General features: G+C 42.5%; 2 protein-coding genes across 2 annotated transcripts; one reads left to right on the top strand and one right to left on the bottom strand.

Moving 5' to 3' along the window:
- Positions 1-13,830: 13,830 nt before the first annotated feature.
- rnls (renalase, FAD-dependent amine oxidase) lies at positions 13,831-179,722 on the bottom strand. Its single transcript, XM_072239252.1, has 7 exons — positions 179,553-179,722; positions 167,132-167,237; positions 164,487-164,629; positions 153,762-153,914; positions 20,920-21,093; positions 19,729-19,904; positions 13,831-15,218 (listed from the first exon to the last, which is right to left on the bottom strand). Exons 1-7 carry the CDS (start codon positions 179,659-179,661, stop codon positions 15,066-15,068), a joined length of 1,014 nt encoding a protein of 337 aa, XP_072095353.1. The 5' UTR covers positions 179,662-179,722; the 3' UTR covers positions 13,831-15,065.
- A 40,844-nt stretch (positions 179,723-220,566) lies between these two features.
- On the top strand, positions 220,567-284,996 carry lipf (lipase, gastric). Its single transcript, XM_072239254.1, has 10 exons — positions 220,567-220,674; positions 236,831-236,936; positions 238,343-238,463; positions 248,748-248,946; positions 263,286-263,395; positions 265,649-265,785; positions 266,827-266,973; positions 267,543-267,614; positions 268,952-269,023; positions 283,034-284,996. The coding sequence occupies exons 2-10, from the start codon at positions 236,838-236,840 to the stop codon at positions 283,265-283,267; spliced, it is 1,191 nt and encodes a 396-aa protein (XP_072095355.1). The 5' UTR covers positions 220,567-220,674; positions 236,831-236,837; the 3' UTR covers positions 283,268-284,996.
- Positions 284,997-288,358: the final 3,362 nt, after the last annotated feature.

Here is a 288,358-nt window from a genome sequence, read left to right on the forward strand (position 1 = left end):
GCACTGCCACATCGGCTCTAACTGCATCATCAAGTTCACTGATGACATTACAGTGGCTGGCTTCATCAGCAACGATGATGAGTTGGCATACAGAGAGGACAGGCTTGTCAAATGGTGTGAGAACAATAAATTGAGTCTCATTGTGGACAAGACAAAAGAAATGATTGCAAACTAAAGGAAGGCACAAGTTGACCACTCTCCATCCCAAATCAATGGCTCTGCCGTGGAAAGAGTGAAGAGCATAAATTTCCTCAGTGTGCACATAATGGACAATATAACCTAGTCCCACAACACCACCTCACTAGCCAAGAAAGCACAGCAGTGTCTAAACTTTATGTGGAGACTGAGGCATGCAAGGCTACCAGCACCTGGTCTAATAATTTTCTACAGGAGCACCATCAAGAGTGTCCTGTCTGGCTGCATCACAGTGTGGTACAGAAGCTGCGTGGCATCGGATCGCAACACACGACAGAAAATAGTAAAAATTGCCCATACGATCATTGGGGTCTCCCTCCCCAGTACTTGTGACATTTGCTCAGAACATTGCAGACAAAGGGCCCGAAGCATTGTCGAGGATCCCTACCACCCATCCCACAATCTCTTTGACCCACTACTGTCAGAAAGGAGGCACAGGACTAAACTGGTTAACAGCTTCTTCTCTCGGATTGTGAAACTAATGAGTACCCTGCCGCTACTGAGGTCCTGTCACTAGGGCAGCAAGCTGTTTACTCTTCACCTGTACTGTGCAGTGCATGCATTTTGAATTATATTTTGTTAACTTATTTATGGTAATATTTTGATTTTATGTGCTGTGTGTGATATATATTTGTGGGTATACTGTTATCCAGAGAAACATTGTTTTGTTTGGTTGTATACACACACAGTCAGATGACAATAAATGAACTTAATGAACCTGAAGCTGCCCACGCTTCTCACCCTGAGATAGAGCTAGTTTGTGCACTTCCAACTTCCCCTTCCTGAAGTCCACAATCAGTTCTTTAGTCTTGCTGATAATAGACAACAGACAATAGGTGCAGGAGTAGGCCATTCGGCCCTTTGAGCCAGCACCACCATTCACTGTCATCATGGCTGATCATCCACAATCAGTACCCTGTTCCTGCCTTCTCCCCATATCCCTTGACTCTGCTATCTTTAAGAGCTCTATCCATCTCTTTCTTGAAAGCATCCAGAGAATTGGCCTCCACTGCCTTCTGAGGCAGAGCATTCCACACATCCACAACTCTCTGAGTGAAAAAGTTTTTCCTCAACTCCGTTCTAAATGGCCTACACCTTATTCTTAAACTGTGGCCTCTGGTTCTGGACTCCCCCAACATCAGGAACATGTTTCCTGCTTCCAGCGTGATGTTGAGTACAAGATTGTTGTTGCAACCCCACTCAACCTGCCAACCTGTCTCACTCTTGTAAGCCTTATCTTCACCATCTGAGATTCTCCCAACAACACTGGTGTCATTGGCAAATTTATAAGTAGCATTTGAGCTGTTCTTAGCTGCACAATCACAAGTGTGGTGAGAGCAGAGCAAAGCACAAACCCTTGTGGGAATTTGGTATTGACTTTAATGAATGACTCTCAGGCAGTAAGATGGCAGCATGTTTGGTCACAGTGGCCCCTCTGGGTCCAAACAAAGGTGTACACCTCTTTTAACAATCGCAAGACACTACTGGATATTAAGAATGTCAATTACTGCTGGTCTACCCCGCTCAGTTGTGAGTTGCTCAGTTGTGGTGGAGCTGGGCTTGTGGCATACTGTGTTGCTGTCTGCTACACTGTGTTAGAGGCGGTGCAGGTTCCAATAAATGGTGCACATGGCTGAATTTGACATCTTGTTGTGATCACAAGACCCTGTTGGACATTGGGAATGTAGAGCACTGCAAATCCGAGTCACAGGTTCATTGGTGCGACTGACGGCGGGGGAGCTGCATGGCCTCGGTTGTTGCACGGACCAGACCCTCATGCTGCAGGGTTGCCAGCTGCAATCTCGCATGAAGGGCAGTGTGGGAGAGAGCAGAAGTGCAGGAGCCTAGCTGGGTCGGAGCCGCTTTCTAGTACTTGTTCGGTGGAAAACAAGCTGGATTACATAAGGACTGCTGTGGGCTTGTTCTTGCAGAGGCATGGCTCCAGGACAACATCTTGTACACCATCAATCGTGACACTCGGGGACTGAAGCTGTATTATTCGTTATGACTATGTGTCTTTCTGCTATCATAAGTATATGTGCTGTGTGCTGTGTGTGACTGTTGGTACCCATGGCCCTGGAGGAAAGCTATTTCGTTTGGCTGTATTCATGTGTGTGGTTGAATGACAATTAAACTTGAACTTGAACTTCTGCTGTGCTGTGTGCCCTTGTATTGTTATGGATCAATAGCTATGCGCTTAAACACCGATGAATCATCTAATGTTACACAGATTATGGACCACTTGGCTCCAGACCTCATGAAAACTTGATCCAACAGTGCAGAATTCCATTGCTGAGATTAAAGTGACAGTTCTTGACATCGATACCACTTACAGTCAACATCAAAGTAAAGTTATAATCAAAGTACATATATATCACCATATACTTACCATAAGATTAATTTTCTTGCAGGCATTTACAGGAAAATAATAGATAAAATAGAATTTACAAGTAACTATACACAAAGAACGACAAACAGCCAATGTGCCAAAGACAAATTGTGCGAAACAAATACTCAGAACAAGAGTAGTAGATTGCGTGAAAATGAGTTGGCAGGTTATGGAATCAGGTCAGAGTTGAGGTGAGTGAAGTTATCCACCTTGGTTCAGGAGCCTGATAGTTGTAGGATAGCTACTGTTCCTGAACCTGGTGATGTGGGACCTAAAGCTCCCATACCTCCTGCCCAGTGGCAGTAGTGAGGAGACAGCACGGTCTGAGTGGTGGGGGATGCAGCTTTCTTGTGGCAGTGCTGCACGTAAATGTGCTCAATGGTGGGGAGGGCTTGGTCTGTGATGGACTGGGCAGTATCCACACTTTCTGTAGGCTTTTCTATTCCTGGGTATTGGTGTTTCCACACCAGGCTACGATGCAACCAATTAGGATACTCTCCACTGTGCATCCATGGAAGTTTGTCAAACTTTTAGCTGATGTGGCAAATATACGCAAACAAGCACTGTCATGCCTTTTTTTTTGTGATGACACTTAAATGCTTACTTCAGATGTTACTGAGTTAATCAGTCATGTAGAATGAAGCTAGACCTTCAGCCTACCAAATCCAAACTGACTTTCAAGTACCCACCACTCCAGCACTAATCCCATTTTAATCTCCTCACACGCCAATCAAATCCCCAGATCCTACCAATGATGTACACATTAGGGGCAGTTTACAATGGCCAATTAACCCACGTCTTTGGATGTGAGAGGAAAGCAGAACTCCCAGGGGTGAACGTAAGAAATAGGAGTAGGCCATCTGGCCCATCGAGCCTGTTCCGTCATTAAGATCATGGCTGATCAGCAGAACATACAAGTTCCACCTGCACACAAGACCAGGAGTGAGAGCTGAACCTAGATCATTGAAGATTTGAGGCAGCAGCTTTACTGACTGCATCTCTCAGCTGCTCCTTGACTAAATGAAGCACCACCATGGTCTGATCAAATGAAACTGAACCAGAATTGGGCGAAAACCTTCCCTGGCTGGAATCAGAACACTCATGAAAAATAGATAGTTGCATTGTTGAAGGACAATCATTTCAAACTATGGACATCACTGCAAGCCTTAGCCAATAACATGATCTGTGTCCATATCAAGAATCAGCTTTATTCACCATATACATTTACATGGCGCCAAACATATTGCTTCATAAGCTTTCCTTAGCACTACACTGATGAGACCGAGAGGAGGATCTTGATGATTGGACATCTCAGGATCTTCATACCTTCCGCCCAGGCTTGTGATGTTGATGATCATCACCCACCTGTCTCATCCTTTGAGACAGGTGGGTGCCAACCACCGCATTTACATGTATTACGAATTTGCCGTGGTGTGTTGGTGTGACATACAACTGAAACAACATTCATCATAAAGAATTATATAAAAATAAACTCAGAGGTTAAAGTACAGATATGGAATAAAATGTGCATAAATACATAAATGCCAGCATGTATTATCAATGTAAATGACATTATAAAAAGTAGTTTATAGTGCAGTGACTGAGGTAATAGATAGAGGGAGGTGGGGGAGGCTAACTAGAAAGATAGATCAGATTAACTGCCTGAGGGGAGTAATTTTTAAAATGGCATGATATTTTTGTTTTAACAGCCCTATAGCACTTTCCAGAAGGGAGCTTTTGGAAAAGGCAGTTTGCTGGGTGGGTAGTGTCTGCAATGATTTTCCTGCCCACTTCTTTGTCCTGGACACATATCAATCCTGTTGTGGTGGTAGACTGCAGACAATGTCCTTTTCAGCTGTCCTGACAGTTCACTGTAGTGTTCCTATATTACAAAACACAACTTTTAGACTTTGGCTGGTTACCAGTGAGTAACGTTTGTGACATACAAGTATCCGGTACTATTTCCAATAGACTAACTTCCTTTCCTTCGTATTGAAACCTTCAGAGTCAATGTGAGTTTATAAAGGGTCTAGAGGAACTGGGATTGTCCTTGCTCCTGCACAAAAGATGAAGGTGAGATCTAATAGACATGCTCAAAACCTTTTGCCATGTGGCAAATGGGTCAGCAACCAGTGGAGCCGGATTTAAGGTAACTGACAATAGAACTAAATGTGGCATGAGGAAACGCTTTATTAAAATTTACTGTGGCGATACAGATAGTGTTGCCAAGAATGGTGGTGGGAGCAGATTTAATGACAGCATTGGAAAATGAAGGGGAAAATAATCAAGGCTGAATCAGTAGTGAAGAAGGCAAACATAATGTTAGTATTTGCTTCAAAAGAAATAGAATATAAAAGCTAGGATATATTGTTGAGGCTTTATAAGGTGTGGTCAGACTGCATTTGGAATAGTGCCAGTAATTTTGTCCCTGTATGTATATGGGCCCTGGAGCAGATCCAGAGGAAGTTCAGAAGAAAGATCCCAGGCTTGAAAGGTTTAATGTATGAGGAGCATTTAAAGGCTGTAGTCCCATACTCCACAGAGTTCAGAAGGGTGAGGGGAGAACTCGTTGAAACCTACCTGATACTGAAAGGCCTGGATAGAGTGGACAAGGATGTTTTCCTTAGTAGGAGACTCTACGAAAGGGATACCCCTTTAGAATTGTGAAGATGAGAAATTTCTTTAGCCAGAGTGTGGTGACCCTATGGTATTTGTTCTCACTGAGGGCTCTGGAGACCAAATCATTGGGTGTAATTAAGGCAGAGATTGGTAGGTTCTTGATTGGTAAGTTGATTAAGGGTCATCGGTGGAAATGGGGCAATGAAACTGAAAAAAATCAGCAGTAGAGCAAACTCAATGGGCTGAATGGAGTAATTATAGTTTTATATCTAAAGGAGTGGTGAAGTCCTGCAGCTACACCAATGTTTACCGCATAGCTCCAAGGAATGGGTCAGCTGTGCATCTGTGAAACACAATAATACCCTGATCTTGAGTGAAATCCAGGAGTCTGCTCCATATAGATGACGTGAATAAGAAATAAGAGGGGAGAATCACTCCTGCATGTAACCTTGCAGCTTGCTATCAATCAAGATGGGCCATGGACTGGCTGCCTGCTGCCCTGGAGTGTCCTGTGGTCGAAGACAATCCAGAAGAGAAAAACAGATTACTTCAGAGAAACATGCATTCTTCAGCTTTTTCCTACTTGTAGCACTTGCAAATTATAGGTGTGGCATTGTTGGTTAGACTATATGAGTATCGACCTGACAAAACAGGGAGTGTGCAGAGTGCAGTTGCACTGCAAGTTGACAGCAGCTGACCACAATGTTGCCATCAACACCTTGTGGTGTCTGTAGCTGACCTGTTGATGTAATGTTTTTGTCAATTGATAAATATTTGGTTATGCACATCACATGTCCTGTTTGTTTCCAATATTTTAAAAAAATGCCTTTTTTTTAGCTGTGCCAGTGTTTCTCTTGATGCTCAATGAAATCTACCCGTGCACAGTTGAAAAAACAAATGAGAACGGTTCCTGGCTTTGTCTCCAGTTAATTTGCCTGCCTAAGCCAATCCTGGGACAGGAGGAAGATAATTGGCCCCAGTGTGGAAGATGCAGCAAGGCAGGGCTTAAGATAATGTCCAGGCAAGAAAGGTGTTTTAAGAAAGATTTTTGAAGAGCATAGCTTCCCTTTGCACAGCAGGGGACTGGAGACATTTAACATACAGGAGCATGCAAGCCACACAAACCAACTAAGGGACTTTACTACCTTCAAAGTATCGCCAGTAGATTCTATTGACTTTTAATATCTGTGTTGTGAACAATGATTGATCTTGCAAATAAGCAATCTGAACATACGCAGTTTACCAAGTGGTCAATATCTGTAACTACTAACCAATTCTGCTAGTCATTACTCTCTTAAATGTGAGGTTATCCACTTTGGTGGCAAGAACAGGAAGGCAGATTACTATCTGAATGGTGTCAAGTTAGGAAAAGGGGAAGTACAACAAGATCAAGGTGTCCTTGTTCATCAGTCACTGAAAGTAAGCATGCAGGTACAGCAGGCAGTGAAGAAAGCTAATGGCATGCTGGCCTTCATAACAAGGGGAATTGAGTATAGGAGCAAAGAGGTCCTTCTGCAGTTGTACAGGGCCCTGGTGAGACCACACCTGGAATATTGTGTACGGTTTTGGTCTCTAAATTTGAGGAAGGACATTCTAGCTATTGAGGGAGTGCCGTGTGGGTTCACGAGGTTAATTCCTGGGATGGCGGGACTGTCATATGTTGAAAGATTGGAGTGACTGGAATTTAGAGGGATGAGAGGGGATCTGATTGAAACATATAAGATTATTAAGGGATTGGACATGCTAGAGGCAGGAAACATGTTCCTGATATTGGGGGAGTCCAAAACCAGAGGCCACAGGTTAAGAATAAGGGGTAGGTAATTTAGAACGGAGTTGAGGAAAAACTTTTTCACACAGTTATGGTTCTGTGGAATGCTCTGCCTCAGAAGGCAGTGGAGGCCAATTCTCTGGATTCTTTCAAAAAAGAGGTAGATAGAGCTCTTAAAGATAGCGGAGTGAAGGGATATGGGGAGCAGGCAGGAACAGGGTACTGATTGTGGATGATCAGCCATGATCACAGTGAATGGTAGTGCTGGCTCAAAGGGCTGAATGGCCTCCTCCTGCACCTATTGTCTATTGTCTTCAGGCTTCAGATCAGTCTGGTGACAGGGGCCATGCTGTTTTCCTTGTGCGCAGATAAAGAAAGTGTGATTGGGGCACGAGTGTGAGTTTTCATAGTCCAGTTAATCAGCGATTAGCTGATGTTGTTCCAGTATTCAAGAAGGGAACCGGGGAAATCCTGGAGCTACAGACTAATGACTCTTACATTTTGCATTTGCATGGTTTGTTGTCTTCTGCACTCTGGTTGAAGTTTCTATGATCCTGTTATATAGATTTGCTGAGAATGCTCACAGGAAAATGAATCTCAGGGTTGTATACAGTGACATACAGGTATATATACCTTAATATATGCAGAGGGATCTTGGAGTCCAAGTTTATAGTTCCCAAACATTGCTACACAGGTTGATAGGGTGGTTACTAAGGCAATGGCATGCTCGTCTTTATTAGTTGAGGCACTGAGTTCAGAAGTCAGGAGGCTATATTGCAGCTTTATGAAACTCTAGTTAGGCCCCAGGAGTGCTGCATATAGTTCTGGGTGCTCCATTATACAGAAAGACGTCAAGGCTTTGGAGTGGGTGCAGAAGAGGTTTACCAGGATGCTACCTGGATTAGGGGACATGGGCTTTAAAGAAAGGTTGAACAAACTTGGGTTGTTTTCTTTAGAGTGGCGGAAGATTATTCAATGAAACCCCTCATAATTATTTTGAAATGGCAAATTGTATTGGAAGGAAATAAGGAGCCCCATGCAACTCTTAGACTCTGCTGAGAATTGGATTAACCACTATTCAACACACATGCCATATTTATTCAGTGACATTTTGCTCTTGGTTTTGAAGCGCAAGGTTAGTTTTGCAAGTCTAATTGGATCAGCTGCACAATAGATTTTAAACCAATTTATAAGATAATTACTTGATGTCAGTTAATATTTTATTTCTAGATTTGTTTGATTAACTTTCTCTTGAAGGTGATTTCTTTTTCTTCTTCTTTCATAAGATCCTGTGGGTAAATTAACCATTTCCTACTTGTGCCTGCTGACCATGGAGGCCATTCAACAGAATCTAGACCCAAATGTGTACAGGACAATTGCAGTGACTCTACTCACTGGGTAGGGTGGGTGGTCAAATAAACTGCTCCTGCAGTAAAAGAAGCTTCCAATTCCAATCACAGTTGTTTACTGAGTTCTCCCTGTATGAATCCAGGAATCTCCTTTCGGATCCTGCCTGCCACCATTGTACTCCAACAAGAAGATGCAGGTTGCAGGTGGGTCTTGTTGAGGATGAGTGTGTGTGTGGGGGGGTGCTTACAGTGGACGGGATCACACCAAATCCCACAGATCAGAAGCACAAGAGATTCTGCAGATGCTGGAAATCCATAGAAAACACACACAAGCTGGAGGAACTCAGCAGGTCAGGAAGCATCCATGGAGAGGAGTAAACAGTGGATTTTTTGGGCTGAGACCTAATGAAACATGTCTTACGAAGGTAGGTTGAATGAGCTAGGAACGAGAAGGAAGATGAGAGGCAATTAGATAGAAATGTATAAGATGATAAGAGGGGTAAATCAAGTGGATAGCCAGAGACTTTTTCTCAGGGCAGAAATGGATAATACCATGAGACATAATTTTAAAGTGATTGGAGACCTGCTAGGTGTAATACTAGAGGCAGATATATGAGGAGCATTTAAGAAACTCTTGGGTAGGCACATAAATGATAGAAAAATGGCTCTGTGTGAGGAAAGATTGGTTAGATTGATTTCAGAGTATGTTAAAAGGTTGACATGTTATTGTGGGCCAAATAGCCTGTACTGTGCTGTACTGTTCTATATTCAGCCCCCACAGGGTCCATTGTTTACAGCTTCCTCCATCCTTATTATCCTGGGGGGGGGGCCATTGTCCTTGTCAATAAGGAAAGTCCATTAGAACATGGAGACATGGTGGATTGCAGATGCTGGAAATCTGCAGCAACACAAAGAGGTGCTGGAAGAACTCAGCAGGTCAGGCAGCAGTAGGGAGGGACGTGGACACTTAACATTACGGGTCAAGACCCTTCTTCTAGATGGCAGTCAGATGTTTCTGTAGGAGATCAGGAAAGCAACACAGATATTTGGACTGGTGGACAGAACTACTGTACGAAAAATCAAAAAAGAACTAGAAAAAATTGTGTATATTTAAAACGAAGGGTTGTTAGGTTCTTGATTATCTTGATGTATCAGATCTTTTTAATAGTCACTGTAATGTAAAAAATGGACTGGGTTAAATAGAACTATTGGCCCAGTTCTCCCTGTACCTCATCTGTAATCTGGTCAGCACCTTTATGTAAAACTGTCTATATAATCTATATAAAACTGCACAGACACTAATTCATTGTCAAGTTCTTCAAAAAGGGCTTCATAGTCACCTCAACAGAGATGCATTCTCTGCTGCTGTCCTAGGCCCTAGTCCAATACGCTATCAGCCACGTAGAGGCCCACTCATGGGGTACGGAGAAATATCTGCATTTTCTCACAGTATGCTCATGCCTGAAAACTCTTGGAATTGGCCCAGGGTCTCTAGTGAGCTGTGAATGTTACCTTCACTCTGAAGAGATTGCACGTGAACTGCAGGTCATTGCAATGTGTTACATGTTTCACTATCTGTAGCATTCTCCAGTAACTGTTCCTTCACTATGTTGAAGACTCACTTCTCCAAGATGCAGCACAGAGCATCAAAGGATGTCATTCCTGCCTGCGGCCATCAAACTTTACAACTCTTCCCTTAGAGGGTCAGACACCCTGTGCCGATAGGCTGGTCCTGGACTTATTTCATAATTTACTGGCATAATTTACATATTACTATTTAACTATTTATGGTTCTATGACTATTTATTGTTTATGATGCAACTGTAACGAAAACCTATTTCCCCCTGGGATCAATAAAGTATGGCTATGACTATGACTAATTAGTTATGAGGCTAAAGAAGTTCTACTTGTCACTGAAAACTAACAAACTTCTACAGATGCACGATTGAAAGTATCCTGACTGGTCGCATCATGGTCTGGTATGATAAGTCGTATGCACAGGAACTTAAGGAATTGCAGAGGGTAGTGGACTCTTTGGTTGGCAGGGTGAGGATATGTCTCTACCAATGGAGGAATAAGGTGCTCCTTTCCTCTGCTAGCCTGCAGGTCACCCTTGGGCAATGTGTAGCACCTGCTTAGTCCCCCCGATCAGAGTCACGTGAAGCCGGGGAAACAGGTGGTGGATGGTCGTATGAGCAGCTGGTGCATATCACAAGTCTTGGTTATGTGACCACTGATGCCAATGTCTCAAGAGCATTTCAAATGGCTGGGGCCACCCATCTTGTAAAGACACTGCCCAGAAGAAGGCAATGGCAAACCCACTTCTGTAGAGAAATTTGCCAAGAATATTTATGGTCAAGGAAAGACTGTGATCACTCACGTCATATGACATGGCACATAATGAACGAACGAGTGGACTCTGCCAGTACATCTTGGGCACATCCATCTCCACCACTGGTAGTACCTGCACGAGGCGCTGCTTCAAGAAGGCAACGTCTAGCATTAAATCATTAAACCACCATCTTAGCCATACCACCTTTTCACAGCTACCATTCGGCAGAAGGTACAGAAGCCTGAAGTCCTACACCACCAGCTCAAGAACAGGAACAGTTTAGCCACATTATGATTACTTTGCACTACAGTTGATTTTAATCTTTTCAGTTCTAATGGTATCTTTTCTTGTAAAAATTGTGTATAGTATATAATTATATTTTCTTGTGAATGATGCTTATATGACTCTTTGTGCCTGTGATGCTGCTGCGAGCAAGTTTTTAATTGCACCCGAGCATACACGTACTTGTGCGTATGAAAGTAAACTGGATCCGACTCAGCTTGACTCCGAGAGGATGAGGTAACTCTGAGTGTTTGATGAAGGATCGTGGTTGACCGTCTTGGGCGAGGGTGTTGTTAGCCACACTGTATCACAAGGAAATACATAGCTTACTGCATCTATGCCTGTGTGTATGTGTATTTGGGGGTGGAAGGCCTTGGGGAGTGGGAATAATGATAATATGTGACAAGTGGGATGAAGGTCAATTACACCCAACTACCTCAGTGGTGAGAGGCAAACGATTCATTGTACCTTTTCACTTCAGAGATGCTATAGGTATAACCCAGCTTTCCAAGGCTTTTCTTGACTAATGTCTGTTCAACCAGCACAACAATGTGACTCTGCTGTCTAAACACGTCACCCACTGGTTTGGAGACCACATCTTTTGACTTGCTGACTTTACAACCATATACTTGGTTTTAGAGCGTTCATTGGCTTTTAAGCAACCAAAATTGACCGCAATTGTAAAGTCTCCCCCCCCCCCACATAATGAAATATTACATATTGGGGCAATAAGGGGCAACAGTGGCCAATGAACCTACCAAGAATTCTGCCTTTTTAAATGGGAGAAAACCACTTGGAATTGTGCAAACATTGCATATAGTTGGAGAAGGGTGGCAGTGATAGCTGCTGTGATCGCTTTATGGTGCCAGCGGTCACCAATCAGAGTTTGATTCCTGCTGCTAAGTGTAAGAAGCTTGTATATTCTCCCTGTGACCACATGGGTTATGGCCGTGTTTCAGTTTCACTCCTCATTCCAAAGACATATGGGTTAGGGTTAGGATTAGTGAATTGCGGGCATACTGTTTTGGCTCTGGAAGTGCGGGAACAACTGTGGGCTCCCCCAAGCACAATCTTCAGATGGACAGTGTTGTCATTGACACAAAATGACACATTTTACTGTATGGCTCCACATGTGCATGTGACAAATAAAGCTAATACTCTAATCTTTTATTGATGCCTTCTTCATGATGACGCCCAGCATTACTATTTACGCTATAGAAACTGTATGCAGAAATGTAACCCAACCCAAGCTAGTTCTTTCGCTGTTAGTTCATTATTAGGATGCTGACTTACTTAAAGAAGTAAACAAAGTAGTGAATCTGAACTTGAAAAGGTGTAAACACGAGGAAATCTGCAGATGCTGGAAATTCAAGCAACACACACAAAATGCTGGTGGAACACAGCAGGCCAGGCAGCATCTCTAGGAAGAAGTTCTCTAGGAAGGGCTGAGACCCTTCATCAGGACTAACTGAAAGAAGAGCTAGTAAGAGATTTGAAAGTGGGAGGGGGAGGGGGAGATCCAAAATGATAGGAGAAGACAGGAGGGGGAGGGATGGAGCCAAGAGCTGGAAAGTTGATTGGCAAAAGGGATACGAGGCTGGAGAAGGGAGACGATCATGGGACGGGAGGCCTAGGGAGAAAGAAAGGGGGAGGGGGGAAGCCCAGAGGATGGCGAGCAGGCAGGGAGTTATAGTGAGAGGGACAGAGGGAGAAAAAAGAGAGAGAGAGAAAAAGGGGGAAAATAATAATGATAAATAAATAAATAAGGGATGGGGTACAAAGGGGAGGAGGGGTGCTGGCTTTGGAGAGGGTCCAGAGGAGATCTTGGGAATGAAAGTTAACATATGAGGAGCATTAGTTGGCTCTGGGCCTGTACTCACTGGAGCTTAGAAGATGATGGGGAGATCTCATTGTAACCTATCGAATATTGAAAGGCAGAGATAGGGTTGACATGGAGAGGATGTTTTCTGTAGTGGGGGAGTCTAGGATCAACTACAGTATGATCAGTGGGAAAACTGAGACATTTGTTTAAAAACTAACTGAGGTAAAACAGAAGAAAAATAGCAAAAGAGAATTGGAGTAAAAAAGACCAAAGGAGAATGTGAGGACTAGATTGTAAGAGGAAAGTGGAGAAAGGAAAGAACAAAGAATGAATGAAACGCATAAGGGAGAGCAGTATTTTTGTTAGCTATTCAAATATACCTTCAGTTATTTTGAATGATTACACACAGTTATCAGAAAGTTGCACAGGAAACAATCATGAGCCTTGTTTTCACAGAAAGTTTTTTTAAAAAAAGAAGGCAAGTTTGTTTGGCCAGCAGTGACCAATTACTCAACTGAAGTTTTACCCTACTGTGAATGACATTGCATATCTACAACTATTTACATTGCTGGCAAGGGCTGCACTGAGGAATTCAAACACTAGGTCTCAGCAGGATTCTAACAGAATGTGCCAGATAAAACCTGCTGTCTTTGGGGATGCAGAATGCCCAGCAGATTTCAACATTTGCTTCATTTCCTTGCAGAGATCACTGAAGAGTGATGTGAAGCAGCCTTATTGACTTTACAATTGCGGTCTTTTGGTTGCTTAAATGCCAATGGATGCCCTAAAACCAAATATATGGTTGCAAAATCAACCCGTGTTGAATATTCTTCACACAATGTATATAAAATACTGTTTTCCAATTAAAAGTACTGCATCACATTGAACCAAAATTTTTCTTTCTAACGCAAAAGGTCAGTGTAGTGAGGACAATATGGATCTGTCAGCAGAGGAGAGCACGGGTTTGGGTGACTGTAATTGATTCTAGTGATTTGATTTTCCATTACAGTTTCTTTTGTGCGCAAGATAGTCTTAAAAGCTTGGCAAGATCAGCTCAAGTAACACCTGGCAGGGAGAGTCCTGAAGGCATTGAAGAAAGGAGGAAACCAGGAAGAGGGGAAAAGCTGGCCAGGCAAGGGAAATCTGTACAGGAAGGAAAACAGGCAAGGAAAGGCAAAAGAGTGAGAGTGAAGAGAACAGAAAAGGGAGGAAAAGCAGGTGAAGAAAAAGAGGCAGAAAAGAGACAAGGGAGAATAAAACAGATGGGAAACAGGCAAATATTTTAACTTTTATTTCCAGGAACACCAGTGGCATGTGTGATGTGGACCGAGAGCTTATACAAATGAGAAACACAGATCTTAAACGCACAAATATAAAATTACCAGATCCATTTCTGCCTTTAACCGTCCAAGTTGATGATGGCCATACAATGCTCACTAGAGGCCCCCTGCTTCTACGTCAAGGACTGCCAGGGGTTTGGGCGATGGAGTCGGGGCTGTGGGGAAGAAGATGCAGATTTGGAAGGCCGGCTTTGCTTTGCCAGCAGTTTCACTGGCCTGAGATGGTGCAACCTGCACAACTCCCTGCTGGGCTCAGTGAGAGAGGGCAAGTTCCAACTGCCAGCTGAGTTTAGTAAATGAGTACCATGGTGAAAATAACTACCTCCACCCACCTGACAATGATATCGTTGTTCTTTGCTTAATTAGTCATGCACTGGATACTTTCTCTTTCAGAAATTAAACAAAATCTGAAGAAAATCTTAAAGTACATTTCCTCGTTGTGAGAACTGCAATTGCTTCCATTTGCAGTTTAGAGCAAAAGAAGTTACAATACATGAATATAGAGTGTGAAAATTGGCTGGTAGTTGCATTTTCTGAAGTTCTAATTAATAGCATTAGTCACTGTAAATCATTCTGCCTTTTTTGCCTTGGAATACTGCCACTGGTAGTCAGTATTTTTTTAGCGTACTTTGAAGAGTGTCCCTAGATCACATGTCAAATGCGTAACACATGCTTCCAATATATTTTAGCTCAAACGCAAACATAGGTTCTTGATTGGACATGGCATCAAGGGTTACAGAGAGAAGGCCGGGGACTGGGGTTGAGGAGGAGATAGAGAAAAGGATCAGCCATGATTGAATGGCGGAGCAGACTCGATGGGGCCAGATGGCCTAATTCTGCTCCTATGTCTTATGATCTTATCACCTTCACGCTAAATTCATTGGAAGGCTTTTCAATTCATCCAGAGATTAAGAGCAGAGTGAGGGGTTCAGAGGCAATGTAAAACATTCGGGTACAAGAGGGAGAATTTTATAAATGACATTTCAATACACTTGAGACTGCTAAGGCTGATTCTGTGCAGCCATCAAAGTTTGAGTGTGTGAAGCTATCTCCCCCGCATATAAGAAGAGGCTGAGTGTTGAGAGTCATTTGCCCTGGAATGATTGAGACAGCATCAATGACCTGCAAGAAAATCACAAATATGGTTAGTATTGTCATCTGTTCCCCCTCCCATTCAGGATTTCCTACCTCAGGAATTCAGCTGTGTATCCCTATCTCCCACATCCTTTTCCAGAAGTTCCTATCCATAACCCTACTCTCACTCAAAGATTCCCTTTACTCATTCCCTTTTCCCATCACCTACATTCCCCCTTTGGATTCTCAGACACTCTTCCCACCTGATGTCTCCCAGCTCCCAACTGGGTACCCCGTCTCTCTGGTTCCCCTTCACTGATTCCCATCCACCGCCTTCCCACCAGACGATTCCCAACTCCCTCCTGAGAAACATCCTCCACCAGTCGCCCAGCAAGTATTCCTATATCCCACTATCCCTCAACAATTCTCATCTACTATCCTCCCATCTAAGGAACCCCCTCCTCCCTTCCACTGGTGGATTCCTAATGTCCCATTTTCCCGTCCAAGGATTCCCATCTACTACATTCCCTCCTGAGGATTCCCATATTGCACTGTCATAGTACTAGTCGTGCTACAAGACTGCTTATTAATTGTGTGTGAAATTAATAGTGTGTGAAAGAAGATGTCACAGCGCTGCATCTACTTATTGTTGTTGCCAGCAGTTTTCAATTACAACTTCCATCTGGCAGTGTCAAAACAGAAATGATGACATTCAACATTTAAATGAATGGCACCAGCATTTGGCTTGTTATTCATTCTCTGAGTTTTGTCTCTCATTTTCTTTTTTTTTAATTTTATTTTTATTTGGATAAGGAATTCACAAATATCATGTACTTTTTTCACACATATAACCTTTTCCATTTTTTTATATGTATAAAACTACAATTATTTATACATTCTTAAGTACACATTGAGATGATATAAAAGGAAAATAAACATTTAAATAGATAATTATGTACTGTGGTAAATCTAACCTATTAGGCTAAGTAATGGAATTAGTTGTTAAGAAAAATGGTAAAAAATGGTAATGATAAGCTTTTCATTATAAAAGCTTATCAGGTGATTTAAGAACTTAGGGAAATGACTCCAGTAATAGACAAATCATCTAAATCCACTAAATTAAAAGTGCTAAGTACTCCCAAAAAAAAAACAGCTGAAAATCCTCTACCACCGCAATGAGGCCACACTCAGGTTGGAGGAGCAACACCTTACATTCCGACTGGATAGCCGCCAACCTGATGTTATGAACATCCATTTCTTAAACTTCTGGTAGTTGACCCCCCCCCCTCCACCGTTCACCATTCCCCATTCCCATTTCCCTCTCTTGTCTGATCTCCTTACCTGCCCATCACCTCCTTCTGGTGCTTCTCTCTCCATTCCCTGTCTTCTGGGGCCTTCTGTCGTCTCCTATCACATTCCCCCTTCTCCAGCCCTTTATCTCTGTCACCGATCGACTCCCCAGCTACCTACTTCATCCCTCCCCCCTCCCATTTTCACCTATCACTTACCACCTTGTACTTCTTCTTCCCTTCCCCCACCTTTTTATTCTGACTTCTCATCTTTTTTCCCAGTCCCGATGAAGGGTCTTGGCCCAAAACCTCAGCTGTTTACTCTGCTTGTCCATTCCGATTGCCAATGAAAATATCTATTTCTTAATGTAATTGACTACAATGTATGATTTGGTGAATCCATCACAATTAGCATTTAATCCTGATTTGTATTGCCATAGTCTAAACACATCATTTATCAGAAGGGGACAACGCATGACAAGTATTCCACAAATATTTGTTGTAATCTAGACTTTTAAGCTCAGTTAAGCCAATGTGAAACTAGTCCACTTTCTAATTAATGGTCAGTTACTGTAACAAGAAAATAAAAACGAAGCCTTTGTAAATTGGGGAATTGAATATATCTATGTAGTAATAAGAAATCTGTTGCTTCTGTGCTGTTTTGTGATATGATTCATCCATTGGCGAACGCCAACTCCTTTCATACTGATTTGATGTTATTTTTATCAGTCAGTTCTTAAAGAACTGCCCTTAAAGACACTGTGGAGATTACAAAGTGACTGGGGTAACAGAAGCTCACAGCTGGTGTTATCCCATTTAGAGGAACCTAGGAAAGCAAAGAGCAGGGTGTAAACACAACGATGTAAACTTCAAAATGTACTTAAAGAGAATGCGAAATGGTACATTGAGCAACGGCAAGGGATTTCTACATCTAGGGCTGTACCTTGATCTCAGCATTTGGATATCACCTTGGAAAGATTGATCCCCTGTGCTGCTAAGTTATTCTAAGCCACAACCCATCTCGCATTGCAAATCATTTTCAAAATCCAACGGGCAAGATACCTGTATGAAAGGCCACTTCCAATAGTCTAGAATCACAGAAGGAGTCTAATTCATGGTTTATTTTGATTTCATATAGAACACCCACCTCCCCTATTCCCCTGTCTCTGTCCACGGTTCTGTAAATTATTCTCTGATAGGTGCCTATCTCGCCCTGACCTCTCTGTCCAAAGTAATCTTAGGTAAAAGTATCTCATCTTCACACTGGGCATGTTACAGCCCTCAGGACCCAATTTTCAATTGAATACTTTCAGATAATGAGCTTTCCCCAGATAATTGTGATAATATATAGTAACTCAATTCCTCTCGCCGCCCTGCTGAGTAAATCCAGCTTTCTCTGTAAATAATTCACATTTCCAGAATCTAAAGAGCTCTGCTTCTCCAGTTGTATTGTACAGTTCCAAGAAAGGATTCTGTTCTTTTTTTTCCTTTTCTCTCGCGCCTCTGTTTTTATTTGTCGTCTTCTGTTTATCCCTCTTGGAGACGGATTAGCAAGGACATTTGGAAAGGTTTGTGGACAGGAAAGATTTAGAGCAAGGGTTTCCATGGACCCCTTGCTTAATGGTATTGGCCCATAGCATAAAAAAGGTTGGCAAGCCCTGGTTTAGAGCAATAGGGGCCAAATTCAACCCAGGAAGCCACCTTTGTTGGCGTGGTGGAGTTGGGCCGAAGATCCTAATTGTGTGCTGTATGGCTCTATGACTTTAATCCTTCACTACCGTCTCTCAAGCAGCTTCTCAGCACTACCTTCTGTGCACTCAGACTTTCCTAATCTCCACCCTATCACAGGTATTCCCTTTGCTCATACCACCATCCCAGTTCTCTCCAGTTTAAGATTTGTTGGATTCTAACTTTTCTTCACTCTAATAAAAGGCAGTTTTGCCTTTCACAGATTGCTTTCTGACCTGCTGGATGTTTTGAACATTTTATAGCATTATCTGCTTGATGATTCAACAGCAAAGAGTTATCAAATGGAGGGTAGTAGAAGAGAAATCTATTTGGAGGATTGAAGAAAACTTCCAAGTTTTCTCCCAATATTTTATTAACACATGTTTGCAAGTAAATGGCAGGAGTTTTGGAAAATCCCTTCCACTTCCTTCTCATGATAGTCATAGAGTCATAGAGCTATAGCACACAGAAATAGGCTAACCCAACGTATCAACTGATTATTCATTTTCATAGATGCTGCCTAACCTGCTGAGCTCCTCTAGCATTTTGTGTGTGTTGCTCTGAATTTCCAGCATCTTGCATTTATGACCAAGTTGTCTAACTGAGCTAGTCCCATTTACCTGCATTTGGCCCATATCCTTCTGAACCTATCCATGTCTATGTACCTGTCCAAATGTTTTTTAAATATCCTCATTGTACCTGCATGGCCACCTCACTTTGTTCACCAACCTCGGAAAGAATGACTATTAATGCATTGCTACCAAAACACAGAATACAGCTGACTGTTCATTTATTAATCAACATTGCATAAAATTTAGATTTCCAAATGTAGGATTATTTGATCATCAGATACCAATGTGATTGTGCACCTACAGAATAGGACAAATTAATTTCAATCCCAAAATTCAGTCTGTCAATTTAATACTTCATCAGACAACTAAATAAATTCAAATAGAAATAAAGGAACTGGATGTAAACCTAGAGATATAGGCAGCATTCTAGACATGTTGTATAACATGTTTTTTTTCCTTGTGCATTCTCTAAATGTGCTGCAAAGACTCAGAGTTGGCTGCAGTCGGGTGCTTCCAATGCATCGGCAAGTTTGTGGCGCTTGGGGGTTCATGGCAAGGAGAGTTTCTCTCTTCTACCATCTGCATGAGATGATGGGGCTATCGGGACTTGAGACTTTTTTTACCGTGCCCATGGTCTGCTCTTTATTAAATTACGGTATTGCTTTGCACTGTTGTAACTATATGCTATAATTATGTGGTTTTGTCAGTTTTAGTCTTGGTTTGTCCTGTGTTTCTGTGATATCTTTCTGGAGGAACATTGTATCATTTTTTAATGCATGCATTTCTAAATGACAATAAACGAGGACTGAGTGTCCTCATAATCTAATCTAATCTAAAAAAAAGAACCCAAAAGCACGGATACCTTCCTCATTGGAAAGTACTGTTCTCTTTGGTTTGAAGAGTAATCATGCAAAACAAAAAGAGCATAGGCTTTGTTTCTGAAAGCTTTACTTAGACAAGATGAGTTACCTGTGAATACCTCCACTTGTGACATTTGGTACTGATAGACTTGGGCAGTCCTGGCAGGATCTGCTGCAGCTGATCAAGGATCAGAGGCTCCACGTCTTCTTTACTTTTATGCACACTTTCAGCTCCAAATTGAACAGTGGTGTGAACAACCACCGAGGGTCCGACTTCAGGTGCCTCTACACATGCCATCAAAAAAATTGGTAGAAGAATTACTTAGAGATAGTACTGATTCAAACTGGCTGACTTCTTTCAACAGTCAAGCATTCACAAAGGGAAGGGCGTCACCAATCAATCCATATTCAAATTATCTCAAATGTCTTTGTGCCATTTCTTGTTGACAGCTAAAGGATCTAATGTGTACGACGGATCAGAATATCTAAAGGATGGCAGCATCCTAAATTGTCGGCTCAGTTATGGTAGCGCACAGCCAGGATCTGTGGACAAGAATGGCCCCTTATCGGTCACCTAAACTTGTCTGAGTAGCTAAGGTGTGTACAGTGTTTGGTGTGATTTACAATGATAATGGAAGATGAACCTCTTCTGTAACAACCATTTTATATCTAATACCAGTAATCTGCCTGGGTGTTAAATTGAAAATCTATTCCAATGTCTTCAGGAAAGAAGCGATGGTGAAAAAAAGGCAAAAATAAAGGCATTCACACTATCTGTTCAATTCCTTAAGCTTGAGATATGAAAGAAAGACTTCAGACGTAACACCTTTCATGAGCTCAGGATGAAGCAAGACAATTTACTACCAATGAAATAAATTTGGCATAAAGTGGTTACAATGTGGCCCAATTATACTCAGCAAAGTTCCACTATGACAGTGTGAAAATGAGCAGATAATCTGAAGGTGCAACAAACAGCCTACTGGAAGAACTCCGTGAGTTGGGCAGCATCTGTGGATGAAAGAAATTGTCAATGTATTGGATTGAAACTCCGCATCAGGTGTTGTTTGAGGGATCTTTATTGGCCAGGACACCAGGTGGACTCTTTTGCGTTCTCTTGCTTGTGTCACTGGAACTCTTTCATAGACTTTGCAGCCCGATCTACAACTCACAACTCATCCAAAGGAAAGGACATATTACTACCACAGGATCAGAGCTTGGAGAACACTGACATAAATTTTCAATGGAATACCGGCAAAGTGCCTGCCTAGTTGATGTGAAGAAAAAGAACAGCAGGACTGACCTGAACAGCGTTTCTTATTATCGATGGAAACAAAACGTATGCAGGGATTATTGACGATATACTTTGCTGCCCAGGGGACATCAATCTGAGTGCCTGCTTCATAGAAAAGGGCCAGAGCAAATCGAGTGGAATATCTCACAGCTTCCAGTTTTTGCCTTTGTGATTCATTTATAACTAAGGAAAGAATAACAGTGGAAAAATCAAAATGGTTGTGACTTAAAATCAGTTACTTATATGCAATAAATTTTACTTGACTAAATTTTGAATACTTTACAACAATGCATTATCAAGGATTTATTAATGGGACTTGGGCTGGAATTCAGCTCAGACAGATGGGGCGAGGGACCTGTGTCTCTGAAGGGTGTTAAGGGTCAGAAATGAAATTAGTTTAAGTACTCTCAATTTAGTTCTCGGGAGACAGGCTCCATTCTGCAAAATCCACACTGGCGATTCACAGCCAGCAGTGAACGAGCTTTTTAATCCATCAGGCCCTTAATGTATTTGAAATAGGTTAGCAGCAAATGTATTTCTGCACCACAAGACTGACCGTGAGAGTGCATGATATTAAAATTTTATTGCAGCTATAAACATGCTTCTAACAAGCGGTGAGCTCATAACAGAAAGTGCCTCAATGGACAGGAGAGAGGGCGAGGTTGCAGTTGGTAATTCTAAAGCTGTGCAATTTATGGCATGAAGGAATATTGATGCAGGTCTATTGAGAATTAAGTGACAAATAGACTTCACTTCAGTGGAATGGGGCTTGGCCCCCACCATCTGACATTGCACCTATTTCTTTGGCAGACGCTCAGGACTGAGGATGACCTGTTTTCACTCCAGTTCTGTCTGCACTGTGGTGGTTGAAGAGGCTGTCGTGGGACCCTCAGACTCTGCCACAAGTCGTGGGTAACTTGAAGACAATGCACTCCTTCCACAGTTCACACTGGGATTCGGTCTGCAGGGACTTGAGGATCTCCGGGCGATGTGCGGCACAGCGACGCGGCTGGTAAAGCTGCTGCCCGATGGCCCCTGTGGGCCTGATCCCCTGCTGCAATCTGGTTGGAGTCTCCATGACCCGATGAGTTTCCCCAGGGTGCACCCATGTCCTCCCACATACCAAAGGCCTGCCAATAGTTTAACTGGCCACTACATGCGTAGCTGAGTGGTGGAATCTGGGAGAGATTCATTTATTTATTTTTATTTAGAGATACAGCACGGAACAAGCTGTTCCAGCCAAACAGGCCATACCGCCCAGTAGCGCATCCATTTAACACTTGCCTAGTCACAGGCTAATTTACAAAGACTAACTAGCCGACGAACTGATATGTCTTTGGACCGTGAGAGGAAACAGCAGCACCTGGGAGAAATGCACGTGGTTCACAGGAGAACGTACGAACTCCTTACATTCAGCACCGGAATTGATCTCCAAACTCCAGAACACGTCAAGCTGTAATAGCGTTGTGCTAACCGCAATGTACCATGGACACGAGTGATTTTTGAGCTTAGGACATTACATTTAGCAATTGACTTTGGCTATCAGTCTTCACATCTGAAAATGTATTGTGCACTTAATTTGGAATGCAGCTCTGAACAACGAGGTCCAAAAAGCACTGAATCCCAGACCAGACAATGCTGATTAAAATTCATTTCAATGTCTGTGGTGTGGATGTGAATCAGGAGGTGTGAAGGTTGTACATGGTTTCAATGAAAGCATTGTCCATACATTGTAAATACGGAGTTGTTCTTTGATCTTTGGCACATAAAATATAGAGCCCCACACTGGGCCAGCAGACTTCTTGACTGAAAGCATCTTGATATGATACCTACTGCTCCTTGTTTTGTCAAATAAAGAAGCTGCTTTATATCTACCAGTAATTTTCTCGGGTGATTTCATTCGCACAACAACATTACCATGGACAGGAGAATAGGCTACAGGCAAAACAAGTGAGGGAATAAGAATGCTCTGTGAGCTGGCAAAGACTCGATGGGCCGAAGTGACCCCTTCTTATGTCATAAGGAAGTATGGAATTATATGAGGATCCACAATGCCCCTTCTTCATTTAGAGCGGGCTATCTGGCAGATACACTCACTAATCAGTGGGTATGTTACACGTTCTTAGAGATGCTTCGATAACGCACACAAAATGCTGGAGGAACTCAGCAGCATCCATGGAGATCAATAAACACTCGATGTTTTGGGCATTAACATTTTAGAAACATCCTTGATTTTTCCTTTCTTCCATCTACCTGGTAATCTCTTGCCACAAAGGGCCAGGCAACAGTGTGCACATTTCAGGAGTTCACGGCTGGCTATACCAACCGTAATCCTTGCCCATTGGAGCCAAATAGATGTAATTAAGGCCTTGGTACGTGGGATGGTCTCGCACGCTGGCTTCTTCCTGTGAGGAACCACCCCTTCCCTACCCATCCATCCCTTAACCAACCTCAGCCTGGCCTTGAATCTCCTCTCCTTCAGAGTTTCCCCATCCCCAGCCTCCCTCAGACACCTGGCTCTGTGGAACTGACAAGTGGCTGCGTAATTTTAACGCTTTGGTAATGTTACAGGCTAATGTAACAGTACCGCACATTATACATTGCTACATAAAAATTTACACCCAATTCTAATACAGAGGTATGAAATATTTGACGAGAAAGACAGCACTGTCCCTTGTAAGAACTGCAGGTATACATACATACAGAGAAATGTTTAGGCTCATAAACAAAGAACTCTCGGCACTTTACTACACAGGTAAGGAACTCTGAACAAATATTTGGCTGCAAAGAAAGAGCACCGAGCATATTTAGGTAAACATAGCCTGTACACTGAATACACTGATGCTCCCTGACACACATACTTCAGACATATGAACACCCACACTTGTGAATGGCTGAAGTGAGGTGTTCCTTTATGTCTATACTATTCTCTTTTTAACAAGAAATGAATGCATTAATAAAGTGTCTATTGTATTTCTTTATTTCCCTGTCAATTCCTGCAGGGAAATGAACCTCAGGGTAATACAGGGTGACATACACATTTGATAATAAATTGACTTTGACTTGATGCTTTGGTTAGTTCACATAGAGATTTTTAAAAAGTGAACAGACAGGGCACAAGGGTTGACTGAAATCCCAGCTGTGACAGATGGTGTTCAGTTCAGAGATTTAACTGAAGACACAGGTAAGTGTACAAGAGGTACAATATGAGAGCCTGTGCACTCACTGAGGATAGATATCACAGCTTGTACCTGATCCCAGGCAGAGTGTGAAATTAGTGACTTGGCCGGGAACACAACCCTTTGTATGTTAATAGCCGTGTGCATAGGCAGGAGCTCGACCAAAGATTAATGAAGGTAGTGAAGACCTCTGAACACAGGTTTAGGTACACATGTGCAGAGGATGTTGATAATATGTTTAAATACACATACTGTATAGAGAGCTTTGAACATGCTTTTTAAAAAATTTATTAATACAGAGCTCTAACAGGCCCTTCCGGCCCAACAAGCCTCTCAATGCCACTCAACTGCATGCATGTGGTCAATTAATCTCCTAACCTGTACATCTATGGAATGTGGGAGGAAACCAGATTACCCGGAGTCACAGGGAGAACTCCTGACAGACAGTGGCGGAGTTAAACCCGGGTCACTGGCGCTGTGATAGCGTTACGCTAACTGCTGCACTATGATGGTGTATGTTTGGATGCGTTGTGTCTGTGCAACTACGTATTGGGAGAGGAAGGGGGAGAGTGTGAGAGAGAGGGAGGGGAGACAGAGAGGCAGAGGAGGGAGAGGGAGAGAGAAAGGGAGGGGAGAGGGGGTGAGGGCGAGGGGGGGGAGGGGAGAGGAAGGGGGTGAGGGAGAGATGGAGGGGAGACAGAAGGGCCGGGGGAGGAGTAGGGGGAGGGAAGGGGTGGGAGAGACGGGGAGGGGGAGGGAGAGGAGGGGAGAGAGGGGGAGGAGAAGGGGAGAGGGAGAGAGGAGGGAAGGGAGGGAGAGGGAGAGAGAGATGGGGAGGGAGAGGAGGGGGAGAGGAAGGAGGGAGGGAGAGGAGGAGAGAGAGAGGGAGGAAGGGGAGGGGATGGGTGAGGGTGAGGTGGAGGATGGGAGAGGAAGGGGGAGAGGGAGGGAGGGAGAGGGAGAGAGAGATGGAGAGGAGGAGGGGAGGGAGAGGGAGGAGAATAGAGAGGGGGAGCAGAAGGGGAGGGAGAGGGAGTGAGATGAGGAGGGGGAGGGGGAGGGAGAGGGGATAGAGAGATGGGGAGGGGCAGGGGAGGGAGAGGGAGGGTAGAGAGAGGGGGTAGGGAGGAGGGGGGAGAGGGAGAAGGAGGGAGAGAGAGAGGGGAGGGGGAGGGAGAGGGTGAGATGAGGAGAGAAGGGGGAGGGGTGAGGGTGAGGTGGAGGACGGGAGAGGGAGACAGAAAGGCAGGGGGAGGAGGGGTAGGAGAGGGAGGGAGAGAGGGAGGGGAAGGGTGAGGGGGAGGAGGGGAGGGAAGGGAGGGAGGGAGAGGGAGAGAGAGATGGGGAGGAGGAGGGGAGGGAGAGGGAGGGGAGTAGAGGAGGGGGTAGAGAGGAGGAGGGGGAGAGGGAGAAGGAGGGAGAGAGGGGAGGGGGAGCAGGAGGGAAGGGAGAGGGGGTGAGATGAGGAGGGGAGAGGGGGGGAGAGGGAGGGAGAGGGAGTGAGATGGGGAGGGTCAGGGGGAGGGACCGAAGGAAGAAGAGGGAGAACTCTGAACGTAAGTTCAGTTACAGATGCAGAGAATGCTGAGTACAACTTTGGCAATGTGCTCAGAACTCTAAATATGTTTAAATACACTGATGCACAGAAATTTGAACATGAGTTTTGGTAAATATGTAGGTGTACAGAACTGTGAACACACATTTAAGTTTGCAAGCACAGAAATTCCAAAGACAAGTGTGCATTCGTGTGTGCACCGGACTCTGTACACGTGTTAAATACACACACACTGCATTGTGAGCACTTGTTTAGATACATGCACATGCTGTGAGTGCAAGTTAAAATACATCTGCATTGGCGTCTGGGCACCTATTTGACAGGATATGAAAGCTTGGACTCCGAACACATGCTTTGTCTGTGGTACACTTGCATTTACAAGGGGGATGACAGCCAAGAAATTGGTCCATATCCCAATTTTCTATTACATAAAACTATGCTACGTGCACATTTATCAAGACATTCAAGTTGAAAATAAATATACTTAGTATATATTTTTTTATTTCTTATCACAGAAATTCTGTAAGAGTGAACTATTATTCTGACTTGTGAATTCTGTAAGGGTGGATTTCCATTACCTGAACTGCAGTAACATGGGATTTGCTTGTGTAACAGATTAGCTTCTATACAAAAAAAAGCAACTGTACAGGCAATATGTTGTACATTCAACTCCTAAAATTGGTTGAAATGCACAACATACTGTATGTTGCTCCAAAAACTACACAGTGGTTTCAAGTAAAATTGCAAGTTAAAAGTAAAATTGGACTGGAAAATTGCAAATGTCACTCCACTCTTCAAGAAGGGAGGGAGGCAGAAGAATAGAAATTTTAGGCCAATTAGTCTGACCACAGTGGTTGTGAAGATGTTGGAGTCGATGGTTAAGGATGAGGTCAAAAGGTTCTTGGAGGCACGTGATAAAATAGGCCAAAGTCAGCATGGTTTCCTTAAGGGAAAATCTTGCCTGACAAATCTGTTGGAATTCTTTGTGGAAATAACAAGCCGGATTGACAAAGGAGAATTGGTGGATGTTGCGTACTTGGAATTTCAGAAGGTCTTTGGCAATGTGCCACACATGAGGCTGCTTAACAAGATAAGAGCCCCTGGTATTACAGGAAAGATACTAGCTTGGATGGAGGATTGGCTGATTGACAGGAGGCAAAGTGTGGGAATAAAAGGAATTTTTTCTAGTTGGCAGCCGGCGACTAGTGGTGTCCTGCAGGGGTTGGTGTTGGGACATCTTCTTTTTGCGTTAATGATTTGGATGATGGAACTGATGGCTTTGTGGCCTAGTTTGCAGACAATATGAAGATAGGTGGAGGGGAAGGTAATGTTGAGGAAGTGTATGGTCATGCACTTTTGGAAGAAGGAACAAAAGCATAGACTATTTTCTAAACAGGTAGAAAATTCAAAAATCCAGGGCGCAAAGGGACTTGGGAGTCCTCATGGGATTCACTAAAGGTTAGCTTGCAGGTTGAGTTAATGGTGAGGAAGACAAATTCAATGCTAGCATTCATTTCGAGAGAACTAGAATATAAAGGCAAGGATGTAATGCTGAGGCTTTATAAGGCTCTGATGAGGCCTCACTCGGAATATTGTGAGAAGTTTTGGGCTAAGAAGTGATGTACTAACATTGGAGAGGGTTCAGAGGAGGTTCACAAGAATGGTTTTGGGAATGAAAGGGTTATCATATGAGGAGTGTTTGATGGCTCTGGGCCTGTACTCACTGGAATTTCGAAGAATGGGGTTGGTGGGGGGAACCTCACTAAGAACTATCGAATGTTGAAAGCCTCAATAGAGTGGATGTGGAGAGGATGTTTCTAGGACCGGAGGGATTAGTCTCAGAATAGAGGGACGTCCATTTAGAATGGAGATGAGGAGGAAGTTCTTTAGCCAGAGGGCTGTACCACAGGCAGCTATGGAGGCAGAGTCATTGGGTGCGTTTAAGGTGCAGATTGATAGGTTCTTGACTAGTCAGGGCATGAAAATTACAGAGAGAAGGCAGGAGAATGGGATTGAGAGGGAAATGGATCAGCCATGATGAAATGGTGGAGCAGATTGAAAGGCCTAATTTTTCTCCTATATTTTATGGTCTTTATGGTAATTCTCATGGTATAACATGTATAGGTTTAAGATACTTACATATTTTTACGCATGTTTATTAAACTTAGGATGAACTAAAGACAAACGGGTTAGCAGTATTCCAGTAGCGGTTATATAACTGCTTTGCATGTGGCTGACGCAATCTGGGACCTGTTAGATATCTAGTCAGTTTTACCTGCCAAATCTAAACGATTGGCTGCTTTGCTTAGGTTTCAACTGCCAAAAATGTACAGTAAATAGCAAAAGTGCCCTACTGCAGCCAGTGGTAGTTGGCCATTTATTACTTTTTACTGTCTCCAGTGAGATTAGGTACAATAATATTTTAGTACAAAACCAAATATGACAATCATCTATAAAGTTAGATTAGTAACCTTTAAAACAACCCATAAATGACAGTCATATACTGTACATGTTGATCAGATAATTATTATCTACTCTTACAGGGTGTTATTCAATTTGAAAAAGAAAAGATTAATACCTCTTTTAAAACAGAATTTGCTGGAAACGCTGAGAATCTGTAGAAAGGAGAAGTAGAGTCACAGATGAAAATCTGAGAAAGAGAGAGGACAGGTTAGTTTTGAATTGTGGAGACAATGGGGGAGAAATGGATAGGACAAGGAATATTTCTGATTGGATGACAACAGGGTGCCATGGCGAGGAAAGAGATGTGGTTGTGGAGGTGAGGTTTGGTCAACATTCTATCAGTGACAAGAATGGAAGCAGAACCCAGTGAGGCAGTAGAATCGGATGGATAGCCCGTCAGGGACAGGAGCAGAATTCCTTCACGGTTAGCGAAAGCAGAGGGATTAACAATTCTTTTGGTCAAAGATAAAGGTAAGTCTCTTCTAAGTTAAACTTACTGAAATTTCTTTCTTTTAAGCAGGACTGATATCAGAGAAATTGCACAACCACATGGCTTTCTTTTATTGTTCATGAAGCTCACTTAGGGTAAGTGGTGATGTCACGAAACTAGAGACAATGGGTTAAGGGTGAAGGGTGAAAGGTGAAATGTTTAATGGGACCATGAGGAGGAACCTCATCACTTAGAGGGTGGAGAAAGGGTGGAGAAAGGGTGGAATGTGCTGACAGTGGATGTGGTGGATGTGGGGTTGATTTCAAAATGTAAGAGAAATTTGGATAGGTACATAAATGGGAGGGATATGGAGGTCTATGGTCAATGGGCCAAGGCAGAATAATAGTTTGGTACAAACTAGATGGGCTGAAAGGCCTGTTTCTGTGCTGTAGTGTCCTAGGACTCTATGTACTGAATAACATGGTGAATTTTACCATTCATTGTTGCCAAGCTACATATAGTTGCTTATGTTGTAGAACTTGGCTGACTGACGCAGGAGGTCAGACATTGCTTCACAGTTTGGCTTGAATATTACTACTTTCAATTCAATAATAAACCAGATGTTCGGATTGATGAGTTGAAAACCATGCAAGACTGTACAGTATTTATATACTGTGCATGCATTTGCAATGTTATGTTTGTGGGAAAGGGAAAGCAGGACTTCACATTTGAATGGGACCTGTCATAACAGGCTATTTCAATGCACCTTACAGCCACTTTTAATGTTCACTCTGTTTTGCAAAGCAGGGAATACCCCAGCCAATGTATACACAGCAAGGCCCCACAAATACTGAAGAGCTAACGAACCAATAATGTGAACTTCTTATTTAGTTGAAGGATAAATATTTACCAGGCCATCGAGGAGAACTTTGGGGGCGGCGTAATGATGCAGCCAACAGTGGCAGTGCCATACTGCTCTAGTGATCTGGGTTCAGTCCTAACCTCCTGCGGAATCTGCACATTCTTCCTGGTATCAGATTTCTCCAGTTGGTCATATCACCCCCCCCCCCACCTCCCCACCTCCCCACAACTCCCCATATTCAAAGATGAACAAGTTGGTACAGAAAAAAACTGTCCCTAGTGTGTAGGCGTGTGGTAGATGGAAATATAGGAGAATAAAATGGGATTAGTGTAAGTGAGGGCTTGATAGTTAGTGTGGTTTGTTGGTTTGAAGGATCTGTAGTGTGACTTTGGTGACCACAAACGTCCCTTCTCCTGTTCAAAGTTACTTTTGTCCACCTTTATTATTATAATTATGTGAAGGTACAGCACAGTAATAGGCCCTTCTGCCCAACAAGGCTGAACTGCCCAATTCCACCCATGTGACCAATTAACCCACCAACCAGTATGACTTTGGAATATAGGAGGAAACCGGAAGAAACGCACGCGATCATGGACAGGACGTACAAAGCCCTTACAGACAGCAGGATCAACTGAACCCCAGTCACTGACACTCCAGAGCATTACACTAACTGCCATGCAACTGTGCCGCATCGGGAAAGTTTGAGTCTCAATTCAGAACATGCAACACAGAGTCAAAGGCGGCCCTTTGTGCTCCAGGATTGATGAAGTATTCCTGCGATGGGACGTTAAACTACAGTGCTGTCAGTCCTCTCAGGTCAATGTAGAGATCGCAGGCAGGCAGGAGTGGAACAGCAGCGCTCAGCTAAAATTGCTACCAAAATAGGAAAGGCTGGTTTTTCTCACAATGTCATATGCTCTATCTGAAAAACACACACATTGTGTATCTGGTCATTGAATCCACTCCAGAAAAGCTTATTTGGTTGTACAAAGCATTGTGACATCATGAAAAGACCATAGCTGGTATTAATGAAAGAAAGTTGTCCCTTTTTTTGGTGAAGATTAGATTAGATTAGATTATGAGGACACACAGTCCTCTTTTATTGTCATTTAGTAATGCATGCATTAAGAAATGATACAATATTCCTCCGGTGTGATATCACAGAAACACAGGACAGACCAAGACTGAGAAACTAACAAAAACCACATAATTATAACAACACACATCAAAGTTGCTGGTGAACGCAGCAGGCCAGGCAGCATCTCCAGGAAGAGGTACAGTCGACGTTTCAGGCCGAGACCCTTTGTCAGTTAGTCCTGACGAAGGGTCTCGGCCTGAAACGTCGACTGTACCTCTTCCTGGAGATGCTGCCTGGCCTGCTGTGTTCACCAGCAACTTTGATGTGTGTTGCTTGAATTTCCAGCATCTGCAGAATTCCTGTTAATTATAACATATAGTTACAATAGTGCAACAATACCATAACTTGATGAAGAACAGGCCATGGCACAGTAAAAAAGTTCACAGTCTCTCGAAAGTCCCACATCTCACGCAGACGGGAGAAGGAAGAAAACTCTCCCCGCCATACCCGACCACAGTCCGACTCTGTGTCGTCCGAAAACTTCGGCTCCAATCAGCCCTCCGACACCGAGTACCGAGCACCATCTCTGCCAAATGCTTCGACCTCAGTCTCGGTCGCCAGCAGCAGGCAAAGCCAGGGATTTTGGGGCCTTCCCTCTGGAGATTCTCGATCGCGCAGTAGCAGCAGCAGCGAACCAGGCATTTCAAAAATTTCTCCAGATGTTCCTCTGTGCCTTCTCACGTCTGTCTCCATCAAAGCAGAATTGTCCAGAATACATAAGTATAAATCCGGCGTTGGGGGCACACATTTCTCCACACACGTCCCTTTATTAGAACCAGAGGCAAAAGAAAATGGAAATAGCCAACACCAGAAACTGACAAAGGGTGTTGGCCTGAAACATCAGCCGTTCATTTTTCTCCACAGATGCTGCTTGACCTGCTGAGTTCCTCCAACTCTGGATTTCTGGCATCTGCAGAACCTCTTGTGCTTACAGCAGAATCTGTGTCTTTAAAACAGGATCTGCATTCTGCTAAGTTGCTACCTGTGGGTTCTCCTGGATAACACCAACTGGCACTCAGTTTAATAACCACAATATGATAGAAGCATTTTCATTATAACTCCTCTTCTGAAGAGCAGAATTATGTTTCTCTCTCATTCTTGCTGTTACTCACCCTACAGGCCATAGTTTGAAGCATCAGAGAGAACATAGAGCAGTACAGAACAGGAATAGGCTCTTCATCCCACAATATCTGTACTAGCACGATGCTAAATTAAACTTACCCCTCCTCCCTACACATGATCTATATCTCTCGATTGCCTGCGTATTCATGTGCCAATCTAAAAGCCTCTTGGACTATGCCACTACGTGCCATCATTGTAATGTCCCTTCCTTGATGTCAAAGTTAGAATTTCTCTTTGGGAAAGAGCCTATGGACATGTGGTTTCATTCAGAACCTCTTTACAGCAGAGTTTGTGGATCTTGATAAACCAGAAAGTCTCTAGCAAACTTGTCGCGATGAATAAATAACATTGTTTGCAATGGAAAATAAAACAGAGTGCGAGAGATGGAAAATAAGGATTGCTGACATGGTTTCACGCATTAAAAAATGAATAAAGTTAAGATCTGTGTGTATTAAGATCCTCTGTACTCAGTGCACTAGAATATGTCTGGCCTGAGATAAAGGGAATATTCTAGTTTTGTTTCCTTTGGTAAAGCATTAATTTACTCAGTTTTATTTATTTCTGGCAAGAAGTTAATACAAGCACAAGCTGGCCAACGAGTGGCACAACACCCAAAAGTTGACAGTTCAAAAACGGCCTTGATTGTGGAGCTTGTAAGACAAGGAGTTACCTTCAAGGTGCAGTGGGACATGGCCTTGTCACTACTGCAGCTGCTGCAGGTGAAAAGGAAAAAACTACACAAGTCCAGATGGCAGCAGCAATGGATTTAGAATTGCCAGTGAGCTCAGGATATGAAATGAATCTTCAACTGCAGACTGGGGACATGTGCCGTCCCACTCAACATTATATTTAGATTTTTGACAAAATGCAATTTTTGCTCTTTTGGAGTATTTCTGTTTTTCAAGTACAAAACTGTTTATTCTGGAAGGACCAGCGGATATCATATATACATAGAAATGGAGTCACAGGAAATTTAATCTAAGTTAAATTTTGTTTGTTGTGAGTCCAACTTAAATTGCATTGGATTTAACATTTATAGGGAGGCAGTGAGGGAAAATAAGGTCGGGCGGGGGGAAGAAAGGTTCCTTTTCTCTGTTTCTTGCCGAGCACGGGGATAGTTTGAGGGATCACAACGAGCTACAGAGTTGGGAGTTCAGCTGGGGAATGTGTGGACTGTGAATATACGGCTGCAAGGGAGCATACATGGGAGACCGACTGAGGCCAAGAAAGATCCCAAACAGAGTATTAAGTGAGATTGTAAAGGGGATTCAGATTGAGATTTTTTTATCATATGTACATTGAAAAAAACAGTGAAATGAGTTATTTGTGTTAACAACCATTGCGATGAGGGCAGCCCGCACATGTGTCACCACACATTCCAGTGCCAATGTAGCATGTTCACAATGCTCAGCAGGACAACACAGAACATAACAAAACAGAACATACCAAACAACAAAGCAACAACAGTGAAACAAGACCTGTCCTCCCTCCCTCCCTCCCTCCCTCCCACCCTCCCAAGGACAGGCCACCTTCGACTCCCAGCCACCAGTAGAGTCACATATTTGCAGGCACTGGGGCCCCGACTTCCCTGGGGGTCCTGCAGAGATTCATAGACCTGGGGCTCCAGCCACTGGGCCTCAAACTCTGGACCTCTGATTTACCCTTGGGCCCCAATCTGGACCACCAGGCTCTCAGGCCTTGATCCATGGCATTGACCCAGAACTGAGAGCAGTGACTACAGTGAGAGCAGTGACTACAGTGAGGGAGAGATCATGGTCTGTTCAGTGGTTTAGAATGAGCCAGGCAGCATTTGAGACTTTGCTGAGAACAACTTTGTACTTGTGACCATCAATGAAGTCTTTGGTGGAGAGGCACAAGAGAAAGAAGCAGTAAATCAGGTCCTTCCTCTTTCATAAAGTTCTCAGACATATCATCCTTTTCATTCATTTTTATTTTACTGGGTACATTTGGTCCTTGTGTGTCCGATACCCTGCCCTTAACTTCCAGAAAGGCATCTGTGTCTGGGAAGTTATTGACATTAACTGCTCCCAAGAAAGAAACAAAATGCTTGCCTTGGCAAGCAGTTGGGAAGCAAATGGGGTGTTGCTCGTTAATGCAGTGGTGATATAGTGGGACTGCTTTGCTACAGTTGTATTGAGCTTTGGTGTGACCACACCCGGCTGACTGGGCAGCATTGGTTTTCCGACTCCAGGAAAGATATATTTTACCTTGGAGGCAAAGCAACAAAGCTCAACTAGAATAATTCTAGGATGCAGGATTTGAGAGGAAATTGCGATTTGAATCCGGCTTTATTCACTGAGAGATGATCTCGCCAAAACATTCAAGATTCTGAAGGGATTTTTAAGCAGGTTCTGCGAGGGTGTAGATCAAAGGGGAATTGCCTCAGGATAGGGTGGATGAGATATCTAGAGGAAACAAGTGAAACAACAATTTCTTCATTCAAAAAGTTGTAAATCTTTGGACTCTCCATTAGAGACAGCGGTGGATGAACATATTTAAGGATTGATTTATTTTCAAAATCCAGGGGATCAATGATATGCGATGCAAGGCTGAAGCAGATCTAAAGAAACTTTGCCACTATTTTTTTGAAAGGTGCACCAAGCTTGAGGGGCTGAGTCACTTACTTCAGTTCCAGTTTCTTAAATTCCTTAAACTGTAAGCTGATAAATTGATTTATTATTGTTGCGTGTACAATGAAAAACTTTGTTTTGCCTGTGGGCCGTACAGATCATTTCGTCACATCAATGCTTTGAAATGATACAAGATAAAACAAAACCAGAAAGCAGAATAAAGTGTTACCATTATAGAGAAAGTGCAGTGCCAGCAGACAATATGGTACAAGGCTATAACGACGTAGATGGTCAGTTCAAGACTCCATCTTGTCACACGAGGAGCCATTCAATAGCCTTGTAAAAGTGGACCAGAGTTGACCTTGAGCCTGGTGTCAAGTACTTCCAGGCTTTTGTATCTTTTGTCCAATGGGAGGGAGGAGAAAAGAGGATGTCTGGGGTTTTTAATAATGTTAATTGCTTTACCGAGGCAGAGAGAAGTATAGATAGAGTCTATGTTGGATTGACAGTCATATTACCAAAACTATTTTAAATGCCTTCCAAACGGGTGCAATGGATAATAAAGCACGAATAGACTGAATAAGATAAGGCCTAAAGATCAGAAAATACTAGTTTTATTACTATATGATACTCTATAGGATATGTTTGTGTGAGGTGTTAGCCTATTCAAAGTACAAGCTGCCTCTGAGTAATGAATGGGTTCTGTTTTAGCAAATGCCCATGTGTTAATTTTGTCCATAAGTCAGAAAACAGACAAGAATCACTCGATACAGTAATCTCACTTCCACAGTATTGCAATGAACAACATCAACAACATGTAAGACTGATAAGAAAGAACAATCTCTAAAAGCGAAGAAACAAAGGATACTGGTTCTATCATTTGTAGGAACAAACACAGGTACATACATCAGACTTCTAAGTTTAATTATATTAAAGAAGCTCATTCATTTGTCAGATGTGGTTAACCCAGGGTTCTGTCAAAGACAAAGTCGATTTATTATCAAAGTACATATGGTGTATGTTACCATATACTATTTTGACATTCATTTTGTTGCAGGCATTTGCAGGAAATTAAAGAAATACAACAGAATTTATGAAAAAATATATTTAAACAAAGATTGACAGACAACCAATGTGCAAAAGACAAACTGTAAATAAAAATAATAATGAGAACTTGATGGTTGTACGGCAATAACTGTTCCTGAACCTGGTGGTGTGGAACTTAAGGCTCCTGTACGTCCTGTCCAACGATAGCAGTGAGAAGAGAGCTTGTAACTAGTTGACATCTGTATCAGACAAGTGAACAAAGCAAAAAGAAGGCAAAAAGGAAGGCAAGAGCTTTGTCTGTTTACATTGTTTATTTTAATTTATTGAGAATATACTTTGAGACCCTGTACCACTAGTTGGATCTTCATTTCTGTGGGCAAAATGATTGATAAGAAAATGGTGGCACCACACCCAATGTTCCCTCTAAGGTGTGCACGCGTGCACACACCTTTTGCTACTAGCGCATAAAGGAATTTAACCTGCGTACAAAAGGTTGTCATGTTTCATGATCATACTCAATCACATTTCTTCACCTTTTGCTACTAGCGCATAAAGGAATTTAAACTGCGTACAAAAGGTTGGCATGTTTCATGATCATACTCAATCACATTTCTTTTTCTGATTTCTGATGTGGACAGTGTTGACAATGTGGGGTTTGCAATGATTTGTCTGCAGATTTTAGAACTGGCTTACTTATACTGTTTTTATTGAAGAAATTATTGGCTCACGATGTTGCATTCCAAAGAAGCAAAGGACGTGAAGCACAAAAGAACTGCTAGTTCATTGAAAGTGGAATGGCTTAATGAAACAGTAGAAACTGCTACACTGAAAGCTCATGAGGTCAGAACTTACAGCTATGAGAAATATTTATGTAAAATATAGAAACTAGTGTTACCTGCGTGTATTGTCACGATGCAAAAGTTGCTGGAGAATTTGCAAGTGGGAAAAAGTGGAGTGATGTTTGGAAACTTGGCATTTTAAAGCGTCATTTAGCAAGCAAATCACATATGGTGTGCAAGTGCTCCGGTGAGAAAATCCTTCATCTACGCTACAGGTCTGTTATGCATGTTTTCTGAGAGTGCAGATGAACGAGAGTGAAAACGATCAAACCCAGAGGAGAGCAAAGTTCTTATTGACAGTGTTTTGCTAGCTGTTAACATGAATACCTCTATGTATAAAATTCAGTGCGCACATGTTGTTGTCACTGGGCAAAATTATTGCATAGCACATGATTTTTGCACAAATTAGAGGGAACATTGACCCCACCCCACGGTGTTTTGTTCATGGATATCAACTGATAAGTATACCAAGAGTAGCCATGTCAACTCTTTATTCCTCTCCATAGATGCTGCCTGACCTGCTGATTTCTTCCAGCATTTTGTGTGTGTGTTACTCTGGATTTCCAGCATCTGCAGAATCTCTTGTGTTTATATCTCATTTTAATACTACTGTTCAGCAACTTCCTGCGAGATTATGGTTTCAGGACAGTGCTCTTCAATGTGGAATTGCATGCCAATAATACTGCTTTGACATAGTCCCATACTCTCCCAGCAAGATGATAAAATTACAGACAACTAAGACCAATGATTGAAATTATGATGAGGCTTTGTCTAATGCTACCTACTTCCTTAGAACACCTGCAATGAGACATGTTCTAATAGTTTTGTGCTTACACAGCTCCAAATTGGAATAACGTGTTTTCGCTTTTGTTCACAGATACTAATGAGCAAATATACTTGCATTTACTTTGACAGAAGTAAAGTACAATAACACAGATGCCACTATGTAGCATGGACATTTTCTGCCCAGGAGATTTCTCTACCAATGATTTTTTTAATAATCACATAAGTTACTGTTATGCTTACAACTATTTTCTATAAATTTTATAGAGTTACTCACTGGTTCAGTAAACTATTTCTTTAAAAGCTGGGAGTACGTGGCTTGAAAATTATCTTCATCTTTTGGTTTCCCCACAAACCCTCACAAAGGCAGTGATCAATGGCCTGGGACCTGCCCTTGTGCATCTGTTACATCACCTCCAAGTTATCCACCTGGACTTCAAGAAGTAGCTTTCCAACTAAGCTTGTGGATGCTAATCTGAAGGAGCAAATTATTGCCTGATGTAGACACGCCAAACTTACATTCAAATTGAGAAGCAAAAAGTCTTCCCTTTGATGTTTAAAAAAATAAAGTTGCAGTTTCTGTTTCCTTCTGTAAGTCATGTACATTTAGCTAAGTGACAAAAGGAAGAATAACTTTGGGTTAATCTTTCCTTTCATTTTTCCAAGGATACTGAAATCAACTGTATAACAGTGATAATGGTAACGGCTTCCACTTATACACATCTTAGTAATGTAATGTATCTTTATAGGAGCATCACGAGCCAAGAACCGATGGCAAGAAAAAGCAGATGACCCAAAGCTAAACGTTATGGGGTATCTAAAGCAAAGGGAGAGAGGATTTCCAGAATTTAGAGGTCAGACTTCTGAGGATGTGGATGCTGAGGGGGAAACGAATTGCAGTTCTTTTTCTGACAACCTGCCTGAGCTCAACAGCCTCGACACAGCTGGAGGACCGGATCCAGAATGGTAATACAATATAGAACAGAGAAGAGTGCAGCAACATTGTGGGCTGACTGTTGTGCCGACCTTTAGCCTACTCTGTGATCAATCTAACGCTTCCCTCCTACGTAGCCCTCCATTTTTCGATCATCCGTGTGCCTATCTAAGGGTTTTTTAAATGTTCCTGATGTGTCAGCCTCTACCACCTTGGCAGGGTGTTCCATACACCCACCACTCTGTTTAAAATACTTACATCTGACACCCCCCCCTTTGCTTTCCTACAATCACCTTAAAACCATGTCCCCTCATTTAAGCTATTTCTACCCTGGGAGAAAGTCTTTGGCTATCCACTCGATCTATCCTTATCATCTGTTACATCTCTATGATACGTACTGCTCAGTAGTACTACATCAAAAAAGGGTTTACTAATGAGTCTAGAATGAGGCTTTTTTTTTCCAGAACATTCATAAATCCAAAACATAAGATATTGTGAACTGAAACAATTATTCTTTTAATATTGTTTATATGCAGCAATCTACTGTAATTAATTAATATTAATCCTAAATTAAATGGTAAAGCATCTGTATCCCAGACAAGGTAGCTAAATCCACGCAACAATGTTTAAAAGAGACTAAAAGCTGCAAAACTTTTAGTCTCATTTTGACCTCTTTTATCTTATGACACTTAACCCACATGCAAAAAATCAGCACTATATTTAAACGTCTGCCACCCACATAAAGAATTTTACAGGGGACTGCTACAGATGATAAGATTAACATTTTCCAGTCCAGTTATACCACATTGTTGCTACAGAAATGAACTATACTCTGCATTCAGTTATGCTTTTTAGGACCAGATGGGATTACAAAAACTGCATTGTTACAAGTTCTTCAAGTCGCAGTGTATATGCACACCCTTCACTGTGTGGGCGAAGCCCAAAACTATGAGAAATTTGCAGATATCTGTAAGAAACTATGCTGCAGGACATAGAGAGCCTACACTCAGAAGATGAAACATTGACATCAAATTGATAAAAATTGTTTACAAAGTCTCTCTATTCCCAATAAGGAACAGCACCTCATATTCCTTCTTAGTTCTCCTCAACCTGACGGCCTGAACATTGATTTCTCTAACTTCCTGATAACCATTTCCTATCACTTTCCCCTCCCCCAGACTCTCAATATGCCCATCACATTCCTTCCTCTAGTTCCCCTCCTTCCCTTTATTCCATGATCCACTGTCCTATCAGATCTCATCATCTTCAGCTCTTTGTCACTTCCACCTGTCACCTCCCAGCTTCTTGCTTCCTTCACCTGCCTATAGCCCTCCCTCTCATTTGGATGCACCTATCACATGCCAGTTCTTGCTGTGCCCTTTCCCCCCACCTTTTTATACTGGCAATCTCCCCTCTTTCTTTCCTGTCCCGTTGAAGAGTCTCAAATGCAAAACATCAACTATATTTTACTCTGAGCCAGATCCGCTGAGTTCCTCCAGCATTCTGTGTGTCCCTTCAGATTCCAGCAGCTGCATTCTCCCTTGTGTTTCCCAATAAGCTTTCTGAACAATGAGCTTTATCCCCCTGGTCCTTCAGCAAATAAAACCTACTGTCCTTATTGTTTCTGGGTCATATCTAACTTCGGATTCTTAGTAACCTGAAGCACTCTTACAGAGCGCTGATATAGCTAGCAGGCCTATAGATATACAATATCCATAAAAATCTGATAGAATGAAGCAAAATGGACTGCACATGACACAGTAATTGCCACAAGATGGACTGCACGTGATACAGTAACTGCACAGAAAAAAAAAACTCAGCTCCACTAAACAGCAGAATCTTTGTCTCTAAAAATACCTGGAAATCTGAGGCATAATTGGGAGGTGGGGAGGTGGGGAGGGTGAGGAGGGTGGTCCAAAAAGACCATCCAATCAATGGTCTGACCTAGTGATATTCACAGAAACGAGCTCGCCCATCTCCGTCCCTGATTATTTCTTCTCCCACAGGAAGGAGTGATTCAACAGAGCTGGGATTGGGTTTGGAAGCAAGTGGTTCTACGGATCCTCGGTGGATTCACAGTCCTAAAGGTTCAAATGAGTAAAGCTCATACTGATTAACATCTACCACGTTCCCTCGGCTGATGAATCAGAATTCTAAGCTAACCAGTACTTGGAGTAAGCCAAAAAAACCAAGAGCGCAGAATATAGTCCAGGTGGGCATTATCCATTGCCCAAAGTAACCCCATAACACCGATACTGATGTAAACACGAGAGCTTCTGCAGATGCTGGAAATCCAGAGGAAAATATCACAAATGCTGGAGGAACTCAGCAGGTCAGGCAGCATCTGTGAAGAAGAATGAACAGTTGACGTTTCGGGCTGAGATCCTTCGCAGGGTCTCAGCCCAAAACGTCGACTGTTGATTTCTCTTCACAGATGCTGCCTGACCTGCTGAATTTCACCAGCACTTCGTGCTTGTTCCACTGATACTGATGAGCTGGCGAAGGTCTGGAGAATTCAACTCTATGTTGGGTCTGTAGCAGAAACTGAATGAACCAACCTCCAGTGAAAACTTTAATGCCAATAATGTATTTTTTTGCAAGTATCTCTGTCCATGACTGCATTGGCATAAGAAAAATCGCTGCTCTCCATTGGAAATGGCTGTAGTGACATTTATAGATTGAGCTCAAGGATCCTAAACCTTTTCACAAAGTGACCCATCTTCAAACAGAAGATGGTGTGAAATGTTATTCTCTCCTTGCAAAATAGGAGGCAATCAGAAAAGAGCTAGCAGCCCGAAACTAGTCACATATTAGACACCGCTGACCACCACTATCACCAGAATTGTGTTTCACCACTACCTGTAGATTGATAGCCTAGAACAGAATCTTCATCAACAGAATCAAAACAAAGAACTTAACCTGATTCAACAATAAGAGTAAAGCATCAAACACTGTGGACATAAATATGAAGCAGTAACATGATGAAGTTACAGCAATGAGTTCAAGAGCCTCGAGGTAAGATTGCAACTTTATAAAAATCTGGTTAGACACCACTTGGAATATTGTGTTCCATTCTGGTCGTTCCATTGTAGGAAGGATGTAGAGGATTTAGAGAGGGTGCGGCGGAGATTTAGCGGGATGCTGCCTGGATTAGAGAGCATGTATTATGAGGAAGGATTGAGCAGCCTAGGACTTTTCTCTTTGGAGTGAAGAAGGATGAGGAGTGACTTCCTAGAAATGCACAGGATGATAAGAGGCGTAGATCAAGTGGATTGCCAGAGACTTTCTTCCCAAGGCAGAAATGGCGAAAAGAGGCAGGATAATTTTAAGGTGATTGGAGGAAAGCACTGAGTGATGTCAGTGGTATTTTACAGAGAGAGAGTGGTAAGTGTGTGCAACACCCTGCCAGGGGGGGTGGTGGAGGAGGATACATTAGGAGCAATAGAAACTCATAGGTAGACACACGGATGATCGAATAGTCAATGGTTATGTATTAGGATCAGAATCAGGTTTGATATTACCGGCAGATAGATAGATAGATATACTTTATTGATCCCGAGGGAAATTTGGTTTCGTTACAGCCGCACCAACCAAGAACAGAGCGTAAATATAGCAATACAAAAACCCCCAACAATCAAACACCAAAATGCAAACTATGCCAGATGGAAAATATGTCATGCAATTTATTGGCTTTGTTGCAGTAGTACAATGCAATATATAATAATAGAAAAAAATGTGAATTACAGTAAGTATATATATTTTAAATAGTTAAATAAGTAGTGCAAAATGGAAATAAAGAAGTGGTGAGGTAGTGTTCATGGGTTCAATTCAGAAATCAGATGGCAGAGGGAAAGAAGTTGTTCCTGAATCATTGAGCGTGAGCCTCGATGACTTAAAGGTTAGATTGATTTTAGTGTAGGTTAAGATGTCGGCACAACATCATTGTTCAAAGGTTCATTTATTATCAAAGTATAAAACTCTGAAATTCTTCTTCTCCAGACAGCCACAAAACCAAGAAAGAAAAGAACGGTAGCACAATCGTCAACCCTTAAATGCCTCCTCCCCTCAGGAAAAAATGAATAAAATTGGAACAGGCACATCGACCCCCAAATTCCCCTCCCCCGCACACAAAAAAATGAGAAAGATCGGGTGAAAAACACAGAATACAAAAAAAACATATGACTGAAAAAAAAGTCCACCTCCAAAACACAGAAAACCTGGGCAACATTCTCCCTCTCTGTAGCTGAGTGATCTCACCAGTGATACAAAGACAGGCTTCCTCCTCTGTAGTAGCGCGATCTCACCAGCAATAAAAAGGCAATCTCCCCTCTGTGGCAGCAGAGTGATCCCCCAGCAATAAAAAGGCAGGCAGCCGGTGTTTCAATCTCCCTCATTGCTTGAAAAGGCAAACAATGGAAGCTTTACCTGGTGAAATGGAGTCGGGCATCGGCTTGCAGCCTTCTCACCACGAGGTTCCCACATGCTGCCTCTGCCTCCCGGGATCCCGTGGGAGACTGCGGAGCACTGAAACACCCAAATGAATCTCCAAACTGCAAATCACGGTCCCCAACAGTCTCAGAACCACAATCAAGATGAAAAACAAACTTAAAAGACATAAAAGATGTGAAACATATGGTTCCATGATCTATCCAGAAGATGTCGACTGCAGGACCATTGTATGCAGGTGCCATCTTGTCTGGAAGTCATTTGGTTAGAAATTGGTCATGGTGCTGTAATGTTCAATGTTCTAGATTCAATGGCTGGTGTGTTTGCTAAATAGCAGAATTAGTGTACAACGGATCAGATCATAGTTCTGAAGCCCTACCATATCCAGTTATGAGTAATGATGATAAAAAACAGGCTGGAGTAGGAGGCTCCATGAACAACCACACTCTCAACGATACGGGAGTTGACAAATTAATAAAAAGCTCAAGGCCTGCATCCATCTGTCTGACACAGTGGTGCCAAGAAAACAACCTCTCTCTCAATGTTGCAAAAACAAAGGAGCTGGTTGTAGATTACAGGAGGAATGGAGACAGGCTAACCCCTATTGACATCAATGGATCTGGGGTTGAGAGGGTAAACAGCTTTAAGTTCCTCGGCTTCCACATCACCGAGGACCTCACATGGTCTGTACACACCAGCTGTGTGGTGAAAAAGGCACAACAGCGCCTCTTTCGCCTCAGACGGTTGAAGAAGTTTGGTGTCCCAAATCCTAAACACTCTCTACAGGGGCACAACTGAGAGCATCCTGACTGGCTACATCACTGCCTGGTATGGGAACTGTACCACCCTTAATCACAGAATTCTGCGGAGAGTGGTGCAGACAGCCCAGCGCATCTGTAGTTGTGAACTTCCCATGATTCAGGATATTTATGAAGATAGGTGTGAGAAAAAGGCCCGAAAGATCACTGGGGACCCGAGTCACCCCAACCACAATCCATTCCAGCTGCTACCATCAGGAAACAGTACCGCAGCATAAAAGCCAGGACCAACAGGCTCTGGGACAGCTTCTTCCACCAGGCCATCAGACTGATGAACTTGCGTTGATTTGAGTGTATTTCTATGTTACATTGACTGTTCTATTTATTATAAATTACTATGATTGCACATTGCACATTTAGACGGAGATTTTTACTCCTCATATGTGAAGGATGTAAGAAATAAGGTCAATTCAATTCAATTCTTCAGACAGAATTGCCAAGCAGATGATCAGTCTCAGCATCCACTTTGCTTCTGAGTCATCAAAGAAGTTTGGTTTCAGGCAATTCCAAGTGATATTAGAAACAGTGTATTGGATACAGTGCAATGCTGAAGACTAACAAAGTAGGAAAAACCCCATTATATCCCACATCCAAAAAGGATGACAATATTAACATAGCCCATTCTATAGCCCCACCAAATTTCTCTCAATCATAAACATTCAGTTTAGCTTTGGCATGTGTGCCTCACTCCTGATTTCATGACAGTCTTAGTTCAAATGTGAACAAAGGTGCTCGGTTCCAGAGGTGAGGTGAGTGTGGTCGACTCTGACAGCCAACATGCATGATGTGAAGTCAAGTCGTCAAGTATCAAGGAGCCATAGGAAAAGTCAGAGGGATCAGAAACAAAAAAAAAACTTCCATGGCTAAAATCAGGCCTAACAGAAAGGAAGGTGGTTTTGGGTGGTGGGAGTCATTTGCCTCAGATTCAGAACACTAGAAAAGGAATTCTCATGGTGGAATCTAGCTACGTCATTGATGACCTTCAACACAGTCATACATTGGGCATGAAATGTTGACTTTTTATCCCTCTCCATAAATGCTGCCTGATTCTCTAATCTCCAGCATCTAGTTTCTCCAACATTTTCCAAGTGTTGCCATACATCAGGATGTTTGTTGATGATCCTTATCCATAACCTGTAAGGGAATAAAGCAGCCCCTTCCACAATACAAAAAAAAACCCATTCAGGAATGCTTGAAAGGAATGATAAGTGACATTCGTGCCAAGCAATTCCTTGGCAGTGACCATTTTCAAATAGTGGACTTTGAACCACCTCCGCTCACCATTCAATGACGTTGCCATGGTCAACTCCACCAATGAAATCTAGCATATCATCAAGAAACAGAAAATTACATACTGAAATAAATGCGGAAGTGGCTATATTTTGTTAGGAGTTTATGAAGATTTGGTCTGTCATCACAGAGTCAAGCAAATTTCTACAGACATACTGTGGAGAGCATTCTAACTGTTTGCATCACTGGCTGGTATGGAGGCAAAGGATCAGAAAGAGCTACAGAGGGTTGTAAACCCAGCTAGCTCCATCATGGGCACTAGCTGAAATCTTCAAAAGGCGATGCCGCGAAAAAGCAGCATCCATCATTAAGAACCTTCACCATCCAGGATGTGGCTTCTTCTGATTGCTACTATTAGAAAAAAGGTACGGGAGCTTGAAGACACACACTCAACATTTCAGGAACAGCTTCTTTCCCTCTGAACAGTCCTTGAACCCATCAACACGATCTCACTATTTTTGGTCTTTTTTTTGTGCTACTCATTTAGTTTGTAATTCTGTTTTGTAATTTTTAGTGTATTTTATGTATCACACAATACTGCTGCTGCAAAACAACAAATTTCATGGTATACATCAGTGACATATAAGCCCCATTCTGATTCTGATTCTGAGGTAGGCCTCACCTCCTCACTCCTAAACTATTTCCCCAACAACAAGGCACAAAGGAAGACTGTGGTAGAAGATTTTCCACCTTCCCTGGATGGCTGTACCTCCAGCAACATCAAGCAGCTTGAGAACATCCAGGGCAAGTCAACCCAGTTGGTTTGCAATCGATCCAGCACCTTGAAGAGTATTCACCTTCTCGACTGCTGAAGTACCATTCACAAGGTACACTACAGCACTTGCCAAATATATGACCTCTACAACTGAGCCAGAACAAGGGCAGAACCACCATCAAGTTCTCTTACAAACTACCCAGCCTTCTGACTTGGAAATAAATTCTCATTATATTGTTTTTCTTATGTTAAATTGCTGGAACTCCCTACTTAACAGCACTAAGGGTGAACTTTCCCAACATGGAATGTAGCACTGAAAGGACGATCTTCACTATTTTTTGAAAAGCAAGTTGGAATGAGTGCAATAATGCTAGCCTTGGCAATGGCACCACACCCTATGAATAACCAACTGAAAATGGCACAATGATTTCACAAAACAACATCAAAACAAACATCTAGCTATTTTTCTTTGTTCTTTCGGCTCCCCTGCTGAAAGTGTCTCCTGGCACCACAAACTGAGCTGTGGTTTCAAGAGCCCTAAATATATCAGTTTATTTTGAGTAAATTTTCTAATAACGTCATTTCAGCTTAGCTGACTGAATTATTTCATAAGTTATATGCAACACACATAAGAGTTGCTGGTGAATGCAGCAGGCCAGGCAGCATCTCTAGGAAGAAGGTATTTGAAAGTCAAATCTCTTACTAGCACTTCTTTCAGGCCACCTGGCCTGCTACGTTCACCAGCAACTTTTATGTGTGTTGCTTGAAATTCCAGCATGTGCAGATTTCCTCGTGTTTGCGTTCATAAGTTATATGATGATTATTGCAGTATTGAAGTAAGTGACGATATAGTACTGTGCTAGCAATCAACTTTGGTTAATACACTAACCAGTTGGACACCCTCTAACCCTCTAAGGAATCATTCCAAAACACTAATAAAGTATAGTTAAAACCTCTCGTGTCATTACTCACAATTATGTGGAATCTTAGCAATGAGAGAGTCTAACCCCATTAAAATTAACGATTAGTGTATCACGGACCCAGGGACCACCTGAGTATTGGAGAGGAATGCAAGATAGGGAATCACATATAGGCTGTAGGAGATCCAGGGCATGGTGAGGGCTTGGGGGAGAAACACAATAGATAGGTAGGAGGTGTAGAGGACCCGGAGGTAGAGTTTAATACTGAAATCACTGGCTTTCAACAAAAGTAGTGATGGATACTTTTTTCTAGCATCACTGGAGACATGGTGAGACCAGCTGCTCTGAGAATACAAACAAGAGGAACTCTGCAGATGCTGGAAATTTAAGCAACACACATCAAAGTTGCTGGTGAACGCAGCAGGCCAGGCAGCATCTCTAGGAAGAGGTACAGTCGACATTTCGGGCCGAGACCCTTCGTCAGGACTTGCTGTGAGAATACTTTCTTTTTCAGTCAGAATGGTAGGACAAAATATTTTTTATAGCCAATTAGAGTTCTCTTTAATGAATGAAAGCAAAGCTGGCTTTTCATTGAGAAGCTGAATGCACAACTCTTCCTCTGCAGTATTACAGCATGCTGAGGTGAAAAAATGTTCAGCTTAATGAGTTTCCAAGAGATGTAGTCTGCTGGACTGGCAAAGGTCTGGAAACAGGGTTGTGCTACCCTACATTTCAGGTGTCAGGAGATCATTAAAATAGTGGGGACAAGATTAGGCAAATTTCAATCCCTGTTTCAAGATCAAGTTTAATTGTCATTCAACCATACACATGAATACAGCCAAGTGAAACAGTGTTCCTCTGGGGTCAAGGTACAAAACACAGAGCTTACAATCACACACAGCACACAGTACATATAGCACATAAAAATTATGATAACAGAAAAACATTGTTAGAAAAATTATTTATGTAGCTCAAGTCACTGAGTATCATGAGCTGTAGAAAGATGGTGCGTGGAGGTTGTGCTGGAGCCACATCTTTGCAAGGACAGCCCGTAGCAGTTCATTGTATCGCACAGTGCAGCTGCAGGTGAAGGCAACCCAGCTTGTCTTCCACCGAGCAAACATTAGAGGGCAGCACTGATGGGAGAGGCCAACCTCCTTCAACCCAGCACGGAATCCATCAGCACACAGCCAGCTCCAGTGTCTCCTTCCTCAGCGGCCGCAACAAGTGAATCCAGGGCCTGAATGAGGGCCCAGTCCACACCACAACCAAGGCTACGCAGCTCTTCCACCATCGGTCCCTCCTATAAACCAGTGAACTGGACTTGCAGTATTCTACAATATTAATGTCCAGCAGGGTCTTGTGATCGATCACAACAAAGACATCCAAAGTAATCACCCTCATCATCCACTGATGGTGCTTTGCTCCCTGGGTGGCAACACGGTACATAACAAGTAATGTTCTTGACAACCATCCTACTGAAAGTCATCCCAGCCTTCTCTCTCCGATGACATAGACAGTTTCCACTGTTAATAATCCTTTTCCCACAACAGTGACAAATCTGTCAATGGAGCATTTATTGTCCTGAACTAATAATCAACCATTCAGGGCTAATGATCAATCCATAAATAATCAATCATTCATGGGCCCAGACCAAGCTGCATCTTCACTTGAAGGATCTAAATAAGCCCTTTGCAGAATTTATAATCTCAGCAATGTTGATGGAAATTTGTCCTGGTGCCAATTCACCAATGACCAAATTTGGTTAAATTGATTTCTTAGCCTGCTCAACTAGATTTGAACTTACAGTCTCTGGTTTGTTAGTCCTGTTCTATAACCACTACACATTGTGGGAAAGCTAATTTATATCGTGGTTAGAAAATGATGTAAGTGCATGACAACAGAGAGGAAGATGTTGTGGGCAGAAAATACACAGATATAAGAGTTTAACTACACTGTATTGCAGATAAATGTCAACAGATATTGAATTAAATACCAGATGCTGGGAAGGAGCCAAGGTTGTAATCCTACCTCAAAGTTCCAGAGCTTTTTCTGCTGCTTTGCTCTTCCAGCCCATGATATCATGGCTGAATTATAACAGTACAGATCACTGCAGGGACTTCCCAGAAGGGAGTTCTGATATCAGAAATATCTCACACCTTAAGAAATAGATCCCTTGTCCCTGGTGCACAAATTATTTGGGGAATCGTACTAGGTTGTAAGAAAAGACTCTTCAAAAATAAAACAACTGTGTCTCTTGGGCATTACTAACCTTTGGGCATGCAGTGGAAGTTTTCTTTAATTCTCTGTGTGAACAACTTCTTAAGATGCTGGGTGACCTGCTGAGTTCCTCCAGCATTTTGCATATGTTGCTCTGAATTCCCACTGGAGTGCAAAAGCCTAGCTGGAAAAGTTGGGGAAATGTTATAAGTGATATTTGTAATTAAAAGAATGCACTTCCACTTACTAAGGTGATTTTTCTCTAAGGAAAAATACTGATGCCATTGACTATGGCAGTGTCGCTTTGATGGTGCAAATAAATTATATGACAGAGTTTTTCCTTCCCTGGCCTATTTGTCCAGCCTAAGAATTTGTAGGAAAAGATCTCTCTATTCCTTCTCCGTCTTGGGAGCATTGAGTATAGGAGTTGGGATGTAATGTTGAAATTGCATAAGGCACTGGTGAGGCCAGATTTGGAGTATTGTGTACAGTTCTGGTCACCGAATTATAGGAAAGATGTCAATAAAATTGAGAGAGTACACAGAAGATTTACTAAAATGTTGCCTGGGTTTCATCTCCTAAGTTACAGAGAAAGGTTGAACAAGTTAGGTCTGTATTCTTTGGAGTGTAGAAGGTTGAGGGGAGACTTGATAGAAGTATTTAAAATTATGAGGGGGATAGGTAGAGTTAACGTGGATAGGCTTTTTCCATTGAGAGTGGGGGAGATTCAAACAAGAGGACATGAGTTGAGAGTTAAAGGGCAAAAGTTTAGCGGTAACATGAGGGGGAACTTCTTTACTCAGAGAGTTGTGACTCTGTGGAATGAGCTTCCAGCAGAAATGGTTGAGGCAGGTTCGATGTTGTCGTTTAAAGTTAAATTGGACAACTATATGGACAGGAAAGGAATGGAGGGTTATGGGCTGAGTGCAGGTCGGTGGGACTAGGTGAGAGTAAGAGTTCGGCACGGACTAGAAGGTCCGAGATGGCCTGTTTCCGTGCTGTAATTGTTATACGGTTATATAGTCTTCTTCCAGGCAGTTCCTTGGGAATGAAGATGATTTGGTTCCACTCAGGTTTTGTTGGTGATATCAGCAGGTTCTTCCACAGAAACCCCTGACTGGGTGATCAGAAGGGCAGTTGGCCCATTGGTGTGCTCCTTCCATTATTTACCCATAGTTTCTGTTTGATTCTGATGCTTACATTTGAAATGCTCCTTCACTTTAAGGACTAGGGATTTCCAGCAATCGCAATTCTTACAGATAGTTATGAGCACATCCTTGAATCTTTAGCAACAAACCATCTACTGGAAGAACTCTGTGGGTTAACCAGCATCTGTGGAAGGAAAGGGAATGTCAATATTTCAGAACCCTGCATCGGGACCTTCACAGATACTGTTCTTCCAGCAGACTGTTTGTTGCTCTAGATTCCAGCATCTGTGGTATTTTGAGTCTTCTTCCATCTGATTTTGCCTGGTTATCTCTTTCTGTGACAAACAGAGTGTCTATTTTAAGTTTCTGGTCTTGGCCTGTGAACAATGTGGCCTCACCAGAAGGACAAACTAATTAGTGCCTCGATAGTAGGAATACATGATTGGCCCAAGAGTAGAAATGAATGCTTAACACTGAGCCTTTAGCTCTTCTCTGTGCCGTGGATTGAGACCAGACTGGCATTCACTTAAAAACAGAATATTAACTAGTGCATTAATTAAAGTGTTAAAGATGATTTAAAAAGCTTATAAGGTGAACTGACAGAATCCTTCATTTTGCATGTGAGTGCAAAAGGGGGCTAGAATAGTCTTAAAACTGGAATTGGTCCGCTCAAAGTAGATGGAAAAACCTATGCAAAGTGCAGAGGCAACTCATGACTCCTGCCTAAAAGATGCAGTTGAGACTGTGGGTCAATTGCAAATGTTTCTTTCAGCTGAGATCTAAAGATTGTTAGGTAAAGAAACCATGGGTTCCGGAATCAAAGTGCATGGACAGAGTTAAGACAGAGGAATGTATTGATCTAATTGTGACCAAACAGGGTCAAGAGGGTGAATGACCCATTCCTGTTTCTGCAACAGGAGAGGCCCAAGAACACATTTCCATGTCACTCTGCATCGTGTAAGGACGAAAAAGTGCTACAGCTTACCCATGCTTGAAGCAGGCATAATGCATTATGGATTCAATGCCATTTTAAGGCTCCAGTCCTTAGTATGGTTTGCACTAAGACAATCTGAATTAATGCTGCATTCATGAACCAGAGCTCCAGGGACCTGAGCAGCAAATAAAGTTAGCTGAATGAAAACATGTTGACTATTACTGATCCTTGTGGTCTGTTAGGTTCCAGAGCAGGCACAACACGCTTGAATAACCAAAATGGCGAGGGTGATTGGAAACCGTTCTGCCCACATGGTTGGAATAGGTTTATTGAACTCGAGACTCCTACACATGCTGCAATGTTTATATACTCCAGGAAAATAAAGCAAAGGAGAAACACTGTCTTTCACGAACCCTGCTCACCCTCAAGTACTTTACAGGCAATGATGCACTTTCAGGTGTAACAATAAAATTGAAGCAAACAACTTTATGAAGTCTGGATGAATTCTATTAATAATTTTTTTAGGGATAATACATTGGGCAGTGCTCCAGTTCTTCTTCAAAATATCTCTTTGGGATCTTTCTGTGCACAGGAGAGAAGGTAATGCAACATTCAGATACTCCACCGCATCTGCCCTCAGGATGAGGCTTTTCATTCCAGGACGAGGGAGATGTCTTCCTTTTGTAAAGAAAGGGGCTTCCCTTCCTCCATCATCAACTCTGCTCTCAAATGCATCTCTCCCATTTCACGCACATCTGCTCTCACTCCATCCTCCCGCCACCCCACTAGGGATAGGGTTCACCTTGTCCTCACCTACCACCCCACCAGCCTCCAGGTCCAATATATAATTCTCCGTAACTTCTGCCACCTCCAGTGGGATCCCACCACCAAGCACATCTTTCCCTCCCCTGCCTTTCTGCTTTCCGCAGGGATTGCTCCCTACGCGACTCCCTTGTCCATTCTTACCCCTCATCCCTTCCCACCGATCTCCCTCCCGGCACTTATCCTTGTAAGCAGAACAAGTGCTACACATGCCCTTACACTTCCCTCATCACCATTCAGGGCCTTAGGTAGTCCTTTCAGGTGAGGCGACACTTCATGTGTGAGTCGGCTGGTGTGATATACCGCGTCCAGTGCGGCCTTCTATATATTGGCGAGACCCGATGCAGACTGGGAGATCGTTTTGCTGAACACCTACGCTCTGTCCGCCAGAGAAAGCAAGATCTCCCAGTGGCCACACATTTTAATTCCACATCCCATTCCCATTCTGATATGTCTATCCATGGCCTCCTCTACTGTCAAGATGAAGCCACACTCAGGTTGGAGGAACAACACCTTATATTCCATCTGGGTAGCCTCTAACCTGATGGCATGAACATCGACTTCTCTAACTTCCATTAATGCCCCTCCTCCCCCTCGTACCCCATCCCTTATTTATTTATTTATTTATTTATTATTTTTCCCCTTTCTTTCTCCCTAGGCCTCCTGTCCCATGATCCTCTCCCTTCTCCAGCCTTGTATCCCTTTTGCCAATCAACTTTCCAGCTCTTAGCTCCATCCCTCCCCCTCCTGTCTTCTCCTATCATTTTGGATCTCCCCCACCCCCTCCCACTTTCAAATCTCTTACTAGCTCTTCTTTCAGTTAGTCCTGAGAAGGGTCTCGGCCTGAAACATCGACCGTACCTCTTCCTATAGATGCTGCCTGCCCTGCTGCGTTCACCAGCATTTTGGGTGCGTTACTCAAATAAGATTTCAGGTTTCAGATTCAGATTTAATTATCACATGTACATTGAAGCATACAGTGAAATGTGTGGGAGGGGGAGCCTTCCGTTGTCACCACACATTCTGGCGCCAATGTAGCATGCCCACCATGTTCTGCAGAACATAACAAGAGTTAGGGTGACAACAGCAAAACAAGCCTCGTTCTGCCCTCTCACACATCCATGCACATACACTCCCCTCCAATCACAGGGCAGGTGGCTTCTTCGGCTTCCAGCCTCCAGAAAGGGACCTGAACTCATCATCTCCAAAGTTTGAGGTCATGGCTGACTCTGGGTGAATACCTTTGGTCTTTTCTCCCCTTTGCTGTAACAAAGTGGCAGCAACTCCAATTGCCAAGGCTGGATCTCATTTTCTTTTCTGGGAACCGGTTCCTTTTTTTTTCTTTTTCTCTCCCCCTTCCCTCCTCTTCTATTCCCCTCTCCGGCCTCCTGCCTCTTCTCCTCACCTGCCTGTACCCTCCCTCGGTGCCCCTCCTTCCCTTTCTCCTATGGTCCACTGTCTACCTTCTAGCTTGTCCTCCTCCCCCTCCCCACCTTTTTATTCCAGCATCTTCCCCCTTTTTTCCAGTCCTGATGAAGGGTCTTTCCCGAAACGTTGACTGTTTATTCATTTTCACAAATGCTGTCTGACCTTCTGAGTTCCTTTAGCATCTTGTGTGTGCTTTTATTCAAGATGCCAGGTAACTGTTTTAGGTCAGCCCAATACTTCCAGTCAAAGGGAACAAAAGGAACACCTGCCCTTATCTGTGTGAGTGACACAATCACAAACAGGTGTCAAAGAATTAGCCTATCACCTGCCCATTTTCACTGAGATATGTAACATCCAAGATATTGCCTCTCCAATACTTTGGTCATGACCTTGTCCTAATACAAACTTGTACAGATTGATTGGGTCACCGCAATGGAAATAACAAAGAAATTACTTTCAGTGTTCTTTGGTATAGGCCTGAGGTTAACTGAAAAAACAGTCAGCTGAACTTCCCTCTCTTAAGTGTCTTTGACTTGGGATGTGCTGTTGTAGATATAGTCAGATTTGTTTATCACATCTACATCGAAGCACACAGTGAAATGCCTCATTTGTGGTAACAACGAACACACCCAAGAATGTGCGGGGGCAGTCTGCAAGTATCGCGACACGTTCTGGCAGCAACTTAGCATGCCCCCCATGTTTGTCAGAACAACACAGAACATAGTAAATAGGTTGAAAGATATAGGATGAAAGTAGGATCATACGCAACAGCGTGGCTCTCTACGAATGTGCTGATGCTTGCCTTCTAGGCTTACACACGTAGAATGCTAGCACCCATGGAATTATACCCGAGCATGATTCAACACTTTCCAAGGTGATGGGAGAGAATTGCCAAAAAGCAAATGTCCATAGAAGGGCACTGGTGGCTTCAACTCTGCCTCATTCGTCTATAATTAGACCCTTTCCTTTTAGGTCCTCCCTTACTCCCTTTGCTTGGCCTCTGCTTCATCTCCAAGGAATGGATGCTCTCAGTCACAGAATTCCCCTGGACAAGGTTACTGTTACTGCATGATCATTGATCAGCCAGATGCTCTTTACAATGAAAACAGTGCAACAGGAAGGGGAAGCAAAATGATTTCCATTTCATTATTCAACTGCTAAGAGTACAACATAATATCTGTAAATACTATTTTATGACGTTTACTAATTTTACAACTTTAAGGAGTGTATTTGAGGAATACACTGCATTGAGGAAGATTTTTAGCTTGGGCTCCAAGTTCAGAGGCTGCTGAAACACATGAGAAGCTCAAGATCATTTTGAATACTGATCCTCATTGCCAATCACCATAGAGAGGCTTCTAGCTATTTCGGCGTAATGTGAGCAATTCACCAGTTGGTGCAGGGGTTCAGGAAGAAGCCTGGAGATTAGATGAAAGATGTTAGGAAGGCCCAGCCCTGATGTCCTTGGAGTCTGGAGCTCTGAGAGGTGAGAAAGGTAAGGAGCTTGGAACTGAACATTTTCCATTGCACAGGCATGGCCACTTAAACAACATCAATAGGGCTAAAGCTCCGGTCTAGAGCAGGACTGAAGAGAACCTCTTAGAACGTAAACATGATGAGAATGAACTTGTACCTGAAATTGAGACTCACCTTCAAATCATAGCTGCAACATTTCAAAATGGTTAACATTTAGCCTAGGCCAGAAATTCGTCTTAGAAGACCCTGTTGCTGCATCGTACCATGCAGTTTCCTTCTCCCTCTTCACCACCCCAAAACGGAACTAATCCAAGCTTCTCACCGGTCCTTGTTTGCCTCACAGTACTCTAATCTGCTGTTACACATTGGCATTGGGATGTTGGTATACACGTCTTACTCCAAGTAATAGTTCCCCCATTGTCACTTGTGTGTTTCATGTCACCTCACTTTGCATTCTGCTTGTTGTATGTAATGGCAACCTTGCACACATTAGCGTTGCTTGCTCGGTTAATATATCTTCAGCTGAGCCACACTTTAATAAGCGCCTTTTCCTCCTAGGGGATTTTGTTCTTTTCTTCACCTGTGGAAGCCAGCCGGTGGTGTAGTGGCATTCACACCGGACTTCGACTCGAGTGGTCTGGGTTCGAATCCAGCTAGCTCCTTGTACGCTTTCCATCCGTGCTGGGTTGAGCATCGAGCTAGCTACTCGGTCTTGTTAAAAGCAGATAAGAACGCTAAAGAAATGGCAAGGTTGCCACCCAATACACCACAAGCCGCTGAAAGGAACAAAAAAATTCACCTGTGGAAGTGTCGGACAATGTTGGTACCCATAATTACTCTTGACTCAGTAGTGGTGAACAATTATGAATTATGGGTAACGTATCACCCCCTTGCCACGTCCCACCCAGTGCAGCTGGACAAGGATCTGCTGATCTTTGCTGCAAGGACAATGAAGGATAAACTTCCAAGTCAGGATGTCAGGTGACTTGGAGAGGATCTTGAAGGAGATGATGCTCCCATGCCCCAAGGTGGTACTGATTACCCACGAGCTGATGGAACAGGTCGAAGGACAGGTTCCATTCAGGTGAAAGTCAATGAAGCAGGAAGTTCTAGAGATTGTGGACATAGAACACAATCGATATACTGTACTGGAGTGTAAAAACAGGAGAATTAGAGGGTCATAAACACAAGAGATTCTGCAGGTGCTGGAAATCCAGAGGATTGCTGGAGGAATTCAGCAGGTCAGGGAGTACCTGTCATCTATGCAGAGGAATGAACCGTTGGTGTTTTGGACAGAGACCTTCCATCAGGACTGGAAAGAAGGCAGAAGAAGCCAGAATATGAACATGGGGGGAAGGTAAAAGGCAATAATAAGTGAAGCCAGGTGATGGGGAAGGTAGGTAGGTGGGGGAGGGGTGAAGTGGGACACTGGGAGGTGATAGGTGGAAAACTTAAAGGGCTGAAGAAGAAGGAATCTGATAGGAGAGGAAAATGGATCTCGGGAGCAAGGGAAGGAAGAGGGACACCGGAGGGGGGTGATAGGCAGATGAGGAGAAGAGAAGGGGTAAGAGGGGAGCTAGAATGGGGAATGGAAGAAGAGAGAAGTCGGGGGGGAAGAAATCACTAGAAGTTAGAGAAAGCAATGCTCATGTGGATTAGAGGATCAATTTTATTCCATCTGCTCTCAAAGCAGAGGCATTTCAAGAAATTACTCAGTGCTGTGGAAAGCTAATTCTCCCTCTTTAGCTTAGCACTTGCCATTCACCGTCCCTTTCCTCTGTTTGGTAGTTGCCGTGTGGAATGAGCCTCCCTGGCCTGTCACATCACCTTCTCCCTCTTCAACGAGGACCTCCAATATTCCTTCCCCACTCCAGTAGTTTTGGACTGTTCATTAAACTGGAGTGCACAGGGTGAAGTTCAGATCACAGATATGCAGCAGCAGAGAAGCAGGTCAGACAGCATGCCTAGGTCCATGCACCACTGGAAAGAATGGAAATTTCAGCAGTCCAGCACAAGGTAAGGACCCCACAAGTGCTCCAGATTATAAGATTTAAGATTCAGGTTTATTTATCCCAAGTACATTGAAAAACATCATTTGCGTTAACAACCAACACACCCAAGGATGTGCTGGGGGCAGCCCGTAAATGTCACCACACATTCCGGTGTCAACATGGTGTGCCCACATTGCTTGGCAAAGCACAACAAAGCGAGAAAGCAACAACAGCAAAAACAAGGCCCGTTCCTCCCTCCGAACCCCAGGACAGGGCTTCTTTCGTTATGAAACAATTGGTCATGTTCTAATTGAGCATGAGATGATCTGGGTTTAAGGCAAGGGTCCATCATGGAGCGCACTGCCTCCCCAGTGGAAACTGCAATGAAGGAGACTACCAGGACACTGATGGCTAAAGTGCTGCCATTGTTTTTTTTTTGTTCTCAGTTGTCTCCTCAGCTCTATCAGTGGGCATTCTGGGAGATGTAAAGGAGATGGACTTTAAACTGCCAATGGGCCTCTCCTAGTGTGCCTTCGCACAGACCAGCAGCCAATTGGAAGGGAAATGGCAGTAGAATGGCCCACTTGAACTGAGGCTAATTCATGATGAACCAGGGCAACTGAGCTTGATTTCCCGGGCAACTCATGAAATATTGAGCTGATTCCAGTCACTTCTGGAGCTGTGCTCCTCACCCGTAGTCTCCCATCAACCATCTGAATTCATGGAGGAAAGGTGTTGGCTGGAAGTCAGGGATTGGGTGGCTAACAGAAGTTTTGAGCACTGTGAGGGTGTAGGTGTGACACAGAAAACCACTGAGAGTAACACTAGAAGAAGATAATTGGGTTGGACACCTGGCAATGGTGAACCAGTAAGGTCAATACCTCTTGCTGCAGTGGTCACATATCAAGCCTCTGATTAGAAACACAAACACACACACACACACACACACGCTGGGCTAGGTCCAGAAGTACTGAAATCTGTGACTGCTGCATTAAGTATACAGTTACTTTCAGTGATCTAAATATCATGCTGCAAGGGAAACTTCCCAGACTGTTTTCTTTTCAAGCAAACATTGCCCCTTTAAGAGTATTTTTCAAGAGTTGCTTCAGGAAAATGAAGAAGCGGCCTGGCATCCTGCTCGGGAGACTGCGGAGGATATGAAAATAAAATTTGTACCAAAATTCATCATGTGGTTTTCTCAGTGCCTCTGGAGTGGATTCACCAGAAGCTTTAGTTAGATTTTTACTTATAGTCAAGCGTATCCGCCTTGCTAATAAGAAACTAGCAACTCACTTTATCTGGCTTTGAGTAGGGAAACTAGGCTAATTCTCAGCCACGTATTCTACAGGAGATATACAGTGTACAGCAATTCAATACTAGACTAATGCCATAAGTGACTTATGAAAGATTGCCTTGAGATTTCCAGTAAAAGCCTTCTGTGCTCTAAGAGCATAAATAGGGCCTATTGCCCTTTGTGATTGCTTCAGTCGGTCCATAGATAGTCTGCTACTTCAGATCAACCTTTCTGTCCTGCCCTTCTTTCTGTGGTTACTTTGACAGTGAACAGTCATCTAATCCCTGTCTCGAATACTTTCTACAAAATACATCCACATCACTGGAATACATAATTCAACTGAGTGAAGAAATGTTCCCTTATTCTTGTCTCAAGTGAGTAACCTCATTACTTTGGGAAACCAATCTATAGTTCTGGTCAACCCATATGGGGTTGTATCTTGCTAGTACCTACACTGTCAAACCTCTCAAGAATAGCAATTTACCATTTTGACCGTAAATATTTAAATAATATTTCCTGTTAAATCATGTGATAGGCCCATTCCTCCCCCCCACCACTTGTGGCCCCTTGTTTCATTCAATCTGTTTAGATTCTTTAATAGCAAAGTATCTCTAGGGAACAAAAGCTTATGTTCTCTTTCTCTGAGTACTTCCCCTCTGATCTCACTCTCACCCCTTCTCACTGACCTTTCATCTGCTAAACACCCCGAATTTCTCCATTCCCAATCTCTTGACTTACCTTGATATTTTAAGAACAGTTAGGTGATCTTCAACTGTGAAATTTTTCAAAATAAAACATTAAAAACTGGTTTTCATGGAATGTTAGATAGTCAGTCTGTTATATGTTGACTGTGGCACTAAATGAGAACAGATGTTGTCTCAATGGGTTAATAAGGGTCAGTTTTGCTTAATCTGTGTGGGCTTTAAGGAAAGGAAAGAATGGACAGGTGTTTAAGTCCATTTATAACAGCGACTCACAAAATAATAAATTATACTCACAAGATGCTGTTTCACTGTGAGCTATACTAGAGTAGAACGTCACTATAAATACCATTTTCATTTTTCATCCACTTATTCTTTGATACCATTTTAAGAATTGCCTGCGTCATGTAAATCAATTGGCAAAGGCAACGTGCACGCACTCTCTCTCTTTCTCAGCAGTCCTTAATGATGAGGTCACTTCCACCCACAAATTAATGGCTCCCAGATCTTCCCACACACAGCTTAATGTATGTAGCTCCAGAAGGAGTCATTTAATTCCATAAAGTCCTGACTTTATTTTTGTCTTTTGCCAGTACTGCTTTAGAACCTTCCAGAAAGGGCTGGCTGCCAGCTGTCCCTGGGGTCACATCTGCACAAAATCTGCAGATAGGGTACATATTTTCAACTGCAAGACATCAGTGGTGATATCGCAGCATTCATCATTCCCCTAATGTAGCCATAAATGTGTTACAGGGAATCAATGTCCCTTTGAATGTGCAAAGCTGGTACACAATATTTGTTTAGCACGAGATGTCTGATTTACTGATTGTCTAACAGATTTGAAATCAAAACATATTAATAAAATGTTCTAAAAAAGAGACGTCATATTCATTTCTGTGTTATGAGCATTAGCCACCATTTTACGTTCAGATTTTAATAAATGAGCTCTCTTTTAACTTTTTCCACAATCATTTCAATAATCTCAAGATCCTTCCCAAGATAATAGCTGGACCTTATTCCTTAATAAATTCATACGATAATTTAATTAGAAGATTCCTTTCCAGCTATGCAATGATTGAACGATACTGTATCTACCCGTCATACTCCCCTCCTTAATGTCAAAGCATCAATTTTACCTTCCTCAGTGCATTGCTTTTTTAAAACTTGAATAACTACATGAATTTCAATAGTTGTACATTATATCCCTCTTGGTTAGACAGTCTTTGTTGAAATATATGCCTAAAGTTTTCTTTTTCCTCATAGCCCAGCCTTAGTCAGTACTACACAACAGGAAATTAACCTTTTTGACTCTAGATGGTTTCTGTACAAAAGAGAAGTCCTTCTCCTCCTCTGCTCCTCCTCCATGGACCCTGAGGTTATAGACTGAGAACCCAGGTTTAAGCTTTCTCCTCTCCCTGCCTCTGCCTTTGCAGCCAGAAAATCACCAGGACATAGGCTGTGCCACTGCGCTGTGACTTAGGAAGAAATGCCCTTGAAGGGCAGTCCCCAATCTGATTCTAGTGCTGCAAAGTGCTAGCAGCAGCACCAAGTTCAAGGTTTATTTGTCATGATCTACATTATTTTGTATGTATGGTAGCCAGTGAACATTTAATTGCATTCTCTTTGCAAGGGGATGGCAAATGTGTCAATGTCCAGGCTGCACCACACAGTACTGGATTAAGTATTCCGTTGAGAGGCGATGGAATTCCTAAGCATTAATGTTCTTGAACGTGGACTGAAGATACTTTGAAAGATGAAGAATGCTGTTTTCCATGATTCGTGATATCATATAAGAATAACCATTGGCAGCTAAACAATTTGTTGTTCTTCAATGTAGAAACCAGATTAGATTATCCAAGATCACAATCCAACAGTTTGCAAAAAAAAAATCACTGCCAAAAACATTAAAAATGAGTCAGAAAGTTAAATTATTCTCACAGATTTAACTTTTAATTAAAGTTTCTGAGTTACTTTCCAAACTGTGTGCTCCAAACTGAGTTGGATATTAACTTTGATTCTCTGTTCTGATTTTCAGAATTTTATCTTTTTAAATCAGGAAGAAAGAACATGGTGAGTTCAGGAAACTGCAGAGGTTGAATAGACATTTAATGCTGACAAAAACAAGTCATTCAACAGCAGCCCATTCTACACTGTACCCAATTTTCTTCACCATGCTTTTAAAATTGCCCATTTGATCTATCCTTCAAGGACCACTTTCATCCTCTGCAGCCCCTAGTTCAGTACCATGGTCAGAGATGATGCCTAGTCCCATCAACCTGGAACATAGCCCTTCATACCCATCCCAAACATGTATCACCCCAAATGTCTCTTAAATGTTGAAGCCAATCTCGCACCCACCACGTCCGCTGGCAGCTCACTCCACACTCACCACCTTCTGAGTGAAGAAGTTCCCTCTCATGTTTCTCTTAATCATTTCATCTTTCACCCTTAACCCTTGACCTTTAGTTCTAGTCTTGGTCACGGTCATTCATTATCCTGAGTGCAATAAAAATCAACCACATGTTCTTGGATTTAAGTCACAAATTAGCCAGACTAGCAGGGTGGCAGAGATTTTCCTGAACACCAGCAAACTAAATGGGCCTTCAATAAAAATCACCATTCTTATTAATGTTCTGATAACAGTGGTCAAACTATCATAGATATTAGTTTCATAAACCGCTTGGGTGAAAACTGAACTCACAACTTTTAGAATATGAATCCACTCCATAAACAGTAGGCTAGTCTCCTTGAGACTCAAGTCTCAGTGAAAAACTTCTTCCCAATCTTCTAGAAACTTTGGGATGATCAACAAACTATACTGTCTGCTTCACAATTGACCATCCTCCATCATAAGATGAAAGCATTTGCTGATGATAGCGGAGCAGCCATTGTCGGGAGTAGGCCAGTGGCGAGAGTAGAAGTGTCAGGCTTTGGCTCATTCAGGTTTCGGCGAGGTAACTGGGTAGGTGGACTTTGGTATTTCCTTGCATTTTTTTGAGGAATGGAGAGCATGTCGGTAGGGTTAGTATTTGCGCTGGGTGTCGGATGTGGGAATCCTGGGAATCTCTCAGTTTTCTAGATGGCTACATCTGCACCAGGTGCACTGAGATGCAGCTCCTGAGAGACTGTGTTTGGGATCTGGAGCTGGACCTCGCTGACCTACAGCTTATTAGGGAGAGTGAACAGGAGATAGGGAGGGGCTACAGGGAGTTAGTCACCCCGAGGCTGCAGGAATTAGATAAGTGGGTGATGGTCAGGGAAGTGAAGGGAAGAGCTCAGATAGTAGAGAGCACCCCTGTGGCCATCCCCCTCAATAATCATTATCTCATTTCGGATGCGGTTGAGGGGGATGACCTGACAGAGGACGACCACGGTGATCGGGTCTCTGGCGCTGAGGCTGGTTCCATGGTGCAGAAGGAGAAGAGAAAGATGAGAATTGCGGTAGTCATAGGGGATTCCATAGTGAGGGGAACAGACAGGAGGTTCTGTCAGCCTGGTAGAGATACCCACATGGTCTGTTGCCTCCCAGGTGCTAGGGTACGGGATGTCCTGGATTGGGTGCTGAGTATTCTGAAGGGAGAAGGTGAACAGCCAGCCAGAAGCCTTGGAACACGATGGTTCCAATGACATAGGTAGAAAAAAGGAGGAGGTCTTGAAGAGAGAATTTAGGGAGTTAAGTAGGAAGCTGAAAAGCAGGACCTCAGGGTAGTAATCTCAGGATTGCTGCCTGTGCCACATGCTAGCGAGTGCAAGAACAGCATGATCAGGCCTATTAATGTGTGGCTGAGAGACTGGTGTAGGGGGCATGGCTTCAGATTCCTGGATCATTGGGGCCTCTTCTGGGGGAGGTACGACCTCCACAAAAAGGAAGGGTTACACCTGAACCCAAAGGGGTCCAATATCCTAGCGGGCACATTTAATAGAGCTGTTAGAGAGGGTTTAAACTAATTTGGCAGGGGGATGGGAACTGGAGCGATAGGTTGAGGATGGGGAAAACAGAAATAAATCAAGGATAGCATGCAGCAGAGATGATAGAAAGAACAGGCAGGAGATGAGGCTTAATCAGAGCCAGTGGGATGAGTTACAGGACAATAGAGGTGTGGCGCAGTTAAAACAGAAAGCAGCAAATACTGGACTGAAAGTGTTATATTTGCATGCATGCAGCATAAGGAATAAATTGGATGATCTTGAATTTCAGCTACAGATTGGCAAGTCTGACGTTGTGGTCATCTCTGAAACTTGGATAAAGGATGACTGCCATTGGGAGCTGAATGTCCAAGGATATATGGTGTATCAGAAAGATAGGTTAGTAGGCAGAAGGGGTGGTGTGGCCCTGTGTATAAGAAATAATATTAAATCAGTAGAAAGAGATGACATAGGATTGGAAGGTGTAGAGTCTCTATGGATTGAGTTAAGAAATGGCAAGGGTAAAAGGACCTTAATGGCAGTTGTATACAGACCTTCAAACACCAGCCAGGATGTGGATTACAAATTACAGCAGGAGATAGAAAAAGCAATAACATGATAATTGTTGGGGATTTTAACATGAGAGTGGATGGGAAAGCTAGGTCAGTACTGGATCTCAAGAGGGAGAATTTGTAGAATGTCAAAGGAATGGCTTTTTAGAACAGCTTGTTGTTAAAGCCACTGGGGGATCAGCTGTGCTGGATTGGGTGTTGTGCAATGATCCGGAGGTGATAAGAGAGCTTAAGGTTAAGGAACCCTTAGGGAACAGTGATCACAATATGATCAAGTTCACATTGAAATCTGAAAGGGAAAAAATAAAATCCAATGTGTCGGTATTTCAGTGGAATAAAGGAAATTAAAATGGCATGAGAGGGGAACTGGCTGAAGTTGACTGGAAAGGGACATTTGCAGGAAGGACAGCAGAGCAGCAATAGCTGGAGTTTCTGCAAAAAATGAGGGAAGTGCAAGACAGATATATTCCAGATAAGAAGAAATTTTCAAAGGGAAGAAGGACACTACCGTGGCTGACAAGTGAAGTCAGAGCCAAAGTAAAAGTAAAAGAGAGGGCATACAAGGAAGCCAGATGTAGTGGGAAGATAGAGGATTGGGAAGCTTTTAAAAACTTGTGGAAGGAAACTAAGAAGGTCATTAGGAAGGAAAAGATGAATTATAAAAGGAAATTGGTGACTAATATCAAACAAGATATTAAAAGGTAAAACAGAATTGAGAGTAGATAGAGGACCAATACAAAATGATGCTGGAGATATTGTAATGAGAGATGCAGAGATGGCAGAGGAACTGAATGCATATTTTGCATCAGTCTTCACAGTGGAAGGTGTCTGCAGTGTACCGGACATTGAAAAGTGTCAGGGAAGTGGTTTGTGCAGTGAAAATTATGACTGAGAAGGTGCTCAGGAAGCTCAATGGTCTGAGGGTGGATAAGTCTCCTGAACCTGATGGAATGCACCCTCGGGTTCTGAAGGAAGTAGCTGGAGAGATTGCGTAGACATTAATGATGATCCTTCAAGAATTAATAGGTTCTGACATTGTACTGGATGACTGGAAAATTGCAAATGTTACTCCACTATTTAACAAGGGTGGGAGGCAGCAGAAAGGAAACTATAGATCTATTAGCCTGACATCAGTGGTTGGGAAGTTGTTCGAATCGATTGTTAGGGATGAGTTGTTGGAGGCACATGACAAGATAGGCCAAAGCCAGCATGGTTTTCTGAAAGGAAAATCCTGCCCGACAAACCTACTGCAATTCTTTGAGGAAATTACAAGCAGGGTAGACAATGGAGATGCAGTAGACGTGGTGTACTTGGATTTTCAGAAGGCCTTTGACAAGGTGCTGCACATGAAACTGCTTAGCAAGATAAAAGCCCATGGAATTACAGGGAAGTTACTAGTGTGGGTGGAGCATTGGCTGGTTGGCAGAAAACAGAGAGTGGGAACAAAGGGATCCTATTCTGGCTGGCTGCCAGTTACCAGTGGAGTTCCACAGGAGTCAGTGTTGGGACCACTGCTTTTTATGATGTATGTCAATGATTTGGACTATGGTATTAATGGATTTGTGGCTAATTTTGCCCATAATATAAAGATAGGTGGAGGAGCGTGTAGTGTTGAGGAAACAGAGAGCCTGCAGAGAGACTTAGATAGTTTAGGACAAAGAAGTGGCAAATGAAATACAATGTTGTAAAGTGTACAGTCATGCACTTTGGTGGAAGAAATAAATGGGCAGACTATTATTTAGATGGGGAGAGAATTCAAAATGCAGAGATGAGAAGGGACTTGAGAGTCCTTGTGCAGGATACCCCAAAGGTTAACCTCCAGGTTGAGTCACTGGTGAAGAAGGTGAATGCAATGTTGGCATTCATTTCTAGAGGTATACAATATAAGAGCAGGGATATGATGCTGAGGCTCTATAAGGCACTCCTGAGACCACACTTGGAGTATTGTGTGCAGTTTTGGGCTCCTTATTTTAGAAAGGATATACTGATATTGGAGTGGGTTCAGAAAAGATTCACAAGAATGATTCCAGGAATGAAAGGGTTACCATATGAGGAACGTCTGGCAGCTCTTGGGCTGTATTCCTTAGAGTTCAGGAGAATGAGGGGGAATCTCATAGAAACATTCTGAATGTTAAAAGGCCTGAACAGATTAGACATGGCAAAGTTATTTCTCATGGTAGGGGATTCTAGGACAAGAGGGCACGATTTCAGGATTGAAGGATGTCTGTTTAGAACTGAGATATGGAGAAATTACTATAGTCAGAGAGTGGTAAATCTATGGACCTTGGTGCCACGAGCAGCTGTGGAGGCCAAGTCATTGGGTGTATTTAACACAGAGATAGATAGGTTCTTGATTTAGCCAGGGCATCAAAAGGAATGGGGTGAAGGCAGGGGAGTGGGGATGACTGGAAGAATTGGATCAGCCCATGATTGAATGGCAGAGCAGACTCGATGGGCTGAATGGCCTACTTCTGCTCCTATATCTTATGGTCGTATGATAGTGCAACATTCAATTCTATTTGTAGTTCCTCAGATAATGAAGCAGACTCTGCCTATGTACAACATTCAAGCATGGGCTGATAAGCAGCAACTAACATACAGTCCACAGAAATGTCACTCAATAATCATGAGACCATAAGACATAGGAGCCGAATTAGGCTGCTCAGCCCATTGAGTCTTCTCCACCATTCCATTATGGCTGATTTATTATCCCCCTCAACCCCATTCTCCTGCCTTCTTCCTGTATCAATTGACATCCTTACTCATTAAGAACCTGTTAACCTTCACTTTAAATATACCCAACAGCTTGGTCTCCACGGGTATCCATGGCAATGGATTCCACAAATTCACCACCGTCGGGCTAAAGAAATTCCTTCTCATCTCTGTTCTGAAGGGATATTCTTCTATTCTGAGGCTGTGCTCTTTGATCCTAGACTCCCCACAATCACAAATATCCTTTCCACACGAAACAAGAGAGGATTAAATCTTCTTATTTAATGTTATTTTTATTCCTCTGATCCCTCACCCTCAATACCTTGGATCATGACTGACCAAAAAACTAACTGGGAACTGCAAACACTGTTGCTAAGACAAAGTGAAAAAAAATCTTTGTTTTCTCAAGGTCCCAATGCAAATGCCGGCAAGTCCAAAGCTACCTGGATTAAAAAGCCAAAAGAAAATCTCCAAGTCTTCTTTCTCACCTGCAGTAACCTGTCATAATTTTGTTTTGCATTCTTCAGGCTCAAGCTTTCATTGGATCTTTCTTCAAGTTACCCTTACTGTATTGTGACTATAACATTTTAAACATCTATGGCACAGAAGGAGACCAGGTGCCCAGCATGTCCACACTGAACAAGATTGAACTTCCCACTTCCCAATGATCCACGGGTGTAGATACCAAAACTGCTCTTCCAGCTGCTTTCTAAATGTTGTGAAGGTTTCTGATTACAATGCACTTTCAGGGGATGCTTTCTCAATGCCTCTTACCTCTCCCAACCCTATTTGTTGAGTGAAATAGTTTCTACACCCTGTACTAATTAACATAAGTCCATGCCACTTAGTTTCTGGATACTCCCTGAAATGAAATTAACCCCATTTCGGCCTCTTATAATTTTATACACTTCAGTTATGTTTCTCTCTGTCTCCACTGTTCAAATCATCCTATGCTCCTTAACAAAAAATTTCCAGTCTTGGCAATAACCTTACAAATCCCCAGTGCAATTGCATCTTTCCAGTACAGTAATGGGATGACTAAAACTGGATTGACCAGTAATGTCTGGTTAGTTCCTTACGTAATATTGCTTCACTTTCTCTTATTTTACTCACACTGCCAAGTCTCTCTCATCTGAAAACCCCGAATCCAGGAATCTTCATCTGCTGTTCCTGTCCATCATTATGCCTTTCATCTGCCAACTTGTATTTGTTCCCGCTCTTCCCACCTTCTTCTGGCTTCTGCCCTCTTCTTTTCCAGTCCTGATGAAGGATCCTGGCTCAAAATATTGACTGTATATTCCTCTCCACAGATGCTGTCTGACTTGCTGAGTTCCTCCATCATTTTATATGTGTTGTTCTGCAGAATTTTTAGTTTCTCACCAGTATGCCACGTTGTACAATGGACTCCATTGATTGATTCCCAATGTATCAATCTGTATCCTCAGTTCTTTGCCTTTATTTCATGACCTCGTTTCATAAGCAATCAAATACTACCAAACACGAAATGCTGGAGGAACTCAGTAGGCCAGACAGCATCTATGGAAAACAGTATAGTCAACGTTTTGGACTGATACCCTACAGCAGGACTGGAGAGAAAAAAGACGAGTTAGAGGGTTGGGGGGGGGGAGAAACACAAGGTGATAGGTGAAACTTGGGGAGGGGAAGAGGGGTGAAGTAAAGAGTTAGGATGTTGATTGGTGAAAGAGATACAGGGCTGGAGAAGGGGGAACCTAATAGGAGAGGACAGCAGGCCAGGGAAGAAAGAAAAAAGGGGAGGAGCACCAGAGGGAAGCAATGGGCAGGCACGGGGATAAGGTTAGACAGGGAAAAGGGGATGGGGAATGGGGGGGGGCATTACTGGAAGTTCGAGAAATTGATGTTTATGCCATCAGATTGGAGGCTATCCAAACAAAATTTAAGGTGTTGCTCCTCCAACCCAAGTGTAGCCTCATCACAATAGTAGAGGAGACCATGGATGGAGATTTCTGAATGGGAATGGGAAATGGAAGTAAAATGGGTGTACACTAGGAGATCCCACTTTTTCCATCCTCCAGAAAAACTCATTCCTCAGTCCTCTAGGATAGGTGTAGGATGAGCAACTAAAAAGGACATATGTTATGTTGAGAATGATCTATTCCAAAGTGTTTAGCAGCAAATGATCTGAGATGGTTGAAGAGGCATTGGTAGAAGCTAGCGCTCTTTATTGATAAAGCATCCATGAAGTAGGAATTTGCCTGAGGTCAACTATAATTCCAAGGTTGTGGACAACCTTGTTGAGCTTGACAGTCAGGGAGAAAATGGTATTGTGGTTTAGATAATGGTTGTGATGATAAATGTAAATGGAACATTATAGAATCACTGATTGATAAAACACAGAAACAGGCCCTTTGGTCCAACTTATCTGAGCTGACCAAGTTGCCCAACTGAGATAGTCCCATTTGCCTGCACTTTTCTCTCTTCCTCTAAACCTTTCCTATCCAGTTTCCTACCAAGTTACCGTCCAGATGCCTTTCAAGTGTTACAACTGTTCCCACTTCTACCAGTGACTTTAATTGTTCCTGGAGTTAATTGCAGCTCATCAAAGCAAGCAGTCTGGCAAGATGTAATATAACGAAAGGCATTGGGAAAGTCAAGCTGGAACCCCCAATGACCTTATAGATTTGACTCTGTTTTGCTAGATAATTCCCTCAGGAAGCAGCCTGTAGTTCAACATGAGGAGAAGACCAATGCTAGACCTCTTTGGATCATGGTGATAACAAAAACAAGATTGCACTGTGAAGCACATTGGAAATTCCTGATCTCATTAAATGTATTTTTAATTCTATGTTTTTTTTTGCTGCTCTCTGAATTCAGTTTGGTATAATCTTGGTAATAAAAGACATTCCTATAAGCAGCATGCTTATACAAACATGTATTTTGAATTCATTACAAATCTACTCAGTTCTCTTATTACGTGTGAGGCCACTGCTTTTTAATTAGTAAATACAGTGGATTCCAGTTAATTGGAACAGATGATGACCAGTACATTTTGGCTTGATTAAGTGGCTGCCAAGCTACATGGAGATAGTTAAAAAGTATAAAATAGACGAACTACTGTTTAACTAAGTATCAATTTATGTATTTTAATAAAATACAGAACAAATTAAAACCCTATCAATACCTCTACAGCAGCGGTCCCCAACCAAGCAAGGAAACGAGATGATTTGGCAATATGAGTCAGTTGCACCTTTCCTCATTCCCACTATTGAACTTGAACGCATGCGAGGTCATTACGCACGCGTCATCCACGTCAACGCGGGAAGAAGATCAACTCCTCGAGCTTGCAAATGACGGCGGGCTGAAAAGTATGTTTGACATAACATCTCTGCCGGTATTCTAGATCAAAGTCAAGGCTAAGTATCCTGAGATAGCCACGAAAGCACTGAAAACGTTGCTTCCATTTCCACATATCTCTGTGAAGCGGGGTTTTCTGCAATGAATGCAACGAAAACTAAATTGCAGAATAGACTGGACATAAGGAACCCCCTTCGAGTATTGCTGTCTCCTATCACCCCTCGATAGGACCGTCTTGTTGCAGGGAAACAAGCCCAGGGCTCCCACTGATTCAGCGATATTGGTGTGTTGCAATGATTTTATATGTTCATATGGGGAAAATATGTGCTGTGTGTTTAATATCCAAACGTTACTTAAAATGTTATGATGCTATTGACTTATAAGTGACTTATAATTGACTTATCACTATATTCATGCGAGGAAAATATGCGCTGTGTGTTTAATATTAAATTTGTTAGATAAACCCTTTTATAAACAAAATTGAGTGTATTAGCCACTTATCACTTATATTCCGGTCGTGATTAACACCTCCCCCACGAACAGAATCACCAAAAATGATTCGTAGAAAAAAATCGGCACGTACACACATGCGCACTGGTGCCTGCACAAGGCTTCATGGTCATGGTAGTCTTTCTCAGGGTAAGCACAACGTATTTTTCTGCTACGCTTGTCCGTTGGCAACCCTACCCCCATCCCCCACCCCCCGGTTGGCCAGTCCGCAAGAATATTGTCAATATTAGACTGGTCCGCAGTGCAAAAAAGTTGGGGACCCCCTCTCTACAGTACCATAAAACTGTGTATTAGTTCCTGATAGTTATCAAAGGAGGAAATTATCTGCCATGTTCTTTTGATTGACTGTAAATGAACAAAATCAGTGGAGACACCGAGTGCAGATAATCTACTGCCTTCATACAATGCTTTTGATGGCTGCATCCTCCAAATCTTCATTTTCATTCCAACGTTCAAGATGATTGCCGATACCTTCAAGTTCTTCATAGTTCCTAACTTGAAATAGCAAAAGTGTTTCATTTTCACTCCCAGCCATTTTGGGCATCTCCAAGCCTAAATGCTTGAAACCACAGTGTGCAAAACATTTCGAATTGTCTTATTGCTTAATTCTACCAAATATCAGTTACAGAAATCACTGCTTTTTGAACACAAACACTTGCAACTGACATTATTTAAAAACTTATTGCTCTAAGCATGGTATAATATCTAATGGCCATGCAAATGACTCTGGTTAGAAACTGTTTGGCAACAGTCTCCTATCCTAACTAAGTGGCATATTGTCCCGAATAAACAAAGGGAATTTGGGCTATTTTCTCATAATAGCAGCTTCATCCATATAATGGTGTTTCGGGGGTTCCTAAAATAGATCAGAAATCAAAAAGTGCAACCTATGATGGCCATTTTGTTGCTTTCTTCATTACTTAAAGGGACAGGCTGATGAGATTACACGACCAGCCTCAGAACTCACAAACAACTTCAAAAATGCACAAAGTAAGCTGCAAGAGATAGTGGCTGCTTTCCCTGGCATTTGGTAGTGCTGAAAAACTCGTGTTTGATTTAACTAACCACATCCTGTATGTCTTTTACACTTTTGACCACTGCTAAGTCACATGTCTGAAACAGACTAGACCCATAATCGTTGTGTTTTCATCAAATGCAATGAGATCTGAACACACTCGTGGTGATAAAGCAGTTTAAGTACTCTTTCCTTCCTGTCTCACTTTTTTCTTTCATTCTGATTGAATCTGAGAGATTATTTAGCATCATTTGGGCCCTCCCCACTGACTGTTGATAAAACATGTGGCTGTAAAGGCTTGCAGTATGGAGAAGGTAACTTGGTCCTCATAGAGACTCCATTTTAGCAGGCTCATTAAGAGAAGAGTTTCTCAATGAAGAAGCTGCTTATTGCCCAATGTTATCTACACAGTGTGGGCACGTGGCCAAGTGGTTAAGGCATTGGACTAGCGACCTGAAGGTCGTGAGTTCGAGCCCCAGCCGAGGCAACGTGTGTTGTGTCCTTGAGCAAGGCATCACACATTGCTCTGCGATGACACTGGTGCCAAGCTGTATGGGTCCTAATGCCCTTCCCTTGGACAACATTAGTGTCGGGGAGAGGGGAGACTTGCAGCATGGGCAACTGCTGGTCTTCCATACAACATTGCCCAGGCCTGCGCCCTGGAGAGTGATCTCGCAAGACTAACGGATGCCTTTACTTTATCTACGCAGAACAGCTTACTACTGCTGTGACTTGGGAAAGACCAGGGACTTCGGTACAGGAGGCAAAGACAAGCCTGTCTTTGGTGGGGGTACTTCAGAGACACTAGTGATGCAGGCTCAGTTTGCCGAGACGGTTATCATCGTTGGCCGCATCTCCTATCTTGACTGCTCTCCCCACAGAGCTCAAGGTCAATTTCCATCTTAATTTCCTCACCACGGGTCATTCATAAGTGGCAGCAGAAAATCGTTGCTATATCTCAAGGAGGAATCAGGGAAGACACTGTATTTGAGGAGAAACAATTTCATCTACTGTCATTTCATCTTTGGCACTGGGATTTTCCAGCACTGCTACCTCCCCACAAGGGCAGAGAGCCATTAATAACACAGGCCTTTTCCTGAACAGGAGAGATTTCCATTCACTCAGTATGCAGCTGGCATTCCTCATGGTCAATGCCAAGAACTCATGATGCCTTTATCTCCTGTGAGCCCACACTGTTCGACAGTTTCAGCAGTGAGCAGTTTTAGGAGGAATGGAGCCTGAAAGTGCCGTTGTCCTCGACTTTCCGGGCTCCTCACATTAATCTGTGCTCCCAGTCAACAGCTACCACTGATGCAAAAAGAGCTCAGATCACTGTTCAAAAAGCAATTGGTTTTCCAAAAACATAAAATCAAAGTCAAGTTTATTGTCACGTACACAGGTACATGCATGCACTGGTGCAATGGAAAACTTATTTACAGCAGCATCACAGCCACGTGACATAAGATACACAACATTCAAAAGAAAAATATAAATTCAACATAAATTATACAAAACTATCCAACAGACAGCACAAAACAAAGTTTATTGTGGTGCAAAGTGGTCACAGTGTTGTTAAATTGGGGATGTGCAGGTTGGTTCAAGAATTAAATGGTTGGAAAGGAAGCAACTGTTCTTGCACCAGGTGCTGGGACTTCAAGAAGATGGCATAGACCAGATACTGGAAATCTTTGATGATAAATGCTGCCTTCTAGAGGTAGTGCCTCATGTAGATATCTGATGATAGGGAGGGATATGCCAGTGAGCTGGTTGAGTCCACTGTTGTCTGTAGTCTCTTATATTCCTGCACATTCGAATTGCCATATCAGACCTTGATGCAACCAGTCAGGATACTTTCAACAATACAACTGCAGGAGTTTGTTGAACCTCCTTAACGTTCTAAGAAGATGAAGGTGCGGGTATTCCTGAACTCCCACAAAATATGCCAACCAGATACCACGACTTCAATACAGTGTGCAACAATTGGCACAGCCTCTAGAATCACACCAGAGGAAAAGTAGCAAGGAGACTCAGAGCCTGGAGAAAGTGCAACTCAGGATGAAGAGCAGCAGACACAGGGAATAAGCAAAGAAATTACAGGATGCTTCACCTAATCAACAGCAGCCTCACCTCTCACAGGCATGAGGAGGAGGCATGGACAATAATAGACTACCTCACAGACAGATTTATTTAATAAAGAACCTGCTAATTGGAGCCAAGTTACCTTCTGCAAGCCACACCACAATGCCCAACTCCGACATGTTTCACCAAAACTCACCTGGGAGGACCCAAGAAGCAACTCATCAGGCTGTCCTTTAAAGGTCCACCTATACTGTTTGTAACACATGCACGAGTGACTCTCCGTCTCCACGATATAAGTGGATTTCTAAAGAATCTGCACATCTCCCGATGAGCCACACATAACCCTGACCTCAATATCACACACAGTTTCCCCCCCATTAGCTGCACTCTGCTTGCGAGACATTTGGACTACAGCTTAACAGCAATGGTAGCTTTTCAGCATTCTGTGATTAACATATGTTGCAATATATCTATTGGATTGGCATTCACTGTGTGGGCAGATTTGTTGAAGGGCCATCATTTCAAGACAATGAAGCCTACAATCATTCAGCTATGATCAAATACTCAACAGACTTCAAAAGGTTTGCTTTAGCCATTTTCTTGTTGACTATCTCAAACTATACAATGGAAGGTTACAGCACCAGAATCATCAGTTCATCGTTCAACCGAAACATCGACTGTACTTTCTTCCTAGATGCTGCCCGGCGTGTTGAGTTCCTCCAACATTTTGTGAGTGTTGCTTGGACTTCCAATATCTGCAGATTTTCTTTTGTTCGTACAAATCATATTCTTTTGCACAAGCGACCCTTTTCACCAATTTTCTCTCAACTATTCCTGGCCCTTTCAATTACTCATGTAAGTAGGGAGCTCCAAGGCAGCAGGAAACAATGAATATTTCATCTCATCATGCGAGCTCTCTCTTATAGCACCAGCCACAGATGTAGCATAATATTGCGGGGACAATACAGACAGGGAAGAAGATATAAGATGGTAATCAAATTGCTATAGGAAGCTGTCTGAAATGATTATCAGAAAAAATATGCCAGCTATGGCTTGTCTAATCATTGCACAATGATATGGTCTTCTGCAATGAGACAATCAGTTTTAAAGAAAATTTTCACCAAATATCTCACGGCAATCAAGCTTTTACTCAGGCACACTGAAAACAGAGGCAGCAGCAGAGAAGCAGAAGAGTTATAGAATAAGTTAGTAACTACAGGCCAATGAGCCTCATCAGTCAGTTCGTAAATTAATATGTATATTAATGTCTTGTATGTGAATATAGGCATAATTAGTAAATTTCTAGATGATACAAGGATGTAGGAGTCATGATGAAACATTGTTAGTGGGTAATCTGGCAAATTACACAGAGCCACTGCTCCTGAGGTTGTTTGGGCATCAATGGATGATGATAAGATTGATGGACATGCATAGGCTGGCTCCCTTCCACTTGCTGTCTTAGCTAAAATGGAGGAGAGTTACCTTGTGATAGACATCAGTAGTCCTGACCCTCTGTGTGTGGGTGAAGGTATCAGGGCCAGTGTGGGGTGGGATGAGGTGTGGATGGAGTAACAGTCTGTGTGATTAAGCGTGTTTAGATGTGTGTGCGTGCTAATTACATACAGCTCACCTTAACATACCTTGTGATCACGAAATCTGAATGACAATGGATTATCACTCTGGAAGAGACAACATGAATCACTTCCTGCCTGCTCCTTCTATAGGCAACACCGGCAGGTCTCACACAACCCTGGCCCCATCACCAGACCAAAGACCCCCATCATGGCATCAGTTTCATTTATCAGGAATTCACAGTTGACTCCAAAGCTTTCTCCCTGCTGCAGCCTCTCATTACTCCACAGCATCCATAGTACACATTGTGGGTCTCTGACTGCACATGGACTGTGCCTTTAAGGGCTTACAGCCTAGTCAGACTGCTGTACAGCAAATTGGCGGCAGCCACATTCGTTTGAGTGTGGTCTCATCACAGACCTTATTTCAAGATATTTCTAGGTGGAAATCACTCTGATGATCTTTCAAATGTCTCATTTGAAAATTTAATATATTTTCCTCGAGACATGAATGGTATTCACACTAATTAGTACATCAAATAAATCTGAAATCCAATTTCAAGGCATTTGTTAGAATGTGGAAGCTCATGCAGTTCCGCTCCAAATTTTGGACACTAAGGTCAATTATAGCAAGCCCAAACATCATATTTGATTAAAACCAGCCTTCTTAACACAGGTTAAGACCTCAGTGTGTGACCTTCCACATGTGAATTCAGCAACACACTGAAGGCATTCACTCAGCCATCAAAGGTGCACTGTAAGGAAAAATTACACTTTTTTTTGTGGCCTTGCTGATTTGATTAATACAAAATATCAAGGATATTTTTGCTCCTGAGTGAGTCATTGAAATTAACTGAAGCCTGACTTGTCTAAAACAGAAAATGTGTGGTTCAAAATCCAGATTGCTATATTTAGCACATTAGGTAATTACCTATTCTAATTCAAACAATTAATAGTTTCATTATTGCACCACTTTTTTTTGGCAATTAATCAAACAGCATTTGGTGACACAATTAAATTCTGTAAGAATACTGTAAAATTCAATCCTTTTAACGAGAACCTGAAGACAGGGGCTAATGAAAATACACTGGAGTTGCCAGGGTGGAAATTAATCTGCACCCATTTTTAGTCCTGAGCAGACTCACTTGCAGAACATTTACCTACAGATCTGGGGTTTTTTCTCTGCAGGTGCTTCCTTTACAAGCATGTCCAATACTCATCTCCCCTTTACATACCTTTCTTATACAAATCATTCTTCACCATGTCTGCCAGCCTCAAAAGAATCCCACCACTCAGGTGTATCTTATCCTTTTCCAACCTTATCCTTATCCGATCAGGTACATCTTATCCTTTCCCCCACATTCCACTCTGTTCATGACTCCCCACCCATTACTCCCTGCTCCCCCCCCCACTGGCATTTTCCCCTGCGGTTGTAGGGTATCTAACACCTGTCCCTTCACCTGCTCCCTCACCACTCTGCAGGGATGTAAATACGACAGATGTTCACCTGCACCTCTCCTACTGCAGGTGACCTCCTCTACAATGGGGAAAACAAGCACAGACTAGGTGACGATTTTGTGAAGAACCTGTATTCTGTCGGCAAAGCTATTTCAATCTTCTGATTGCATGTTATTTTAACCTTCCTTTGCTCTCCAACACCATCTGTCTGTCCTCCACCCTCTCCGTTGCTACAGAAAGACCAAAGGCAAATTGGACGAATATTGCACATTCCACTTGAGTCACTGACATTGCAATAGCACGGCCAGTGGATGTTCTAATTTCAGATAACTCACATCACCCCATAATCTCCTCCCACACACTCTCATCTGTACACCGAGGTTTCTTCTTCCTATCTGTTCCCACCCCCCACCCCAGTCCCTCTCTGCCTGGTTTCATTTGTCCAACGTCCTTCTCTCCTTATCTGGTTCCATTTATTACTGACCAGCTTTGGCCCATACTTTCTCTCATACTTATGGTCTTTCCTCTTCCCTCTTATGCCTAATGCAGAATCTTGACCTAAAATGTCAGTTTAGACCTTTTTCCTCCACAGATGCTCTTTAACCTGCTGAGTTCTTCTTGTGTTCAGTTTTTTGTTACAGCAGAATCTTTTGTCTATTTTTCTTGCACATTTGTTCAGTACATATACTTAGTGGATAGAAACATAGAAACATAGAAAACCTACAGCACAATACAGGCCTTTCGGCCCACAAAGCTGCGCTGAACATGTCCTTACCTTAGAAATTACCTAGGGTTACCCATAGTTCTCTCATCCTATTCTCAATAGGCATGCTCCCCAATTCAGGCAACATCCTTGTAAATCTCCTCTGCAACCTTTCTATGGTTTCCATATCCTTCCTGTAGTAAGCACAGTACTCCAAGTGTGGTCTGACCGGGGTCCTATAGAGCTGCAGCATTACCTCTCGGCTCTTAAACTCAATCCCACGATTGATGAAGACCAATACACCATATGCCTTCTTAACCACAGAGTCAACCTACACGGCAGCTTTGAGTGTCCTATAGACCTGGACCCCAAAATCCCTCTGATCCTCCACTCTGCTAAGAGTCTTACCATTAATACTATACTGTATTTGACCTACCAAAATGAGCCACCTCACACTTATCTGGGTTGAACTCCATCTGCCACTTCTCAGCCCAGTTTTTCATTCTATCAATGTCCCATTGTAACCTCTGACAGTCCTCCACACTATCCACAACACCCCCAACCTTTGTGTCATTAGCAAATTTACTAACCCATCCCTCCACTTCCTAATCCAGGTCATTTATAAAAATCACAAAGAGAAGGGAGTCCCACACCACTGCTCACTGACCTCCATGCAGAATATGACCCATCTACAACCACTCTTTGCCTTCTGTGGGCAAGCCAGTTCTGGATCCACAAAGCAATGTCCCTTGGATCCCATGCCTTCTTACCTTCTCAATAAGCCTTGCATGGGATACCTTATCAAATGTCTTGCTGAAATCCACATGCACTACACCTACTGCTCTACCTTCATCAACGTGTTTAGTCACATACTCAAAAAATTCAATCAGGCTCGTAAGGCACGACCTGCCTTTCATAAAGCCACACTGACTATTCCTAATCATATTATGCCTCTCCAAATGTTCATAAATCCTGCCTCTCAGGATTTTCTCCATCAACTTACCAATCACTGAAGTAAGACTCACTGGTCTATAATTTCCTAGGCTATCTCTACTCCATTTCTTGAATAAGGGAACAACATCTGCAACCCTCCAATCCTCCGGAATCTCTCCTGTCCCCATTGATGATGCAAAGATCATCTCCAGAGGCTCAGCAATCTCCTCCCTCGCTTCCCAGAGTAGCCTGGGGTACATCTTGTCCAGTCCCAGTGACTTATTCAACTTGATACTTTCCAAAAGCTCCACCACAGCCTTTTCCTTAATATCTACATGCTCAAGCTTTTCAGTCCACTGTAAGTCATCCCGACAATATCCAAGATCCTTTTCTGTAATGAATACTGAAGCAAAGTACTCATTAAGTATCTCTGCTATCTCCTCTGGTTCCATACATACTTTTCCACTGTCACATTTGATTGGTCCTATTCTCTCAGGTCTTATCCTCTTGCTCTTCATATACTTATAGAATGCCTTGGGATTTTCCTTAATCCTGTCCATCAAGGCCTTCTCATGGCCCCTTCTGGCTCTCGTAATTTCATTCTTAAGCTCCTTGCTGCTAGCCTTATAATCTTCTAGATCTCTATCATTACCTAGCCTTTTGAACCTTTCATAAGCTCTTCTTTTCTGAAGGATCCTTAACCTTCACAACTGAATGAGCTTGATTCAAGATTTTTTAATGTCTTTTCCAGTACATAAGTGAAAAAGAGAATGAAATAATCATTGCTCCAGATCTGATGCGGCACAAAAAAAAAACAATAAGATAAAGAACACAATAATAAAAAACACAATAAATATAAATACAGAAGATAGCTTCTGTAGTTAGATTGATTTTATGTCCATAAGGTAATGCAAGGCACAGGAGTGCTGTAGATCATAAGACCAAAAGAGACAGGAGCAGAATTAGGCCATTCAGCCCAATGAATCTGCTCTGCCATTCCCTCATGGCTAACTGCAGATCTTACTCAAACCCGTACACCTGCCTTTTCTCCATATTCTTTGATGTCCTGACCAATCAGGAAACTATCAACTTCCACTTTAAATATAGCCACGGACATGGCCTCCACCACAGTCTGTGGCAAAGCATTCCACAGATTCACGACTCTCTGGCTAAAAAAATTCCTCCTTACCTCTGTTCTTTGAGGCTGTGCCCTCTGGTTCTGGATACCCCCACCATAAGAAATATCCTCTCCACATCCACCTTATCTAGTTCTTTCAACATCCAGTAGGTTTGGTGACTCTGGGGAATTGAGAAAAATTGTGATTGTGGAAGTGTGGTGGGGGGAATTAATATGTAAAGGTGTTGATCAGCCTTACTGCTTGGGGAAAGTAACTGTTTCTGAGTCTGAAGATACTTGGCATACATGCTCCATCACCTCCTCCCTGATAGGTGTGGGACCAACAGTCCATGAGCAGGATGGGTGGGATCCTTCATGATGTTGCTGGGCTTTTCCCAGCACATTTCATGCCCTGGATGGCCAGTAGGCTGGTGCTGGTGAGGCGTCAGCAGTCTTGACTACCTAGTGTAGAGCCGTCCTGAAAGCCGCAGTGCAATTTCCATTCTATGCAGTGACGCAGCACGTTAGGAACATATGTTAAATGATGTGAGTATTGATGTACATAGTCCAGCTCTCTTCAGCCTCCTCAGAAAGCGGAGGCTTTGGTGAGCTTTTTTTGACTTTGTATTATGTGCTCTGGAGCCATGAGAAGTGCGAAATGTGCTCTCCCACTGCTGTGCCACTGATGTAGAGGGATGTGAATGTTGTAAGTTCTTCTGGAGTCAATAACGCTGGACAACAAAGATTTTGCTTCCTAAATATTTTTGGGTGTATCTTATGGATTTTGGGCTGCTGATCATGAAAATCACAAAAAAATTCCCTATCACGCACTATTTTTTGAAATCACTGATATTTGTCATTTCAATTCATAATTCAGGTCAGAATAACTGATGCCAAAATTAAGGAAGGCATTTTTGTTCAAACAGATCACCAATGACAGGCAATTCGAAGAACTTCTAGTGGGAGCAGAGAAAATCGCATGAAAAGCTTTGAAAATGTTCTTGGCAACTACAGAGTACCAAACTACTTGCAGCTGGTTGACAATGTGGTTCAAGCAAACAAAACCATGAAGTGCAGAATGTCACTAAAGATTCATTTTCTGTATTCCCATTTTGATTTCTTCCCTGTAACTCTCGGTGCTGTCAGTGATGAGTATGGTGAAAGGTTTCGCCAGGACAATGCAGTCATGGAGAAATGGTATCAGGGCAACTGGAATCCATCAATGTTGGCTGACTATCGTTGGACACTTAAGCGAGGAGCCTGAGACACTGAGTACAAATGAAAATCATCAAGAAAACATTTTTAGCTTAGTTAAATTATTGCAAAGCGTCAGCACCATTAAGTAATTAAACCAATTATAGATAATAAAAGTGAATTTCTTGTTTCTCCAAATTTCTATGTGATGCAAGTAGTCTGAAATTATATTTGTGTTCAGCTTTGTGGTCTATCAAAAACAAAAAAAATTCTGAAGAAGCTATACTTCCAAAGTATTTTGTTGTCTAGTGTAACCACCTCCTTTGTCTTTGAAACACAAGGAGCTCAGCAAGGTGAATGTAGGTTAAGTAAGGTAAATGTAGGTTGATCAAGGGTTCTGAAAAGGATGAGTCAGGAACTATTTTGTGGCTCAGAGATAAATTAGTTATATAACCCAATTTCTAAAAGGGCGACAGCCTTAAACAGTAATAACTGGTGTTCACAATCAATTTATATATCTGCACATGTTGTTGCTTGTGGGCCCTTTCTTTAGGAACCTTTCATCTATACATGTCAAACCTTTATATGTTTTTAAATACAGGCCATCATCTTTTTTTCAGAAAGAATGTTTTGCATAAAAGATAAAAGAGCAAAATTTCTCAAAGCTCTCTGTAGTATCTATTTTAAAACATTGTTAGTTATAAATTCTGTGGCTTTAGAGAGGATTATTGTGTGAGTCGGATAAAATTCTTAGAGAGATCGCCAAAATGACCATTGTTAATAAGTTTTTTCACAACTCTGAAACAAGGTCTAAGTGCATCTCCTTCTAGTTATCAAAGAAGTTGCCAAGGCATACAATATTAATTTAAACAATGGGGATTTGGCCATTTGATTCAATCTGCTTTTAAGCTTGTTCCAATTACCCACATGAGACATTCAGATATATAGCAAGATGGTCCTGGGTTCAAATGCTGAGTGGAAGCAGTCCTGGCTGGTTTTTCTATCAAGTAGCAGCAGTTCTGGCTGGCTTCTCTATTGAGTAGCCATGCTAGTTTAAAAGTTCATTTAAGGAGAAGAGGGTTCCGGTTTCCACTACCGACTATTCTGCTGGCAAACATACAGTCTCTGGTAAATAGAATCAAAGACCTCAGAGCAAGATTGCTGTACCAGAGGGACATCAAGTACTGTTGTGTTTTTTGTTTTACGGAGACTTGGATGTAGCCCGCTGTTCCAGACACAGCGATACAGCTCGCTGGCTTCATAATTCATTGCCAAGATAGGACTGCTGAGTCTTTCAAAGGCAGAGGAGGTGGAGTACGCTTTACGATTAACTCCTTGTGGTGCACAAACATGACGGTCTCTCCTAGTCCTGCACACTCAAACTGGAACATCTCGCGATCAATTATTGTCCATTCCATCTGCTGCAGGGGTTTTCAGCCATCATCTTGGTAGCAGTGTACATCCCACTTCAGGCCCACATCAAACAGACTCAACAAACCCTGTGACATAATCAACAGGCAAGAAACAGTGCACCCTGATGCCCTCTATCATTTTGGGGGATTTTAACCAGGTCAGTTTGAAAAAGTCTCTAAATAGTTATCAGCAACATATCATGTGTAGAACCAGAGGAGCCAACACACTGGACCACTGTTATACTACCATCAAGAGCACTTACTGTGCCATCCCATGCCCACACTTTGGAAAGTCCGATCATCTGGCTGTACTTCTACTCCCTGACTGTAGGCAGAGACTGAAGACTGGAGAACTAACAGTGAGGACCAAGAAGGTTTGGACAAGGGAGGCACAGGAACACTTACAGGACTGCTTTGAGTTGGTGGACTGGACCGTATTCAAGGATTCATCTTTGAGTCCGAATGAAAAACTGTGTGGATAGGTGTGTGTCTACATATTCTAATCAAAAACCGTGGATGAGCCAGGAGATTTGTAGCCTGCTGAGAGCTAGATCGGCTGCATTCAAGTCTGGGGATCCAAGATTATACAAGAAGACCAGGTTTGACTTATGGAGGACTACCTCAAGAGCAAAAGAACAATTCTAACCAAGGTTAGAGGCAGAATCGGATGCACGTCAATTGGTAGGGTTTGCAGGCCATTACTTCCTACAAAGTACTCAACATTAAGAATGGCAGTGATGCTTCACTCTCAGATGAGCTCATTGCCTTTTATGCTCGCTTTGAAAGGGGAGAATAAAACTACAGCTGTGAGGAACCCTGCAGCATCCAGTGACCCTGTGACCTCTGTCTGAGAGACAAACATTAGAACGGCTTTCAGGACAGTGAACACTTGCAAGGCAATAGGCCCCGATGGAGTCCTGGTAAGGCTCTGAAAACCAGTGCCTACCAACTGGCAGATGTGTTGAAGGATATTTTGAACCTCTCATTGCTACAGTCAGAAGTTCCCACCTGCTTCAAAAGGGCAACTATGATACCAGTGCCCAAGAAGAGCAGTGTGAGCTGCTTAATATCAATAGTCCAGTAGCACTCACATCTACGGTGATGAAGTGCATAGAGAAGTTGGCTATGGCTAGAATCAACTACCTAAGCAAGATGCTGAACCCATTGCAATTTGCCTATCGCCACAATAGGTCTGCAGCAGATACGACCTCATTGGCTATTCATGTGGCTTTGGATCTTTTGGACAATAGCAATATCTACATCAGGATGCTGTCTATTGATTACAGCTCAATGTTTAACACAGTCATTCCTACAGTTCTGAGCAAAAAGGTCCAAAACATGGGCCTCTCTACCTCCCTCTGCATTGGATCCTTAACTTGCTTACTGGAGGACCACAGTCTGCGCGGATTGGAAATAACATCTCCTCCTCTCAGATAATCAACACTGGTGCACTGCCCACTGCCCTGCTCTCTCTACACCCGTAACCATGTGGCTAGGCACAGCTCAAATGCCATCTATCAATTTGTTGACAACACAACAAATGTTGGCAGACTTTCAGATGGTGACGAGAAGGCGCAAGGAAGCAAGATAGATCAGCTGGTTGAGTGGTGTCACAGTAAGGACCTTGTACTCACCCTCAGTAAGACCAAAGAACTGATTGTGAAATTCAGAAAGGGTAAGACGGGGGAACACACAGCAGTCCTCATCGAGGGATCGGAAGTGGAAAGAGTGAGCAATTTCAGGTTCCCGGGTGTCAACATCGCTGAGGATTTATTCTGGGCCCAACGTAATGATGTAATTACAAAAGAAGGCAGAACAGCAGCTATATTTTATTAGGAGTTCAAAATTGAAAGTTCAAAGTAAAATTTATTATCAGTGTACATGTATGTCACCACATACAAGCCTGAGATTCTTTTTCTACCAGCATACTTAGCAAATCTATAGAACAGTAATTATAAACTGTAAACATCAGGCACTGTTAACTGTAAACAAATTGTGCAAATGCAGATGTAAATAAATAGCAATCAATAATGAGCATGACAGAACAATATAACAGAGTCCTTAAATGACTGTAGCTACCCCTTTTTGTTTAAGAGCCTGATGGTGAGGGGTAGTAACTGTTCTTGAACCTGATAATGTGAGTCCTGAGGCTCCTGAACCTTCTACCTGATGGCAGCAGTGAGAAAAGAGCATGGCCTGGGTGGTGAGGATCTCTAATGATGGATGCTGCTTTTCTATGGCAACTTTTCATGTAGATGTGCTCAATGGTTGAGAGGGTTTTACTCGTGATGTACTGGGCCGAATCCGTTACCTTTTATAGGATTTTCCGCTCAAAGGCATTAGTGTTCCTATACTAAGCCATAATGCAGCCAGTCAGCACACTTTCCACCACACATCTATAGAAGTTTCCCAAGATTTCCGATGACATGCTGAACCTCCATACACTCCTGAGGAAATAGAGGCACTGTCATGCTTTCTTCGGAATAGTATTTATATGGTGGTTACAGGACAGGTCCTCTGAGATAGTGACACTGAGTAATTTAAAGTTACTTACCCTCTCCACTTCTGATCCTCTGTTGATTACTGGCTCATGGACCTCTGGTTTCCTGCTCCTGAAGTCTACAATCAGTTCCTTGGTCTTATTGACATTGAGTAAGAGGTTGTTGTTATTGCACCACTTAGTCAAGTTTTCAATTTCCCTCCTGTATGCTGATTCATTACCCCCTTTGATACAGTCCACAACAGTGGTGTCATCAGCAAACTTGTAAATGGTGTTGGAGCTGTACTTAGCCACACAGTCATAGGTGTAAAACAAGTAGAACAGGGGGCTGATACACATCCCTGCAGTGCTCCTGTGCTGATGGAGATTGTGGAGGAGATGTTTTTGCCAATCTGAACTGACTGGGGTCTACAAGTGAGGAAATCCAGGATCCAATTGCACAAGGGGTTATTGAAGCCCAGGTCTAGGAGTTTCCTGATTAGCTTTGAGAGGACGATCATGTTAAATGCCGAGCTGCAATCGATAAAGAGCTTCCTGATGTATGCACCTTTGCTGTCCACATATTCCAGGGTTGTGTGAAGAGCTAATGAGGTAGCATCTGCTGTAGACCTGTTGTTTCGGTAAGTGAATTGGAGCGGATCCAAGTCGCCACTCAGACAGGAGCTGATCTGCTTCAACACCAGCCTCTCAAAACACTTCATCACTGTGGATGTCAGTGCCATAGGGCGAAAGTCATTTAGACGGGTTACCATCCTGTTCTTGGACACTGGTACGATTGAAACCTGCTTGAAGCAGGTGAGTACCACATACTGCCAGAGTGAGAGGTTGAAGATATCCGTGAATACACCAGCCAGTTGGTCAGCACAGGTCTTTTGTACTTGGCCAGATACACCATCCAGACTGGATGCTTTCCTTGGATTCATTCTCTTGTAGGCAGCTGCACATCATCTTCAGATACTGAGACAAAAGGCTCATCGGGAGATCTAGGGGTGTGTGATAATTCCTCCCTGTCCTGGTGATCAAAATAAGCATAGAAGACATTGAACTCATCTGGAAGTGAAGTTCTGCTGTTCCTTGCATCACAAGATTTAACTTTGTTGGAGGTTATGGCATTCAAACCCTGCCACAGCTGTTGAGCATCTCTCATTGATTCCAGTCTAATCCGGAATCTCCACTTCGCCCAAGAGATAGCTTTCTGGAGATCATACCTGCACCTCGTGTCGCATTCTTGATCTCCAGACTTGAATGCCTCAGATCTGGATCTCCCCATGTTCTGGATTTAGAGTATGAGGACACTCAGTCCTTGTTTATTGTCATTTAGTAATGCATGCATTAAGAAATGATACAATGTTCCTCCAGTATGATATCACAGAAACACAGGACAGACCAAGACTAAAACTGACAAGAACCACATAATTATAACATATAGCTACAACAGTGCAAAGCAATACCGTAATTTGATAAAGAGCAGACCATGGGCATGGTAAAAAAAAAGCCTCAAAGTCCTGATAGCCCCATCATCTCACGCAGACGGTAGAAGGGAGAAACTCTCCCTGCCATGAACCTCCAGCGCCACAAACTTGCCGATGCAGCACCCTGGAAGAACCCGACCGCAGCCAACTCTGAGTCCGTCCGAAAACTTCGAGCCTCCGACCAGCCCTCCGACACAGAGCACCGAGCACCATCTCTGCCGAGCACTTTGACCCCGCCCCGGCCACCGAGCAACAAGCAAAGCCAAGGACTCGGGGCCTTCCCCTCCCAAGATTCAGGATCACACAGTAGCAGTGGCAGCGAAACAGGCTTTTCAGAAGTTTCACCAGATGTTCCTTCGCACTGTCATGTCTGTCTCCATCAAATCAGGATTGTGCACGGCACCCTACTTGACAGATAGCAGATATTCATCACCGGAGTGGCCGCTGAGTACTGTGTTGCGCCGCCATCTTCTCTTCCTCCAAATTCCCTAATTTGGATTTCATTGTTCATCCAGGGCTTCTGATTGCGGAAAACCCTAAATGATTTTGTGGGGACACACTCATCTACAGCTGTTTTAATAAAGTCTGTAATGACCCTGGTGTAGTCATTCAGGTCCTTAGATGAGTTCTTGAACACGGCCCAGTCTGGTGACTCAGGGCAATCCTGTATCCGTTCCTCAGCCTCCCGTAACTATCTCCTAGTTGTCTTGATCTCTGGGGCCTTGCTCTTTAGGCTCTGTCTGTAAGCAGGTAGTAGGAGTCCAGCCAAAGGATCCAACTTGCCAAAATGCAGTTTTGGGAAGCATTCCTTATTGTAGTGTAGCAGTGGTCTAGTGTGTTGGGAACCTCTGATGCAACAGGTTATGTGCTGGAGAAAATTGGGCAGGATTTTCTTCAAACAAGCCTGGTTAAAGTTGACGACTGTAATCTGAAATGCATCGGGATGGGCCGCTTCTCGTTTACAGACTGCATTGTGCAGATTTGCGAGTGCTTGCTTACAATGGGCTGATGGTGGTATGTAAACTGTGGTCAGCATCACAGATGAGAACTCCTGAGGCAAACAGAATGGCCTACATTTAATTTTTAGGAGTTTGAGGACATCTGGTATGTCCCTAAAGACACAGAACTTTTTCTAGCTGTACCATGGAGAGCATTCTAATTGGCTGAATCATTCTCTGATATGGTGGGGGGCAGGGTGTTGCACACAACAAAAATAAGCTGCAGAAAGTTTTAAACCTGGTCAGTTCTATCATGAGCACTGGCCTCCCCAGTATCCAGGACATCGTCAAGGAGCGATGCCTCTTTATTATCATTAAGGCATCAATCATTAAGGATTCCTGTCACCCAGGACATGCCTTCTCATTGCTACCATCAGGGAGGAGGTACTGGAGCCTAAAGGCACTCAATGACTCAGGAACAGCTTCTTCCCCTCTACCATCAGGTTTCTCATGGACATTGAACCCATGAGCACTACCTCACTACTTCTGGTTTTCTCTTTTTGCACTACTTTATATATTTACTGTAGCTTACAGTTCTTATTATTATGTATTGCAATGTACTGCTGCTGTATAACAACAAATGTTATGACTTATTCCAGTGATCCTAAACCTGATTCTGATTCTGATTCCTGGCTGGCTTCTCTGCTTGAAGTGGAATTGCAGGAAAGATTTCTACATGGTTCCCTCAAGGAATGCCAGAAAAACTGGCCCTTCCTGGTGCAAATGAAAGAAGTGGCAGTAAAGGAAAATGTAGCCTGAGCCCATCAGGATTGCTCAAATCCATCCCGTCTTCTCAAGTAGTTGAACATTATTCCATTGGCTCGCCTGTTGTGGTTCTGATGGTGGAAACAAGACATCCACCCGAGCTCCTCCAGCTGCTGTTGTGCCTTCCCATGTACATCGCACATGGATGATCGAAAAATGGAGGAATATGTAGGACCAAAGGGATAGATTGATCCTAGAGTAGGTTAAGTTCAGCACAACATTGTGCGCTGAAAGACCTGTACTGTGCTATAGCGTTCTATGTAATGGTGTCTACATTCTTTGCTCAGTTATTCTATTTGTAGTTCTTTTTTTTCCCCTGTATTTACGGCACTATGTCATAGAACATAGAGTAGTAAAGCACAGTACAGGCCCTCCGGCCCACAATGTTGTGCCGACCCTCAAACCCTGCCTCCCATATAAGCCCCCAACTTAAATTCCTCCATATACCTGTCTAGTAGTCTCTTAAACTTCACTAGTGTATCTGCCTCCACCACTGGCTCAGGCAGTGCATTCCACGCACCAACCACTCTCTGAGTCAAAAACCTTCCTCTAATATCCCCCTTGTCCTGTCTGTAATACCTATATCGGGTTCTCACTTTGAAAGCGAAAGGAGACTCTTCTTCTTACCTAACACCTGATCTCAAGCTGTTTCTTTTTCGAAAGACTTCCAATGGTTGTAGTAAAAAAATCTCAACAGTCACTTAGTCCTAACAACAGTACTTCAACAGTACATCAATTCTATCTGCCTGAGCCACAAGGCAAAACAATTAAAATACAATGTCAGTCAATACATTGGAACAAGTATAATGGGAATTAGATTGCTCGTGGTTAAATGAGTAATTACAAACTCAATTTGACACCACAGAAAGGTACCGCTGAACATATGCCTACTTCCTATTTCTTCCATTACTTCAAAATTCAAAGTTCAAAGTAAATTTATTATCAAAGTACACATATACAACCCTGAGATTCATTTTCTTGCGGGCATATTCAATAAATCCATATTAGAATAATAACCATAACAGAATAAATGAAAGATCGCATCAATTTGGGCATTCAAAAAGCATGCAAAAGACAACAAACTGTGCAAATAAAAAAAGGAAATAATAATAATAATAATAAAAAATAAATAAGCAATAAGTATCGAGAATGTGAGATGAAGAGTCCTTGAAAGTGAGTCCATAGGTTGTGGGAATATTTCAGTGACGGGGCAAGTGAAATTGAGTGAAGTTATCCCCTTTGGTTCAGGAGCCTGATGGTTAAAGGGTAATAACTGTTCCTGAACCTGGTGGTGTGAGTCATGAGGCTACTGTACCTTCCTCCCAATGGCAGCATCGAGAAGGTAGCATGGCCTGAGTGGTGGGAGTCCCTGATGATGGATGTTGCTTTCCTGTGACAACACTCTGTGTCACAGCTTTAGGTTCAAGATAGATACACAACACAGCAGAGTTTTCAAGGTCTATTGCAAGTACATTCCCTCTTCCCGGCAAAGCTCCAATGTACTGTGGTTAGGAAGTCAATGGTACAGAAATAATATTCCATCACTTATAGAATTTAGAGTGCATGTCTTGCTTTAAAAGAGGCTAAACAAAGAGTCAGCCGAAGGTGCTTTAATTTTTTCACTCCCACTTCTGCAAAAAGAAGTTTCAGATCCTAGTCTGCTAAACCTTGTTCATATACAACATCTCCAGGCACTGGATGCAGTCTAACCCCAGTGCCTAGTCTGCTGAGTCTTGTCCATATACAATGTCTCCAGCACTGGATGCAGTCTAACCCCAGTGCCTGGTTAGGTAAGCCTTGTTCATATACAACATCTCCAGGCACTGGATGCAGTCTAACCCCAGTGCCTAGTCTGCTAAGCCTTGTTCATATACGATGTCTCCAGGCACTGGATGCAGTCTAAACTCAGTGGCCTAGAAGGACTTATTTTGAATAATTCCACCTCATAGCAAGTAAGGGCTATATCACACAATCGTACCCTAATTTGGAACTTTGCAGCTGAGTAAGTATATCATCTAAGTATATAACGGTTCCTAACCACTAAAGGCACAAAAAATGAATTCTTCACAAGAGCATAAGAGATAGAAGCAGGATTAGGCCATTCAGCCCATGAAGTCTGCCCTGCCAAACAATCATGGTTGATTTATTTTTCCCTCACAAACCAATTCCCCTGCCTTCTCCCAATAATCTTTAACACTCTTATTTATCAAGAACTTATCAACCTCACCTTTAAATTTTTCCAATGATTTGACCTCTTTGACCGTCTGTGGCAAAGAATTCCACAGATTCATCATCCTCTGGCTAAAGAAATACCTCCTCTTCACAATTTTAAAGGGACACTCCTTTATCCTGAGGTTGTGACCTCAGATACTAGACTCTCCCACTCCTGGAAACATGCTCTCCATGCCTGGTCTGTCCAGGCCTTTCAATATTCAATAGGCTTCAATGAGATATCCCTCCTCATCCTTCTGGGCCCCAGTGAGTACAGGTCCAGAGCCTTCAAATGCTCCTCATACATTAACCCTCTCATTCCAGGAACATTCTTATAAAACTCCTCTGGACTCCTTCCAATGTCAGCACATCCTTCCTTAGATATGGAACCCAAAACTGCTTATAATACTCCAAATCTGATCTGAACAACACTTTATAAGGCCTCAGGATTACATCTTTGCTTTTATGTTATAAGCCTCTTGAAATGAATACTAGCATTGCATTTGTCTTCCTTACTACTGACTGGGTGGCAGGGTGGAAGGGTGGAGATACTTCTCTATTAATGCGCTCCTTCCCTCAACTATCCTGTAGGTCATCCTTTGGCAAGGTGTAGCACCTGCTTAACCCCTGATCAGGGTCACATGAAGCCATAGGAGCAGGTGTGAGGGGTCGTATGAGCAGCTGGTGCAGGTTATGTGACCACTGACACCAGCAGACAATCTCTGAAGAGTATTGATAATGGCTGTGATTACCCGTCTTGTAAAGACACTGCCCAGAAGAAGGCAATGGAAAACCACTTCTGTACAATTTGTCAAGAACAATCATGGTCATTGACCATGATCATCCACATCATACAACACGACTCGGCACATAATGATGATGACTACTGACTCAATCTGCAAGTTAACCTTTTGGGAATTCTGTACTAGAACCCCTAAGTTCCTTTCACCTCTGATTTCTGAATTCACTCCGTTTAGAAAATAGTCTATGGTCTTACTTTTTCTATCAATGTGCATCACCATAGACTTCCCATCTGCTACCTTTTTGCCCATTCGCCTTACCAATGTTATTCTTTCTGTAGACTCCCTGCTTCCACAACACCACTAGCCCTCCACCTATCTTTGTATCATTCGCAAACTTGGCCACAACGGCAATGCTGACTTCAAGTAAGCTTCCAAGTACCCTGAAACCTCATCCTTTATAATGGACTCTAACATCTTACCAACCACTGAAATCAAACTAAGAGGCCTGTAATTTCCTAATTTTCCTCCCTTCCTTCTTAAAGTGGACAGACTGTTGCAATTTTCCAGTGCTCCGGAACAATTCCTGACTCTCTAATTCTTGGAAGATCACAATAGTTCCTCTACAATCTCTTCCGCTACTTCTTTGAGGTGTAGTCCATCTGGTTCAGGTGACTTATCCACCTTCAACTCAATGACCTTAAGGAGGACCCTGCAGAGCAGCAGGAGCAAGGAGAGCTGAAGTAGTTCTTAGGATAGATATGAGGAGGAATTTCTTTAGCCAGCTTGTGGTAAATCTGAGAGTTCATTGCTACAGACGGCTGTGAAGGCCAAGTCATTATGTCGACTCAGGCCTAGGGGGTATTAGGTATATTTAAAGCAGCAGTTGATAGGTTCTTAGACCATAGAACATAGGAGCAGAATTAGGCCATTTGGTCAAACAAGTCTGCTCCGCCATTCAATCATGGCTGATCCTTTTTTCCCCTCCTCAGCCTCATTCCCCGTAACCTTTGATGCCATGTCTAATCAAGAACCTATGAAGCTTTGCCTTAAATACACCCAACAACCTGGCCTCCACAGCTGCATGTAGTAATAAATTCCTCAAATTCACCACCCTCTGGCTAAAGAAATTTCTCCACATCTGCTTTAAATAGATGCCCCTCTATCCTGAGGCTGTGTCCTCTTGTCTCCCACCATGGGAAACATCCTTTCCACATCTATTCTGTCCAGGCCTTTCAGCATTCGAAAGATTTCAATGAGATCCCCCATCATCCTTCTGAATTCCAGCGAGTACAGACCCAGAGTCATCAAACTTTCCTCATATGATAACCTTTTCATTCCTGGAATCACCCTTGTGAACCTCCCTCTCCAATGCCAACACATCTTTTCTTAGATGAGGAGCCCAAAACTGTTCACAATACTCAAGGTGAGGCCTTACCAGTGCCTTATAAAGCCTCCACATCACATCCCTGCTCTTGTGTTCATGACCTCTTGAAATGAATGCTAACATTGCACTTGCCTTCCTCACCACTGACTCAACCTACAAGTGAACCTTCTGCACAAGGACACCCAAGTCTCTTTGCATCTCAGGTTTTTGTGTTTTCTCCCCGTTTAGAAGATAGTCTGCACATTTACTTCTACTACCAAAGTGCAAGACCATCCATTTTCCAACATTATATTTCATTTGCCACTTTCTTTCCCATTCTCCTAATCTGTCTAAGGTGTCAAAAGTTACAAGGTGAAGGCAGGAGAATAAGGTTGAGACAGATAATAAATCAGCCATGATGGAGCAGACACAATGGGTCAAACTGCCTAAATCTGCTCTTCTGCCTTATGTTGTTAAGGAGTGACCCCGTTCAGATTGCACCATCTCAACTCCCATTTGAGTGGACAAGGTAGGTAGTGGCTGTATATGATTCTCCAACAGACAGAAACATTTTGTAAGGAGCTTCTAAAATCATGGTAGTCCAACTGGGTGATGTAGGCTAATTGTTACCAACAATGTACATCATTAATCAAACCAAGAAGCTCATATGAAACATTGTTGGCCCTCATACTCTGCTCAGTATTTCACCCATTCCCTTCACAATTCAGTCTCTTTGGCACCTAATCAACTCTCCTCCTTCGAGAATAATTAGGTGTCTGGTGTGCAGCTCCCTCGGTGAGAAGTGAGAATCTAGGCTTACACACAAGGACTCTAAAATCTCACATTCAGAGTTCCCGTCACTTCCTTGGGCTACAGGCTGCAAGCTTTTCAAACATCTACAAATGAGGCAGCTTAGAAGTGGAACTTCTGCAAAATAAATGTCGGTTACTTTAGAAGTGAAGTTACTTTTGTTGGCAAACATGACAAGCAGATATTCCTCAGCAAAGGTAGCACAAACAGCAATTGATCTGTGTTAGTCAAGGGATGAATATTGGCCAGTAAATTGGAACAACTCTGAATGCCTCTCGGGATCTTTAATTGAGCAGTTAGATGAATCGTTAGTTAAACAGATCTACAGCCCTGGTGGGCAGCACTAAATGTGTTTCAAAATAACATCAGTTTATTCATGCTACCTCTGCAATTAATTCTATTGTAGTTAATGGAATGAATTAATGGAATAAATTTTCGAGCTGAAGTACAATGGGGTCTTTAGTGCTGATGACCACAGATGAATTTCTAGCACACTGTACACAACAGTTTTCAGTACAGCACTGATGTGTCAGCCGAGATGAGAAACTCAAACCCAAAACTATTCATGATGGAATATAAAGCATAAAATGTAGATGAATTACTACTATGCCTGGGAAAAAGAAAAACACCCACACAAAATCTGCTGGAATGCGAGGAAACACTCAACATTAGTAAGAATCACGTCATGGAAATGAACAATATTTGAATGAATTATAATGCAGAACAGAATATGGATTATGCATAGCACGGCATTTACTCATAACAGCATATTTTACATGCATTTTCATTTAAAGAAGGACTGACTAGATTTCTAAATAGGAACACATTTTATCAGCTATAAAGCAAGTTTGAAATTTCTCATCTGGAGTAAGGAGACCGATTCTCTGCAGTCATTTCAAATGTCGACGTGGAAGCTGTAACAACCTGCTTCTACCAAGCAGAGGCCTTTTCCGTGCTAAACAACTGTACAATTCATTAATAAAACCTTACTAAATTAGTGCTTGGAGCCCTGCAATTTATCTTACAAAGGAACTAAAAACAGTATGCAACAAGTGGTATCAATGATTTACGAGACAGCAATTCTGTCCGCTGAATTTACTGGCAGTGAATCTGCCGCAGAAAAACATAGGGAGAAGCAGCGGAGAAACAGGTCCTTCACCCCAGCAAGTCTCTGCTGACCTTTCAGTCCCCTGCTTGCAGTGCTAACTGTGGGGTGCCATGATAGCGCAGTGGTAAGCATCATGCTATTGCAGCTCAGGGTATCAGAGCTCGGAGCTCAATCCCAATGTTAACTGTAAGGAGTTTGTACGTTCCCCCCCATGAACTGGTGCTCCAGTTTTCTCCCACATTCCAAAGCCGTACCAGTTAGCTGGTTAACTGGTCGTTGTAAATTGTCCTATGATCAGGCTAGGGTTAAATAGATGGGTTGGAGCAGTTGATTGGGCTGGAAGAGCCTGTTCTGCCTGTATCTCTAAATAAAAAATAATACCCTCTTATGCTAACCCTATAAGACAGAGGAGCAGAATTAGGTCATTCAGCCCATTGAACCTGCTCGGCCACTCTATCATGGCTGTTTATTAACCCTCTCAACATTAATTCTCTGCCTTCTCCCTGTAACCTTTGATATCCTTACTAATTAAGTTACTATCAACCATTGCTTTAAATCTACCTAATGACAGCCTCCACAGCCATCTGTGGCAATGAGTTCCACAGATTTGCTACCTCTGGCTATAGAAGTTCCTCTTCATCTCTGTTCTTAAGGGGCATCCTTCTATTCTGAGGCTGTGCCCCCTGGCCCTACACTCTCCCATTACTGGAAACATCCTCTCAATATCCACTCTGTCTAGGTCCTTTAATATTCAATACGTTTCAGTGAGGACCCCGTCATTCTTCTAAACTCCAGACAGTACACGCCCAGAGCCATCAAACATTCCTCATACGTTAACTCTAGCTCTTCTCTCTTAATTTCTAACAGTCATCTACACACAGCAGGTGAATTATAGTGACCAATTAATTTCCAACAGTCATCTACATACAGTGGGCGATTTATAGTGATCAATTAATTTTTAACGGTCATCTACACACAGCAGCCGATTTATAGTGATCAATTAATTTTTAACAGTCATCTACACACAGCGGGCGATTTATACTGATCAATTAACCTACCAATCCGTACATCTTTGGGATGAGGGAGGAAACCTGAACAACTAGAAGAAACCTCCACTGTCAGAAACAGAACGTGCAAACTCCACATCAGGTCAAGATCAGACCTGAGTTCTTGGAGCTGTGAGCCAGTGGCTCTACTTGCTGGGCTACTCTGCAACCTGGAAAAGGTTCTCTGCCACTGAAAATTGACTTCAGACAAAGTAGAGCAATTTTACACACTTAAGAAACCGTAGACTTCATTTCCTGTAACGTTTTTCCCCAGTGGAAAATTGCCACAATCATTGCAACAAGCAAAACTGAGATTACAGTGAAACTTGCAGTGAAAATCATGAGAAATTTACAGTGTGACAGGTTAGTGCAGTGGTTAGCATAACACTATTACAGTGCCAATGACTCAGGTTCAATTCCACCGTTGTCTGTAAGAAGTTTGTACGTCCTCTCCGTATCCACATGGGTTTCCTCTGTTTCCTCTTCAGTTTCCTCCCACATTCCAAAGATGTATGAGTTAGTTGGTTAGTTGGTCGCTTGGGTGTAATTGGGCGGTGAGAGCTCATTGGATCAGAAGTATTTCTAAATCTAATTCTAAATTCATCCTCATCTGGAATGAAAAGCAATAGGTATTGAAAAAGGATCTAGTGCTTTCCTGGCGTATATGACGAATAAACTCTTCTCGAGCTTCCAGCCGGATACAGGTACTGATTTTAACCGAAGTTTCAACGACAAACTCTGCCATCTTCATCAGGGATGATGCCTGGGCATGTCTAGTCTGTTGGTATTTATATCCCCATCGTCCGTCCCTCCTGATTGGCTAGTCCTCATCCAAACAGTTTTCCACTGCCCCACCTTGTTTACAATGGAATTCCAGTTCTTACTTAGAGCAAGACCTTCGTCTTTGTTAAAATTATTTTCCTCTAGTTTTATTTCAACGCCTTCCTTCCCAAAAGCCATGGTGGGACAGTGGAAGCCTGTTTGGATGGGGACTAACCATTCAGGAGGAATGGACAATGGGGTATAAATGCCACTAGACTAGACATTCCCAAGCATCATCCCTGATGAAGAAGCAGAGTTTGTCATCGAAACATTGGCTAAAATCGATACCTGTACCCAGCTGGAAGCCCAAGTAAAGTTTATTCAACAACAGATATTATTTACTCACAGAAGAGTTGGATTTTATAAGTGCTGTTGCCCCTGAAACCATGCTACTGAAAGGAACAGCAGTCAAACTGCATTCTTTACCTCACTGAGATTTGTCACTCTCTGCGATCTCACGGGGCATTAGAAAATGCAGGCGGATAAATTTTCAAAGGATCAGTGTTTGAGAACTGCGGGGATCTGGCCCAGAGGAGGAGTTGAGGCTTGTGGTAGAATAACCATAATCTTAGTGAATGGCAGTCAGGCTTCTGGCGCCAGGTAGTCTAGTCCTGCTGGAGCTTTTCATGTCCTTGTGTTCTAGTAGAGCTGCAGCCTCATAGCTCTAGTGACCTAGGTTCAGCCCTGAGCTCCAGTGTGGTCTGTGTGGATTGCTCATGTTCTCCCACTGACTGTGGAATTCTTCTGGGAGCTCCAGTTTCCCCTCGCATCCCAAAGACATGCTGTTTGGTAGGTTTAACTGGACACTGTAGGTAACCCCTCTATGGAAGTGAGAAGTAAAATCTAGGGACTTCTAGCCATGATCTATAGGGTCATAGACTAAATGCTGGAAGTTGAGATGAGGTTGAAGAACTCTTCTCTGACCAACATACGGTAAATATTATGGGCTGAATGCCTTTTTATTGGGTTGTAAATTTCTATAATTTGATTACAACCAGAAAATTAGCATAAACTGGAAGTCCCACTGAGCAGCTGTAAGAATAGCCCAAGCACTGCCCAGCTCCAGATTCAAAGTCAGCACACTGACTTTATGACAATTGCAAAGTGGGTCAGGAGGTGGGGGCAGGTAGAAATCCAGCAGCAGGAAGAAAGATAAGGAAGGAAGGTAAAGGCTAGAGTACAGGGTATACCTGGATAAGACAAGTTTTAGCATTTCTGTCTCTCCACGAAAAGAGACCTGTTCTAAAGCCGCCAACTACATTGCATCTTTGTATAACAGTTATAGAGAAAGCCGACTGCCCCAGTGGTTTCCTCCTGGATGACAGGGATAATAGTGTTCTTAATGACGCTGAGAACTCATGGATTTTGATGAACTCTTAAGATTTTGTGGGGACTTTTCTGAACCAATTATATAATTGTTATAATGATGAGTTGGAGTATAGGAAGGAGATAGAGAGCCTAGTGACATGATGTCATGCTAACAGCCTTTCCCTCAATGTCATCAGACCAAAAGATCTGGTCATCGACGTCAGGGAGTGGGGGTGGTACACATTCTCCTGTTTGTATCAACGATGCTGAGGTCGAGATGGTTGAGAACCTCAAGTTCCTGGGAGTGAACTTCCCCAGCAGCCTGTCCTGGTCCAACCACATTGATGTCGTGACCAAGAAAGCTCATCGGCGTCTCTTACTTCCTGACGAGGCTGAGGAAATTTGCATGTCCTCTTTGGCCCTCACCAATTTTTATCAAACCGCCAGAGAAAGCATCCTTTCTGGATGCCTCTTGGCTGGTTATGGCAACCGCTCTGCCCATGACCTTAAGGCTCTGTGGAGAGTTGTGGACCCAGCTCAGCACATTACAGAAAGCAGCCTCCCATTCACAGACTCTGTCTCGACTTGCTGGTGTCTCAGTAAAGCAGTCAGCATGATCCAAGATCCCACTCACCCTAGACACTTATTCTTCACCCTCGTCCTATCGAGCACAAGATATAAAAGCCCAAAAGCACATACTGTACCTCCAGGCTGAAGAGCAACTTCCCTTCTTGTTTTAAGACCATTGAATGGTTCTCCAGTATGCTAAGACAGAGTCTTGACTTCACAATCTACTTTGTTAAGATCTTGCATCTTATTGTTTTCCTGTACTGCCCTTTTTCTGCAACGGTAACACTTCAGTTAGCACTTTGTTATTGTTTTATCTTGTACTGCCTCTATGTACTGCAGTAATGAAATCATCTGTATAAACAGTATGCAAGATGGATTCTTCACTGTACATGCAATAATGATAACCTAATTTACCAATTTAAAATTTACAACACACGATACAGCCATACTGTCTAAGCCAAAGTTGATGTTTCACATGAATTTATGACCCCCAGCAGGCCACCACGATCAGATCTCTGTGTAAGTCCAGAATTCAAGGCCCCAAGGGGCTCTGTGGTCAAAGGTCAATGATCCTGGGGGTCATGTTGGTTGAGGCCCGAAGGGGAAACCCATGATTGTTGAGCCTGGTGCAGAGGCCTAAAGGTCAAACTCATGATTGGTAAGTTCTGGAGTCAATACCCAGAGGCTGGCGAAGTCCAGAGGGCAAAGCTGAAGGTCAAAGTCCAGAGCTTGGCACGTCTGGCTGTAGAAAGCCTGAAAGCTCGAAGGCAGAAGTTGGCAAGTTTAGAGGTAGAAACTCTGAGAAGTCTGGACCTAGAGGTCTGAAGGTCAAGTCTGTGAATCCAGGCCAAAGATTGGAGGTTGGAAGTCCAATGTCAGTGAGTTGGGGAGTCTGGGCCAAAGAACTGACGTTGGAGGGCAAGCGTCTGAGAGTTTGGGGCCAAGGACTGGAGGCTCAGAGACAGCCTGTCCGAGGATGGAGTCCTGTCTGGAGGTGTATTGGTGGGAGGGAGGGAAAGGAGCTGGTTTTGCTGTTGTCTTGTTTTGGTGTTGTTGCTGCAGCTTGTGTTGTTTTTTGATGTCTGTTGTGTTGTGTTGTTGAACATTGCGGGCATGCTATGCTGGCGCCTTGATTTGTGGCAACACCTGATGGCTGTCCCCAACATATATTGCACGTGTTGGTTGTTAATGCAAATGACACGTAATAAATAAATCTGAATCCGTATCTAAGCCTCTTCCTGATGGAATCCTATCAGCATAACCTTTCGCTCCATTCTCCATTATGTACCTGCCTCGGTTTCTGAAATACATCTCAACTATTCCTTTTGGTAGGGACTTAATGACCCTTTAGCTAGAAATTCAAATACAATTGCAAACAGCAGGAACAAAGTGTGTCAGAAATCAGTAAAGAATGACTGATACTCTTGCTGCGTGGCCTGTACCATCTAACTGCCTCTCTGATCAAGGATTATGCAAAGGAAAATGGCTGTGTAGCAAAATGATTCTTTATGTAACTGTTGGCCTTGCTTAGCCATTGAAGGCACTTAATCCTGTGAATGAGGTCTGCAGGAAATCCCTACTCACTCCAGAAGATACAAACAATGTGCATGGGCAACCCTGTCAAAAACGCTTTTCATGAGATTCCAGTTAATAGACAGTAATGAGATGCCGCATGCTTCATGAGCCAATCGACAGTCCTGTAAACAGAGTGCAGGCTGCTCATTCTTCTGCCAACTAGGCAATGCTGAAGCTTGCGTTAGTAGAGATCTGTTGAAGTCCCTTTTGATTCATTATAGGGATCTTTACGTCATTTTCTGCTCTGACTGAAAGTTGATATTTTTGCTCCTCTTCCCCCTTTGAGTAGAGGAAGGAAAGGATGAGAGATGCACAAACATTTGGAACAGCTATATACCTTCAGAGGAACAGCTCTTGGCGCTCTGCCTGAAAAGATCATTCAAATTCCCTTGTTCTCTCATTAGAAGAAAGTTTCCCCAATTTTTTTGGCAGCAGCACCGTTCCCTGTTGTATCTTAACAATGCAGTCGATTGATGCATTAGATTGGTTGTTACAGTCAGTCTAATGGGATTTGATCTCTGCAAATATAAAAGGGCTGTTGCTGCATCAATACATCCTTTCACTTTATTGACTGTTAATCTCGTTCAAGGGGAATAAGGAGTAGACAGAATAGAGAATGTGGCAAAAGTAAGACTGACTTTCCTAGAAGTGCCAAAAGTGCTGGAAGCACTGAAGTTTGAGAAGTGTGACTAGATTAACAGCACTGCATTCACACTGTATAATCCTTAGAGCATTATTACACAGTACAAGAATGGTCTGTTGTCCAGAGAGATGTATCTAGAGAACTGCCTTTGTTCAACTCCATTTTGTCTATCTTCCTCAAGGTGCTGCAGAAATGGATACCGAAATTTCCTTTGGGGAAGGCAGTAAACCATAAGACATAAGAGTGAAATTGGGCCATTTGATCCATTGAGTCTGCTCTTCATTTACTTGCCCTCTCAACCCCATTCACCTGCCTTCTCCCTGTAACCTTTGATGCCCTGGCTAATCAAGAACCTATCAAGCTCAGCTTTAAGTATACCCAATGACTTGTCTGTGGCATTGAATACCATAGATTCACCACGCTCTAGCTCAAGAAATTTCTCATCATCACTGTTTTAAAGGAAAGTCCTTCTACTCCGAAGCTGTTTCCTCTGGTTCTAGACTGTCCTACTACTAGAAGCATCCTCTCCACATGCATTCTATTTAAGTTTTTCAGTATTTGGTAGGATTCAATGAGATTGCCCCTCATTCTTCTAAACTCCAGTTAGTATGTGCCTCCTCATATGTTCACCCTGGATCATTCTCGTAAACCTCCCCTGGATTCTCTTCAATGACTGCATATCTATTCTTCAATAAGGGGCCCAAAGCTGCCTACAATACTCCAGATGCGGTCTAACCAATGCCTTATAAAATCTCAGCATTACATCCTTACTTTTATGTTCCAGCCTGTTCAAAATGAATGCTAACATTGCATTGGCCTTCCTGAGAGAGAGGGGGAGAGAAGGAGAGAGGGAGGGAGAGAGGGAGAGAGGGAAAGAGAGACAGAGAGAGAGTGTATGTGTGAGTGTGTGTGTGTGTGTGTGTGTGTGTGTGATGCATTAAATGAACAGGAACAGCAGACAGCTACATGAAGATTTGGGGCAAGTTTCCCAGCCCCTTGTATGTGCTGCATCATTCAATTAAATTGTGGCTCATCCTTTGTTCCACTTCCCCTGATACCCTTTCTTTGTGAAAAAAATCCCCAAATTTGAAATTTCCAATTGTCATAGCATCACAACTTTTGGGAAAGAGATTTCAGAATTTCTGCTTTTCTTCGTGTGAAATAGATGCTTCCTCATTTTGCTCATAAATTTCAAGATTATCTCCACAAGTTCTGGGTTCCCTTTCTACAGATTCTGTATCAATCTTGTTAAAATCTGTCAATGTTTTATATACCTCATGGACTTCACTCTATAATTCACTTAGTCCTAAGGGAACACAAGCTAGATCCAAGCAATTATTGATGGATGAGGAGCACCCCACCCCAGTTCCAAAGGAGTGAGATCTGATGGATTATGGATACACAGAAATAAAAGAAATTCTTCATGTAACTGTTTAATTAATCTATCAACTGTGATGATAAAAGCATTAAAAACAATGTAGAATAAACTAATTAAAACCAGAAATTCAATATCTTCTCTGAATAATGAGCCACACTTTCTTGGAAATGCAGGATCAATGATTTCATTTAGAAGGAGTCTGCAGGATTGTAAGTTAACCACAGGCCCCAGTAAAAAAGAATGAGCAGCTCCTTAAACACAAATATATTGAAATGTATTTCAGTGCTGGTTACATTAAATGGACAACCAAAAGAATACCTATTTTTGAACAACACACACAAGATGCTGGAGGAACTCAGCAGGCCAGGCAGCATCTATGGAAAAAAGTAAAGTTGATGTTTTGGGCTGAGATCCTTCAGCAGGACTGGGAAAAAGTGGGGCGAGGGGAGAGAGGAACACAAGGTGATAGGTGAAACCAGGAGGGGGAGGGATGAAGTAAAGAGCTTGCAAGTTGATTGGTGAAAGAGATACAGGGCTGGAGAAGGGGGAGTCTGATAGGAGAGGACAGAAGGCCATGCAAGAAAAAGGGAGAGGAGCACCAGAGGAAGGTAATGGGCAGGCAAGGACAGAAGGTGAGAGAGGGAAAAGGGGATTGGAGAATGATGAAAGGTGGGAGGGCATTACTGGAAATTTCAAGAAATCGATGTTCATGCCATCAGGTTGGAGGCTACTCAGACCGAATATAAGGTGTTATTCCTCTATTCTGAGTGTGGCCTCTTCATGACAGTAGAGGAGGCCATGGGTTGACATATCGGAATGGAAATGGGAAGTGGAATTAAAATGGGTGGCCACTGGGAGATTCTGCTTTTTCTGACGGACAGAGCGTAGGTGCTTGGCGAAGCAGTCTCCCAATCTATGTTGAGTCTCACCAATAAAAGGAGGCTGCACCAGAAGCACTGGACACAGTATATGACCCCAACGGACCCACTGGTGAAGTATTGCCTCACCTGGAAGGACTGGTGAAGCAAATGAACAGTAGCGAGGGAGGAGGTGTAGGGGCAGGTGTGGAACTTATTCCACTTGCAAGGATAAGTGCCAGGAAGGAGATCAGTGGAGAGGGATGAATGGACGAGGGAGCCATGTTGGAAGCGATCCCTGAAAAAAGCAGAAAGTGGGGGGGGGGGCGAGGGAAAGATGTGCTTGATAGTGGGATCCCGTTGGAGATGGTTTTGAAGTAACCTTGGAATCATCCAAGTCAACAAAATTATTTCATACTATTTCTAAGTCTTCCTAAAATGCTACTGCCAAAGTTTATGTTTACAACTTAGTCAGTCTTACTTTATCTATTTGTTGCTTGAGATATGCAAGTCATGATCATTTGACTTTCCTGATTATCCACAAAACAACAAGTAAGGTACTTTGCAAATTTGACATCTTTCTTTGTCAGTAATTGATTAAGACATTTAGACAGGTTTATGGATAGAAATGATTCAGAGGGATAAGGGCCAAATGCAGGCAGATGGGACTGGCTAAGGCAGGAATTTGGTTAGCATGAATGAGCAGGGCTGAAGGGTCTGATTCATATGACTCTATGAGATGATCCATAATGTTACCTTTGCATCTTGGAGGTTGTAACCATTTTGTTTAAAGATCTCATTAGTCCAACATGGCCAATAAATAAAAGGTTCACTTTCCTTGCATTGTGACAGAAAAAGTACACTGGCCAAAAGAGCCTGGAGTTGAAATCTAGCAGGGGTGCTTTCATGGCTGCTAATTGTGTTCCTGATCTTCCTTCAAATGTGCGCATGCGCTGGCATTGCCAGGGTATGGTAATTCAGATTCAGGGTTACTTATCACATGCACATCGAAAAATACAGTGATATGTGTCATTTACTTTAACAACCAATACACCCAAGGATGTGCTGTGGGCAGCCCACAAGTGTTGCCACACAATCTGGTGCCAACCCTGTGTACCCATGATGCTCGGCAGAACAACACAGAACACAACAAAACAAAACATATCAATCAACAACAGCAAAACAAACCCCATTCCTCCCCTCCTTCCCATCCACCTGCCCACACACTTACACAGTCCTCTAGCCGCAGTGTAGGCAGTCTTTGGCCTCCAGCCTTCAGCAGACTTGTGGATTCACAGCCCCAATTTCCCCAGTGGACTCGCAGATTTGAGACTCTGGCCATCGGGCTTCGACTTCTGGAAATCTGATTGACCTTTGGGCTTTGACCTTTGATATCGATCCAGGACTTGCAGATGATGATGAATGAGGGCCCAAACTCCAGGCTTCGAATGCTGGAATCACAGATGATGGGACCCCGTAAACTAGGCTTTGAACTCCGACCTCACCGACAAGATGAAGGATAAGCAGCTTGTATTTTCCAAAGCAGAGATCCACATCCACCTCAATCCAGTTAAGTGTGAAGTGGTTCATTTTGGTAGGTCAAATATGATGGCAGAATATAGTATTAATGGTAAGACCCTTGGCAGTATGGAGGATCAGAGGGATCTTGGGGTCCAAGTCCATAGGACACTCAAAGCTGCTGCGCAGGTTGACTGTGGTTGAGAAGGCATACAGTGCACTGGCCTTCATCAATCATGGGATTGAGTTTAGGAGCCGAGAGGTAATGTTGCAGCTATACAGGACCCTGGTCAGACCCCACTTGGAGTACTGTGCTCAGTTCTGGTCGCCTCACTACAGGAAGGATGTGGAAGCCATAGAAAGGGTGCAGCAGAGATTTACAAGGATGTTGCCTGGATTGGGGAGCACGCCTTATGAGAATAGGTTGAGTGAACTCGGCCTTTTCTCCTTGGAGTGACGGAGGATAAGAGGTGACCCGATAGAGGTGTATAAGATGATGAGAGGCATTGTTTGTGTGGATAGTCAGAGGCTTTTTCCCAGGGCTGAAATGGCTAACATCAGAGGGCACAGTTTTAAGGTGCTTGGAAGTAGGTACAGAGGAGATGTCAGGGGTAAGTTTTTTTACGCAGAGAGTGATGAGTGTGTGGAATGGGCTACCAGCGACGGTGGTGGAGGCGGATATAGTAAGGTCTTTTAAGAGACTCCTGGGTAGGTACATGGAGCTTAGAAAACTAGAGGGCTCTGGGTAATTCTAGGCAATTTCTAAGGTAAGGACATGTTCAGCACAGCCTTGTGGGCTGAAGGCCTGTATTGTGCTGTAGGTTTGCTATGTTTCTATGTTTCTATCATATTTTTTTCTGTCAGTGAAGTACTTCAGATGATAAAAAGGAACTAAATGTCTGAAGAACAAATGCACTTCACAGATTGAATAATAACCACTAACGGAGATTCATAAGAAGATCATGGAAAATGTGGATCATTTTCTCTATTTCAGAAATTATGAGAATATACAGTATACCATAGCCTTTAGCACAATTACAATGGCACCCGCTGAGTCATAAGCGAAATGAGTAAGAGATTGTTTAAAAAACGTTCAAACTTGCCACAAAATAAATGATCTATCAAGCAACAGTGATCCCCATCATTTTGTGTGCTTCATAGTTATGGACAACCTACGGAAGATGCTTTAAATTATTAAAGAGCTACAATCAACATTGTCTCTGCTAAATCTCCCGAAGTGTTTTGCAAGATAAATAAACCAACATCAGTTCCTCCTCCCAGAACAATGCCCTGACACCTCAGCTCTGATCACACTCTTTTACTTCCCATAGGTGGCCCATGCCGTCCACCTGCCTTACACTAGACATTCTAAAACAAGCACTTTATTCCAAACTCCATTCTGGGAAGAAACTTCCAGGAGGGCAGAAAAATTGTTTCAAGGATGTTCTCAAAGGCTCTCTGAAAAGAAGTGGTGACATCCTGACTCCACCATGGGAATCCACGAGTAAAATAAGGAAGGAGGACACGAGAAGGTACTGAGTACATTGAAACAGAAAGCTAAGCACAAAGAGCACAGGCATTGGACAGCATCCACGGGAACCCACCCATTCCCTATCTGAGGCAAACTGCAGATCCCACAAAGATTTCTTCAGTCATCACAAATGAAGAAGAATAAGAACTTAATGAAAGTCCTCCTTCTCTTGTAGCTTATCGTACTTGAGCTAACATATGGATTGGCAGAAGTATTTTGAGGTGGTGAGTATGTTATGATTTCACTCAACCTGTATACTGCTCCTGCCGAGGACGTTGCTGTCACTTTCTCTATTGAACTAGGTAATAAATACTGTTGTTAGAGTTAGCAACTCTGCCTGAAGGCACGCTGGAAGATCATTTGCATCATCCAAAATATCACAAACTCTTGTAGAGTCAAAAGACCTGGCATTGATACCCTAATACGATGAAAGTGAAAGGAAAAGTTGAAAGTTGTCACCTCATTTCCAGCTCCATCTGGAAATACAGATGCTTCATGACTAGATCAAATGAAAGTGAAGTTGATACAAGATATATGTGATTTATTGTTCAATATTTACCTTGGAAACACTCCGCCGTTCTTCTCTCAGCTTGCTTCGGTGTCTTAAATTGTTAATTCCTGTGAACTCCAGGCTAATCCCTCACTTGATGTAAACATATTTGAAATGCAACAGATCATTTGAATCAAATAAGAGCGTAACAACACCAGCTAATTCTTATTGCTTTAAGTGTAATTTGATACTTCTTAAGCATCTTCTGGTGGCAAAGAAGCTTGTCTGCTGCTGAAATGTAGCAGAACATCCTGAGTAAAACTGCCCCGAGTCTCTAATGTGTACTGGCAGTGGTTAGGGTTCATTACCATCAGCATGTGTTCAGATAGCGTAAACCACAGTCACATTAAGCGTATGGGAGTAAAATCAAATGTGAAAGTTCCCTGAAACTACATCTCTTGAACTCTTGGCAAAGATCTGGTGAAAAATCTATAGAATTGACATAACTTTACTCAAGGGCTTCTGCTGATGCTGTGATAGGAGATTAGAAGCACTGCCTCCTTCCTTGTGGGAATCCAGGCAAAGTGCATCTATTGTGAATTTCTTATATATTGTTCTTGCGTCCTTCAAAGAGTGTTAGAAAGCCACAGCTTGCATGGTTCTGCGCCATCAGTGAGGTTTCACACACACATAGTGGGCGTTGAAAAAATTATGGTTTGGCACCTTTCTGATCTACTGCTGGGTCTTTGAAATTCTTCAACTGTTTATCATTTTAAATCCTTGTCAGTAAATATAAAACTATTCTCCTTTTGCCTGGAAAATGTTTCTCAAGTTTCTCTCCTTCGAGGTTTTTGCTTGTGGTTATTCTCCTCCCTCAGGAAATCAAACAAATTAGGGAAGTTTTGTGATTTTGTGGTTTGTCCTAGAGTCATAGAGTAATACAGCACGGAACAGGCCCTTTGGCCTAACTGGTCCCTGCAGACCACAGCAACCTCCCTGTTATATCCAATTGTCTGTGACTCAGCCCAAAAACCTCCTCTGTCCATGCATCCTATCCAAATGTTGCAGTAACCCCCTCGACCACTTCCTCTGACAGCTCATTCACTGCCCTCTGAGTAAAGAAACTACTTCCTAGATCTCTTTCAAATCTTGTCTTGTACCTGTGCCCTCTAGATTCCCCACCCCTAGGGAAAAGACTGTGATTGCCAATCTTATCAATACCCCTCATGATTTTATGAATTTCTACGAGGCTACTCCTCATTCTCACGAGTTCCAGGGAATAAAGATCCAGTTTGGCTACCGTCTTCCCATTATTCAGGCCTCTAGTCCAGACAGCATCCTCATATATCTCCTCTGCACCCTCTTCTGCACCCTCTTCAGCTTTACAATGCCTTTCCTATATCAGTCTGACCAATATGCAGTTAATCCTTATGTATAACATGCTTTATAAGATATTTTACATTGCAGAAAGGATGTTCTTCATTGTTTCCAACTGTTGGTGAAGAGACAGAATAAGGGGACATGTACAATGAAGAGTAATTCCCACTATACCATCACAACAGGTCCATCACAGGCAAAGCCTTCCCCACCATTGAGCACATCTGCAAGGAGCACTGCCACAAGAAAACAGCATCCATGATCAAAGACCCCCACCATCCAGGCCATGCTCTCTTCTCACTGCTGCCTTCTGGAAGGAGGTACAGGAGCCTTAAGTCCCACGCCACCAGCTTCCATCATCAGGCTCCAGAACCAGAGGGGATAACTTCACCTACCTTGACCCTGAACTGATTCCAGAACCTATAGACCCACTTTCAAGGACTCTAGAACTCATGTTCTCAATTTTATTTAGTATTATTATTTTTTGTATTTGCATATTTCCTCTTCTGCATATTGGTTGTTAGCCTGTCTTTGTTTGTGTGCAGTTTTTCATTGATTCTATCGTATTCGTTTGCATCTACTGTGAATGCCTGCAAAAATGAATCTCAGGGTTGTATATGGTGACATATACAGTACATACTTTGAGAATAAGTTTAATTTGAACTTTGAGTATATCAATTGTAATGGCTGAATATATGCCTCCACTTACACCTTGAATTTCTATGGGCGATTGTTTTGGGGGTTACTCATTTCTGTCTATACCTCGCGGTTTTTGCAATACTCCTGTGCTATAGCTTTGCCAGGCTGCCATATCATTTTGGTGCTGCTCTGCAAAGTACTTCCTCATCCAATTAGCATTGATTCCCTAGCTTGGGGAACAGCACAGCAAGAGTTTTGCTGGCCCAGGTGGTTGTGATGGAAAAAATTCTGCTGTCATTGGTGAATCAAAACATCTCATGGACAGTCAATTCTGAGCTGCTAGGCCTGTTTCAAAATCCTCACATTTAACAAGATAGCAGATATGCTAAGTGCAAACTTCATAAGCACACTGAATGTGAGGTGATCACTCCTATCAATATTGTCATGGGCAGAATTCTAACAACAATTTTGTTCTATTGACCACAGTAACGAACAAGAAGACATTAGCAAGCATTTTCTACCAAGCATGTTAATCGATTTATTCAGACTACGATATTCCTTGGGAGAAAGTAAAAGGACTAACAAACAACACTGCCTACCTCCACCGTTACAGAATTATTACAAATAAAACTACTTTATGCCGGCCAAAATGTTAGACAATTTTGAGAGAACTAAGGGGGGTAAATAAGAACTTTTGTGGATGTCGTTTGTGAGTGAATTATTTATTTTTAGTCATGTTATCAGATGACGGGGATAGAGAATCAGGAAGAAGCCATTCACCCTCCTAAAACATGCCTGATTTAGCTAAAATTGCAAATACATCAATATGTTGATGTCTGGGGAAAGACTGCCCATTTTTTGCTACTGCACACTCTGTGCCAGGTTTCCAATATTTACATTTCAAAAGTGAGATTATTACAAACCGCTTCACATGTTATGTGCAGAAATCAGAAAGGCAGTTTGAACAGTCGACATTGACAGAGGCCAGTGTTTGCAAAATTTGCAGTTGTTGATTTCTGGAGTCAATTTATTCCCTGATGAAGAGCTCTAAGTGCTACAAGATGAGAAGCGCTTTTGGTCTGTCTGAAAGGCTCATTTATATTAATTTTGCCAATGAACATTGTGAGCTATATTTACAAGACGAGTTATGATGTCAACACAGAACAGTTCCTATTTGTCTTCAGAGGGCCTTCTGACAAAATTCCAGTATATAAGTGAATACTAAAAGTCTAGGTTTTCCAATCATCCATTCTTAAAATAGTAGTAAAATAAATCAGTTTGAACTAACATTAAAAAGCTACCAGTAAAAGAAAATTCTACTTTTAAAATTAATGTCTCGAATTTAGCTTCCCTGTTCCTGGCATCATCATTAAGTACTGGCATTACCATGAGGGTTACAGGCAGAGGACTGGATCTCTCTATTGTAAATGTGATGTATTATACGTTTCCTCAGTTCAAAGCTATTGACAGTGCCAGGTAAACAGGGTACAAAGGTGGAAGCCCTGCTTTAAGTGCTGCTTCTGCAGCTCCCATAACAAGTAGGAAAGAGTGCCTAAAGCCTGATTTAATGGCTATGGGGCAAATACAGTAGGCTGACTATCAGCAGTTCTGTGGGGAGCAACCGAATGTAAGTTGCTGGCAGCCCAATTCACTTCAGACATCAGTGCATGTCTGGCTACATCTGACCTCCCACCCCACCACTGGACTTAGCACTTGGTTCAGTGGTCGATCAGAGCAAGGGTCCACTTGAATCATATATCCAGCCCGGGATGACTGGCATACAACCATGGATCAGTCATTTGAATGGACTCATTAACTTTGTGAAACAAAGCAATTGAATTATTTTACTTTATCTTAGCATGTTTTATTTTTGTCGCTATTTGACTGTTAACTAAGTATGTTCATTTAATTTAATAATTGTTTAGATTATTTAATTGCATTTAAGTTGTTGCTAGACATCCCTGATTATGAAATATATTTATGAACATTTCAAAAGCCTCTGATAATGATGGCCTACCAAAGGCCATGAAGGTTTCCAGGGGTGAGGCCTTGGCTGGCGGTTGCCTGAGGCCTACTCACACTCTGAGCCCACTCTGCCTTTCAGCTGTTCTCAGCAGAGGGTCAACTTGTTCTGTTCACCGCACCCGGACAAAGGTGCACCCGACAGCACTGTAAGAAATCTGTTTCACAGAAACATAGAGATATACACTCAGTGGCCATCTTATTAGGTACACCTGTACACCTGCTTGTCAACGCAGGTATCTAATCACCCAATCACATGGCGGCAACCCAATACATAAAAGCTTGCAGACATGGTCAAGAGGGTCAATTGTTTTTCAGATCAAACATCAGAATGGGGAAGAAGTGTGATCTAAGTGATTTACATGGAATGATTGTTGGTGCCAGACGGGGTGGTTTGAGAATCTTAGAAACTGCTGATTTCCTGAGAATTTCACACAGAGGAGAATGAAGGGTTTACAGAGAATGGTATGAAAAACAAAAAAAAAAATCCAGTGAGCAGCAGTTCTGTGGGTGAAAATGCCTTGTTAATGAGAGAAGTCAGAGGAGAATGGCCAGACTGGTTCAAGCTGACTGGAAAGTGACAGTAACTCAAATAACTACGTGTCACAACAGTGGTGTGCAGAAGAGCACCTCTGAATGGGCAATATGTCAAATCTTGAAGCAGATGGACTACAGCAGCAGACGACCACGAACACACACTCCATGGCCACTTTATTAGGTACAGGAGGTACCCGAGAAAGTGTCCAGTGAGTGGGCAGCGTGAAAACAGTCCCTTTCCCCATTGAGTTTGCACCAACCAGCAATCACCCCTTCCCACACTAATTCTGTTCCCATCTCCATGTTGTCATCAACTCTCCAGATTTGATCACTTAGCTACACACTAGGGACGATTTACAGTGGATAATTTGCCTAACCAGACTGTGGTAATTTCTTTGGGATGTAGGAGGAAACTGAAAGGGTTGGAGGAAATCCACAATGTCACAAGGAGAATGCGCAAACTTCACAGAGACAGCGCCTGAGGTTGGTATTGAAGCGGTCTCAGGGCACTCTGTGGCAGCTGCGCCACTGGTCCACCACCATTGCAGGGCACAACTATTTCATTTGCCATAAAGTCTTCATAAAGTCTTGACCACGTGGTGGGCACGTGGCCAAGTGGTTAAGGCATTTGACTAACGACCTAAAGGTCGTGAGTTCGAGTCCCAGCCAAGGCAGCGTGTTGTGTCCTCGAGCAAGGTAGTTAACCACACTGTGCTCTGCGATGACACTGGTGCCAAGCTATATTAGTCCTTGCCCTTCCCTTGGACAACATTGGTGTTGTGGAGAGGGGAGACTTGCAGCATGGGCAACTGCCAGTCTTCCATACAACCTTGCCCAGGCCTGCGCCCTGGAGAGTGAAGACTTACCAGGCGCAGATCCGTGGTCTTGCAAGACTAACGGATGCCTTCAAAACCTGTCTGAATACGGGTTCAAGCGCACTGTATTCTTTGTCAATGGCAATCAAGTGAACTTACTTTAAAGATAAGTAAGTTATTTGCATCAAATCAAGTCAGTGAGTTTTGTGCTGGACAGCCCGCACGTTTCTGGAAGCATAGCCGCATGCCCATAACTCATTAACTCTAACCGTATGTCTTTGGAATGTGGGAGGAAATCAGAGCACCCAGAGAAAACAGTCGTGGGGAGAACGTATCAACATTTTAGACATTGTAGGGCTCTGAACCCTGATCTTACAGCTGCTGCTGTAAAGCAACCTGCTGATTGCTATGCTACAATGCCGCCACTATGATACTTAGGTATTATAAAAGGATCAGAGAATGGTACAGTACAGGAGGCCATTTGGCCCATCATATGTATCCTTTCATTTAATAGAGCAACCTGTTGCCATACTGATATTAATGCAGATGTGTTGACCATTTAAAAGCTATTGTGACTTGATATTTTATACTTTCCACCACTTCCACTGTTGTCAGGAATGCTGTACTGAATAAGCTGTTCTCTATTGATTTCATATCATTGATTTTATTGACTGGTAAGCATTCTCCATTGATCTTGCTCTTCAAAAGAAAATAATGATTTTTTTTTTAATTGAAAGAAGTCCAGATAACCAAAGGGCATAACCTCAAAATAGAAGGACGCCCCTATATAACAGGGATGAGGAGGAATTTCTTTCGCCAAATGGTGATGAATCTGTGCAATTCATTGCCATAGATTCCTGTGGAGGCCAAGTCATTGGATTTATTTAAAGTGGAGGTTGCTAGGATTTTGTTAGTGAGGAAATTGAAGTTTATGGGGAGAAGGCCAGAAAAAATGGGGTTGAAAGGGATAATAGATCAGCCATGATGGAAAAGCGGGACAGGCTTGATGGGCCAAATGGCGTAAATTTGCTCCAGTGTCTTATGGAATTATAATGCTACAGAAGGAGAGCCTTTGATCCAATGAGTCTTTACTGACTACCAGCAAAATGATCTGGTAGTCCACAAAGAAATATAAGGAATCTGGAATTGTAGAACGAGAACACCTGAGAATGCACGAATGGTTATCAACATAAAATGTTACTCAGTTTCCCTATCACCACTGATGCTGCCTAACCTATTGTTTCCAGAGCAAAAAGGTGGAGGAACTCAGCAGGTCAGGCTGCATTTGGAGAGTGAAATGGAATCAACATTTTGGATCAAGATTAATTTACTTTACCCTTGTAAGCCTCACTGCCAGCAGGTTCCCCAATAAATCTCTTGCTATTCCGACTTGGCAATATGTCACCATTCTTTCAGCATCAAAAAGATCTTTCTCAAAGATTAGTTTTATTTGTCACGTGTATGTTGAAACATCGGAACATAATGAAATATGTCATTTGTGTCAAATCAAATCAGGGATGACTGTGCTGAGGGTAGCCTATAAGCCTTGCACACTTCCTACATCACAGAGTCAAAATCCAGGAGCTCCCCAGCAGAATTACTTTCAGAAGACGGACTACAGCAATTCATCTAGAAAAGCTATCACTACGTTCTCAGGGGCAAGTGCCGGACTTGTGAACAACGAACCTATTCCCAAGAATGAATATACTATGACATAATCCAGACTTTAAATTTGTACCAGATGGTAGAGCCATTTCTATTGATTGTGTCCAGTGGTATCCTGTAATATGTATTTTTAGAACAGGAAAATTAATTGAAGTCATTATAGAGTGAAGTAGTTATAAAGCCAAGCTGCTCATTTCTTTGTAGATATGTATTCCAATGCAACAAGTGCCCTATCTTTGAAGCTCGTTTTATCCCGACGGTTTAGTTGTGGATTCAGAGCAAAGAGCTGCTGAAAACCGCTTGAACACAAGACCTTGGTTCGCCATATAGGCACTTAACAGGGAGATTGGCAATTAATGTCATCCTTTTTGTATGAACTTAAAGAATTAAAGCATACATGGACTGCCATCATGATCAAAACTCCTTGAACTTGAAGCTTCATAACATAAACTTGATGGTCAAGTGCTCTTAAATCAAAAGACATAACAATCTGCCTCCACAAGCCCAGCCACTGCTCTGTTCCATCTCAAGTAAGTCCATTCCTTTCAGAACCACACATGCTTTTGCATCCATATCAGATTAACTGTCAAATCCCATGCCCTTGGTATTACTGCCAAATGTAAACATGAGTAATTTGCACTGAGAAAGATCAACAGAGATACTCAAAAAAGCTGAACATTTAGTGAAACAACTCGGTATTTTGATTTGAATAGTAGTTTACCTCCTTTCACTACAGAGTCTTTCTACATAAAATTATCAAGAAATGCTTTCCTTTTTTTAACTCAAATACTTCCTCTTGACACACGTTCCTATTTTAATAAACTGCTGACAAAAGAGTATAATCTAAAGCTTTAAAATGCTCTGACTTGGGCGGATAAACATTAACTGGGTCTCCCTGTATTCTCATTGAGGTAGTCAATTGTTTACTTAAAATGGATGCCACTTCTGCTGCAAAGTAGGAAAATGCCGGAATTATTTATTTGTCTGCTAAGACCCCAAGCAGCCATTCTTGACTCTTAACTTTTCCTGGTTACTAACACAGAGGCTGCTTTTTGTCAGCATTAAAAAAAAAATCAGACTGCGGTTTGTTTTAGATATACAAAAAATCCCAACCTAATATACTCAGTGGCCATTTTATTAGGTACACCTGTACACCTACTTGTTAATGCAAATATCTAATCAGCCAATCACGTGGCAGCAACCCAAAAGTGTGCAGGCCTAGTCAAGAGGTTTAGTTGTTGTTCAGACCAAACATCAGAATGGGGAAGAACGTGATCTAAGTGGCTTTGACTGTGGAATGAATGTTGGTGCCAGACAGGGTGATTTGAGTATCTCAGAAACTGCTGGTTTCCTGGGATTTTCACTGACAACAGTCTCTAGAGTTTACAGAGAATGGTGCAAAAAGCAACAAAAAATTGGGCAAAAAGGTGACAGTAACTCAGATAACCACATGTTATAACAGTGGTTGCAGAACAGCATCTCTGAACACACAACATGTCGAACTTTGAAGTGGATGGGCTGCAGCAGCAAAAGACCACACTGGGTTCCACTCCTGTACCTAATAAAGTGGCCACTGGGTGTACATGACAAGTATAACTAACAATGAATTGGAAAACTAAAAATTATATATAAAGAGTCAAGCAATTGTGCCATATTACTCTGATTTGCTTCTTCTGCATTATTGAATTAGAACATATAATTTGAGAAAAGATTTATTCTCTGGTTTAATTTTTGATCTTTTTCTCTACTATTTCCCTATGAGATGCTTATAACTGGGTGTTGTCCTGCATCAGTAGACAGACTCCTAGATTGTGATCTCTTTTGTTTTCTAGATTTACATCTAGTAGATGCCAAAATCTCTGCATGCGAAGCCACAGTGCCCACTGGGGAATGGGAGTGGGCAAATCCCAGGGCACACACTAGTGAGAAATGTTAAAACAGTGGCCTTGGAGGACAGATTAAACTAACAACACATTTTAATCTGCGTGATTTCACCTCATTTTAAAAGCAATTTGAAATGTTTTCAAATAACCATTCAAGATACCAGAAGGGACAAGGATGTGCTTTTGTACAGAATATTTGTTTTCTTTTAAAGATAGTGCATGGAGCAGAGCTGGTAACAGGGGACACAGCAAATTCTGCAAAATAGGATGCAGTAAAAAAGAAATGGTGAGAGAGACATAGTTGCTGATTTGCTAATGTAGGTTTGCAAACAACAATGCATGCACATTGCCACAACTAGAATACTTAGATGAGCAGCAGTGTGATTCTCTGAATGTGCACATCACGGTTTCAATACATGGTAAACCACTGATTCATTTGTACTCACTGCACAGATGAACAGGTTGCCTGATCTATGTGCAAACAACCTAATTAAGGAGGGTGAGTTGTGGCAAGGTAAGACTTTTTTTTCTTTGCTTTCTCAGTAGAAGGAAGTTGAGGATAAAGGGTACGGAAACTAAAGCAATGGTGTACTCCGACTGCGGGAAGTGGGAGATCAAGGAGTTTTCCTTGCCGAAAGTGTATCCAGAGGCAGCTCCCGTCAGGTTGCATCGAGCAGCAAGAGCTGTGGTTGGATTTGCCACGGCGCATCCAGGATGCGGAAGAGCTTGCAGAAGGTGCATTTAGTGAGCTGGCTATCCACAGATTCAGAATGAAAGGAGAGGGGTGACTGCCAGGAAGTACAGCCACTGTGAGCAGGAAGCACAGGAGCTCCCTCTGGACATTCCCTTCTCAAATAAGTATACCACTGCGGATACCTCAAAGAAAAATGGCAACAGCAGCCAAGTGTGTGGCGCTACAGTTAGTCCTGATGTACAGCAGGGGAGAGAAAAGTCTAGGTGAGCAGTAATGATGGGAGAGTTGTTAGTGAGGGGAACAGACAGGCATTTCTGTAGCTCCAGAATAGTGTGGCACTTCCTGGTGCAAGAGTCAGGACACTCTGAAGGAGGAGGACTTCACGAACTCCCACAACCAGGCCCAATGACCTTGTGAATTCAGTCTCTGAGGCTGATGTGAAAGCATCCTTCAGGAGGGTGAAGCCACAGAAAACAGACAACGTACTTGGCTAAGAACTGAAGACCTGTTCTAATCAACTGGCTGGACCAGTCTGAGGTATTCACTTGCTTCAAGCAGGCTTCAATCATACCATGGTTGATTGAAGAACATGATAATGTGGCTCAATGACCATCGTCCAGTAGCACTTACATCCGCTGTGACGAGGTGCTTTGAGAGATTGGTCGTGAAGTACATCAACTCCTGCCTGAGAAGTAACTTGGATCCATTTCAGTTTGCCTATTGTCACAGCAGAACAACAGCAGATGACATTTCACTGGCTCAACACTGAGCTCTAGATCATCAGGACAGAGAAGATGCTTACATCCGATGCTCTTCATTGACTACAGTTCAGCATTCAATACTATAATCCCTTCAAAACCAATCAACAAGTTTCAAGACCTCAGCCCCAATACCTCCTTGTGCAACTGCAACCTCAATTTCCTCACTTGCCGACCCCAGCCAGTACAGAGTGGCAACAATATCTCTTCCACAATCACCATCAGCAGAGGTGCACCACAAGGCTGTGTGTTTAACCTGCACTCTACTCACTTTATACTTATGACTGCGAGACTAAGGACAGCTCCAATGGCGTATTTAAGTTTTCTGACGACAAAGCTGGTAACAGGTCGGCGTATAGGAGGCAGATTGAAAATCTGGTTGAAAGATGCCACAACAACAACCTCGCACTCAACTTCAGTAAAACCAAGGTGCTGATTATTGACAACAGGTGGAAGAAACTGGAGGTCCATTGGGGATCAAAGGTGGAGAGTGTCAGTAACTTTAAGCTTCTTGGTGTTAATTGTATCAGAGGATCTGTCCTGGGACCAGCATGTAAGTGTGATTTCAAAGAAGGCATGGCAGCACCTCTACTCTCTTAGAAATTTGTGCAGATTTGGTATGTCGCCCAAATATTTGACAAACTTCTATAGATGCACAGCAGAGAGTATCCTGACTGGATGCATCGTGGTCTGGTATGGTAACACCAATGTCCAAAAACAGAAAAGCCAACACAGAAGTGGTGGATACAGCCCAGTCCATCACAGGAAAAGCTTCCCCACCACCGAGCACAAGGAGCACTGCCTCAACAAAGTAACATCTATCATCAAGGACTCTCACCTTCCAGGACACGATCTCTTCTCGCTGCTGACATCAGGAAGGAGGTACAGGAGCCTTAGGTCCCACGCCACCCGGTTCAGGAACAGTTATTACTCTTCAATCATCAAACTCCTGAACTAGTGTGGATAACTTCACTCACCTTAACACCGAACACAATCTATGGACTCATTTTCAAGGACTCAACAACTCATATTCTCAGTACTATTGATTGGTTTACTTGTTTGTTTGTTTATATTCGCACAGTTTGTCTTCTTTTGCACATTGGTTACTTGCCAGTCTTTGTGTGTAGTTTTTCATTTTTTTCTATTTTATTTCTTTGTTCTACTGTGACACATCTTGAAAACAAAGACACATACATTATATCAGAAAGCTGTTTCTGTTTTTCAGTTGGGCATTTAATACTATTGTCCCACAGACCTTGGTGAACAAACTCCTATTCCTCGGTATAAATACACCCCAGTGCAACTGGGTGTTGGACTTCCTGACCAACACTCCTCAGATAGCCAGCATGCACAACCACTCCTCCCTCTCCATCACCTCAACATTGGCATCCCACCCCCCCCCCACCCCCCGGGCTGTGTGCTGAGCCATCTGCTGTACACTCTGCTCGCACATGACTGCACGGCCAAACATCCAAGCAGTCACATGGTCAAGCTTGCCCATGACATGACAGCGGTGGGTCTCATCACCAACAACAATGAGACGGCCTATAGAGAAGAGAAGACCTCAAGGCCTGGTGCCAGGCAAATAACCTCACCCTCAATGTCAACAAGACAAAGGAGATGGTTATCGGCTAGGGGAGAGCTTACACCACTCGCACCCCTCTTTGCACCGGTGGCACAGCAGCGGAAACTGCGAGTAGTTTCAAACTCCTGGAAGTGCACATCTCACACAACCTCTCATGGTCCCACAACACATCCTACAGGGTCAGGAAAGCTCACCAACACTTTACTTTCTGAGGAGGCTGAAGGGAACTGGATTTTTTACATCTATACATGTGATGTGCAGTAGACAGCATCCTGGCATTGCATGGCACAGAAAGGGCACTACAGCAGATAGGAAGGCTCCAAAACGAGTAATCAAAACTGCCAATGCATCTCCGGTACCAGCCTACCCACCATCAAGGACATATATACTGAAAACTGCTGGAAAAGGGCCAGTAATGTCAGGAAAGACCCCACCCACCCTGCTCATGGACTCCCATCAAGGAGACTATGCAACATCCACCAGACCCTAAAACAATTACTTTTTCCAAGCAGTGAAACTGATCAACACCTCAACCAATTAACCCACCACCACTACTTTATCATTTGCAGTCAGAGTCGCTTTATGTACAGACACTCCTGTGCCTAGTGTCACGTAATCATTCTATGTATATAAGCTATATTATGTATGTATATTTATTGTTTTTTTAAAATATTATTGTTTTTTCTTCTGCTGCATTGAGTCCAGAGTAACAATTATTTCATTCTCCTTTTCACTTGTGTGCTGGAAATGATATTAAACAATCTTGAAAGTCTTAGAAGTCAATGCCTGCAAGAAAATGAATCTCAGGGTAGTATGTGGTGACATATACATACTTTTGATAATAAATTTACTTTGAACTTTGAACTTGAAAACAGCCAGACGTCCTAGAGCACAATGGTAATAACAGCCTAGCAGAAAATCGGATGAGATCCTGCAAAATGAGCTGAGGGGTTCAGGCAGAAGGTTAAAAGGAAAGATCTTTAGGGTCACTATCTCAGGATTACTCCCTATGGACGGGGCTAGTGAGGGCAGAAGTAGGAGGATAAGACACAGAGCTGAAGAGCTAGTGCAGCAGGGAGGACTTCAGCTACTTGGATCATTGGGATTGCTACTGGGATAGATGGGACCTGTACAAGAGAACAAATTGCACTGAAATAGGTTATGGAGCAAGATCTTTGCAAAGAGGATTATTCGCGTTACCTGGTAGAGTTTAAGCTAACTTAGGAATGGAGTGGAAATGTAGCATGTTGGAAGAAAAATGTATCAGATAAATCATGCAAGTTCAGTGGGAAGAAAAGACAATGGGTAGGAAATGTGGGAGGGCTGGCAAAACCAACTGCATTTACTTTAATGCAAGGAGCCTCACAGATAAATCAAATGAGCTTATGATATGAATCATCTCTTGGAATTATGATGTTAATGCTATCCTGGAAATGTGGTTGAGTGAAGGGCAGGACCGGCAGCTTAACCTTCCAGGTACAGAGGTTTCAGACATGACAGTGGGGAGTGTAAAGGAGGAAGGGGAGACACCATACTGATTAGGGAGAACATCATGAAGGTACTTAGAGAGGATATCCTGGAAGGATTGTTCAATGACACCATATGGGTAGAATTTAGGAATAAGAGAGGGGCAAACACTTTGCTGGAGTTATACTTCTCAGCTTCTCACTGCTACCAGGAATTAGTGACAGAGATATGTAAGCAAACTGCCGAGAGGTGTAAGAGCAATAGGGTTTAAGTAGTGCAGGATTTAAACTTTCATAATACTCACTGGGATTGCCTTAGTGCAAGAGGCTTAGATGGGGTGCAGCGTACGTCCAAGCAAGCTTTTCGAGATTAGTACGTAAAGAGTCCTGCTAGAGACGTGTCAGTACTAGATCTTACCTTAGAAGATTAAACTAGACAGGTAGTGAATAATTGGTAGGTGACTACTTTGAACAGTGACTGTCAAACTGCAGAGTAGTTACGGAAACAGAATAAGGTTGGTCCTCAAGTTAAGATCAATTAAAAGTCCAACCAGAGCCTGTCTCTGCGAGTCTGTAGGGAAGGTTGGAGTCCAGCGTGTGTGAATCCATGGGGTAAGAGGACTATGCATGTGCATAGGTGGGTGGGTGGAAGAGAGGGAGAAACGGGGCGTGTTCATTGCTGTCACTTTGTTGCTTGGTATGTTCTCCTTTGTTGTATTCTGTATTGCTCAGATGAGCACGGTAGGCATGCTATTTTGGTGGCAGAATGTGTGGTGACATTTGCAGTCTGCCCCAACGCATCCTTGGGTGTGTTGGTTGTTCACACAAATGACACCTCTGTTGATGTACATGGGCTCAATCCATCTGAATCGGAATCTGAAAGGTCTCAAAATTGGGAAAACCTGACTTCTGTAATGCAGGATAAGTCCTGATGAAAGTAGATTGGGAGTAGATACTTGTGGGTAAAATGACAGCTGGCAAGTAGGAGTGTTTTAAAAGAGAGCTTGTGAGAGTTCAAGCCCAGCACGTTGCAGTAAGAGTGGAAGACAAAGATGCCGTGACTGGAGAGCCATGGGTGACAAAGGGTTTTGAAGGATTGATCCATGTACCCCTCCCTGAATTCACTATCCTTCAACTCCTTCTGCTTGCTGGATAGTGGTGAGAATTAATCATCTCACGGGAGAAGATTTGGCAGGAACAGGCAACTGGTATCAAGGGAGTGTCTTGAGGAATACAGTGCCTGTAGCAGAGAACTTAAATAAACTAGGAGGGAAAAAAAGGGCCACGAAATACGCTTGGCAAGTAAGATTAAGAAGAATCCTTAAACATTCTATAAGTATATCAGGAGAATGATGGCAATCAAGGAAAGTGTGAGTTGCCTAAGGGATCAGAGTATAACCTCTATGTGGAGACAGGCAATACAGGCCAGGTCTTAAGTGAATATTCCTCATTTGTATTCACCAAGGCGAAGTTGAAAGATAATGAGTTCATGGATTGGTACACAAATAATCTGGGGGAAGTCAATATGAAGGAGGGTGAGATATTAAATGTCATGTGATGTAAAAGAACTGATGAATTCCCAGGGCTGAAAGAGATCTATCCCAGATTGCTATGGAGAGCAAGGGAGGAGATTGCTGTGGCCCTGACACTGATTTTTTTCACATCCTTTTTCGGTAATCATAAGAAATGTGATTTACGAGTGTTTGGAAAAGCAAAGGTGGATCAGGGATAGCTAGAGTGGCTTTTGTGTGGGGAAAATCCTGCCTCAACAATTTAGATTAGATTATGAGGACACTCAGTCCTCATTTATTGTCATTTAGAAATGCATGCATGCATTAAGAAATGATACAATGTTCCTCCAGAGTGATATCACAGAAAAACAGGACAAACCAAAGACTAACACTGACAGAACCACATAATTATAACATATAGTTACAGCACTGCAAAGCAATACCATAATTTGATAAAGAGCAGACCACGGGGACGGTAAAAAAAGAAGTCTCAAAGTCCCGATCAGCTCCCAATAGTCCCCGTTAGCAGGCGGCAAAATGGAGAAACTCCCTGCCATAAACCTCCAGGCACCGACAACTGCCGATGCATTGGAAGCACTTGACCACAGCCGACACTGAGTCCGTCCGTCCGAAAACTTCAAGCCTCTGACCAGCCCCTCTGATACAGCCTCCCGAGCGCCATCCTCTGCCGAGCGCCTTCGACCTCGCCCCAGCTGCCGAAACAAGCAAAGCTGAGGATTCGGGCCTTCTCCTCCGTAGATTCTAGACCACACAGTAGCAGCCGCAGCAAAGCAGGCATTTCAGAAGTTTCACCAGATGCTCCTCCGTACTCTCAGGTCTGTCTCCATCAAATCAGAATTGTGCACGGTAGCCTACTTGACACATAACAGATATCATTCACCGGAGTGGCCGCACACGCAGCGTCACGTCGCCATCTTCTCCTCCTCCCGAACCTCTCAATTTGATTGGGTTTTTGAGGTAACTAAGAAAATAGATGAAGGCAGTGTGGTAGGTGTCTATTTGCGCTTTAGTAAGACATTTGACATGGTTTTGCATAATAGTATGGTCAAGGTTAAGGCACATGGGATTCAGGACAAGCTGGTTAATTGGATCCTAGATTAGCTTGGTGATAGAAAGCAGATGGAATTGAAGGAAGTCTGTGACCAATGCAGGGATTGGTGTTGTGACACTTATTGTCTGTGATATACGTTAACTGTTTGGATGTGAATGCAGGAGGTACTATTTTAAATTTGCAGATTACCTAAAAGCTGGCAGTGTTATGGAAAGTTGTCACAGGAGTAGACCAAGTGGAAAATTTGGAGAAGCCTTGCAGGTGGAATTTAATACCAACAAGTGCAAGCTGATACTTTGTGGGATGTCAGATAGGGGTAGGACACATACAGTGAATGATCGGGAGCTAAAGCATGTTGATTAACAAAGGGATTTTGGTGGTGAGGGGTGGTTCTAGTTCCCACATAGTAGCAATATGATAGACAGTGGTGAAGGTTGAGTGGAGAATATAAAGGTTGGAAAGTTATATTTAAACTGTAAAAAACATTAATTAGTCCCACACTCAAGAGTAATGTGTGTAGTTCTTGTTGACACACTACAGGGAGAACGTGGCTGCACTGGAGAGAATGCAGAGGAGATTTGCCAGGATGTTGTCTGGATGGAGGATTTCTGTCATTTCAAAAACTGGATAGGCTGGATTTGATTTCCTCAGAGTGAAGGAGGCTCAGTGGTGACCTGAGAGATCTGTATAAAATTACAAAAGGCATAGATTGGATAGATAATCAGAATTATTTTCCCATGGAAGCAATCACCATGTTTGAGAGATATATAGATCGGCAGAAAACACAAGGCATTGCAGTCCTGTGGTGGGTAAATGAGGTTAGTGTAGATGGGCGAGAGGTTTGCCACAGAATCGATTGTAAAACTCTCCAGTGGTCCCCAACCTCCGGGCCGCGGACCGATACCGGGCCGCAAAGAATGCAGCGGTGCAGCGGTAGCCAGAACGCACCCAGCACATCTTTAAGAAAAAAGCCGAAATAAACAAGCTAATTGATTAGGTGCCGCCCAGCATGTAAATGTCGGCCCAGATCATGCGGTAGCATTTCGGCTACCGCTGCACTGCTGCATTCTTCGCGGCCCCGTATCGGTCCACGGCCCAGAGGTTGGGCACCACTGCTCTGTGCCACTTTGAGAACTACATCAGCATTCTTCCCCATTATAATAGTAAGTGCAATAGGGCTACAATGGAGGCTATTATGAGGGAATGTTTCTTTATATTCCATCATATTACCTGCCATGGATTATAACTTTAAATATAATGACAGCCACACACAGGCCCAAACATTCCATCTCCGATATGCGTTGACCTTTCTCAGATAGAGAAAGTAAAGTTCATGGAACCACCCCTCCAACCCCTCATACACTAAATTCGAACAGTAACACAAATATCCAAGATGCTTTATTGGAACGTTGGAGGGAATGATGAGAAACCAAATCTCCATTCAGCCTTTAAGCAGCTCCAGCAATGCCTGTCCTGCAATCCAGTTGAGAATTTAGCTGCATATGGAATTTTGCTGTGGCATTTCCACCCGTCACACATTAAAGGCAGCACAAGGACCAGAAAGTTGAGCATATTCCCTTACTCGCGTGTGGACAATTCCCACTGTAACAGGTTACTGTGTCGATGGATGTAAAGATTTCCTAGCCTACATGGTCTCCCTGCATGTTGCCTTCCAAGCACACCAACCTAGCTCACTGTGTCACCACAGGCCATCGCTAAAACGTGGCATTAACAACCAGGCAGCTGCAAGAAGAAACAAAGTTAAAAGCCCAGATTATAGGCCTGTCAAGGTGCACTGACAGTTTAGAGTCATAGAGTCACAGCACAGAAACAGGCACCTTGGCCCATCCATTCCAGCCCGAAACATTTAAACTGCCTACTCTCATCAACCTGGGTCTCTCCTTACCCTTCCCATCTATCTGTCTGGACCTATCCAAACTTCTCTTGAACGTTGAAATTGAAATTGCACCCACCAACTTGCTCTGGTAGCCCATTCCACACTCTGAACACTCGAAATTCACAGTACACTTATTATCAAAGTATGCATACATTATACAACCTTGAGATTTGTCTCCTAACAGATAGCCACAAAACAAAGACACCCTAAAGAACCCATAAAAAAAGACTGTCGAACATCCAATGCGCAGAGAAAAAGGAAACAAATCGTGCAAACAGTAACCACAAGCAAATAGCATTCTGAACTGAAGTCCACAAAGAGAGTCCAAGACCTGTAGTTCAACAAAGAGCTGAGTACATGTCGCACAGCAGCGAGCTGAACTGGCCTGTCCCTCGCATCAGGCCCCAACACCCCCTGGCCCAGCACCTAACTCGTCGTATAAACATTGAGTTCAATCGCCTCGATACACTTTGACGCCTGGACCACACCACCGCCCCGATTCGGCCTGCATCCAACCTTCCCAATTCGGCACTCTTTCAGTGAAGAAGCTTCCCCTTAAACATTTCACCTTTCACCCTTAACCCACGACCTCTAGTTGTGGCCTCACCCAACGTCAGTGGAAAAACCCTGCTTTGCAATTACCCTATTTATACCCTCTCATCATTTTGTTTACAAATCATTTGGAAAGTTTGCTTCACTGCACCACACAGAAAGTGAACCTTCTCTGCAGAAAGCATGCTGTGAAATGGCAAGAGACGTCAAAGTGCTGATGTGGTAATGTTGTGTTGACATTGCTCTTTTAGAACCTGGGCAGTGTAAAAACATTCAGTTAAAACACAGTATTCACAGGACCAGTGGAGAAATCTCAGCAACTTAGCATCAACCTCATTTGAACCTATTACTAAAGTGTATGCGTGATAAGGCATCCATAACTCAGCTTGTACCTAATAGCTTCAAGAACACCAGCAGGGAATCGAAACACCATCAGGGGATAAAAGGTACAATAGGAGGAATGATTGTGGTGAAAATATGCTCCCTGTAGCAGATATTCTCTATTTTATCTATCCAGAAATGCAACCTGCTTGAACTCTATCCTGTCAGGTCTCCCAGACAGAAAAGACCAGGATGGATGATGAATCTGTTGAAAGTCCCTGGCCAGCTGGCTTAAAGAAGACAGTGAGTCATCCTCCTACCCAGCCCTTGATGCCAAATTCTACCCTTGATTGGCAGTGAGTTCAGTACCATCTGTCCTTCAGAGGTAAGAATCAACAAGCGCTCAGCATGCAGCACCTGCCACCACGGCAAAGTGGAGACATCCTCAGGCAAGTCCTTTCATCCTGTCACGTTGTACGTAACTGATTGCCTCAAGGCATTTTGCAGGTGAAAGTCTGTAAGGAAGAAATGCCTGCCCCTAACCTGCAGTTAAATAGACTCAACAGGAAAAGAAAATGTTGAGTTTATCAGCTTCACGCAAGCCTGATTTTCTTTTAGCTTCACTACTGAAATGGCTTGCACATGAAATCTTTCCTGTCAACCTGCTGGGCACTGCAAACTGATTTGTGGGGCCTTTTGAAGTCAGTTTTCATCCTCGTATTCCAAGACATGACAGATTTGCACACTGGGCCACTTTAATCAGTTTTATATGTAACTATGCTCAATGTCAGGATTTTCCATTCTATTTTCATCAAGGCCCATGTTTTGTAAGCCTCATCAAAGTAAACCTGGCCTTTGGTGCTACCAACATTGCATGAGGTTCATTTAAATTAATTAGTCAATTAAAAACTGAAATATTGCACAAAGTATGTCAGTCTCAAATAGAGTTAATGTCAATACCAAACTGGTAGTTTCTATGCAGTCACTACCAAACAGCACGCAGTTATAAGAAAAGGTCAACTTCCTCTTTTACTGTATAAAAGGAGAAATGGCCATGTAGTTTGCTCTGTTCAACACCAGATAAAGTGGAAGTAATCTTGTAACAGATGCTAATTTTAAATATCCTAATTCAGCTCTCCTGCAACATAAGGAAGAGATTTTCAACCACCTGTTTAAAAATCAGACATCACAATATTTGATAAATTAACCACTTCTTGACTAAAAGCACATTGAACATCAGTTATTCACATGAGGACAAAGTCTCATTGATGTAAATGGTGCCATGGGTAGTCAGTGCCAGCACATTTTAAGGGATAGGAAATGGGGAGGAAAGAAAAAAAATCCAAAGAAAGCAGTTAAACTTCAGGAACAAAGATGTCAAAATTTTTGGGAAGGAATTCTCCTCAATGTTCAACGTTACTGACAGGAACTCAGCTGGATCCTATTTAAACAATGGGTCTTTTGGGTCTTTGATCAAGATAGTGCTGGAGGAGTCAACACCTAGGTCTTCCAGTTCAGCCCAATCTTTTCCATCACAATATCTCAGAATCTGGCAGTGAAGGAGGGAGAGAGAACAAAGGCCTATAACGCACAGATGGATAAGAACAGAACAAGTCTTGAATCTTGGCTTTGGTTGCTAGCATTAAAGATGCGTAGAAACAGCAGCTGCGCTTCATCTAACACCCCATCTGTTTAGCGTAACTGACCAAACATGAATCCCTGCCTCAACAATTTTAATCTGCATTGGGTTTCTTTTGGTGAATTAATGTGCTAAAGATGCACAATGCTACTAAGATGTAGTTGCTTACCACAGAGCATCGGTCCTCATTGCGAATTACCGTAATTCAATTTCTTGAAGATACCAAAAACATGCGTACAGCCAGACATGTTTCCCATAGCACTGCAAGTGAGGGTTCCAAGCACTAAAGGCCATGGCACCCTGTTGCCACCTCACCTAACAACCAACTGATGACACAGCCACCTCCCTTTCCTGCTGACTCCAGTAAGATGTTTCTGTTTTATTTGTAGATGCTGAACATCTGACCAATAGATGACAATCAATGGATACAGGCAGCAACACCTTTGCCACAGTTTTTCTCAACACTGGCACCCCACAAGGCTACTTACATGTACTCCTACTCTACTCCCTGTACACACATGAAAGCAGAGCCAGATTCAGCTGCAACTCCATCTACAAGTTTATAGTTGATACCAATACAGTGAGCCGGAACTCAAACAATGATGAGTCAAAGTACAGGAAGGAGATAGAGAGCTAAATGACATGGTGTCATGACAACAGCCTTTCCCTCAGTGTCAGCAAAACAAGAGAGCTGGTCATTGACTTCAGGAATGGAGGCAGTGCATATGCACATGTACACATCAAAAGGGTTGAGAGATTCAGGTTCCTAGAAGTGAACATCATCAGCAGTCTGTCCTGCTTCAACCATGTAGATGTGATGGCCAAGAAAGCTCACCAACGCCTCTACTGCCTCCAGAAGTGCAAAGCTGATAGAGACCTATCCACAGAGACTAAAGGCTGTAATTGCTGCCAACAGTGCTTCTACTAAATACTGACTTGAAGGGGGTGAATGCCATCAATTATTTTGTCTTTTATATTTGTAATTAATTTAGATCATTTTGAAGAGATCTGTTTTCACTTTTTCTGGTGATCAGTTTTTTAAAAAGCCAAATTAAATCCCCTATAATTCAACGTTGTAAAACAATAAACTTGCAAGAGGGTGAATAGTTTTTATAGGCACTGTATATGTACTTTGATAATAAATTTGGACTTTTGAAAGTTTTGGGAACCCTGATTGATGAGAGATACTGAGGCTGAGATTAAGAAACAAGAGTGAGGCATATCCTGCACATAAGGAATTGGGAACTTGTGATTCTCATAATGACCACAAAAAGTATAGGAGAGAAATTAGAAGGACAAGGAGAGGACATGAAAAGGATCTGACAGGAAAAGTGAAATAAAATTTCAAGAGATTTTACGGGACTATTAAAAATAAAAGGTGGCTGAGGAGAGAATATGTCCCCTTAAGGATCAGCATGGCCACCTGTATGTGAAGCCAAGCGAAATGGGAGAGATTTCTAATGAATCCTTCTCTTCAGTGTTTACTATGGAGAAATTGATGGAATCTAAGGAAATGCGGGAGCTGAGTGGTGTTGTCTTGCACAAATAATTAGCAGACAAGAGGTATTAGAGGCCTTAAAATATATTATAGTACAGAAATCCCCAATGCCTGATGTGGTGCATACTTGGACTTTTGTAGGAAACAAAGAGAAAAAATTGACAAGGCTTTGCAGATTTTTCAAAGTTCAATGTTCAAAATATATTTATTATTGAAGTATGTATATGTCACCATATTCTACCTTGAGATTCATTTTCTTGCAGGCACTTACAGGAAAATGAAGAAATTTAATAGAACGCATGGAAAAACTTTAAATAACGAAGACTGACAAATAATCAACGTGCAAAAGACAAAACAAGCAAAAAATAATAAAAATAATAATGAGTTGTAGTCTTTGAAAGAGAGTCTATGAGTTGTGGAGTCAGTTCAGCGTTGAGGTGAGTAAGGTTATCCACACTATTTCAGGAGCTTGAAGGTTGTACGGTAATAGCTGTTCCTGAACCTGGTTGTATGGGGTCTAAGACCACTGTACTTCCTGCCCGGTGGTAGTAGCGAAGAGAGCATGGCCTGGATTATGGGTTCCTTGGTGATGGATGCTTCTTTCTTGTGGCACAACTCCTCAATGTGCTCACTGATGTGAGGACTTTACCTCCAATGAACTGGGCTATATCCACCACTTATTGTAGACTTTTCCATTCCTGAGCATTGGTATCTCCATAACAGTTAGATTATTTTCCACTGTGCACCTATAGATGTTTATCAAAGTTTTAGATGACATGCCAAACCTATGCAAACTTCTAAGAAAGTAGTGATGCTGTTGTACCTTTTTTTTTCGTTTTATCCCTGGCTACAGGTGAGGTTCTGGAGGACTGGAGAGTGGCTTATATAGTACCACTGTTTAAAAAGGGTAGAAAAGATAAACCAGGAGACTATAGGCTGGGGAGTCTGACATTGTTGATGGGTAAGTGGCTGGAGGGATGCTGAGGGACTGGATCTACCAACATTTGGAGAGACAGGATCTGATTCGAGACATCAGCTTGGCTTTGTGCATTGGAATTCATGTCTGACAAATTTCCCGCAGCTCATTGATCACCTTCTCTGCAACTTAAAACTAAGTTGTCTTTCCACTTTCTCAGCTCTGTCAGAAGGTCTTTAACCTGAAATTTTAACTTTTATTCCACATATAAAAGTGCTGGAGTGTTTCCAGCATTTGCTGCTTTTATCCCAAATTATAAGCTGCCTTTGCATGTTAGTACTACTTTGGAAATAGTTAATAAGGCCCAGTCCTTGAAATAGCAAGTCAATCTTTGGGCAGATGGCATAAACACTCATCCACTGCCTGCCCAAACTTAAAATGGCCCCATGGGCCTTCATCTGTACTGGAGAATTATAGCCAAGTCGTCAGCTAGTTCATTGGCAGTCATTCATCACTGAACTTCGGTCTTTCAAACTAAAATTATATTACCACGTATGTGTTTAATTAACTGTTAATTAGTTCCTCCAGCTTTATCTGGCAATACTGCAACATCACAAGCTATCACAGTCAGAATGGACTTCAGTCCTTCACCATAACATAGGCGCCATTCACTTGACAAAATGGTGGAGCGGATATTTTCAAACAGGTCATACTGTCAAAGGTAAGGACATAATCGTAGGCTCTGACCCGGCTCTGAATGCTTTATTATGGCCTTGAGCTCCATGATTTGCTCCTGTAGTTCATTTAGAACTTTGTGGAATGCTCTGTCAATCAACCTGGCTATGTTATCTTACATATAATGACGGTTCAGAAAAACTAGTAAATATCCATACCATATATGAAGGATCTGAAGGAGGGGAAGGGTCCTTTTTACCATCAGCTAAACAAGCTATTGGTGCCTTATGGAAGGTCTGTTGATGTGGCCTTCTGCCAAATGACCATGACAGTCTACTACAGGAACCATTGAACATCTTCCTGCAGGTCATGAGTCCATTCCATACAGACTACTGCCTGATAGACCTGTGGTCAACAGTTCTTTTACACAAATCTTTCTCAGAAGAGAAGGTGGTACAGTTTGGTCCAACTGAATGAAACTTCCCCTGGCAACGTGGCCGCCCCCCATCCTTTATAGCAGTATGCACACCCAGGGCCTATGCACAACTTGATGTAATAGAAGCGGCCATCAGAACAAGAGCTGAGTTCCTCCAGATCTTATGGGTGTTGCTTTGGATTGCCAGCATCGGCAGACTTTCTCATGTTTAGAACAAGAGCAATGATGGTGTAATGAGTACATTGACCATTGCTTGCCGTAAAATTGGCAACTGGTTGTGGATCATATGCCTCACCCACCTCCGAGTCAATGGCTGACGCACTGTTGGCAGTGGAGCAAATAAATACTGTTCCCTACATCTGTACTCACATCAGTAATTTTTCCCAGTTCTGACTAAAGACAACACACATGAGATATTAATACAAGTTTGCTCTCCACAAGTCTGGCTGAGCTGCTGAGCATTTCAGTTTTTGATGAGTTCAGTCAGCTGATATATCGTTTGAAGCTTGGGATATGAACTTATGTGAGGAGCCCAACTCTTTGCAGCAACAACTTGCAAATTATCCTCTCAAAGCACTTCTTCAACACCTTTCACCACAAATCTAACCAGACAGATAAAAATCAGCCAACGCCCATGAGCAAAGGGCACATGTTTCTGCAGTCAACAGCTCAGCAAGCTCAATATAGCCTAACCAATTTGATTGTTTTTAGACAAAGATAATTATAAATTTGCTTTTGTTAGGGACAAAGGGAAGGATTCCATCTGAGTGCATAAAGATGCAAAAGTCACAATTTAAATGAAATTGAAAGTGCTGGAAAATCTAAGCAGGTCTGGCATTAGTTTTGGAGAGAGGCAGAATTAACATTTAATGAGAACTAGGAAAGTTCAGAGATGCAATAGATTTAAATGAGTGATAATTAATATTTAAAATACCTGCAGAAACACACCCACACACAATCAAAACCTCTGCTGGACAAGCAGAGAATGTAAAATGTTGAAATGGAAATATCAAATGTGAACTTTTGTGACCATCATTATTTTTAAAAATGCATCCTTCATTATCATTGATTTTGCTGAGATGCAAGCTCATTTTGGACATGTAATGAGAAGAGAGATATCATGACTGAATCAACTTTGTGACTGGATGCAGTGGAATGTGACTGCATGGTGTCTCCAGTAGATGGAAAATTTTTTGCCAAGATCAGGTTTGTACGTATCTCAGCCTGTTTGCTTCCATCTCAGAAACTTGCATTAGGATCCAGACTCAGATACACAACATCATTGTAACGTTATGTGCACATTTATTTTGCTGTGTGAGGTCACTGTTGCGGCACCACTCAACCAGCTGATCTATCTCAGTCCGCGTGCCTCCTTGTTGCCATCTAAGATTCTGCCAATAACAATCAGCAAATTTATAGATGGTGCATGAGCTGTGCCTAGTCACACAGTCTTGAGTGTGGAGAGAATAGAACACATCCCTGAGGTGCGCCTGAGTTTGTTGTCAACAACAAGGAGATGTCATTATCTATCTGTACTGACTGTGGTCTCCTGGTATGGAAGTTAAGGATCTAGTTGTACCTTTGGGGAGACTGAAGACCCACGCACAACAGTTTAACAGCAGCTTCTTCCCTTCCACCATATATTAATTTAGAATCATAGAATCAGTAAAAAGAACAGCAAAGAAACAGGCCCTTCCGCCCGTCTAGTCTGTGTGAGCGATTTAAGCTGCCTACTGCCATCAATCTGCAATGGTACCATAGCACTCCATACCCCTACCATCCATGTACCTATCCAGACTTCTCTTAAACATTGAAATCGACCTTGCATGCACCACTCGTGCAGGCAGCTCATTCCACACTCTCACGGCTTCCCCTCATGTTCGCCTTACCCTTTTCATCTTTCACCCTTAACCCATGACCTCTAGCTGTAGTCCCACCTAATCTCAATGGAAAAAGCCTGTTTGCATTTACCCAATCTATACCCCTCATAATTTTGTATACCTCTGTCAAATCTTCCACATTCCAAGGAATAAAGTCCTAACCTATTCAAGCTTTCCATATAAATCAGGACCTCCAGACCTGGCAACATTGTTGTAAATTTTCTCTGTACTCTTTCGACCTTCTTTACATCTTTCCTGTAGGTAGGTGACCAATACTTCAAATTAGGTCTCACCAATGTCTTATACAACTTCAACATTACATCCCATCTCCTGTAATCAATACTTTGATTTATGAAGGCCAATGTGCCAAAAGCATTTTTTACAACCCTTTCAATCTATGATGCCACTTTCAATGAATTATGGACCTGTATTCCCAGATCCCTTTGTTTAACTGTATCCCTCAGTGCCCTACCATTCACTGTGTAAGACCAACCCCAGCTGATCCCACTGAAGTGCAACACCTCACACCTGTCTGAATTAAATTCTGCCATTTATCAGCCCATTTTTCTAGCCGGTCCAGATCCTGTTGCACACCATGATAGTATTCCTCACTGTCCACTACACCCACGTCTTGGTGTCACCTGCAAATTTGCTGATCCAGTTAACCACATTGTCACCGATATCAATGATCTGGACGATAAACTACAATGGACCTAGCACCGATCTCCGTGGCACTCAACTAGTTACAGGCCTCCAATCAGAGAGGCAACCATCAACTACCACTCTCTGGCATCTCCCACAAAGCTGATGTCCCATCCAATTTACTACTTCATCTTGAATGCCAAGTGATTGAAACTTCATGACCAGCATCCTGTGCAGGACCTTGCTAAAGTCAATGTAGACAACATCCACTGTTGCCTTGCTTTTATCAGCTTTCCTGGTAACTTCCATGAAAAAAGTCTATAAGATTGGTTAGACACAACCTACCATGCATGAAGCCATGCTGACTATCCCTAATCAGTCCATGTCCCTTAGAATACCTTCCAATAACTTTCCCACTACTGATGTCAGCCTCTCTGGCCTATAATTACTTGGTTTATTTTTAGAGCCTTTCTTAACAGCAGAACAACATTGGCTATCTTCCAATCCTCCAGTATCTCACCTGTCACTAAGGTTGATTTAATTATCTCTGCTAGGGCCCTGCACGTGCCTCCCATAGCGTCTGATGGAACACCTTGTCAAGCCCTGAGGATATATCCTCCCTAATTTGCCCCAAGACAGTAAACACCTCCTCCTCTGTAATCTGTATACAGTCCATGAAGTTGATGCAGTTTTTCCTTACTTCTATAGACTCTGTCTCTGTCTCCTAAGTAAATATAGATGCAAAAAATGCATTTAAGATCTCCCCACCTCTTTTGGCTCCACACATGGATTACCATTCTGGTCTTCCAAATGCCAATTTTGCTCTTAACATATCTGTAGAATCCCTTAGGATTCTCCTTCACCCTGTTTGCAAAGGCAACCTCGTGCCTTATTTTAGCCCTCCTGATTTCTTTCTTCAGTATTCTCTTGCATTTTTTATACTCCATAAGTACCACCTTTGTTCCCACTTGCCTATACCCGCAAGCACCTCCCTTTTGTCCCAACCAGGGCCTCAAAATCTCTTGAAAACCAAGGATCCCTTCACCTGAAATATTTTTTGTGACTTTCAGTAATTTTTACGTCATGCGCTGTACTGCTGCCGCATAACAACAAATTTCATGACATACAGTATGTTGGTGAAAACAAACTTGGTTCTGATTCCACTCCTGCAGGGTAGCACACTCATCTACACTCTATGGGCGATCTACAGCGGCTAATTAACACACCTACAGATATGTTTTTGGGCTAAGGGAGGAAACTGGAGGAATTCCTTGCAGTCGCACGAGGAACGTGGAAAATCCATGCAGCCACATGAGGATCAGGATTGGCCCGGTTGCTGAATCGGTAAGGCAACAGCTTTACCAGCAATGCCACGTATTTCAAATGAAATGAGAGCAGAAACAGAATCAGGTGAGTGCAGTCCCATACATCCCGGTTTAGGGAGGCCAGATAAAGAACTTTTACTTCTGGGCCAGAACTGGAAGTATAACTGAGGTGTAACATTGTATCACAAAATTCTGATATTGGAAGCCAGCACATTTGGTACAGCCAACTATTCTACCTGGTTCAAAATGTGTCACGTGTGACGAAGATAACCTGTTGTGATTGTTCAGAGATTCAGGATCATTGAAATTGATGACTTCCTGGCAGGAATATCAGGACAATAATATGCTTATCTAGCAATTATTCATCTCTCAATGGATTAATAATGTCTATATCAGAGATTACAGGTTCAAGAGGATAAACTAGACTGCTACACTGGTGAATATTAGGATAGGGAAGTTCCAGTAGTAAAAGTTCAAAAGAAGCGAGACAATGTAAGGATTAAAGTTAAGATAACAAAGCCCTAGATAAGGTGGACTTCATTTGGAGTATTGATAAATAGATGTTAAAATTTGGATCTAGGTTTGAGAGTTCAATATGAAGGTTGCAAGAAGGCAACGTCAGAAAGTGTGCAAAATCAATTGCAGAACAGGTAGCAAAGGCAAAGTTGGACATTCCCATAAGATCTAGAGGTAGCTGAGAAATGTACTTTGTTTTTTTAAGCATTCAATATCGAGGGGGAAGTGCTTCCCAGAGATACATAGCAAACCATCTGAATTCCCCTTTCATGGACTTCCACTCCTGAAGCTACTCGGTGAAAATCCTCGCCAGTAATTTAACTTCTGACCGGCCATCTTTGCTTTGCCACGTGCCCCAATTTCCTGCCAGACGGACGTCCACTTCCACTTGTTGACCATCGCAGTGATGGTGTGATGAGAGGCACAGGAGTTAAAATAGACCAGACCTCACGCTACAGATGTTGGCTATATTTAGCACTAAACTCACGCCACCACTATCTCCGCCCCTCAGCCAAAACCTACCACCAGCTGAAATATCCTCTTTTGTCTATTGCTGAGCAGGATTGCCTATATTAAAATTTTTTAGCAATCATAACTCATAATGAGTGACCTCAGTGAACAAATGAGAGATGTTTCAACGAACAGCTTGCATGCAGCAGAATGGTACTCTTTAAAATGGAAAATGACTTTGCATTCATAACAACATCCTTATCTGCAGAATGTTAATTTGGAAACGAAGTCTAATTTTGTTAGCGGATTGGCACTGGGTATTGGTGACATGTAGAGACTTGTTAGGGAGTTGCATGTCACATTATCCGGCAATGTCTCCGTCCCGAGAGAATGGCCGAGAGCCACATGCAAAAGTTGTTGTTACAAGGCCTGAGCAGCAATGCTTTGAATTTTAAAGCAATAATGTAATCCAGACGGTGAAGTATCTCTTACTTAAAGCAAACTGTCAGATAACTAAATAATAATTGTTTATCATTTTTTCATTAACACAGACTATGTACAATAAAGCAATAACCACCCTGCTCCTGAAATTATAGTTATGTTCTGAATTTATCGCATCTTGTGACAGTAAAAAACATTTTGAAAAATCTTTGCTTCTCTCTTAATTAAAAGGCTGTACATTATATTTATATTAATAATACAAAACAGTAGCCTTTATATTGATTTTGTTATAGGCAAGTGAGACTAATGTGCTGGCTTTCATCACAGCTAACAGAACAACATAACCAAATGTTTCTTTTTGACAAAGGAGCCTAAAGAAGGGTCTTGGCCCAAAATATCATTTCTTTATTCTTCTCCATAAATGCTGCTGATCTGCTAAGTCCCTCCAGCATTTTATGTGTGTTATACTCAATAATTCTTTCTATCCCAGCCCCTTACCACCTCCACACCAAGGCTCTGTACAGAGGTGAAAAAATAACTTTTTCTCGTATTTACGTAATGCTTTTCACATCACTTTCAAAGTGGTTCCACAGTCAGGGATGTATAACTACTGCAGTAACATAAGAACCAGAACAGCCAATTAGGACTCAGCATGTTCCTGTTAATAGTAAGGACCAGATAATGAGTTTGAATGGTGTTGGTTGCGAGATAAATATTGGCCGTGCCTCTGAAGTTAAATGACTTGCTCGTCAGTTAAATAGTAAAATATGCTCAATGTCCACTTTATTAGGTACACCTGTACACTTGCTCGTTGATGCAAATATCTAATCAGGTAATCATGTGGCAGCAACTCATTGCATAAAAATATGCAGACATGGGTAACAGGTTCAGTTCAAACATCAGAATGGGGAAGAAATGTGATCTAAGAGACTTTGACTGTGGAATGTTGGTGCAATACGGGGTGGTTAGAGTATCTCAGAAACTGCTGATCTCCTGGGGTTTTCACACTCAATAGTCTCTAGAGTTTACAGAGAATGTTATTGGCAGTTCTGTGGGCAAAAATGCTTTGTTAATGCAAGAGGCCAAAGGAGAATAGCCTGACTGATTCAAGCTGACAGGAAGGCAACAGTAATTCAAGAAATCACGTGTTACAACAGTGGTGGGCAGAAGAGCATCTCTGAACACACAGCACATTGAATCGTGAAGTGGATGGGCTACAGTAGCAGAAGACCACAAACATACACTCAGAGGCCACTTTATTAGGTACACGAGGTGCCTAATAAAGTGGCCACTGAGTGTAGTATCATATACATTGACCTGAGGTAATTTGATAAAGCAAAGGTTGAACACTACTATCAATCTGACATTTTTATCCTTATATGTGTGTGTGTGTGTGCGTGTGTGTGTGTGTGTGTGTGTGTGTGCGTGCATAGGCACAATCCATTATTTGTAAATATCCAAGACAATTTCAACTTCTCCTGCCTAAAATATTACACCTATTTCCCTGATCACAGTGGTGATACTAACCATTCATTAGCTCACATTATAGTCTTTGTGCAGTCTTTGCGGCTGAAATTTTAATAGAGAATAATGAAGGATGAGTTAAGATTTCCCAATGACAGAATCTGTTAATGACAACTCTAGTGCTCACATGGTGCCTGTGAGGACTCAAACCAAATGAAGATCAACTGGATTCCCCTACATTCCCCTACAACCCCATTAAATATATGAAACTCAGGTAATAATTTCAAAATCAAGCCAATGAATCTTTACAAGACACGTTTTTAAGTGCTAGGAAACTGAGGTGAAGGTAAATGGAGTTATAGCTACATTAATTTTACCTGGATTAGCACCTTTAGTGACGAATTGCCTCTTTTTAAGCATCATTTTGTTTTATGAATCAAAACTACAAGTCAACTTTGATCTAAGTCAAAAGCAGAAGGTGCTCAAGGAACTGAATGACATACTTCCCATTCTAATGATGGTCGCAAGGAGGAATAATTGAAGGTAAAAAGTTTAAACATATCTAAACATCAAAAAATATATATTTAATTTTATGTGAAGATGAAAGACGACACCAGCGATGGAACCTTGATTGCAAATCCCAGCAGACTGCTCATTCATTGCCCTCGTAGCCTCCTAACCTCGAAAAAAATGCTAGAAGAACTCAGCAAATCAGGCAAAATCTACAGGATGGACGAGAATAAACAGTTAGCATTTCAAACAGAGACCCTTCATCAGTAGGGTGAAAGGAGGAGGTCCTGATGACAGGTATTTAACAGTAGATTCTGATTATTACACTAATGGTTAATCAGGGCAGCCATTTATTTGGGACACTATGCTGCTAAATTGGGACAAGAGACTGTTGCAGAACAGTCTTAACTCACATCAGTCGTGTGCATTTGTGTGGCCGATAGACACTGCACCATGCTTAGAGTGAACAGTTTTTAAATAGCGTAAGTTGTGTGTGTTTGTGTTCAAAAAGCAGTGATTCTTGTCACTGATGGCTGGCAAGAAATAAGCAATAAGACAAGTCAGAACTGTTTTTCTCACTGCAATTTCAAGCACTTAGGCTTGGAGATGTCAGAAACGGCCGGCAGTGAAAATGAAAATGAACTTCAGCAAGTTAGCAACTACAAAGAATTTGAAGGTATTGACAATCATCTTGAATGTTACAATGAAAATGAAGATTTGAAGGATATAATTGTTGAAAGTGTTGTATGAAGATAGTCCATTATCTGCACGGTGGCTGTACTGATTTTGTTCATTTACAGTCAATGAAAAGAATACAACTATTAGGAACTAATACACAGTTTTATAGGACTGTATCAGTATTATTAGTGTTATAATTCTATATTTCATTTAAATACATAATTCGTTACTCAGTTAAAGAGTAGTTTGTATTTTTTATACTTCTTAAACTATTTCTAAGAAACTTCAGCTAATTGGGGCAGCCACTTAATTGGGCCCAAGAGTGAGTGTGTGTGTGTGTGTTTGTGTGTGTGTGTGTGTGTGTCTGTGTGTGTGTAGGTAGGAGGAACAGGGCTTGCTTTGCCGCTGTTGATGTGTTCTGTGTTGTTCTACCAAAAACTGTGGGCATGCTAAGTTGGTACCAAAATGTGTGGCAACACTTGCGGGCTGTCCCCAGCACATCCTTGGGTGTATTGTCTGTTAACAAAACGATATATTTCCCTGAATGTTCATGTGACAAGTACACTTGAATCTTGAATATACAGTGAGCATTGCAGTCCTGTGCAGCACTGGGAGCATCACATTGCCCCAGGAATGACAAGCAACAGTCACTTCTAGGGGCAACAGGATGAATGTACTCCAAAACTAGTGTGTGAAAATAATGCCACCACTTGCTCATGATGCTGAAATAGCATTGGGATGGAAAAGGACAGGTAAAATTTCAGAACAAGGTCAGCAACAACCCAGAAATGAACACTGCCATATTTCACAGTGAGGGCAGAAGAATGACATTCAACTGCTTAATGTTGAGAAAGTGTGATGGAAATGAATTTCCACATAAGAATCTGGCCTCTGCATCGGGGGAATACCAGCACGATTGTGCACAAACTGAAAATACAAAGGCCTATAGCCATTCAGAGCATGGAAACATTGTCATATTATTGTGTTGCCTCGAAGACCCTCTGACTTTTTCAGTACCCAAAAACCATTCCGCATTTTGTGTCAATTATGTGCCACTGTTAATCAGGGACTGGTGCTCTTATTGGCATGAGGAGCACCAAAGGTGATGATGGTGTTTTGGGGTGTGGTTAGTGCTGACTGGATTGGATTGGGGGTTCAAATTCAAGTTCAATTATCAGTCAATCATACATGAACACCCATGAGTACAGCCAAATGAAACTGCATTCCTCCAGAGCCAAAGTGCAAAACACAACATCAACAGTCATACACAGCACAAAGCACATATAATATAGTAAGCAAACAGATAGTCACACAAAAAAATACATGTCTAGCCCAAGTCCCTGAGTGACAAGTTCTATCAATTGATGGTGCAGGGGTGTTATTGGTAAGAACAAGTACTTCTCAGGAGTCTGCCGACAAATGCACAAACACACAAAAGCCACCATGTCTTCCACTGAGCAAACACTGGACAGCAGCACTCAAGGATCGGTGGGTTGGAGGTTCTGAGGTGATTGTGGGCTAGGGTCTGATGATTTGGGGGAGAAACAGAAGAAAAATAGTTGGGAGTCTAGACATGATTGGAGGTGGATGAGGAAGGAGGAGGAGGAGTCAAGGCAACCTGAGGTAAGTAATAACTGGGAGTCAGGTAGGGTATCTGGGAGGTTTAGGGATAGGTAATGAGAGAGCTATTCTGTGCAAGTCAAACAAGGATATAAAAGGTAAATAGAGAGAGAAATCTTTTATGGGAATCACTTTCAATGTAATATTAATAAAATTCTTCTGCAAGTGACCCTGAACCATGGATAAACAATCACTTCCAGAACAAAGTGATTCAAATTTTTGCACAATGAAGAATAACAGGTTGCCAGTCACATGAATGGATCAAGGGTGAAACATTTGACCTAAAACACAAGATCAACATCAGACACCACAAAGTAGCACCCTCCATTTTGTCACTCATGACCAAAGAGTTGAAATAAGAAAGGCAAATGTTGGAAACTTTCTGGTAAAAGAAAATCAGAATTGCAGAAGGGTCTTCAATCTGAAACCATAACATTATTTCCTTTTCAATAGAAGCCGCCTAACCTGCTGAGCATATCTACCATTTCCTTTTTCCCACCATTTCTGCCCATCAAGCATTTATCTAGTTCCCTTTTGAAAGTTACTGTTAAAAGTCACCACTCTGTCAGAGTACAATGAAGCATCATAACCACACTGGGCCAGATCACTTTCCGAAAATCTGTTAATTTAATAGTTAGATCTGACTGTAAAAAACTTATAATTCAAGTTCAAGTTTACCGTCTGACTGTACATATATACAACCAAACGAAACAATGTTCCGCCGGAATGTGTGACCCTGGACAACATAGATCACACACAACACATACACCAAAATATTATACTATAAATAAATTAATAAAATATAATTCAAAATGCATGTAGTAAAGTATAGCACAGGTTATCAAAAACTTTAAGAAGTATTTTACTTAAAAAATAAGATAACTCAAAGTTTCAGTTTTCTGGTATGAATCAGTGAACACTAGAAACTTTCAACAAGTCAGGAGGTATCAATGGGAAGTGAAACAGAATTAATATTGCACATTCATTACATGACAGTAATCTACCCAAAGATTTTGCTTGACCTGCTGAACAAGTGCAGTATATTTGGTTTTTCTTAATGTTGTCTTTTTAAAAATCTTTTTCAATAACAGAAACATCCATTGTTTCAGTGCTTTAGGAACACACGTTAGAATCAAACAGCACCTTTAGCAGGCCCTTCAGCCCATCTAATCTATGTGGACCAAGATATCTATCTGAGTTGGTTCCAATTGCCTATATTTGACCCATAATTCCTCTGAACCCTTCCCATCCATGTATTTGTCCAAATGTCTTTTAATCATTGTAATTCTACCCACCTCTGCTGGCACTCATTCCATACATCCACCACCACCACCTTTGTGAAAAGCTTACCTCACAGTTCCCCTTAAACCTTTCCTCTCTCGCCTTACACCTACGCCCTCCAGCTTTAAGCTGTGAAAAATACTGTGACCACCCTTGTGATTGTTAAAAAAGCTGCAGATAATTGTTATGTGATGACCAAGGCACATATTCATTGAAATGATAGAAAACCCCAACTTCTCAAAAATATATCCTCTTTTCTTTATCCTTTCCCTTCCTAATCATCTCCAATCTCTTTTACTTCTTGGAGAGAATCCTACAAACTACATCTGTTTCATGCAGAATTCAGCTACAGTATGGAATAAGTCTCAGGCCTGAAAGGTTATAAACTGCATAAAAAGGAAGACCGCAACACAAATCTAAATATAGCTCTGAACAGTCAGGAACGATAATTAAATCACTGAGACATATGCCAGGCACTGGTTACATTCTGCTAAACGTGGAGGTTAAGATAAATACAGGGAAGTTTTCATTCCCAGGATTTAATTGCGCGAGTATTAAAGGCTGGGCCACCATTACGGATCAAAATTACAATCAACAGGGAATCAAGAAATGCAGAGGAGGGGAATTAGGCCAGGAGGAGGAGGGAAAGTGGAGCCTGGCCAAAATAGGAGTTCAAAACGAAAAATGTCTGGGCATTAAATGAAACAGGCTTGCAGTTTCAAAGCTGGAACCATACTAAGATTTCAGTGCACTAAAATTTTGGTCCAGGTGACATTCTAGATTCAAAATGCAATACACGCATCTTTTACCAACTGCCAGTGAAACTATGAAGTAACAGATCCCATCATTTTTTTTAATACCCTCAAGACTGAAAATACCCAGAATTAGGAGGGTTTTTTGTGTTTTTATTGTTTTACGTCAAACACCAATTCTTAATGAGGAAACCAGTAAGCGAGTGTCTACTTTTCAAGTGCTCACAGATTCAACTGAATAGGTAACAATCTTGTAAGACTAATTTAGAAAGCTGCTTAACCTGTGTGAGCTTGAATGCAGCAAATAGTTGCCAGAACAAAGTTTGTCCTCTAGTTTGCACTGTAGTTCATCCAATCTCTTTCTTATGCTGCCACCTTGTGTTCTTCAATGAACAAAAGTATATTACTGAAACACTGAACTGTACTTCCCTCTTCTTTCTGCTAGTCAGTTCCTGCATTGGTCATGCAGTTCCCGGGTCAGACTCATCATTTTAACTCCTTGCCTTCAATTTATCACACAAAATACACAATGAATTTCCAGCAGGCAACATCTTTGAATTAATTTTATTTTAATAAATTGTGGTCCTTCAGTAGATTTTCAATGGGAAAATGTACACCTCTAAATAAAATCAACTAATCTGTAGCGTCTATCGTGGCCTCATTTAATTCAACATTACATTAAAGACAATGAGTACTATACAAGTGTAGTCAATATTGCGATGTACAAGTTGCAGCAAACAATTTATGCATAGCTAGCTCCTGCAAATAGCAAAGAGGTAATTATCAGATAACCAAATTTTGTAATATTAATGCTCTGCCATTAATGAGGACACCTGGGAGATCTCCTCTGGTCTTGTTCAAGGTTGGTAGCTTGTCAGGAAGCTCTGAAATTGCAGTATGAGTCTTTGGCATGATGTCTCATCCCAACTACAGCATCTCCGTCAATGGGGCTTGCCCTCAAAGCTGAAATGAAGTATCATTGTGCTAATTTCTCCTAAGCAAGCCAGCACAGTCTGCATTGATTTCAACACATCACCAAAAACTTCAACAAACTTCTATAGGTACACAGTAGAGAGCATCCTAACTGGTTGTGTCACGGTCTAGTATGGAAATACCAATGCCCAGGAATAGAAAAGACTACAGAAGGTGGTGGATACAGCCCAGTCTATCACAGGCAAAGCCCTCCCATCACTGACTGTATTTGCATGGAGTGCTACTATAAGAAAATGACATCCATCATCAAAGACCCCACCATCCCTGTCCTGCCTTTCCTGCTACTTTTCCTTTTCCTGCTACTATCATCGGACAGGAAGTACAGAGCCTTAAGTCCCACACCACCTGGTTCAGGAACAGCTATTACCCTTCAACCATCAGGCTCCTGAACCAGTGTGGACAATTTCAACCACCACTACTCTGAACCGATTCTATGATCTACTTTCAAGGACTCTTTACAACTTAAGTTCTCAGTATTGTTTTTTTTATTTGCACAGTTTGCCTTCTTTAGAACATTAGTTGTTTGTCAATCTTTGTTTGTGAATAGTTTTTTTGGTAATTTCTTTTTGCCCCTGTAAATGCACACAAGAAAATGAACTCAAGATAGTATATGGTAACATATATGTATGTGATAATAAATTTACTTTGTACTTTGAACTTGTAAACTTCTGATGCAGAAATGAAACAGCTACCTACTGAGACAAAGCTGTCAGTAAATGATCCAGTAAGTAATCCACTTTGGTGTGGAAATGCTATTTTCAGTATTCTAAATTGTTACGCACGCTCCCAATGTCAATTTCAGAATGCCTGATGGAAATAAAACACACGCTTGATTGCATATACATTTAGGTTGCCAGGCAATTCCTTTTGAACAGTGAAGTCTTTTTTCAGCAACTCCCATGCTGTGACTCTCAGGGTTGAAAACTGAACAAGAAATGTCTGGTTTCTAACTGCTTTATTGGAAATAATGCATTGATTTTGGATTTTACGTGCTTCCACTATTCCCTCACCACCACTCCCATTATTGGTCACTCAACATGCTCATTCCTTAGCTGCACCACATCCACCCGAAACTCAACTGAATAATTATTGATCCTCAAAATCCATTTTCACATCATTGCTATAATCGATACTCCTGTCCATACAACTTTTCTCCTGAGTTGCCTCCAGCTGTGACTTGGAGATTCAACATCAATTCCAGAAGATATCAGTGCAAGCCAGGTTATCTGGAGAGATCGAAACAGACACACTGACTATCTGCAGGATGATTACTGAGAAAAGCCACAGGTCTATTCTCTCATCATCTGTCCAAAATAAATCTCCACATCGCTATGATAGATGTATCTGTACCACTTTAAGAACTTAAACGCATATGACCAAATACCCTCCATATGTTGCTACAATACTTCGGTGTGGGTGCTGCCAGAGGCCATCTGCCTATATAGAGAAAACAACCATAAGAAATACTGCTTTGCACAAATCCTTTATTTTATAAATGATCTATGTTTGTTAATTTAAATTAGTAGCTATTCTCCCGAATCTTAGTGAAAGATACCAAAGTGATTTCAGCATCCAAATTGCTTTAAACAGTTCTATAGTCTTTCCCACTACCAAGCAACTCTATGGCACTCTTTGATGAAGAACGTTTTTACTCCAGGCCTAAGCTTATGTTTTCCCAATTCTGACCAACATCGATGAACTGATAAGTGAGGCTTTGGGCCTACTCTGGGCTGCTCCAGGGTCGGATCTGTGGACTCAATTTTGGTTTGGAATGCTGTTGCTCGCTTCAATTGTTCGCATTACTTGTAATTTTTCCTTTCTCTTGCACATCGAGTGTTGGTCTTTTATTTTTTTCCTTTAAATTGGGTTCTTTCGGATCTCTTGCTTTGAGGCTACCTGTGAGCCAGCAAATCTCAAGGTTGTATAATTTATACATTCTTTGATAATATATGTATCTTGAATCTTGATTCCTCTCTTAAATTGATTTCAAGGAGTTGTTCAAACTTTCCTTTTACATTATTGGATCTCGTCCACCACATCCTCCTTGTAGTATTACAAGAAAGCCACCCAGCTGTTGTCATGTGGACAACTCTGTAGTTCTTTGTGCTGTATCTACTGCCAGAATGTATCCCTCATGTCTTGCTGAAAAAAGCACACATGATCATGGATTTTACTTTTAACGTTCCGTGTCTCACTTTCACGCTAGTGTGAACGAGAATCCTCAGCCTTCTGGGGCAATTGTCCTAACCTTTTCTCCCTTCTAACACTATTAAACTGCACCAAATCCTGTCCTTTCCTGCTCTTCAGACTACTCTCAAGATCTGAGCACATGATTGATACTTATGAGGAATGTTATTAATTGTGTTTTAGAAAATTAGATGTATAAGACAAAGATTTGTTTTTGTGCCTTCAACTAAGGTGGACTGCATCAAATGGTCAATGTGATAAGACAGACCCGATACCTAGTTCAACCACCATCAAAAGAAATGAATCTCAGCTGAAGTTTTATGGTAGGTTGCCAATGTCACACTGACTAGTACTTTATGTTGTCCAAATAGGCTGAGTGGGCTATGACTTTTCTCCATGGAGTGAAAGAGAATGAGAGGTGACTTGATAGAGGTGTACAAGATGATAAGAGGCATAGATTGAGTGGAGAGCCAGAGACTTTTCCCCAAGACAGAAATAGTTAATATGAGGGTGCACAATTTTAAGATGATTGGAGGAATGTACGGGGGGATGTCAGAGGTAATTTTTTTTTTACACAGAGATTGGTGGGTGTGTTGAATGCCCCGCCAGGGTGGTGATAGAGGCAGATATATTAGGAGCATTTAAGAGACTCCTAGATAGGCATATGGGTGATGGAAAAACTGAGGACTATGTGAAAGGGAAGTATTAGATTGATCTTAGAGTAGATTAAAAGGTCAGCATAACATTGTGGGCTAAAGGCCTGTACTGTGCTGTAGTGTACTATGCTCTATGCTCTATGTTCAATAATGGGCTAATACAATAGGAATTAATGAGTTTATTTTGTGCATGTCCCACCTATTAGACAGCTACACAGCCAGACACAAGGGAAACCACTGGGTAAAGTGATAAAGTTCATGTCACAAACAGGGGAAAATCTGCAGATGCTGGAAATCCGAGCAAAACACACAAGCAGGCCAGGCAGCATCCATGGAAAAAAGTACAGTCAACGTTTTGGGCCAAATTTCTTCGGCAGGAGTGGAGAAAAAAGCTGAGGAGTCATTCTAGCTGGGTTTGCACATCTATGAAGCAGTTTAGTATGAAAAAAGTACTGATATAGTGCTTTTCCAATGTATTCAAATTAGAACCATCACAGAACCCAAGTAGCACACGGTTACCCTGTGTTTTGATTATATTTGTGCTCTGATTATTTCTGCAACATAGTTGCCAATTTTTGGCTTATTTAGGTTTTAGTTCTTTTGATTGAAAATTGCACTTAGAGCTTTTTGAGCTCTAACGCAACATAGTCCTCGCATATAAAGATGGTAAAAAGAAGACAGAGACTGACAATCTCAACCATTAGCTCAAACAATCTTTAAACCATTAGATTACTTTTTAAATAATTTATCACAGACCTGGTTTATATTTCCAGCCCCATAACCTTTTGGGATTGTAAATACTTAAGCAGCAATGACACAAGGCTTTGACAATAATCTATGTCAGGATCGCTACAACCTCAAAATCCATTGACGGTCAAATTCTAGACTTGAAATTATTTAAAAGCACACCAAAGCTATGAAGCATATTTTTAAGAAATTTCATTTTTGCAGACGGCTATAAAGTAATTGTCATGGTTATCACAGAGATCTGCATAGTACAGAATCAAGTTACATTGAGTGCCATCTTATAATACAGCCTCTTTATTAGATACCTCTTGTACTTAATAAAGTGGCCACTAGGTGTATGTTCGTGATCTTCTGTTGCCGTAGCCCATCCAGTTCAAGGTTCAACATGTGTGTTCAGAGATGGTCTTCTGCACACCACTGTTGCAATGTGTGGTCATTTGAGCTGAAAAGTACTGAAATATTCCTTATGATTTTGTGTTTTATGTTCTGTGTTTTGGCTCTTTTGATTTTGCTGCCATCTTGCACGAGTTCTTGCGTGTGGGTGGGAGTGGGGTTTTTATATTTGATATTTTTCTTTGAACGGGTTGGTTCCATGGTTCTTTGTTTTTTGACTGTCCGTGGGGAAGATGAATTTCAGAGTTGTATGCTGCATATGTACTTTGTTAATAAATGCACTTTGAATCACTTATCTTTGAATCTACTGTCACTTTCCTGTTAGCTGGAACCGGTCTGGCCATTCTCCTCCAACCTCTCTCATTAACAAGACTTTCTCCACAGAACTGCCACTCACTGCATATTTTTTTTTGTTTTTCGCACCATTCTCTGTAAACCTTAGAGACTGCTGTGTGTGAAAATCCCAGGAGACCGATGGTTTCTGAGGTACTCAAACTATCCCTTCTGTCACCAGTAATCATTCCACGGTCAAAATCACTTAGATCACATTTCTTCTCCATTCTGATGTTTGGTCAGAACAACAATGAATCTCTTGACAATACAGCTTTTATGCACTGAGTTGCTGCCACAAGATTGGCTGATTAGATATTTGCATTAATGAACAGGTGTACAGATGTACCTAATAAAGTGGCCAAGGAGTATATTCCTCTGCAGACCCAAGTTGGTGAAGGTAGCTGGTCATATAAGATTTTTTTTGTAAACTGTTAAAGCAGTTTAACATTATATTATACTCTTCTAAAAATACAAAATGAAAAGCAGAACTGGTCACATTACTCGTGAACTCAGACCGAAATTCCCCAGAGGACGGGGATCAATGTGGAAATATTACTGGTTTACTCTCCTTTCATGACCTTGGTGTGAGCAGTAATTAGTTTAATTTCACTTCCTTTTTTCAATCCTCATTTTCTGATGCAGTTACTAAGCAACACCCACAGATGCAATCAGAGGTGCTTTTTTAAATCCCATTTACTTCTAAGTGTGTGATGTCCTTTCTTTAATCATACTTCCTGAGCAGCCTTTGTGCCGATTTAGCAGAATGCTACTCGGACTGAAAGAGTTAAGTTACAAGGTCATGGACTTGATTTCTATCCCAGTGAATGCAAAAGATTAAGGAGTGATCAAATTGATGTGTTTAAAATCATTAAAGGACTTATTAGGGTGTGTGCTGAGAAATTATTTCCTCTTTTGGAGAAAGCACACAATAAGGGCATAACCTTAAAATTGGAGTTCAGCCATTAGAGATAACAAGAATTATTTCTTCACACAAATCTGACTTCTGAAATCAAAAGCTTCCCACAAGAAAAGCTACCAGGACTTGGGGCAAAATGAAATCTTCAAATCTATGATTAATATGCTTGCATTAAGTCAGGACAGTAAGGGTTATGGATTCACAACCAGTCAATGGATATGTGTGGTTGATCAGCAGCACACATTCCAGTATTCTTTCCTATATTCCTACAGATGTAAATACACAAAAAGACATATTGGTTGAATTTTATTTGTGCTTCAGCTTCAGAGAAACTAGAAGCAGATATAGGCCACCAGCCCCTCCAAGCCTGACTGCCAATCAATATAATCATGGCTGATCTGCCACAGGGCACAACTTCTTTCTGTATCACTTCCCTCATAGTCTGTATTCCTTCACCTTAAGAGTGTACTTACCTTCGCTTTAAATAGTCCCAACAATTTCACTTCCACAACCCTCCGAGAAAGAGAATTCTGGAGATTAACCTCACTCAGCAAAAAGTATGGCGCTACTCAAGTGTGCGACAGTTTATTGGTAATTCAGAAGGCAAGAAATATGACTAAAAACATCAATAACAACTTTTATGTGGTAAATTGTGGTATACTATCACCACAAACAATGAAGATGCGAGCGGAGGTGAAGATGTCTCGAAGGATGAGCCGTGCTGGTGTGTTGCAAAGTCAGGGCGCAACATGTTCGAGGCAGTTTCAGAGACGGAGATGGAGTTGCAGCGAGTCATTTGAAGAAGAGTCGAGGCGAAGAAGTTTTGATGCCCATCCATCTAAACTGGGTGCGAGGTTGCATTGTTCTAAACGCTGAGCTGACTTGGAGAGGTTGAGAATGGTTCCGGGCTGGCCGGCGAGGCCTAGGCCCTGCACTCGGGCCCCTTGGGGCACGACCCGGTGTTTACATGATTTAAACACTGGCCCAGATAGACTGTAAGGGCAGGGTGCCAAGACCAGAGGCAAGGGTCAGGCTGATTTTGCTTGCTCTCCTGCGATATTCACTCCTCTCTCCATGGCACAGAGGCTGTTCACACTGCTATGCAATTCGTGTCTGTGAGCTTCGCAGCGGCTTCCCCCGCTATATGATGAACTTGAGACTGAGGCTTTGGGCCTACTCCAGCTGCTCCCGGGATTTGCGTATGGACTCATTCTGGTTCAGAATGCTGTTGCTTGCTTCTATTGTTTGCATGATTTGTGATTTTTTTCTCTCTCTTTCTCTGAAGATTGGGGGTTGGTCTGTCTTTTTTGTTAATTGGGATCTTTTAGGTTTCTTGCTTTATGGCCGCCTGTAAGCAGACAAATCTCAAGGTTGCATACTTTATACATACTTCGATAATAAATGTACTTTGAAGCTTGAAGGAATTCCTATTTAACTCAGTTTTAAATGGCTACACGCTCATCTAATAAAAACATCCCCTTGTTTAAGACTCTCTCAATGTCGGTCCTGTCATTTCCCCTTGCGTGTTTCAATAAGATCAATTCTCATTCTTCTGAACTCTAAGGAATTCAGATCTGGCTTCTTCCTCAGCTCAGAAACTGTGTTAGAAGATGAACATCCCAGGACTAAGCATTTGGGTGCTCACACACAGGATGGAAGATACTGACTTAATTTCTTGCAGAAGGAGGGTTCCCTGTGAAAGCAACACACACAAAATGCTGGTGGAACACAGCAGGCCAGACAGCATCTAGAGGAAGGTCTGTGAAAACTCTGGACCTCAGCAGTATTCTCACCATTACCATCTGCACTGAACAACTTGTCAGCTGTAAGTGCCTATCTGATTAATTATAGTGTGTGGGTAGCTGAATCATTGCTTATAGTTGGGGGTTCATCAAAATAGTGGCCTGAAACAGTGTGCTTCCTGATCAGAGTTACAAATTTCATCAGAATGGGAAGCAAGTAAGGTGGAGAAAATAAAGTTGAGCTGCTCGCCAAATATAATGGTAGACTTAAAGGCAGTATGTGTTTAGAACTTTAACCAGTGCTCAAGTTTTGCAATAAATCAGGACTGAATAAATTGGACCAAAACATTACAAAATAAATATTAATATGAACAGCATTGTAGGTTACGCATCTGCAATACAGAATGCGGAAGCTGACGGAGAGCAAAACTTTCTGTGTCTTTGGCTTGAAACTCTCCAACTCAGAACGCTGTTAAATTGGTAAATTGGTTTATTATTGTCACATGTACCAAGGTACAGTGAAAAACTTTGTTTTGTATGACAACCATACAGATCATTTCATCGCATCTGTGAACGGAGGTAGACCAAGGGAAAAGCAGAAACACAATGCAAAATAAAGTATTACGTGACAGAGGAGAGAAGACCCAGAATGGTTTGCTCCACGTCGCATAGGCAGAGACAGGATCAGAATGGGGTTGGGCTAACCCCTTCTGGGCACAGGGAAACTGAAGAGAGAAAAAGAGCCGGGATCTCCAAACCTTGTCCTATTCACCGGATACAATGAACTTGGCACCAACGATAATGAGAGATAATAAGAGATCATTAGAAAGCTATAAGATGTGAGATAGTCAGATCAGGGGAGATAAATAAAAAAATAGGGAGAAAAGAGCAGAAGCTAACGCACATGTAAATTTTCTTTGCACAACAGAAAGTACAAAAAATAAATTGCATGCATTGTAGATTGAAATTTAACTTGAAGGCTTTGACACAGTAGATGTTATTGACGACTGAAAGCATAACAGTCAGAATTGGGAACTCAGTATTGCATGTCAAAAGCCCACAGGATATCACTGAAGTATTAAGCAATTGGAGTAATCAGTGACTAAGGTTTAATTCATATCATCAACCAGATAGGATAAAAGAGGCAATCTGTTTGGTAAAGTTTCTCTGAGTAAAATTAAGAAATAGTGAAAGGCTTAGGACTCTAGTGGGGGGGGGGGTGTTGAATTTAGAACTTTTCTGGTAGCAGCAGGATCCACAAATGGAGACTTAGACAAGCAGCTAACAAAGGCGGCATGGCTTTAAAAGGGGATTTTAAACTTCATGTTGCCAGGAATAGCTTATGCCTTAAAAGTATTTAATTGCTAGAATATATACAAGGTCCTTTCCCGCAAAAGTACTCTAAGAACCAACAAGTAAGCAGGCTGTATTAGGTTTATAACAGATAATTAACTGCATTTAATTATCAGCCTAACAGTGCATTTATGTTTAATTATAAACACCCACAATACAACTAAGTTCAGCGTAGCAATCCAAGGGATAAAACTCAAACCTACTACAAAAATCTTATTCTGGATAAAATTGGCTTTCGAATCTCCAATACACACAAAAAAATGCTGGTAAACACAGCAGGCCAGGCAGCATCTCTAGGAAGAGGTACAGTCGACGTTTTGGGCCGAGATCCTTCGTCAGGACTAACTGAAAGAAGAGATAGTAAGAGATTTGAAAGTGGGAGGGGGAGGGGGAGATCCAAAATGATAGGAGAAGACAGGAGGGGAAGGAATGGAGCCAAGAGCTGGAAAGTTGATTGGCAAAAGGGATACAAGGCTGGAGAAGGGAGAGGATCATGGGACGGGAAGCCTAGGGAGAGGGACAGAGGGAGAAAAAAGAGAGAGAGAAAAAAAGGGGGGGGAAATAAACAGATAAATAACGGATGGGGTACGAAGGGGAGGTGAGGTATTAACAGAAGTTAGAGAAGTCGATGTTCATGCCATAAGGTTGGAGGCTACCCAGACGGAATATAAGGTGTTGTTCCTCCAACCTGAGTGTGGCTTCATCTTTACAGTAGAGGAGGCCATGGATGGACATATCAGAATGGGAATGGGGCGTGGAATTAAAATATGTGGCCACTGGGAGATCCTGCTTTCTCTGGCGGACAGAGCGTAGGTGTTCAGCGAAACGGTCTCCCAGCCTGCGTTGGGTCTCGCCAATATATAGAAGGCCACATCAGGAGCACCGGACGCAGCATATCACCCCAGCCGACTCACAGGTGAAGTGTTGCCTCACCTGGAAGGACTGTCTGGGGCCCTGAATGGTGGTGAGGGAGGAAGTGTAAGGGCATGTGTAGCACTTGTTCTGCTTACAAGGAAAAGTGCCAGGAGGGAGAACGGTGGGAAGGGATGGGGGAGGAAACGGATGGACAAGCCTCCGGGTCCAACATGTAATTCTCCGTAACTTCCGCCACCTCCAATGGGATCCCACCACTAAGCACATTTTTCCCTCCCCCTGCTTTCCGCAGGGATCGCTCCTTACGCGACTCCCTTGTCAACAACACCTTATATTCCGTCTGGGTAGCCCCCAACCTGATGGCATGAACATTGACTTCTCTAACTTCCGTTAATGCCCCTCCTCCCCGTCGTACCCCATCCCTTATTTATTTGTTTATTATTTTTTTCCAATTTTTTTCCTCTCTCTCTTTTTTCTCCCTCTGTCCCTCTCACTATAACTCCTTGCCTGCTCTCCATCCTCTGGGCACCCCTCCCCCTTTCTCTCTCCCTAGACTTCCCATCCCATGATCCTCTCCCTTCTCCAGCCTTGTATCCCTTTTGCCAATCACCTGTCCAGCTCTTGGCTCCATCCCTCCCCCTCCTGTCTTCTCCTATGATTTCAGATCTCCCCCTCCCCTTCCCACTTTCAAATCTCTTACTATCTCTTCTTTCAGTTAGTCCTGACGAAGGGTCTCGGCCCCAAACGTCGACTGTACCTCTTCCTATAGATGCTGCCTGGCCTGCTGCGTTCACCGACAATTTTTTGTGTGTGTTGCTTGAATTTCCAGCATCTGCAGATTTCCTCGTGTTTGCATTTCGAATCTCCAGACAGCTTTAATGGTAAAAGCACAATGGAACAAGCAAGAAATCATCAGAAGCAATATAACACAGAACCAGTTTAATACTCCTAAAGGGCAAGAGCTCTGCTTTACAAATAAACAACCAGATGGGGATGAGGAAAACGTAAAATACAGTCTAACAGATGATCCAGGAAACGTGAAAAACAGTGACCGATGGCATAACAGATTCTACAAAACTGGGAATCTGATAGAAACATTACAATAAGGGAAACCAGGCTGCTCAAAAACAATGTGGGTCTCTTAAAATAAACACCAATGATGTTTTTAAATTTAAGTAAGAAAACTAAGATTTGAACTATTACTTACAGACAGTTTTTATGTTCAAGAAGGTGGATGCTGCCCCAAGATATCCTGAGGAAACTAATGAATCAGGGACAAGGACTTGCCAAAATTAACACTGGCAAAATAAAAGCAAAAAAGAACTTAATGGACCGAAGGAGTGAAAAATCCACAGAATAACCTGGTTTCATGACCAGGGCTTCAAAGGACATTAGTTATCCTAAAGAAAACCTCAAATTAAGAACCGTTACTTTAGTTTGGCAAATTGTGCACACCATTTAACTACTCAAGGGAAGTGAACCTGGAAACCAAAGAATTTTAGCCTAGTCTGGCATCTACTGTCAAAAAAAACCACTGTCGTCTGTAACTAATGACCAAAGGACTTTTATGTGACAAGTTCAAAGGAATAAATAAATCTCAATAATAAGCAAATGCTTTGTGAGCTGGTCAAGGACTACATCTGCAGCTTGCTACCACCCAAACTGGACCCCCTACAATTTGCCTACCGACACAACTGATTGACAGATGACACAATAGCCACTGCTCTACATACCTTCCTTACACATCTGGAGAAGGAGGATGCTTATGTGAGAATGCTGTTCTTGGACTACACTTCAACATTCAACACCCTAGTTCCATCCAGGCTCAACAGGAAGCACAGAGACCTTGGCCTTGGTCCTGCCTTGTGCAGCTAGATCCTGGACTTCCTGTCAGATCGCCCGCAGGTGGCAAGAGTGGGCTTCCTCACCTCCGTCCCTCTGACCCTCAACACAGGAGCCCCTCAGGACTGTGGATTAAGTCCCCTCCTTTACTCCCTGTATACCCATGACTGTAGCTCTAATCTGCTTATTAAATCTGCCAACGACACTACATTGGTTGGCCTAATCTCAAACAATAATAAGGTGGCCTACAGGGAAGAAATCATCTTTCTGGCACAGTGGTGTTAAGAAAACAACCTCTCCCTCAATGTCGCAAAAACTAAGGAGCTGGTTGTGGATTACAGGAGGAATGGAGACGAGCTAACCCCTATTGACAACAATAGATCTGGGGTTGAGAGGGTAAACAGCTTTTAAGTTTCTTGGCATCCACATCACCGAGGTCCTCACGAGGTCTGTACTCACCAACTGTGTGATGAAAAAAGGCACAACAGCGTCTCTTTCATCTCAAACAGTTGAGGAAGTTTGGTAGGGGCCCCCAAATCCTAAGAACCTCCTACTGGGGCACAATTGAAAACATCCTGACTGCCTGGTATGGGAACTGTACCTCCCTTAATCGCAGGACTCTGCAGAGAGTGGTGCGGACAGCCCAGCACATCTGTAGTTGTGAACTTCCAATGGTTCAGGATATTTACAAAGACAGGTGTGTCTGAAAAAAGGGCCCGAAGGATCACTGGGGATCTGAGTCACCCCAACCACAAACTGTTCCAGCTGCTACCATCCGGGAATCAGTACTGCAGCATAAAAGCCAGGACCAACAGGCTCTGGGACAGCTTCTTCCACCAGGCCATCAGAGTGATTAACTCACACTGATGTGGGTGTATTTCTATGTTATATTGACTGTTCTATTTATGAAAATTATTGAAAATTACTATGATTGCACATTGCATATTTAAACAGAGACATAACGTAAAGATTTTTACTCCTCATGTATGTGAAGGATGTAAGAAATAAAGTCAATTCAATTCAATTCAATGGCCTCTCAAAGAATTACCCTATTTCAATATTCCTGGAGATGTCAACCCTTAATCTCTTGGACATCAATATGTGCCACTCAGAAGTAAACTTACAGGTGCATCTATGAAATGGTGTAACGTTTTAAATTTCCTGTTCATTTAATTGTTGTTAAAGATTGTAAGTAGGAAGTAGAGTGAGTTCTTTGATGGAGGGTGATGTTGAGGGTTATGTAGTAGACAAATGTGTAGCATCTTAGCAAAGTGCCACACAATGGATGTTGGGAAAATAAAGTTCATAGGATTTAAGGGAAAATGACAATACGTACAGGAAGTTGGTTATGGGATAAAGAGTCAAAAATAGTAGTAAATGATTCCCTTTCACTCCAGAGAAAATTGGACTGGTAATCTTCTTGATATTTTGATGAATTTGAGTGTGCAAGCATATGCAAAGTCTGCAGATGATTCAAAATTTGAAAATGTAATGAACAGTGAGGAGCTCAAAAGAAGACTTCACGAAGAGAGAAAGATCTAGAAATTAGATCATGTAGCACTTGGCTCATAAACCAGCTAAACTTATCCAATATATATTTCCACAAGTCCAAACCTTTTGGTTTGATCAAATATAGTTTTGTCTCCACCTCCGTCACTCTGACCACATATCACCACTCATTACCTTCCAACCATCTTGAACAGTCAATCTGGCACACAAATTTCAAACAGCTATGTTGCTGGTTGGCTGATTGTTCGCACTTTGATACAAATTGAGAATAACATTGACAGAACTGGTGAGAATTACGAATACCAAAGCACCAAGAATCCACATACTTTGTGATACGAAATCAAGTCACAGGTATTGGCAGAAGTGATGCATGAAATGATGATAATGATTCTTTGCTCTCTTTATAAGAAAGTGTACTTACAGGACTTCATATCTCCTTGTAGCTGAAGAATTTGTGGAGCAGGTATTGTCAAGACAACTGCATCAAATACTTCTGAAGGACCAAATTTGTGGCAGACTTCCAGTTTTCCTTCTTTGAGGTTAATGTGGGTAACATGATGATTGTACAACACTTCTAGATTTTGAGGGTAAGTAGAAATGAACAAAGACAGAAATATGAGGTATAGAAAAATAAGAAACATTTCAAAAATTTATAACACTTTCAGACTATCCCCAGGTAATGAATGTGTTCCATTTTCACATATGTCTATAAGTCAATTTTATTTATAAGTCGGAAAATATACAAGAGTCATTCAATGTGGTAACCACACCTCCACTGTACTACACTGAAAGGCGTCAAAACTACGTTGTAAGACTGGTATGAAAGAACAATTGCCAAAAGTGGAGAAAGAGAGGAATGCCTGCCAGGGTGGTGGTAGAGCCATTGAGGCAATAAAGAGACTCTTGGAGAGGTACACAGATAATAGAAAAATAGAGCGCTATGTAGGAGGAAAGGGTTAAATTGATCACAGAGTAGGTTAAAATGTCAGCACAACATTGTGGGCCAAAGGGCCTGTACTGTGCTGTATTGTTCTATGTTCCATGTTCTATAAGAGAAGAAACTGGTTTTGCCAATCATAGGAATGAACATATGTTCATTAGACTTTTGAATTTATTTGTATGGATGTTAAACTTTTGGATGTATTACCATTATGAAAGCTCATTTGTATCCATGGATATCAATTAGTTAGGCATTCATAACTTGGGGACAGCCTGTATTAAATTTGAAGCAAAATACAAATCACAGACTTGGCGCTCATCCATTCCTTATCCTTTTCAATTTCCTGATCTCATTCTCTCCTGAATGTAATGAATCATAACTAGATACTGAAGAATGAATTCTGGTAGCTTCTGGAGCATTACATAAGTTTGTATTCTTCGGGAGCAGCAAATTACAGTTAGAGCAATACACGCTGTGATGGATATCCACTGTCCAGAGCCGAATCAGGTCTTGTTTTTTGCCAAGCTCAGCTTTCTAAATTAGCAGCTGACACTTCTGAAGATTCAAGTGTTGTTTTTGAATGTTAAACTTCCAACTAACATTCTTTGTTTAGCTTTGGTCAGAAATGGGAGCCAGTCTTCAGTTCTTAAAATGTAAATGGCAAGGACTGATCAGTTTGACATTTAAAAACACTGCTTTGCAAACAGGTCCACTGTTTATAGAATGCAGGATGCCGCCCCATATCACCTGTCCTAACCTTTCAGGATGACCATTGTAAGACAATGGGTTATTTAATTTGGCTTGTTTCAAAACACACAATGCTGCTAGATTATTTAGTTCAAAGAAGCTTGCAGAACAGATGGATAAAATCACTTAGAAAATCAATAGAAATCTGTTAATAGCTGGAAAATTGATGTACTTATGGAGCCAGCTTCACAGCATTAATTGTGGGTACCTGGGAACTCTGTCTCCAGGTGCTTTTCGACCATGTAAAAGGTATCTGAAAAAATATCACATGTGTGTGAAGTTACCCAAGTGGTAAAAATGACAGTATAAATGCAAAAGATGATGCGAAAGGATTTAGAAGGAGTGGATTGGGACAAATTGTTTTATGGGAAGGATGTAATAGAGAAATGGAGGTCATTTAAAGGTGAAATTTTGAGGGTACAGAGTCCTTATGTTCCTGTTAGGTTGAAAAGTTTGATAGGAAAGGTTAAAAGTTTGAGAGAGCCATGGTTTTCAAGGGATATTGGAGACTTGGTTCAGAACAAGAGAGATATCTACAATAAATATAGGCAGCATGAAGTAAATGAGGTGCTCGAGGAATATAAAGAATGTAAAAAGAATCTTAGGAAAGAAATTAGAAAAGCTAAAAGAAGATACGAGGTTGCTTTGGCAAGTAAGGTGAAAATAAATCCAAAGGGTTTCTACAGTTATATTAATAGCAAAAGGATAGTGAGGGATAAAATTGGTCCCTCAGAGAATCAGAGTGGACAGCAATGTGTGGAACTAAAAGAGATGGGGGAGATTTTGAACAATTTCTTTTCTTCAGTACTCACGAAGGAGAAGGATATTGAATTATGTAAGATAAGGGAACAAGTAGGGAAGTTATGGAAACTATGATGATTAAAGAAGAGGAAGTACTGGCACTTTTAAGGAATATAAAAGTGGATAAGTCTCTGGGTCCTGACAGGATATTCCCTAGGTCCTTGAGGGAAATTAGTGTAGAAATAGCAGGGGCTCTGACAGAAATATTTCAAATGTCATTAGAAATGGGGATGGTGCCAAAGGATTGGCGTATTGCTCATGTTGTTCCTTTGTTTAAAAAGGGTTCTAATAGCAAACCTAGCAATTATCGGCCTGTGAGTTTGACATCAGTGGTGGGTAAATTGATGGAAAGTATTCTTAGAGATGGTATATATAATCATCTGGATAGACAGGGTCTGATTAGGAACAGTCAACATGGATTTGTGCGTGGAAGGTCATGTTTGACAAATCTTATTGAATTTTTTGAAGAGGTTACTAGGAAAGTTGACAAGGGTAAAGCAGTGGATGTTGTCTATATGGACTTCAGTAAGGCCTTTGACAAGGTTCCACACAGGAGGTTAGTTAGGAAAGTTCAATTGTTAGGTACTAATATTGAGGTAGTAAAATGGATTCAGCAGTGGCTGGATGGGAGACACCAGAGAGTGGTGGTGGATAACTGTTTGTCAGATTGGAGGCCGGTGACTAGTGGTGTGCCTCAGGGATCTGTACTGGGTCCAATGTTGTTTGTCATATACATTAATGATCTGGATGTTGGGGTGGTAAATTGGATTAGTAAGTATGCAGATGATATTAAGATAGGTGGCGTTGTGGATAATGAAGTAGGTTTTCAAAGCTTGCAGAGAGATTTAGGCCAGTTAGAAGAGTGGGCTGAAAGATGGCAAATGGAGCTTAATGCTGATAAATGTGAGGTGATAAATTTTGGTAGGACTAATCAAAATAGGACTTACATGGTAAATGATAGGGCATTGAAGAATGCAGTAGAACAGAGGGATCTAGGACTAATGGTGCATAATTCCCTGAAGGTGGAATCGCATGTGGATAGGGTGGTGAAGAAAACTTTTGGTATGCTGGCCTTTATAAATCAGAGCATTGAGTATAGGAGTTGGGATGTAATGTTAAAATTGTACAAGGCATTGGTAAGTCCAAATTTGAAGCATTGTGTACAGTTCCGGTCACCAAATTATAGGAAAGATGTCAACAAAATAGAGAGAGTACAGAGAAGATTTACTAGAATGTTACCTGGATTTCAGCACCTAAGTTACAGAGAAAGGTTGAACAAGTTGGGTCTTTATTCTTTGGAGTGTAGAAAGTTGAGGGAGGACTTAATAGAGGTATTTGAAATTATGAAGGGGATAGATAGAGTTGACGTGGATAGGCTTTTTCTATTGAGAGTAGGGGAGATTCAAACAAGAGGACATGAGTTGAGAGTAAGGGGGCAAAAGTTTAGGGGTAACATGAGGGGGAACTTCTTTACTCAGAGAGTGGTAGCTGTATGGAACAAGCTTCCAGCAGAAGTGGTAGAGGCCAGTTCAATATTGTCATGTAAGGTAAAATTGGATAGCTATATGGACAGGAAAGGAATGAAGGGTTATGGGCTCAGTGCAGGTCAGTGGGACTAGGTGAGAGTAAGCTTTCGGCATGGACTAGAAGGGCCGAGATGGCCTGTTTCCGTGCTGTAATTGTTATATGGTTAAATTAAGAGAACAGTTTACACTTTTTAGGAATGGTCCAGGAACATCAAGAAGAATGATAGAATGATAGTAAATTAGAATTCATTCCTCTGCCTTTGATTTCTGTGACAGATGACTGGTTCGTCTGCAACTCATGGGTATGTCTTTTTAGCTTAAGGAATAGTATCAATGATTTGGAAATCCTTTGTGTTTTAGAACTGGCTTGTAATTTGGAAATCTTTTACAAGGTAGAAAATCCCCTGTGTTTAAATGTATTTTAAGAATGTTTGAATTTAAACATATATCACTGAAAATAAATGAACTGTGTTTGAACAACTTTGTTAGCTGGAAGTATCTTCTCCTTGGTAGAGAGGGGGTCCCACCACTCAAACAATGGGTCTTGGCCAATAACTTGCCATGGAAGTGAACTAGCTCTTGAAGATTTGGCAGTTACAATATATAATATCTTTAGTCAGAATACCCATGACCATCACAGCACAAAATGTTGGAGGAACCAGCAGGCCAGTAGAATCTATGGAAATGAATAAACAGTTGGTGTTTTCAGTTGAGATCCTTCATCAGGACTGGAAAAGAAGGAGGTTCAAGCTTCTACCCCCTTCCTTCCCTGTCCTGATGAAGAGTATCTGCCTGAAATATCAATTGTTTATTCAGTTCCATAGATGCTGCCTGACCTGCTGAGATCCTCCAGCATTTTGTGTGTGTTGCTCTGGATTTCCAGCATTTGCAGAATCTCTTGTGTTTAAATTAAAGGTAGTATGCTTGTTGTATGTCATAGCAGACCATGGCCATGTCTTTCCAGCACTTTCTGAATTTATTTCACAACCTAGACATTCATAGAGTCAGACAGCACAGAAATATACACATAAGCCCATTGAATCCATCAAATGCCCATCTACACTAATCCTATTTTCTCTATTTTCCCATCAACTCCTCCCAGATTTCAGCACTCATCTACACAACAGGGTCAATTTATAGTGGCTAATTTGCCTAACAACCCACACATCTTTGTGATTGTTGACCATCAAATGCCCATCTACACTAATCCTATTTTCTCTATTTTCCCATCAACTCCTCCCAGATTTCAGCACTCATCTACACAACAGGGTCAATTTATAGTGGCTAATTTGCCTAACAACCCACACATCTTTGGGATGTGGGAGAAAACCAGAATCCCAAAAGGAAAGCCAGCAAGGGAGAATGTGGAAACTTCACGTGGAAAGCCCAGAGGTGAGGAACAGAGCTGGGTTGTTGGAGATGTGAAGCAACAGCTCCAGCAGAGCCTCTCTGTAAATGTTACTATGATCAATTATATAGTCATCGCACACTGCCTCAATTCACCAATGAAGAAATCCAATTCATACAAAGGCATATTAGACTGTTCCCCGATGCAAATTAAAAGAAAAAAGGCATGACACTTACTATTGCAATGCACCCATAAACAGACCTTTAAGCCAGCACAGAGTGGAGAGTCTGTCTCAGGACCGTGTGAACATCTACTGGCCCTCAGCTGCCACTCTGCTCACCTCCATCCCTGATATTCTACCGTGCGCAAAGCCCAAGGCACCACGGAGCATAGAATACACCCTCATATGATTAGACTCTCATAAAACACTTGCCTCAGCAAAGTGCCGCCATTATGGATAGCAGAGATTGTGAAAAGGCTGTGCGGGCAGGGTAGTTTTATAGACAATAGACAATAGGTGCAGGAGTAGGCCATTCGGCCCTTTGAGCCAGCACCGCCATTCACTGTGATCATGGCTGATCATCCACTATCAGTATCCAGTTCCTGCCTTATCCCCATAACCTTTGATTCCTCTATCTTTAAGAGCTCTACCCATCTCTTTTTTGAAAGCATCCAGAGACTTGGCCTCCACAGCCTCCTGGGGCAGAGCATTCCATATATCCACCACTCTCTGGGTGAAAAAGTTTTTCCTCAACCCCGTTCTAAATGGCCTACCCCTAATTCTTAAACTGTGGCCTCTGGTTCTGGACTCACCCATCAGTGGGAACATGCTTCCTGCCTGCAGCCTGTCCAATCCCTTAATAATCTTATATGTTTCAATATGATCCCCTCTCAGCCTTCTAAATTCCAGAGTATACAAGCCCAGTCGCTCCAATCTTTCAACATATGACAGTCCCACCATCCCGGGAGTTAACCTTGTGAACCTACGCTGCGCTCCCTCAATAGCAAGAATGTCCTTCCTCAAATTTGGAGACCAAAACACAGTACTCCAGGTGTGGTCTCACCAGGGCCCTGTACAGCTGCAGAAGGCCCTCTTTGCTCTTATACTCAATTCCCCTTGTTATGAAGGCCAGCATGCCATTAGCTTTTTTTCACTGCCTGCCGTACTTGCATGCTTTAGTTGGGCAAATGATTGCTGGGGGAGGGAGGTCACTGGTATCAGCAGGGAGGAAGGACGGAGGAGTTAATATCATAAACACAAGCGATTCTGCAGATGCTGGAAATTCAGAGTAATACACACAAGATGCTTGAAGATCTCGGCAGGTCAGGCAGCATCTATGGAAAGGAATAAACAGTTGACGTTTTGGGCTGAAACTCTTTATCCAGACTGGAAAGAAGGGGGAAAGAAGCCAGAATAGGAAGGTGGGGAGAGGGGAAGCTGGAAGGTGATAGATGAAGCCAGATCAGGGTTAATATCAGCAAGGGAGGTGATTGGGGTATTTAGTGCAGTGGGGGCATTCAGGGGGAGATGGTTGTGGGGCAGTTAAAGATGGGGATAGTAGTAGGATTATGACTGCTGACATTGGCAGGAAGGGTTAGTGGGCAAGTCCACTGGACAGAAAGGACCACAATCATTATCTAACAGCAAATACTGACCATCACCCCTCCCACTGTGAGACCTTCATTGTTTGAAATCCTTATCATTTCATGCAAGTGGTGTCAAAGTATTAATTGTGTGTCATTCAACCTCACTGCATCCACACAAAGTGCATCCTCTGCAGTGAGAATCCAGAATAAACTTCCATAAATGCCCCATGAATGGACAATGTTCTGTGTAATGTGCACTTTTGCATCATGAGATATTATTTTGCACTACAAAGTGATTTAGTTACAGATACGCAAACACGAGAAAATCTGCAGATGCTGGAAATTCAAGCAACACACACACAAAATGCGGGTGGAACACAGCAGGCCAGGCAGCATCTATAGGAAGAGGTATAGTTGACGTTTCGGGCCTGGACCCTTCGTCAGGACTAACTGTTTCAGTTAGTCCTGACAAAAGGTCCGGGCCTGAAACGTCGACTGTACCTCTTCCTATAGATGCTGCCTGGCCTGCTGCATTCCACCAGCATCTTGTGTGTGTGTTAGTTACAGATAGGAGTATTTTAGCTTATAAATTCCATTCTCATTTTTTTTCTCAAACTAAAATAGTATTGCATGGCATGCCAATATTACTTCTTTAAAAAGCCATAAACACCATGATCTTGCAATGCCAATTTCCCAAAGCAGTAACGTTGGGATTCCTTGTATAATGCTTTGCTGTATCAGTTCCAGTATTCCATTAATCTGTGCAGAATCAGAGATTTGCATAATTCTAGTTACTTGGACTGCTGCTTTTTCAAGAATAGCTGCTTTAGTATTATCAAAAAGAATTAAGGCTTCTATGTTTAGGAAATATAGAGCAGGATTAATTGCATATTGGAAACTTGCACATTACAACTTGCATTGACAACAGTGCAATGGTTTTGCTGTAAGTATAATGTATAAAGAAGCTCAAGGAAGAATTAACTTGCCTTTTGTGTGTAGAATAAATCACACAGACTGAACTGAAAGAATTCCTGTTCAGGTATTGACTGACATATGCAAACACATTCAAATAATTCACAATGCACTAGCTGGTGAAGGTCATCTGCTGAGAAGGAGTTCAAAGTAACTGGAAACATGACTGCTCAGTGGTATGGACTAAAAAGTACACTTCTTCCAGTTATAAGATCACTAAATATTTGATCTGGTTTTTGAATGTTTTGCTGAAATTATTTTCTAGGTCTACCTGCTTTGCAGTCTGTCCATTGCCCTTTTCCTCTATTTTACCAACATAGGCCTCTGTTTCAAGGTTATGTCAAAGTCAAAGTAAATTTAAGTACACACACATTAATATATACTACCTTGAGATTAATTTTCTTGCAGACATTTACAGGAAAAATAAAGAAATACATTAGAATTTATGAATAACTATACTTAAGCAAGGACTGAGAAACTTGCAAAAGTTGTAAAACCAAACTTTCACTGTTCTTTTTTTTCCTCCTTATGATTTGGCGATCATTTCAACCTGCAACATGGGCAATGTAAGGCTGAGGTGAGATTTAATACTTTTAAAATCATCTAACCTGCTTAGTACTAGAGTTAATGGAGGGGAGAGAGTATTGCAGACAATCCTGAGAGGAGAGCTAGTTACTTAAACGTTATACTGAGCTCAAAGAACCAAATTTACAAGTTTACCTTGGGCCATTTAAGTTCCCTCGGCTTCAAGAACCATGGCAGCTAAAAAAAGACGATAGCTGTTTAAATTAAAAGATAAGTAAGTGCCCCTGAAGAACCACTTGTAGGCCAAGAGGAATACAGGTTCTTTTCCCATTCTACCTCCTTTCCACATCATCCTAAAAGTCCTCACAACCTACCCGCCCCCTCCTGCTTTTAAAGAGACCCTATCCCAAACAGATTCACGATCTCAGAAACACATGAGATTCTGCAGATGCTAGAAATCTTGAGCAGCATACACAGAATGCTGAAGGAACTCAGCAGGTCAATGGAGGGAAATAAACCCTCAACACTACTGGCTTCATCAGGTGTTAGACCACCTCCTGCCACGGAGCTCCACACATTCTAATTTGACAAAACCAGGAGCTAAACTGCTGCCTAATGAAAAGTGCTCTCCACTCAACATGAAGCCACTTCTGTCACTCAGATGAAGTCAGGGGACAGACATTACTAATTCAAAAATCCACAGTCTGTGGTTAAAGCTCCACTATCTGTAGGGTCAGTTCCCTAAGCAGAACACTTCCCATTCTCTCCAGTGAGTGTCCTATACCCTGACCAAACCAGCTCTCTAACATTCATTCATCATTAACTGCCCTCCAACAGAGCCAGGAGAGAATTTAAACCCTAAAAAGCAGAAAGTGTCCTGCCCTCCCAAAAGCCACCCCTTCCCTTCAAATATATTCTTGCACCATTGTGGTACTGCAGTAGGTAGCTTCAAGTATGAATATCCTGCATTGTAAAGACATTTTATACACTTCATAAATATGCCATCAGTAGCCTGATTTTTTTTTTACATCCACTGATAACGTTTATCCAGTTATGTTATATGGCTCAGAATGTTGGACAATATCTAGTAACATGAGGAAACGAATTGAAGCAGCAGAGATGTGGTTTTTGAGGAGGATGCAGAGAATATCTTGGATGAAACGAATATCTAACGAGGATGTCATGAACAGAGCAAGCACAAAAAGAGAAATAATGTATGAGATCATGAAAAGGCAACGTGACTTCATTGGACATATAATTAGGGAAAGAAGAGTTAGAATGCATGGTATTTATGGGAAAGATTGAAGGGAAGAAAGCAAGAGGAAGGTGAAGACAAATAATGATAGAGACAGCAGCCAGAGAACTGGAAATGAATACCAATGAATTGATCCACTTGACCAGAAACAGGAGTGTGTGGGTCATGGCAGTCAAAGCTCAAACTGGGCATGGCACCTGATGATGATGATGATGATGATGATGATGACATTTGGATTTGGGGAAAAGAAGGGTCTCGGCCTGAAACTTTGACTGTTTACTCTTTTCCATAGATGCTGCCTGACCTGCTGAGTTCTTCCAGCATTTTGTGTATGTGTAAAGGGTAGGCTAGTGTTGCCAAATAATTGCTTTATATAGCATTCCTCTTGGGCTTGGAAGGCAGTTTTCTCCCTCTCCCTTATGCTCCCGCCATGATAGTGAGGTTCCAACGCTAACACACCTCAAACTCCCAAAGTTCTTCAGTGAACATCTGTATCCTCCAATCAAAGTCAATCCACTATTGAACTATTTTTCACAGAATGCCAAATGGTAAGTGATCTGCATCAAATGGATGCAAACACTGGCTGATTCCTATGGATCAACCTTAGACCATAAGACATAGGAGCAGAATTGGGCCATTGGGATCATCAAGTCTGCTTTGCCATTCCATCAAGGCTGATTTATTATCACTCTCAACCCCATTCTCCTGTCCTCTCCCTGTAACCTTTGATGCCCTGACTAATCAAGAATCTTTCAATTTTTAAATCCCTTCCTAGCAGTAAAAGGATCAAAACGGGGCTCTATTCTTCGTGCAAATCTCTGTTCAGAATTTAACCCACCACCCTTGTTAAACGTGCTCCATAACTCAGCAACCCATTTGTCTTATTGGTGGCTTCCTTCCTCTGGTTATCAGAGATGTTTGCCATCGAGTCTAAATTTCACCTGGATCTCTTTTAACATCACCTTTTGTGATGGCAACACCATTCTTGGAGTACATATCCCCCAATTAACTCCCTTTCAAATAGCAAAACACCTATCTTTATGAGGTTTATGTTTCTATCTGCTCAGTAATCTAACAGGGTCAAGGATTAGTACAGTAACCTACCCACAGGTTATCCTCTAGACTTTTACACTCAAAATACTAACACCTGTCACAAGATAATTTGTTATCTGCTACCTGACTGACTCATAAACTCCAGCTGTGTTGCTGGAGTTTCCCTGAAGCTCTTTCTATGCTCTGAGACTTACAGCAAATTCAAAAGTAAATTCAACCCTTCTAAAAATAACAAAATATTCCTTATCCATGCTCATAAATTGCAACTAAATTATTAAGAAGTGTGACATCACCACTTGAATATATTCATTGTAGAACTTCTGCTTTGGCAAACAACTATTGTTAAGCATTTGGCAAAATGGCTATCATAAAATTGATCCACGATCCATTACCTGAGTCACTGAGGTAATATTTGACAATAGAAGAGATCCCTTGTGGGGTCACATAGTTACAGATTCCTTCTTTTATTGTCATTCCTTCCACACGACTGAGCAGAGGTTTTAAAATGCCACGTGACAGCAACTCTTCATAAAAACTGAAAGAAAAAGCATTCAGATGTCTTTTTGCAATTTTTCCACTTTATCAAAGTGAGATATTCACCAATATTGTATTGAAATAGAACTGGAGCTTATCCTAAGGTAATTTGCAAATCTCATCACTCCACTTGTGCAGGGTGACTTACACAAATTCATACTCCAGTCACATTGCTTCTTGAATCTTTAGCCATGTTATATCTAATCTTAAGTCTTCATAAACCATAGAAACCATAGAAAAAACTACAGCACAGAAACAGGCCTATTGGCCCTTCTTGGTTGTGCCGAACCATTTTCTGCCTAGTCCCACTGACCTGCACACGGACCATATCCCTCCATACAACTCCCATCCATGTATCTTTCCAATTTATTCTTAAATGTTAAAAAAGAACCCGCATTTACCACCTTGTCTGGCAGCTCATTCCGTACTCCCACCACTCTCTGTGTGAAGAAGCCCCACTAATGTTCCCTTTAAACTTTTCTCCCCTCACCCTTAACCCATGTCCTCTGGTTTTTTTCTCCCCTAGCCTCAGTGGAAAATGCCTGCTTGCATTCACTCTATCTATACCCATCATAATTTTATATACCTCTATCAAATCTCCCCTCATTCTTCTATGCTCCAGGGAATAAAGTCCTAACCTATTCAACCTTTCTCTGTAACTGAGTTTCTCAAGTCCCGGCAACATCCTTGTAAACCTTCTCTGCACTCTTTCAACCTTATTTATATCCTTCCTGTAATTTGGTGACCAAAACTGAACACAATACTCCAGATTCGGCCTCACCAATGCCTTATACAACCTCATCATAACATTCCAGCTCTTATACTCAATACTTTGATTAATAAAGGCCAATGTACCAAAAGCTCTCTTTAAGACTTTATCTACCTGTGACGCCACTTTTAGGGAATTTTGTATCTGTATTTCCAGATCCCTCTGTTCCACTGCACTCCTCAGTGCCTTACCATTAACCCTGTATGTTCTACGTTGGTTTGTCCTTCCAACGTGCAATACCTCACACTTGTCTGTATTAAACTCCATCTGCCATTTTTCAGCCCATTTTTCTAGCTGGTCCAAGTCCCTCTGCAGGCTCTGAAAACCTTCCTCACTGTCTACTACACCTCCAATCTTTGTATCATCAGCAAATTTGCTGATCCAATTTACCACATTATCATCCAGATCATTGATATAGATGACAAATAACAATGGACCCAGCACTGATCCCTGTGGCACACCGCTAGTCACAGCCTCCACTCGGACAAACCTCAAGACAAACTCTACCGTGTCTTCTACATTCTGTTCCCCTTGCCTACCTCCCTATGCCAATCTTGTTGATCCACATTGATTACTTGTACTTAAATTTAATAATTTCAAATCCTGATATTTGTTTTCAAACAACTTGTGCTACAACATAGAGCTATAGAACACTACAGCAGAGGAACAGGTCCTTTGGCCCATTGAGAACTATTATTCTGCCTCGTCCCAACACTCACACCTCAGACCACAGCCCTCCATACTCCTCCCATCCACGTGCTTATCCAAACTTCTATTAAATCGTGTAATTTAACCTACATCCTTCACTTCCATTGGCAACTCATTCCACACTTGCACCACCCTATGAGTGAAGAAATTCCCCCTCACGTTCTACTTAAATATTTCACCTTTCACCCTAAATCCTATGATCTCTAGTTCTACTTTCACCCAACCCCAGTGGAAAAAGTCTCTCTATATCCCTCATAATTTTGTATACATCTATCAAATCTCCCCTTATTCTCCTATACTCCAGAAAATTAAGTGCTAACCTATGTAACCTTTTCCTAGAACTCAGGTCCTCAAGTCCCAGCAATATCTTTGTAAGTTTTCTCTTTCCTCTTTTACTCTTATTTATATCTTTTCTGTAAGTAGTTGACCAAAAATGCACACAATACTCTAAATTTGGCCTCACCAATACAACTTCAACATAACATCCCAACTCCTGTATTCAGTACTTCCAATTCATAAAGGACAATGTGCAAAAAGCTCTCTTTATGACCCTATCTACCTGTGATGCTACCAGATCACTTTATTCCACCGCACTCCCAGGGCCCTACCATTCACTGTGTGAGTCCTACCCCATTTTGTCCTCCAAAGTGCAACACCACACTGCGTTAAATTCCATCTGCCATTTTTCAGCCCATTTTTCCAGCTGGTCCAGATAGCCTTCCTCACTGTCCACTACACCTGCAATCTTGATGTCAAACTGGAGGTCAGAGGGTTGGAAGCGGCCTGTCATGGAGTTGGAGACTTGTTTATGTGTGTGAGTGGGTGGGTGGGTTGGTGAGTGAGAGGGAGGATGAGAAAGGAGCTTGTTTTGCTGTTCTTATTTATTGTATTGTTGTTGTCTGTGTTGCTTGTGTTGTTCACTCATTGTTTTAACTTTAAGATAATGATGTCTTATAGCAATTCTGTTGCTTTATCAAGATTACTGCATTGGTACTGATTAATCATATAAAGAATCTCAGCAAGTACCTTTGATGCTTTTCTGCATAGTATGGGGTCACTGTAATGTACTGTGCTCCTAGGTCAGCCGTACAGTTTGGATTGTGGGGATTCCTGCTTGTGCACATTCTTCCTCCTTAAAACAAAAAAATGTTTAGTTTTAACATTGCCATTCCTCATCACATAGCACAAAGTTACACTCTCATCACACTCTCACCAGAAGCTAGAAGGAATACACTCAGTGGCCAGTTTATTAGGTAAGTCCTGAACCATGTTCATTGCCTTCAGTTGCTGTCGCCCATCCACTTCAAGCTTAGATGTGCTGTGCGCTCAGAGATTCTCGTCTGCACACCACTGTTGTAACTCGTGGTTATTTGAGTCACTGCTGCCTTTCTGTCAGCATGAACCAGTCTGGCCATTCTCCTCTGATCTCTCTCATTAACAAGGCCTTTTCATTCACAGAACTACTGTTCACTGGATTTTAAAAAAAATTTTCACACCATTTTCTATAAACTTTAGAGATTGTTGTGCGAGAAAATCCCAGGTGACCAGCAGTTTCTGAAATACTTAAACCACCCCATCTGGCACCAACATACATTCCATGGTCAAAGTCATTTAGATCACATTTCTTCCCCATTCTGATGTTTGGTCTGAACAATAACTGTATCTGTTCACATGTCTGCATGCTTTTATGCATTGAGTTGCTGCCACGTGATTGGCTGATTAGGTATTTGCATTAACATCAGGGATACAGGTGTACCTAATAAAGTGGCCACAATGTACACGGAGTACAATGTTGATATCATTAGATCAATCCTGGATGGATTGATAACTTTAACATTCCTGTTCTGCTCTTTCATATTTACCCCAAATGACAGTCTACACAATGGCAACAAATACCTTAACTAATTTGAATAGATTCACAAGGAGGAAGAGGATACATTTTGGTGTCATGGCCAGGAATTGAGATGTTAAAAGTTGGTGAGGACTAATTTGGAGTATTGTGTGCAGTTTCTGGTCAGCTACCTACAGGAAAGCTATCAATGAGTTTTAAAGAGTGCAGAGAAAATTTACAAAGATGTGGACTTGAGGACCTGAGTTATAAGGAGAGGTTGAATAGATTAGGACTTTGTTCCCTGGAGTGCGGGAGAATGAAAGGAAATATATAAAATTATTAAGGATATAGATAGGGTAAATGCAAGCAGACTTTTTCCACTGAGGTTTGGTGAACTAGAACTAGAGGTCATAGGCTAAGGGTGAAAGGTGAAATATTTAAGGGGGACCTGAGAGGGAACTTCCTCATTCAGAGGGTGGTGTAAGTGTGAAATAAGCTAGCTGGCGAAGTAGTGGATCTGGGTTCGATTTCAAAGTTTATCTGAAGTTTGGATACTTACATGGATGGGGGATGGGGGTGATATATGGAAGGCTTTGACCCAGCTGCCAATCAATGGGCTAGTCAGGATAGCAGTTTGGCACCTACTAGATGGGCTGAAGGGTCTGTTCTGCACTGTAGTGCTTGATTACTCTATGAATCTAAATAATGTTTAAATATTGGATTTTATGACATGCTGAGGAGAGTACAGACTGGAAGCAGCTTTGGATACCACAAAATTTCACACCATCTATTGGGAAGAGCTGAAATTCCATATTCTTTACGTGGATGGTGCATCAACCAGAGATGGCATGCCCTTACATGATCCCACAGGAGCTATTTTGCCCATTTTGGTATCCCTGCTCCACACCATTTCTTCAGCTGATATCTGCATCCTACTGCAGTGAGACAGAGTATCAGAAGAGGGGTAAAATCCTTGGATCCTCATTGTCAATTAAATCTAAGTTGAGATAAACCTGGTCCCAGATGCTTCTGTATCACTGCTGGGAGACACAAAGGAATGAGTGGAAAAGGTAAAGATCTGGGAACCAAAATAACCAGAGAAAAGGACCAGTAAGGCAATTATGAATCCAATCCACTATCTCACTGGATGCCATGCAATTTAATCTTCCAGACTAGCCTATGACGAGGGACCTTGTCAAAGGTCTTTCTAAAGTCTGTACATACAACATCAACGGACCTATTCTCATCTAACCCTCTTGGTTACCTCCTCAAAGAACTCCAGATTTGTTAGACACAACATCCAATGTGCAAAGTGATGCAGACTGTCCTGAATCTGACCAAATATTGTCTCTCCAGATGCTGGTAGATCCTGTCTCTCAGAATTCCTTCCAGCAATTTACCTACCAGCTACAGCATGTCAAACTCACTGGCCTGTCATTTCCTGATTTTATTACCCCTTTCATATAATATTAGCCACAATCCAGTGCTTTGGAATCTTGCTTGTGGCCAGAGATAAAATGAGTCTCTGCAAAGGCCTCTGCAATTTCCTGTCTCACTTCCCACAGGTCTGAGAATGCACCAGGATAGGCCCAGGGGATTTATCTACCTTAATACATTTTAAGGCCTCCAGTACTTCTTTCTTGCTAATTCAAATGTGGTCCAAGCCAAACTCACTCATTTCCCAGATTTCCTTAACTGAAGGGAAATATTCATTAAATTGTCACCCATTTTGTTTGGTTCCACACACACACAGCCACGCTGATCTTTAAGGGGATTTATTTTCTCCATAGCCACCATTTTGCTTTTACCTGTAGAATCTTTGCGATCTTGCTTGCCAGATCCTTCTCATATCCTCCTCTTGCTGTCCTAACTTCTCTCTAAGTCCTCTCCTAAACTCATCAGCATGCGATTCACTAGATTCCAATTGCTTATCCATAATATATGCCCCTTACTTTTTCTTAACCAGAGCCTCCATATCTTTAGTCATCCAGGGTTCTCTACGCCTTCCAGACTTGCCTTTCACCATGAGGAACATGCACTACATAAAATCAGGATACCACACCCCTTGGCGGATTCTCCTTTCCCTGCAAACAACCTGCAAAATTCCACCTAATGGCTCCAAAATTTACTCTGACCCAATTCAGGATCTTAACCTGCGAACCAGCTGTAGCCTGCTCCGTAACGATTTTAATACTAATGGAATTATGGTTACTGGGCCCAAAGTGTTCACTGGCAGACACTTCCGCACTTGCCCTACCTCATGCACCAGAAGGAAGTCTAGTGTTGCACCTCTCTAGTAGGAGTATATTGACCAAGGAAGCTTTCCTGAACACGTTTCACAAGTTCCACTCAGTCTAAGCTTTTGACATTATGGTTAGTCCGGTCAATATTATGCAATTTAAAATCTCCCTGTAATACTGATATGTTTACAACTGGTTGTAATCGCTCTGTATATCTGCTTCCTCTACTCCCACTGTCTATTGGGGAGTCGATAACTCAATCCTATCACAGTAACCATCTCCTTTCTAAGCTCTATCCATATGGCCCACTGGGTGATCCTTCAAGAGTAGCATCTCTTAGCACTGTTGTCATGTCCTCTTTCATTGAGAAGGCAACTCCCCCTCTGTGATCTGTACCTCTGTCATGCCTGTAGCATCAGTATCCCAGAAAACTGAGCTGTTTGTCCTGTCCTTCCCTCAACCACGTTTCTATTATGGCAATCTCCAGAGCCAAACCACACCCTGAATTCATACACCTTACCTGTCTAGCTCTTACATAGAAATAAATGCAACTTAAACCTATATTTTTTCTTCTCCTTTTACTGTGTCCTGTCTATTCTGACAACTAAATTCACTCTCATTGGCTACAGTATTTTCCCCTGAATTCTCACTAGCATCAGGATGTCTACCCCTGCCAATCTAGTTTAAACCCTCCCAATAGGACTAGCAAATCTGCCAGCCAGGATATTTGTCCTCCTCCAGTTCAGATGCAACCAATTTTCATTTGTACAGGCTACCCTTACCCCAGAAGAGATCCCAATGGTCCAAGAAAATGAAGTCCTGCCTCTTGTACCTGCTCCTCAGTCAGACACTCACCTTGGCTATCTTTGTAATTCTACCCTCACTAGCTCCTGCTACTACGAGTAATCCAGAAATTACGACATCATTATTACCTCCCTCCAAGATGGCACTGGTGAACTACAGCGACGAGTTGCAGGCTGCTCACAAAACTTCTAAATATACTTCATCTGAACTACTCTCACGGCAATCTGCAGCCTGTAATTTCCCAATAAGCAATGTACTTTTGAGTTATCACAATTTCACGATCTTCTGAAGGACTTGGCAGACTTAACTCTCAACCAGGCAGGTATGGCACCTTTAAGTGGATGAAGGGACATTACCATGGCCATAAAAGAGGGAGAAGGCGATGATTCCAAGCCAGTCTGAGACACCGGGGAATGAAACTTCCTCTACCCAACATCTTGTTAGCAAATGTATAGTCGCTGGAGAACAAGAGTGAGGACCCATGGGCAATATGGTTGTATTGCAGGAAAATGAAGAATTGCTGTATACTGTGTTTCAGGGAGACATGGCTCACTCCAGACACATCAGATACCTGAGGGCTCTCGATACACCGAATGTACCAAACTACTGATTCGATGGAGGCAAGAGGTGTTGGATTGTGTTTCATAATAAACTCTTGGTGGTGCTTGGACGCAGTGGTCTCGTTGCACTCTTTTCCCCCCTGACCTGGAACACCTGATGATTAAGTACCAACTGTTCTACTTACCAAGAGAGTTCTCTACGATCTTAACCACAGTTTACATACCACCAGTGGCAGATGTTGAGCAAGCATTAAGTGCTGTGATTAGCAAACAAGAACCAGCCTACCCGACGCCATTCAAACCATTTTCCGTGACTTCAATCAGACTTGTTTGAAGAAATCTCTGCCTAATTATAATCAACATATCACCTGCGGCACCAGATGTCCCAACACACTTGATCACTGTTACAGTACAGAATGCCTCCCGTTTCATGCCTAGACCGTACTTTGTGATATCTGATCACTTAGCTGTCCTCCTCCTCCATGTACTGGATACAGAGGTTAAAGAGCAAGGCTCCACAGATAAGGATAACAAAGAGGTGGTCGCAGGAGACTGAGGAGCAGCTATGGCATTGCTCTAGTTGGTAGTGGGCCATTTTGAAGGACTCATCAAGGGATCTGAATGAACACACCACCATTGTCACGGACTTCATAAAAACAGTTGTAGATGAGTGTCCCCCCACAAAATCATTCAAAGTCTTTCCTATGCAGAAGCCCTGAATGAACCGTGAGATCTGCAATCTGCTGAGGCCAGATCAGTGGCATTCAGGTCTGGGGACCAAGTTAAGTACAAAAGGTCCAGGTACCATCTTGGGAAGGCCACCTCACATGTGAAGTGGCCATTCCAGACCAAACCCTGAAGGATGTTCGGCAGCCACAGCAGGGCTTGAATACTGTCACCTCCTACAAAGTAAAACTAAGTAACATAAGTGACAACAAAGCTTTGCTCCCAGATGAGATCAATGCCCTCTTATGCTCACTTTGACTATCAAAATATAGACCACCTTCACAAACTCGCACAGCCCTCAATGACCCTGTGATTTCAGCCTCTGAAGCCGACGTGAGAGCATCCTTCAAGAGGAGGAAACCATGGAAAGCAAACGCCCCAGACGAGATACCTGGCCGAGTATGAAAGACCTATGCTAATCAACTGACTGGAATGTTTCACTGATATCCTTAACCTCTTGCTTCAGCAGTCTGACATATCAACCTGCTTCGAGCAGACCAGTTATACTTATCCTTAAGAAGAACATGGTAATCTGCCTCAATAACTATCATCCAGTAGCAATTACATCCACAATGATAAAGTGTTTTGAGAGGTTTGTGATGAAACGTATCAACTCCTGCCTGAGAAACAACTTGGATCCACTCCAATTTGCCTACAATTTGCCAACAGGTCCACAGAAGATACCACCTCACTGGCTCTTCACTCAACCCAACACCTGGACAGGGAAGATGCGTACATCCGCATGCTTTTCATTGACTACATTCAATGCTATCATCTCCTCAAAACTAATCAATAAGCTTCAAGACCTTGACCTCAATACCTCCTTGTGTAATCGGATCCTTGATTTCCTCACCTGTTGACCCCAATCAGTTCAGAGTGGCAACAACATCTCCTCCACAATCTCCCTCGGCACAGGTAGCAACACAGTTGTGTGCTTAGCCCTCTGCTCTACCCGCTTTATACCCTTGACTGTGAGGCTAAGCACAGCTCCAATGCCATATTTAAGACTGTTGCCAACACCACTGTCATTTTGGCCGAATTAAAGATGGAGACAAATCAGCATGTAGGAGGCAGATTGAGTGCTGCCATAACAACCACCTCTCACTCAATGTTGGCAAGATCCAGGAGCTGATTTATTGACTTCAGGAGCAGGAAACTGGAAATTCATCAGCCAGTCCTCATCGGGAATCAGCAGTGCAGAGGGTCAGCAATTCTAAATTCATCTATGTTATCATTTTAGAGGATCTGTCCTGGGTGCAGCATGCAAGAACCATTACAAAGAAAGCACAGCAGCACCTCTATTTTGTTATTAGTTTGGGAAGATTTGGCACGTTATGTAAAACTTTGACAAACTTCTGTAGTTGTGCGGTGGAGAGTATCACTGTTTGCATCACGGCCTGGTACGGAAATACCAATGCCCTTGTACAGAAAAGCCTATAAGAATTAGTGGATATGGCCCAGTCTATCACAGGTAAAGCCCTCCGTAGCACTGAACACATCTATATGGAGCACTGTCGCAGGAAACTAGCATCCAACATCAGGGATCCCCACTATCCAGGCCATGTTCTCTTCTGGCCAGGCAGTATCTATGGAAAAGAGTAAACAGTCGACGTTTCGGGCCGAGAGCCCTCATCAGGACTAGCTGAAGGGTCCTGATGAGGTATCTTGGCCCAAAACATCGACTGTTTACTCTTTTGCATAGATGCTGCCTGGCCTGCTGAGTTCCTCCAGCATTTTGTGTGTGTTAGTTTGATTTCCAGCATCTGCAGATTTTCTCTCGTTTGTGCTCTCTTCTCACAGCTGCCATCAGGAAGAAGGTACAGGAGCCTCAGGACCCATGCCACCAGGTTCAGGAACAGTCATTACCCCTCAACTATCAGGCTCGAACCAGAGGGGATAACTTCATTCAAGCAACTCACACAAAATGCTGAGGAACTCAGCAGGCCAGGCAGCACCTATGGAAAAGTGTAAATAGTTGATGTTTAGGGCTGAGACCCTTCGTGAGGACTGGAGAAAAAAGATGAGAAGTAGTGTAGGAAGGTGGGGGGAGAGGGAGCAAGAAATACAAAGCAGTCGGTGATAGGTGAAACCGGAAGAGGGGGAGGGGTGAAAAACAAAGCTGGAGAAAGAGATACTGTAAAGGGGTGGAGAAGGGGGAATCTGATGGGAGAAGACAAAAGGCCATGGAGGAAAGGGAAGGGGAAAGAGCACCAGAGGGAGGTGATAGGCAGGAAAGGAGATAAGGTGAGAGAGGGAAACGGTAATGGGGAATGGTGAAGGAGAGGGGACGGCCCATTACCGGAAGTTCGAGAAATCGATGGTCATGCCGAAGGAATACTAGGTAACACACACAAAATGCTAGTGAACGCAGCAGGCCAGGCAGCATCTCTAGGAAGAGGTACAGTCGACGTTTCGGGCCGAGACCCTTCCTCAGGACTAACTGAAAGAAGAGATAGTCAGAGATTTGAAAGTGGGAGGGGGAGGGGGAGATCTGAAATGCTAGGAGAAGACAGGAGGGGGAGGGATGGAGCCAAGAGCTGGACAGGTGATTGGCAAAGGGGATATGAGTCTGGAGAAGGGAGAGCATCATGGGACGGGAGGCCCAGGGAGAAAGAAGGGGGGAGGGGAGCACCAGAGGAAGATGGAGAGCAGGCAAAGAGTTATTGTGAGAGGGACAGAGAGAGAAAAAAAGGGGGGAAATATAAATAAATAAATAGACAGATACACAGATAGATAGATAGGTAGATAAGGGATGGGGTAAGAAGAGGAGGAGGGGCATTAACGCAAGTTAGAGAAGTCGATGTTCATGCCATCAGGTTGGAGGCTACCCAGACGGAATATAAGGTGTTGTTCCTCCAACCTGAGTGTGGCTTCATCTTGACAGTAGAGGAGGCCATGGATAGACACGTCAGAATGGGAATGGGACGTGGAATTAAAATGGGTGGCCACTGGGAGATCCTGCTTTCTCTGGTGGACGGAGCATAGGTGTTCAGCAAAGTGATCTCCCAAACTACATCAGGTCTCACCTATATACAGGCCTCCACCTTCTTACTCTCACTTCTCATCTTTTTTCTCTAGTCCTGATGAAGGGCCTCAGCCCAAAACATGGACTGTTTACTCTTTTCCATAGATGCTGCCTGGCCTGCTGAGTTCCTCCAGCATTCTGTGTGTGTTGCTTGGATTTCCAGCATCCGCAAATTTTCCGTTGTTTTTAACTTCACTAAACTTCACTTGACCCATCACTGAACTGTTCCCACAACCTATGGACTCACTTTTAAGGATTCTTCATCTCATGTTCTTGATATTTATTGCTTATTTATTTAATGTCAATATTATTATTTTTCTTTTTGTATTTGCATAGTTTGTTGCTTTTGTTTCTGCACGCTGGTTGTTGTCCACCCTGTTGTGTGGCCTTTCATTTATTCGTGTGTTTCTTGTACTTACTGTAATTGCCTGCAAGAAAATGTATATGGTGACATATATGTACTTTGGCAATAAATTTACTTTGAACCCTTGAGGTCCTGCTTTTTAAGTTCTCTCTTTGCTCCTTCTTCTCAGTGCAGGACCTATGTTATTGGCACCAACATGCATCATTGCCCCTTGCTGTTCACCCCCAACCCCCTTGAGAATATTCTGCATCCGTGATCTTGGCACCCAAGAGGCAATAACTCATCCTGGCATCTCTCATGCGACCACAGAATCTCCTGTCTGTCCCCCTGACCATCGAGTCTTCTATCACTGCTGCCCTCCCTGACTTCTCCCATGCCTGTAGAGCCTCAGTGCCACTAACCTTATAAACTACATTCCCCATAGCCATCTACATCATCCGTAGAGACCAGGAATTCCTGGCTAGTGGGAGCAGTAAAATGGGAACTGAATACTTCTCTGTGTAATTAATTCAGAAGCACGAGGGATGTATCATTTAGAAGATACAGTATTAGAATTACAAATGTTTCTGCAAAAATTCCTTCACAATAAACACTGCTGGGTTACATTAAGCCACAGATCTTCCTGGAATCAGTGGGTGGATTACATTAGTTTTGCACATTTTTTCCCATGATTATTTTTCATTTCCTGATTCCCAACGCCTTGGCAAATTGTGACCATTTCACTTTGGGCAAGTTCCCTATGAAGGAGAAACTAGTAAGGAACAAAACAATGGGCCACTCTGATTCACTTATGCTGGTAGTCTGCTTGTTCCATCTTGCTGTAAAATGAAAACTGCAACAGTTCTTGCACAACCTGTGACTACAATAGTGAGAACTACAACAGCACAGGAATACACTTTCCACATGACTGACACTATCACTCAATCTAGGAAAGCACAAGCCACAAGGTAAAATTAAATTTAAAGCCATCTTCAAACTGCATGATATACAAATATAGATATTAAACCTAATCAAGTCAAAAGTAAGTTAAAATAAGGTTGGAAAGCGTTTTAAGCAGTACCAATCCTCTCCTTGGCTGTAGACAGGCCTGTCAGCATGGGAATAGGAAGTGGAATTAAAATGTCTCGCCACCAGGTGTCCTGGCTGTTAAAGCAGGTGGAGCAAAGGCGATCCCCAATCTGGGTTACATGCCTGGTGGTGGGATTCCACTGGGGACGGCAGAAGTTGTAGAGAATGATATGTTGGATATGGAAGCTCGAGGGGTGGTAGGTGAAGATGGGTAGGGGTTACATCGATGTAGAGGAGACCTCACCAGGGGCACTGGATGTAATAAATGACACTGATGGATTCACCTGGAAGGACAGTTTAGGGCCGTGATGGTGGCGAGTTAAGAGGTGTAGGGACAGGTGTAACATTTCGGATGGTTGCAGGGATAAGTGCCTGGATTGGTTGGGAAGGATGAGCGGACCAGGGGGTTGTGGAAACAGCAATCCCTGTGGAGAGCAGAGAGGAGGGAAGAGAACGATGTGCCCTCCTGCCTAACTGCACCGGCAGGGTAACTGTTTCTGTCTAGTCCTGCCTCAATGAACCTGTGTGCTTGTATCCCAACTCCCCCTTGGTTCAGTCCCTTCACACCTACATCCATAACAGTTCAAAAGCTCTCCACCAGTTCAACCACTTTCAATTCCCTGGCCCTGATCACCTCATTTCACCATGGCCATCCAGTTCCTGTATAGTTCCATTCCACACTCCCCCTCCCCCACAACCCCCACCATCAGGAAGGCCTCAGGGCTCTCTGTTTATTTCTGATAACAAACCCAACCAGTTCCCCTCCTCTGCTGAGCAGAGTGAGTATTCAGCCTTAACAACGTCTCTTTTGGCTCCTCCCACTTTCCCCAGAACAAAGGTGTAGCCATTGGCACCCACATGAGCCCTGGCTATGACTGCCTTTTTGTTAGTTACGTGGAACAATCCACATTCCAAACCTGCACTGGTAACACTCAGCAAATCTTGCTCTGCTACCCTGATGACTGCATTGGTGTCCATGCAGAACTTGTCAATTCTATCAACTTCGCCTCCAACTTCCACCCTCCTTCACGTTCACTTGGTCCATCTCTAACACCTCTCCCCCACTTCTTGATCTCTCTGTCGCCATCTCAGGAGACAGATTATCGACCAACATCTCTTAGAAACCCACTGACTCCCACAGTTACCTTGACTACACTTCTTCTCACCTTGTCCCTTCTCTCAGTCCTCCGTCTCCACCACTTCTGTTCTCATATTGGGAATGTTCTCTTTTTCCCCAGAAATCAGTGTTCCCCCTCTCAACTCACACCCCCAACTGCTATCAATGTAGCTTCATCTGCATCTCTTCCATTTCTCACATGCGTGCCCTCCCAACAGCGAAAGATACCCATCTTCACCTACCACCCCACCAGCTTCCATATCCAACATATCATTCTCTACAACTTCTGACATCCCCAGCAGAATCCCACCACCAGGCATATCTTCCCCTCCCTTCCACTGTGTGTGTTCCCCACAGATCACTCTCTCCATGACTACCTTGTCCACTGAATCCTCCCTAACAATCCCCCTCTATGTACTTATCCCTGCAGCCATTCCAAATATTACACCTGCCCTTATACCTCCACCCTGACAACCATTCTGGACCCTAAATAGTCCTTCCAGGTGAGGTAGCACTTCACATGTGAATCCATCAGTATCATTTATTGTATCTGGCCTCCTCTCCATCAGCGAGACCTTCACTCCATCTGCGGTAACAGCCAGGATCTCATGGTGGCCTCCATTTTAATTTCATTTCCCATTCCCACACTGACATGTCTGTCTACAGCCTCCTTCACTGCCAAGTTGAGGCTAGATGCAGATTAGAGGAACAACACCTGATATTCCATCTTGGAAGTCTTCAACTGATGGCATCAACATCAGTTTCGTTAACTTCCACCTACCACTCCCATGTCTCCACCCGCACCGCCCCTTGATTTCACTTCTCCCTCTGATTCCATCACCCCTTCTCTTCCCTCACACCCCCCACCCTCACCACCAGCCCATCACCCATACCTTCCTCCCTCTGGTTCCCCATCTACTTTCCATTATCTACTCAACAATCCTATCAGATTGCAACTTTTTCAGCCCTTTGCCTCTTCCACCTATCACCTCCCATCGTTCCCACTTCTCCCCTCATCTTCCGACCTTCCCCCTCTTACCCAGATTCACTTACCACCTGGCAGCTTGTGCTCCCCCACTAGCCCATCCTATTATTCCAGCTTTCTTTCTTTCTCATCCTGATGAAGGGTCTCGTCCTGAAAAGCCAGCTGTTTATTTCCCTTCGTTGCTGAGTTCCTCCAGCAATTTTCTTTGTGTGTTGCCCCTTTTCATGTGATAGTTGGGGGGGGGGATCCTTGCTCTATGCGAATTGACTGCAAGCTATTTCTTTCTACACTTGATGATACTAGGAAATTCATAATAAAGTGACCTCAAAGCAGAGACCTCATACTTGTCTTTGCTCTTTGAAACTTCACACTAGCGTTCTTTCCTTTTCTTCACAAAATAAAGACAGGGAATTTGGAGACGCCAGTCGAAGATAAGGCTGAATCCGTTCCAATATTTCTCTGGATTAATTTTCCACTCTCCCTCGCCCTCGCCCTTGCCCGGTGCGCACACGCCACCTAGCGGCCAGGTTGAGCAGCTGCAGCCAGACGGTCTGCCCCGCCCCGGGCATCCATCGATTGGCCGAGAGTCGCCTAGTTATTGCTACCGCCCACGCTACTGATCCGTGCTGTCCTATTAAAGCAAGAGTCCATTGTTTATTTCCCGCCATAGGTACTTGTCCAGACCTGCCAGGTTCTTCCAGCATTTGGTGTTCTGTTTCGTACTGACCTGCACCTTTCGCCTTCTCCCAGACCACAACTTGCAGCCTTTCTCTTCGCAGGAGGGTCGCGCACAGGCTGCCCGTTAGACCGGCCCCGACGATGAGGACGCGAGCCATGGCCCGCGGCTTTTCAGTCTGGTAACCGGCTTGGCACCGTGGGAGCGGTACTTCCCGGCCGGTAACGCACAGCGACTACCGTCGCTGCCCGATCAAAGCTTTGCCCGGGATTGCAGCGGGATCCGAGGCATGCGGACGTCTTACTCATCCGACACACGTGTGCTTCAGTTTGCAAATCTCCGAACTCCTGGAGCTCTAGAAAAACCTCTTCCAGAAGAACCCAGCTCCCAGGAATCACCTACCACTGGCAATGCATTCCAGGCATTTACCACCTTGCAAAAAAAAGACTTCGGATATCTCCCTTAATCTTCCCACCACTCGCTTTAAAAGGATACCTTCTGCTATTAGCATTGCTGCTCTGCTAAAAAAAGGTGCTGGCTGTACACTAAATCTATGCCTGTTATCATCTTTTCACTTCTATCAAGTAACCTCTCACCCTCCTTTGCTCCAAAGAGAAAAGCCCTAGTTTACTTCACCTTTCCTCGTTAGGCATGCTCCCTAATCCAGGCATTATCCTGGTAAATCTCGTCTGCACATCCTTCCTATAATGAGATAACCAGAAATGAACACAATACTCCAAGTGTGGTCTAACCAGAGTTTTATACAGCTGCAACATTACCTCATGGCTTTCAAACACAAACCACTAATAAAGGCCAATGCACCTTCTTAACCACCCTATCAACTTTGAGGGATTATGAACTTGGCCCTCAATATCGCTCTATTCCTCCACATTGCTAAGAATCCTGCCATTAAGCTTTCACTTTGTCCTCAAGTTCGATCTTCCAAAGTGTATCAATTCACACTTTTCAGGATTGAATCCTATCTGCCAAGTTTTGGCCCAACTCTGCATCCCTGTCTATATCCTATTGTAACCTACACTATCTACAACACCACCAACCGTTGTGTCTTACTAACCCACCATTACACATAGACATTTGTAAAATTCACAAAGAGCGGTGGTCCCAGAACAGATCCCTGCGGAAAACTATTTGCCACAGACCTCCAGGCAGAAAACACTGCGTCTCATACCCTTCTGCCTTATGTAAGCAAGCCAATTCCACTCAGATAAGTTTCCCTGTATCCCATGCCTCCTAACCTAACGTATGAACCTACCATGGGGAGCTTTGTCCAATGCCCTACTAAATCCACATGTACCACATTCATCATCTCTTCCTCGAGGGTCAGGCTCTTGAAGCATGACCTGCCCCTCACAAAGCCATCACCTATCCCTAAGTAGACTATGTTTCACCAAATGCCCCAGTACCACCGATGTCAGACTCACTGGTCTATAATTCCCGGGATTATCCCTATCACCTTTCCTGGACAATGCAATAACATTTTTCATCCACCAGTCTTCTGGTATTACTGTGGCTAGTGAGAACACAAAGATCATTACCCAATTGTGCAGCAGCTTCTTCCTTGCTTCCTGTAGTAACCTGATCTATAAACCATCCGGCCCCAGGGACTAGACAATTGTTGAGCAACTGACATGGGTAGGCATATGGATGAAGGAAAATTCCTCCATAGTAGGGGGGAAAGGTTAGTTTGATTGTGGAGTAGGTTAAAAGATTGGCAAAACATCGTAAGCCCAAGGGTACTGTCCTATGTTCTATTTAGAGCAGTGGACAGAAATTTCAGAAGAGGATATGAGGCCCATTGGGAGGACTAGCGCTGTCCAGTCTGCTGGTGATAGTACATAGTAGCAAGGTTCGGACTCAGGGAGGCAAAGGTAGGGGTAGAGATGGATGATGTTAGGACAGATTGCTCTGTTGTTAAAATGCACTGGAGATCTCAAGAGTAAACAGTACTAAAGAGATCACAAGCAAGAGGAAATCTAAAGATGCTGGAAGTCCAAGCAACACACAATGCTGGAGGAACCCAGCAGGTCTGACAGCATTAGAAACGTTTTGGGCTGAGACTCAATGTGACCATTCCTTAATGCAGATACTGTGATTATCTTTCCAATCTTTGGGAACTAGAAACATTCTGGAAGCAGACTTCCAAATAATTCCACACTTAGTTCTCAAAACTTTATTTTTAAAAAAGGCTTATTTTATTTTAGTTCAATGTTACTTTTCAGTATTTCATATTTTACACTGTGATTTAACAGAAACAGGATACAGCTGAACATATTCAAAAGCTTTTCCTTAATAAAAGATGATCCTGAACTTTTTCTATTAGACAGCCTGCTTTTCCAACATCAACCCTGAAATCTATGTTTCTAAACTGAAAAGGTACAGAGCATGCTGAATTTTAAAATCTCATTTTACTTAATTTTGAAATTCAGTAACAAATGATACTGAGACTTATTTAGTGGCAAATGGAATTACAGAATCAGCAAATTGAGACCTTTGTCTGTGTTAGATTTATTCTGTGAATGATGAAGGGTCTTCGACCTAAAACTTTACTGTTTCTCTTTCCAGGGATGCTGCTTAAACTGCTGGGGCCTTCCAGCTTTCTTCCGTTTTTATTCAAGATTTTCAGCACCTGCTGTGATCCTTTAAAGCTTGTAGTTATTCTCAAGGAAAGTTTGAGTTAAAACATTATTCATCTGCGAGCTTTCAAACCAAACCTCTTTCCCAGGATCAGCAGACACTACGTTAAAGTCACTAAAGTAACTTTACAGGTCCACACTTCCATCTAACCAGACAGCAGGTGCACAACTCCACCGGTTTGTTGTACTAAATCTGTCCGAAATTGTTCTAATATTGTGCAAGTTTTGAAGCTACAACATCTTTGATTGTTGCATGCTCTATACAACTTATACACACTGCAACAAAAGCGAAATGCGCATTTCACGGCATTACTAATATAAGTTAAAGGAACCATTTGAATTTCCACCGCGGCTCGGGACGGAGTTGACCTCTAACCTTTCTGTTAAATAGAGTTGTCCGACCAAGCAGTTACCCAGGCAATCACGAAGCCTCAGACAGCGGTGAAATAACCTGCGCGCTTTCTGAATTGCGGGGTGACCTTTTAAAATTGTATTGAGCTGGGAGGTATCAGGTGAAACTGTGCGGAAAATCATACTCGATTATATTTGTTGCAGTAATTTCCAAAAAGGTAGTAGGCACACCAGTTTCTGGAAATGAGGCGTGGAGCCAGCTGCAGAAAGAGTTTAAGTCATGCAATTACACGGGACGAAAGAGGTTAAAATGTATAACAATGTCATTTTAGTTCGTTTACGTAACGTGTTGCCCCCCAGTAGCTCTCTGTTCCAGTGTGCACGCCTTCATACGCTGCTCTTCTTCTGGTCCGGTTCTCGGCATGTGGTCAGTTTGCCGTGCGGGGTCTGATACAGACAGGCGGCTGTGGGGTCGAAGACTGGCCGGGGGAGCTGCCTACTGTATCCCGGGTCTAATGGACCCCGAGGTTAGAGACTTCGGGAACTGGATGCACCTCAGCCATTCAACCGACAGCCTTAAACACAAGCGGAGATGTTTTACATATAGTGATCCAATTAATAGCCCGCGCATTATAAACACACGACGGTGAAATTTCCCCAGAACCGAGAGTGGGGAGCACCAAGGCAAAATGCTACAAATGCTAGTTATCGGAAACAAAAACATTACCGGAAATACTCGGCAGATTTGTAGCACTGTACTCGCGACTAGAGAAATAATTAAGGATCTGTAATCAAAACTAGATTCAGAAATGAATTAAGCTCTAGGGTACGGAGAAAGTGGATACCCATTTCATCCACTATTATTATTTCGTTTCTAAATGCTGTTTACATTTGTCAGTTATATTGTAGAGGGAAGCAACTGAGCGAAACGCAGGAGATATGTTTAGAACGATACCGTGCTGAATGCTCCCATACATTGTTGGGAGCAAGTATATTTTGGCATTGATACAGGCGCTAATGCCCACGATATCTCTGCCGAACATGACGCCAAATTAAACTAATTCATTGCAGGGGCGCCGTGCTGCCGGAGCTCACCGCCGGCATCTCTGTGAAAAAAAACAAAGCCAAAATAAACAAGCGGGGAATTTAACAGCGGCCGCATATTAAATAAGAGGGAATTTTAAGGAAGCGGGGGTTGGGGAAAATACCACTAATAACATTAGGATATTTGATCGTGTTTGGTGAAATGCTGGAGCTGTGACTGTTTTGTGAAATTCCTCCTCGCTCGACCTTTGTCCCAGCCTACCCTGCTGTAGCCTCCCGCCATTTCACTCTCCAGCACGATGAAAATCTTAGATCTTTTGAAAAAGTGGCATGTCGCTTGCCGAAGTGGGCCGTAAGGTCGGTAAGAACGAATGGAGCATTCGCACTTAGTAAGGCAGGGGTTCCCAACCTTTTTTGCACTGCGGACTGGTTTAATATTGACAATATTCTTGCGGACAGGCCGACCGGGGAGTGGGGGGTGGGTAGGGTTGCCGACGGACAAGAGTAGCAGTCAAATAAATTGCGTTTAACCAGAGAAGACTACAATCACCATGAAGCCTTGCGCGGGCACCAGTGCGCATGCGTGTACCTGCCTGTTCCTCCCCCCGCCCTGCTAATCGTTTTTGGAGATTCTGTTCGGGGGTGGGGGGAGAGGAGGTGATGTTAATTTCAACCGGAATATAGGTGATAAGTGGCTAATACACTCAATTTCCTTTCTAAAAGGCTTTATGTAACGAATTTAATATTAAACACAGCGCATATTTTCCTCGCATGAATATAGTGATAAGTCAATTGACAGGGGAGGTTGAAGTAAGTGTTGAACGAACTTCCAGTAGAAGTGGCAGAATCAGATTTGACATCATTTAAAGAAAAATTGGATAGGTATATGGACAGGAAAGGAATGGAGGGTTGTGGGCTGAGTGCAGGTCAGTGGGACTAGGTGAGAGTAGTGTTTGGCATGGACTAGAAGGGCAGAGATGGCCTGTTTCCGTGCTGTAATTGTTGAAATATGGTTATATATGTAAGTCAATAGCATCATAACATTTTAAGTAACGTTTGGATATTAAACACACAGCGCATATTTTCCCCGTATGAACATATAAAATCATTGCAACACACCAATATCGCTGAATCAGTGGGCGCCCTGGGCTTGTTTTCCTGCAACAAGACGGTGCCATCGAGGGGTAATGGGAGACAGCGATACTCGAAGGGGGTTCCTTATGTCCAGTCTATTCCGCAATTTAGTTTTCGTTCCATTCACTGCAGAGATATGTTAGAAATGGAAGCAACGTTTGCAGTGCTTTTGTGGCTATCTCAGGATATTTAGCCTTGACTTTGATCCGGAATGCTGGCAGAGATGTTATTTTTCCAGCCCGCCGTCATTTGCAAGCTCAAGGAGTTGATCTCCTTCCTGCGCTGACATGGATGACGCGCGGGTAATGAGCTCGCTTGTGTTCAAGCTCAACAGTGGGGGTGACAGGGAATGAGGAAAGGTGCAGCTGACTCATATCGCCGAATCATATCGTTTCCTCGCGGCCCGGTGGTTGGGGACCTCTGTAGTAAGGCTACATCTGTGGTGGTCTGTGCATTACTCGCTAATACAAAAGTAAATTTTTCTCACCAACAACCCTATGGCTTCTAAGCAAACAACGTTAACTTAGTTCTTTCGTAAACAAGCTGAAGAGTGTAACAAGGATAACGTATAAGAGACTGATGACAGTAAAAGTGACAAAAGCTGTGTTTCGCCTGCTTCTAGTTCAAATTTTCTAACTGGGTCCAAATGCAGCTCTGAAAGTAATGGTCCTTCGAAGTCAGGCTCGTATCCCTGTTCAGATGTTTGGACTGAAGAAATGTGGAAGAAAAAGAAGGAAACATCCCTGGTTAGACTTAAAGGATGATAAACTTGGGTGTAAAATATGTGCAAACAAAAGCAATCTGACACTTTTCACTTCTAAGGGTTTGAGGCTGTCAAATGAATGGCAGATGTACCAAATATCCTATGATGGAGCCGATGGAAGTACACGCTTGAAGTCTCTCAGAAAAAAAATTGTTGATCACAAACTATCAAAAGCTCACACTGCTGCTCTAAGTGTTGAAAATATAGCTAGTGAAGATGCTCTTGGAAAATTATGTGACACCATGAATGCTTTGCATCTAAACGCAATTTGTTCAATTTTTCGTTCTGCATATTATTTAGCTCAGAATGACCGACCATACTCTGATCACTTTGGCTTATTGGAATTTCAATAAAAATGGTATTGACATTGGAATTGGACTGCATTCCCCCACTAGTGCTACAGAGATAATTAATCACATAGCCATTAATATAAAAAAGAAAATTTGTCAGCATATCAAGCAGATAAATCGCAAATTTTCTGTTCTCATTGATGAATCAACAAGCCTGAGCATTAAGACTGCCCTAATAGTTTATTTGAAATGTGAAAGTGATAAGGTGATCCCCATTTTATGTTTTTAGATCTAATTGAACTGCCTGATCGGAAAGCTGCAACTATTGCTAAGCATCTATTGAACTGTCTCAATAACTACTATGGGTTTGATGACTCTTGAACAGAACCTTGTAGTATTTGCTAGTGATGGGGCAAGCGTAATGCTTGGTGTCAAATCTCGTGTTGCTACAATTCTCAAGGAACATTACCCTGATGTGATAATTTGGCACTATCTTAATCACAGACTAGAACTTGCAGTAGGTGATTCGGTGAGAGAAGTTCATGGAATAAATCAATTTCAATCATTTATGGACAAATTGTACTGTGATCACCTCTAAATCAAAAGGGACTGTCTGAATGTGCCTCTCAACTAGAACAACAAATTTGCAATATAGGCCGTGTTCTGGGCACCAGGTGGGTAGCTAGCTCGTTTCGAACAGTTTCAGCAGTGTGGCAAAATTATGAAGCACTGTTTTCATTTTGAAAAAGCAATGAAGGATGAAACAAGATCTGGGAGTGACAGAAAAACCTATGAAGGTCTGTTGAAAAGACTCTTCAGAACAATTTCTATTGGACTTAACACAAACCAATCTTCCGTCCGTGGACTCACTTTACACTGCATGCTGTCGGAGCAGTGCTGCCAGGATAATCAAGGACACGACCCACCCAGCCAACAGACTTTTCGTCCCTCTTCCCTCCGGGAGAAGGTTCAGGAGCTTGAAGACTCATACGGCCAGATTTGGGAACAGCTTCTTTCCAACTGTGATAAGACTGCTGAACGGATCCTGACCCAGATCTGGGCCGTACCCTCCAAATATCCGGACCTGCCTCTCGGTTTTTTTTGCACTACCTTAATTCCCATTTTTCAATTTTCTATTTATGATTTATAATTTAAATTTTTAATATTTACTAATTTTAACTATTTTTAATATCTTTAATATTTGTAATCCAGGGAGCGTGAAGCACAGAATCAAATATCGCTGTGACGATTGTACATTCTAGTACCAATTGTTTGGCAACAATAAAGTATAAAATATAATGTATGACACATTGCATGAACTTGGTTTACTGTCAGTGTTCACAGAAACGCACTAGTACGATTGTTTATCCAGACAAACTGATCCAACGGAGCTTAAGATCACTGCATGGACTGAAAGAGCAACCTGATACAAAAACTCTAGAAGCTCAAGAGGCAGTTGAAAAGGGGAAGTTCGGAGAAATTACCTTAACAAGCAACAACAAAATTGTCTTCATTAATTATCTACAGTTTCTTACTAGTCTTATAAACCATTTGCAGCACCATATGTTCACGGCAACATCCTTGAAAGGTTCTCAAACTTCTAAACCTCAAAGTAGGTATAAATCCCTGCTAAATGAAATGTGTGTCCTTGATAAAGATAACTGGCCTGTTGAAATGCCACCTAATTATGGAGAAGCTGTAATATCATCTCTCTGTAAGAGGTTCAAGCTTTCTTCTTCCTCTAATAAATGCCTTAAGAGATTATGTGGAGGATCGTGGATGCCGCATCCCCCAAGATTTACGCTCATTACCGAGCTGTTCACAAGTTATTCCTATTAGTACTGAGTGTGAGAGAGGATTCAGTCACATGAACTTGATAATAACAACAACATGTTCAAGAATTCTCATAAATCATGTGTCAGCACTTTTGTTTGTTAAGCTACACGGACCTCCTCTAGTTCAGTGGAATCCTGAGCCGTATGTCACATCGTGGCTGCGGTACCACAGATCAGCATATGACACTAGGACAAGAATTGCTTCAGACCCCCGAACACATATTACGCCTGACCCTTTGTAGAAATTATTGTGAAACTTCTCATTGGTGGCATTTGGTAAGTAGGTAATTACTTTTAAATTGGTAAAATACATGATTACCATCTTTTTCTTTACTTGCTTGATAATTATATTTTATGATAATTAGTGAGTGCAACCGTGCAATACTTTGTCATATTATTAAATTAAGTACTATATGTTTTATTGTACCAGTTAATGTAGTGATAGGCTGTAATCTTGTTTATGTCTTAACTATCACTATATTTCTGTGGAGCTCTGGAATTCATATATTTCTTTCATCTTAACCAAGATTGACATTATAAGAAGCCCTATTCATATATATATATATATAACATTACATGAATGGGGCAAGGAAGTTGCGCAATACATGAAATGAGCAGGTACATAAATTGGGTGTGACATATATAGAGAGAGGGTATAGGGAATGGCAAACATTTTGTCAGCTCCGGCAACTAAAAAGTTAGCACTGCTCCCCTGATTATCCGTATCATTAACCCTGCATATTCATATGCCTATCTAATCCGCTTTCAACACCACCCCAGCACCAAGTTCCATAAAAGGGCATAGCCTGCATATCTCCTTTAAACTATATCCCTCCCACCGTAAGGTTATGTGTATTCCTGTACTTCGATTGCACAGCAGGTAAGAAGCTGTAGGGAGCATAGTGGATGGACTCAACCTAGTGCAGTTGATTCCGATTAATTGGGACCCGTACACTTTGCCCCAATTATACAGTTGCCCCAATTAACTGAAATTTCATGGAAATAGTTAAAAAGGTATAAAAGCAAAAAAACCCTACTATTTAACTAAGTAGCAAGTTACGTAATTAAATGAAATGCAGAACAAATTAGAACTCTACCTAAAATACTACAGTACCATGAAAATATTTTAGTTTGTAATAGTTATTGGAGGAATTATACCCCCTTCTTTGATTGACTATAAATGAAAAAAAAATCAGCACAGCCAACTAGTACAGATAATTTACTACCTTCATGCAATATTTTCGATGATTGCATCTTCCAATTCGTCATTTTCATTGTTACACTCAAGATGATTGTCGATACCTTCAAATTCTTCATAGCACCCAACTTGAATTAGTGAAATCGTATCATTTTCACCCCCAACCACTTCTGACATTTCCAAGCCTGAGTGCTTGAAAAGGCAGAGAGCAAAACAATTATGAATTGTTTTTCAGTTTATTACTCTCCAACTATCAGTGACAAAAATCATTGCTCTTTGAACACAAACACACATAACTGATGGTCGTTAAAAATTGTTTGCTCTGTGCACGACGTTGTGTCTAACAGCCATACTATGTACACATGACTGACGCTTGTAAGAAACTGTTCAGCACAGTTTCCTGTCCCAAATAAGCGACACAGTGTCCCAAGTAAACGAAGGGAATCCCACCTATTTTCTTGATTTGATTTTGTTCTTTAAGAGTTCTCCGAGATAAGCGGCTGCCCTGGTTAAGCAATGGCCCAATGAACCGGAATCTACGGTATGTTAATGGTACATCCCTCACAACCGGTGAAAGGTGGCCTTTGGTCTGCACAAAACTTGCTGGTTTGCCAGTGCATGGAGGTGTCCGTAGAGGAACGCTGCCAACTGGCACATTCCAGGCTGCAGGAGCACATGCTGAGGGACACACTGAAACTTGATGCAACCACCTCAGGGCTTGGTGGAGAAGAACCACAGTACAGGGAATTTCAGCTACTGGAGAGGAAGGGTCTGGGTTGGGTGAGGAAGTCTTCAATTATTGTAGTAGTGTACCACCCCGTGAGTCCACATGATCAGCAACAGTCCTGTTGGTTTTAATGAATGTAATGAAGCACTATTTAACACATTGACTATGAATGTAATAATGAAAAGGCATTGCATGGTTTATTCTTGTAAATACTTTTTATTATGAATAAAGTTTACTTTGATTTAAAAGTCCCTTTCACGTGGTAGTATCTACTTTAGGCACTACCTCAAGAAGGCAACATCTATCATCAAAGATCCCCACCATCTGGGCCATGCCACCATTTTGCGGCTACCTTTGGGCAGATGGTACAGAGGCCTGAAGTTTCACACCAACAAGTTCGAGCACAACTATGTCCCTTCAATTATTCAGTTCCTGAACCATCATGGACAACCCCAACCACTACCTCAGTATAGCAGCACTATAACTATGTGGACTGTTTTGCATTGCCACAGGCTTTTGTTTTAAATGTGTTCTTTCATGTATATTTTTTATAATGTATTTTAATGTATGTAGTGTCTCTGATACTGCTGCAATTAAGTCTTTCATTGCATTCTGCCCTCTAGTATTTGACTTTACCCCAGAGAAAAGTTTCTGACTATCTACCCTATCTTTGCTTCTCATAACTTTATAAACTTCTACCATGTCTCTCTTCAGTTTCCACTGCTCCAAAGAACACCATCCAAGATTGTCCAACCTCTTCTTATAGCTTACACTTTCTAGTCTGGGCAGCCTCCTGGTAAACCACTTTGGCACCCTCCCCAAAACTTCCACACAATGAGGCGACCAGAACTGCACACAATACTCCAAGTGCGGCCTAACCAAACTTTATGCAGCCACAACGTGATTTCTAGACTCAGCTGATGAACGCAAACACGCAAACATGCCATGCCTCTTCTTTAATACTCTACCTACTAGTTGCCATTTTCAGAGAGTTATGGACTTCAAACCCAATATCTCTCTGCATGTTAATCAACACATCTCATGCTAAATGTTTTAGCCAGAGGGTGGATTCCAGGGAATTCAAAAGGCACAATACTGTTATATTCAAATCAGCCCATGCACGTCTATACTTGCACTTACATACATGCTTTCTTGCACTGAGACCAATGCTTGTTCTCCTGGACTTTGACTTGGACAAGATATCCATTCTGATCTGCATATGCATCTCTCACCTAAGGTCTACTGCCTCCCCGCATTTGAATTCATACATGAAGAAGGCTCTCCAGCAGCTATACTTCATTAGGTGTTTGAGGAGATTGGTGTGTCACCAAAGACCTTAAAGAAATTTCTACAGATAAGACATAGGAGCAGAATTAATATGTATGTATAAGTGTTATGGGGAGCATTCTGACTGGATGCATCACTGCCTGGTATGGAAGCTCTGATGCGCAGCTTCGAAAGAGGCTGTACAGGGTTGTAGACTCTGCTTCCTCCATTGCAGGCACAAGCTTCCCCACCATCGAGGACACCTTCAGAGGTCGGTGCCTCAAGAAGGTCGCATCCATCATCAAGGACTCTCACCATCTGGGACGTGCCCTCTTCTAATTACTACGACTGGGATGAGGTACAGGGGCCTGAAGACCAGCACTCAATGTTTTAGGAACAGCTTCTTCCCCTCTGCCATCAGGTTTCTGAACGGGCCATGAACACTATCTTGCTCTTCCTCTTTTACTCTATTTAGTCGTTCACTCATTTATATTATAACTTAAGTAATTTGTTACACCTGCACTGCTGCCATAAACTACAAATTTCACAACAGATGTCTGTGATAATAAACCTGATTCCCTGTACTTAGACTTGCACTGTGGAGTGCTCATGAAAATCTACACGCAGGCCCATGGTTGTTTGTTTAATTATTTATTGATTGATTGTGATACAGTGCCGAGCAGACCCTTCCGCCCTTTGAGCCACACTGCACAGCAACCCACCAATTTGATGCTAGCCAAATCACAGTTCAACTTACAATGACCAATTAACCTACTGACCAGTACATCTTTAGAATGTGGGAGGAAACTGGAGCACCCGGAGGAAACCCACATGGTCACGTACAAACAGGCAGCAGTGGGAATTGAACCTGGGTTGCCTGTGCTATTGTGCTAACCACGAGGCTACTGCACCGCCTAGTTATTTCCCTGCTCTTGGATCTGCACATGCCTCCATGACTCAGAAGGGAAGGGGGGAGAAGAGGTAAGTTGTGATAAGGGATTCATTGGTTAAGGGAACGGACAGGAGGTTCTGTGGATGAGAACGAGATTCCCAGATAGTATGTTGCCTCCCAGGTGCCGGGGTCCAGGATATCTTGGATCGACTCCTCTGCCTTCTTGTGGGAGGGTGAACAGCCAGAAGTTGTGGTCCATGTAGGTACCAATAATGGGTAGTTATGAGGTTCTGCATAGGGAATTCAGGGAGTTAGGTGTTAAGTTAAAGGGCAGGGCCTCCAGGGTTGTGATCTCAAGATTGCTACCTGTGCCATGTGCTCGTGAAGCTAGAACTATGCCTAAGGAGCTAGTGTAGGAGGGAGGGTGTAAGATTTTTGGATCATTGGTCTCTCTTCCAGGGAAGGTGGGACCTGTACAGAAGGGACGGTTTGCACCTGAACTGAAGGGGAATAATATCCTAATGGTGGGGTTTAAACTAGAGTTGCAGGGAGATGGGAACTAGATCATTCGAAAGAGATCACATATGGTTAGGAGATGTTGAATTATTGTGGATAGAGCTAAGGAGCTATGAGGGTAAAAAGACGCTGATTGGAGACCTCCAAACAGTAGTAAGGATGTGGTCTACAAATTACAATGGGAGATAGAAAATGCATGCCAAAAGGGCACTGTTAGTTCAATATGCAGGTAGATTGGGAAAGTCAGGTTGGTGCTGGAGTACAGGAAGATGAATTTCTAGAGTGACAACAAAATGGCTTTTTAGAGCAGCTTGTGGTTGAGCCCACCAGTGGATCAGCTATTCTGGATTGGGTGTTGTGCAATGAACCAGAGTTGATTAGAGAGCTTAAGGTAAAAGAACACTTAGGGGAGATGATAATAATATGATCGAATTCACCCTGGAATTTGAGAAAGAGAAGCTAAAATCAGATGTATCCGTATTACAGTGAAGTAAAGGGAATTACAAAGGCATGAGAGAAGAGTTGGCCAGAATTGATTGGAAAAGAATGCTGCCAGGGATGACGACAGGGCAGTGATGGCCGGAGTTTCTGGAAGCAATTCAGAAGGTACAGGATATATACTTCTCAAAGAGGAAGACTCTAAATGAAAGGTGACACAACCATGGCTAACAAGAGACATCAAAGCCAACATAAAAAATCAGTGCATATAATAGAGCAAAGATTAGTGGGAAGTTTGAAGATCGGTAAGCTTTTAAAAACTAATAGAAGGCAACTAAAAAGTAATTAAGGTAAAGATGGAATATGAAAGTAAATTAGCCAATAATATTAAAGGGGATACCAAAAGTTTCTTCAGATACATAATGTGTAAAAGAGCGGCGAGAGTGGCTATTGGACCACTGGAAAATGATGGTGGAGAGGTAGTAATAGGGGACAATAAAATAGCGGACAAATTGAATTAAGTATTTTGCATCAGTCTTCTCTGTGGAATACATTAACAGTATGGTGGAAATTCTATGTGTCGGGGGCATGAAGTGTGTGAAGTTACCATAACTAGAGAGAAGGTTCTTGGGGAAACTGAAAGGTCACCTGGACCAGATGGTGTATACACCAGGATTCTGAAAGAGGTGGCTGAAGAGCTTGTGGAGGCATTAGTAATGATCTTTCAAGAATCATTAGATTCTGGAATGGTTCCAGGAGACTGGAAAATTGCAAATGTCACTCCACTCTTCAAGAAGGGAGGGAGGCAGAAGAAAGGAAACTATAGGCCAGTAGGTCTGACCTCAGTGGTTGGGAAGATATTGGAGTTAATTTTTCAGGATGAGGTCTCAGGGTACTTGCAGGCACATGATAAGATAGGTCATAGTCAGCATGGTTTCTCCAAGCAAAAATCTTGCCTGTCAAATCTGTTGGAATTCTTTGAAGGAGTAATGAGCAGAATAGACAAAGGAGAATCCATTGATGTCGTGTACTTGAGTTTTCAGAAGACCTTTGACAAGGTGCTGCACATGAGGCTGCTTAACAATTTACAAACCCATGGTTTTATAGGAAATATTCTAGTATGGATAAAGCAGAGGCTGATTGCCAAGCGGCAAAGAGTGGGAATAAAAAAAATTCTTTCTAACTGGCTGCCGGTGACTAGTGGTGTTCAGCAGGGGTCTGTGTTGGGACCAGTTCTTTTTACATTATGTGTTAATGACTTTGATGATGGAATTAATGGCTTTGTTGCAAAGTTTGCAGACAATATGAAGATAGATGTAGGGGCAGATAGTTTTGGGGAATTAGGCTACAGAAGGACTTTAACAGATTAGGAGAATAGGCAAAGAAATGACAGATGGAATACAGTGCTGGGAAATGTATGGTTGTGTACTTTGGTAAAAAAAAGATGAAAGAGTTGACTATTTTCTAAATGGAGAGAAAATACAAACAAAAAATCCTAAGGTGCAAAGGGACTTGAGAGTCATAAGACCATAAGACTAGTCGGCTCCACCATTCAATCATGGCTCATGGCTGACCCTTTTTTCCTCCTCCTCCTCAACCCCAGTTCCCTGCCTTCTCCCCGTAACCTTTGATGCTATGTCCAGTCAAGAACGTATCAATCTCTGCCTTAAATACACCCAATGACCTGGCTTCCACAGCTGCACGAAATTCCAAAAATTCACCACCCTTTGGCTAAAGAAATTTCTCCGCATCTCTGTTTTGAAAGGGCGCCCCTCTGTCTTGAGGCTGTGCCCTCTTGACCTGGACTCTCCCACCGTGGGAAACCTCCTTTCCACATCTACTCGGTCTAGGCCTTTCAACATTCAAAAGGTTTCAGTGAATCCTTGTGCAGGATTCCCTAAGATTAATTTACAGGTTGAGTCTGTGGTGAGGAAGGCAAATGCAATATTAACATTCATTTGAAGAGGATTAGAATACAAAAGGAAGGATGCAATATTGAAACTTTTTAAAGCACTGAGCTGGTCTGGGCCCCTTAAGAAGGACGTGCTGAGACTGGAGAGGGTTCAAAGGAGGTTCACGAAAATGATTCCAGGATTGAATGGCCTGTCATATGAGGAGTGTTTAATGGCTGTAGGCCTGTATTCACTAGAATTCGTAAGAATGAGGGGTGACCTCATTGAAACCTATTGAATGGTGAGAGGCCTTGATAGAGTGGATGTGGTGAGGATGTTTTCTCTTATGTGAGAGTCTAAGACCAGAGGACACAGCTTCAAAACAGAAGAGCATCTTTTAGAACAGAAATGAAGAGGAATCACTTTAGCCAGAGAGTGGTGAATCTGGAATTCTTTGCCACAGGCAGCTGTGGAGGCCATGTCTTTAAGTATATTAAAGGCAGAGGTTGACAGATTCTTGATTAAGTCTGGGCATGAAGGGATACAGGGGAATGGGGAGAAGGCAGGAGATTGGGGCTATGAGGAAAATTGGATCAGTCACAATGATTGAGCAGAGTAAACTAGTTGGGCCAAATGGCCTAATTCTGCTCCTATATCGCATGGTCTAATGGCTTTCTGCTGCTGTAGCCCATCCACTTCAAGGTTCGGTGAACTGTGCATTCTCTTATGCTCTTCTGCACAACACTGTTGTAACATGTGCTTATTGGAGTTACTTGAGTATTTATGTAACCCACTGGCAGGTTACACACTGTGACCCCCCCCCCCCAGGCAGGTTACACACTGTGATCCCCCCCCCCCGGTGGGTTACACACTGTGACCCCTCCCCCACTGATGGGTTACACACTGTGACCCCCCCCCCACTGGCGGGTTACACACTGTGACCCCCCACCCCCACTGGCAGGTTACACACTGTGATCGCCCCCGGTGGGTTACACACTGTGACCCCTCCCCCACTGATGGGTTACACACTGTGACCCCCCCCCACTGGTGGGTTACACACTGTGACCCCCCCCCCCCCCACTGGCAGGTTACACACTGTGATCGCCCCCGGTGGGTTACACACTGTGACCCCTCCCCCACTGGCAGGTTACACACTGTGAACCTCCCCACTGACGGGTTACACACTGTGACCCCTCCCCCACTGGCAGATTACACACTGTGATCCCCCCCAGGCGGGTTACACACTGTGACCCCCTCCCCCACTGACGGGTTACACTCTGAACACCCCACCCCACTGGCAGGTTTGCACACTGAGACCCCGCCTCTCTGGCTAAAGAGATTTCTCTTTATTTCTGTTCTAAAAGGATGCTCTTCTGTTTTGAAGCTGTGTCCTCTGGTCTTAGACTCTCACACAAGAGAAAACATCCTCACCACATCCACTCTATCAAGGCCTTTCACCAATCGATAGGTTTCAATGAGGTCACCCCTCATTCTTACGAATTCTAGTGAATACAGGCCCACAGCAATTAAATACTCCTCATATGACAGGCCATTCAATCCTGGAATCATTTTCGTGAACCTCCTTTGAACCCTCTCCAGTTTCAGCACGCCCTTTTTAAGGGGCCTAAACCTGCTCACAATCCTCCAAGTGAGGCCTCACCAGTGCTTTAAAAAGTTTCAATATTGCATCCTTCCTTTTGACACGTTACATCTCTGTCTAAATGTGCAATTTATAGTAATTTATAATAAATAGTATGTGCAACAGGACAGTCAATATTACATAAAAGTACAATTGTAGCAGCATGAATTAATCAGTCTGATGGCCTGGTGGAAGAAGCTGTCCCGGAGCCTGTTGATCCTGGCTTTTATGCTGCAGTACCATTTCCCAGATGGTAGCAGCTGGAACAGTTTGTGCTTGGGGTGACTCGGGTCCCCAATGATCCTTCGGGCTATTTTTATACACCTGTCTTTGTAAATGTCCTGAATATTGGGAAGTTTACATCTACAAATGCACTGGGCTGTCCGCACCACTCTCTGCAGAGTCCTGTGATTGAGGAAAGTACAGTTCCCATACCAGGCAGTGATGTAGCCAGTCAGGATGGTCTCAATTGTGCTATTGTAGGAAGTTCTTAGGATTTGAGGGCCCATACCAAACTTCTTCAACCATCTGAGGTGAAAGAGGTGCTGTTGTGCCTTTTTCACCACAGAGCCAATATGTACAGTACATGTGAGATCCTCGGTGATGGTTACGTCAAGGAACTTAAAGCTGTTCACTCTCTCCACCCTAGATCCATTGATGTCTATACGGGTTAGCCTGTCTCCGTTCCTCCTGTAGTCTACAACCAGCTCCTTTGTTTTTGCGACGTTGAGGAAGAGGTTGTTTTCTTGACACCAGTGTGTCAGGGTGATGACTTTTCTGTAGGCTGCCTCATTATTATTTGAGTTTAGGCCAATCGATGTAGTATCATCAGCAAATTTAATTAGCAAATTGGAGTTGTGGGTGGTGTCACAGTCATGGGTATACAGAGAGTGAAGTAGGGGGCTTAGGACACAGCCCCGAGGGGCACCTGTGTTGAGGGTCAGAGGGGCAGAGATGAGGGAGCCCAGTCTTACCACCTGCCGGCGATCTGACAGGAAGTCCAGGATCCAGCTACAACTGGACCTGGGAATTGGTCACTTCGAAATGCTGTTAAGTGAGAGGAGAGGCGTTTGGTGATGGAATCTGATTGAAGTTGGTGGAAATTCCAAAGGGTCATTAGTGCTGGATGTGAAGGCAGGTGGGGTGGAAGCTGAGGGACAAGGGGATTCTATTGTTGATCTGTTTAAGAAAAGAGAGGGTGAAAGCAGAGGTAATAAAAATAAATGGGATTTGCTTCAAGGGCTCTATTAATTATGGTAGGAAGGAAGCCATGATTCAGGAAGAAAGAAGACATCTCAGAAGCACCAGTCAGAAGGTCTTGGTATTGAAGCAAATGCAGCAGAGATGGATTAAGTGGGAGAATGGAATGGGGTCCTTACAGGAGGTAGTGTGCAACAAATAGAAGTCAGTACTAACAGAGACATAATGCACAAAACAGGCCCTTTGGTCCTATTAGTCCACATCAACCAAGATTCCCATCTGAGATTGTCCCATTTTCCTTCATTTAGCCCCTATCCCTCTGAACCATACCCATCTATGATCCTGTCCAAGTATCTTTTAAATGTTGTTGATGTAATCTGATACAGGACTGAAATCAGGGAGGAAGAGAGCGGAAGGCAAGCGGGTGTTCAGCGCTGTCCGCGGACGTTCAACAAGACTTCTTCTCCCCCTCACTTGCTGCTGTTGGAGGAAGGTGCATGAGTCCCGGGTCTAGGGCAAGGTTTGATCAGGGCAGTTTGTGGATCGGGCTCTTTTTAGGGGACTTTCAAGTTTATGTTTCTGGTTACTCCTTATTTTTGCTATTTTGCGCGATTTTGATCTGGACCATCTGGTTCTGCGGCATGCAGCCAATGACCAGCATAGCACTAAACTGAACATTCCTAGACCTTCTCAAGGACTCTGCGGTTTGATGTTTAGCATTCTGTGTGTTATTCACTCGATTTTTTTGCCATTTGCATGATTTGTCCTTTTTTTTGCACGTTGGGTGTTTGACTTTTTCTTTGAACGGGTTCCACACTGTTTCCTTGTTTTATGGCTATCTGCGGGAAAATGCATCTCAGGATTGTATACTACATATGTATTTTAATAATAAATGTGCTTTGAATCTCTGAATGTACCTGTCACAACTACTTCCTCTGGCAGCTCATTCACTTACTATCATCTGAGTGATGAAGTTGCCCCCCGGATTCTTGATGAATCTCTTTCCTATCACCCTAAACCTCAAGTTCTTGATTTACAGACCTTGGGGTCAAGACTACGTAAGTTTACCCAATGTAGGGCCCTCATGATGTTATGCATCTTGATAAGATCACCCATCATTCACCTATGCTCCAATAAATAAAGTCCCAACCCATATAAACTCTCTCCATAACTCAGTCCCTTGAGTACTGGCAACATCCTCATAAATCTCCTCAACACTTTTTTCTGCTTAATGACATCGTTGTGACAGCAAGGTAACCAGAACTGAACATGATATTCCAAATGAACTAACTTAGAACATAGCATACTGCAGCACATTACAGGCCCTGGCCCACGATTTGTCCCCAACCTTTATTCCTCCTACACAACCATCCATTTTTCTATCATCCATGTGCCTGTCTAACAGTTTCTTTAAATGTTCCTAATGTAACCACCTCTACCACCACCTCTGGTAGGGTGTTTCATGCACCCGCCCGCTCCCTGTGTAAAAGAAAACTTACCTCTGACATTCCCCCTATACTTTCCTCCAATCATTTCAAAATTATGCCTTCTCATATTAGCCATTTCTGCCCTGGAAAAAATCTCTACCTATCCACTGGATCTATGCCTCTTACCATTTGTACTTCCCTATCAAGTCACCTCATCCTCCTTCATTCCAAAGAGAAAAGCCCTAGCTCGCTTTCTTTAGCCAGAGGGTGGTGAAGTTGTGGAACTTGTTACCTCAGGTGGCTGTGGAGGCCAGGTCATTTAGTATATTTAAGGCAGAGCTTGATAGGTTCTCGATTGGACACGGCACCAAAGGAACTGGGGAGAAGGCCGGGAAGGGGAGGAAAGATCAGCCATGATTGAATGGCGGAACAGATTCGATGAGCCAAATGGCCTATTTCTGAACCTATGTCTTATGGTCTAAGATATCTTGTACTTGTCGTAGTCTGTGGACTTTGAGTGGAATTTTGTCTTTCCTTACAGCTTACTTTCTGTGATGAAGGCAGAGAGCCAGAAGAGGAATGGAAGAGTCAGAAGGCACACATGAAGATGAGAAAAGGGCAGAAATTGACAGCAAAGGTTCAGCACAAATGCAGAAAGCAGTACCTACCAGTGCAGTTGATGAGTTGAAGGTGGGACTGAAAATAAGGCTGAAACAAAACCTGTTGCATATATTCCGAAAAAGAAAGGCACAGCTTGATTGTAACGTGTGGCACTTTGGTGCATTTTTGTTACAATTAAATTAAAAGTCATTGAAAATTTTTGTACAATGAACTTAGTCTTTTGGGACTGAGACAAGATTAGATGTGTGTCAATGCATTCCAGTTGTACTGTAATTAGTGAAAATAAGAAAATACTGTTACTCATATCCTATTACTCACAAAGAAAAAAAAACTTTGCAATATGGAAGTGTTAAAGGCTGATGAATGTTTTCTTTTCATTCCTGTCTTTATAATTGTCAGAAAGGAGTTCATGCAAGATGGTCATTCGTGAAAATTCTGTTTGTGGGAATACAGAATAAAGAAAATTGAGTTTTGAGACAAATATTTAGAGAAAAGTAAACAGATGGACATGAATTAATTCACGATAATTTTTAAAATAAAGGAGCAGGATATATTTCAAACTTATTTATTGAAGGGCAGGATATAGAAAAATATATTCTGTTTTCCAGATCTGACAGGAAGTTTCACATCCAGCTACGGGGATTAGTAACCCTACAGGACAGACAATGTCATCAGCAGCAGTATGTATTATAGAGATTGCTTTATGGCCTTGAAATAATCTGCTTCTTCACTTATCACAAGATCTTGTGCGGTTCCCGTGACTGAGTAATTCCTGCTGGAGCCCTTTCTAAATAATAATCATGGGACACAACTAGGTCTCAGTTTTCCCTCTTGACTTGCTTGTTTCTGTTGAGTTGGGCAAGAATTTATCCAAGTTGTAATAGGAGCAGAAGATATGGAAAAAGAGAACAACATGGGAGAATTGGTATAAAACTTTGTGAGTCAAAAGTGGTTAGATACCAAGAAGTCTTCCTTTTCACGAAGAACGGAACATCAAAACATTTATGGCCACTTCGCAGTATTTGAAAAAGTTGCTGAGTGACTTTCTGAGGATACCTCCGGTGATTGAAGGATGGTGAGGATAGAGGAAGTAATATCAGAAACTATGCTGCAGAGGTGTTACGTAATCTTTGGGGAAAGTCGGCAGTGTTGGAGAATCATTTCTAAAATTGGCCAGATTGTTTTAGCCTCTTGACTGTAAGGTATAGAAGAATTAGGCCATGTGACCCAGAGAGTCTGCTCCATCATGGCTGATTTATTATCCCTCTCAACCATATTCAAAAGTAAAAATTAAATTTATTATCAATGTGTATGTATGTCACCATAAACAGATTTGTTTTCTCGTGGACCTACACAGTAAATCCAAGAAACACAAGAATTAATGCAAGACTGCACCCAAAAGGATGGACAACCAATATGCAAAAGACAGCAAACTGCAAAATACAAAAGAATGAATGAATGAATGAATGAATGAATGAATGAATGAATGAATGAATGAATGAATGAATGAATGAATGAATGAATAAATAAATAAATAAATAAATAAGCAATAACTATTGAGAGCATGAGATGAAGAGTCTTTGACTGTGAGTCCATAAATTGTGGGAACAGTTCAGTGATGGGGCAAGTGAAGTTATTCCCTTTGGTTCAAAGCCTGATGGTTGAGGGGTAATAACTAATCCTGAACATGGTGGTGTGTGTTCTGAGGCTCCTGTACCTTCTTCCTGATAGCAGCAGCGACGGGGCCGGCGTCAGGCATGAAGATGGACTCTCCACTTCTCCCTCTCCCTCATCAGTGTTTTCAGTTCATCTACATTAGCCGCGCTGCTGCCTTCTAGGAAGCATGTTGACCATAGTCTTGGGAGGGCACCCAGGGTTCATCCTCCCATGCTTGAGCTCCCATATGATGACTAGGCTGGCAGGTAGCTCGGCATGGCGTAGACAGTGCCCCGCTAGTTGCAGTCTTCTCGCCTCAATTTTAACGGTGAGCATCAGTAGGTCGTCATAGAGCTCGACGTTCGTCATGTGCTGTTGCCAACTCACGTCAAGAGCCATCCGGAGCATTCATGTATAGCAACCATCTAGAGACTTTCGCGTAGTCTTGGTGAGTGTCCACGTCTCACATCCGTACGTGAGAATGGACTCTTATGACTGCTATGAAGATCCTCTTTTTAAGCCCTCTGGTCAGTTCGACTTCCAGATTTCCTTCATGTCGTTCATAGCCCTCCACGCCAGCGCCTTCCGTATCTTAATGTCCTTCTCCGAACTCATCATTCTTGACCCGAGGTACTTGAAGTCAAAGACTTTCTTAATGGTATCATTTTTTACAGTCTTGAGAGTATCTTTGTCGCAGTTAAATACTATGTACTCTGTCTTTTTAGCGTTTAGGTGAAGTCCAACTTTATTGCACTCAATTTCCACTTTTGTCAGTAGCTGCTGTGCTTTCTCCATCTGGAGGAAGGACTATGCATCTGCAAAATGCAGACTAGACAAGAGCAGGACTATGTCATCTGCAAAATCGAGATCTGTGAGCGTAACTGGTCTGACCCTTTTGATTTGTCCTGGTTTTATGGTAAAACCAAGCATGTCTTTGGTAGCTTGACGTAGAGCGTAATCAAGGACGATTATAAAGATGTAGGGTGCCAGGGTGTCTCCTTGCAGCACACCAACTAGGAGCTCGAACACTGCTGTTTCTCCATCTGATGATACAATTTTCCAGTTTTGGTATAGCTGGACTCTGCTGCTCTCAGTAGATGGTCTGGCACTCTGTAAGCTTACAGAGTGCCAGACAGTCTACTGAGAGCTTTCTACAAATTGAGCAATTCTACCTTATTTCTGTAACCTTTGATACCTTTACTAATCAAGAACCTATTAACCTTCACAGTTGTCTGTGGCAATGAGTTCCACAGATTCGCCACCATCTGGCTACAGAAATTCCTCCTTATCTCTGTTCTAAAAGAAAGTACTTTGATTCTGTGGCTGTGCCGTCTAGTCCTAGAGCCTCCCACTACAAGAAGCATCCTCTCCATGTCCACTCTATCTAGGAATTTCAATATTTAATTGGTTTCAGTGAGCTCCCCCTTGTTCTTCTAACCTCCAGCAAGTACAGGCTAACATTGCATTTGCCTTCCTTACCACCAACTCAATCTCCAAATTACCCTTTAGGGAATTCTGCACAAGGACTCCCAAGTCCATTTGCATCTCTACTTTTTGAATTTTCTCCCTGATTAGAAAATAGTTGACCCTTTATTCCTTCTTCCAAAGTGCATGACCATACATTTCTCTACACTATATTCTCTCTGGCACTTCTTTGCCCATTCTCCCTGCTTACTCAACACTACCTGCGCCTCCACCTATCTTTGTCTGATCTGCAGACTTGGCCACAAAGCCATCAATTCTGTCATCGAAATCATTGACATATAATGTGAAAAGAATCAATCCTAACACCAATCCCTGTGCATTGGTCATGATCTTTCAAGAATCACTTGCTTCTGGCATGGACCCGGAGGACTGGAAAATTGCAAATGTCACTCCACCCTTTAAGAAGGGAGGAAGGCAAAAGGAAGGAAATTATAGGCCAATGAGCCTAACCTCAGTGGTTGGGTAAGTGTTGGAGTCTATTATTAAGAATGAGGTTTTGGAGTACTTGAAGACTAAAGCCTGATTTTTACTTGTGCGTAGGCCTGCGCCATAGCAAGCATGCGCAGTTGTGTCTGCGTCGCTCTGCAATTCACTGCCAAAATGCTAGTTGGCGGTGGGGTTCCTATGCCACTGTGTTGAGTTTCTTCGTGGGAGACATGGACGAGGAAATGCATTTCAAATATTTTCGGATGTCAGCAGGTAGATTTGATGTTTTGGTTCATCATCTCCAACCATTTATTTCACATCAGTGTACAGACATGGCGGAGAAAAGCAACCGGAAATGCGTAGGAGGAAATGCGATGCGACCAAGTGAACCAATCACAGTTGTTGCGGTCTGCGTCGCCGCAACGCGTGAGTTAATTTTTTGGGGAGGTGCTCGTCACCCTATGCCACAGGGTATGGTGTAGGGTACACGGTACCTACGGCGTACATTTGATGCAGAAGTATAAATTGGGCTTAATGATAGAATAAGTCAAAGTCAGCATAGTTTCGGTAAAGGGGAATCTTGCCTGACTATTCTGTTAGAGTTCTTCGATGAAGTAACAAACAGGGTGGACAAAGGAGAGGCAGTGGATGTCACTTACTTGGACTTTCAGAAGGCATTTGATCAGGTGCCACACATGAGACTGCTTAAGATAAAAGTCCTATGGCATTACAGGAAAGATACTGGCATGGATAGAGGAAAGGCTGACGGGCAGGAGGCAGCGAGTGGGAATAAAGGGGGCCTTTTCTGGTTGGCTGCCAATGACTAGTGGTGTTCCTCAGAGGTCCATATTGGGACTACTAATTTTTCAGATTGTTTGTTACTGATTTGGATAATGGAATTGATGGCTTTATGCCAAAGTTTTTTGATGATACGAAGATAGGCTGAGAGGTAGGTACTGCTGAGGAGGTAACGTAATTGCAGCAGGACTTTGAAAAATTGGAAGAATGGGCAAAAAAGTGGCAGATGGAATACAGTGTTGGGAAATATATGATAATGGATTTTGGTAAAAGAAACAACAGTGCAGACTATTATCTAAACCGGTAGAAGGTTCAAACATCAGCAGTGCAGGGGACTTAGGAGTCCTTGTGTAAGCCTTTCAGGTTAATTTACAGGTTGAGTCCGTGGTAAAGAAAGCAAATGCAATGTTGGCATTTATTTCAAGGGGGATAGAATATAAAAGCAAGGAGATAATGTTGAGGCTTTATAAGACACTAGTCATATCTCAGAAAGGATGTGTTGTGTTTGAAGAGAGTCTAGAGGAATCTGTGGAATGCTCTGCCACAGACTGTGGTGGAGGCCTAGTCCATGGGCATACTTAAAGTTTCCTGAGTGGTCAGGGCATCGAAGGATATGGCGAGAAAGTAGGTGTATGGGGCTGAGTTGGATCCATGATCAGCCATGATGGAATGGTGGAACAGACTTGATAGGCTGAATGGCCTAATTCTGCTCCTATGTCTTATGGTCTAACAGCACTAGTCACCAGCAGCCAACCAGAAAAGTGCCCATTTATTCCCACACTTTGCTTCCTGCCAATTAGTCAATCTTTTATCCATGCTAATATCTTTACTGTAACACCATGAACTTTTATCTTGTTAAGCAACCTCATGTGCGAGAGCTTGTCAAAGACCTTCTGAAAATCCAAGAAACATCCACTGACTTTCCTTTATCTATCCTGCCTGTTATTTCCTCAAAGAATTTCAACAGATTTGTCAGGCAAAATTTCCCCTTAAGGAAACCATATTGACTTTGGCCTATTTATCATGTGCCTTCAAGTACCCTGAAACTGCATCCTTGACAATCAACTCGCACATCTTCCCAACCACTGAAGTCAGACTAACTGGCCTGTAATTTTCTATCTTTTGTCTCCTTCCTTTTTTAAAGAGTGGAGTGTCATTTGCAATATTCTAGTCCTCCAGAACCATTCCAGAATCTAGTGATTCTTGAAATATCACTACGAATGTGCCTATGTCTCTTCAGCTACCTCTTTCCGAACCCTGAGTTGTCATCCATCTGGTCCATCTTATCAACTGCAGTCTCTTCTGCCCTCTGACACTTGAATTTCTGGCATACTGCTGGTGTAGACCGACTCTTGACCTTAGCTTTCTCTTCTGATTAAATTTTAAAAAACGAGGCAGCTAGAGGGAGCTGTTCTGTGAAGGTAGGGGGAAAGGCTTTTCTGCACACTGCATCATCTGTACGGGCCATACTGTGTTCTTTACAGGATTTTTCTTTTGTGATTGGACACTTCTGGTAAGGTAGCAGCATGTTCCAATGCAGCATGGAGACCAACCAAGGGTATTTTTTTTCTTTGTTAAGTGTCTTTTTAACAATCACAAGACAATACTGGACTGGAAGATTTTTGGGTACTGCAGGTCTACCCCGTCATTTGCTGCTCATTGATTGGAGAAGTAGGACTGGATGTCGGAGGAGCTGGACCGGATGTCGGAGGAGCTGGACTGGATTTAGAAGAGCTGGACTGGGTGCAGACCGTGTTCCTGCCTGCTACAGGAAAGCATCGAAGGCATCGGAGCTGGTGTGTGAAGGCAGCATGCAGTGTAACAGTGGATGATTGTTTTGGACGACAGTGATAATGTAAGACGCCACAGGCCTGTTACCCTTGTTTGGTGGCAGGACAGACAGCAGGGTGACTGCGTGCCTCTGTTGTAGCAAGGACTAGGCCTCAAGCCATGGGCTTGCCTGCTGCTGTAGTCCAGGAGAGCGACGCTGGAGGCGGTGTAGCGTGGCATCCGTGCTCAGTGCCGATCTAGCCTCTCTTGTCAGTGCTGTCTTCCAGTGTTTGATCTGTGGAATGACAGGCTAGATTGTAGTGGTTGCGCACTGCTGAGAAATGTACCACCAATCTGTGGGATGTGTTGCTCAGGGATGTCATGTATGGATGAGTGATCATTAAACTGGAATTTGATTTGATTTGGATATTATTTCTAACGATTGTCTCCAAATGGAATAGTTAACGTCTACCCATTTAATGGAAGACAGTCTGAGACTTCTGTACATGAGATAGGAGATTCAAACTCATATGTCAGTAGTGGTTGCACCATATCTGTTGATATGCTCATCACTGAGTCAAGTGTTAGAGATCCTAACTTCCTGAGGTTAGGAAGGAAGGGAAAAGTTGCTTCTCGTATCCAGTGCCAGGAGAGACTGGCTGAAGATTTGTATAAGCCTGCTGAAAAGGAAAAAATAAGGAACAAAGTTGCTTTTTAAAATTATTTTGGTATTAGAGTCAACATTTTCGGAACAGTTTCTTTCCCCTCTGCCATCAGATTTCTGAATTGTCAATGAGCCCATGAACACTACTTCACAATTTTTGTTCTCTTTTTGCATGACTTAATTAATTTTGTACGTATTTCTCGTTGTAATTTATAGTTTATTTTATGTATTGCATTGTCATGCTGCTGTAAAACAGCAAATTCCATGACATATGTCGGTGCAATAAACCTGGTTCTGATTCTGGAGGCTACATCGGAAACCAGGCCCTTTGCCCTCTGAGTCTGCGCCATTGCCTAGTACTTTTAGTTATTTGCATGTTCTTATGTTAAGTTACAGTTGTTTTTTGTTTTTAAAAACATTTAATAATTTTAATTTTAAAAAGTTACTTTCAGATTTAGTTATTTTATGTCTCTGCACATCTGAGCCCATCTAGATGTATTTAAATACTCTGGCACCTTTGGCAGCTGGCAAAGCTGGGAATGGGGCTTTGTCGGCCGCGAAAGTTTTCAAGCCGTTTGGAGCTTCCTCAGTGTTGCTGATGGATACCCTGCTGGCATTCAGGGCCTCATCTGGGGTGGGGCTGGACATTCGGGTAAGTGGAGACATGGAGTCACTTTATGCAACGATTGTGCCAAGGGAACCTGGCTGACAAGATCTGACCATAATACACAAACATGAGGAAATCTGCAGATGCTGGACTTTCAAGCAACACACATAGAAGTTGCTGGTGAACGCAGCAGGCCAGGCAGCATCTATAGGAAGAGGTACAGTCAACGTTTCAGGCCGAGACCCTTCGTCAGGACTAACTGAAAGAAGAGCTAGTAAGAGATTTGAAAGTGGGAGGGGGAGGGGGAGATCCAAAATGATAGGAGAAGACAGGAGGGGGAGGGATGGAGCCAAGAGATGGACAGTTGATTGGCAAAAGGGATATGAGAGGATCATGGGATGGTATATTCTTTTTCTCTCTCTCCTTTTTCTCCCTCTGTCCCTCTCACTATACTCCTTGTCCATCCTCTGGGCTTCACTCCTCCCCTTTTCTTTCTCCCTAGGCCTCCTGTCCCATGATTCTCTCATATCCCTTTTGCCAATCACCTGTCCAGCTCTTAGCTCCATCCCTCCCCCTCCTGTCTTCTCCTATCATTTTGGATCTCCCCCTCCCACTTTCAAATCTCTTACTATCTCTTCTTTCAGTTAGTCCTGACGAAGCCGAAACATCGACTGTACCTCTTCCTAGAGATGCTGCCTAACCTGCTGCGTTCACCAGCAACTTTTATGTGTGTTCCTGACCATAATACGTTTGACAGCCAGTAATAGCTAGCCCAGTCCAGTGGCACAAAGGATGCAGCAGTTAGTGTACCCAAATACAGAACAATAGTTTGACTGTGACTTCCTGCATTGGCTTCCAGTAATATGTATCTGGGCATGCAATACAGGAGAAATAAATGTAGAACCAGCCTGCTGTATTTTCATGCAAAGTAATATTTAAACCAGGGGTGTAGGGGGTTCTGAAAAGAGGTAATACCTTTAATATCTGGCAGCTGCACTCCACCTCGTCCTCATCCATCTCCTAAATCTCTCACGTCCGCCCCCAAGTAGCACACCCCGGTACACTGCTTCAGCTGGCAGGTTAAACGACGTGAGGGGGTGGTGTTAACATGGCACCACCGGGTGAAGGACCTCGTCGGCAAAGTCACTGGCCAGGGTGGTTGAGCTTCGCTGTGGAACTACAACAGCCACGTGCTCAAGACCAGGGCGAGCCACCGGCTTGGACGACGTAGGCTGTGGTCCTGCCTGGAGAGGAGTGGGCACCGCCAGGCCTCACCAGTCCAAGACATGCGGAAACACCCCTACGACCCATAGGCGAATTGCGGGATCCGAACCGAACCAAACAAATGTTTAGCTCACAGTGAAGGAGGTCAGGGAAAATGGTAAAGGAGAAAGAGAGAAATTGATGCTGCGAAACCATTGACAGAAAAGTTAAGGTCTGATTGTAGTTTACATCCGAAAATTCCATCATTCTGTCTTCCAAGCAGAAGATTAATACATTTCTGATTAACAATCAGGTCAGAGAAGAGGAATAATCTTCAAGACAGATTGCCAGCCAGACTCTAACATAAAATTGTTTTATAACAAATGCAATTAACACAATTTATTTCATGAAATGAACATAAATATTTTTAAAGCACATGTTTTATTTTCTTAAGTGCAGTGATAACATGTTGTTTTCAATTGTGTGTGATCTGGAACTTTATTTGAAGACTTGTTATTTAAACTTGCTGGCCTTGTTCTTGAAGTGGGGTGGGGAAGCATGAGTCAAGGAATTGTGCAGTCAGCGCTGTCCAGTCTTTCCATCTCTCTGCAATCTCTGATAGTGGCAGCTGCCGACATCATCCTTTAGATTCCTGTGCTTCTCTTCTAGGGTCAGGTGTAATTTTATGGTTTGGCAGGGTCTAAAAGGCAGTTCCTGTTCATTAAAGATGCCAGCAGTCCTGAAATCACATTTGGGCTGGGAAGTTAAAGAACTTTGTCTTAATTGTGAGAGATGGCAGAGCGTTGAGATGCAGCAAAATTTGGGAGTCTTGAGTGCATGATTCATGAAAGGAAAGTGTGCAGGCGCAACAAGTAGTTCGAAATCTACAGAAAATGATTGTTCATTGAGAAGGGCATTAAGAAGTTATGGTTCAGTTACATTGACCGTGGATAAGTTCATAACTGGATTAGTGTACATGGTACAATGCATTGGAAGCAATTCAGAGAAAGTTTGCTATATTAGTACTGAGAATGGGTATGGTGTCTTTTGAGGAAATAATGGATAAACTAGGCTTATTTCATCTCTAGTAGGATGAGAAGCAACTTAATTGAAAGCTATAAGATCCTGTGGTGTCTAGACAATAGATGTGAAGGGGGTATTTCCTCTTGTAGGAGTATCTGTGCTGGGTTTACTGTTTATAAATAGGGTATTGTCCATTTAACTCATTTAAAGCAGAGATTGATAGGTTTTTGATAAGTTAGGAGATAAATAAAACATGCTGGGCTGATCAGCTATAATGTTATTCTGTCCAGATATCAGACAGTGGCCCACTCCTGCCCCCAATGTGTAATGTTGCTGTCTTTAAATTTTTCTGTAAAGGAAACAGAGGCTGTAGAGGAAGAGTCATTAATCCCCAAGACAACCACAATACTTTAAAAGGAACAGTGGGCGACATCATCGCCCAGTTTACCTTGAAGCCCTGCACTGTGAGGTAACTGGGATGTGGAGACTGTGACCCAGATAGGAGGTAAGAACTTAACTTGTCCACACTCTGCCTGGTCCCTGGTGCTTACCAAGTTCTGGGTACAAGTTCTCGGTCCCCACCTACAATGAAGCCCATGTCGCATGTGACATCATGCTCAGGGTCCACCTCTAACTCTTCCATGTGGAAGAAGTATTTACTCTGTTCCGAGCAGTCCCTCAATCCACCTCCTCTGCCATGGGTATGTCCCCCTTAGAAGTGCTTCATGGTTATCAACCTCCATTAATCCCCTCAGAGGAGCCAATAGTGGTGGTCCTGTCTGCCAGGGCTCTGGTTCACTGCTGCCGGAATGCTTGGAAGAGGGCATGGAGAGCCATCCTAGCTGCCAAACGCACCTACTGCCACCAGGTCAACCGCTGGCAAAGCCCAGCCAGACTACTCCAACTGGGGACTATGTCTGACTGCCCAACCGAGGTATAACCCTGTGCACTGACCCCTGCAAGCTCAACCAACTCCCACATCAATCCAATCACTTACCGTCTCCAGCTTCCATGATCTCTTCGGATCTGACGCACCTTCGGCTTCAAACCCGTTGTCGATGGACCACTCAACCCACCTGAGCCTGCACATCTGGAACCTAGGATGGTAGAAAATGTCCCAGTGTATGTGATCCGCTGGTTGATGCATTCACATTGCCATGGATGGGGTGTGCGGCACCTAGTCGACAGGGAGGGGTCCGGCCCAGAGGTGCCATTCAGTTTCATCTTGGATCCATCACTCGTCGAGGAGTTCCATCAGATCCTGGGTAGGAGGGTGGGGTACTATCAGGCAGGCACCTCCCAGTCATCAGCCACCCAACAGGAGTCACCTGCCATTCATTTCCAACTCATCACCTGCAAACTATTTAAACCCAGCTCACATCCACATTCCTTGTCCACCTGTCAAACCGGCTAGTGTCAACCAGCTGTTCCTGGCCTTCAGTTATCATGTTGCTTGTCGCATTAAATATCTGTTCTTTCTTGTCTCTTAGCCTCTTATGGCTTGTAATTTTGTAGTTGATTATTCAAGTCATCACTCACCCCCTAAATCATCCCCACTGCTCTGCATTTGGGTTAAGCCTCTTCTACATTTTCTGGCAACACAGTGTCCATATCCTCTATTCTTGGCATATTCATTACCTCTGCTGTATTTGCCACCACTGGCAACAAATTCCATGTACCCACTCTCCATGTAACAAAAAAGTTGCCCCATACATCCTCTTTGAACTTACCACCTCTCATCTTAAACGTATGTCCTCTAGTATTAGACATTTTGACCCTGGGGAAAAGATTCCAGCTGTCTGGTCTAGCTATGCATCTCATCATGTTAGAAACTGCTGTTGGGTGTCCCCTTAACCTCTGCCGCGCCAAAAAAAAAACACACAAGATTGTCCAATGTCTTCTTATAGCTCAGGCCCTCTAACCCAGGCAGCATCCTGATAAACCTTCTCCAAAGACTCCACATCCTTCCTGTAATTGGATGACCAGAACTAAAGCTGCAACATCACTTAGTGACGCTTGAGTTTAGAAACACGACGCTATTACAGCTCCAACCTGATGGCATGAACATTGGCTTCTCAAACTTCCGCTAATGCCCCACCTCCCCCTCGTACCCCATCCGTTATTTATTTATATACACACATTCTTTTTCTCTCTCTCTCCTTTTTCTCCCTCTGTCCCTCCGACTATACCCCTTGCCCATCCTCTGGGTTTTCCCCCCTCCCCCTTTTCTTTCTCCCTGGGCCTCCTGTCCCATGATCCTCTCATATCCCTTTTGCCAATCACCTGTCCAGCTCTTGGCTCCATTCCTCCCCCTCCTGTCTTCTCCTATCATTTTGGATCTCCCCCTCCCCCTCCCACTTTCAAATCCCTTACTAGCTCTTCCTTCAGTTAGTCCTGACGAAGAGTCTTGGCCCGAAACGTCGACTGTACCTCTTCCTAGAGATGCTGCCTGGCCTGCTGCATTCACCAGCAACTTTGATGTGTGTTACTATTACAACTCGTTATGTTTTAGAGTTCAGAGTTCAATTCCAGTGCCATTCTATAAGGAGTCTCTGTACCTCTTCCCTGTGGAATACGTGGGTTTTCTCCGGGTCCTCTGCTTTCCTTGAGGAGTCCAAAGGCTCTTTGTAAATTGTCCTGTGATTAGGTTAGGTTTAATCAGGTTTGTCGGGGTTTGCTGAGATGGTGTTCCTCGGAGGACCAGAGGGGCCTACTCCGTGCTGTATTGTTAAATAAATAAATTTAGAAGTCTTGACAAAAACATGTGGCATGTTTTCACCAGGTGAGCATAGATCTAGTGGTCGCGGTCTCAGAATAAGAGATAGTCTATATAGGAATGAAATTAGAGATTGTGTCACTCAAAGATTAGTGAATCTTTGAAATACACCAGAGGGAGATGGAGAGTCACTTATCGATTGTATTCAAAACAGAAATCAATTGGTTTCTGGATACTAAAGAACTCAAGGCCCATGGGGATGATGCAGGGAAATATTACTGAGGTGGACGATCTGTCACAATCTTGTTGAATGGCAGAGTTGGCTCAAGGGGCTGAAAGATCAATCCAGAAGACCAATTTTTACATGAGAGATGTTTACATATTTAGGAATGATCATTTGAAGACAGGGTTGTGTGAAATAACTGCAAAATCAGCATTTTGAAGGATGCTACTTGACTAATTACTCACGATGGTAAGTTTTACAGTAAATATTCGGAAATTATTTGCTTTGAATGAAGCAGAGGGCAATAAGTAAAGCCAGTAAGTACACTGAGTTATATTAAGTGAATTACGTTCCTATGAATTGGGCTGATGTTGTCTTGTGTAAGGTGATACCTCAGTTACTCTGAGATTATATGGGATATACATTAGAGGCTAGTTGGCTCACCCAGCCCACTTGAGGTGCTTCTGTTTTCCTTATTTTAGGCTGTCAGCATAACTGATGAAGGAATATCCGGGAATTATAACAAAACTGGGAAAGTCTGTATTAAGGTCAACTTAAACGTCATACAAATTAGAAGGGGATGATCGGAAAATAGGCTAATCATGCAGGTGGCTTAAAGGTCAGTTAGTGTTTAGATTACAACACATAGCTAGCTGGAGCAGAGATAGATAAGTGAAATATGGTTTAAGTGCAGGAGAACTGTTCTCGAGATAAGCTGAGTCATGACAGAGTACAAAACCATAAACTGAATCACCTAGTTGAAGAGAGAACGGGTGAAATGACTGTCCAGTAAAATTCCTCCCTAGTGGAATTAATTTTCCCATGGGAGGCTGGTCAAAAAGGTTCAGTCACACAGCATTCAGAATGAGGTAGTAAACTGGATTAGACAGTGGCTTTGTGGGAGAAGCCAGAGAGTCATAGTAGAGCGTTGCCTCTCTGAATGGAGGCCTCTGACTGGAGGAATGGTGTGTCACAGGATCAGGGCTTGGTTCTTTTTTGTTTGTCATCCATATCAATGATCTGGATGATAATGTGGCAGATTTGCAGATGACACCAAGATTGTGGGTATAGTGGACAGCGAGGAAGGCTATCATGACTTGCAGAGGGATCTGCATCAGCTGGAAAAATGGGCTGAAAATGGCAAATGGAGTTTAATGCAGACAAGTGCGAGGTGTTGCACTTCAGTAGGACCAACCAGGGTAGGTCTACACAGTGAACGGTAGGGCACTGAGGATTGTGGAAGAACAAAGGGATCTGGGAATACAGGTACATAATTTGTTAAAAGTGGCACCACGGGTAGATAGGGTCGAAAATAAAGCTTTTGGCACATTGCTTTCATAAATCAGTGTATTGAGTACAGAAGATGGGATGTAATGTTGAAGTTGTATAAGATGTTGGTGAGGCCTACTTTGGAGTATTGTGTGCAGTTTTGGTCACCTACCTACAGGAAAGATATAAACAAGGTTGAAAGAGTGCAGAGAAAATTTACAATGATTCTGCTGGATCTGGAGGACTGGAACTATAAGGAAAGATTGAATAGGTTAGGATTGTATTCTTCAGAATGTAGGTGACTGAGAGATTTGATAGAAGTATACAAAAGTATAAGAGGTATAGATAGGATAAATGCAAACATGCTTTTTCTGGTGAGATTGGGTGGGACTGGAACCAGAGGTCGTAGGTTAAGGGTGAAAAGTGAGAAGTTTAAAGGGAACATAAGGGGAAACTTCTTCATTCAGAGGATCGTGAGAATGTGGAATGAGCTGCCAACAAGTGGTCAATTTGAGCTTGATTTCAATGCTTAAGAGAAGTTTGGATAGGTACATGGATAGAAGGCATATGGAGGGATATGGTTGATGGGAGTAGGCAGTTTAAGTGGTTTTGGCATGGACTAGATGGGCCAAAGGGCCTTTTTCTGTGCTGTACTTCTCTATGACTATGAGTCTAGACTCTATGACTCTGTACTCTATCAACGCATTTTAGCACCTCAAACATATCACCCTTCAGTCTTTGAAACTCAGGGAAATGCAAGCCAAATTTATACAATACAAAGATTCACTTTTTTTGTCACAAGTACATCAAAACAATACAGTGAAATGCATCATTTGCATCAAATCAACTCAGCAATGATTGTGCTGGGCAGCCACACTTCTGGCATCAACATATCAAGCCCTCAGCTCACTAACCCTAACCGTATGTCTTTGGAATGTGGGAGGAAACCGGAGCACCCGGATGGAACTCACATGTCACGGAGCGAACATACAAATTCCTTACAGACAGCAGCAGGAGTCGAACCCCAGCTGGTACTCTAAAGTGATTGTGCTACTACTATGACATAACTTAATGCTCTGAAGATCCTTTCCGAAACAATGTCAGAAGCATTACTCTGCACAACAAAGGGTTGGAGCATTGTGTTGGAAAGGTGTCAGATGAGGATAATTGAAGAATCAGGTAAAAGCCTTCATAAGAAAAGTGCTGGGAGCTGTGTACACCAGGAGAGTTACCAAGCATCCTGAATTGATCAGGATTCTGCCACAAAGGAACTTGCATCCTTACATCCTAGGTAATCTTTTGTGTTTTATTTCCCTCGCTAGCAGTAGCAGGAGTTCCCACATCCCCCTCAGAGTGGATTAGTTTCCAATGACAAGAGATCAGGCCTGTTAAAAGTGCTCTAGGAAAACTACAATTGGGCTTACTGATATTCCAACTTAAACCAATAATTCATAATTAATGCATAATGATTTACTATGTATTAGCAGTACTTTATAATAAATGGGGTCTTTTGTCAAATTCTGTCAGTTTGGTGAAAAATGCCCTTTGGCCTGACTGAAACATGCTGGTCTCCCAGCACATCAAGATGTCTGTGAGAGAATGCTGCCGACTGGCACATTTCAGGCTGCAGGAGTACGTGCTGAGGGACACTACCGATGTTGTTAGGAATTGCATAAGGCTGACCTGAGAACCCTAGTCTTTCCCTGTAATCCGTCCACAGTAGAGCAAGTTTGAAAGCAGTGCTAAACCTCATTTTAGTACTATGGAAATAATAAATGAGGATTGTAACACACTCACCATCTTTATTGTTTATCATACAAGCGAAAATACTGAACTCTTGTTGATCTTTCCATTTTTGTCTCTATTTCCTCATCAAACTGAGAAATGTCACGATAGAAACTGGGGGCTTTCCAGGTTCTTCCCAATTCTGTTTCATGTTGTTTAGCAAGCATAGACGATCTCTTAAAATTCACTCTTCCTTAAATGTGTATCTCAGTTACTCACACACCACCCAATCTTCCTTCCTCAAATTTATCTTTCAACCCATATTGTAAAAAGATGCAAGCACCTGTGTCAAGGGTCATCCTGTGCAGCTGCGTGACAGTGGGCTCTCTGATCTCTGGGCTGACCCAGGGACGGACGGACGGATGGGGACACACACACACACACACACACACACACACACACACATATCAAGTGCTGCTGGAAGATCATCAGTTTGGTGAAAAATGCCCTTTGGCCTGACTGAAACATGCTGGTCTCCCAGCACACCAAGATGTCTGTGAGAGAATGCTGCCGACTGGCACATTTCAGGCTGCAGGAGTACGTGCTGAGGGACACTACTGATGCTTGGTGCAGATGGAGAGGATTACAATACAGGCGTTTTTAGCTACTGCACAGGGAGGGTCCAGGTTGGGTCTAGTGTACCACCCCAGAGTGGCATATGAGTGGCAACAGTCCTTTGGATTTAAGGAATGTAATAGAACACTACTTAACATATTGACTATGAATATAAGAATGAAAAGGCATTATGTGGTTTATTCCCATAAATATTTTTATTATGAATAAAATTTATTTTGATATATAAAAATATTGTTATAATTTTACTTGTTGCATGCAAACTCGGCCAATTTAAATGTCATACAAGTTAGAAAGGGGTGATGAAAAAATAGCCCATTAGTGGAGGTGGCTTAAAAGTCATTTGAAAGACACAGGGTGCCACTTAGATCAGGGAAACATTTAAATTATTAGCCATAGCTAGCTGGAGTAGAGATAAACAGATGGAATATAGCTCAGGGTAAGAGAACTGATCTTGAGATAAGATGAGTTACCACAGAAGGACAAAAACATAAACTGGAGAACCCAGCTGTTAGGAGAGTGAGGGAAATGGCTGCCTGGTAAAAAGGCAAAGTCCTAATTGTCAGGCAGTCAGAGATAACCCCTGCAGAAATAAAACAAAGATCAAATACGACAAAGAAAAGTGGGTAACTGAAATTGTGAAAACTGTATGTAACTACCTTGTTACAAATTGCTGGAAGTTTATTTGATCAGTGGATTAACTTTGAGCTCTCACTCAAGTGCTCCCCAGTGTACAGTGTAACAGGCATGAATAAATGGACTTATTCCAGAGAAACTGAACACAGCTTGTGTGGTGTCCAGGTCTGAGCTGAAACTAAGAGGGTACCTGGGCCGCATGTGAATCCCAGATTTAGAGTGAAGCTTTCATACACAAATTCCTCCAACATTAATCCTTCCCCTGCATTTATTTATCCAGCTTCCTCTTAAGTGCTTCCATAATATTCAGCTTAAAAGTGTCCTCACTAGTTCCATATTCTCACTATGTATTTGAGTAAAAGAAATCCCTACTAGCCAACATCTCCTCTGTCACTATATCATAAGACCGCCACCATGATTGGAGAACTACACTCTGTGGCCACTTTTGCAATTACAATTACAAAGGTTGACTTAAATCATCTTGCAGGTTATCTTTTAGGTCAACTTGAAGGGGCAATACGAAGAAAGCACGGCAGCACTTTGACATCCTTTGGAGTCTGCAAAGATTTGGCATGACATCTAAAATGTTTGACAGACTTCATTAAATGTGTGGTGGAGAACATATTGACTGGTTGCATCACAGCCTGATATGGAAACAACAATGCTCTTGAACTGAAAATCCTACAAAAAGTAGTGGATACGGCCCAGTTTACCACGGGTAAAGCCCTCCTCACCAATGAGCACATCTACTTGGGGCGTTGTCGCAGGACAGCAGCATCCATCATCAGGGTCCACTACCATCCAGCTCTTGCTTTCTTCTCGCTGCTGCCATCAGGAAGAAGGCACAGGAACCTCAGGACCCACATCACCCGGTTCAGCAACAGTTATTACCTCTTAATCATCAGGCCCTTGAACCAAAGGGGATAACTTCACTTGTCCCATCGCTGAAATATTCCTACAAGCTATGGGCTCACTTTCAAGGACTCTTCACCTCAAGTTTTCGATATTAATTGCTTATTTGTTTATTATCATTTCTTTCTTTTTATATCTGTACAGTTGGTTGTCTTTTCCACACTGGTTGAATGCCTAAGTTAGTGTGGTGTTTCGCTGATTCTGTTATGGTTATTATTCCATTGTGGATTTATTGAGTATACCTGCAAGAAAATGAAACTCAAGGTTGTACATGGTGACATAAATGTACTTTGATAATAAATTTACTTTCAACTTTGAACTTTATGAGGTATACTTGTGTACCAGCTCCTTAATGCAAATGTAGTGGATTCCACTTAATTGGGACTTATTGGGACCAATACATTTTAGCCCAATCAAGCAGCTGCCCCAATTACTTGAAGTTTCATGGAAATAGTTAAAAAGGTATAAAAAAGACAAACTACCATTTAACTGAAAAACAAATTATGTATTTAAATGAAGTACAGAACTTTGTAGAATACTACCAATGATACTACTGTACTATAAAACTGCATATTAATTCCTAATAAGTTATCGATGGAGGAATTCATCTAGTGTACACTTTTGATTGACTGTAAATGAACAAAATTAGCACAGACACCAGGTGCAGATAATAGACTGCCTTCATACAATGCTTTTGACAATTGCATCCTTCAAATCTTCATTTTCATTGTAACATTCAAGATTATTGTTGATACCTTCAAATTCTACATAATTACTAACTTGTTGAAGTAGTGAAATCATTTCATTTTCACTCCAGCCATTTCTGGCATCTCTTAGCTTGAATGCTTGAAACTGCAGTGAACAAAACAGTTCTAAATGCTCTTATTGCTTATTTCTCACCAACTATCATTGAGCAAAATCACTGCTTTTTGAGCACAACCACATACAACTGCTGCCGTTTAAAAACTGTTCACTCTAAGCAATGTAATATATGGATCTATTTCTTTTAGAGCAATAACTCCCCTTAGTACTACACATGGGCTGATGTCTATGCATGCGTATTGATCTGTTGCTTACTCATTTTCTCTCTCTCTCTCTCTTACACACACACACACACACACACACACACACACACCAGTTAAAGCCATCTTCCTTTATCTAATTGATATGTAGTTGCACAGACACAACAAACTGGTGATGAGCACAAACCTGAATGTCAGAAAATATCACAAATTGCACTGACAGTTGCGGGATGAAACAACGAGAGGAAATAGTACGAGGGCTGTCATAGATGCTAACAAAGGGACGCACAGATACAGCATAGCACACAGTGAAAGACGTGCAACTAGCAAAGTTAAAATGACAGTAATATGACAATGGCTTTAGTCCAGAAAGTTGATGAATTTGATAGTGCTAATGAGAGGGTTGAACTGTATTGTAATGTGAACAACATAAATGAGGATAAGAAAGCCCCCACGCTTCTTAGCTTAATGGGTGCTAGAATGTACAGTCTCTTATGCAACTTAGTAACCACTGAAAAGCCAGAAAGCAAGACATTCGGCGTAATTGTTACACTTTTACAAAATCACTTGAGCCCTAAACCACTGGTAATAGCTGGTGGATTTTGATTTTACCAACGTCACCAGTCAAAGGATGAAAGCATTTTTGAATACATTGCAGCACAGTGCAAACCTTCCCAGTACTGTGACTTTAGAGATGAACTTTCTGATACATTAAGGGACAGGCTTGTATGTGGCATGCATATCCAAAGCACCCAAAAGAGACTACTGTCAAAAAGAAACCTAACATTAGAACTGGCACTGACCATTGCAATATTGTTAGAGATTATATTGTTCAAAGGATGCAGCAGCACTACAGAAAAATGGGAAATGCACAAAATGTTTCCTATAGAAAATTTGTGGGCAGAACTGAAAAAGCATGTGAGAGCAAGGAGGCCTACAAACCTGACTCAGTTACACCAGTTCTGTCTGGAGGAATGGAAGTACATTCCAGCAACTTACTGTGAGAAGCTTGTGGAAGGCTACCCAAAACATTTGACCCAAGTTAAACAATTTAAAAGCAATGCTACCAAATACTAACAAATTGTATGTAAACTTCTGACCCACTGGGAAAGTGATGAAAGAAATAAAAGCAGAAATAAATCATTCTCTCTACTATTATTCTGACATTTCACATTCTTAAAATAAAGTAGTGATCCTAACTGACCTAAGACAGGGTATGTTTTCTAGGATTAAATGTCAGGAATTGTGAAAAACTGAGTTTAAGTGTATTTGGCCAAGGTGTATGTAAACTTTTGACTTCAGCTGTATATATATATATAATTGTAATTTACAGTTCTTTTATTATGTATTGCACTGTGTTGCTGCCGTGAAACATATGCCAGTTCAAAGTACATTTTATTATCAAAGTATGTATAAATTATACAACCTTGAGATTTGTCTGCTTACAGGCAGCCACAAAGGAAGAAGCCCGAAAGAACCCAATTTAAAAAAGGCCAACACCCAATTCACAGAGAAAAAAATCAAATCAAATCATGCAAACGATAAAGCAAGGCTTAGCAATTGGGAACGAAATGGAGTCCATAAACCCGAAGCCGGGGCAGCCGGAGTAGGCCAGTGGTCTCATTCTCAGTCTATCACACAGAGGCAGATTGCCACGAAGCCCAGAGCAGGCGTGGCGTGGCATGGCATGACACTGCCCCAGCCTCAGCGCCAAGGAGAGCAGAGTAAAAAGTCACGGAGCAGAACTAGTTAGATGCCCGCCTCCGGTCCTGACACCGTGCCGTTTCAGTCCATGTCGAGTGGCAGCAAAGCATCGGTAGCACAGCGTTTAGTGCAATGTTATCACAGCTCGGGGCGTCGGAGTTCGGAGTTCAATTCCGGCATCATCTGAAAGGAGTCTGTATGTTCTCCCTGTGGAATGTGTGGGTTTCCTCCTGGTGCTTCAGTTTCCTCCCACGTTCCAAAGACATACCAGTTAGTAGGTTAGTTTTAATTGTCCAGTGATTAGGCTAGATTTAAATCCGGGGTTGCTGGCCTCCATGGGCCTATTCAGCTCTGTTTCTCAATAACTGAATAACTGAGCACAGTTATTCAACGTGGATTAGAAACACACACAAATCCTTGGGTACAAAATATAGGTGCAGACTCAAAGTCTTGTATACAGTATAACTGCACAAGCATAGCCTCGTTACAGCACAAGATACACAGGCAGTCTTGTGTACTGTCTGCTGTGGAGAACGCTCTGTGTAGTATTAGGTGTACAAACATAATCTGGTTTGTATAATTTGAAGCACGCACACAGTGATCCACACCAGCCAGTGCCTGACTGTGACGTAAACAAAGGGGAAACACCCAGCGTGCGCTGATTGGTCATGTTATGGCGTGACGCCTGATCGAGCGTGAGAGTACGAGCAGGAGCGCACCTCGCCCTGTTCCTTCCGTGTGTGACTGCTGCTGTTCCGAGTCCCGGCGCTTCGATCCACTCCACACACACTAAAGATACGTCGCTTCCCTGTCGGTAAGAGTTGTTCGGCTGTGTTGTTCTGCGGGCAGAAAGTTGTATTAATTTCTAGAAAAGTTTAAGTATTTGGATAACTTTTAGTGACATCGCACTGTCACTGTTAGTAATGGGAACCCCAGAAAGCGGTTATTAACGTAGGATCAGGTCCTTCGGCAAAGTCTGCGCCGATCAAATGGTCCTATTACTTTGCTGTTAGTGTGTCTACGTGCCTCTTAAAAGTTTGTTATCATATGTGTTTTTACTATCTCCCTGGCAGCCCGTTCCAGACACTCTGTAAGATATAACTTCACTTGTAAATTTCATTTAAAACTTTTGAACGTTAAAGTTATGCTCTCTGGATTTGACTATCTACCCTATCTGTGCCTCTTATAATTTGACATACTTCTAAGAAGCTGTCCCTCATCCACCGTTAGTTGATCCTGAGAAAATACACTTGCCAACACCTCCTTGTAGCTAATATTCTCCAACGCCTTCCTATCATTTCCCGTAGTCATAAGAACTGCACACAACACGGCAAGTGAGTTATTCTAATGAAAAAAACGTTATTACCACCAACAGATGGTAGATTTGCATCTTTCCAGCAACACGTTAGGCTTCATATCTGCGTGAAATATTGTAGTGTAAATACCCCAAGAATGATACAAAACAAAATGAGCCCACTTTGTTTATATGTAAAATTGGATTAGTAATGAGATCCTATGGGCTTTTATTTTCTTGATCATTTTGTTATCAATGACTTTTTCCTCTTAAAATTCATATACACATCAAATACTGAAATTATCAACACCACTCCTCATCTCTAAAAATCCCATCGTTAATCAGACATTATATTCTAAACAAATCTATGTTAAGTAAATATGGAGAAACTACCCAAATCTCATGATCTTTTAGCACAATTTTAAGTCCTTCCCTCCTCTTTAGCTGCCTTAAGAAATCCTGCTTCTGAAGGTTAAATTGAAGTACCTTATCAATTCTTCTACCACTAAAAACTATTTCTGAGTGCACAGTTTTACTGCATTACCTAAAGTTTAAAATTCCCAGTATCATAGCTGCCTAGAAAAATAATGTATTCTCAAAGCAAAAATCATCACTGGCTTTGGAAAGGTTAGTATTTTGCTGCATATTTTTACTCCATACTATTTTACAAATAAAGATCATGAAGTCTGACAGAATTGGGAAAAAGGCCCCATTCACATCTAGTATCATGTTGATAAATGATCTATTGATTTCCAGATTTTTAAAAATTTTATATCAGAATCAGCTTTAATATCACTAGCTTATGTCATGAAATTTGTTGACTTTATGCCAGCAGTACAATGAAATGCGTGATAAATATAGAGGGAAAAATTAGTTACATTTTGTATATACTGTATATATGTCTATAAATAAGTAGAGCAAAATAACAGAAATAAAAAAAGTAGTGAGGTAGTATTCATGGGTTCAATATCAAACAAGAAACAATCTGCAGTTGCTGGAAATCCAAGTAGCACACACACAAAATGCTGGAAGAACTCAGCAGGCCGGGCAGTATCTATGGAAAAGAGTACAGTCAACATTTTGGGCCTGGCCTTTTGAGTGGCTTCAGCTTTTTGTGTGTGTTCCATGGGTCCAATATCCATTTAGAAAATAGATGGCAGAGAGGGAGAAGCTGTTCCTGAATCGCTGAGTGTGTGCCTTCAGGCTTCTGTACCTCCTTCCTGATGTGAAGAGGGCATGTTCTGAGAGGTGGAATCCTTAATGATGGATGCTGTCTTCCAATGCCGCCACCACTTGATAAATGGAGGCTGGTACTCATGATACAACTGACTAAATTTACAAGTTTCTGAAACTTACTTCGATCTCCCACTCCCCCCCCCCCCCCACCAGACGGTGTTGCAGCCAGTCCACGGTACATTTGTAGAAGTTTTTGAGTGTTGTAGTTGAGAAACCAAATCTCGGACTCCTAATGAAGTATAGCTGCCTGCTTTCCTTTGTAGCTGCATCAATATGTTGCATCCAGGTTAGGTCCTCAGAGATACTGACACCCAGGAACTTGAAATTGCACACTCTCTCCACTTCTGATCCCTCTGCAAGGATTGGCTTGTGTTCCCTCATCTTACTCTTCCTGAAGCCCATAATCAGCTCTGTAATCCTGAGTGCAAAGTTGTTGCTGCGATACCACTCAACTGACTGGTATATCTCGCTCCGGTGCTCCCTCTCACCACCATCTGAAATTCTGCCAACAATGGCTGTATCATCAGCAAACTTATAGATGCTGTTTGAGCTATGCCTAGTCACACAGTCATGCGTGCAGAGAGATTAGAGCAGTGGGCTAAGCACACTCCCCTGTGGAGCGCCAGTGTTGATTGTCAGCGATGTGGAGATGTTATTTCCGATCCGGACAGATTGTGGTCTTCTGATTAAGGAGTTGAGGATCCAGTTGCAGAGGGAGGTACAGGAGCCTAGAAGTAGCTTTTTGATCAGGACTTTAGTAATGATGGTGTTAAATGCTGAGCTGTAGTCAGCATCTTGACATTGGTATTTGCATAACTAAACTAGTTTAACCAGTTTTATGTAAGCTAACTTGTGAACTAACTTAGAATTAGAACAAAAAACTTATTTTAGAAATTTTAATAACTCCAATATGCCATAGTATGATGCCAAGCACAATTTATTAGATCTTAATTTTTTGCTCTCTTGTGTAATGATTATTAAATGGTCCTGTTGACATTTGCTTTCATTGGCTACCAATGGCATATGCAATGTTTTAACCATGACTTAAACTGACAGGACCCTTATGCAGTGGCTGTAGGGTAGAATGTTTTGGGGAATGTTTCAGGATGCCTGGCATTGCCAGATGGGATGATTCAGGATCACTGGCCTTGCCTGGGGAGATAGTTCGCTATCACCAGCTCTGCTACGGGAGATGGTTCAGGATCCAAGAAATTGTCCCAGGGGATGGTCTGGTTCCCTGACGCAGTTTGGCTGAGGAGTTCAGATGCTGAGAACTGTCCCAAGGAATGGCTCAGTGATCCCTGCTGCTTCTGGGGAAAGATTGTTCATGATTCCTGAAAATCATGAGTCAGAGATGATTTAGGATCCTTGGCACTTCACACGTGGGGAAAAAACAATACTTGTTGCAGGACTTTACTCTTATGAATATACAAACGTACATTTGTTATGTATATAAAATTAATTGAAAAGATAGGTGGTCTGATAAGCTTGTATTGTAACGAAAATTGGTAGAGTTGTAGATTGTGAGGAAGATCATCAAAGTATACAGCAGGTTATGGATCAGGTGGAAATTTTGAGCTGAGTAATGACGTAGAATTTAATCCAGATAGGTGTGAGGTGTTGAGCTTTCAAGCTTTTTTAAGGATTAACTCTATCTGTCACATGTTCATTGAAACATCAGTGAAATGTGTTGTTTGCATCAAATCATCTCAGTGAGGATTGTGCTGAGAAGCCTGAGGATGTGGCCACACCTCCTGCACCAATATAGCATGCCTACAATTTATTAAGCTTAACCCGTATGTCTTTGGAATATGCGAGGAAAATGGAGCACCTGAAAGAAGCCCATAGGGTTACAGGGAGAACATTCACAATCCTTACAGACAGCGACGGGAATCAAACCTTGATCTTACAATGGGTGCTGTGAAGCAGTGGTCCTCAACCTCCGGGCCACCAAGCATGCAGGGGTGCAGCGGTAGCCACAGCACACCCAGCACATATTTAAGAAAAAATCCGAAATAAACAAGCTAATTGATTAGGTGCCGCCCAGAAGGCAGTCTTCGTTAGAGGAACTGAAGTGGAGAGGGTCAATAACTTTAAATTCTGCAGCATTAAGGATCGATGTTTTTCTCTCTCTCTAAAGTGTCAGAGGATCTGTCCTGGGACCAGCACGTAACTGTCATTACAAAGAAAGCACCGCAGCGCCTATACTTTATTAGATGTTTGTGTAGGTTCAGCATGTCACCTGGATCCTGACAGCCCTGTCTTTTCAGCCTGTCTGGGCTGGCGTTTAAATTGACCAAACAATGGAACAGCTAAAGGCTCCAGTGCCCTGGAAAGAGGAGTGAACATCGTGCAGAGCAAGTGAAATCGGCAATCACCTTTGATCTGGGCCGACATTTACGTGCCGGGCGGCACCTGATTAATTAGCTTGTTTATTTCGGCTTTTTTTCTTAAAGATGTGCTGGGTGTGCTCTGGCTACCGCTGCACTGCTGCATGCTTCGTGGCCTGGAGGTTGGGGACCACTGCTGTGAAGCATACTCTATGACGCTCCCCATGCTGGGAGGTCAAATATAAGAGGCAAGTATATTGTGCACACGTGGAAGGACCCTTGGAGCAATGATGTCAGGTGAAAATCCACAGCTCCCTGAAAGCAGTAACTCAAGTGAAGGAGGAGTATGGCATACCTACCTTCATTAGCCGGGGTTCAGTATATCTGCACATCAGACGTTTACCTGGGCATGGATCAACCAAGGAACAAACCACTGATTCAGTTTACCTACAGGGATATCCCCCTAAATTTCTCCCATATGTTCTGAAGACTGATTGCTTGCTGGGTACAGTTCCCTAACTGCCAGGCAGTTGTGGTACTTCACCTCTGTGGCCAATCAATTCTGTACCTTGAACGTTGGCCATAGTAATTGATTATGTCGAGGGGTTATCACAAATGAACTCCATCCAGATCAATACAACTCCGTTCCCTCGCCACCAACATTACTACTGTCAATGACAAAAGTATGTGTTGAGCCTTGGTGTCATGTTCATCACTAATGTAAGCTTCAGAACACATTTTCAATCACAGTGGCATTTTTTGACTGGCTTCTAGAAAAGCCCAATTACAGTGTTTATCTCTCCTTTTGTAAACTTTTGATGTGATTATTTCTCTACTGTCTTGTCTACTCACCTTAAACTTGAGGCAATCCAACCACTTTTGACCCTTCACCCTTATTTATCAACTGGTTAATGCTGCCGAAGTACCATTGTATTGTAATCTTATCCCTTCAGGGCATTGCTCATCCCTATAACTCTATGACTTCCTCCAGCTCGATGTCCCTCAGAGTTACCATTACTTCATTTCTGCTCTCTGGAATATGTCTTCACTTTACTTCTGAAAGCTATACTCTAAGTTTAAAGGATCTTGGACCCTGAACATAGAACATAGAAATCTACAGCACGGTACAGGCCCTGTGGCCCACAGAAACCTACCCTAGAAACTGCCGACTGCATAACCCTCTATTTTTCTAAGTTCCATATACCTATGGAAGAATCTCTTAAAATGCCCTATTGTATCTGCAAATTCCTTCCATAAATTTCTTAGCCTCTGTCTTTCTATTTTCCTTTAAGATTCTCTTCTCTGACTAAGATTTTGTCTGTCTCTAGGTAAGGATGTGGGGCATTTCTTCACCATGTGTAACCAAAGCCTCTTGGACAGTTCACCACCCTATTTGTGACATTTACCAGGAGTGTTGCAGACGAAGGGCCCAAAGCATTGTTCAGGATCCCTACCATCCATTCCACAACCTCTTTCACCCTCTACTGTTAGGAAGGACGTACAAGAGCATCAGGACTAGGACGAATAAACTGGGTAGCAGCTTCTTCCCTCTGGCTGTGAGACTAATGAATACCATGTCACCACGGAAGTTCATCACTAGAACAGCGAGCAACTGAGATGTGCCCTGCGTGCATTTTGAATTATATTTTATTAACATATTAATGGTGTGTGATATGTTTTATGGATGCACTGTAGTCTGGAGGAACATTGTTTCGTTTGGTTGTATATATGTACAGTCAGATGACAAACTCTAACCTGAACTTGAAAGGCACTCAATACATTCATGTTTATATTGACTAAAGTGAGCTACACGGTTCAGTTATCCACTCCTGACACTATTTTATTTTCTTAAAAAAACAATGATAATGAATGATTAACTATAGTCACAATGGCTATAATCACCCACTTTGACATTTCGAGTGTTGTCAGGTAACTTTACAGAATTACATACATATTTACTTCCCATCTGGCAGAACTGTTTTGAATATTCAATACTGGTGGCTGGTCTGAAACCTTTCAAACACAAACTCTTGATAGCCAAAATATCCTTCTCTTGTTACAATATTAAGAGATAGCTTCCTGAATATACAGCTAACCAGCACGTTAAGTAACTAAACAGACCTGTCCTGAACTGCGCGTTGAGTGGCAGCGACTTAACCTTTCCAATCTCATCCTGAAGTTTTCAGCAACAACTCATTAGTATGATCATTAATCTCTTGCCTTTCCTGCAAAAGTTTAATCGGTCCCAGCTAATGATTAGTTTTAATAGCTTTAAAGATTCAGTTGAAGTTGAGCAGGTTTTTCTTCCTGAAGACTGGTTCTCATGTTAGTTAATTTCATCTATCCATAATCCTGTAATTCCAGAATAATCCCAAAGAATGCAAACAGTTGTTGCCCTTACCTGAGACCCTTGCAAACTAAATTACCAAATAACATCAAAATAAATTATGTAGATAACCAGTAATTCCTTCCCAAACCTTCAATTACCAGGGCATTCTTAAATACCAAAGAATTCTTAACTCAGTACTGTCTGGTCCTTAAGTCTAAACTCATCTACTAATATATGAACTGGCTGAACAGCAATAAATCATAATCTATACTGCCTGAGAATGTGGGTGGATTGAGAAGGTTTCACGGTGTCTGTCATAATTAAGAAAACCACACATAAAATTCTGGAGGAACTCAACAGGCCAGGCAGCATCTATGGAAAAAAGTACGCTTGATGTTTCAGGCCGAAACCCTTCAGCAGGACTGCAGGAAAAGTGCTGAGGAGTAGATTTAAAAGATGGGGGAGGGAAAAGAGAACTACCGGGTGATTGCTGAATCCTGGAGAGGGAGGGGTGAGGTAAAGAGCTGGGAAGTTGATTGATGATGTGAGAGAGGGTAAAGGGGATGGGAAATGGAGAGGGGGGTTTGGGGGAGATTACCAGAAGTTTGAGAAATCAATGTTCGTGCCATCAGGTTGGAGGCTACCCAAACAGAATATAAGGTGTTGTTCCTCCTAACTAAGTGTGGCCTCATCATGACAGTGGAGGAGGCCGTGGATAGACATATGGAATGGGAGGTGGAATTAAAATGGGTGGCCACTTGAAAATCCCACTTGTTCTGGCAGCGAAGCGGTCTCCCAATCTATGTCAGGTCTCACAGATGTACAGGAGACCACACCGGGAGTATCAAATGCAGCAAATTACCCCAACAGACTCACAGGTGAAGTGTCACCTCACCTGGAAGGACTGATTAGGGCCCTGGATGGTAGTGAGGGATGAGTGTAGGGGCAGACGTAGTACTTGTTCCATTTGCAAGGATAAGTGCCAGGAGGGAGATCAGTGGGGAGGAACGAACAGACAAGGGAGTCACATAGGGAGCAATCCCTGTGGGAAGCAGAAAGTGGGGGGGAGGGAAAGATGTATTTGGTGGTGGGATCCAGTAGGAGGTGGCAGAAGTTTCGGAGAATTTTGTGCTGGATATGGAGGCTGATGTGGTAGGTAAGGATAAGAGAAACCCTATTCCTGGTAGGGTGATGGGAGGATGGGGTAAGAGCTGAGATGCGTGAAATGGAAGAGATGTGGTTGAGGGCAGTGTTGATGGTGGAGGAAGGGAAGACCCTTTCGTTGAAAAAGGAGGACATCCCCTTCATTCTCGAATGAAAAGCTTTATCCTGAGAGCAGATGTGGCAGAGACAGAGGAATTGGTGGTGAAGGGGAACTTGTTTGGTCTGGTGTCCAGAAAAAAATGGAGAGCTTTGAGGCCTTCCTGGTGGGGGATGGAGGTGTATAGGGACTGGACATCCATGGTGAAAATAAGATGCTCATGGCTAGAGAACTTGAAATCATTGAAAAGATCAAGAGTGTGTGAGGTGTCACGGAGGTAGGTGGGAAGGGACTGAGCTGCGGGGGAGGATAGAGTTGAGGTAAGATGCTATGAGTTCAGTGGGGCAGGAACAAGCTGAAACAATGGGTCTACCTGGACAGGCAGGTTTGTGAATCTTGGGTAGAAGGTAGAAATGGGAGGTGCGGGGTGTGGGAACTATGAGGTTGGTGGTGGTAAAGAAAAACACTTTCTTAATTTGGGATTTAAGTGGTGAGAGAGAAAGTGAGAGCAGAGCCGTTATGTTGACTACTAAGTTACCACCAGATGGGAGAACAGTTATCCAAGCTGACCTCCGGTTTTCAGTCCAAGCAGTAGAATTGGGACTCTTCCATATAGGAAATAACAGGCTAATGTATTGTCTACTCTCCCCTCTCTTCATTCCATTGCCTTCCCACCGCCCCTCCCCTCCAACAAGGTGCTCTCACCCACCCCATACATTCTTGCCCTCTCATTTGCTTTTGACCTCTTTCTGAAGCTTCTCTCATCTAAGGTTACACTCTCTTCCTTTGCTAGCTCTTCCTTCCACCGCAACCAACCCCACCCCCCGAACTCTCAGTTGCTCCAGGAAGGTGGAGTTTCCAGACAACTCACATCTTGGTCTGAACCACCAGAAAAGTGTGTTGTAAGCCATTGTTTAAGAACTGCTGGGTCAGGCAATTTCACCCTTGCCTTCTGCTGCCCCAAGTGTGATTACTCTATCCAGCCTCATTTCAATTGGAGCAAACAGTCCTTCTCATTGGTCCAGTTCTGTCACACCACAGCGAGGAGACCTTGTGCTTGTCATTGGTTTGCTGTCTAGTTGAGCAATATTGTGACATGAGGTCAGCAACTCAATATAACTGGTTAAAGATCTTCCTACCAGTTCAAAACAACCTACTGATTCTATGAATATGCTCCAGTAAGAGATGTGCACTTCTAAATCCTGACCAAATTGGGAATTTTGTTATCTGATGTGGTCCATATGGTACATTGGTTTACTTAGAGGATACCAGAGAATGTTTTCCAGCTGATGAGGGAGATAAAGTACCTATTACACTGTACTCATAAAAGTTGCTGGTGAACGCAGCAACTTTTATGTGTGTTGCTTGAATTTCCAGCATCTGCAGAATTCCTGTTGTTTATTACAGTGTACTGATGGGAAGGGTCATTGATTAGAAGGTACAACTGGAATCAGACCCTTCATCCATTCCAGAGTTGATCAGAAACAAGGTTTATTTGATTATTAGGGATAACATCCTGTAGCAGACCCTTCTGGGCCAGTGAGCCCACACCCAATTACACCAGTGTGACCAATTAACCTACTAACCAGTACATCTATTGAATGTGGGAGGAAAGTGGAGCACTCAGAGGAGATTCACGTGGTCATGGGGAGAACAGACAAACTCCGTACAGACAGTGGCAGAATTGAACTGGGGTAACACACATAAAAGTTGCTGGTGAATGCAGCAGGCCAGGCAGCATCTCTAGGAAAAGGTACAGTGGACGTTTCAGGCCGAGACCCTTCGTCAGGACTAACTGAAGGAAGAGTGAGTAAGAGATTTGAAAGTTGGAGGAGGAGGGGGAGATCCAAAATGATAGGAGAAGACAGGAGGGGGAGGGATGGAGCCAAGAGCTGGACAGGTGATTGGCAAAGGGGATATGAAATGATCATGGGACAGGAGGTCTGGGGAGAAGGAAAAGGGGGAGGGGGGAAAACCCAGAGGATGGGCAAGGGTTATAGTCAGAGGGACAGAGGGAGAAAAAGGAGAGAGAGAGAAAGAATGTGTGTATATAAATAAATAATGGATGGGGTATGAGGGGGGGTCACTGGTTCTGTAACAGTGATATTATCACTGATGTATAAGAACATAAGAAATAGGAGCAGGAGTGGGCTATCTGGTCTGTTGAGCCTGCTCCGCCATTCAATAAGATCATGGCTGATCTGACCATGGACTGATCTCCACCTACCTGCCTTTTCCACATGACACTTAATTCCCCAACTATGCAAAAATCTTTCAAACCTTGTCTTAAATATATTTACTGAGGTAGCCTCCACTGCTTCATTGGTCTTGTATGTAGTGAAATTTGCTGTTTTTTTTTTGTCAGCAGTCTAGTGCAAGACATAAAAAATGGCTGTATATTACAAATAAATCAATAGTGCAAGAATAGTGAGGTAGTGTTCATGGGTTCACGGACCAGTCAGAAATCTGATGGCAAAGGAGCAGAAGGTGTTCCTAAAACATTGCGTGTGTGTCTTCAGGCTCCTGTAGCTCCTCCCCGATGGTAGCAGTAAGAGAGGGATTGTCCCCGATGTTGAGGGCTCCCCCGATAAGAACAAATCTAATTAAACTGCTGTCCTACTTCTCAAGGTTTCTAGTCTGGATGGTGGGTCTAGATGAGTTAATAGAATATTAACTCCGCAGTAAGTGCTGTTCTAAGCATCGGCATTAGCTGACAAGAGTACTTAGATCGGGAACAGTTTTTACCCCTCAGCCATCAGGCATTGAACCAGAAGAGAAAATTTCACTCAACTTCGCTCAGCCCAACACTGAAGTGTTCCCACAACCTATGAAATAACATTCAAGGACTCTTCATCTCAAGTTCTCTATTTATTGCTTATTTGTTATTGTTGTTATTTTTTCTTTTTGTATTTGCAAAAGTTTGTTGTGTTTTGCACATTAATATTCCGTCTTGTTGGGTGCGGTCTTTCATTGATTCTATTGTGTTTCTTGTATACATTGTGAATGCCCACAAGGAACTGAATCTGAGGTTAACTTTAATAAATTTGTTTTGAACTTCCTCTTTTGCTGCTGGCTGTTTTACTTTTGAGTATCATAGCCATGTTCTATTTACCATGTTATCTTTTATTTTGCAGATAAACGAAGATTTACTTTTCCACTCTTAAACTGAATCTAGCCTAGTGCCAGTTGGGAGCTTTAGAGGTGTTTTCTTCACAGTATTATGAGCCAGAGACAATCTATTTTTACCTGCTTAAACTAAAATGATGTGGCTTCTTAGAATAATCTGCTGCCCAATTTGTCCTCTATATATGGGCATAGAAACTGGAAAATTCTTTCTAGGGTGGTGGGTCTGCTGAATGAAGAGAGATTTGAGGTCAGGTAGTTTGTGTTCAGTGGAGCTTAGAAGAGTGAAGGAGTCTCATTCAAACAAAATTCCGGCCCAAGTAGATGATTCTTGAGAGATGATGTTTCTAGAATGAGAGCTTGCAAGGCAAGAGGTTTAGGATTGAGATAAGGAGAAATTTTGTCAGTGCGGTACACCAGTGGAATTTACTACCACAGAAGGCTGTCAATAGTGGACAAATGGCTGTAAGACCAATGTAGGCAAACTTCTAGGCACAGGAGGCACCACAGCTATGAGGAGAAGGCAGGAATGTGATTTTTGACTTAAAATGTTTTATCAGTCATGACCACAATGTATGGCAGAAGAGGCATGAAATGCTGAACGGCTCACTCCTCCTCTTTTCTATGTTTCTGGAAACATCTGTGGGTAAAAAATCTGTGGAGAAAGGATAGGGAAGTAGAGTAACTTCTGTACCAGTTCCAAAGGCCATCTCAGGCATGCCCTTTGTATTTTATGATAGGAGAACCGTCAGGATTAAAGGCAGATGAATGTACAGAAAACGGAGGCATGTGAACACTATAGGCAGAAGTATTAGTTAAGCACCTAATTAATACTTTAATTAGTTCAACACAATTTCTTGGACCAAAGGGCATGTTCTAGTATTATTGTCCTACATCTTGACTGTCATAGAATATACTATTTTTTTTCTCTGTTAGATTATGTATTGCATTGAACTGCTGCTGCTAAGTTAACGAATTTCATATCACATGCTGGTGATAATAAACCTGATTCTGATTCTGACTGTTTAGAACAAATCTACACTTCGATATTAGTAATGTCAGAATGTGCCAGTACTTTGTATGTGATTGCTGAAAAATGTTATCATGCTTTGTTTTCAAACATAACACCAGTGAATATTATTTAGTTACTGATAAGCAATGGAAGCCTTACTCCTATTTTTTTTACTAGATTTTGGAGATTTGGCTCTTGTTTTTTCAGTAGAATGAAGATTTGTATTCGTTGTGTTTAAAATATTGCCAAAATGTTCCTATAAGACATAGAAGCAGATTTAGGCCATTCAGCCCATCGAGTCTGCTCCACCATTCCATCATGGCTGATCCTGAATCCCACTCAATCCCGTACACCTGCCTTCTTGCCATAATCTTTGATGCTTTAACCAATCAAGAAACTATCAATTTTTGCTTGAAATATGCCAATGGTCTTGGCCTCCGTCACAGTCTGTGGCAGACCATCTTACTGATTCACTACCCTCTGGCTAAAAGAAATCCTCCTTAATTCTTTTCTAAAAGATCGCCCCTCAATTTTGCCCTCTAGTTCTCGACACCCCCATCATAGGAAACATCCTCTCCACATCCACCTCGTCCTCTCAACATTCTGTAAGTTAACATGCCTGTAAGAAGGCCTAATGCATGATGAAATATTTGTATCCATTCAAGTTAAAACCCTTTTGACCTTTGTTACATAAATGCAGTGTTTACTAACTTTGCCAAATAGAGTTATGGTGAGGGATGGGATTTGAGCTATTTGCAGCAGTTGTATAGAATTGCTGGTGAAGAAGAGATCCGCCCACCAGGCACACCTTGCTCTGCTGTCTTGTCCTGATAAGAAAGCAGCCTTCCGCCTTGTATGCAGCAACCTCCAGTGCAAGTTTCGAGAGATTCAGAACGTGTGGTGGACCAACCTCGCAAAGAGAACTCAGCTTTCCGCAGACACCGGTGACTACAGAGGGCTTTATGAAGCCGTGAGAGCGGTGTACGGCCCTTCGCACCAGGTCCGGAGTCTCTTGTGCAGTGCAGATGGTCAGGTGCTCTTCACAGACAAGGCATCCATCCTGAACCAGTGGTCAGAACATTTCCAGACTCTCTTCAACGCCAACCGCAGGGTCCAAGACTCAGCAATTCATCGCATCCCACAACAGCCAGAGAAAACAGAACTGGACAAAATTCCAACCCGAGAAGAGACAGTCAAGGCCATAGAGCAGCTGAAAAGTGGCACGGCAGCAGGAGTTGATTGAATCCCACCTGAGATTTGGAAGCATGAGGGCCCAGCGTTACACATCAAACTCCGTGAGTTCTTTGTCTGCTGCTGGGAGCAAGGTAAACTACCACAGGACCTCTGTGATGCAGTCATCATCGCCCTGTATAAGAACAAGAAAAGTCCGACTGCTCCAACTGCCGAGGGATAATGCTTCTCTCTGTCGCAGGGAAATCCTCGCAAGAGTACTCCTGAACCGATTGGTCCCATCATTGTTGAAGGACTCCTCCCAGACAGCCAGTGTGGCTTCAGAGCCAACAGGAGCACCACCGACATGGTATTTGTTCTCAGGCAGCTCCAAGAGAAATGTAGGGAACAGAACAAGGGATTGTACGTGAGGTTTGTCGACCTTACTAAATCTTTCGACACCGCGAGCAGGGAAGGTCTGTGGCAAATCATGGAACAACTGGGATGCCCCCCAAAGTTCCTCAGCGTGGTCATCCAGCTACATGAAGATCAGCGTGGCCAAGTCAGACACAACAACGACCTCTCAGAACCCTTCCCAATAGGCAACAGAGTAAAGCAAGGCTGCGTCCTTGTGCTGACTCTCTTCACCGTTTTCTTCGGAGTGATGCTGAAAAGGGCCACAGACCTTGATGATGAGGACAGTGTCTACATCCGATATCGCACCGATGGCAGCCTGTTCAACCTGAGGCGACTACAGTCCCACACGAGGACATTGGAGCAACTCATCCAAGAGCTACTCTTCGCCAACAATGCTGCCCTTGTTGCCCACACAGAGACAGCCCTGCAGCGTATAACATACTGCTTCGCAGAGGCTGCCAAGCTCTTGAAGAAGACAGAAGTTCTCCATCAGCCCACACGTCAGGAAGATTACCACCCTCCCCGCATCACCATTGGTGTGGTAGAGCTGAAGACTGTCCACCAGTTCAGCTACCTGGGGTGCACCATCTCGTCAGATGCCAAGATCGCCAAAGAGATTGACAACAGACTGGCAAAGGCAAACAGTGCATTCAGCAGGCTGTACTAAAGAGTCTGGAACAACAAGCATTTGAAGAAAGGCACAAAGATCAGCATGTACAGAGCCATTGTACTGACCACCCTCCTGTACGGCTCCGAGTCATGGGTCACCTACCGTCACCACCTACGACTCCTTGAGTGTTTCCACCAGCGCTGCCTCTGCACCATCCTCAACATCCACTGGAGTGACTTTGTCACCAACATCGAAGTCCTCGAACAGGCGGAGGTCACCAGCATCGAGGCCATGCTTTGAAGACACAGCTGCGCTGGGCAGGGCACGTCTCCAGGATGGAGGATCATCACCTGCTCAAGATTGTACTGTATGACGAACTCTCCACTGGCCACAGTTTCAGAGGGGCGCCAAAGAAGAGGTACAAGGACTCTCTGAAGAAATCCCTTGGTGCCTGTCACTTTGACTATCACCAGTGGTCTAATCTAGCCTCCGATCATGAGGCCTGGCGCCACACCATTCACCAGTCTGTCTCCTCCTTCGAGAACACACGCAGAGCTGGCGTTGAGGACAAAAGGAGAAGGACGAAGAACTGTGACACCGCAGCACCAAACCCAGAACAGAATTTTCCTTGCGGCCGCTGTGGCCGGACCTGCCGGACCTGCCTGTCCCGTATTGGCCTTGTCAGCCACCAGCGAGCCTGCAGCAGACGTGGGCGGCCCCCTTCCTAAATCTTCATTCGCAAAGCCAAACCATGATGATGATAATCAATCCCTTTTTATCCCAAAACTGCTTTAAGTTTGCAGAAATGTTGCAAACTTCATGTAGTAAGAGATAATTTAACATTATTATGAGATTTATTTGCCATTTTACATGCTTTGCCTATCACACTTTTCCATGGACTGTATTCGACTGTGGAAGTGTCACTCTTTGATCAGCGTTCACAATCACTCCAGCACTGGTGTCCCAGTTATTGTAATGGTGCCTTTATCTCACCTTCCTCTTGAGAAGAAAGCTTAAAAGCTAGATAGTAAACAGAATTTCAAATGCTAGTTCCTCAAACAGGAAAGAGTAAATGTTAGGCAACAGACAAAAAATCCTGGAGGAACTCAGCAGGCCTGGCAGCATCTATGGAATAAAGCATTGTTGCCATTTGGGGCAGAAGCTCTTTGGCAGGGCTGGAGGAAAAAAAAATGAGTAAATTTGAAGGGTGGGGGCAGGGGAGAGAGAAATACCAGGCAATAGGTGAAACTTGGAGGGGGAGGGATGAAGCAAAGAGGAGGAGGTTGATTGGTGAAAGAGACAGAAGGCCATGGAAGAAAGAAAAAATGTTGTGGGGGGGGCAGTGAGGAAGAGCACTAGAGGGAGGCGATGGGCAGGCAAGGAGATTACATTAGAAAGGGAAAAGGAAATGGGAAATGGTGAAGGGGGACGAGGGGAATCTATTTTTAGACTAATAGAAATAATTTAATTTTTTATTATATCGGTTTGTTTTTTGACTAGAACTTGTTTGTTGTTTTGTTGAGATACGGTGCAGAATGGTCCCTTCCAGCCCTTCGAGCTGCGCCACCCAGCAATCCCCCAATTTAACACTAGCCTAATCACGGGACAATTTACAATGACCATTTAACTTACCAATGGCCCATCTTTGGACTGTGGGTGCAAACGGGAGCACCCAGAGGAAACTCATGCGGAGAATGTACAAACTCGTTACAAGCAGCGGCAGGAATTGAACCCGGGCTGCTGGTACTGTAAAGCGCTGTGCTAACCACGACGCTACCGTGTAGCGTGTAATTTCTTGTCTGTCATCAGACTCAGACTTTCATGATGATAAACATACCATAGTATTGATACAAAGTTATTGGGATTACATTGTTATAATTCACATAGTTAAATATAAACCCAGTTGACACATGGGTATTAAACCTCCCAATCATACAGAATACAAATATATACAAAAAAATAGAAAAAAAATCATGAAAAAGGAAAAAAATTTATACCGCAAAAGAAAAACTAACCTAAACAGTGTTAATCAACTAAAGTAAGAAAAAAAAGACATGGGCTGTTATTTAACATCAAAAAAAAGGAACTATTAGTGTCGTCCATTATTAGTTGTATAAAATGTGAATCTCAGTGCAAGTGATGTGTCATATCCTTTCACAATTAATAATCCATTTTGTATGTTTTCTAGAGTGAAGATGAGCCTACAATGTTTTGCACTGCTACTTCTAATGCAATGTCTAGATGCTTTGCAGCACAATAATGTACATGTGGATCCCGAAGCCTACATGGATATTGTAAGTTGTATTCGAAGAAGGATACAGTGTTATTTTAGCTTTAAAATACTAGCCCAGTTTATGTTATTTCTACTTTATGAATATTTGTGTAGTCATTGTTACGGATGCTTCTGAAAGTGATGTTTATGCTGGAAAATTAAGCCCAAGAAATTCTGACAATTGTTTTCCCCTAGTGTCTCTCTTAAAGATGTGAGTAGCAGTTGTATCAAATAGTTGCAGATGCTGAGCCAAGCTGCCTGTTACACTGTAGAGAAGTTAGACAAAGATCAAAATAATCAGTTTCTGTTTTTGGGTGTTCTGTGTTTTTTTTTGTGTAACACTGGCCCGAAACTGACTAACTATTTGCAAGTTCTTTGTAGCCAGCTTTTAAAGGGTTATGCCACAAACCAAGCAGTTCACTTCTAGCTGGGGGAGTAATTTTTCTATTAAATAAATCGATATGTAATAATGCACAGAGGCTGAGTGATCGCCCACCAGGAATATGTTCAAGTTCGTGAAGAGCGATGCCCACAGACTGCATTTTTTACAGGCAATTTATTTCCGAGACGTGGAGAAAGTATTTGAGGGAAAGTTTATGCAAGAAAGCTGTAGTTAGTAAAATTGAAATGTCAGGAGTTGAATTTCCTAAACTAGAATCAAACAGTGGGAATGTGTCCACCTTTTAAATCTACTCATCTTTTTTTTTCCCTTCAGTCCTGCCGAAGGGTCTCAGCCCGAAATGTCGACTTGCATTTTTTTCCATAGGCGCTGCCTGGCCTGCTGAGTTCCTCCAGCATTTTGTGTGTGTTGCTTGGATTTCCAGCATCTACAGATTTTCCCCTGTTTGGAATTATTAAAATTCTCATTTTTAAATAGAGATGCACTTGTTATCAATCTGTATTCTGCTTGAGCTGTTTTTAGATACCAGTAATACCTAATTCATTAAAGCAAAAGAACCCTCACACTTTGCTTTGAAGCCATGCCCTGTACCAATACAGTCAGTGATTCTTCTATATTAGAGAGAAATCATAACTGAGATACCTGAGGTCTCTCTTAATAACCTGTGCCTACGCTCTTCCGTTACTGGCTTGTTAATTTTATCATGGCAGATAAGGTGTAAGCTTACCTGGTAATTCTCCAGATGTCCTAGCCTGCATTGCCTCTGGGAATTGTATAAGATAGAGGAAAATTGAGGCCAATGGAAAAATCAGCTGAGTTGGGTATAAGACACAGAACATTAGAAAAATTGGACCAAGGATTTATCAGGGGAGGTCAGCAGGTGACTGGCTGATTTATTGTTAATGTCTTTTAATTTCTCAGTGGTTCTAGTTTTGACTAGGCCTGTGTTTATCTGTTGCCTTTTTTTTTCATCGCATGGTGATCTTTTTGCTAAGTAACAAACTATCTTGTGCTGTCTGCTGTTCAAGTCCCAGCTGATCTCCTACCGTGGTTATCCTAGTGAAGAATATGAGGTGATGACTTCTGATGGCTATATCCTTTCAGTAAACAGAATTCCCTATGGAATCAATGACACTCCAGAAAGCAAAGGTAACTGCAATTATAGTATTGGTGTCTTATTAAAGGAAGTTTAAATGTGATGTCTTAGAGCTGAGGCATTTTTATTTCAATATGAGGCTGTATAAGAATGAGTGAGGCTGTATATGTGGGTGCTGCAGAAAGGGTGTGGGGAGAGAAAATTTGATAGATGTTTCATGGTGCTCTTTGGCTCAATTTTTTATGAGATATAGTACCTGCTTTGATGAGTCATGGAGCAATACAGCATAAGTATTGGCCTTTTGGCCCAACTAATCCATTACCAACCACAGTGCCCACCCAGCAAGTCTCAATTTCCTGTAATTGCCCCATATCTATGTTTCCAACTATTGATACAACTGCAGCATAAAGTCTGACTCCTATACTCATTGCCCTGACTGATGGTGTCCAGTGTGTTAAAATGCCCTTTTCACTTCCCTGTGATGCTTTGTTAAAAGTTCAAAGTAAAATTTATTATCGGAGTACATACATGTCACCACATTCTTTTTCCTGCAGGCATACTCAGCAGACCTATAGAATAGTAACTGTAAACAGGATCAATTAAAGAGCAAAAGCATAAGAGACAACAAACTATTGAAATGCAATTACAAATAAGTATCAATAAATAATGAGAGCATGAAATAATAAGATAGAGTCCTTAAAGTGAGATCATTGCTTGTGGGAACATCTCAATAGATGAGTGTAATTGTCCTCTTTTGTTCAAGAGCCTGATGGTTGAGGGGTAGCAATTGTTCTTGAACCTGATTGTGTGAGTCCTGCAATCTCCTCTCTGGAGGATGCACTCTATCAGGCTTTGGGGATTTATCCACTCTAATGTGTCATAAGCTGCAAACACTTCCATCCTGTTAATATGGGAGTGCTCCAGAATATCTCTGCTTATTTCTCTTATCTCTTGAACAGCTATTATTTTCTCTTCCCTAAACTCCAAGAATATTCATTAAAAAAAACGCCCATCTCTTGAGCCCAGGCAGAGGCAGCCCCATCGATCTCTAAGGGCAAACACGAGAAAATCTGCAGATGCTGGAAAGAGACCTGATGAGGGACCTCGGCCCGAAATGTTGATTGTTTACGCTTTTCCATAGATGCTGCCTGGCCTGCTGAGTTCCTCCAGCATTTCATGTGTGTTACATTTGATCTCTAGGGGGACCTACTCTCCCTAATCACCCTTTTACTCTTAATATAGCTATAAAACCTTTTGGGATTTTCCTCATCCTTGCCGAGCAGATCTATCTCATACCCTTATTATCCCCTGATTTTCTTATGTGTATTCTTAATCTTTTTATGGTCATCAAGGGATTCACTCAGTCCAGATTTCCTGAACTCAATGTATGCTTCCTTTATCTTGATCAAAGACTCAATATATCTCTGCAGCCAAGGTTCTCCAAATTTGCCAGGTTCACCCTTTGTTCCAACAGGACCACGCTGTTCCTGGGCACTTGCTATCCCACTCTTAAAGCCTACCCACTTGTCACTGTCCTATCCGTCGTCAGCACTGATGAAGGGTCTCGGACCAAAATGTTGACTTTACTGACTTGAAGGGAGTGAATACTTATGCGATAAATTTTGTGATTTATATTTGTAATTAATTTAGATCATTTTATAGAGATCTGTTTTCACTTGGACTTGAAGGAGTCTTTCTCTGTTGATCAGTCTCAAAAAAAGCCAAGTTAAATCCATGGTGATACAATGTTGTATATATGTGTGGAGGAGAATATTTGACTGGTTGCATCACGGCCAGGTATTGAAACGCCAATGCCCTTGAAAGGAAAAGCCTACAAAAAGTAATGGATATTGTTCAGCCCATCGTGGGCAAAGCCCTCCCCATCACTGAGTTCAACTACATAGAATCCTGTCACAGGAAAGCCCCACTGCTCACGCCATGCTTTCTTCTTGCCACTGCCATCAGGAAGAAGGTACAGGACCCCCAGGACCCACACCACCAGGTTCTGGAGCAGATATTTCCCCAAACCATCAGATTATTGAACCAGAGGGGATAAACACTCAGTTTCACCAGCACCATCACTGAACTTTTCTGTCAAACTAAGGACTCGCTTTCATGGACTCCTGGTCTCATGTTCTCAATACTTATTGCTTATTTTTAATTATTATTTCATTTTCTTTTCTATTTGCCCAGTTTTGTATCTCTTGCATAATGTTTGTTTGTCCATCCTGTTGATTGAGTCTTTATTGATTCTATTGTGTTTCTCGGATTTACTGTGAATGCCACACTAACATAAATCTCAGGGCTGCATATGGTGACATATATGTATTTGGATAATAAATTTACTTTGAACTTTGAATTCCAAATGACAGCGTAGACCTGGAGTGCTATACAAGTCTAGACAAATTAAAGGCATTCTTCTGCAGGAACGCCCAATCATCAGTTACTCCAGGATGGTGCGAGTCCTCCAGCATTCTACCAAAAAAATGTTATACAGAGGATATTATTGTCTCTCAGTTTCCCTGACACAGGAACCACATCAATGTTCCTAGGCAAAGCCTGTCGTTTGTCATGCTAAGTACAACTTAATCTGCCCATGCAAATGCCACTGAAAATGCCAGTGATTTCTGAAGTTCTATGTTATTCTGTAATTGTGGAGTAGATCACAGATAGTTTATGCAAAGCTTTGCATGGACCTCCGTAGTAAAAATATCATAACAGCAGATGATCAAACAGGTGCTGGGCCCCTGAGTAGATCTATTTTAGCATGTTTTGATCCAGAAACTTCCTGTAATTTATAGTTCAAAGGTACAATTTAACGTCAGAGAAATGTATACAATATACATCCTGAAATGCTTTTTCTTCACAACCATCCACGAAAACAGAGGAGAGCCCCAAAGAATGAATGACAGTTAAATGTTAGAACCCCAAAGTCCGCCCCCCCGGCTCCCCCCCCCCATGTGTAAGCAGCAGCGAGCAATAAATTCCCCCCCCCCCCCCTCCACCGGCAAAAAAAAAGCGTCGGCACCGCCACCGAGCACTCGAGCGTGAGCAAAGCAATAGCAAAGACACAGACTTGCAGTCACCCCAAAGACTTCACATTTCACCCAGTGTTCGACATACCACAGGTTCTCTCTCTCTAATAAGGGAGAAAGACGTGTTGAACATGGATCTGCTGTTTTATCAGTGAAGTAATGTTGAAGAAAGTGGCTCATTTGGCAAAAGTAAAGCAGTTCACACTCTGAGCTCTAGAATGTACCCAGTGAAATTACAGATACATTCTTTTGCCATTAGCCAATTCAGAAGTGGTGTCTCCTTGATCTGCCTCCACCCGTTTCTTAACAACTAAGCTATAGGAGAAATCATGGGGCTACAACGTACGTATTGTCCGTAGGGGGAAAATATGTGATTGTGCGTTCAATGAATACGGAAGGTGGTGAGTATATGCAATGAGATGCCAAAGGAAGTGTTAGAGGCAGTTACAGTTATATTTAAAGGAGACTTGGATGCTTATGGATTTAAAAAATCTAAAGGGCTTTTGGCCAAGTACAGTCAAGTGTGATGGCTCAGTTGGACAAATTGGTTGGCAATGTCCCCTCTAAGCTACGTGGGTGCACAGCCACACAGTAACTGAAATGCTCCTATGCACGTAGCCTTTGTTGCCACGCTGCTGGAATTGGAAGGAGCAAAAAAAAAAATTATGAAACATGTAAGATTTTCTTTGTTGTATAGTATTTCATTATACCCTTCAATGAAATAAAATCAAAAGTATGTGATTTTTAAAAAAATTTAATGTATAATATTCTTACTATGACATATTACAAAAAGCGCTGTGCCGTTTTCATGCTGTGTAAATGTTCCCTACTTAGAGCAATGGTTGGCCTGCGCAGCTGTAAAAAAAATTAGAGGGGATGTTGCTGTTTGGCTTGGATAAGTTGTACTGAAGGGTCTATTTCCGTGTTGTATATACCTGTGACTCTACTTTGCATGTGAATTTTGTGATGCACCATTATAATCTGTTAATCTCTGTTTTAGTAGACCTGTTCGTAGCATTATCATATATCAAAAGTTACTTGACAATTTGGCAGAATGTTTAACAAATCATTTAAGAGCAAGTACAGGTTTCCCCCGCCATCCGAAGGTAGAGCGTTCCTATGAAATGGTTCGTAAGCCGGAATGTAGTAAAGTGAATAAGCAATTACCATTTATTTATATGGGAAAATTTTGTGAGCGTTCACAGACCCAAAACTAACCTACCAAATCATGCCAAATAACACATAAAACCTAAAATAACAGTAACATATACGATTGCCTGCACAGATCTCCATAGCGAAAATCTCACGCAAGCGCTCTCGGGAGACAATCTCACGCAAGTGCTGTTGGCATAGACGCGCTCTCCAGTAACCTTTACACTATGAAGCTGCCAAATCTACCAAATAACACGTAAAAATACACAGCCGATATAAAGTAGAAATAATGTATGTACAGTGTAGTATCACTTACCGGAATTGGGACAGCATCGAGTACACTGATGATGGTGTGTTAGGCCGAGTCGAAGGTTGGGGTGGTGCAGTGGCCCCCACCCTCCGGACAGCGACCCGATATATTGCAACAAAGCATGCAGGGGTCCAGCGGTAGCCGGGAGACACCCAGCACATCTTTAAGAAAAAAGCGGAAATAAACAAGCTAATTAATTAAGTGCTGCCCAGCACGTAAATATCGGCCCAGATCAGAGGCGACTGCCGATTGCGTCGCCTCTGATCTGGGCCAACAATTACGAGTTGGGCGGCACCTAATTAATTAGCATGTTTATTTCGGCTTTTTTCTTAAAGATGTGCTGTGTGTCTCCCGGCTACTGCTGCATTCTCCGCGAATCGGTACAGTATCTGTCCGCGGCCCGGGTGTTGGGGTGGTTGGACACGGGGGTGTCATCTCATCGTCAATCAGGGCAGGCAGCTCATCTTCTCCTATGACTGCCCGCCTCGATGTCGAAGGTCGAGGTTCGTTGTTTGCTGTGGCTGATGTGGAAGGCTTGCTTGACTGCTGAGCCTCGCGCATTTTCCTATCATACAGTTCTTTGTAAGCAGTCAAACCATCCTGCAAATATCCCCTAAACCTACGTACCCTTTCAAAATTAAAGTCGTACTTTATCATTACTCATTCGGTTTCGATTGTTATCCTTTCCTCTTCCAATTGCATCAGCTCTTCACCTATCAGTTCTTGGTCATGGGATGCCAAAACCTCTTCAACATCATCTTCGTCAACTTCCACAAGCCAAACTCACTTTGTCCTTACTTCATTCACCACAATCGAAACGCTTAATTATGTCTAATTTTACGCTAAGTGTAACACCCTTACAAGCTCTTTCAGGCTTTTCCAATACAGGTTTCCCCCGCCATCTGAAGGTAGAGCGTTCCTATGAAACAGTTCGTAAGCTGAAATATCGTAAAGCAAAGAAGTAATTACCATTTATTTATATGGGAAAATTTTGTGAGCGTTCGCAGACCCAAAAATAACCTACCAAATCATGCCAAATAACACATAAAACCTAAAATAACAGTAACATATACGATTGCCTGCACAGATCTCCGTAGCGAAAATCTCACGCAAGCGCTGTTGGCATAAACGCGCTCTCAGTAACCTTTAAACTATGAAGCTGCTAAATCATACCAAAGAACACGTAAAAATACACAGCCTATATAAAGTAGAAATAATGTATGTACAGTGTAGTATCACTTACAGGAATTGGGAAAACAGCGCCGAGCACACTGATGATGGTGTGTTAGACTGAGTCGTTGCAGGCTGGGTGGTGCAGTGGCCCCCACCCTCCGGGCCGCCGACCCGATACATTGCCACGAAGAACGCAGCGGTAGCCGGGAGGGTCACAGCACATCTTTAAGAAAAAAGCTGAAATAAACATGCTAATTAATGAGGTGCTGCCCGGTACGTAAATGTCGGCGCAGATCAGAGGCGATTGCCGATTGCATCGTCGCTGATCTGGGCCACCAATTACATGCTAGGCGGCACCTAATTAATTAGCATGTTTATTTCAGCTTTTTTCTTAAAGATGTGCTGTGTGCCTCCCGGGTACCGCTGCATTCTCTGCGAATTGGTACAGTATCTGTCCGGGGCCCAGGCGTTGGGGTGGTGGGACACGGGGGTGATATCTCATCCTCGATCAGGGCAGGCAGCTCACCTTCTCCTATGACTGCCCGCCTCGATGTCGAAGGTCGAGGTTCGTCGTCTGCTGTGGCTGATGTGGAAGGCTTGCTTGACTGCTGAGCCTCGCGCATTTTTCTATCACACAGTTGTTTGTAAGTACTCAAACCATCGGGCAAATATCCCCTAAACCTACGTACCCTTTCAAAGTTAAACTTGTACTTTATCATTGCAGCGAAAATTTCACGCAGTTGCTTCACTTTCTGCATTCGGTTGCATTCGGTTTCGATTGTTATCCTTTCCTCTTCCAATTGCATCAGCTCTTCATCTATCAGTTCTTGGTCATGGGATGCCAAAACCTCTTCAACATCATCTTCGTCAGCTTCCACAAGCCAAACTCACTTTGTCCTTCCTTCGTTCACCACGATCGAAACGCTTAATTATGTCTAGTTTTACGCTAAGTGTAACACCCTTACTCTTTCAGGCTTTTCTGACACCTTGGAACTCATCTTGCTAACGGCTGCTCAATGCAATGTGTTAAAGCAATGCCGTTCCGAATCCGGCAGAGAGCGGCTGCTCGGGGCCCGCGCTGCCTTTTATTGCGTGCTGATTTTTTCGCGCACTGATTTTTTTATCGCACGCTGCCTTTCTTCGTAACAGTGAAAACACCTTCTGAAAGCGAAAACAGGGTACTAATGTAGGTCTTTCGTAACAGTGAGGTTTCGTAAAGCGAACGCTCGAAAAGTGAGGGACACCTGTACCTAAGAACTCATCTTGCAAACGGCTGCTCACAGGCATGTGTTTAAGCAATGCTGGCTAGAATGCTGTTCCGAATTCGGGGGGGGGGGGGAGCGGCTGCTCGAGGCGCGCGCTGATTTTTTTTTGCACGCTGCTTTTTTCGTAACAGTGAAAACACCTGTTAGCGGAAACAGGGTACTATGTAGGTCTTTTGTAACAGTGAGGTTTCATAAAGCGAACGTTCGAAAAGCGGGGGACACCTGTACATATTTTTATCTATAACATTGTGCTTATTATTTTCATGTTTAAAAGCCTTATAGGTTTAATTGTTCTGGTCAAACTTGCACAATTCAGCTAGCGTGACCTGAAGCAATAATGTACTACACTTGCAATTAAAGATAAATACTTAATTTTCATCTTGTGACAGTCTATGCAGTTTTACAACCTATTTATCATGTAACCTTTCTCATAGTTCTAATTTTGCTACTTTGACAACCCGTCGATGTTGGCCAATGTATGTTGAAAGAGTATCAGGAGCATAAAAATGCAGATAGTGGAAATCTGAAGCAACAGAATCACTCAGAAGATCTGCAGAGAGAAAAGCAGAATTGATATCTGTCAATGATCTTTCAGAACTGAAATATTAACTCTGTATTGAAACCTGCTAAATGCTTCCTATTTTTATGAAAATAATGTTCCTGAATACCTTCACCATTAGTTATTTGGCTAACTAGGAATCCAGACATGACCCATGAATTTGATTAGTAAATAGAAAAAAAGGTAATAGAGTTGCTGGGCATGTGATGTCATTACTCCAAATGGCATAAACTTCAATCTTTTTGTGCATTCCTTGATAAGAACAGTAAAATGTGCATTAAAAAATGAGTCCTTTACTTGCTTTGTTATAGAATGTTTGCTTAGTAGATTTCCAGTGAGATATTGCCATCTGCATTGCATTACGGTAGAAGATGGTGGCGTGACGACAGCACGCGCGGCCTCTCCAGTGATGAATATCTGTAATCTGTCAAGTAGGGGACTGTGCACAATTCTGATTTGATGGAGACAGATGTGAGTGCATAGCGAAACAACTGGAAAACTTCTGAAATGTCTGCTTTGCTACCACTGCTACTGTGTGGTAACCAGAATCTCTGGAGCTGAAGGCCTCGAAATCCTTGGCTTTGCGTGCTTCAGCGGCCCGGTAGAGGTCGAAGCCGCTCGGCAGAGGATGGTGCTCGGGAAGCTGTATCAGAGAGGCTGCTCGGAAGCTCGGAGTTTTCGGACGGATGGACTCAGGGTCGGCTGTGGTCGGCTGCTTCCAAGGTATCGGCAAGTTGACGGTGCCTTGAGGTTTATGGCAGGGAGTTTCTCCCTTTTGCGGCCGCTATCGGGTACTTGGGAGTCGATTGACTCGGGGACTTTGAGACTTTTTTACTGTGCCTATGGACTGTTCTTCATCAAATTATGGTATTGCTTTGCACTGCTGTAACTATATGGTATAATTATGTGGTTTTGTCAGTGTTAGTCTTTGGTCTGTCTTGTTTTCTGTGATATCACGCCGGAGAAACATTGTATCATTTCTTAATGCATGTATGCATTTCTAAATGACAATAAAATATGACTGAGTATTCTCATACTCTAATCTAATTTTAATAGAAAACATATTAATGAAAGCAGCCAAAACATTGGTATTGTAGCCAATCAACAATTTCTTCTAGATAGCCCGAAGGTCTGTTTAAGTTCTAAGTACCAATGGTAATTTCAACTTAATTACACTATAGCTTTCTTCAGATTCAGACTTATTTTACACATATACAGTGAAATGTGTCAATGTTGCATAAACAAAAGACTGGCTATGGACTACAGGAAGAATGGAGACAAGCTAACTCTTATTGACGTCAATAGATCTGGGGTTGTGAGGGTGAATAGCTTCAAGTTCCTCGCCGTACACATCACCGAGGAGCTCACGTGCTCTGTACATACCGTTTGTGTGGTGAAAGAAGCACAACAGCGCCTCTTTCACCTCAGACAGTTCGGTTGAAGAAGTTTGGCATGAGTCCCCAGATCATATGGACTTCCTACAGGGGCACAATTGAGAGCATCCTGACTGGCTGCATCACTGCCTGGTATGGGAACTGTACTTCCCTCAATTGTAGGACTCTGCAGAGAGTGGTGCGGACAGCCCAGTACATCTGTGGATGTGAACTCCCCACTATTCAGGAAATTTACAGAGTCAGGTGTGTAAAAAGGGCCTCAAGGATCACTGGGGACCTGAGTCACCCCAATCACAAGCTGCTACCATCCAGGAAACGGTACCACAGCATAAAAGCAAGGAACAACAGGCTCCGGGACAGCTTCTTCCACCAGGCCATCATACTGATTAATTCACGCTGATACAATTGTATCTCTATGTTATATTGACTGTCCTATTGTCCATACTATTTATTACAAATTGCGATAAATTGTACATTACTCATCATGTATGTGAAGGGTTAAAATGTAGCTACAACTAAAAGGGAAAGAAGATTGAAGGGTAAGTGGATTGAAGACACAGATATTTTGCTGTCCCATAGTAGCCCCAATCATTTGTAAAATGGAAAGAATTTTCTTTGGATCATCTTGTTATACTCTAATCTCAGGATCTTAACTTTCACTTTGATAAGCAAAGAAGTAAACAAAAATATCAGGATACAGTTAGCTTACTGGATATTTATAGTATAAAATGCATATACGATGAGCCTAGCATCAAGCTCTCAGATCCCTCTTTGGGTGGCTAGACTGATGGAAATCAAGTAGTTAAATTAGTCCCAATGCAAGGGCATTGGGGAAAAAAGGTGGGTCAGTAGGTAGGTTGTGATGTGGGGCCCTCATACTGTTGACGTGGGGCCCTCATGTCCTCCTATCAGAGACAGGTTCTCAATAACATCTTGAATGCTCCTTTTCTGTGGGTTAGATATTTCCAGAAGCTGGTTGGGACATTGTATTTCTTTAGAGGCTCTGATGAATGCTTGTACTTGAATGGCCATTTTGGTCTGCATTTCTCTTGCATATTACAGTTCCTGTTTCTCCAACAATTAACTTCTAAAAGAACTTCTCATCTATCTCACTTTTTTGGATTAGTACTTGTAGTCTTGAATTATAAACATGAGCGTCATTTAAGATGAATTAACTTGGATTGCTGTTATATACTGTACGTATGTCATTTGATTGGTGAGAACATTTTGATAAATGTTATTAACAGAGTTTAGAAGATGCACTCTAATGTAAAACTAAATGAGACTTCCTGAGCCAAAATTGCACAGTTTACTAGATCTTGCAAATCATTTAAGTGGGTTAGGTATGTGGAACACATATGGATATATATTGAGTAGGTACCTGAATGTTAAGTACTTGTCTTGCGTAGACACCATCTTTTCAATTGAAGTTGCTCTTTATTTGTTTAGGATCTCGGCCAGTAGTATTTCTGCAGCATGGTTTACTGGCAGCTGGAAGCAACTGGGTCACAAACTTGGCCAACAACAGCCTGGGCTTTTTTCTAGCAGATGCTGGTTATGATGTCTGGATTGGAAATAGTCGTGGAAACACCTGGTCCAGAAAGCACATAAGTATTCCGGTTTATAAGGATGCATTCTGGAGATTTAGGTAATGACTTTGCTTTTATTTTTGCTGTAATAACATATCGGTGTATAATTGCTTGGTAGATAACTAGCTTGCAGTGTTATTCTTTTGAATGGGTTTTTCATTGAACATAGAACAGTAAAGCACAGTACAGGTCCTTTGGTCTCTGTGTGCCAAATGTTTAACCTATTTTGTGATCAATTTAACCCTTCCCTCCCTCATAGACCTCCATTTTTTTTGTCATCCACGTGCTTATCTAAAACTCTTAAATGCCCCTATTGTCTGTGCCTTCACCACCACCCCATGTTCCACTCATTTACCAATCTCTGTGTATAAAGAACCTACCTCTGACAACCCACTCTATGTTCCTAAAATCACATTAAAATTATGCCCTCTTGTATTAGTCATTTCCACCTGGGAAAAGGTCTCAGTCTGTCCACTCTACCTATGCCTCTTAACATCTCGTACACCTTTATCAGGTCACCTCTCATCCTCTTGCTCCAAAGAGAAAAGCCTTAGCTCACTTAATCATTCCTCATAAGGCATGCTCTCTAATCCAGGCAGGCAGTATTCTGGTAAATCTTCTCTGTACCCTCTCTAAGCTGCCACTTCTTGCCTATAATGAGGCAACCAGAACTGAACACAATATTCCAAGTGTGGTTCCGTAGAGCTGCAACCTGACCTCACAGCTCTTGATCTCAATCCCGTGACTGATGAAGGCTAACATACCTTCTTGTCACCCTATCAACTTGTGTGCTAACTTTGAGGGCTCAATGGATGTGGATTGAAAGATCCCTCTGTTCCTCCCCACTGCTAAGAATCCTGCCATTACCCCTGTATTGCCTTCACGTTTGACTTCTAAAGTCTATCACTGAACACTTTTCTGGTTTGAGATCCATTTCAGATGTTTGGGCCTGACTCCCACCACTTTATTCTGGCTTCTACCCCTTTCCTTTCCAGTCCTGATGAAGTGTCGGCCCAAAACCTGGACTGTTTATTTCTCTCCAAGGTCGTTGGCTGACTTGCTGAACACATCCAACATCTTTTGTGTCCATGTCCTAACTCTTCTGTGATCTATCTACATCAGGGACAATTTTAGTGGTCAATTAACTACCAGCCAGCACACCTTTGGGATGTAGGAGGAGGAAGCTGGAGAAACGATGCTGTCGTACAGTGACTCTGCAAATTTCTAGCATCTGCAGAACCTCTAATGTTTATTCCTGTAGCTTGTTCAGGTTAACACTGTGAGACTTTTACTCATGAAATCACTAATTGATCTTTCATTTTCCCCCAACTCTCATTGATGTGATTTCAATGAAAATACGCAATTCCTTGATCTTTTAAAATGCAGGTGAACACCCACATTACCGAGGGTTACCTTCCTTAAAAATAGTCTGTATCACAGTTTTCTGTAACATGAAGCTGCATTCTTTGTGCCTGCATCAAGGAACAAAAGTTTTAATAAATGTGATTATTTACCTTTTTTTACATAAATTCTGTGGGAATGAATTTAACTCTGTATCCGAGTGGTAATTGATGAATCCTGTAAGCGTGAGGTGCCGTTATCTGAATGGTAGAGTTGCCTGTATTGTGGATTCTGTAACTGAAATGTCCACACTGTTTCTTCAAAAAACTCAACTCAAAGTTTTATTATCGCTGATTGCCAAGATGATATTATACTTCGTTCATTAAAATAAATTATGTAGAAGAAATAACAGTAGTACAGTATAGTAATAACAGAATTGGGTGTATCAATACAGGTGTCCCCCGCTTTTCGAGCGTTCGCTTTATGAAGCCTCACTGTTATGAAAGACCTACGTTAGTTCCCTATTTTCGCTAACAAAAAGTGTTTTCACTGTTACGAGAAAAGGCAGCACGCGAAAAAAAATCAGCACGCAAGAAAAGGCAGCGCGTGCCCCGAGCAGCCGCTCTCCCCCGAATTCGGAACGGCATTCTCACCGGCATTGCTTAAACACGTGCCAGTGAGCAGCCGTTTGGAAGATGAGTTCTAAAGTATCGGAAAAGCCTAAGAGAACTCGTAAGGGTGTTACACTTAGCGTAAAACTAGACATAATTAAGCGTTTTGATTGTGGTGAACGAAGTAAGGACAAAATGATTTTGGCTTGTGGAAGTTGATGAAGATGATGTTGAAGAGGTTTTGGCATCCCATGACCAAGAACTGATAGATGAAGAGCTGATGCAATTGGAAGAGGAAAGGATAACAATCAAAACTCCCGAATAGCCATTTTTCTTGGCGGTTGATCGGGACTGGACTGCGCAAGCGCGTGCAAGTCAGTCCGTGAGGCAGCGGGAGTATTTAAAAGAGAGCAGTTTGACGGAGCGGGCGATGGAGTAGAGGGAGACAGAGTAGAAAGGGTTTGTCTCGAGAGGCTTTGGCAAGCAGAGGCTGAGGACGAGCTTTGCTCCAAGTGTGGTAAGGCCAGGTAAGTTCCTTTAAAAGGAGAACGGTCTGCAGCAGTATTTTATTTGAAGCAAGGAAGGCGGTGAGGCTGTAGCGTATTGGGTAGGTCATGACAGCTGAGATCAGCCCCGTGGTTTGTTCCTCCTGCTGCATGTGGGAAATCAGGGATATTTCCAGTGTCCCTGACGACTATGTGTGCAGGAAATGTGTCCAGCTGCAGCTTCTGGCAGACCGCATTGAGCAGCTGGAGCTGCGACTGGATTCATACTGGAGCATCCGTGATGCTGAGAAAGTCATGAATAGCATGTTCAGTGAGTTAGCCACACCGCAGGTAAAGGCTGCACAGACAGAAAGGGAATGGGTGACCACTAAACAGCATAGCAGTAGGCCGGTAGTGCAGGAGTCCCCTGAGTTCATCTCCCTCCTAAACAGATATACTGTTTTGGATACTGTTGGGGGAGATGTTTCATCAGGGGAAGGTAGCAGCAGCCAAGTTCATGGCACCATGGGTGGCTCTGTGGCACAGGAGGGAAGGAAAAGGAGTGGGAGAGCTATAGTGATAGGGGATACGATTGTAAGGGGAACAGATAGGCGTTTCTGCGGCTGCAAACGAGACGCCAGGAGGGTATGTTGCCTCCCTGGTGCAAAGGTCAAGGATGTCTCCGAGCGGCTGCAGGACATTCTGGAGTGGGAGGGTGAACAGCCAGTGGTCGTGGCGCACATAGGTACCAACGATATAGGTGAAAAACGGGATGAGGTCCTACAAGGTGAATTTAGGGAGTTAGGAGATAACTAAAAAGTAGGACCACAAAGGTGTTGTATACATACATCTATTGATACTTCTGGACACATCTTCAGTGCTGTTCCTGGAATCATCGGGTGTTTCGGGTCTTTCAACATCATACAACCTCCTCCAGGTGACCCAGCCGGGGCTGATCAGACCCCAGCTTGTGTCCAGATGGCTAGCTACTTATGACTCCATGGCTCCCCTCTTTTGAGCCACAGCCATCTTGAGGCCCTCTCTCCCGCATCGGTGGTACTGCGGATGGCTCTCCTCTTCCTCTCTCCCTCGATGCCCAAAATGCTGAAGGCTCTAACTAAAGAATGGGCTACGAATTCCCTACAACCAACCTCCACTGGGAGACACCTCGCTCTCCGTCCAGCCTGCTGACAGTTGCTGACCAGTCCTGCGTACTTGGAGAGCTTCCTTTCAAAGGCCTCTTCCAAGCTATCTTCCCATGGGACTGTCAGCTCCAGCAGCACCACTTGCTTAGTCGACTCAGACACTAGGACAATGTCTGGTCGCAGGGTGGTGGCTGCGATATGGTTGGGGAACTTCAGCTGTCCTTCGAGGTCCACCAACAGCTGCCAGTCTCTTGCAGAGGTCAGAATGCCTGCAGATGTTCTTTTGGCAGGTATTGGCTGCTCCCCAGCTCTGACAAAGGCAATGGTCTGCTTGGAGGGTCGGGACCGCTTCGCCCACTCAACTCCTGCGCTGACGGCTTCAGCGATGGTCTTCAGGACCTGATCATGCCTCCACCTGTCCCGTCCCTCACCAAGTGCCCTTGCACAGCCGCTGAGGATGTGCTCCAGGGTTCCTCACTTGGAGCACAGTGGGCACGCAGATGACTCTGCCTTGCCCCATGTGTGCAGGTTTGATGGGCTTGGAAGCACATCGAACACTGCCTGGATGAGAAATTGAATGCGGTGTGGTTCGGCTTTCCAAAGATCAGCCCAGGTCACTTTCCTCTCAACCACATTCTCCCATCTTGTCCAAGCTCCCTGTGGCTTCATTCCCACCACCTTGCAGGCTCTCATCTCCTCCACTGCTGCTCTCACCTCCTCCTGAACTAGACGATGCCTTTCCTTCCCTCTGGTGTCTATTTGGGGAGTTGGAAAGGATCCTAGCCCAGCTCGGCCTCGTGTGACCACTCCCACCAGCCTCCTGTGACGCAGCCTCGCCTCTGCCTCCTGAACAGCTTCCTCTGCCCTCCACTTCCTGCCAGTACTTACTTGTATCCCTGCTCTAGCCACCTTCGGGTCACTTGAGTCCCTGTACTGTAGCACTTCTCTGGCTCTTGTTACCTTGAATTCTTCCTCCAAGGATTTGAAGGTCAGTTGCAGTTTGTTGTGGTGTCCATAAGAGTGCGATGCTGCTCAGGCTCTTTGGCAGCCCCAGCCATCTCCTGAGGTGGTTGCTAACCCTCCTCTCTAAGGTTTCGACTGTCGAGATCGGAACTGCATAAACGAGGAGGGGCCACAGGATTCTGGGAAGAATGCCATGCTGATACCCCCAGGCTTTAAATTTCCCAGGTAGGCCAGACTTGTCCACAGATTTCAGCCAGCCATCCAACTTGGTGCAGGTTGCCTGAATGGATGTTGTGTCCCTTAAAGAGCTGTCAAAAACTTTGCCTAAGCTCTTGACTGGCTTTTCTGTGATGGTTGGGATGGCTGTGCCTGCGATGCTGAACCAGAACTTGTTCTCCACCTTCCCTTTCCTCAGCACCATCGATCTTGATTTGGCAGGTTTGTAACGCATCCGGGCCCACTCCACCAGCTTTTCGAGCCCTTGCAGAATCCTCTGGCAGCCTGGGACTGATTCTGTGGTGACTGTGAGGTCATCCATGAATGCCCTGATAGGTGGCTGCCATTGAGCAGAATTCATTCTGGGCCCTCTGCACTCTGGTTCAGCAGACTCAGTGAGCACGTTCATGGCTAGGGAGAACAGTGTCACTGAGATAGTGCACCCTGTGATGATGCCGATCTCCACCTTGTGTCAGGTTGATGTAATTGCTCCTGAAGAGACCCTCATCCTGAAGTTGCTGTAATAATCAACGATAAGGTCTCTGATTCTGCTGGGGACGTGATATTTGGTCAGTGTGAGCTGCACCAGCTTGTGCAGAATGGAACCATATGCATTTGCCAGGTTGAGCCACAACACTGAGAGGTTGCCCTTGTTCTCTCTGACCTCCCTGATAAGCTGTGTCACCATACCGATGTGCTCCAGACAGCCCGGCATCCCTGAAATGCCACCCTTCTGGACTGATGTATCACTATAGGTGTTCTTTGCTAGGTAGGTGCACAACCGGTTGGAAACTGCACTGAAGATCTTCGCCTCGACACACAGCAGGGAGATGATGCGAAACTGATCTATCTGGGTGGCATTTTCCTCCTTCGGGATCCACACCCCTTCAGCAACTCTCCACTGTTCTGGGATTTTCCCCCTTCTCCAAAAGGTTCTCAGGATCTTCCATAGACACAGCAGGAGTTTGGGGCAGTTCTTGTACACTTTGTATGAGGTGTTGCTTGGTCCTGGAGCCGAGCTTGCCCTTGCTTTGCGGGTGACCTCTCTGATTTCCTTTAGTTGCAGCTCTGACATGTTGAACTGCACATCCGGTTCAGGTGGGTCTATTAGGATGTTGCACTCTCCCAACTCCTGCTCTCTTTCAGGATCATTATATATCTTCTTCAGATGTTGGTCTATGTCTTCCTGCGAACAGGCCAGTTTCCCACTGAGCTTCTCCCCCAGCAACTCCTTGGTGAACTTGAAGGGGTTGGCCATAAAGGCAGCACGTTTTCGGACCCTTTCATGACGCCGCCTCCAATGCCACTCTGCCCGGCAGAGGACCCTGATCTTCTTTCGTAGTATGCGCATCAGCTGGGCCAAGCCAACGCGCTCCTCCTCGCCTGCCTCCTTGTATTGGGACTTCAGCGCTTTCATCTCCTGCCTGATGTTGTGGATCCTCAATGCTCTTTGGTTCTTCGAGTAAGATGTTTTGGAGTCTTCCTTCTCCTCTTCTCTGACTCATTCAGCTGCGATAATGACAATACTTGTTGTCATGGCTTGCAGCTTCCTATCAACCCCCCTCTTCGCCGTTGTCTCCAGAATTTGGTTAACATCTTCATCAAACTGCTTCCACAGTAAAGTCATGTTAGCTGCAGGCCATTTGATCCGCCTCCTGTTAGACTTCATGTTAGAGGGATTAGTTTGCAAAACTTGGAGGTTCCGGGCACTATGGGGTGACTCCGGGCCTGGCCCCTCCTTCGTCTCACCAGTTTGGACACCTGCGCGTTGTGCTGCTCCTGGTCCCGCCAAACACTTCATCCTCGCTGGTGGATCTTCAAGCCGCGATCGTTCTTGCAGATTTTGCCACATGCACACTGCTTCCTCATCGTCGTTTGTTCATTGCCTGGGTCTGATGTCATTGTGTCCATCCGACTGGGGTGCTCATCCTCCCCCCCCTCTCGGGCACCCCTGGGGGTATCTTTTCCTTAGATTCTTTGTAGCTTTTGTGGGGGTCCTCCTCTCAGAGGACACAGATAATAATCTCTGGATTACTACCAGTGCCACGTGCTAGTCAGAGTAGAAATAGGAGGATATTTCGGATGAATATGTGGCTTGAAAAATGGTGCAAGGGGGAGGGATTCAAATTTCTGGGGCATTAGAACCAGTTCTGGAGGAGATGGGACCGGTACAAACAGGACGGTCTGCACCTGGGCTGGACTGGAACCAATGTCCTAGGGGGAGCGTTTGCTACTGTTGTTCAGGAGGATTTAAACTAATGTGGTAGGGGGATGGGAACAAGTGCAGAGAGCCAGGGGGTGTAAAAAGAGGGTAGAAGCAAAAAGTAGTAAGGTGAAAAGGAAAAGTGGCAGGCCGGCAAATCCAGGGCAAAAATCAAAAGGGCCACTTTTCAACATAATTGTATAAGGGCTAAGAGTGTTGTAAAAGCAAGCCTGAAGGCTTTGTGTGTCAGTGCAAGGAGCATTCGTAACAAGGTGGATGAATTGAATGTGCAGATAATTATTAATAAATATGATATAGTTGGGATCACAGAGACATGGCTTCAGGGTGACCAAGGATGGGAGCTCAACATTCAGGGATATTCAATATTCAGGAGGGATAGACATGCTGGTTAGAGAGGAGATTAACGCAATAGAAAGGAAGGACATTAGCCGGGAGGATGTGGAATCGATATGGGTAGAGCTGCATAACACTGAGGGGCAGAAAACGCTGGTGGGAGTTGTGTACAGGCCACCTAACAGTAGTAATGAGGTTGGAGATGGCATTAAACAGGAAATTAGAAATGTGTGCAATAAAGGAACAGCAATTATAATGGGTGACTTCAATCTACATATAGATTGGGTGAACCAAATTGCTAAGGGTGCTGAGGAAGAGGATTTCTTGGAATGTATGCGGGATGGTTTTCTAAACCAACATGTTGAGGAACCAACTAGAGAGCAGGCCATTCTAGACTGGGTATTGAGCAATGAGGAAGGGTTAGTTAGCAATCTTGTCGTGCGAGGCCCTTTGGGTAAGAGTGACCATAATATGGTGGAATTCTTCATTAAGATGGAGAGTGATATAGTTAATTCAGTAACAAAAGTTCTGAACTTAAAGAAGGGTAACTTTGAAGGTATGAGACGTGCTAAGATAGACTGGCAAATGATACTTAAAGGGTTCTGTCTGTCTGTCTGTATCTTGTTTTACGGCGGTTGGCATCCAGCTTAATGGTGCATTACCGCCACCCTCTGCTCCAGAATGTGCACTAGACATACATTCTAAATCCTTTCATCCAATCGCGCGCATGCGCGCGCGCGCACACACACACACACACACACACACACACACACACACATATATATATACACAAACCTACACTTCACCCTCCCATCTTTGACCATCCCAGTATCCTATTCCTGTTTATTCGTCATATTCTATAAAAAACCCCTGTACCCCTTAAAAACGCTAAAAATACCCGGACTTGTGCTCTCTCACCCATGCCCAGCAACCCTTTTAATGTGAATTCCTGCATCCCCAACTCCCTTAATTTATTTCTCATCATCTCTCTCTGTTGACGGTAGATATGCAACGGCAAGCATTTAAAGATCGTGTGGATGAACTACAATAATTGTTCATCCCAGTTTGGCAAAAGAATAAACCAGGGAAGGTAGTGCACCTGTGGCTGACGAGGGAAATTAGGGATAGTATTAATTCCAAAGAAGAAACATACAAATTAGCCAGAAAAAGCGGCACACCTGAGGACTGGGAGAAATTCGGAGTCCAGCAGAGGAGGACAAAGTGCTTAATTAGGAAAGAGAAAAAAGATTATGAGAGAAAGCTGGCAGGGAACATAAAAACTGACTGTAAAAGCTTTTGTAGATATGTGAAAAGAAAAAGATTGGTTAAGACAAATGTAGGACCCTTACAGTCAGAAACAGGTGAATTGATCATGGGGAACAAGGACATGGCAGACCAATTGAATAACTACTTTGGTTCTGTCTTCACTAAGGAAGACATAATCTTCCGAAATAGTAGGGGACCGAGGGTCTAGTGAGATGGAGGAACTTAGGGAAATACATGTTAGTAGGGAAGTGGTGTTAGGTAAATTGAAGGGATTAAAGGCAGTTAAATCCCCAGGGCCAGATGATCTGCATCCCAGAGTGCTTAAGGAAGTGGCCCAAGAAATAGTGGATGCATTGGTGATAATTTTTCAAAACTCTTTAGATTCTGGATTAGTTCCTGAGGATTGGAGAGTGGCTAATGTAACCCCACTTTTTAAAAAAGGAGGGAGAGAGAAACGAGGGAATTATAGACCAGTAAGCCTGACATCGGTGGTAGGGAAAGTGCTAGAGTCAGTTATCAAAGATGTGATAACTTCGCATTTGGAAAGCGGTGAAATCATCGGACAAAGTCAGCATGGATTTGTGAAAGGAAAATCATGTCTGGCGAATCTCATAGAATTTTTTGAGGATGTAACTAGTAGAGTGGATAGGGGAGAACCAGTGGATGTGGTATATTTGGATTTTCAAAACGCTTTTGACAAGGTCCCACATAGATTAGTGTGCAAACTTAATGCACACAGTATTGGGGGTATGGTATTGATGTGGATAGAGAATTGGTTGGCAGACAGGAAGCAAAGAGTGGGAATAAACGGGACCTTTTCAGAATGGCAGGCAGTGACTAGTGGGGTACTGCAAGGCTCAGTGCTGGGACCCCACTTGTTTACAATATATATTAATGACTTAGATGAGGGAATTAAATGCAGCATCTCCAAGTTTGCGGATGACACGAAGCTGGGCGGCAGTGTTAGCTGTGAGGAGGATGCTAAGAGGATGCAGGGTGACTTGGATAGGTTAGGTGAGTGGGAAAATTTATAGCAGATGCAATTTAATGTGGATAAATGTGAGGTTATCCACTTTGGTGGCAAGAACAGGAAAACGGATTATTATCTGAATGGTGGCCGATTTGGAAAAGGGGAGGTGCAACGAAATCTGGGTGTCATTGTACACCAGTCATTGAAAGTGGGCATGCGGGTACAGCAGGTGGTGAAAAAGGCGAATGGTATGCTGGCATTCATAGAAGGGGATTCGAGTACAGGAGCAGAGAGGTACTACTGCAGCTGTACAAGGCCTTGGTGAGACCACACCTGGAGTATTGTGCTCAGGGGATCTCCCATCCACTGCTACCAAACTTATAGTTCCCACATTTCGCACTTCCCGTTTCTACCTCCTACCCAAGATCCACAAACGTGCCTGTCCTGGCAGACCTATTGTCTCAGCTTGCTCCTGCCCCACCGAACTCATTTCTGCATACCTCGACACGGTTTTATACCCCCTTGTTCAATCCCTTCCTACCTATATTCGTGACACTTCTCACGCTCTTAAACTTTTTGATGATTTTAAGTTCCCTGGACCTCACCGCTTTATTTTCACCATGGGTGTCCAGTCCTTATATACTTCCATCCCCCATCAGGAAGGTCTCAAAGCTCTCCGCTTCTTTTTGGATTCCAGACCTAATCAGTTCCCCTCTGCCACCACTCTGCTCCGTCCAGCAGAATTAGTCCTTACTCTTAATAATTTCTCCTTTGGCTCCTCCCACTTCCTCCAACTTCCTCCAAACCAAAGGTGTAGCTATGGGCACCCGTATGGGTCCTAGCTATATCTGCATTTTTGTTGGCTTTGTGGAACAATCTATATTCCAAACCTATTCTGGTATCCGTCCCCCACTTTTCCTTCGCTACATCGACGACTGCATTGGCGCTGCTTCCTGCACATATGCTGAACTCGTTGATTTTATTAACTTTGCCTCCAACTTTCACCCTGCCTTCAAGTTTACCTGGTCCATTTCCGACACCTCCCTCCCCTTTCTAGATCTTTCTGTCTCTATCTCTGGAGACAGCTTATCTACTGATGTCTACTATAAGCCTACTGACTCTCACAGCTATCTGGACTATTCCTCTTCTCACCCTGTCTCTTGCAAAGATGCCATCCCCTTCTCGCAATTCCTCCGTCTCCGCCGCATCTGCTCTCAGGATGAGGCTTTTCATTCCAGGACAAGGGAGATGTCCTCCTTTTTTAAAGAAAGGGGCTTCCCTTCCTCCACCATCAACTCTGCTCTCAAACGCATCTCCCCCATTTCACGCACATCTGCTCTCACTCCATCATCCTGCCACCCCACTAGGAATAGGGTTCCCCTTGTCCTCACCTACCACCCCACCAGCCTCCGGGTCCAACATATAATTCTCCGTAACTTCCACCACCTCCAACAGGATCCTACCACTAAGCACATCTTTCCCTCCCCCTCTCTCTGCTTTCCACAGGGATCGCTCCCTACGCGACTCCCTTGTCCATTCGTCCCCCCCATCCCTCCCCACTGATCTCCCGCCTGGCACTTATCCTTGTAAGCAGAAAAGTGCTACACATGCCCTTACACTTCCTCCCTTACCACCATTCAGGGCCCCAGACAGTCCTTCCAGGTGAGGCGACACTTCACCTGTGAGTCGGCCAGGGTGATATACTGCGTCCGGTGCTCCCGATGTGGCCTTCTATATATTGGCGAGACCCGACGCAGACTGGGAGACCGCTTTGCTGAACACCTACGCTCTGTCCGCCGGAGAAAGCAGGATCTCCCAGTGGCCACACATTTTAATTCCACATCCCATTCCCATTCTGACATGTCTATCCACGGCCTCCTCTACTGTAAAGATGAAACCACACTCAGGTTGGAGGAACAACACCTTATATTCAGTCTGGGTAGCCTCCAACCTGATGGCATGAACATTGACTTCTCTAACTTCTGTTAATGCCCCACCTCCCCCTCGTACCCCATCCGTTATTTATTTATATACACATATTCTTTTTCTTTCTCTCACTCTCCTTTTTCTCCCTCTGTCCCTCCGACTATACCCCTTGCCCATCCTCTGGGTTCCCCCCCCCCTTTTCCTTCTCCCTTGGTCTCCTGTCCCATGAGCCTCTCATATCCCTTTTGCCAATCAACTGTCCAGCTCTTGGCTCCATCCCTCCCCCTCCTGTTTTCTCCTATCATTTTGGATCTCCCCCTCCCGCTCCCACTTTCAAATCTCTTACTAGCTCTTCTTTCAGTTAGTCCTGACGAAGGGTCTCGGTCTGAAACGTCGACTGTACCTCTTCCTAGCGATGCTGCCTGGCCATAGGGGGAGTAAAAAGAAGATTCACCAGATTGATTCCTGGGATGGCAGGACTTTCATATGATGAAAGACTGGATGAACTAGTCTTATACTCATTGGAATTTAGAAGATTGAGGGGGGATCTGATTGAAACGTATAAAATCCTAAAGGGATTGGACAGGCTAGATGCAGGAAGATTGTTCCCGATGTTGGGGAAGTCCAGAATGAGGGGTCACAGTTTTTGGATAAAGGGGAAGCCTTTTAGGACCGAGATTAGGAAAAACTTCTTCACACAGAGAGTGGTGAATCTGTGGAATTCTCTGCCACAGGAAACAGTTGAGGCCAGTTCATTGGCTATATTTAAGAGGGAATTAGATATGGCCCTTGTGGCTAAAGGGATCAGGGGGTATGGAGAGAAGGCAGGTACAGGGTTCTGAGTTGGATGATCCGCCATGATCGTACTGAATGGTGGTGCCGGCTCAAAGGGTCGAATGGCCTACTCCTGCACCTATTTTCTATGTTTCTAAAACCTAATGCAGTAGGAAGTGAAATCGTCCAGGAACTGAATGTGAAGCACCTGCATGAGATTTTCAATGCATTGAAAAATTACGACTTTAATTTTGAAAGGGTACGTCGGTTTAGGGCATATTTGCAGGATGATTTGAGTGCTTACAAAGAACTGTATGACAGAAAAATGTGCGAGGCAAAGCAGTCAAGCCTTCCACATCAGCCACAGCAGACGACGAACCTCGACCTTCGACATCGAGGCTGGCAGTCATAGGAGAAGATGAGCTGCCTGCCCTGATCGACGATGAGATGACACCCCAGTGTCCAACCACCCCAACCCCCAGGCCGCGGACAGATACCGATTCGCGGAGAATGCAGCGATAGCCGGGAGGCACACAGCACATCTTTTTAGAAAAAAGCCGAAATAAACATGCTAATTAATTAGGTGCCGCCCGGTCCGTAAATGTCAGCCCAGATCAGAGGCGATGCAGCCTCTGATCTGGGCTGACAATTATGTGCTGGGCGGCACCTAATTAATTAGCATGTTTATTTCGGCTTTTTTCTTGAAGATGTGCTGGATGCGTCCTGGCTACCGCTGTACCCCTGCATGCTTCGCGGATCAGTATCGGTTCGCTGCTCAGAGGGTGGGGGCCACTGCACCACCCCAACCTGTGACGACTCAGCCTAACACACCATCATCAGTGTGCTCTGCGAGCTGTGTTCCCGATTCCGGTAAGTGATACTACACCGTACATACATTATTTCTACTTTATATCAGCTGTGTATTTTTACGTGTTATTTGGTATGATTCGGCAGCTTCATAGCCTAAAGGTTACTGGAGAGAGTGTTTTTGCCAACAGCGCTTGCGTGAGATTTTCGCTACGGAGATCTGTGCAGGCAATTGTTGTAGAGAAGTATTTCTAATTTATATAGGCTGTGTATTTATCATATCATTTCTGCTTTTACTATATGTTACAGTTATTTTAGGTTTTGTGTGTTAAATGGCATGATTTGGTAGGTTACTTTTGGGTCTGTGAACGCTCACAAATTTTTCCCATATAAATAAATGGTAATTGCTTCTTTGCGTTACAACATTCCGGCTTACGAACCGTTTCATAGGAATGCTCTACCTTCGGATGGCGGGGGAAACCTGTAATAAGATATTAATTCAGGAGTTGTATCAGCACTACGAAATTTTACAAACTTTTAATTAGTTTTAATGGTACAAGATACTGTTTTGTCCTCTAAACAAAATTGACAAAGCTGCCAAGTCATTGATATAATTAGAAATGAGAAGGGTCTCAGCCCAAAACATTGACTGTTGTTCATTTCCATAGATGCTGCTTGACCTGCTCAGTTCCTCCAGCATTTTGTGCGTGTTGCTTTAGACTTCCAGCATCTGCATAATTTCTTGTGTTTATGATTTGCCTGCTTTAATTTTTATAGCAAAAGAAACTTAGAAACATTGAAAACCTACAGCACAATACAGGCCCTTCGGCCCACAAAGCTGTGCCAAACATGTCCTTATCTGAGAAATTACCTAGGGTTACCCATAGCCCTCTATTATTCTGAGCTCCATATACCTGTCCAGCAGTCTCTTAAAAGTCACTATCATATCCGTCTTCACCACTCCATCACTGGCAGCCCATTTCACGCACTTACCACTCTCTGCTTAAAAAAAATCTTACCCCTGATATGTCCTCTGTACCTACTTCCAAACACCCTCTGTGTTTGACAAACTGTGCCCTCTCTTGCTAGCCATTTCAGCCCTGGGAAAAAGCCTCTGACTATCCACATGATCAATGCCTCTCATCGACTTATACACCTCTATCAGGTCACCTCTCATCCTCTGTCGCTCCAAGGAGAAAAGGCCGAGTTCACTCAGCCTATTCTCATAAGGCATGCTCCCCAATCCAGGCAACATCCTTGTAAATCTCCTCTGCAAAGAAGAGTGAATATATTTATGTGTATTATGGATGATATTAGGTTGTGTTTTTTATTTAAAGCTTTGATGAGATGGCCACCAAAGACTTACCAGCAGTGCTAAACTTCATCCTTGCGAAGACTAAACAAGAACAGTTGTACTATGTTGGTCATTCTCAGGGGACAACAATTGGTAAGTCAAGTGTTGAAATTCATCAACGTAATTTGTCTTCATTTGAGTTTTTTTTTAATGTGCTAAATAGCACAAGATAAGATTAAATCAGTTAAGTTTTTTTTAAAAAGTAAAGCTGACTTTATGATGGAAGTTACATTGCCCATATTTATCAAAACTGTTGTAATCTTGAGCTCATTAGTCCAATTTTGAGTTGAGCAATGTGGTTCCTTCAGTCCTGCTGACAAAAAGATATATGCCTTGACAACAAACCAATTTAACAAAAAAATCACCACAGGTGATGGTAATTTCATATAAAAATACAAAATGTTGGGGAGGCTCAGCAAGTCAGACAACATCCTTGGAGAGAAAAACCAAGCATTACCTGTTTGTTCTGCCCTGACTTAGTTTGAATTGTAAGCTGTCAGTACCAAAAACATTTTCTGAAGCATTCAAATTATCTTAAAGCTTAAAAATGCCAAACTTAGTAAGTTAACAGATGAAAAGAGCTTAAAATATTTAAAAAGAGAAACACTTCAAAATGCACAAAAAAATTTTAAAAATTCAAGCATTTTATAAATCCAAGTTGCCAAATGCTATTTTAGAATAAAAGTCACTTGGAGGCCCTCACAGCCCCCTTTCTCGTTCAATCCAGTTGCAACTCCTACCTGGTCTCTCTGTTCCTATCTGTCACAGTAAGATAAATGTTAATTTAAGATTATTCATCTCCTCCATTTAGGACAGCTGTAGATTAATTTTTCATTGAGTTCCATGAAATCTTGCCACCATTGGTATGCTAGTTTATAATGATCATGGAGTACCTTTACTTCCTGCTGTGACATAGAGACAATGTGACGTGTACAGTTCATGTGAAGGAGACATTTTGGCACATTAGTTATTGCTGCTGCCTTTGCTCTAGGGACTTGGGTTCGATCCTGACCTCAGAACTGTCTCTGTGGAGTGGGCAGGTTATCCCTTTGGGTTTCCAGTTACTTCACGTTCTAATGACATGCTGTCCAATTAATTGGCCACAAGAAATGAAAATGTGTAGGTCCAGGAAATGTAGTGATGCTATTAATACTCACCATTATAGTGATGGAAATCTGTAGGGGTTATGCAAATGCACAATTGTGTACCAAAATCCAGCAATTGATTTTTCATTTCTATCGGAAATGAGTGGAAATGAGGTTGCTCAGTGGGCAGCCATTATGGATCCTGTGGGCCTCCTTCGGTGTTGTGAGAAGCAGTTGAGTTAGTGCATGGGTACAAGAAAGCTCCTGTTGTTCACACTGCTCACCCTTTGAAATAAACCTTGGTGGAGTTAGTCCTGAAAATAAATGCGTATGTGTCATTAGTATAATCTAAGCCCATATGAATATCTTTTTGTTTATTTAGAGCAGTGGTCCCCAACCTCCGGCCCACAGACCGATATATTGCCGTGAAGAATGTAGTGGTGCAGTGGTAGTCGGAACGCACCCAGCACATCTTTAAGAAAAAAGCCGAAATAAACAAGCTAATTAATTAGGTGCCACCCACACGTAAATGTTGGCCCAGATCAGAGGGACATCTGCAAAAACCAATGTGTTTATACAAACTGAACAACCAATCACAAGCTATGAAGTAAAATGTTCTATCTTTACTCATTTTTGCAAAGTGTGAACATGCATGTCTTTGGGATTAAAATGGGAACAAAAATATATTTTAAATTTGAAATAAAATTTATTCTAATTATTTTCAGTAAGTGTTGGATTTTGAAATAGTTTTGAAGGGCTGAGAACGAACACATACAAAACTGGAATTTTTAAAGTGAAAGATTATTAAGGTGCTTTAGCACACCATTATAGTTCAGTTGCCCACTGTTCTTGACATGCCAGACTGCCAGTGCTCCGATCTTCAATCCACTTCAACATTCCAGGGTCCGTCACATGACATTTCAGATCTCTTTTGCTCAGTGTCCCAACAGTCTGAATTCTTGAAGCATCCAACATTTGCCTCTAACTACTGCTCCCAACTCGCCGTCCCCACTGTTCCCAATTGGCCCTGACGATCAACAATGCTTACACTAAATGTTCATGACTGATGTGCATTTGCACTTGCTGTCAGATTCCTTCCATTATAATGATGACTGCCGATAGCTTCATGGAAAATTCTGCAACTACATGCTTTTCTTAAACCATAAATGGTTTGATTTTTTTTTTGTTGATTTCTCAGATGTAGGAGAGTTTTAATGATGACCTTCAGCTTCCCCATAACATTCTTTTCTCCTTCCATCAGGTTTCATAGCCTTTTCTACAATGCCAGAGCTAGCGAAGAAAATTAAGTTATTTTTTGGCTTGGCTCCTGTTGCAACAGTTAAATATGCTACCAGCCCACTGGTAAAACTTGATCTTCTTCCGGAGTTTTTAATCAAAGTAAGTGCCTGCTTTTTATCCTGTTAACCATATTTGAATTGGGAAGAGAGGCAATTTAACTGTAGGGTTTGGAATGTATGTTGAAATTTTTGTAGCAATGGAACTTTCTATTCCATGGGTTTGCTAGAGAAAGGGGGAGGTCACTATTTGACTACAGCAGCAGATAACTGAGTAAAGCTGCTCAACTTCATTATTTGGTCTTCAGTTGATGTAATGCACATGACTTGATGATTGTGATTAAATTATGCTTTGAGTTTGTAGTCATGCAGCACTGAAATAGGCCCTTCGGCTTACGGCATCCACACTCACCATCGAGCACAAATCATACACGAATCCTATTGATCTGTGTTTCCATTCGCATCCCTATCATCTTCTCCAATTCTTCTGCCATCACCGAACTACACTGTACAGTAGCCACTTAACATACCCACCAACACAATTTTGGCATGGTTCCTGTGATGCGCCAGCCTTTAAAGGTATGGAAGGGAGTTGGTGGGTTTGTAGCTGGGAGGTCTTAGTTGCAGGTCCCCAACAAACACTGCTTAAAAACAAATATCTAGTTATTGGCCATAAAACAGCTCCTCTAAATGTGCCCCTGCACTGCGCTGACATTACTTTCGGTTTGATGGTGGTAGTTTGTGTGAAAAGAAAGGTGAATCATTCATTAACCCAAGCGATTCTGCAGATGCTGGAAAGCCAGAGCAACACACAGAATGTTGAAGGGACTCAGCAGGTCAGGCAGCATCTGTGGAGGGGAATGAACCATTGGGACAAGACCCTTCATTCAGCATTTTTTATGCATCATTTATTATGGTTTTCAGATTCATTGGAATATGTCTCTAAATTTTGTAAACTTGCTGAGCATTCAAACTACTAAACAAGCTTGCATCGATCAACTTCCACTTGCTTTTTCAGGGCATCATTCCAGAGTTGTTATGGATAATCGGGAGAACTTCCCCAGTAGAAATCTGTTACTACCATTGAAATATTTAGGTTTTGCCTAACTTGTTAGTGACTCTCTTTTGGCATTGTTGTTTTTAGGATATGTTTGGGAGAAAGGATTTCCTTCCACAGAGCAAGGCAATAACGTGGCTTGCTACACACGTGTGTAACCGATTCTTGATTGAGGAGCTGTGTGGCAATGTATTCTTCATAATAAGTGGATTCAATACAAAGAATCTTAACATGGTAAGCATAACAAGCGTTTGAATGCTGGAAGAAATGTTGAGAATGTGTACGAAAGAAAGTCTATTTCTATTACTTGGATTTTACTATTAAAGACTAATAATCCAACGGGCTCAGAACTTTGCTGGTCCATCAGATTTTTTGGACTGTTGCATGCTATTGCTATAACTATTCCACCCCACTTTAAATTCACTGGTTTTGGATATGATGTAGCATTATTAATTTTTTCTAGTGAACTTCGTCTAGTTTTAAAAAGTTCATGAACAAGAGCCCCAGTGAGTGGAAGTGGAATGTAAGCAGTGATTTTTGTAAGACTGTCCAATAATAATGGTGTGGCAATCAGTGCTGCTTCAGGGACCTGACTTCAATAGTGAATTCAGGTACTGACTCTGTGGAATTTGCAACAGTACCTCCCTTTTTTGAAAATAAAAACATACAAGGCGCAGTCTGCCCTAATCTGGAATCACAGCATATTTCAGATATATTCAGACTCTTTATTTCTATAATTGTAGTTAAAAGTATTGCATCCAATATGTTTAGTGATTCACTTTTCTATAATTGATGCTTTGCAGAGCCGAATTCCAGTCTATTCAGCCCATTGTCCAGCTGGAACCTCTATACAAAATGTTCTCCACTGGAGCCAGGTACTAACTCTGAATGTGTCATCAATATCCTCATTTGTTATAAATATTGCCATTTAAAGACGAGTGTCTAGAAATTCTGTGTTGCTTGAATAAATGCTACCGTGGGTGGACAATGGGAGGCTGCAGAAGTTTTCCCCTGTGGAGGTCTCCAGTAGCAAAGTTTTGGTATCATGAGTACCCGTCTATCCTGGATAACTAGAGCAAATTTCATTGTGGAGTGTTGAGGGAGGTGATTGACTACTGCGAGGATCGTGTCTGCGGTGTAGTGGTTAGCAGGCGGACTATTTCAACTTGGCCCTGAAATCCCCATTATCAGGGAAGAGAGTGTTCAGCCAGGTTGTTTCATCCTTGTGAGAGCACTAAGCACAGTAGAGACTATCCCAGTGTAGTGCTGAAGATCTATGTCCAGAATTAGCTACACTCTAGCAGAGTTGTTTCAACACAGATACGATATTAGCATGCACCCAAGAATGTAGTATATTACTGAAGTAAGTTCCTTGAACAAAAAGTGGGGCATATCAGTTTGGTTAAATCGCTTCAATTATCATTAAAATGATAGTGGTATCAAGCGATACGACATTTGTTCATCAATAAACTACTCACCATTTTGGGTTTTTACCAGTTCTGTGGCTTGAGAACTTATTGCAGATTTGCTTCAAACATGGACCAATGAGTTAAGGTCCAAAGGTTTTGGGCAAAACTAACTGGGCATCTGGGCACTGGATTGGTGAAGCCTTGCGCTGGCAAGGCCTGTTTTGGTGTTTGATCTTCTGCTGCAAATGTCACCTGCAGCTCTGGACTAAGGCCCAACTGATGTACTGTAGCTTTGTGCATTTTGAACATCAACAATATGCCACCTGGTTCCAGGTCATTTTGAAAGAATGAGGAAGTTGGGGCCTGAGCCTCAGGGGTGCTGCAGGATTGGGGATGATTAGGAGGCTGAATAGAGATTGGGAAGAGAATGACCAGGGAAGACAGTGGAATGCAGGTTTGGAGTGGGAAGGTGTTGAGGGTTATTGCTGCTGCGTGTGAAAGCTGAGTGATGACCTTACCTGGCAGTCCTCCCAGTCCTGTGCTGTGAAGACTACATCGTCCTCGGAAACCCGCGGGGAAAGGTATCAGTACCTCGTCAGCCTGGATTGGGCAGTGTTTGGTGGTGCAGAACTGGAGAAATTTCCAAGGGGAAGCTAAATTTCACAGAAAAGGTAGTTAATAGTTTCAATTTGCATGAGATAAGCAGATTGTGCATTTGAAGTTTCTGGCAACTAGTGTACACTTGTGCACTGTATTAGTTGGGTGAGAAATGATTTTTTGATCATGCAATGTTTGTTTTCCAGAACATAAGAACAGGACGCTTTCAGGCTTTTGATTGGGGTTCCGCTGATGAGAATATGGCTCACTATAATGAGGTACTGTACAGGAAATCGCCCATGGAGGGAAATTGGTTTCTTTTGATAGGTTGTATTCTGTGTATCCTGCAAGCTGGTTCTGATATTTTATATCATTGCTGGACTTTAGATTTATAACAATGACAATATCCTTGCCAGTATTATGCTCCGAAATTGATAGAAGTCAGGATTTCCACAAGAGCGTGTTTGAACCCAGAGATCCCAGAAGTGTTGTACTGACCAACGTGCCTCCACCGACTGCCACATCATGACAACTCATTGAATTGATACTGATTTCTGTTATTTACAAATTGATTAGTTTGGAAGTTTCACACGCGTAATGCTGTTTCTCATCTTCCTGTATTTATGCACTTGAATGCTTGTGGAGAGGGGTTGAGGTGGATTTGATGAATGAAAGGCATCAGCTCCCTGTGAACTTGGACCACTTCCAGCCTTCCATCTGCCCCGCAACACCAACATCATTTGTGGCAGGGTTATTGTGTCATCGTTTCCCATATAACATTTCTTTCAATTATACACTGCATACTCAGTGGCCATGTTACTAGGTGCAGGAGTGTAGTCTTCTGTTTCCATAGTCCATCCACTTCAAGGTTCAACATGTGTGTTTCGAGATGCTATTTAGCGCACCATTGTTGTAATATGTCACCTTCCTGTTAGCATGGCCCAGTCAGGCCATTCTCTGCTGACCTCTCTCATTTAACAAGGTGTTTTTGCCCACAGAACTATCACTCACTATGTTTTGTTGCTTTCACACCATTCTCTGTAAACTCCAGAGACTGTTATGCGTGAAAACCCCAGATCCGCAGTTTCTGAGAATCTCTAACTACCCCTTCTGGCACTAACAATCATTCCACTGTCAAAGTCACTTGGATCACATTTGTTCCTCATTCTGATGTTTGGTCTGAACAACAACTGAACCTCTTGACCATGTCTGCATGCTTTTATGCATTGAGTTGCTACCATGTGATTGGCTGATTAGATATTTGCATTAATGAGCAGGCGTATCTAACAAAGTGGCCAATTTGATTCCATGTGCAAAAAAATTTATTTCCATCTGGGAGAGCTTCTTAGAACCTCAACTCGAGACCTTCAAGATTGAAATCATTTACCTTTAAGTCCTTCAGCCTTGTCTATACCCCTGCATCAAAACTACACCTATGCCACTTGATCTCCAAACAGCCCATCGATCTGAGCCTCTACCATTGTTGTTGATTCCAGTTTCCCATTCCCATCCCAGTCTCCGAAATCTTTGACTTGATTTCTGATTTCCAACAATCCAAGCCCAACCTTGAGAATGGATATCTGTAAGCCATATATATCCCGAAAGAGCGAACCTGTGGTATGTCAAATACCGGGTGAAATGCAAAGTCTTTGGGTATCTGCAAGTCTTTGTTTTTGCTATTGTTTTGCTCAGGCATGAGTGCTCGGTGGTGGTGCTGATGCTCAATTTTTTTTGCCGGTGGGGGGAGGGGAGATAGTGCTTGCTGCCACTTACGCACGGGAGGGAGGAGCTGGAGGGGTTCTTTGGGGTTCTAACATTTAACTGTCGTTCATTCTTTGGGGCCTGATACTCAATAGGATAGCACCAACTGTAGATAAGAGGATCATAAGAAGATCCTGGCAAGTCAACAACAAGCCAACTGCTCAACCTCACACAATATATCGAAGATGGTTTCGAACAGGAAATTAGAAATGTGTGCAATAAAGGAACAGCAGTTATAAAGGGTGACTTCAATCTACATATAGATTGGGTGAACCAAATTGGTAAGGGTGCTGAGGAAGAGGATTTCTTGGAATGTATGCGAGATGGTTTTTTGAACCAACATGTTGAGGAACCAACTAGAGAGCAGGCTATTCTAGACTGGGTATTGAGCAATGAGGAAGGGTTAGTTGGCAATCTTGTTGTGAGAGGCCCCTTGGGTAAGAGTGACCATAATATGGTGGAATTCTTCATTAAGATGGAGAGTGACATAGTTAATTCAGAAACAAAGGTTCTGAACTTAAAGAAGGGTAACTTTGAAGGTATGAGACGTGAATTAGCTAAGATAGACTGGCAAATCACACTTAAAGGATTGACGGTGGATATGCAATGGCAAGCATTTAAAGATGGCATGGATGAACTACAACAATTGTTCATCCCAGTTTGGCAAAAGAATAAATCAAGGAAGGTAGTGCACCCGTGGCTGACGAGGGAAATTAGGGATAGTATCAATTCCAAAGAAGAAGCATACAAATTAGCCAGAAAAAGTGGCTCACCTGAGGACTGGGAGAAATTCAGAGTCCAGCAGAAGAGGACAAGGGGCATAATTAGGAAGGGGAGAAAAGATTGAGAGAAAACTGGCAGGGAACATAAAAACTGACTGTAAAAGCTTTTATAGATATGTGAAAAGAAAAGGATTGGTTAAGACAAATGTAGGTCCCCTACAGACAGAAACGGGTGACATGGCAGACCAGTTGAGTAACTACTGTGGTTCTGTCTTCACTAAGGAGGACATAAATAATCTTCCGGAAATAGTAGGGGACCGAGGGTCCAGTGAGATGGAGGAACTGAGGGAAATACATGTTAGTAGGGAAGTGGTGTTAGGTAAATTGAAGGGACTAAAGGCAGATAAATCCACAGGGCCAGATGGTCTGCATCCCAGAGTGCTTAAGGAAGTGGCCCAAGAAATAGTGGATGCATTGGTGATAATTTTTCAAAACTCTTTAGATTCTGGATTAGTTCCTGAGGATTGGAGAGTGGCTAATGTAACCCCACTTTTTAAAAAAGGAGGGAGAGAGAAACGAGGGAATTATAGACCAGTAAGCCTGACATCGGTGGTAGGGAAAGTGCTAGAGTCAGTTATCAAAGATGTGATAACTTCGCATTTGGAAAGCGGTGAAATCATCGGACAAAGTCAGCATGGATTTGTGAAAGGAAAATCATGTCTGGCGAATCTCATAGAATTTTTTGAGGATGTAACTAGTAGAGTGGATAGGGGAGAACCAGTGGATGTGGTATATTTGGATTTTCAGAAGGCTTTTGACAAGGTCCCACACAGGAGATTAGTGTGCAAGCTTAAAGCACACGGTATTGCGGGTAAGGTATTGGTGTGGGTGGAGAGTTGGTTAGCAGACAGGAAGCAAAGAGTGGGAATAAACGGGACCTTTTCAGAATGGCAGGCAGTGACTAGTGGGGTACCGCAAGGCTCAGTGCTGGGACCCCACTTGTTTACAATATATATTAATGACTTAGATGAGGGAATTAAATGCAGTATCTCCAAGTTTGCGGATGACACGAAGCTGGGCGGCAGTGTTAGCTGTGAGGAGGATACTAAGAGGATGCAGGGTGACTTGGATAGGTTAGGTGAGTGGGCAAATTCATGGCAGATGCAATTTAATGTGGATAAATGTGAGGTTATCCACTTTGGTGGCAAAAACAGGAAAACAGATTATTATCTGAATGGTGGCCGATTAGGAAAATGGGAGGTGCAACGAGGCCTGGGTGTCATTATACACCAGTCATTGAAAGTGGGCATGCAGGTACAGCAAGCGGTGAAAAAGGCAAATGGTACGCTGGCATTCATAGCAAGAGGATTCGAGTACAGGAGCAGGGAGGTGCTACTGCAGTTGTGCAAGGCCTTGGTGAGACCACACCTGGAGTATTGTGTGCAGTTTTGGTCCCCTAATCTGAGGAAAAACATCCTTGCCATAGAGGGAGTACAAAGAAGGTTCACCAGATTGATTCCTGGGATGGCAGGACTTTCATATGAAGAAAGACTGGATGAACTGGGCTTATACTCGTTGGAATTTAGAAGATTGAGGGGGGATCTGATTGAAACGTATAAGATCCTAAAGGGATTGGACAGGTTAGATGCAGGAAGATTGTTCCCGATGTTGGGGAAGTCCAGAACAAGGGGTCACAGTTTGAGGGTAAAGGGGAAGCCTTTAGGGACCGAGATTAGGAAAAACTTCTTCACACAGAGAGTGGTGAATCTGTGGAATTCTCTGCCACAGGAAACAGTTGAAGCCAGTTCATTGGCTATATTTAAGAGGGAGTTAGATATGGCCCTTGTGACTAAAGGGATCAGGGGGTATGGAGGGAAGGCTGGTACAGGGTTCTGAGTTGGATGATCAGCCATGATCATACTGAATGGCGGTGCAGGCTCGAAGGGCCGAATGGCCTACTCCTGCACCTATTTTCTATGTTTCTATGGTAACAGGTGCTGTTTTTGTAAACTTGTCAGCAGCTTACGATACAGTGAACCATAGACGTCTCCTCGGCAAGATCCTAGAGATGACAAAAGATACTCACTTAACAGAGCTGTTAGAAAGCATGCTTCAGAATCGCCGGTTCTATGTTGAACTAGGTGGGAAACGTAGCAGGTGACATATTCAGAAGAATGGTCTTCCTCAGGGAAGTGTGCTTTCACCACTGCTGTACAACATCACACGAATGACCAACCTATAGATGATGTCACACGCCGTTTTATATATGCTGATGACTTATGCATCACTGCCCAAAGCACTGATTTTAACACAGTGGAGAAAATGCTTTCTGAGGCCTTGGAGGGACTAACATCCTATTATGAAGAAAACCACCTCCGGGCAAACCCATCAAAGATGCAAGTTTGTGCATTCTACCTCAGGAACCGTGAAGCCAAACGTCAGCTTAAAGTAACCTGGTGTGGAGCAACACTGAGGCATTGCGAGCACCCGATCTACTTAGGAGTCACCCTTGACAGATGCCTCACTTTCTTGAACCACATCAATAAGACAGACAAAAGTGAGCGCACGAAACAACACCCTGCCTAAGCTCACTAACACAAAATGGGGAGCAAGCTCGAAAACATAGCAAAGAGCAAGTGCACTGGCTCGCAATTCCACTGCTGAATATGTCTGCCCTGCATTGGAAAGATCTACTCATGCTAAGAAGATGGATGTCATTCTGAATGCAAGCTGCTGACTTATCACAGGTTGTTTAAAACCAACAAACACCAACAGCCTATATATCCTGGTGGGTATCACTCCCCCGATATAAGAAGAACGGTAGCCAGCAAGAAAGAACGACTCCGTTAAACATCAGATGGGAGGCACCCTCTACATGGTCATACACCTACACCCAGCTGCCTAAAGTCAAGGAAGAGTTTCATTAACAGTCTTGCTTCGTTACAATCATTTCCATCTGAAGCCCGCATCACCTTGTGGAAAGACTGGCTCGCCAGTCTCAAACAACCCCCAACGATGGAAATTCCACCAGATGAAAGCCTTCCCCCAGGAGCTCATTGCAACTGGGCAACCTGGAAGTGCCTTAACACAGGGGTCCCCAACCTTTTACGCACTGCGGACCGGTTTCATATTGTCAATATTCTTGCTGACCAGCCGACTGGCGGGGGCAGGGGGGTGGTAAGGGTTGTCAACGGACGAGAGTAGCAGTCAAATACGCTGGGTTTCCCCGAGAAAGACTATAATGACCATGAAGCCTTGCGTGGGCACCAGTGCGCATGCGTGTACGATTTTTTTCTTCAAATAGTTTTTGGCGATTCTGTTGGTGGGGGGGGTGTTAATCATGACCGGAATATAGATGATAATTAGCTAATACACTCAATTTCGTTTCTAAAAGGGTTTATCTAACGAATTTAATATTAAACACAGTGCATATTTTCCTCGTATGAATATAGTGATAAGTCAATTATCAGGGGAGAACAGGGGAGCTTGAAGTAAATGTTGAACGAACTTCCAGTAGAAGTGGTAGAGGCAGGTTTGATATTATCATTTAAAGAAAAATTAGACAGGTATATGGACAGAAAAGGAATGGAGGGTTATGAGCTGAGTGCAGGTCGGTGGGACTAGGTGAGAGTAGCATTCAGCGTGGACTAGAAGGGCAGAGGTGGCCTGTTTCCGTGCTGTAATTGTTATATAATTATATAAGTCAACAGCATCATAACATTTTAAGTAACGTTTGGATATTAAACACGCAGCACATATTTTCCCCGTATGAACATATAGAATCATTGCAACACACCAATATTCCTGAATCAGTGGGAGCCCTGGGATTGTTTTCCTGCAACAAGACGGTCCCATCGAAGGGTGACAAGAGACAGCGATACTCGAACGGGGTTCCTAATGTCCAGTCTATTCCGCAATTTAGTTTTCGTTGCATTCATTGCAGAGGTACATTGGAAATGGAAGCAACGTTTTCAGTGCTTCCGTGGCTATCTCAGGATATTCAGCCTTGACTTTGATCCGGAATGCCGGCAGAGATGTTATGTCAAACATACTTTTCAGCCCGTCGTCATTTGCAAGCTCGAGGAGTTGATCTTCTTCCCGAAGCTGAAATGGATGACACGCGGGTAATGACCTCGCGTGCGTAATGGCTCAACAGTGGCCGTAACAGGGAATGAGGAAAGGTGCAGCTGACTCATATTGCTTCCTCGCGGCCTGGTGGTTGGGGACCGCTGCCTTAACAGACTTAGGTCTGGTGTAGGTCGTTCAAAGGTGTCACTAAGCAAATGGGGATATACAACCAGCCGACAACTTGCGAATGTGGAACTGAGCCACAAACTATGCAACATTTCCTGCAATGCCCATCGCTAGAGGGACCCTGTACCATTGCAGATCTTGCCGAATTCAACAACAAGGCGCAAAAATGTGTCCAGTTCTGGCTGGGCCATGTACAGACTGTCCGTGGACACGATAAGAAGAAGATTCTTTGGGGAACTCCTCTGTTTTTGTGGAGAAAAAGCATTTCAGAATGTTTATTGTATATATTTCTCTGACATTAAATTGTACCTTTGAACCTTTGAAATATAAATAATACCTTCTTCCTGCACAACAAATGCTGCTTGACGTATTGAATTCCTCCAGCGGACTGTTGCTCCAAATTCCAGCATCCGCGGTTGCTTTGTGCTGCTACTATTTTTTTTGCCAGCTGAAATGTGCAAAGTTTGTTGGATTTGATGTGGCAAAATTCGGTGCCTGCGCTATTCCTGTCCACCCCTACGGGTAGACTAAAATTTCTTGGCACATGGAATCACATCAGTAAGAACCCTGCAATTATTTTTTATATATAAACTGATTTATTGGTCAAAGATTTTATTTTGCTCAGTCATTTTCAGGTATGTTTAGTGTACTTTGATATTCAATATTTTAATATATTATCTTTTTTAAATATCTGGGTATTATTGGCAAGACCAGCACTTTTTGCTAGTGTCTATTTGGCCTTGAAGGTGGTGGTGAGCTGCCACGTGGAACAGTTGAAGTCCTTTGTGAGGCTGCTCCCACAGAGATACTGAATAGATACTTTCAAGACTTGTACTCAACAAGGAAGGATTGGACTGGTGATATATTTCCAAGTCAGGATGGTCTGTGGCTTGGAAGGAAATCTGCATGTAGTGGTGTTCCTATGCCCCTTGAAGCCCTAATTTAAGTTGCTTCAGAGCAAAATCTGGTTCAGGTTCATCTAACATATTAGTTTCTTCATGACAAACCTGTTTAAGACTTGAACTTTAATGTTTCTTTTATACTATAAGTAATTCTTCACGCTCTTGTATGCTCTCCCTTGCCCTCTGCTTCTCACTTGCAACAAGGTCTCAATAAACCAGAAACATTCTTCAATTAATTTGCCCAAAGACAGAAACTGTGATTGCACTCTAGAATGAAGCATGCATAGGGAGGATCCTAATTAGTTTGAGATAAATTTACAGTAGATCGTCTTTTTTTGTTGCTACCTTTGATAGGTAAAATATTTCTGATTGTTACTTTTATATTTAACCTCAATTTGTGGGACTTGGTTATGTTGCATTGAAATCAACTCTCCAGTACTAAAGGTTCCTCACCCTACTGAGATATAATACCGGAATGAGGCCCCTGGGCTCTGGAATTGAAGGAAGTACTGTTTTTCATTTTGGAAATACTTAATTTATCTCAGTTCACAATTATCTGCATCCTAGAGTTTGGGATGGCCAGTTTCCAATTTCATCACAAAATAAGTTTAACTGCAGTCAGAAGAGGTACAAATATATCCCAAAGAAGATTCCTCATGTGGGCGACTTCCAGTAGCGCTCATGGAGTGAAGTCGTGTTTTTGACTCGCTCCATTACCTCTGAGTTTTTTCCTATGATCAGCTACATTTAAGCCAACCATTAAGGCACCGATTTTCATAACTCTTTGCAACAAATTCTGTTTTTCTTGATATTTGGATGTTTTTAAGGTCTGCTATGTCTAAGAACGGGAAAGACGGCAAACCTCCAGTTAGACCAAAAGCTACTGATCCTCCTCCGACTGAACCAGCGTTAACTTTGAAAGCTGTATCGGATCTGATTCAAACAGAAATTTCAACTACTATAACGGATCTGATTCGTGTGGAAATTTCATCTAAACTGGAGAAAATTCTTGATGTAATCGATAAAATGCAAACATCTATCACGGAACATCAGACTGCTATATCTAATCTTCAAAAATCCACGCAACAAAATGAACTCAAGATGGGGAAAATTGAAGAGACAATTACTGGAATGAAGAAAAAACTTGACTTTCTGACTTTTAAAAACTCGGACTTAGAATGCAGAATGCGACAACAGAATATTCGAATTATTGCTATTCATGAAGCTGCCGAATCTGATGACCCTATAAAGTTCTTTTCTCAACTTTTAAAAGATGCGTTCCCTACCTTATTTCCTGACCAACCACCACTATTGGATCGGGCTCACAGAGTCCCATTATATTCGTCTAAGTCAGATAAACCTCGGCATGTTATTCTACGATTTCATTATTTTCAAGACAAGGAGAAATTGCTTCGATTTGCTCGACCTAAAGGTTACATTGATTATTCACAGCTTCGGTTCCGGCTGGTAGAGGATTTTAGTAAGCCGGTTCGGGATCAACGTGTCAGTTATAGATCTGTGATGTCGGAACTTTATAAGATGGATTTAAAACCAGTATTGCTTTAACCTGCACGTTTGAAGATTCGCTTGCCTGATGGGTCTTCCCGTTTTTTCGACTCTCCATCGGAAGCCCAGAGTTACCTTGATCAATTTTCGCCTTCAACATCTTAATCACAATTATTAAACCATCTCTGTTGGTTCGGATGCAGTTAATCTTTTTTGGTTTATTATTTTTTTATTTTTTTGCTTTATATGAGGGCAGAAAAGTTTTTTTCCGGTTAATTAATATGGTTGCCAAATTATTTTCTAACTGTGTCATTCCTTTCTTTTTCCCTCGGGATTCTGGGTGGTTATTTCCTCTGTATCATTTTATGTATTTCCTTTGAGGCCTTAAATTTTGTAGTTTTTAAATGTACTTTTTGTAGTTTTCCTCGCTAGTCTATGTTAATTGTCTCATTTTCTTGTTTAACTACATGGTATGTTGTTGGTTAACGGTTTTCTTTATATTTACCTGTTTTTTTTTGTATTATATCGGGTTTGCTTTAATCGGTGTACTTTTTTTATTTCTCTACTGTTTTATAACTTTAGCTGGTCCTCTTATATATACACTTTTTTAGCGAGCGTCTATCGGAAGTCACGGGGGTAGTTCTAGTGCTTGCTTCTTTCTGGCTGGTCTATCTTAGATTTACCTTTGGGGGTTTGGGGGGGCGGTGGGAGGGGCTTCACTTTTTAGTTTTTTTCTCTTGGGCTACTTATATTACTGAACTATTGGTCGCGTTCTCCTTCCCGTTATCTCTTGTTTGTTCTGTTCCCTTTCCGGGTGCGTGGGTCGACCCTATTGTCAATCCTCCTCTTTTTGCGGGTTGACTTTAGGGTTTATGGAGTCTACTATTACTTTTGTCTCTTGGAATACTAATGGTCTTAATCATCCAATAAAAAGGAAAAACATTTTTAAAGTATTCCAGAGACTTAAAGCACATGTTCTATTTTTACAAGAGACCCATGTGCGGAGGGGGGACAGATTACGTTTTTTTCAAATTCTGGAAGGATGATAACTTCCATTCGAATTCCAATGCTAAGATTCGAGGGGTTTCTATTTTTATAGATCCCTCAATCACTTTTGTACAACACAATATTATTTCTGATCCGAATGGCAGATTTCTATTGGTTAGTGGTTTACTCTTTAATAAAAAGGTAGTTTTGGTTAATGTTTACACTCCCAACATGGACTGTCCGGAATTTTATAAATCATTATTTAATTTGTTCCCGAATTTGAATGAGTTTTCACTAATTTGGGGCGGGGATTGTAATACTTGTTTATTTCCATCTTTGCATCGTTCGGCTCCTTTACGGACCTTACCCAATAAATCTGCAACCTTGATTAACTCATTCCTTTCAGATTCCGGATCGACGGACATTTGGGGTTTTTTGCACCCTCTGGAAAAAGATTTTTCTTTTTTTTCACATGTTCATCGTTCCTATTCAAGAACTGATTATTTTTTTTTATTGCCTCTCGTCTTATTCCTTCAGTGGTCAAATGTGAATATGACTCTATAACCATTTCGGATCATGCTCCACTTAAGCTTTCTATTAAAATATTGGCCAACACACAAAATAATAGACAATGGCGTTTTAATCCGCTGTTGCTTCAGGACTCTGATTTTGTTAACTTTATGAATGAACAGATTGATCTCTTTTTTACAATTAACTATACAGAAGATATTTCTATGGACATCCTTTGGGACACTTTTAAAGCTTATATTCATGGTCAGATCATCTCGTGTTCTGCTGCTTTGAGGAAGAGGTTGAAGGATGAGGAGCTGGTTATTGTAGACAAGATTAAGGAAATTGATAAGATATACGCTACAGCTCCCTCTGAGAAGTTGTATAAACAAAGAACTGAAATTCAAATGGAACATAGTTTATTACTTTCGTCCTCGATTGCAAATCAATTAATGAAAACAAGAAGTAAATTTTATATACATAGTGACAAAGTTGGTAAACTGTTGGCTAACCAGTTGAAGACTAACTATTCCAAATTTCAAATTAATCAGATTTATAATCAAAATGATCAACTGATGTCTGATCAAGCTGATTAATCAATTTTTTTTGATTTTTATTCCTCTTTATATCAATCAGTTTCCACGAGACTCTAAATATATGTATGACTTTTTAGATAACCTAGATTTCCCTAAGATTTCACATGATATATCTTTTATGGTTGACACTTCCTTTACTACTGATGAGATTAAGAAGGTTATTTTCTCTATGAGTCCAGGGAAAGCTCCTGGTCCTGATGAGTTTACTGTGGAATTTTATAAATGTTTTGCATCTTCATTAATCCCTTGGTTATTCAGGGTTTTGGAGGCCTCATTAAAACTTGGTAAACTTCCTGAATCCTTCTATAGAGCATCGATCTCTTTAATATTAAAGAAGGATAAAGATCCTGCTCAATGTGCATCTTATAGACCAATATCCTTATTAAATGTTGATTCTAAAATCTTTTCTAAATTATTAGCAAACAGATTAGAAAAAGCACTTCGTTATATTATTTCGGAAGACCAAACAGGTTTTATTAAAGGTCATTACTCTTTTTATAACATTCGTACACTGTTAAACCTTGTTTATACACCCTCACAAAATGATCCTGAGTGCGTCATTTCCTTAGACGCTGAAAAAGCCTTCGACAGAGTCGAATGGCCTTACTTATTTAAGGTGCTTGAAATGTTCAATTTCAGCCCGAAATTTACATCCTGGATCAAATTGTTATATCATTCTCCTATGGCCTCAGTCGGTACTAACTCTTTAAGCTCACCTTTTTTCCTTCTTTTTTGAGGTACCAGACAAGGTTGTCCTCTTAGTCCTTTATTATTTGATATTGCATTAGAACCTCTTGCAATTGCCATTCAAGAATCTCCAAATATTATTGGGATAACTCGGGGTTTAAAGTCCCATAAAGTATCACTCTATGCTGATGACTTACTTTTATATATTTCTAATCCTCAAAAATCTATCCCTGCTGCTTTAGATTTATTAGCACAATTTAGTCTTTTTTCAGGTTATAAGTTAAATAAGTTAAAGTGAACTTTTTCCGATTAATAAGCAAGTTCCCTTATATCAGAATCTTCCGTTTAAATTGGTTAATAATCATTTTTCATATCTTGGGATTAAAGTTACCTGTAAACATAAAGATTTATTTAAGACTAATTTCCTACCCTTAATCAATCACGTTACTCAACTCTCATTTAAATGGTCTCCATTTTATTTAACTTTGGTCGTATTAATGCTGTTAAGATGTTTATTCTTCCAAAATTTTTATATGTATTTCAGGTACTACCGATTTTTGTTCCCAAATCCTTTCTTGATAAAGTTGACTCTAAAATTTCTTCATTTATTTGGCAAAATAAAAAACCATAAAATACATCTACAGAAAGCTAAGAGAGATGGAGGTTTCGCATTACCTAACTTTAGATTGTATTATTGGGCAATTAATATTCGACATATGAAATTTTGGTTACTTGACCAAGATACACTATCCATTCCTAAATGGGTAGTATTGGAATTACAATCTGCTCAAGGTTATGCATTTGGCTCCATTTTAGGTTCTTCTCTTCCTTTTGATTTGAAACGCTGTAAACTGGTCTGTAACCCGATAGTTAAATATACCTTACGTATTTGGTTTCAATTCCAAAAATTTTTCGATCTTAATCAATTTGGGCTTGCGATTCCTATTTTAGGTAACATATTCTTCCCTCCCTCTTCCACTGACCGTGCCTTTCAAATTTGGAAGACTAATGGTATTTCACGGTTTTTGGATTTATTTTTAGATGGTTCCCTTATGTCTGTTGAGCAATTATCTAACAAATATAACTTACCAAGAATACATTTTTTTAGATACCTCCAAGTTAGAAATTTCCTAAGTATTATACTCCCTTTCCGACGCTACCTCCTACATATACTTTAGACACTATAATTAACCTTAATCCATGTCAGAAAGGTGTAACGGCTATTATTTATAATACTATTATGAAACTTAGGAAAGCTCCATTTGATAAGATTAGGTCAGATTGGGAAAAGGAATTGGGTCTTATTATTCCGCTGGATGACTGGGCGCATATTTTACAACTAGGTAATACTTGCTCTATCTGGTCTAAACACTCCCTAATTCAATTTAAAGTTGTCCATAGAGCACATATGTCTCAAGGTAAATTAGCTCGTTTTAATCCTTTGTGTGACAGATGTCATGGGGAGATAGCTTCCTTAACTCATATATTTTGGGCCTGTCCTACTCTGGAAACTTTTTGGAAAGATATTTTTAATATTATTTCAAAGGTTTTGAATATAGATATTTCTCCCCATCCTATTACTGCTATCTTTGGATTACCTAAAATTTCCAGTAATCTTTCCCCTTCAGCCCATAGATTGATTGCATTTCTTACTTTAATTGCGAAAAGATGTATTTTACAACATTGGAAGGAGATTAATGCTCCAACTACATTCTTTTGGTTTTCCCAGACGATACTATGCTTAAATTTGGAGAAAATTAGAAGTAATCTTTATGATTCTTCAGTTAAATTTGAACAGACTTGGAGATCTTTTATTCAACATTTTCATTTAATGTAACTTTTTTTTCTTTCTCGGGCCATATTTACATTCCCTTCTTGCTTTTTAACTGTTTTTAATGGAGGTCGGGTTTGAGGATGTGATTGTTTTAAGTTGTTTAACTCTACTTGATACCTAGTTAGCCTATTGCTTTGCTTTGCTTTTTAGTTTAGTTGCATGGTGGGTTTTTTTTGGCGGGGGGGTTGGGTTTTTTTTCCTTATTGACATGTTTGAAAATTAGTATACTATTATATTACCTGGTTATTTTATATCTAAACTGCACTGTTTGTACTAACTTTTTTTTGTGTATTAATATCTCTTGTAAAGTTATATTGCAACTGTGTATCAGTGCTTATATGGTTTACCTTTTCTGTACTAATTCAATAAAAAGATTTAAAAAGAAAGAGATTCCTTATGTGGGTATCACCTTGTCTCAGCTCCATCCTCTTAACCCAGTACATTTGAGCTAGAATTTGACTGCACTGACTTGCGTTTGTGTTGTAACAAAGTGACAGAGGTCTAATCTCCTTTTGTTTCTCTTGACCAGACAATACCGCCTCTGTACAATATGAAAAAGATGAATGTTCCCACCGCTCTCTGGACTGGAGGACATGACTGGCTGGCTGATCCCACTGATGTGACTATGTTGCTACATAAATTGCCCAATTTAATTTACCATAAGGAAATCCCAGATTGGGAACATCTGGATTTCATCTGGGGCCTGGATGCTCCATCGCGCATGTACAAAGAAATCCTTGATCTAATGAAAAAATATCACTGAGTCTGGAACAACATGCTGTAAACCATTTTTAAATGTAGAGTCAGTATATACTCTGGTTTGTGTTTTGTATATTTTCCCTTTCAGCTGCATTACTGGGACCATTGATGGTCTCGGGTAGTTCTTAAAAAGAAATTATGTACCATATTTTAAGGAATGCTTTGGTAATTTGATACCCAGATTGTGAATGAGCCATGTTTTTGCAAAATGAATACCTGAATGTATGTGTTCTGGTGTCTAAACCTACACCTTCTGATGGTTATGGGAAAATGTTGGGTCTGATGTGATTTGTTACTGTTCACATTAGCTTTACCACTGACAAGATGAGGGATTTTTAAAAAAAAAATATTGATCATGCCTATAATTGCAACACACCTAAGCTTTTCTATTGAGTGTCTTGATAAAGACAGCCTTTTTAAAATTGATTTTTATACTTGTAAATGTTTTTTGCTCAGAGTGAGCATTTTTTTAAAACAATGTAGGCCCTACCCTTATAATGGACTTCTGTCATGAAGTATAGAGCTCTAGTCAACAGAGCGGTGATTATACAGGATATTCAAGACAATGAATTCCTCAGCATCTTTAATTTCAGATGTAATTAATTTATCTGATTCCTTTTCAGATATTGTAATAATTATGTGGAACCCTATTCACTGGATTCTGTATTTTGATACTAATACCACTAGTTTAAATTTTCAACAATACTTTTATTACTGAATGCAGACTTCATGAAATAGATCTTAACTCATTACATGGGACAATCTACACCTTGTCATTCAAGGTCAGAAAATAGCTTAATTAAAAGCTTGCTTTGTTTCATTTAACTATTTGGATTTTCACAAAAGAAAAACATTGAATGACCTGGTGTGGACTGTGAAAAGATTGTAATATTAAACTTGAAAGAACTCTTTACCGTGTGTGAGTTTTTTAATGGAAATTATTATTGTATAAAGCAATATTGTTGCTGTCTTGGGTGTAGTTTTAATGTACTTTCAATAGCATCATTTGAATTTGTAACATTTAATACAAGTCAGATACCTAGCAGAAACTCCACCTGATCTGGTAAACTGGAATAATGAGAGTATCATGCAGAGTGACAATTCATTATTCCAGTCTGTACGACCTCGCTAGTACATGATGGGTGTCCCTTTTCCCATTCTAAAATGTTTGGAATATAAATTTGTAAAACTAGCCACAAAGTAACAAATTTGATTTTTCTTTAGTCATGTGTGTGGATTTGCTGTGAACCAGACAACTGATGGTACATTGCAATCAATATGTATTCGAAGGGTCTTGGCCCAAAACGTCCACTGTACTCCTAGAGACGCTGCCTGGCCTGCTGCGTTCACCAGCAACTTTGATGTGTGTGGCTTGAATTTCCAGCATCTGCAGATTTCCTCGTCTATGTGTATTTGTGTTAATTACTTTGGAACAAGCATGGCTGAGGCATTCGTCAGCATTCACAGCTGAATTTCAGAACAATAGATGTAAGGCAGCAACGACAACTTGACTATAATTGTTATGGTGCTTAAAGATTGGAACGCTGGTGGAAGATGATGCAAACCTTTGAACTGCAGAAGACAGTGCTCATCAGTTTTAACACTGAAATCCACCAAGTTTGCCTCTATTGTTTTACGTGTATCTTTATAGTGCCTTGTCCTATGTCTTGCTATTACAATGGAACAATTTCAATAAAGAGTAAAGCTACTGTGCTTTCACATTAATTATAAAATATTGTGTCCATTTTTTAAACTAAGATTTGAATGGTAAACCAGATGCAGTGCATTTGGAGTTTAAGGTACTACATGGAATTAGAATACACTGTAGAGGTTAACAATGGAGATTGAGGATCTGTTATTGAACACGAGTAGGAGTAAACTTTTTATATAAAACTTATCCAGGTGAATTTTGGTTCTGGCTTTTGTGTCCGGAATCCAGAGCCCAGCATTCATGATGAATAAATTCCTCCACTTGAAAGGCAGTGAATTTATCTAAACAAGGCAGTATAGGTCCAGCGTATTCCTGACAGAGATTGATAGGTGAAGTGAGACAGATGGGGTTAGTAAAGTCAGCAATGATGACCAACAGTAGAAACCAAAGGGCCTTGCCATTCTTGCATTTACTTTTTAATCAAAACAGAGTTAAATTCCTGTTTCTACACATCTCAACAGGCCCCATTTGTGGTGCTTGACAATTCACTAGGAAGATAGCACACTATCCCTTGCACAGGTAGTACTCAAAACCACACTGTAGCTTTAAAATATAATGATAAATTTCCTTGATTCCTGGTAAACCTGCAGTTGAAAGGGTAATACACTGTATCCAATTTGTAAACAGCAATTGGAAATTAATTACTCACATCCTTAATTGTGCAGTCTTGCCATAACAATTGATTGCAGTGAAACTAAAGCCATTAACTACATTTTTGCTTAAATATACCCCATTAAAGGATTTACTAATATCCAGGGTAGACTTAATAGTCATGTCAAATTTGGATCATCTTCAGTCTTGGCTCTGCATGACAGAAAATGATGTGTTCCTATTGCAGGTGGAAAAGAACTGGACATGTAACAAAGTCATAATTTACACTGGAATAAACCAGGAGACATGCTGAAAGATCCCTCAGCTGTTTAGCACTACTCCTCTTCCCAAGACTCACATGACCACTGAAATACTTTGAAGTCAAAATACCGTTTTTCTACAGGTTGTTCATATGTAGCAATGGAATAAATGAACAATAGAATTCATTTTTTTAACATAGTTCCCTAGGATCTTTTTCTCCCCAAGGTGGTGTTTAATATCTTATCTAAGAAGTCAGCACCACTCCCTCAGGACTGCAGTAAAATGCCAGCCATGTTTATGTTCATGAATCTGGGAATAGGAACATACATCACCACTTGGTCAAACTAAACAGAAGAGTGTATGTGTTAAATAAATAAAATCAGATTCCCGACTCATTTCAAAATGTACAAAACTCATTTATTTGCTACATACAACAATTGATTCCAGAAAACTTCAGGCCTCCTTCCGCAACACAGCGAAAATTATTGGAAACTTCAATTTTGTTGCTATAGCCAGAGGAGTTTCTCTATTCTAGAAAAAAAAGTTTCAAGCCACATGAATGTGAAAAGATAATCCAATCATTTCTATTTGCATGGTGAACCAGAAAAGCTACAGGAATTCCATAAGACTATTCCAAAAAAAAACACATGATTTACTTCCACGATTAACAGACTTAATGACACTTGGCGTCCAGAGGATTTGGAATTGAAACTAAATCTGAAATGAGCCACCTTCTGGACGATGTTCCAGAGCAATGTTTGGAAAAGCAAGTGGCACATTGGTATTTTGACAGCCCAACATAACATGAGACCAATGGGGTGTGCGGGTGGGGAGAGAACGGGGAAACATGGCTTGTAAAGTGACCACGACTGGAGGAGAATGGAGAGATCTAGGGGGTCGTAAGTTGGGTGAAAATGCCAACCAGCTATAAACCTCATTAACAATGCCGTGTACATATGTGATTTCTTTAAAAGAGAACATATATTTTCCTATGTTTTACTGTGTGGATCGTTTTAAGTGGGATACCATCTTTCTCCAGTACTCTGTAATCTGCTGTATTTCTTCATAGTGTCCCACACAGTAAAACATATAGGAAAAGTTGTATCTGAAGCTGGTACCCGGGTTTGAATGTCACCACATGTTCCACTAGTACAATATGTGGGTTCACTTTTGCTGAAACACGTTCTCGCTGTTTTCTTAGCTTTGTAATCATGACTAAGGCAGAAAATTGTTGACTCATCCTGGTTAGAGATGGTAAGTAAACATTTAGGTCTTGCATTCAGATGGAGACGTGAAAATTATACAGATGACTATTTGCTTAATTTTTCTGCACAGGAATCAAAGAAGAGTCGTAATGAGACATTGATCAAGTTATTGTTGAGTGCTAAAGTGGATGTAAATGCAACAGACAATGTAAGGATCAGTAGATCTGAATTTACAAATACATTTTGTTCATTACATGAAATTAGATTGATTGAGCAGGTGGAATTTATAGAATTGTACACCATAGATCTTGTAGCCCAGTTCCTCATACCGGCCCTTGAAAGATTGTCCAGCCACTTGGACTATAGTCTTGAAACTGTTTTCCTTTTTAATGCAACTTTTTTCTAACAAACTTTTTCTCTGGCTTCCAGCTGGGTGTAGTTGGCTTGTACCTGGCTGGAAGCCCGTGAAGAGTTTATTTGTCACGTATGCTGGGAAAGCACTAGATCCCTCAAGTGTTTTCTGTTAGTGGACATTGCAGGCAGATTATTACCTTTTGTGCTGATTACAGAACCACAGCACAGAATTGGGAAGAGTTGTAATTGATGCATGAAGTATACGTTAATCTGAATCTTGCTGTCACATTAGGAATCTGAGATATTAATAATACCTATGGAAACATTGACTCTACTCTGTCTGCAGGATGGGCAACTCCACTCTTTTGATACTCTGCTTGTTCCTCCACCAAAGTCACCACATTTCACCTTCAGCCTGTCTGGTGCTAAACCACTCACCTGTACTTATTTTGCCTCCAGACACCACTTTCTCTTTTGCTTTCTTAAAATTCTTCAGTAATACTTACAGAAATCATCCAAATCTTTGCTTCCCAGTTTCTACCTTGGACCTGTGCTCTGCTCCACCCAGCTGGCTCCTGTCTGTCTGCTGTGGTGTGCCATAGCACTTGTATGTATTTTCTAAAGTTTGCATGTGTGTGTGTATTTTATTTATTTAGCCTTGTTTAATTCTCTTTACAGAAAGGTAATTCGGCTCTTCATTATGCATGCCAAATGAAAAATAAGAGTATTGTCTCCATTCTCATTAAAGCAAATGCGGATGTATCCATTGCCAATAAGGTAAATATGTGACAATGCCAATGTGTTGCCTGTGCTACCACTGAATTCTGATATTAGATCCAAATGATTTTCTTGTTTATATTTTAATTTGGAGGACACAGGCCAGAGTTGTGAGACCTGTCATTTCCCTCCTCACCACACCATTCTGTTCTCCTCCAATGGCTGTTGTCTGTTCCTTCTACATGGGAGTAAAGAA

Source organism: Mobula birostris, chromosome 21 (assembly GCF_030028105.1).
Source record: "Mobula birostris isolate sMobBir1 chromosome 21, sMobBir1.hap1, whole genome shotgun sequence".
NCBI lineage: Eukaryota > Metazoa > Chordata > Chondrichthyes > Myliobatiformes > Myliobatidae > Mobula > Mobula birostris.

Coding starts and splice junctions, on each gene's coding strand:
- lipf (XM_072239254.1), top strand. CDS start 236,838: ATGAGCCTACAATGTTTTGCACTGCTACTTCTAATGCAATGTCTAGAT. Junction 267,615..268,951: donor ATGTTCTCCACTGGAGCCAG/GTACTAACTCTG, acceptor TTTGTTTTCCAG/AACATAAGAACAGGACGCTT. Junction 269,024..283,033: donor ATATGGCTCACTATAATGAG/GTACTGTACAGG, acceptor TCTCTTGACCAG/ACAATACCGCCTCTGTACAA.
- rnls (XM_072239252.1), bottom strand. CDS start 179,661: ATGGCTCGCGTCCTCATCGTCGGGGCCGGTCTAACGGGCAGCCTGTGC. Junction 164,630..167,131: donor TATGCAGAAAAGCATCAAAG/GTACTTGCTGAG, acceptor TTTTTCTTTCAG/TTTTTATGAAGAGTTGCTGT. Junction 15,219..19,728: donor ACAAGTGGAGGTATTCACAG/GTAACTCATCTT, acceptor ATTTTCTTGCAG/GTCATTGATGCTGTCTCAAT.